General features: G+C 37.4%; 8 protein-coding genes across 17 annotated transcripts; 5 read left to right on the forward strand and 3 right to left on the reverse strand.

The window, feature by feature from the left end:
* Positions 1-21,992: 21,992 nt before the first annotated feature.
* Positions 21,993-29,661, forward strand: LOC306879645 (autophagy-related protein 9A-like). Of its 4 annotated transcripts, none has more exons than XM_079432780.1 (16): positions 21,993-22,152; positions 22,440-22,505; positions 22,942-23,092; positions 23,210-23,253; positions 23,386-23,450; positions 23,589-23,738; positions 23,848-23,989; positions 24,198-24,946; positions 25,061-25,214; positions 25,641-25,820; positions 25,938-26,177; positions 26,435-26,670; positions 27,430-27,547; positions 27,805-27,991; positions 28,092-28,234; positions 28,321-29,661. In XM_079432780.1, the coding sequence occupies exons 3-16, from the start codon at positions 22,990-22,992 to the stop codon at positions 28,327-28,329; spliced, it is 2,520 nt and encodes an 839-aa protein (XP_079288906.1). In that variant the 5' UTR covers positions 21,993-22,152; positions 22,440-22,505; positions 22,942-22,989; the 3' UTR covers positions 28,330-29,661. The 4 variants fall into 4 exon arrangements, with proteins under 4 accessions (XP_079288906.1, XP_079288908.1, XP_079288907.1 ...); XM_079432782.1 differs by having other exon boundaries at positions 22,019-22,152; positions 22,945-23,092; XM_079432781.1 differs by lacking the exon at positions 21,993-22,152 and adding an exon at positions 22,208-22,357.
* A 5,114-nt stretch (positions 29,662-34,775) lies between these two features.
* LOC306879018 (pericentrin-like) lies at positions 34,776-83,299 on the reverse strand. 2 transcript variants are annotated; one of them, XM_079431683.1, is made up of 54 exons: positions 83,071-83,299; positions 80,517-80,690; positions 79,496-79,690; positions 77,739-77,888; positions 77,457-77,552; positions 75,384-77,357; positions 75,025-75,204; positions 74,773-74,868; positions 74,521-74,664; positions 73,363-73,618; positions 71,476-71,555; positions 70,008-70,242; positions 69,564-69,664; positions 69,364-69,475; positions 68,926-69,172; positions 68,343-68,421; positions 66,360-66,576; positions 65,919-66,109; positions 65,244-65,674; positions 62,783-63,386; positions 62,474-62,683; positions 62,174-62,326; positions 60,179-60,325; positions 58,249-58,409; positions 57,935-58,116; positions 57,186-57,400; positions 56,152-56,314; positions 55,854-56,045; positions 54,243-54,475; positions 54,027-54,146; positions 53,139-53,159; positions 52,205-52,441; positions 51,898-52,065; positions 51,631-51,783; positions 50,514-50,675; positions 46,385-47,380; positions 44,687-44,857; positions 43,960-44,460; positions 43,118-43,220; positions 42,839-43,011; positions 42,555-42,749; positions 42,075-42,245; positions 41,783-41,978; positions 41,462-41,684; positions 41,209-41,359; positions 40,194-40,880; positions 38,784-38,954; positions 38,410-38,568; positions 37,986-38,150; positions 37,158-37,384; positions 36,901-36,995; positions 36,653-36,800; positions 36,420-36,550; positions 34,776-35,209 (listed from the first exon to the last, which is right to left on the reverse strand). In XM_079431683.1, exons 1-54 carry the CDS (start codon positions 83,116-83,118, stop codon positions 35,166-35,168), a joined length of 12,834 nt encoding a protein of 4,277 aa, XP_079287809.1. In that variant the 5' UTR covers positions 83,119-83,299; the 3' UTR covers positions 34,776-35,165. The 2 variants fall into 2 exon arrangements, with proteins under 2 accessions (XP_079287809.1, XP_079287808.1); XM_079431682.1 differs by having other exon boundaries at positions 57,186-57,403.
* A 970-nt stretch (positions 83,300-84,269) lies between these two features.
* On the forward strand, positions 84,270-87,286 carry LOC306878883 (uncharacterized protein C21orf58-like; the record flags this gene model as incomplete). Its single annotated transcript, XM_079431466.1, has 7 exons — positions 84,270-84,326; positions 84,458-84,515; positions 84,790-84,863; positions 85,045-85,230; positions 85,415-85,526; positions 86,856-87,001; positions 87,095-87,286. The coding sequence occupies 7 exons, from the start codon at positions 84,270-84,272 to the stop codon at positions 87,284-87,286; spliced, it is 825 nt and encodes a 274-aa protein (XP_079287592.1).
* Positions 87,287-88,656: 1,370 nt separating this feature from the next.
* On the forward strand, positions 88,657-104,652 carry LOC306879282 (sentrin-specific protease 2-like). Of its 2 annotated transcripts, none has more exons than XM_079432095.1 (17): positions 88,657-88,976; positions 90,300-90,355; positions 90,462-90,568; positions 90,668-90,746; positions 90,961-91,045; positions 94,773-94,929; positions 95,008-95,114; positions 95,198-95,286; positions 95,422-95,464; positions 95,564-95,642; positions 95,838-95,984; positions 98,392-98,523; positions 99,077-99,283; positions 99,522-99,601; positions 99,824-99,908; positions 102,152-102,247; positions 103,237-104,652. In XM_079432095.1, the coding sequence occupies exons 1-17, from the start codon at positions 88,825-88,827 to the stop codon at positions 103,300-103,302; spliced, it is 1,767 nt and encodes a 588-aa protein (XP_079288221.1). In that variant the 5' UTR covers positions 88,657-88,824; the 3' UTR covers positions 103,303-104,652. The 2 variants fall into 2 exon arrangements, with proteins under 2 accessions (XP_079288221.1, XP_079288222.1); XM_079432096.1 differs by lacking the exon at positions 88,657-88,976 and adding an exon at positions 90,082-90,211 and having other exon boundaries at positions 103,237-104,649.
* Positions 104,653-106,910: 2,258 nt separating this feature from the next.
* Positions 106,911-111,388, reverse strand: LOC306879079 (pejvakin-like; the record flags this gene model as incomplete). The annotated part of the gene is made up of 6 exons (XM_079431784.1): positions 106,911-107,212; positions 107,315-107,458; positions 109,193-109,310; positions 109,402-109,543; positions 110,721-110,916; positions 111,178-111,388. The coding sequence occupies 6 exons, from the start codon at positions 111,386-111,388 to the stop codon at positions 106,911-106,913; spliced, it is 1,113 nt and encodes a 370-aa protein (XP_079287910.1).
* A 3,498-nt stretch (positions 111,389-114,886) lies between these two features.
* LOC306879057 (uncharacterized protein) lies at positions 114,887-138,309 on the forward strand. The gene is made up of 54 exons (XM_079431744.1): positions 114,887-115,131; positions 119,255-119,467; positions 119,637-119,653; positions 119,780-119,812; positions 119,966-119,998; positions 120,121-120,174; positions 120,379-120,468; positions 120,865-120,942; positions 121,045-121,089; positions 121,200-121,253; positions 121,453-121,506; positions 121,669-121,722; positions 122,685-122,738; positions 122,924-122,977; positions 123,083-123,127; positions 123,241-123,294; positions 123,375-123,419; positions 124,087-124,140; positions 124,290-124,388; positions 124,481-124,525; positions 124,707-124,805; positions 124,962-125,015; positions 125,125-125,232; positions 125,372-125,425; positions 125,672-125,770; positions 125,911-125,964; positions 126,216-126,314; positions 127,569-127,622; positions 127,831-127,884; positions 128,037-128,090; positions 128,609-128,662; positions 128,799-128,843; positions 128,934-129,032; positions 129,229-129,336; positions 129,708-129,761; positions 129,915-129,968; positions 130,142-130,195; positions 130,295-130,348; positions 130,450-130,557; positions 130,801-130,854; positions 130,994-131,047; positions 131,498-131,659; positions 131,818-131,925; positions 132,096-132,203; positions 132,610-132,663; positions 132,755-132,862; positions 133,039-133,092; positions 133,326-133,433; positions 133,515-133,568; positions 133,660-133,767; positions 134,234-134,558; positions 136,630-136,817; positions 136,941-137,183; positions 137,389-138,309. The coding sequence occupies exons 1-54, from the start codon at positions 115,032-115,034 to the stop codon at positions 137,533-137,535; spliced, it is 4,509 nt and encodes a 1,502-aa protein (XP_079287870.1). The 5' UTR covers positions 114,887-115,031; the 3' UTR covers positions 137,536-138,309.
* A 1-nt stretch (position 138,310) lies between these two features.
* LOC306879589 (PTB domain-containing engulfment adapter protein 1-like) lies at positions 138,311-184,744 on the reverse strand. Of its 4 annotated transcripts, XM_079432647.1 has the most exons (12): positions 184,631-184,739; positions 171,810-171,873; positions 159,743-159,826; positions 154,992-155,053; positions 154,436-154,507; positions 151,283-151,381; positions 144,930-145,067; positions 144,721-144,837; positions 143,107-143,193; positions 140,640-140,781; positions 140,205-140,299; positions 138,311-139,019 (listed from the first exon to the last, which is right to left on the reverse strand). In XM_079432647.1, exons 3-12 carry the CDS (start codon positions 159,768-159,770, stop codon positions 138,948-138,950), a joined length of 912 nt encoding a protein of 303 aa, XP_079288773.1. In that variant the 5' UTR covers positions 159,771-159,826; positions 171,810-171,873; positions 184,631-184,739; the 3' UTR covers positions 138,311-138,947. The 4 variants fall into 4 exon arrangements, with proteins under 4 accessions (XP_079288773.1, XP_079288770.1, XP_079288772.1 ...); XM_079432644.1 differs by lacking the exon at positions 171,810-171,873 and having other exon boundaries at positions 184,631-184,729; XM_079432646.1 differs by lacking the exons at positions 151,283-151,381; positions 171,810-171,873 and having other exon boundaries at positions 184,631-184,744.
* A 26,425-nt stretch (positions 184,745-211,169) lies between these two features.
* LOC306879649 (calcitonin gene-related peptide type 1 receptor-like) lies at positions 211,170-223,677 on the forward strand. 2 transcript variants are annotated; one of them, XM_079432788.1, is made up of 13 exons: positions 211,170-211,350; positions 214,862-214,960; positions 215,267-215,414; positions 216,467-216,580; positions 216,680-216,792; positions 217,333-217,424; positions 217,518-217,644; positions 217,748-217,901; positions 218,003-218,063; positions 218,980-219,046; positions 220,109-220,327; positions 221,415-221,456; positions 221,560-223,677. In XM_079432788.1, exons 2-13 carry the CDS (start codon positions 214,910-214,912, stop codon positions 221,776-221,778), a joined length of 1,407 nt encoding a protein of 468 aa, XP_079288914.1. In that variant the 5' UTR covers positions 211,170-211,350; positions 214,862-214,909; the 3' UTR covers positions 221,779-223,677. The 2 variants fall into 2 exon arrangements, with proteins under 2 accessions (XP_079288914.1, XP_079288915.1); XM_079432789.1 differs by having other exon boundaries at positions 211,292-211,350; positions 214,865-214,960; positions 221,560-222,886.
* Positions 223,678-224,186: the final 509 nt, after the last annotated feature.

Raw genomic sequence — 224,186 nt, forward strand, 5'->3', positions numbered from 1 at the left:
CCTGGTGACATATTTATGCACCTGGAAAAGGAGCGAGGCAGAGATCTAAACGGTCAAGCGATTCACCATGCCAGTAGAGGAGTTAATTGTCCATCAATGGAAGATATACAGTCAGGTCCATAAATATTGGGACATCGACACAATTCTAACATTTTTGGCTCTATACACCACCACAATGGATTTCAAATGAAACGAACAAGATGTGCTTTAACTGCAGACTGTCAGCTTTAATTTGAGGGTATTTACATCCAAATCAGGTGAACGGTGTAGGAATTGCAACAGTTTGCATATGTGCCTCCCACTTGTTAAGGGACCAAAAGTAATGGGACAATTGGCTTCTCAGCTGTTCCATGGCCAGGTGTGTGTTATTCCCTCATTATCCCAATTACAATGAGCAGATAAAAGGTCCAGAGTTCATTTCAAGTGTGCTATTTGCATTTGGAATCTGTTGCTGTCAACATGAGATCCAAAGAGCTGTCACTATCAGTGAAGCAAGCATAATGATTTAGGCTGAAAAAACAAAACAAACCCACCAGAGAGATAGCAAAAACATTAGGCGTGGCCAAAACAAATTGCCTTTCCTAATAATGTGCTAGTTAGCCAGTTTTGCGGCTGAAGTTCAGTATGCTCCACAGATATATATACCTAGATGCCTCATTATCGACTGTTTTTATGGGCCGCGATACATAAACCATTCGCCATTTTTGGAATGGTCTGCGAATCTTTGAGCGCATTCACTGTGTGCGTCTACAACAGAAAGTTATACGCTTGTATATATTTGAATATTCATTGATTACTATGGTGAATGCAAGATGGCTTATGCATCAACGTATCTGGAGCGGTCGAATAGGGAATCGGGAATCTACACATATCTATGGTCTGCGGAAGAGAGAGGAGGAGTCAGCAGAGCTCACTAGCATTTAAAGCAACATCGACTAGAACAGCGTGCTTAAAACAGAGCTGATTTCTACAGGGTAAAGAAGGTGTTTTTTACACTACCATTGAGAAATTTTAATCAAAGTATGTTATAGACTTCAACTTGTGTAAAATGGGCATCCGATGACCCCTTTAAGAAGCCAGATGCCACTTCTTTTGGATGAATAATTATGTCTGGTATGATAGATTTAAGATATTTTGCTTGAAGTAATAGTTCCACCAAAAATGTACATTCTGTCATCATTTATTCATCCTCAAGTTGTTCTAAACCACAAGACTATTTCTTTGGAGAAATAAAAGGAGAAATTCCCTGCCGATGAATAAGGGCTGGGGCTTTCAAACTCCAGTAAGGGACAATGAATGTGCATCATTTTGTGTGAGAAACAGACATTTAGTTACCCATAGACATTTGTTTACCCAAAGTAAAATATGTACATATCTTAAATACACACACACATATATATATATATATATATATATATTTCCATATATGAAATATGGCATATGAAGTAAAAACTTGGAAGAAACCAATAAGAAACTGGAATATTTTAATATTTTAGCATAGCCAATATATCTAGTCTACACAAATATGTATGTTTATGTATACATTTTTGGACATATCATGTGAATATACATATATCATGTACATGTAGAGGCGCTCTTCATAAACTGTAAACCGTTCTACTCGCCACGGGAGTTTTCCTCTTTCATTCTTGTGAATGTGTTCGTGCCTCCGGACACGTGCGTGAGTGCCGCGATGCAACAACTGGCTGAACAAATATCTGAAATGGAGCACGGAATCCGGACTCTCTTTGAATCATTCTTGGAGATTTTAACAAAGCAAATCTCTCCTGTGAACTGCCAAAATACAGACAGCACGTTACATGTCCCACCACCAGAGACAGTAATATACTGGATCACTGTTACACAGCGATAAAGTACACATATCACTCTGTCCCACTAGTAGCTTTAGGACTCTCTGATCACTGTTTGGTTCATCTTATTCCGTCCTACAGGCAGAAACTTAAATCTGCAAAACCTGTATTAAGAACTGTTAAAAGATGGACTAATGAAACAGAGCAGGATTTACAAGCCTGTTTCTCTCTCACTGATTGGACTGTTTTTTAAGCTGCTGCCACCGATCTGGACAAGCTCACAGAAACTGTAGCTTCATATACTGTATCAGTTTCTGTGAAGATATGTGCATCCATTTAAACATAGTGCAGACAACATTATATGTTTGTACTTCTGTACTGGAAGCTCCTAACACCAAGACAAATTCCTTGTGTGTGTAAACACTCTTGGCAATAAAGCGCTTTCTGATTCTGATGTATATTCACCCTAAAACCCAACAATACATGTTGATATTATATGTAAATATAAAAAGTATATTTAGGTTGAACTTACTCAAAGAATTGTCTTCTTGCAAACAATTTTTTTTTTTGTATAAAATGTGACAAGGACATTATGAGATTCAAGTGTAGCATTGTCTCATAATAAATGACCCAAAAAAGTGCTGGGTTAACATGCTACACTCGTGAAGTCATCCATTTTGGCTCTAATCACAGCAGGGTGAAATCACAGGGGAAACAAGCGATGCTAAATCAGGAAAGCCAAAGCTGCAGTTTTAATGATGAAGGGAGTTAATTACATCGCGGGCCTAGCTGTTTGCGTTCTGATAATTATAGGTCTATACAGCCAGCAAGAAAGAGAAAACACAAGCTGGTAATCTACCAAAGGGCTACACGCAGGCTTGTGCAATTTGTCCAGTTTCATAGACATAACACAAGAGTGATTTCCCACTATTTTTCCCTTGGAAGATTCAGACAGATGACCCTGGTCTTTGTGAGCATTATAAGGGCACTATAATCACTATAATAGCCTGCTGCGTTACAGTAATCCCAGCGAGCTGCCACCTCTCCATCAAAGGGTTTAGCACAAGCACATAGCTGCCATGGCAACAGAGGGGCAGGTTTGTGGCAGCAGGTGCTGGGTGTGAACTAGGGCAATAGTGGAGTGGACAGGGCAGTGGGTTATATATTAAAGTTGAATTATTGCATTGGGGAATTGGACTGATTTAATACACAGGTGGATAAAGACTAAAACTGAACTGATTTTTGAATGCCTTTGCAGAGGATCAAAAAATACTCTCGTGCAAGTTGCATGGAAAGGTCAAATGCAGCATGGGTGTGTATTTTTAGCATGTCTGTGTGTGTGCACTGTCGGCGTAAGCCAACTCACCTCATTTATAAGGCCATCTCTCTCTCTCACATACACACACATTCTTCTGCATATATTTTGAGGCTTTCCTCTCACCTTACTCAGCTCATCATCTTGAACATACAGAAAGTACCATTTATATATACTACAGTTCAACGTTTTGGGGTCGGTATGACTTTTTAAAGGTCACTTATTATGCAAAATTCACTTTTACATGTTTTTTTAACATAAATGTGTTTTGGCAGTGTGTGTGCACAACCACCCTATAATGATAAAAATCCACCAGCTTCTTTTTTGAATCCCCATAAATCATAAACAGTGTCTCAGAACAAGCCGTTTGCAGAATCTGTAAATGTAACATCACATTTCACAAGCCCTGCCCACAACTGTTGACGGACAATGCTGTATTAGCAGAGACCTCGGGCTGAGTGAGCCGTACACAATCTGCCATGTTTATCTTCACACAAGAGCATTTAAAAGTAGCATTCAAGTAAGAAATGTCTTCTTATTAGAGCTACAGAAATGATTAATTCAAGAACAGAGTGATTTTCTGTTTTTATTTTATTGTTTGGGTCATACTATCAGCATAGACAGCAGTATAGGTACTATATATTATGCTTCTGTAACTTAATACACAGATCTAAAATAAAAATGTGATTTATTTCCCAGCTGTTCACACTCACAGACAAAATGACTGTTTTTGCAGCTTGTGTGTTTTTAACATAAACTATTTGCCAGTTTAAGCACAATAAGACATGAAAGAGTTAAACTTAGTTTAATACTCACGTCTTGTGACAGCCACGTTCTGTGAGCGTGCTTCAAATGTGTGCGAAAAGAAACCCCTATATCAGCAGTGTAAACTGATATGGCTTTAAAACACATGATTTCAGCGAGATGACATGGTAATCAAAACCAGACAGATGTTTTTTGACAGAGTATCTGAGTTACAAGCTGTAAATACACAGCCCTATTCTGGAAAAGGGGACGGAGAGCAGTAGCTCATTTGCATTTAAAGAGCCATGCACAAAAACAGTGTGTTTCTGCTTTCACTCAAAATAAGTATTTTCAAAATAATAAAATAAATGATTGGTGGGGTATTTCGAGCTGAAACTTCACAGACACTTTCTGGGGACACCTGAGATGTATATTACATCTTGTAAAAAGGGGCATAATAGGTGCCCTTTAAAGAAGATTCTTATTCTCACCAAGACTGTATTTCTATAATCAAATGAAGTAAAAACAGTAATAATGTGAATGAAATATTATTCCATTTAATATATTTTAAAAATGGAATGTATAATACATTAAAAATTGAAATTATGAGGCTTTCCCATCTCAAGAATACATTATGTATTCTTGTGATGGGAAAGCTTCACAATTTAAATTTTGAATTTCAACAGCCACAACTCCAGTATTCAGCATTACATTGTGTAATCATTTAAAAATCATTCTATACTGATTTGGTGCTTAAAAAACATTTCTGATCAATGCTGGAAAGAGTTACATAATTTGCTGCATAATATTTTTGTGGAATCTGTGATATGGTACATTTTTTCTGAATCACTTGATGAATAGAAATGTCAAAAGAACAGTGCTTATTTAAAACATAAATATTCTAAATGTGTTTACTGCCACTTTCTTACTGTCCCCAAACTTTCTGGTAGTGTATCTACAGTATTGCCAACTAGCCACATCAGCTCAGACTGTCTCTTCCAGCAGCTGACTGCAACAAACAATTTACAGTTAGCTAAAAACCCTTAGTGTTAATACCTTTTACAGGTTTTCTCGGCTTATGGGGTTCATGGCAAATGCACACAAACCTTTTACCCATTTGCCTAAGGACTGAATACACAAAACTAGATGTAAACAACATGAAAAAGATAAATTCCGAAGTAGCAGACTATATATTAGACATTAAATGGTGCCCCTGTGAGTTTCTTTAATGAATATTACACTGATAACGTCATCAAATTTTTAACTTCCCCATCTATTTTTTCCTGTTTTTGCATTTTTCCAGGTATGAACAGATAGCGATGAGCCTCAGGTGAGGACTACATACGTCATACACTCATACAGTGTGCTGTTCAAATACTACCAAGGAGACTCATACTTCAGATGTTGAATAAATGCATAAATCATGAACCTGTTGGATTTCAACAATTAAAACCGATTTGAAACCAATGCATTTTTCCCTTGGCAATACCCATTAACAATAGGTTAAAATGAGAGTAAAAAGCATCTACAATATTCATGACCTGACCCAGTATCATTTAGCTACATAAGCTAATCTTGTACCCTCACTAGTCCACTAAAATAAACTTTGAGTCCATTCCTATCTCTCTGCATATCTGGTGGCTGCTTTTTCAGTGATTTGATAAAAATATCATCCCAAATAATTTTGTTTTTTTGTTTGTGTCTAAATAATAATACAGTTTCCAAGTAAAAATTTGAAAAATACTTCATGATGTTCTGTGAGAGCCATTGGCTGTTGCTTGGTACATGGACATTATACTTAAAGGGACAGTTCACCCAAAAATTACAGTTATGTCATTATTTACACCTCTTGTCATTTCAAACCTGTATATCTTTTTAATTTTAAAATGCAAATTTAAGTCAAGTCACCTTTATTTATATAATTTTATACAACACAGATTGTTTTAGAGCAGCTTTAAAGGGATAATCAGGAAAATGAGAAGCTTAATCTAAGAGATATAATTTCCTTATATAATAAATAGGTTTAATTAAGTCTTTTATTTACATTGAAAAAATTATCAACACAGATACATACTCCTACTATAGTAGACACAGAAACGTGTGCGTTATATATGCTGTATGTGTTTACATGTGAATAAATGATGACAGAATTTTCATTTTTGGGTGAATTATCCCTTTAATTTCAGTGACATGTGGCCAGACACTTCAAACCTATATTTTCTTTTAAAAAATGGAGAGTATCTCTTATTATCCACGGCTGAAGTAACCCTGCATTTTCAGTAGCCCCCAGTGCTAAAATGTGCCTCAGTAAAAACCCTGCAATGATCAGAGGCTGAGATTTAATGTTGGGATTGAGGCACCCTGGTTTCTCTCCACATGGGGTTTAGTTCATATTCTGACAGTCTCAAAGACGATGACTTGAATAAAAGAAAAAGCTATCATTCCAGACGAGTGAGACTTCATGAGCGACCATTCTAATAATACACAAGGGACCGGAACAGTGACTAGACCATATAATGATGCCATGAATGTACAGTGAGAGAGGAAAAGGAGGAATGGAGACACAGGAAGGGGCACACGTGCATCAGCTGTGGTAGAAAGAGATTTGCACTTTTCCCTGGAGCGGTCTGTCAGATCTGCTCTTCACAGGCAGGCGGAGGCGGCTGATCTGGGTCAGGAGAGACAACTTTGCTCAGTGCTTCTCTCTGCTGGTCTCTCTAACTGAAAACACAAGCGTGTACACATGCAGCTAAACCTCAGTCTTTCTCTATGTCTCTGTCTCCATCCTGATTTTGAAAGCCTTCATGTCACTGTATGTCCTGCTCATGATCCTATAATACGGTTATGTGGGTGAACTGAAACCAAAGGAGGGATAATATTCAGTCAGCCAATCATTATCGCAAAATAAATCCTGACAGGGTGGATCAGGAAACATTACCTTGCTTATTACCTGGCTATACACTGAAAAAATACTTCTTTTTTTTTGTTACAGCCAAATTCATTTATTTAATCCCCCAACCCCAAATTATATTTATGGTTTGGTTCAAATGTAACATTTTTATTTAATATTAATCAAAATAATTATTTTCCCAAAGACAAAAACGGACATTCATACAAAAAAAAAAAAAAAATATATATATATATAAACATACCATACCAGTTAATCAAAAATGTTACTTAAAGTAGGTCAATATAATATATTTTTTTCTTTTAACAACTTAATTTTAACAATTAAAAGTAAAATTATCTATAATATTAAAGTAGAAGGTTGACTTAAGATTAAACTAAAAATATTTAATGTTTAATTTAGTTTATGAATAAACACAGGATTATTTATCAAACACCAAAAAAATTATAAAATGCACAATAATTTCTGCAGTCATTAAAGCTAATCAGTGTTCTGCACATTAAAATAGTAATTTCTTTTAATTTTGTATATAGCAAGTGTCGCTTTTAGCCAAACTGAACACAACCAGAAACAATGTATTTCGATTAGACCATATAAAAATGCACTCAAATTCACTTTGTAGAACAATGCTACTTCAACAATCTACCATTATCCTTAATGTTAGATGCTATTAAAGTCTAAGAGGTCAACGTTCAAAAACCTCACAAGAATCCATAAGAAATGCTATTTCTAACCTGATAATGAGAATCTGACACCTACGTAGTGATCGACACTGATCCCCTTGAAAAAAAGAAAAACTCTCCAGATTAAGAGGCAGTGAACACACACATACACACACAATGTAACTGTGATACACACTACAACAGTCACACCTCATTTAGACTATTCAACAGCAACCAAACAAGTGCAAGGAAAAAAAATCAAAAGAGACAGAATATCTCTAAGAGTTTCCTTCAGTGCTATGAAAACACAGAACACAATCAAACCGAAAAAGGGTAAAGATGACAAAAACCTAAAGCAAGAATGATGAAGAAAAGGGGAATAAGATGGTACCAATCTTTTCCAAAGGCCTACAGCATGTGATAAAAAAGATCATTTAAAGAAGAAAGTCAATGTTAAAGCCAAGTACTTCAAACAACCTGTGAAATTAGTGCATTGCGGAAATGGATGAATCAAAAGAGAGGAGTGAGACAGCAATGTTGAAGAGAGACTGACATAGAGAAACGGAAAAGAGAGAGATTCACACAGGAACGAATCAAGGCACTCGCTTCAAATGAAGCTGCTGAGGAAATATAGGTCACACATCTCCAGTGGCTGATTTTCTCAGAACCATGCAGCGACACAGAACCACGGAGAGCGTGAGAGGACACACAATTCATGTCACCATGAGGAGGAAAGGATGCTAACATGAATTCTGCTCTGACCTGGTATGCATGTAATAAAGGATAATACAGATTTCTCAACTGACACATCAAATGAACTTTAGTTTCTGTTCTATGAAACAGCTGCACACCTGCTGAAGCTCCTGTCACCTGTCAGCAAATTGCATAACATTTATCACATCTTAATCCACCAAAAACAAGAGCCAAGAACATCACAAGAATACATATTATTATTAATCCACCAACAGTGTTATTAAAAAAACTAGATTATTAGGTGTTGGTGGACGTCAAAGATAATCTAAATTCAAAAATGAGCATGCAATAAAAATGCATTATACAGATTTTTTTAAAAACTATTCTGGTATATAGTATCAATATGTCATTGAGTTCCATATTAGATTTCCTATACTAGAGTTCTACAGTTGGCTAATAGCCAATAGCCATAAAAATTTAAATTGTGTATGCCAACATCCATTCCATTCAGAGGTTCAGATGTTATGTTAGATTTCTTCTTTTATTAGTTCTTTTCTTCAATCTTTCAACACTCTTTTCTCTGACTTCCTGTCCTTTTTCTACTTTTCCCCCCAGCCTATATTTATAAATAGGTCTCTGTGTTTGGTGAGAGACATTTTGGGTTGGCACTCCCCGATTGCCATTGCTTCAGATTGTGGACATGCCATAGTGGCAAAATTGCATCTGCAAGCAGTATTATTAGTTAAGACTAAGTTATATTAAGTGCACACAGACACAAAAAGACTATAAAGGAATTATATTAAAGCCAGAATCTGACCTGAAAAAACAAACATCATTTCATAATATACATATATTTCATAATTTCATAATATATATTTTTGTAATAGAATAGAATAATAGAATTTATATATATATATATATATATTTTTTTTTTTTTTTGCTTCATTTATTAAAAACCCATACAAACCATTACATTTTATATAAAATAAACCAACACACACACACATAGACACACAAACACACACTCTTAATCAGACACTCTTTTCAGTATTGAGTGTTGCGCGCATATCCTCTCTAACATTTATCATTTTAGGATTTACACAGCTACTTTCACATAGTGTTTCAATCTCATCATGGTCAAGAATGAATGCCGTCAAGGTTGGGTTTGCAAAATTGACTGATTGTGACCACAGGATGCCAGATTGGAAAAAAATCTGACTGTTCATTTAGCTGTTACATCCGAGATATGATTTATTAATACTTGCAATTTTCTGTATGAGTTCAAACAGGCAGAGTTTGAGTATATGTTTTTTGAACTGAGATTTTAAAAACTGGTGCATAAAAATAGAACCTCCTGTAAAGATGTCCTTCACATCCAATTCTCATCTGAACAGAGCTATTATATGGTCAGCACTAATACATATATATATATATAATCTCTGGCCTACATTAGAAAATTGCCTAGAAAAGTAAGTGGGTCCACAATAAATGTCATTGCTTTCGGAGGTGGATGCTGCTGTTTGGGAACACAAGTCATGTAAGACAATTATACAGAAATACTGACAGACTTTGCTCAGGCATTTCAGAACGACCATAACAACATTTGAGATGCTGTGGAACGAGATCAGTCCACTGCTAGTGAAGTTATCCCGTCTTTTTTGATGTGCTTGGAGGAATTTATTCGCATTAACCCATTTTCGCACAAGTCAAAAACCACCTCAAGCGAACGTAAAAACTTTTTTCGAATTAAGGGATTTTTATTCGAAATATGGTTTCCATCACTCGTTTCTCATGCGATAGTTCAAAATGTGCATTAAAACAGGGTGATGGAAGCCCAGCTTATGACACATCTCATAACTCTTAATAAACATATTGGTTTTTCTATAAAATGTCAGTCCTTTTTTCGAAAATCTATTTAATTCTGAACCACATGCCCAGCACTAGGACCATGGGGTGACCCAGTAACATGCCTCTATTCCAATGCTGCTGTGGGGACTGTAGGTGTGGACTGTTGAGTCACCAAAATGATAACCTGAACTGTCACCACAGAGCAGACAGCAGAGAAATGAGTGCTAAAAGAGAGACAGAAAGAAAGAGGGAGAATACAATAGGAACGAAAGCAGTTTGTGCAAGTGTGAGCTTTCAGGATCTCAGGAAACACCCCTGGGCTCCTGAGACGCTGCTGGGCAATGACACATTCGGATGCTGGGCAGAGATAAGGATATTAGTGGGAGGGTCAAGTCTTGATTTTTATGGGACTTATGTGCTCCACTGTGTCTTACACATATTATTACCCCATTTAAAAGGGTAAGCATTACACAACCCTTTAGGGGGAAAGTTTAACCTCTCACCCCTACATTAACACTGACTAAGGCAAGCAATTCACTAATAACCACTCAAAACACCTAAGAAACTGCCTTGGAACCACCTGCCCCCCACCTACAACTCCCATCTTAGCAGCCAGTTTTCATGGACAAGAACCAGCTACCTAGTCTTACTGATTATAGCTGATGTATCACAAGCATCCCAGTTATCTGAACCACCTGGAAAGACCAGCAATAAGAACCCATATACATAGACAGATTTCACTGTAAATGCCCCATAAATTAAATCAATGGCCCTTCCAGATAGCAGCCTGTGAAAATCCAAAGATCAGGTTCTCTTGTTCTGTTCCTATGGGTCATCACATAGCCTACTTTCGCAATTTCTTGCTCTTCTATCTAATAAATACATTATCCATAATGTCTGCATCATCAATTAATGTCATTTACTCACTAAACCTTGTGTTGGTGCTGTCCACTCTGACACAGATTAAATGATGACTGCTTAAAACCATTTGAGACATATAGCATGTGCTCAAGAGGATAAATGGCTTAATGAGGATGCCATAATTCAGTATTAGATAAAATGCAGGTGTTTTTGTGTGCAAAGAGTGTGTGCACTTAACAAAGAGAGAGGAGCAATGACCAAATCATCCAATCAAGTAGGATTTGGGTATCTAATTATACTATAAAATGAAAGAGATAAGCGAGAGAAGCAGACATAAAAATTAAACAAATGGATGAAAAACCTGCTGTGAGGCCTGTCCTGCAGAATACACATCAGGTAAACAAAACCACCAATGCATTCAGGGTGAAAGGTTTATGAGCCCTTGCATATATGTTCCTATCAGACTCAAGGTGAAAGCTCTGAATATGGAATTTGTAAATCATCTCAATTATGTCAGGACAGCCTTCACAACACAGTCAGGCACTGGTTTTGGAATCAGAGACATATAATCTCATTCATAACAAATAATTTAAATACATGAAACCATTTGTAAAACCTTGCATAGCACCCTTGCAGAAACATCATATCAGAGACCCTGCCTCTGCTTCAATGCGCGAGCCCCTTCCCCCCTAACGCGCGCCACAGCCCAGACGAGCGCGAGACACCGATGCACGCGACATCACCATAAACTACTGTCAACGTGTCAAATAACGCACTGGCTCCTTTTAATGAAGCACTTGCAAAAATGATAAACAGTAAACCGGCTGTATGTAAACGGAATTGCACCGTTATAGGAGGATACAGCATTACATGCAACATCCTGGGGAACAGCCTATGAGAATTATCCACCGGTTTTTACATCATAAGACTATTGGGGAATTATTTCGCACATAAAGCGTACAATCTATTGTTTTTGCATTGCACATAAAGCACAACAGATGAAATGACACGTTCCATCGGTAGAAAATGAGCCCACCTCTGCGAAGAAGGTCTCCATCTTCCCTCAAAAGCTGCAAGAGGATCCAGCTAATCAATCACAAAACTGCAGAGGATTCGAGAAACGTTTGACAAGATGTATGTCTGTTCTGCAACTGCTTTCCATTCACGAATGTTTACGAAGAGCAGGGCGCTGCAATCCTGCGTCAGGTGGCAATTCAAACAACTGATGGCGCGCCGTTGGCAAATAACAGCCGGTGGGAAAAGAAAACGCTCAGGTGTTTGATTTCTGTACGTGTCTTTTTTATTTAATCGAAACGCCGGTGTCCAAACACATGCCTCGCTGACTCCGGTGTCTGCACCAGAGCGAATGAGCCAGCGTCCGTTCGCGCATCTCCGGTTGGGCGGCGCACCGCGCGCAAAGACAGCCCCCCAAGTTCACCCTTTTTACCGTGCATACCGGTAGTAAGATGACAGAAATGTGCATTCGCAGAAATAAACATGTCATGTATTTCAGCTACACTCTGAAGCTACAATAAAGCAAATAGTATCTGATAATCATTGCGTTGGGATGCGTCAAGCGAACGTTATTGATACGAATGCGTTATACGTTAAACACGGTGCAAAAGCAAGATTCCATTATCTGAATGATCTGAAATCTCATGTGCTTAATGTGGTACTGATGCCCCTCAGATGGGTTTCCATGGTAGCACTACTGACATATTTCTGCATGCGCCATGCACATCTGAAGTGAGACTCACGCAGTGGGTGGAGTAGAGCAGATTCACTCATCAATATAGAAGGTGTTGCAGTGTCTGCAGGCTTATTACTTCGAAAAACAAGTTCATATTTGCAACATCTTCAAACTGCATAACGGCAGTTTGGTTACTCTCTGCATGAAAGTTAAATAAAGCAGATTGGTGGCTGTATTAACATTAAATTCTTATCTCTCAAGCTTGAGAAACAAAACTTGTAATCCGGATTCTGTAACCAACACAGAACAGACATTAGTGAGCTAAGAAGAACCGCCAAATTGCACAAATTTTTGCACATGCACATGCATATTACAAAGTTTTGTACATGTGCATGTATATAGATAAGTGCATGTAATCATTAGTTAAATAATAAAAAAAAGCTTTTGAAACATTTTACAATATAAAAAGCATCATACATAACTAACTCTGTCATTAAATGGCAATATGATTTTAAGAGACTTCAACAGACAGTGCTTTTTAAAAAACATGTTTATAATAGACAAAGTAGCTACTGTTTATTCTAGTATCTTGGTATATGTGATTAGTGTGTTTTTTTTAATGAATGTTATAGGTACAAGCACAAAAAAAAACTAAATAAATAAAAATAAAAAAATCAGTTAAGGGACACAAAGAGCAGGTTTTCCTGATGAGTTACGAGCCATTTGACTGACACTTTTCATTCAGCACCTAATAGCACACTAACTGCAGGAACAGCTTCCCTAGAGCTATGTGGCACTGCTTGTCATTCTCAGATGTCAAATACTAAATTTATTGAGCGGTGTTATGATGAGCACTGGGTTACCTCTTTCAGAAAATGAACGTACGACAGTTCTACTACATATATACACAGGAAATCTTTTTTTCTTTTAGTCCAAATGAACATCTTTGAATACTTTAATTCTTTTTTGGTGTCAGTTGAGAAAAGTCTCATATGTTATTCATGACACGCAATTATGCCTCATCAGCAGTACAAAAAAGTATTAAGTATGATTTATAAATTGTAGCATGTGTGTACACTGAAGTTCAAGTTCATGTTCAAGTTCATGTTGAGCTTTATTGTCATTCCGCTACATACAGTGGAACGAAAAGTCGTGCCTCGCAGGACCACGGTGCTACAGACATACAACAATGAAGTAAAAAAAACACTATAAACCTATACACAACTAACCTACTGACAGATGTACACTGAAGATTGATGTCTGTATCATCTGACAAACAGAAGCTGTGAAGACAACAATGTGAAATCCCTGTGGTCACATACATCACTATAAATGAAAGCCATACTCATTTTACACCCTAAAGACCCCCCCCCCCCCCCCCCCCCCACACACACACACATACACATACATAAACACATTTTAGGTTATTTTTCTTTTTTGTCAAAAAAAGAGTATGAGTGGCACCACTCACATGGTCACCACTTATGGTTTTTGGTCATTTGGGAGAAAAGAGGATGGGGTTCACATCATTTTTTGTGACTTTATTTCAGGTGCTCAGATATATGGAATCTTCTTTCTGTCATGAGATAAAAAATAAATAAGGTAATTGCAACTTTTTAAACTCATTTAAAATGATATATCTCACAGTTCATACTTTTTATACATTTTTATACACAGAATTGTGAGACATAACATTAGAATTATGTGATGCTAATTCTCAATTGTAGGTTTATAATTGGCAATTCTGAGAAGAAATTCTTATTTGAAAAAGAAACAATAATAATTGTGAGATGTCAGTTGCAATTGTGCATTTACGTTATTTTTCATTTACATTTTTCTCTGAATTCGGAGTTTACATCTTGCATTTCTCAGATCTCATCATTCTATAATTAGAATTATGAAATATAAACAAAAAGTCAGAACTGTAAAATAAAAAGCCACATTTTTTAATTTTATTATTCTCTAGTGAAAACGGGCTTCCAAACACATGGCATTAGTATTGACACTGATTGAGTTTTCTGACAAAACAATATTTATGAGCATCCATTTATGCCTGCCAAAACTTTCCACTCATGTGATGGCAAGAAACTTGTCTGTGCCCCAGACGGTCAGAGCCCAGATGCAGCTTACTCTACCCAAGTCTGGGCCTCCCCTTCCCTGGCCTCTCTATTTTATCCTCATGCCTGTCACTGGAGGCCCTGGAGGTTTTAGGTGCCTCCTAGTAAGCGGTGTAGCCTGCGCACACCACCCGTATTGCAGTCGCCTCTTTGTCTCCTCCAGCCTTTTATCCCTCGCCTCCCGTTGTGGAACACGGGCTGGGGTCACACCACTGTAACAGAGCCTCACGTTCAGAAGAAGCTTGTCTCTTTTGTTCCATCCTGTTGAATGGGGCTGCTTTATTTTTAAGTGTTGGGGGCAGTTCCACATGGTTCCCCATCCACTGCCATCATTCTCCCACTGTGACAACTCAATTCGACATGAAAAGGCTTCACTTCTTAATCATTCACCTGATGCTTTGCTTTCAACAGGCATGTGTTGCATGATGCTCATAAAATCCACTAAAACAGTAAAACAATAAAGCAACAAACTGGGGAGCAAGATCCAGTTAACAGTGCTCCAGGCTCAACTCAGATGTGCAAGAGACAGAGAAAAGTAGAAAACTGAGAGCCATATCCCAAAAGTGTACTTTGGACTCAAATGTCATTTTAATGTGACATCAATCGGACTCTCAGGGTGATGTCACTGCAAGTGAATAGACAGATGAGAATAATGCGATATGCTAAATGACAAGCCCTGCGGTTGGACCATCACAGATGTCCCACCGAACTGGTTTTGTGCATTAGGACCAGATTACATTTGCAGGGATTACAGGGTTGTGCCTCATTTTGAATTTAATTAACAATTATTTTAAATTCCACATACTTTCGAACTGAATGTGGAAAATTGAACACAGAATTAAAAAAAATAATCAAAAATTAAATGAAATAGTTAACAATTATATTTAATTGAGAATGCCTTTTTTTAATTAAAATAATAACAAATTTAAAGTAAACATATAATACAGAATTATAATTGAAATGTCTAGAATTAAAAGAGCAAACACCATTAAACATAATTTAAGTTTACATCTGATTTACATTAGATTTTATATTTAAATTCTACCTATAGAAATTTGTATTAAGTAAGAACATTTACATCTTTTATTTAATAGAAAACCTATTTTTACTTTTAAAAATGAAACTGAATTTAAATTTCTAAAATGAAAATGGAGTAAACATAAAACATACAGATAACCTGGATGATTTCAATAATCAGGGTTTCAAAATTGCTAATTAGTTTTTACTTTATATAAACATTACATAAGACCATTTACATGTATATTTAATAGAAAAAAAATGTTGCATAAATCCCTGTATTATGATTCAATTTATTAGAATTTAAATGATTTAAATGACAGTACATTCCTCTTTTCTGATTTAAATTCCAATTCAACATCTTGTGTGTCCAATTAAATTCAAATTCCAGCTTGTTAAATGGAAAAGGAGTCAACTGTTCAATTCTGAATTTTGCCTATATAGTGGAAAAACAGATTTGAGGCTTGACATGAGAAAACTGAGAGACAAAGACAATCATCACAGCATCTTGGGCACACTCACAAGTTATGTAACCATAACAACCATGTTGCTATGCCAATAAAATAAGTCCTTTTTTTTGTAGCTGTAATGTTGGCTTCAGGTGGCATGTTTTCAGGTATGAAAGGTTGTTGATGAAGGGAGGATTTAAGCACTTTTCTCTTCTACCGTTCGACTGTCCCATCTGAGTCACTGCAGGGATGGATTATAGAATTAGTTTCAGTTTTGCAGCCCCATCGAGTTCAGATGGGTTAGTACTAACACCGTTCCAAAGAATGGTGGCATTTGAATGACCCAACTCAGCAACTGGTACCAGCATTGAATCAGTTAAACAGCCACAATCTTTTCTGCTCTCTTAAAATCCATTCAGGCTTGAACCTTCTCACTTGAAAATGCCCTCTCCTCTCGGTAGCCTGACGTTTTAGTGCTGAATCAGAAAGTAGTAAAGAAAAACTTGTCGATACTGTTATTTTCATTCGGTGAGAAACAAACACATTAGTGTCAATCAAAGGCACAAGCCAATAGCCATCACCATAAATCCCTCTGATTCAGTGAATAAACAGAGGCCTTAGTGTAATGGGATTTTCCTTTATTTGTCTAATAGGAACAGATTAAAATCGTACTGCACCCCTACAGTATCACTCTCACTCTCAGTTCTGTTCAGTAATTTGCAGTTTTTTTTCAACTGCTTACACACAAAATCTTTACTTGTCACACAATTTCTGAAACCTGATACTCAAACACAAGAACCACACAGCAAATCTGCAGAACCATACACTAATTCTCGGCCTTTGACTCATAAAACACTTTTTGCAAAGCACAACACATAATTCTCTACGTAACAGACAAAAATATAACAGGAAGTAATCGTGATTGCAAATGAGATGTGTTTGTGATATTTTGAATGCAGTGCTTCATTTTGCAAGAGATTTGCATTTTGTGTGTGCAACTAGCATATAATGCACACAATTCTGCATCATTGTTTTTGTTTAATTACCTATAAGATCAGTCGCCTGCTTATTTCCCTGTGACAATGGTCAAAAAAGACACATTATAGGCTTAGACAGAGCACTCTCATGTACATTCACTCCCACATGAGAGTACACGAGAGTAGGCGGCTATCATTTAAGCATCAAAGAGGACGAAAAAGAGCTGTCAAGTCTGACAATTCCCACTTCTCATAGTGAAATAGATATCCAGGAAACTAAAAGCATGCATGATTTGTGTTTTAAAAACGTGATTTGAGAAATATTTTAAAAATAAATTCAATACAGAAATGTCCATACATTGGTTAGGGTCTTTCCAATGCAAGCCTTTTGAATACGCATTTCATCTTCAGCAAGGCAGATCTGATCACTTGCAAAAAAAAAAAAATTTTTTAAAAGGGGTTACGGGTTTGTTCATATCCATAGCCCAAAGTAAAAGCACCACTGACAAGCAAAGTTCTGATATTTTGATGGAAATGTAGACATTTTAGAGAAATAAGCCGGCGCACTTCTTCACCATTGATCTCTGATAAATCAATAGCCATTATTATATCAATAGCCAGTATAATGGTTCTGCAATAGACAGAGAGGGTGTATTTTATGATGTCAGAAATCATTTTTATTGATCGCCATGGTGAGTTTGTCAAATAAATCTTGCAATGCTTTTAGATTGGTTTCTTTTTACCTAAAACGTACCTTGGTTATGCATTGCCATTCCTTTCATTTACTTCATATATAACACTCTACACTAAAACATCAGTACAAAGTATTTCTTGCACATGCATAAAAGATAAAAAATGATATCCTCAATTCTAGCATATGCATTGAAGTGTATGTGTGTGATCTAAAACTAAAACTGGTCCACAGGAAGAACATCCTTGGGAAAATGAATATGTTTATTGTGTTTACAGAGAGCTATGAGGAAGGAATCAAGATGAGAGTCCTTGTATTATCACAGGATTTAAGATGATTGTGAACAGAAAGTGGGTGGATTTATGATTTAATTAATTTATGAAGCACTATGACCAAGACAGAGAGTGTGTGATTCGGGTTAGAAAAAAAATCAGCAACAAACCTCTAATCTGTGTATTTACTGGACTGTTAAAATACATTACCAAGGATCTGCCATTAAAGATGTTGCCGCTTTGCACTGTCAAATTGAAATAAACCACCCTGAAAGACAAAAACACACACTTCATCCCCATGCCAAGTCCAAGATTATCCAATCTTTCAAATTTATTACAAAAAGAGGAATCTGCCTGCCGGCATACGCTCTCTTCTTTTTTCCTTCAATACTGAAATGAATGTTTGCCCTATAAATTCATGTATGCAGCTTGATCCTCTTCAATCCTTAATATGAAAATGTCTGAAGCATAACACAGTAAAGCCCTGTGACATATAAAGCATATCTCTCCCTCACAAACATCCATACACTGTTCTCCTCAGACAACAGGAAATGGTACATGAGGTGTTTTAACCTCTTCACGACCTGCACCAGAGAGAAGGGCCAGACTCTGCATCAGATTAACTAGTACTGTACCTATTTTCATGTCACTAACATTTATTTTTAATTTGCTATTAATATGTTTTTCTTCAGTTATTCAATTCTTCAGTTTCACTAGTCCATAGGTTGAGTTTACTTCTTTTAAAAAGTTGTAATTACTTTTTAACTTCTAATAATTGTTAAGACTAAGAATAGCCCCCCCCCCCCCCCCCCCCCCAAAAAAAAATCAGTTGGTACAGGTACATTTTTAGTAAAATGTGCATAGTATTTAAATAATGTGTTGAATATTGATGTAACAGCATCCTAAGAGAGAAGAACGAAGATAAATATCTCATAACAAATAAGTTTAAAATAGTAACATTTTAGCTGATCCAATAATTTTATCCTGATGAAGGTGAAAACATGAATTCCTCTTTTTTTGAAAGAATCTTTTTGTTATTTTTGACTTTGGTATTGTAAATACATAAAATTTTGGTTGGACATTCTTGAATTTATTGCTTTTGATACCCCAGTTTTGGAAAAGAAATGCCAAGAAATGGCATTGTTTTTCTTATTAACACCTTATTTCTGTTTGTCATGTAGGCTACCATATCTATGATACATTTGCATATTGAAAACCTTTTTGGCCATCAAATATGAGCTGAAAACGTACTGTCTAAAATCTAAAAAATGATGAGAACTGTTGCTGTGCATGTGGACTTAGGAATCAGTTGAGACTAAAATACTTGTTGGGACACTTTCACTTATTTTTGATGTTCTTTCATAGTTTATGCAGATTATGCTTTTGTTTATGCTTTATGTTTAGTTATTCTATTTAGTGCCTGATCAGAAATCTTACAATAGCAATTCACAACTTATTTACCCCTTATTTAGCCATGAAAATAAGTTAGTCACGGGCCCACCGGTGGGCCCACTTGCCATTACATGTTTTAAACAGTAATATCTGAACCTAAAGCAATCTTGACAAACTATATATCGTTTGAAAGCTTAAAGACTCTAGTTTTCATATTTGGTGACTGATTTTTTAAATATTTTACAGAGCAACCGTAATTTATTCATTTGTAAGAAGAGTACTCATCAGACTCAGAGAGCGAGAACTAACCTTTACTTTGAAATAGTGATACATATATAAAATCATGAAAAATCAGCCATTCATGTTCATGTCAAGTGTTCAAAAGATAACATTCTATTTTTTGAGGAAAAAAAAGATCTAAAAGTGTTTCGAATATGAAGAAAAAACAATAGGTTCTCAATTTTTGATGCAGCGTGAACTATATCGTACGTCCAGGGTTCTTGTTGCATGTCTTTTATGTGTTTTTTTAGAGGATGAATTGAAATCAAATACTGCCATACCACCCCTAATACTTCTGAATGTGATGTCTACATCATAAATATTGAGAAAAGAATGGAAAAAACATGTTTCAGATCACTCAAACCATATATGGAAATAGAGACGCCCTTATATGGTTACTAATGGGGTTTGATGGTCATCTGCTGGAAAAGCTTGGTACTACGCCCAAACAAAATTTCACTGAAAGCTCATTTTTTGAGATATCAATCTCAAATTCGGAACAAAACTTCTTCAGATTTTTGGTTTTGATTTTCTAGCATTTTTAGAGTAAAACCTGTTTTGTAAAATATATATTTTACATAAAATATAAATATAAAATTTTTTACATTTTATATTTTCATAAACTTAAACTTCCATAACGTTTTTGTAATATAATTTTTATAACTTTTTTCACCTCTACAATAATCTGCTAAGTGTCTTCTTTAAAAAGAGACCAACCTTAAGTATCTGCTCCAAACCATTCAAAATTTATAACAATTTAAGTTGGAAATGTCATTTTCAGGCCTATACTCAAAAAGTGGAACCGACAGTTAACAGGTTAAATAAACAATGGTAAAATCAATCAAATATTTGTTTCTCTCTTTCTGTTTTGATGCTAATTAACCAGCTAAGCTTACAAGTTACTTATAATATAAAATATTCAGTGTCATTCTATATGGTAATAGAAATATGATAATTCCACATAAAACAAAGATATATTATGGCTGAAAGTAGTTAAATAATGCATTGATATATTTAAATGAGTAAATATCTACATCTAACTATACATTCCAGTTTGTTTTTAACACCGAAAAACTGCACGATGCTTCTAGTGGTTGTGATAGATGCAGAAGGAATGGGTATGAGTGTATAGATGCATATGGTTCCCAGCATCCAGCATGAGTTCAATTTAATTAAGGGTCCCCAGAGGAATGACTTCATCTCTGAGCAAGAGGGGTCTCCACTTACCCCCGTTTCCCTTCCTTCCTCCTGTCAATCCCAGTACGACAGAATTTCATCTGAATCAGTCCTCAATATCACTAATGCATGGGCAAAAGCCAACATGGGACAACCGTGCAGAAATACATCCACAATCATAAATCCTGTTTCTCGTCCAGTGTGTTAAATGTTGGTGCTGCTGCAAACACAACTACAGCACTTTTCTAAAGGTAATGCAATTTTCCTGATCCAATTTTCTTCATGTAATAACAAATTAAGGTTGAATTTGAGGTAAATTAATCTGTCATTTAATAAAACCACATGTAGCTACAATGAGAATCCCTGAGTTGTTTTAAAAGTGAATTGAATAAATTGGAAATGGTACACTCATGGACAAGATGGTTATATTTGATTAAAGTTGTTATAAACTATGTTAGCTGTTCAGGATCAGGCGTAGACACACTCCCTATTCATACAATTTATTATTAATATTTCATTTTATTTATGTTTGTTTGTTTGTTTGCTTGCTTATGTGTGTGTGTGTGTGTCTGAATTAATATGAAATGTATGTTTTTTATCACAAGCCAAAAATGCTCAAATCTATTTTAAAATGATATTTGTTTTAATTTTATCCATAGGTATAAAGTTGGACCAATTTAGAGATGTCAAACTTCTTTATAGATTTAAAGTGAATACCAGTTATTATTGTGTCTCGAGTGTAAGATGAACAAAATATGAACATTTTTGTAATCACTAACTACATACTTTATTCAAGTGTTTTGTCCTCTTGAAATGTAATAACCTAGTCATTTCTGTTGTTTGCATTCAAAACAATTCTGTAAAGGGCTTACATTTGCTGTCCTGCAAGCTTTAACATACAACCAACTATGATTAATCATTGTTTACTATTTAACTCACTGTGTAATTTAAATATTAAGGTACATTTACAACTTTCAATGTATTCTGGGGAATTCATTACCTGAATGCTTTTGGAATGAATGTTTTCTGCCGTGTTTACTAACAGAAGACCCGCCTCCTGATGCCATTGGCTCGTTCACACCAAAAACTTGCTTCTGATTGGACAGCAAATGTGTCACACAGTGGACGCGGCCTCTATACCGTGCGTCAAGAATCGAAACCAAAAATGCTTCAGAAGCGACAACAAAAGAGAACTTGGCGTTTATAACATAGTGCGAATCATAAATCACTGCTCCTTAGATTCGAATGAGGTAAGATTTTATTCAAATCCTTTTTCTGAATAGCGAATCGCCTGTTTGTTGCTGTATAGGTAGGCGTTTCTCAATGTGACGCGCATCTCATATTTTCCTCAGGCTTCTTCTGTTGACATAAATAACTGTGCCTCCTCTCAGCGTTAATAACAAACATTAGTTATCTGAAGTATTGTATGCACGGATAATACAGAAGACTTCAAAAGTAACCAATTCCACTGTGTTCTGTTTTTTGTCTTTTGCAAGAATGGACTGACTAAGCATTATGTTTTTGCTGTTTCATCTAGGAAGAGCAGACTGTAACGTAACGTTAGTCCTTTTCGTTTCATAAATGAAATGGCGGGAGGTACAAGGTAAGAATTATTAATCTTCTAATAAACAGTGTTATGTTTAAATGCAGACACGTTCCCTAAAGGTAGCATTGATTGTCTCTTAGAGATTGGCATTTGACAAAGCCAGCCAAACTGGTCCAACACTTAAAAAAAACTGCTAACGTAATGGCAACAAAATGTAGTGGTTTAAACATATAATGTTGGGTAAGTATGTTATTTTATGACGTATTTTCTTATGAGCATGGGCCTGCTGTTGTTGCTCCAGTGGAGTATCCTGACATGTTTTTGTGGGCTGGGTATTTATTTTAATTAAATACCATTTTGAACTACAATTTGTCATGTTTATACATATTTAAATGTCTTTAAACATAATTTAAACCACATTTATTTTATCTTATTTTGTATCACACCCAGTAGTTTTCTTAAAATGAAATAAGTGTTGGTTTTAATCTAAAAGCAGCAGAAGGGATAGTGTGTGACAGGAGATTCGGGGGCTGACAGCGGGATGGCCCACTTCGACACAGAGTACCAGCGCCTGGAGGCGTCCTACAGCGACTCCCCTCCCGGAGAAGAGAATCTGCTAGTGCATGTTCCAGAGGGATCCAAATGTAAGATTTAAGGCAGATTCCACTATTTTAAGCAAAGAAACAATGCAGCATAGTTTGTGTGCCCATTTTTCCATGTAATTTTATCATAAAATTAATTAATTTAGTTGTTTATTTCAGCTCCATGGCACCACATTGAAAATTTGGACCTTTTTTTCCAGAGAATATCCTTTGTGCACTGAAATGTATTTATTAATTATGGATTAAATTGATTTTGTAAATGTTAAATCAAGTAGATTGAAATCAATTTAGTGATTACAGTCAACAAAAGTATTATTTCTCTTAACATTGAACACGTTTATAATCTACACCAGAAGAATGGATTTACATGTATGCTGCTGGGAGAAATATTTGAGCTCGTGTAAGTATCAATTCATTTACTGTATCCTTCATTAAATATGGTGGTACAAATAGTACTAGTGTCTGTAAACAGTGGATCAGTGATCAAACTCCTTTAACTTAATGAACTGTCATGCACTTTTTCCCATCATTATTCCAGGCAACTGGTGTTTGTGGTGGCATTCACAGTGTTCCTGGCTAACTGTGTGGACTATGACATCCTCTTTGCCAACAAGTTTGTTAATCACACTGATTCCTCAAAGGTTACGCTCCCCGATGCATTTCTCCCAGTGGATGTGTGCAGTGCTCGGTATATTTCATATATTAAATGTCATTAATTATGTGGCATTAATGTTATTGCCTCTTACTATCAATATGATCCATCATAACACAAACTGTCTTTTGTTAACGTGTTTTAGGATCCATGACAATGTTTCGGTTATCTTCATCCTTATCATATCAGGGGTCTTTTGGCTCCACCGTCTCGTCAAGTTTATCTACAACATCTGTTGCTACTGGGAGATCAGATCGTTTTACATCAACGCCCTAAAAATGTCCATGGTGAGCTTTTCTGCTAAATCATTGTAGCACATATATGTTCTGACAGGCATTTGAGTCAGCAGTGGAGGTAAGCATACTCTATTTTTCTTAGTTCTTAATGTGTTTTTGTTGCCAGTAAGCCATTTAAACTTCTAAGCAAGGGTACCATAATGAGTATTCAACTAAGTTCACATTTTTAAATGTTCAATAAGCCCTTTCTCTTTTGCAGACGGACCTTCCTTATTTCACTTGGCAGGAGGTGCAGGCAAGGATTATTGAGATACAGAAGGAGCACCAGATTTGCATCCACAAAAAAGAACTGACAGAGCTTGACATCTACCACCGCATACTGCGTTTTAAAAACTACATGGTCGCGATGGTCAATAAGTCACTCCTACCCGTGCGCTTTCGCTTGCCTGTGCTGGGCAATACTGTTTTTTACACTCGTGGTCTCAAATATAACTTTGAGTTGATTTTCTTCTGGGGTCCTGGATCTCTTTTTGAAAATGAGTGGAGTCTGAAGCCGGAGTACAAACGTGGAGGGAACCGTTTGGAGCTGGCGGATCGTCTGAGCTCAAGGATCTTGTGGATTGGAATTGCCAACCTTCTCTTGTGTCCAGTTATCCTGATCTGGCAGATTCTGTACGCCTTCTTCAGCTACACTGAGGTGATCAAGCGTGAGCCGGGAAGTCTGGGTGCTCGATGTTGGTCCCTGTATGGCCGTTTTTACCTCCGACACTTTAATGAACTAGACCATGAGCTGATGTCACGCCTCAGCAAGGGCTACAAGGCCTCCTCGAAGTACATGAACTGCTTCATGTCACCATTACTGACGGTGGTGGCTAAGAACGTGGCGTTCTTTGCTGGCTCCATACTAGCAGTTTTGATTGCTTTGACCATTTATGATGAAGATGTATTGGCTGTTGAACACGTGCTCAGCAGTATTACATTACTTGGGATCTGCATCACAGTCTGCAGGTGTGACCATTTTAAGAGTGACCAAGATAAAACAGATCACTAGAACAGAGTCTTTGGATATTTGTTGTCCATCCAACTATTTTGTGCTCATTCTTTCATCCTTGTTTGCCCTAGGTCTTTTATCCCAGACAAGCATATGGTGTTCTGCCCAGAACAGCTGCTTAAAGTGATCTTGGCATACATCCATTATATGCCTGATCATTGGCAGGGTAATGCCCACCGTTATGAGACCAGAGACGAGTTCGCGCAGCTCTTTCAGTACAAGGCTGTAAGTAATGCAACAGCTTAAGAAATACTTGTGGACCCAAACACAAATATATTATTATTGTGAATGAAAACTAACATTACATATTCATTAAATGAAATAAAAATGAGAATTGTTGCAAAACCAAAAATACATTTTCATTATTTCAAAGTTAAATAAAATAAAATATCAAGGACCACAAATTAATTTTAGTTTTTGATACACAGCATACTATGCATTACAGAACCAAGACAGGATTTTGGTGACTATAATGACATGTGCCATATTAATAGAGCAAATATTTTTGGGAATTCCCAAGTCCCATCCGCAGTTTCAGTGTTTTTATTAAAAATTAAACATGTATGGATGATCTGTTCACAACACAATCAATAACATGCATTTCTAAAACAGAATTTCATGGTGATTGTCTTTTGATATCTGTCCTTGTAGGTATTTATTCTTGAGGAGCTGTTGAGTCCTGTCATCACTCCCTTCATTCTTATTTTTTGCTTGCGGCGCAAGTCTCTAGAGATCATAGATTTTTTCCGAAACTTTACTGTGGACGTGGTCGGTGTGGGTGATACTTGCTCTTTTGCACAGATGGATGTCCGTCAACATGGTCATCCTGCGGTAAGGGCACAAACCTTTTTTCCCCAAATTACTTTCATTAATGTGCTTTTTTGTAGATGCATCTCATAGTTCTCTCTTTATTTGTTGACTATGATGCCCTTTTTTGGTTCACTATAGTGGATGTCTGCTGGGAAAACAGAGGCCTCCATCTATCAGCAGGCTGAAGACGGGAAGACTGAACTGTCACTCATGCACTTTGCTATCACAAATCCACACTGGCAGCCCCCTCGGGAGAGCACGCATTTCATCAGCCTTCTGAAAGAGAAGGTGCACCGCGAGGCCACCGCAGGACAGCAGGGAATCATAGCAGAGAATCCTGCATTTACCTCAACCCATTCACTACAGACTGATTCAGAGGTATCCAAATGACCTGAGCTGCCAACATCCATCCATCCAGATCATTACATAGAATTAAATATTTCTAATGGCAAATAAGATCAATAATATAAAAAGTAATAATTATTATATTAATGTATTAGACTGGGTCCTAAAAGATATTAATGAAAAGTGAACCAAGAAGAAAACCTGCTTTTAAGATTAGATACAATATGATTATAAAGAGAACTAAGTTCTTTTTAAAAATACGTCTGATTTTGGGTGTTGTTTCATTTCAGCCTCGCAGTCTTATTGCAAATCTCCTGATGGGACCCCCTTCCCTGGCCTCGCTGCATCTGGGTCGAGAGGGCTGCATCAATCCTGTGTCCATTGGAGTGAGTGAGGGGGCATCCGCCCTCCGATCCCTCTCTCCTGTCAGCACGAGTCTACATCTGCGGGGCAGCTACCCATCTGCCAGACTGCCACGACCTGACCATCCAGCTGTGGTGGCTGGGAGAGCAATGGCAGACTCAGGGTAATGACTGAATACAAGTTTAACAGATTATTGTATTGTTATATTTTATATAATTTCATACATTTTAATAATACTTATATAATTTTTCAGCTTTATTTTATTGATTTGCTCTTGTGTATTCTAAGTGTCTAAGTAAAAGGTTTTATTGCATTTTAATTGATTTTGAGCATGACACTGGAATTTACTTTTTGTCGTGCAGAAATTTCTTATATTGCGTAGCTTTGGGCATTCTCACTGTGATTAATCTGTGTTCATAAAACATTAAAAACAAAGTGAAAAAAACACTTGTTGTAAAAATGTTGAATAAATACACAAATTGTGTACAGTTAGTAGTGAATGAGACCTGTTAACATTTACATTTCATAGATTTCTTAAGACGACTGTCAAATGAACTTGTTAGAATCACATCATTTCTTAAAATAGCAATTGTAACAAAACTTACACTGCTGTTCAAAAGTTTGGGCTCAGAAATATTTTCTTTAAAGAAATGATTACTTTTCTTCAGCAAGGTGTGTTAAATTAATCAAAATCGCATGCATTTGTTTAAAAAAATGTGAAATCACAGAAATAAATTACATTAAAAATATTAAAATCTTTAAAAAAACTATAAAAATCATACCAACTCCAAACTTTTGAACTAATATATGTGTCTTTGCATCTTTACAGCTAGACTGATTTTAAAATGTCCCTGCCAAACTATTTCATATCATTCATTAGTTCTTTTTTCTCCTCCTCCACTCTTGGATCGTCCTCATCCAGCACTGATGCCCGTACCATCAGCTCTGGCAGTAGTGCCTGGGAAGGCCAGCTGACCAGTATGGTCCTATCAGAATACGCTTCCACAGAGATGAGCATTCATGCCCTCTACATGCATGAGGTAAAGCAACACATGAACTGTTGATATAAGCAAAGCTTTATTACAGAATTATGGAATCAGTGATTGTGCATCTATGGGACTGATCCAAGAATGTGTGAGACTGCCGTGATCATCATACTTTCCACAAATGCTGGGCATCTTGGCTGCTTTTCCTTCTTTATCTGGTCCAAATCAGCCTTTTAATCAGTAATGTGTTGATAGAGGTCAATCTTTAGTCTGCACCTGAATATTAGTAACTATATCTAATGTGTGTGTAGATGCACAAGCAGCAGTCGCGAGGTGAGGTGTCTCGACACACCTGGCACAGACAGGAGAGTGACGAGAGCAGTGAGAGTGTCAACGAGGACATGGAAGCCGCCCGCACCTTCCCCCGTTCCAGCACTTTCCCAACCACCTCACACCAGGAGGGGGCAGCACAGCAGAGCGGCAGCCAGCGGCGCTATGGTGGAACCTCAGATATTATAAACGATTGTTTGTAGTAATATCTAAGAATGAAAAGTGCCACCGCGTAGTCTTTACATGGCTGACAAACTGTCTCCTGCAGATCCTGTTTGTGGAAGCTTTCGAGCTCACAGAACGCCTCGTATGCCTATGGGCGGCTGGTCTGAGGAGAACCAAATGAGCAGACATCACGACCCAGTGCCCGAGGAGGGGTCTGAGGACGAGCTACCACCAGGCATCCATAAGGTATAATGGGAAAGCGGTAAATATGAAGCAATATTCATATGTGCTGGATTCCTAATACTCATTTCTGTGTTCTCGTCTTTTTTTAGGTGACTTAACAGGTGTATCGTGGATGAAGTACTCGAGAGACTAGCAGCATCCATTTACTTTTGGACACTGATCAAAAATAAAAAAAATCATATTTATTCACTCTTGGACAAAACACAAGTCTGAACTTAATTACTGTATGTCACAGAGTGGCATCGTATCAAATTTCCAGGTGCATTTTAATGGTTTGAGCTTCTGTGGGAATGATACAATGAACAACATTATCAAAATACTCAATTATTTATAGTTCTCACATATTGATCCACTTGATAGAAGTTGCAAAACTGGTTCTGTAAAATATGTAATTGTGAATAGGCAAGTCTATTTGCAAACTGGAAAAAGCCGTTGACAGAAGTCCTTTGAGTAAACGGTTAAATAGGATTGCGTTCAGTTGACCCTGACATTTCCGTTCTTGTCAAAAAGTAAAGGTTGGTGTTGATGTAGGAAATATGTGCTAAGAATTTTTGAGCTGCTTTGAATAATTTTGATAGCAGGAAGAAATATTTATAATATGCAATGTGCCATTATGAACTTTAAGCTTTGCAAAATTAGATTTTATTGTCAATCCCAGATTTCTGTGAGGGAGGGGGACCACTGAAGACTATTCAAGCCTGGCACTGTAAAAAATTATGCATGCTCTTTTTACATTTTTATTATTTGCACAATATCAAACGAGAATGCACTTTATCATTTTTTCAGATCCAAAGAATGACTCCAAGGCAGTGGACAAATCACACTTGTTTTTATTAACATGCAACATGTTTTAAAGGAAGTTGTATATTTCTGTCTATAGGATAAAACCCCGGGATCTTTTCAGTTAGATTTTCAGTTTATTTACCGTGGCTCAGGTGAATAAAACATGATTTGTGAGAATGAGGGGGATGTGTATAGCAGCGTATGATCTCAGGACCGGCTTGTTTTTGGCACTGAAGTTGCCCAGGAAGTGCATGACACTTGGGTGTTTGCAGACTGCTGCACCTTTCATCCTCAAACCCATAACTGCTAAAGGGAATAAACAAACCTTTATGTAGTTTGCGTGCGACTGCAAAGATTTTGGATTTCATTCATAGTACATCACTGCATAAAAAACTGACATCATTTCTCATATCTTGTAATGCTCGCAAACATTGTGCTTAGAGAGTGTTCAAGGTGAAAACTGTGCATGACTCTTGACCTTTATACTGGTTTGTGTTTGTAATAATTGGCCTGTAAATGCTTCTCTGACCTTAACTAATCTATCAACTGCAGCTGTGCATTTTCCATTGTTTTTTGTTTTCAGTTTTCTAGACTGTGTTGTATATTTACATTTTGTACAAGTTAAATTCATCAATAAAATGTATTTAATAGCTTGTGTAAAGTTAAATATATATATATATATATATTTAGATGTTTTTAAGAAATAGGATTTTATATTTATATGAATTTACATTCATGTTTTAATGATTCGTGAAATACAGGGTTGAAATTCAACCCACTATATTTCATTAAACCATATATACTGTACTGCCATGCATATTTTTAGTTAGTAAAACTTATGAAAAATGTACCGCCCGAACAGGGACTTGAACCCTGGACCCTCAGATTAAAAGTCTGATGCTCTACCGACTGAGCTATCCGGGCCCTCTTCAGGCTGAGGGCGCCCCCCCATCTTCACTTGCGTCAATGGCAACAACACGTACTCAGCATGATACTATACTATAATGCCGGTGGACTCGTGAAAATTGAGGTATGAACAGCATTAAACGCTGAAACCTGAGCTGAAGTTAACGTACTGCAGCAAGCACGGTGGTTTTTCTTTCATCTGAACGAATCCAGACCGATAACTAACATGTTTTTATATAACTTCGATCTTTGCAGTCAGATTCACATAAGTTACTTGTTTATTTAAGCGCACAATTTCAGCGCATGCGAAGATGTCCGTTGCATTATATTTCCTGCAAACGTATTTTTTGGCGGCCATATATTAAAAAAAAATAAAAATATAATAATAATATATATATATATATCCCTCTGGTTGTGTTCGGACTCCTGTCACACTTGTGGTGTTCCCGGTTAAAAATGACCGGACTCCAACTGCTTATAAATCTCTCATTATGCTATATTGTCACCAAATGTTCGATTCAATATTTTTGTCAGCTTGTTTTCTTTCATTTAGGACTGGTTTTGTGTTTCTGTTTGCATCTCATTAATCGTAAGCCTCATTTATCCGAAAGTAGGCACCTCATTTTTTGAGTGAAAAAACATGAATCATTTTCACAATATGATATAAAAAAATATGATTTTTTTTACTGTTTATTACACTAGTGTGCTTTAATGTTTAATTAGGAAGTTTGCTTTTAAATGGTTTTTTATTTTGTACAGAAAAGCACAAAGTCACACTTGTCAAAAATGGCCGGCCATTGAAAGTGAATGGGGAAGAATGAAAGTAAGAGAAACAACTAGTGTTCAGGAGCATTTTGTGCTTGCAAACATAAAGGCCTTGGACCTGTGGATGTGTGGATGCATGTGTACTCACGCTATCACACACACACACACACACCCATGCATACAAACTATTGTGAGTATTACACCTATTTCATCCTACCCTGAACTGCATGCAATATGCTTTTATGAATCTGATATTATAACTCTCTCTCTATCTCTCTCACACACACACACACACACGCTCAAACTGCCTTGTCTTTAGCCTGCATTGACTTCAAAACAATCTTTTTTCACCACAATCTAGACAAAACATTGACAATAGGTTTTGTGGCTTTCATGTTCTCACAGAGTAGGCGGAAGTTTACAAATAAATGCTTTAGCACAGAGAGAGAGCATAGAAATGCATCACAGTGCCTTGCTTGTCATTCACACGGGGAAAGGACATCTGAAGTTGAATCTTACAGTGAAGATGCATTGCAAGATATATTGGAAGAGGGAAACATCACTGAACAAGCTGAAAACCTCACAACAACTGAAGAGGAGCAATCTTCTGAATTTGAGGGCCCAGCTGAAGTTGATGTAACGTTCTGGTCGAAGGATGGAAAAAAAGATTGTTTTGAAGTCAATGCAGGCTAAAGACAAGGCAGTTTGAGCGTGTGTGTGTGTGTGTGTGTGTGTGAGAGATAGAGAGAGAGTTATAATATCAGATTCATAAAAGCATATTGCATGCAGTTCAGGGTAGGATGAAATAGGTGTAATACTCACAATAGTTTGTATGCATGGGTGTGTGTGTGTGTGTGATAGCGTGAGTATACATGCATCCACACATCCACAGGTCCAAGGCCTTCGTAGGACGACAGAAAAGGAAACAGGAAGTATCACGTTGCTATGTTGGATTATTTTTCTCTATATTTGACCTTTACTTAAAACACAACTTCAATGTCAGATAAAAGAATTTACAATTTAGGGTGCCAAAATGTTTTCATATTTGTGTGTATACAGGTGTATACAGGTAATAGCGGCATGCACCATGCTGCACAACATCTGCCTTGGTGTTGGCGACATTATACTACCAGACGACAGACAAGAAGAAGAGGAAGATGATGTGGAGGCATGCAATCAAGGGGAGGCAGTATCTGGTGCAGCATTGCTTGAGATTGTGCAACCAAGTGTCTGCCTTACAGGATGTCAACCAAGACCACAACTACATAAATCATCCTAACTTAAGTGAGTTGAACACACTACATACAATTTAATAATTGGCTACAAATACTGATTTTAAAATGAAATGTATAATTACCTATACTTCAGTTTAATGCAGATTATGCAGTATTATAAACTGATAACCTTTTCATGGAATTTGAAAATCCTTAACCCAATATTTTGTTCTTAGGCTTACTTGGAAGTCAGGATGAGAGCTCACACAACACGACACATGCTTCCTGGGTAGGCTCAACAGAACTGCAACCTGGCCGTGGTTCATCATCAGGCAGTGAAGCTATGAGAACGGGGGGGATATGGAAGGCCGCTGACTCAACATCTCATCCATTAGAACAAACCACGGCCAGGTTTCAGCAGTTGGATTTCCGTTGTTCAGGCCCTCACCTGACCCTGGATGTTTGCATTCCTAAGACAAAAAAATGTTAATGGTGGTGGCATAAAAGGTTTTAAGAATCTTAATAGCATTAAAGATCTTAAGTCTGTAAAGTTGTCAATACATGGTGCGACCATTTCAGTTGCATTTGTGAGATCAAGATGAATTAAGGAGCTTGACTTTTAATGATTAAGTGGGTTTGAAAATGTGATATTGATTTAATACAATAGTTCAGTAAACAAGAATTTAATGAACTTAAGTGACTACAACAAAACTAGTTTCAAACAAAGTCACAGCTGATCTGCTGTGCATCTCCATTCAAACAGTGGTGTTTCGTTTATGAATGAATGTGCGTTTTTAAATGAGTCAATGATTCAATTAACCATTCATTAAGACGAATAAATATTTCCCAGATACAATCAGTGACTTGCCGCCACCTGCTGACAGTTTTAGTTTCATTTTTAAAGTATAATTATATATTTACAAAGTATAATTTATTTAAATCATTTAATACTTCTATATTAAAAAAAAATAGATTTGAAAAATTAATCTGAACATGAATTTAATTGCACTCATGCCACCTCTGAGCCTCATTTAATGTCTGAAAATACACCTTTGAGCCACTTTTGTGTTCTGTGCACCTCTGTAGTACAAATTAATTTTGCTTATACTGATTTCATATGATTAGTAACTTATTCTTCGTATTCTATTGTTTAATTAGAAAGTGTAGAAAGCTTAAACATTTTTTGAATTTGACAAAAGATGACATACTTTTAATAAAATTAGACAAATGCCATAAAAAAACTAAAAAAAAAACCCTGTAAATCACTTTGAGTTAAATATCACCTCGTAATGGGAAGGCACATTTTTTATCAAAATTTTTGATTATTGATCAGAAGGTCTCCTGAATCTTTTAACTGTGCCAATTATCAACATGATGTATTCTAGGTTAATTGAAATTTAAAAAGTTTATTTTTATAGAGCCGAGACAACTTCGAATACATAGGACTGTACAAGGCCTACATCTTAGCTTACCTTATACTTTGTTTTAATTGTAAATAAATAAATCTATAATCATAAAATAACAAGAACAACATTACAATTTAGAGTGAAAACTCCTTATACATCCTTAGAATTAAGACAGTTCTTCTGCCTAACATGGGGGTTGCATACGCTGGTCCTGCAGAGTTTAGCTCCAACCCTAATCAAACACCGGAACAAGCTAATCGTGGTTCTAAGGGCTACTGGAAAGCAACAGGCAGGTGAGTTTGTATGAGGGTTGGAGCAAAACTCTGCAGGACTGGTCTAACATTTTATTATCTAAACTTTATTTAGTCCTTTCAGGCAAGAATGAGATTAATTCTGCTCAAAAAGAAGGAAGACTGACTGCCTACTTTTTAATTCTAAGATCTTACCTCCAACCATATAAGGCTGTATTTTTAGCTCCAGTGAAGAGATCAGAATGTTCCTGTCTCAATCTTATACATATACACCTCTGTATTTTCCTTGCTCCCTATTCAAAACTAAATTTAACAGGAATTATTTCTACTGTTGATTTTTCACTCTTGTAGTGTTTGGTCATTTTAGATTCTTTCTTCATATTTTTTTTTTCTGAATTTGATATTTTAACTGTAATAATGCAAAAAGCATACTTGAACATTTTGAACAAAAATCTAATTTGACAAAAAAAAAAAAAAAGTCTTATACTAGATAAATATACACACTTTCTCTCTCTCTTCTCATCATTATGAGCACATTCCATAGGCATAATTGTTTTTACACTGTACATTCTATTCCCCTAAACCAACCCATTTTAAAAATAGTTTTATTAAACCTATACTTTTTATAAAAAAAGGTGCATAATTTATTTGAATATTGTCCATCTTAAAGACAAAAGTCAGTGAACTAAAATATTGAACGTTAATTTCATAAAACTAAAAGCAGAAATTAATTTGTTATAAAATTATCATCTCTGCTCAGTTTCTACAGTGAACAATTTGAAAGGGACCCCGAAATGTCCGTACCGTGACGGTTCGGTACGAGCACATGTACCGTGCCACCCCTAATAAATATGCACAAATATTACTCCCTGTGAACTGACCGATTCAGCATTTTGAAGGGGCATACTGTGCAAAGACCGTCTGTTAAAAAGCAACTACATTTTTTCAATTTTCCTCTAATCTGAAATGTAATCTTGAGACCACATTAAGCAACATTAACCTGTATGAATTTCTTTCTTCAGCTGAACATAAAAGAAGATTTTGAATGTGGGTAACCAAACAGTTGTTGGTCCCAACTGAGGAAAATAAATAAATAAATAAAACTATGGAAGTCAATGAGAAACCGTTAGGTTGCCCCACAGTCTAAATGCCAGACATTTCATTTTCAGGTGAACTTATTTTATAAAAATTTTTATAAATGACACAGACACCAAATAACTAAATTTAGACTAAAAATATTTATTGATTTTCGTAGAAATACTGTTCATAAAAAAAGAATACAAAACATGTCTAACCATGTGCATTTAAACAGTGACATCCATTAAAAATCACGAATTCAAGTGCAAATGTCTTAATAACTGCTTACTGTGGACAAGAAGTCAAAAAAACAAAAATAAACTGTGAACATGTACAGACCATTCAAAAATTGTAAACAAAAAGTGAAAACATCTAGCACTGGTTGAAAAAAACAAAACAAAAACACGTTATTTGTGACGATGTTTCAGCTAAAATGATAAAGCACAACAAAAAAACGAGATGGCGATTAAAAATAATTTATGAACGTAAAACAAATTTGAACAGACTGGCACTAGTGATCAGATTTCTTCATTCATCGGTCAGATTTTCTGGCATATGGAAGCAATGATGGTGAACCTGCAAAAAACAAACAACATTAGAAATACAAGTTCTGCATTTGCCTAACCTGCCAGCCGCCCTATACACACAGTGCACAGGCCCATGGGAGTATTCAAGATGCAGACAAACAGGCATGCACACCTGTGTGAAACAAGACCAACCAGAACGTGACTGATCACACAAGGTGGTGAACTTCTCTCTCAACTCCTCTGTGACTGGGTAACATGGAAGTAAGGCCAGACAGTCACTCACCTAAAGGCCACACGGACCCCGGGGCCAAACAACTCAAATACAGCCAGGTTCTATTTTCTAGAAACCACTTCTGCTGATAGCTCATCGTATCGGGGAGGCTATGCCTCCTGTTCGATCTGGGGACTGTAAGATGGTAAGGTCAGAGGTCACAAATGGCCATTATTGAAGGTTTTGGATTCTTTCCCCTTCAGTCTTAATAGGGATTCAAGTATATATATAAAAAAAAAAAAAAAAAAAAAAAAAAAAAAAAAAAAAAGACAAACCATCTTGTGTAATCAGTTACAGAAACAAGGTCTAAGTAGAGTTTTAGTTTTGACTAATTCTACTACTATCTGAACAAGAACGTTTGGTGATGTGCTTCAGTTGTCCAGTAGAGGTCAGTGCATATTTAATTATTATTATTATTTATTTATTTTTTTTAAATGTGCCAGGTTTAATGCAACTGATACAGAAGTCTGGGGTCAAATTCATTCTATTCAGCAAAGACATTGACTTGATCAAAAGTGACACTAAAAACTTGTTACAAAAGATTCTCAAATAAATGCTGTTCTTTTGAAATTTCTGTTCAAAGAATCCTGAGAAGAAATGGATCACGGTTTCCACAAAAAAAAAAAAACATTAAGCAGCACAATTGTTTTTAATAAGAAATGTTTCTTTAGCACCAAACCAGTGTCACATGATCCTTCAGAAATCATTCTAATGGGCGGAATACTGGAGTAAAGGCAGCTTTTCCAATCACAGGAATAAATCACACATTAGAATACTAAAACTGTCATTTTAAAATGTAATTAAATCCCAAAATATTAGAGTTTTACTGTATTTCTGATTTAGCATTATTTTTTCGTGAGCATGAGATTTTTTTAATCAAACTTTGTAGAACGAAGCTATTATCTTAATTTGAACCACTCAGATTGGAGTGGTTTCTATGTAAAAGATGACAGTAATTTTAAGGCATTTCCCACTGGCCCCATCCTACCTGGACGACCGGCTCCAAGTCGCTGCTGGACAGTCTCCAAATGTTGGATATATTCCGTAAGTGAACGTTCTTGATCTTGGGAAGAGCTGAAGGAGCGTTCAGCTGGTCCCAGCACTGAACTTGTGTACGTTCTTTGTGTAAGAAAGAAAAGAGTGAAAGTTAATGAATCCGACATTTGTAATTTGAATTAAAAACACTACATACACCTGTTTGTGTAGTAAGAAATATTTCACCTATGATTTAGTCTGAAGGGTGATTTGATTGGCGGCACCAGAGATGAGACCACACCCCTTTGTGCAAAGGCAAGATCACGTGTGGGTGGAGAGTTGAACGCAACTCCAGTCTGCTGTGGCCTCAGCACTTCAGTCCTCAAGGCAGGAACTAAGAGAGAAGAGAAAACAGCACATAAATTACTTATGAATTAAATCCCCTGCAGAACTACCAAATCAAGTCTGCACACTGAACAACTTGCCACACTTACCTGTGCTTGGTCCTGTGCCATGCCCGTTCACTGTAGCACTGCCTAGTGAGATTTTCCTTGTAGCTCTTTGCCATTTCCGGGTGAGGAACTTGAGTCTAAAAAAAAGGGATAAGAGAAAGTAACCACTTATAAATTAAGGCAAAAAAGGAATTAGAAACTCAATGTCTCAAATATAAAATATAACCACATTTATAAACTTGAAACAGTAACAAACCCATACTAACTTTGCCAGACATCTACATAGCCATTGTTCTTACCTTGAGATAGCGATGACTACTCTGACAGATGTTCTGAAGCGGATTAGAGGTCTGGAGGCCTGTGATTGACTCAACGTAGGCTGCGCACCCATACGAGCGATTAGCGCAAGAGTAGCCTGTTCGCACTCTTGAAATCCTCCCAGCAGCAACAGCAGATAACGCTTCTGATACACCAGCGACTTCCTGTAACTCTCTGCTCGCAGGTATCTCTCATAGAGCCGCTGCACCTGCAGTGCAAACAAGCTAAAACTTTAAAATATACTTGCAATTGCGGTTTATACATAATCTGAAAGCTGAATAAATAAGTTTTCCATTGATGTATGGTTTGTTAGGATAGGACAATATTTGGCCGAGACAACTATTTGAAAATCTGGAATCTGAAGGTGCAAAAAAAATCTAAATATTGAGAAAATCGCCTTTAAAGTTGTCCAAATGAAGTCCTTAGCAATGCATATTACTAATAAAAAAGTTTTGATATATTTACGGTAAGAAATTTACAAAATATCTTCATGGAACATGATCTTTACTTAAAATCAATGATTTTTGGCATAAAAGAAAAATAGATAATTCTGACCCACACAATGTATTTTTGGCTATTGCTACAAATATACCCCAGCGACTTAAGACTTCTTTTGTGCTCCAGGGTCGCAAATACCAAAAAAAAAAAACTACTCAATCTGAAATTAACCAACATCAAAGAACTGTGAATGTGTTGTTAAATTATTATAGTTATCTTCAATTATACATTTTTGGTCAAAAACCAAACACTACATTAAACAATTAAAAGAAAGGAACTGATTATACATTTAATTCATTAATCCAACTTACTCTGTTATTAGAGAGGTCATTGGTGGGTCTGTTTTCATTGCTAGCTGTGACTTTTGAGAGTTCAGCCTCTGCTTTACGCAGCGCAGCCTGAAGAGTTGCTTTTTCCTTCTGCCAGGCCAGCTTCTCCGATAACATACACTGCTCCGTAACAGCAGGAGATTTCACCTGACGGACAGACAGACATACACAACCAAATCTATATGAAGTATCACACCTAACACCAAAATATATATGGACTGAACATAAAAACGGCTGAAAGTTGCAGACAAATGTAGTTCATCTTTCACGCATCATGCAAACATTTTTCAGTAGGTCATTTCATTTCATTGGTTCCATAATGTCTTGATTGATGTTAAAAAAACGTTTGCCTTTCAAAAAAGGAGGTCTAAATTAAAAAGAAGAAACTAACTGTTAATAATATTACCTGCTCCTGGTGTTTCAGGCTATGCAGGTCTTTCTCCAAACAGGATATAGTGTGTTTGAGGGAGATCTTCTCCTCACTCAGAGCAGCAAGACACTCGGAGAACTCAGTGTTCTCCTTCAGCAAACGTTCCATGAGAGAGTTAGTAGATGAGGTAGAATTCTATTGAGCAGAAGATCAAATATATTACAAATACATCACATTACAGGATCAAAATCAATTTGTGGGATTGTGATTCCTGATAATTGCAATTTTTTTTAAATTTGATAGGTTTTATAAAAAATCTGATTGGTTGCATAATTTGTTTGGGTTGGGTTTATAATTTAGGAGTACAAGTCAGACATGCCGATACAAAATTTAGGGCTGGAGAACGTTACCTGAGAGATGTTTGTGAGTGTATTCTGGCCTAAGGCCAGGCCATTGGAGTGTGTGTCTCTCTGCAGGCGTTCTGATGTGAGCCGTTTCTCTTTGTGCTCCAGGTCAGCCAACGTCTGCTGCAGCTGCCTCAACCGCTGCTGATCCTTCTCACGCAACACTTCCAACTCCACCTGAGACAATTTATCAAATAACTTCAGTGCTCTTAATGACAGCAAACTGTGATGATCATGTATATATCAAAATAAAGGGATAGTTCACCCAAATATGAAAATTCAGTCATTAATTACTCACCCTCATGTCGTTCCAAACCCGTAAGACCTTTGTCCAGCTTCAGAGCACAACATTTGTGACTAAGATCTTTTGATAATATCGTTTCTGGGTCTGGGAACATTTCAGTTACATTGCTGTCTATGCAGGGATTTCAGATTTCATCAAAAATATCTTAATTTGTGTTCCAAAGATGATCGAAGGTCTTATGGGTTTGGAACGACACGAGGTTGTTACTGACAATTTTCATTTTGGGTGAACTATCCCTTTAAAATAACTTGAATGAAACCCGAATGGTTTTTGTCCCTTCACTGAAAGTCAAGCTAACCAAAACAAAAACAAGGTGTTGGAAAAATAATTCATATGAATCAAGCAGTTGAATCGTTACATCGTAAGAACAATGGCATCTACGCTAATATTTGTCTGTTTCTTTCTTATTCCGTTTCTCAGTCCGTGTCCGGGAGATGATGTCTCCCTGATCGTCGGCGAAGGCCGGGACACCCGGATGAGCCCCGGGGACATATCCCCAGTGAAGAACTTGACTTAAATACAATAAGAATAACTACATAATACTATAATTGTTAGAATTGCAACAATATAAAAAAAAATACATTTAAAATTTTAATTAAAACAATAAATAAACAATTATGTCCTGGCCAGAGGATAACTGGTTTCTCCCAAGTTTTTTTTTTCTCCATTCTGTCACAGAGGGAGTTTTGGTTCCTTGCCGCTGTCGCCTCTGGCTTGCTCAGCTGGGGACACTTAATTTCTAGTGATTATCCTCAATTTGATTTCGCAGATACTATTTAAACTAAACTGATCTAGACAATGACATCTCTGAACTCAATAACGAAATGCCTTACCTGAAAATTGAGTGTTTAATCTTATTTTTATACATTACTGACACTCTGTCCTCCAATTTGATACGGTTAAGTGCTTTGACACAATCTGTATTGTTAAAAGCGCTATATAAATAAAGGTGACTTGAATCCCAAGTTACACATCTTGTGAAAAGATATGATTGCTTTAAGATGAACTGATTTAATTTAAGTTTTTGGGTCTTATTGGTTTGGAATAACAAGGGTAAGTTCATTTTAACAGAACTGACATTTTTGGGTGAAAGAATTAATCTTTTTCCTTACCAGTTTCTCATTGGTGCGTTCCTGTCGTCGCTCCTTTTCCACCTGCTCCTGTTTTTCCTGTCTCCTCTGCCTCTCCATCTGCTCCTCCCTCACTCTCTCCCCCTCTTTCACCATTCTCATCTTTTCTTTCATCACATCCAACTCGGTTTGTAACCGAGCAGCCCTCTCTCGCTCCGCCTCTAGAGTGCGTCCGACCTCTGTTTTCTGAGTCTGCAGGCCTTCCAGAGTAGCACGGAGCCTCCTCACTTCCTCCTGCTCCTTGTGTGCCTCCTGCTCTGCCTGCTCCGCTTGCCTGCGCTTCCCTTCCAGCACCTGCCCTTGCAGACGTTCCAACATGGCTGCCAGGTCCTCTCCCTGATGCCTCTCCTGCTCCAGTTGCGCCCGTAGGTCCTGTATAAACTTTCTGTCATGGGCACTGTCTGCTTCTTGTCTACGTGCTTCCTCCTCTAAACGGCGCACGTGCTCCTGGGCTTGGCGAGAGAGTGAATCTGAGAGTTTTTCTGATCGAGAGCGTTCCTCCTCGAGGCGGGAAAGCGCAAGTTCAGTGCGTTCGCGTTCCTGGGCCAGCAGGGCTTCACAACGAGACTGCTCGATCTGGAGCTCAGAGCGCAGGTTACTGGATGCAATACGCTCCTGGTCCAGTGCAGAGGTAAGCTGACTGACATGTGATGCTTGCTCATTTAAAGTCTGGTGCAAAGAAAAAAAAATTAAAATAGATTACTAGATTGTAATTAGGCTTGTCATCAAATCAAATTGTTATCAATTAAACATTGTTATAAATAATGTGACCACCGCATTAGACTTGCTTTGGTCACAGAAAATAACAACTGAGTGAATCATTCAATAACTTATTCTAAACACGCAAAACAAAAAGAGCCACCACATACTGACAAAATGATTTAACCGTAACAAAAGCCACAATAAAAACAGTGAACGAGTATGAATATATCATTTTGATGAACTAATTGGACATTACCCACCAATAGAAGGTTAATACATCACAAATGTGGTTCACCTCTCGTGTTTGGTGGTTTTGTTGAACTGTCTGTTGGTTGATGAGTCGCTGCTGCTGAAGGTCCTCCTGGAGTTCCAGTACTCTAGCCTGCTCTTTCTCAAATGCCAGTAGACAGGCCCGATGGTCAGCCTCAACATTTTCTAGCTTTAGCCTGAAAGACAGACAAACATTTTTCATAGAAAAAAAATAAAATAAAAATGGCATACCTCTAGTGACAATTCATCTTCAAAGTGTGCATGCATGTTTGCTGTACCTGAGCTTGTGAATTTGGCTCTTTAATTCATCTTGATTTTTGTATGTAGTCTGAAGCTCTAGCCTGGTCTCCTCTACCTCCCCCTTCAGCATTGACACAGCCTTTAGCTCCCCCTCTAACTGCCTCTGCTGCTCCAATCCCCTACTTTTTTCAGCTTCCAAAGAAGAGCGCAGATCATGTGACACCGTCTGTTCCTGTTGCAGCCGCAACTCCAGCTCTTCAACTAAACAGTGCACAGAGTTAAAATCTGCCTGTTTTTGTTGGTTTTTCAATACTTGCTTTTCCAATACTTTTTTCTCAAATGAATTGCGAAAAACATACCATCTTTGTGCAGCTGATGTTGTGTTTCCATTCCCTGTTCTTTTGTGGTGTGTAGGGAATCCTGCAGCTGCCGCAGCTGTTCATGGTTCTGCTGGGTGCTTGCATGCAGCTGCGCATGCAGGGTGCGCACCTCAGCCAATAGACTGTGGCGGTCTGCGTTGAACAGCTGCTCTAGGGATCTCCACTGCTGCTCCTCCTGAAAGAGAATAGTGAATGAATAAAATCACTTGAATTCATTTAATATGGCAATAGCAGCATCAAAAACAGCATCATATGCTGGGCTTCTCAGCACCTGCTTCTGAAACAGTTTCTTTAACTGATCCAGCAAAGGGGTGAGGTCCATCTGAGTAGTGGTTGCCATGAAAGATTGAAGCTGAGAGTGAAGCCATTCCCTTTCACTGTCAAACACACTGCGGACAGCCTGCAGTAGCTCGCGCCTCCAGTCCAAGTCCCCACTGTCAGTCTTCATATACATACACACAAACAAAATTAAGATGTAAGTGGACTGTTGGATCACACACAGACACTACTGCACATAAATCACTCTAGACTATGCTAACTCTGGATCTGCAGTTTTATTTCCAAATTACTTTAAATGTGATGCACTAGGCTTTATAAGGTTAGTCAGAAAAAAAGGTCTCTGAATTATCAACATGATTAAAACTTTGCTGAAAACCGGCTGCACACAATCTACTACATGTCTTTGGTTGTCTGACAGTTTCATTCCAACTTTAAGGATCTATCAGGTAAGCAATGCACAGATGAGCCTCACCCTGGGTTCTCTATCAGCCATCCTGCAGAGCAGCTCTCTGAGTGATAAGATGGTCTCCTGTAAGGCCCGTCTCTCCCTCTGCCAGGAGGGAGGCGGGGCAGGCTCAGAATCTGGGCGGGACTGACCAGATGGGGCAGGGCGATGGGACAAAGACAGGATTCTGCAGCTTTCCTGGTAGACACGCTTCAACATAGCCTATGAATGATACACACAGATATAAAAATCACTAAATCGATCAGTTCTTTATGTATGAGTGAGGGTAGCATTATAAAGATGCAGTTTACCTGTAGCTCAGGTGTGAGGGCCTCATGGCTCTCGTGCATACTGCCTGCAGCGCTATCTCTGTTTTCAGCAGGTGACATTCCTCTGCAGCGCAGATAATCCACAAAATGAGCATCTAAACGCTCTGTATTCTCCAACTCAAGCCTCAGCATGGCCTCCAACTCTGAGCTCACATCTACAAACACAGTAAGATTAACTAACAAAGAAAATGATCTTAACCTTAATTAAACACATCCAGTCTCTCTTACAGAAATGCAAGCATGCACAAGTACACAACTCACTGCTGCCATATCCATCGCTGACCCACTCCGGCACAGACACAGGAGAGTTGGAACCAAGTGGAGACCGAGATAACGTCACATCTGAATTGTCAAATTCATGAACCTTAAAACATAACAGCTACACCATTACCACACCATGACGACGTCAACAGAGAGAACCAATAATATGTGGGGCACCAATTCTAATTCTTGCAATTTGTGGCCCAAAAAAAAAAAAAAAAACTTAATGAGAAACCAGCAGAGAAATTCATTAATTTGAAGAAATCTTATACTTATACTTTCATTAACATTCAACCAAAATCATTTTTCATCTGTGTTTTTATATATACACAGCATACTTGTGTTGTGCAGTGCTTTTAGGACAAAAAAACTAAATAAGAGTGTTTGGTTGTAAATTATAACAATTCTTTCTGATTAAATTTTAAAAGATTGCAGAAACAAAGATATATGAATTTAGAAACCGTATCAAATGAAATGATACATTTATATTAAAAACCAAAACACCGAAACTAGAAAAAATGTTAAAGGGAATAAGAATTTTATTGGGGCCTAAATAAAAAAAAAAAATAAATAAACAAACAAGCTATGCTTACATTCATTCTTGAGGTCGAACAAACACAATGCATTTCCTTTTTTTCGAATGAATCAAACGAATATTGTTAAATCAATATTGAATACTACCATCATCCAGTCTTACCTAACAGACAAAAAAAAAAAAAAAAAAAGGTTCCTAAAAATGAAATGTATCTTTTTTTTTTGTTGTGGGGCCAATAAAAATGTCCACATGATGTAGAGGAAGAAAAAAAAAAAAAAAAAAAAAAAAAGGTTAAATGCATGCTTACCTTGTCTGCATCCAGGGAGTCAAGCACAGAAAGGTGTTCGGACATAGTAAGAGAGCAAGGGGATGCAGTGTGTGTGCTGGGTGAGACTTCCTCTGAAGGTGGGATAAAAGTTTGTCTGGCGTGTGGTCTCTCATTGTCCCGCTCCATAGGTGAAGGCTTGCTGTGGAGCTCTAGGCTGGCGTTGTGTAGCGTACTGAGCTCTGAGATGTGAGACACATGCAGACGAGAGGGGTGCTCTTCACTGCACTCCAACCTACGCAGGACTTCTGGTGAAGATAGGGAAGCAGAGACAGATGGGTCACGGGAAAGGCCTTCAAGAAAGCGGTGGCCGTATTTGGGATGGTGGTCCTGCAGGTTGCAGCGCTGTCGGAGCTGCTCTAGCTCCCGCTGCTGATAGGCCAGCTCTTCTTCCTGCACAGCCAGGTCATCCTGCAGACTCCGCAGCTCTGCTTTCAGGTGCTGGTTATGGACCTCGAGATCAGCCAACGCACGATCTTTCGTCTGATGGTGAAAGATCAAATCAGCAAACTTGATTTTTACACTTCTGAAATAAAAAGTGACTGGTGCTTGTGCTCTATGGAATTCATTCTATTAACCTTAAAAATCCATTAAATCCGTTTTAAAGTTGTTGTTTTTTTTACATTTTGGGTCCGTTTGGACTCAAAGAACAAACAGTCATAACTGATAAACCAGATGTGTGTACCAATTAAGAAACTAATTCATATACCTGTCCCTCTTCCTGTAGCTTTTCAGCTCTCTCTGTGCTGGTACTAAGCCCCTCCTTCACAGCAGCTAACTCCGCCCTCAGAGCATCATGCTCCACCCTCAGTTGGATCAGCTGCTGTTCTCTCTCACATAAAGCAGTCTCTGCTTTAGCCAAGGTCTCTTCAGCACACGTCTGCAAAAATAAACACTCAGAAATGTCAGTTCTTTACACCACACACAGAAAACGTTTTACATCAGCATTTACAAAACTATAAAGTAGGGCTGTCAAACGATTAATCGAGATTATAAAAGTTTGTTTACATAATGTGTGTGTATATTTAATATGTATATATAAATACACAAACACCGTATATATTTTGAAAATATTTCCACGTATATATTGATATTATATAAAAATATTTTAAATGTACAAACAATTTTTCTTAAACGTATACGTGCATTTATATGTACATAATAAATATACAGTACACACATTATGTAAACAAAAACTTATTTTGGATTTATTATGTACATATAAATACACAAACACAGTATATATTTTGAAAATATTTCCGTGTATTTATATATACACATCATAAATCCAAAATAAGTTTTTGGTTTACATAATGTGTACACTGTGTATATTATGTACATATAAATACACATGCACGTATGCGTTTAAGAAAAATTGTTTATACATTTAAAATATTTTTATATAATTGGATTGGATTTATTGTGTATAAATACACAAACAGTATATATTTTGAAAATAGTTCCATGTATATATTTATATTACTATAATTGATCAAATATAAAAATATTTGAAATGTAAAAACATTTTTCTTAAATATATACTTGCATGTGTATTTATATGTACATAATATTTGTGTGTGTGTACTGTGTATATTTATTATGCAAACAAAAACTTATTTTGGATGCGATTAATCAATTGATAGCACTAATATTAAGTTAAGGTCATGCTCTGATAAATGAGCAGAAGAACTAGCTCAAATCTGCAGCAAGGCATTTGTAAAAATGCATGAGAACTATTCCTATCTAACCAGTGAATAAATCAATCCAAAAAATGACACAGAACTATTACATGTTAAAGCAATCAAGGTTTTGCCTCCTGCTCAAATCAAAACAAAAGTGGCTCGTTGTTAGAAAGAAAGTTCCAAGAAATTAAATGTTATTTGCTAAATGTCGCTTCATCATACTCTAAACAAAGCAAATATAAACAGTGCACTTTACCTCATGACTAACCAATCCCAAAATTTAGATCAAGCTTTGAAAGTAAACGGTTTAAAAGACTTCAGACAGACTTCCTCTTGCTGTAAGTTTACTTCCCGTGTGAGCCATTTTCTCATGTGCCAGAGGGCTGGACTAAATCATTCTATTCTCGTCCCTCCCCTTTTTTTCTTCTGTAATTTCAGGCACTACCCAAACTGCACAAAACAAAACACGGTTGATCTGCAACTAATTACAGAATCTGCAAAGCATGAAACCTTAAGGCAACTTCCCAAATAACTCAGTTTACATCATAGTTCATGGCAAGAGTAAAGTCACAGAGTTACAGCCCAAGTCCACAACAATTACAGTTTGTTTACAGAGCAGTTTTGTTCAAATTCCACCACAGTAAGAAAGGAAAACTAAATACACAAAAACTGTAGTAAGCAGGGTTTGATTAAAAAAAATAAATAAAAATTCCCAAGTATCTCACCAGTACTTCTTTTTGAGCTTCCCCTTGTTTAGCCACCGTCTCCTCCTGTTGGTCAAGTAGTTCTTTAATGTAGTTAGTCTTTGATGTCACTTCCCGTTTCAAATGCTCTATTTCTTCCTGGAGGCATCCCTCCCGTTTTCTCAGAGCCTCTCTCGCAATGGACAGTTCTCTTTTGCTTATTTCCAAGGCAATACTGGTGGCTTTGCCTACTTGGACGTTTTCCTCAAGCTCATCGAGTTTGAACTGTAAAGCATCAAGTTCATTCTGATATTCCTCTTCTTTGTTTTGCAGTTTGGAGATCTGGTTCTCCAGAAGCTCCTTCTCAACACACTGGTTCTTCACCTCCTCCTGCAGCCTGTAAAGCTCCTGCTGGACCTCGTCTCTTCTCTCCTCCGCTCTTCTCAACTGGAGCTCAGACTCTCTAAGCCTGGACTGATGAGCTCGCTCTGTATCTTCCAACACTTCCACACGAGTTGCCAATCTCTCAGCTTCTGTCCGCTTCTCCTCTAGCTGGAGTTTCAGCTCATTTGCTTCACGTTCCAACACGGTCACCTTCCCCCTTTCCTCTCCGAGACTCTGGCCGAGTGCCTCCACCTGGTTTCCATACTGTTCTTCTTGGGAGAGCAACAGTCTCTCAAGAGAGTCCTTTTCTCCAGCTGCTTGCTGCAGCTCAGTCTGTAACTCCTGCAAGCGAGCGCGAGACGTCTGCAGCGTGTGGCTGCTGAGTTCCTGGCACAGGCTTTCCTCAGGCACCCTCTGCTGGCGAGGATGAGGGGACCAGGGGAAGTCAGATGACTCCGGGCTGTCAGTGTTGGGGTCACTGACCTCATGATGGTTGGGGTCAAGCTGGCTCAACTCCTCTTGAAGCTTGTTAATAACCTCGTGGAGTTGCTCAGTCTCTTCTTCCTTTGCCTGCCGTAAACGTTCCTGGTCACAACGAAGACGTTCAACCAGAGAGCGCAACTCTTCAATCTCGGCTTGCTTTTCCTCTAGAGTCTGAAAATGGTAATAAGGACTAGTTACAAACCAGCAGCATACTTAATTGCTACAAAATAAATGACAGAAGTCTTCAAATTAAACAAGATACTAAATTTTCCTTGTAATAAGTGTACTCCAATCTTCCTGAATATTAGAGATGGGAATTTAAAGGAGTGGTTGATTGCCATTTCACTTTTTTAACGTTAGTTAGTGTGTAATGTTGCCGTTTGTGAACAAATAATAACTGCAAAGTTGCAGCGCTGAAAGTTCAATGCAAACGGAGATATCGTCTTTTAAAATTCTGGCAGTTTAATGCCTACAAAAACGGCTTGTAGGGACTACAACGAGCTATTTCCCGGGACCGATACGTCACAAACCCAGATAAACCCCGCCCCCGGGAATACAAAGCAAAGGGGGTGAGGCCATGCTGCGCTGCTTTAGGAGAAGAGGAAGAGAAAACTAGGGGTGCACGTAAAAATCTATTCATATATGAATCGCGATTGTGTCTTCTAACGATTCTAATGGATTCAGAATTAGGGCCCTATGATGCAGAAAACGCGGACAGAATCGCGGAATCCAGTCATAAAAACTGAATTTACGGTTTAATGCGGAATTTCACAGAATTTGTCAAAGTTTGGATGAATTAATCAAAAGTAGGTCATTACACTTGAATCAAATCGCGATATGGACTAGTATCTGTAAATATTAAGCCGCAAAAGTTGATTTAGATATGAATCCTGTATACACATTATATACACACAGAACTTTAAAAAGGTATTCACGGCAACCCGTCAAAATAAACGTTTGGTTTAACTTAAGACATTGTGCCAGAAATAGGCTATTACTATTATTTAGTAGAATGTACGTAATACTACTACTACCACTGTTATATATATATATATATATATATATAAAACTTTTTTTTTAAAAGAAACAAATCACAAAATATATTTTAATAGTAAATCCCCCTTATTTGCCAAAAAATTTAAATGTTTAATTTTCATTAATTAAAATATAAATTAAATACATTTTTTATGCCTTCATCTGATAACCAGTAAAATTTAATACACAACACAGAATTTCTGAGGGGGGAAAAAAACATTTCATAAGGCTATTGTAAGAATAAATAGAAATTGTTTGTATGCATTCAAATAAACAGACATGCTAAAACACAGAATTTGGTAACAATAAAACATAAAGGTGAGAAAAAAATAAAACATTTCATACAGCGCTAAACATGTAATTTGTGTTACACTTTTAATAAGTTGTTAAATTGTATAAAGTTTCAAGATTTTAATTAGACATTCTTTTTGATTAAATAACATTTCATTTGACCATTAAAAAAAAAAGTCCAGAAAAATTTAAACCGAATCCAGAAAAATTAACTGAAAAAAAAAAAAAAAAAAAAAAAAAAAAAACTAATTTGGGAAAAAAATATTACGGATTTCATAGGGCCCTAGATTCACAAGTATCAAAATCAATGTTCTAAAGCAATGTTCTCTATCCTGTTTCTCGCGTCGTCCTGCTCTGCATCTCTCTCTCTCCCTCTCATTCAGATCGTTAGATCAGCTCCAACAAACTGTTTCAATTATACAATTATTTTCAGATAGCAATTTTTTTAAATCAGGATAAAACCGTATATTAAAAGCTAACAGAAGCATTTACAAATAACAGTGTATCTAAAAGTATGAACCAACAAACAAACAAACCATTAAGAGCCATGCTTGCACAGGTTCTGCACGATCCTCTTCACTACTCTGTGTCTCAATCGGGCTCACATTGATAAGCCATTGTTTACAGTACAACTGTAGCACATGCCACTGAGGTGAGGGGCGGGACGTTTAGACACGCACTAGAGGCGGTTTAGCCAATCACAACACACTGGACCAGCTAACCAATCTGAGCCCATTACGTATTTCTGAGGGAGGGGCTTCATAATTTATCATCATTTATCAGAGAAGGGACAGCATGGTGTAGAATAAAGGTAAATTATGTGAAAAATAATCGGTTCAAAAAACAACAAAACGAAGCATGAACACGTTTGATTGCACCCCATAAACACAATCAAAAAAAATAAAAAAATTAAAAAGGGTCAACCACCCCTCTAAACAAATGGAACTAGTCTGAATCCTCTTAATTCCAGTTCCATTAAAGGAGTCATATGATGCGATTAAGTTTTTCTTTCTCTTTGGAGTGATACAAGCGGTTTGTGCATAGATAAGATCCCTAAAGTTGCAAAGTCTCAAACCCAAAGAGATGTTCTTTATAAAAGTTAAGACTCATCCATGCCCCCCTAAAACGGTTCATTTAAAAAGCTTCCACATGTCTACGTCAATGTGTGGGAAGATTTGCATAACACTGCCTAAATGTATACACAAAGAAAGAGGGCGTAATGCTTATTCTCGCAGTAGTACTGTTGCTGCTGCCGCCGGCGCCATGTCATGGACGCGGTTTGTTTCATTGTGAAAGTGAAACTACTTTGTTTGGGCTTCCAACAGAGGACACGACTAGAAATCCGTGGTTAAGTTGTATTTACAACACTGTTCCAGAACAGTTCAACCCAAATATTAGAGTGTGTGCAGCGCATTTTACAGAATACTATTTCCTGAACCTGGGAGCGTAGCCTACAATGCTGGCTTGCACAAAGGCCGTTTCTATAAAGTGGGGCAATTCCAACTTTGCGAGGACAGTCTGGCGCTTCTGACTCACCTGCAAGTATGTTTTCATATTTAAAGAATTTACCACCGACTATTCAGTTTTGAGCTGTGTAGAGTAGCTCTTGTTGTTTTTCGTTTCTCCGATCACAAATGTAGCCATGGTAATGTTTACACGGCGCAATGCAACATAACGCGTAAAAAGACAGTACAAGTCATTATAATCAGTAATGATGTCCCCACTGGATGCAACAAATGCCTCGTTTATAATGGGGTTTATTGTTTTTATCAGAAAGGCGGAGCATAGAAGAGCAACAATAATGTACAGAAAATAATGTGTTTTTTTAACCGTAAACCACAAACACATTGCATTACACCAAACACACAAATTAATGTTATTTTTAGCAACGCCATATGACCCCTTTAATGGTTTCTTTTGTACTTCAGAGTAAGAAATTTGGGGAAAACAAAAACATACATGGACATACTTGTCTTACCTTATTATCAGTGGTCATGTCAAGCTCCTGCTGCAGCTGGTGGATCTGCTGGTTTAAGTGGTCGATCTCCAGATTCTTCTCCTCCAGAAGGGCAGAAGGCAGCTGAAGGATGGATTCGTCGCTGCTCTCTTCTAGTCGCCTTGTCAAAGTGTCCACAGTCTCCTAAAGGACACAGAATGAGGTCCACCTACCTTTTTAACACCCTCCAGACAGTCATTAACTAAATGCATGACTAGGGGTGTGCGATATGTCGTCTGCGATAATATCGTAATTGTTGTTTTAACGATGTGCAATTTGACATTATCGAGTATTTTGCAAAAACCATACAGAACACCTACCAGTGCACGCTTACATTACACGTGATGAAGTCTAGACTAGGGCGTGTGCGCATTTAGAGGGTGTTCTTTCACTACATGTTAATAAAATGCATTAAGAAATGATCACAAAATTCAAGATATGGGGGCATAAAATGCATACATCTCATTTCATATGGTCAAAAATCAAAAGAGTGCTGTTTTTTCTTCAAAAATAAGCATGATTACAAATGTGATACTGATTTTATACCACAGTTCAGCAAACAATATTTTAAGATATTTACGTTTTAAACACCATATTGCCTGTTTTTGCTCCATTTCGCCAACAAAAAAATTATTCCAAACAGCTACAGCACTGTTTTGCATCTCTGAGCAACAGGACGATGTTGTTTCGTTCCTTTATTAATCTAACTGACTAATTAAAACGTAACAATTTGACTCAAAAGATGCACACTTTTAGAAAAAAAAAATGGCCCATAAAAGGTAAAAATGTATTTAAACTTATATGAAAAGATTAATTTCTATCACTGATGTGAACGGACCATACAGAAGAATATCAAAAACTGCAGCTGTGCACGGTAGACATATCAGCACAATAACACACTCGGCAAAATATAAGATATAATTTTTTTTTTTTTTTTTTTTCCAATATCGCACACCCCTATGCACTACACTACTGGATGAAGGTTCTGTGCTATAAATACAGTTTATCCAAGATTGTAAACATGCTGGCCATCCTATCACAATAAATAGGATTGCCAGACTACAATCATTATACAAGTATACTGAGACCACAGCCTTACCTGCAGATGTGTGATGTGCATATGGAGCTGCTCTTCTGTAGCTCTGCTCTCTCTGTTTTTGAGCTCCAGCTGTAGTGTGAGTTGTCCGACCTCTTCCTCCCTCACTACCAAATCCTTCTCAAGCTCACTTAAACGTTCTGACAGCAACTCCACCTAATAGAAACAAAAACTCTTGAATCAATTTTCATGTAGCATGTCCTAACTAGAAACAAAACAGCCTGTTAAAGGTAATTTCATCTCGCTCTCACTGTCTTTTTATATCCTCACCTGTTGTTCTTTGGTCTGCAGATCCTGTTGTGTGGCTTCCAGCTGCTCCCGGAGGTTGGGGTCAGGGGTCATATCAGGGAAACGGTGTCTGGTCTCATCAAGTTTGGACTGTAGGGCAGAGATCTGAAGCTTATTAGCATACAGCTGCTGCTGCAAAGCTTCTTTATCCTGCAAGTAAAAACACACAGACCACTATTGGTTAGAACTATTTTAATATTCATGGTACAAAATTCCAAATCTCCCCGAACATTAACACCCGACTGAAGCAGTGAAAAATGCATTTTGTATTTCATGTATTTTTGTGCACCTGTGTGAGCTCCTGAAGGTTCTTGCGTGCTTTCTGAAGTTCTTGCTCAAGCTGTGTTCCAGTTCGGCTGGCCTCTGCACAGCTCAGCAATGCCTGCTCCAACTCACGGATACGAGCGGTCAATTTTTCAATCTCTTCATTACGCTCTTCCACATCACGCTGACACTGTTCTTTTGCTGACAACAGTACACCATAGTCTTCCATCTTATCTTTGATCAGAGCCTGAAGACTTTCCACCTGTAAAATTACACAAAGAAAATAATGTGTATCCATAACAAGGGACAGGAACATGTCCCAGTCCTAAAAAAAAAAAACTCCAGCATCTATGTGGGAAAACATGCCAAACAGCAACACAAAATAGTCCAATTTTTTGTGCAGTTTTGCAATGGATGGAGACTTTTAAGGGGGTTACAAGACAAGCAAAAAATGAACAGACAAATATACAGTTTAGGCAATACAGCTATTAAATAAAGCCTTAAAAAGCCACTACAGAAGTAAGTAAAGACATTTTAGAGCAGGGATGGGCAACTTCGGTCCTGGAGGGCCACTGTCCTGCAGAGTTTAGCTCCAACCCTAATCAAACACACCTGAAGAAGCTAATCAATGTATTCAAGATCACTAGAAAGCTACAAACAGGTGTGTTTGATTAGGGTTGGCGCTAAACTCTGCAGGACAGTGGCCCTCCAGGACCGAAGTTGCCCATCCCTGTTTTAGAGGAAAGAGGATAAATGTGTGTATTTCAGTAGGAGGATGGAAGAGGAAAAAAACAACACGAATTACAGACATGACTGATGTATACCTGCTGAAAAAGTTTTGACAAACAAGAAGAGGAATGGACAATATCTATCACATGCTCTACTACTCGAAACTTTGCATAAGCCATGCATATTTGCCACAGGACCAGCAGGTAAATGACTACAGCTGGATAACATACCTGAAGAACCAAGTCCTCAATCTACAACATTCAGTTAGGGAGAAAAAAAACATCTAGATGAACATTCAAATCATATAGAGATGTCAGAGGATCAGAATATCTTTAGTCTCGTTGTCACAGACAGAGTATGTGAGCAATTAAGAAGAGCAGGTTTTTTTTTTTTTGATTTTGCCTTAAGCATGGAGTTTTTGATGTTTCCTTTTGCTTTTTAAAAAGTAATTTTATTCTACAAGGGTGCATTAAATTGATCAAAAGTGACAGTAAAAGCTTAATTTTTATTAAGAAAAAAAAAAAAAAAAAAAACACCTTTCAAATAAAATGCTGTTCTTTTCAACTTTCTAATCAAATAATGAAAAAAAATTATTCACTTTCAATTTCCACTAAATAATCAAGCAGCACAACAGTTTTCAACATGTTAAGAAATGCTTATTGAACAACAAATCAGCATATTAGAATGATTTCTGAAGGATCTTGTGACACTGAACGCTGAAGTAATGATGAAAATTCACTTTTCCATCACAGGAATACATCACATCTTAAAATAATTAAAATAGAACATTATTTTGTACAAATAGAATTTCATATTCCACAATTTACCCATTTTAAAATTTATTTTTAATCAAATTGATGCATCTTTGGTGAGCAAAACAAAGACATGACTGAAAAAACAAAACAAAAACAAAATCTAATCACTGAGTCACAAACAGAAACGGGGAAAAAGTCCAGAGTGGAGCTGGAGTGAAGTGAATGTAGAAAATTGAGCAGAGACGGGAAGTTGCTGCCACTTCATTCTGCTCACATACTCTTCACAGATTACCCAATAGTCACAAAAAAAAGTGTCAGTCTGTTAAAACAAACACATATCTAAAATTCTAGACATTGACTTACCCTCTGACCCTTGCTGTCCCCTCCTGCATGTCCTTTAGATGGATATCGCAGTTGAGCTTCCAGATTCTTTATTTCCTGCTGGAATTCATCTCTCTCATGCTCCCGCTCCACTGCTTGTTCCTGAAAAAGGGCAGGGTCATTTATTTCCCTAAGCTCACATTCACTTTTTCTTGTGCTGAATTTTAGACACTTGAATAAACTGGTGGAAACACTCACATCTATGAACTGGCGGTTATGTTTGAGCTGTTTCTCCAGAGCATCAAGGTGTTGCTGCAGGTCTTCAGTCTGCAGGCGGTGCTGTTCCTCCAGCTGATGAGCACGACTCTCCTGCTCCTCCAAGGCCTGCTCCAGCATCTGCAGCCGAGACGCCAAACCACCACAGTCCTTCTCCGCCTGCCGCTGCACCTCCACACACTCTTGCCCCAGACGCTCAGCCTCCGCTAGCAGAGCTGCACAGAGCCCAGGAAGATCAATGAATAAAATGAGTCCATGTCAACAAAACCCACATATTGCAAATGCAAATTAAGATGCAAACATGCACAGGAGCTCCGGATCATTTGTGCATTCTCAATGCACAAATAAAGCACGGCAAACTGGATCAAGAAGAAATTGGCAAAGAAAGACTCATAAGAGAAATTAAAAGTTTAGAGCAAGTTAAACTGCAAAAAAACCACAAAAAAAAAAAAAAAAAAACAAGCAAGAGCGTTAATAAACCACAAATAAATAAAATATTTAAAAAAAATTGCAAACTTCATCTGGAACAGATGCATTTACTGTCAAACCATACACAATTTTTCAACTCAAACATTTACTTCAGTTGCATATCATCACAAACCTGTCTCTTCCTCTGCATCGAGGAAGCCTACAGAGCAGAAAGAATTTGTATGATGAAACTAAACCCTCCATCACAAGCACACAATCTTAAATCTTACTGTTAGGGGTGTGTGATATTGATAAAAATTACCTCAATATTTTCCAGCATTTTGTCGATAATTATTAGATTATTTTGCGAAGTATGTGTGCTGGTACATTGGCTAGTTTGATTTTGTCATGAACAGCCGACTCCAGAAACGTATATATTCTGTGCAGGGGATAGTTCACAGAAGTGACAAAGTTTCCACTACAAGGCAATATTTACCCCCTTAAAATAATTTCCAGGAGATTTTTAATGACAATTGTTTTTTTTTACTTCATTAGATGCATGCATTTTCAGATTCTTACATAAAATAGAATAAAATAGAATAATAAAACAATCAAATGAAATCAGTATCAACAAAATTCATCTTTGCACCGCAGAAGTGGAACAGAAGATATATCTGAAGTGGCATTTAAATGTATTTACACAGACTGTTTAAATGTAGTTTAAAAAGGTAGCTTGAATTGCATTTACAACTGGATGAATTCTTCAAGAAAAGAAAATGAATTTAAAAGTATCATTTATTTATGAAATAATTTTTAATGAATTAAATTAAAACCCCCAGTAGGTGGCGGCAGATTTGTTCAAATGACTGATTCATTCAGTCATTTAATCATTCATTAAACTCATTTGGTCAAAACCCATAAAGAAGCACTGCTGTGTTGGTCAGAGACACAAAACAGTTCAGTTTGCATATTGTTAATACTATAATTGTGATATTATCAAAGATGATACATATCATACACCCCTACTCTGTGTGCAAAGCAACAGGTGCATCTTTAACCGGCCATGACTATTTGGCATGCACCGAATGACAAAACTAATGTTACATAATTGCATGTTATGTAATTCAATCTGAGAATTAAACTAAAGCTTGTTTAAAACATGGCCCTAAACCCTTCCTCTCTCACCCATCTCAGTGTCTCCGAGGCTGGCCATGAGGGCTTCTCTCTGACGCAGGAGGAGGGCATGATTTTCACTGAGCTGCTGCAGTTGGATACGTGTGCTCTCCAGCTCCTCTGCCAGACGCTGCTGCTGCGTTTCCTTTTGCTGAAGTGCCTCCTCCAAAGCTGCTTTCTCAGCCAAGTAGCCTTCCATCAAACCTAGAGCCACACATGTAAATGCACACAGGACAGCAAATGAGATAAGTACCCGATACAGAGAAAGTAATACAATGTACAACAGCAGACCATATATAGGTATTCAGACCTTCAGACTTGTGCAGCTCCAATTGTAGCTGGCTCTTCAGATTGGCCTCATGATCCAGCTGCTCCAGGAGCTGAGAGTTCTGAAACATCAGAGTCGCTCCAGCCTCACCTCCATCTCTAAACTGCTCATTTAGCATGGCCTGCAGACCACACATCTGCTCCAACTACAGCAGAGAATGACAGGAGGAGAGAAAATACAGACATATGGATTAAAAGGAAAACAGGGTGAAACAGTTGCTACAGTTAAACCTACATTGTTTCTTTTTAAGTTTATTGCTAACCAATAAAATAGATATATAGAAAATAAACCAATTCAAAATATTAAGAAAGTGTAACAGCATAAATACTACTATATAGTAGTATTTGTACTATTCTATAATACTATATAAATTAATACTATAAATGCTGTTCCTTTAAACTACTAAACAAAATCCTGGGGGGGGGATAAAGTATAACAATTTCCACAAACATTCAGCAGAACAACTTTTTTCAATATTCATAACAAGAAAAGCTCTTGTCGTAAGCCCCAGTTTAGCATATTAGAATGATTTCTGAAGGATGAAATAACACTGAAGGCAGGTCAGTTTTGCCATAACAGGAATAAATTATATTTTAAAATAAAAAGGTTATTTTAAATGAATATTTCACATTATTATTATTATTTTTATTATAGATCAAATAATACAGCCTTGTTTTGGTGAAAGACGTCTCATGCTCAAAAACAAAACTTGCTGACACCAACTTTTGAATGGCAGTTTACTCAAGTATGAAGAGTAAATGCTAAGCTGGAAATAAAGCTTATTTAATTAAAGCATGAGGAAAGGATGTCACAAAATTGATACCACAAACCCTTTTGTGACCATACATGTGCATAAAAGTAACATAGCAATACGAGAGAGGAAGACTTCGTGACCTATAAGTAGTACTTGTGGTTATCGATCCTGCCTAATCTATACAATTGACAGTAGTGGGTGGGCCATGGGCGCGCGTGTGTGTGTGTGTGTGCACGCGTGGTTTTGTGTGCGAGCGTGACACCTGCTGTGAGGACTCCGAGAGCAGCTCCAGTAGTTTATCCACAGCAGTGCGCAGACGTGTACAGGCTCCCAGCATGAGCTCCTCGCTTTCGGCCTCCATCTCTCCCTCCGGCCCGGAGAACACACTCTCACACAGCCTCTGAGATAATTCCAAGCCCTCGTCCACAGCCGAAGACCACACATTACAATCAGCATCTCCCTCTACGCTAACGACCTCTCCTAAAAAAACCAAAATCATTGTTACAATCTGTCTGAAAGTCAATTAAAAATATTAAATGAAATTTAGAACATTGAGATAATCAATGAGAAGCAAAAGCTAAAGCCAAAGCTCCCTTTATCTTTTTTAAAATATTTTAGAACTAATATAGTGTGAAATAAATGTTTAGCAACTTTCACATTTGCCATCATTTAACTGGTAATTCACTCAAAAAAATTCATTTCTGTCTTCATTCATGGTAGCCATTGACATCCACAGTACTGAAAAAACATTCTATGGAAGTCGATGGCTACCAGCAAATGTTTGGTTACCAACATCCTTAAAAAATATTCTGCTGAACACAATAGAAGATGAGAAACTCATACAGATTTGGAACAAGTGGAAGGTGAGTAAATGACCATTTTTATTTTTGGGGCGAATTATCCATTTAAATATTTATATACAAAATATTTTTATAAATCAAAAGATTGGACACTGTTTTTAATAGTGGGTGATCAATATAGATTTCATTCAGCAGACTAACAGAAACTTACCTATTTCACGTGAATCATGGCTACTGCTGGCTGTCCTAGAGCGGAGCGTTTTGTCTCCAGCCTGACCACCTGATACACAAACCCCTAACTTGTGACTGATGTGCTCTTCCGTTGCCATAGTGATTCGAAGCATCTCTATTAGCATCCGCTGTAGTTTGTCACGTGCTGTTTGCAAGTCTTGTCTGACAGGGACAAAATCAAAGGTTTTACTGATCAACTCAAAGTATGAAAACAAGGTTGTTCTCTAAAACGGTATGCAGACTGTCAGTTAGTTCCACAAAATCCCTCTTTCTGTATCCTGCAGGTCAGCTGACCTTTGCTGTGTGGCAGTGTTGAGGTCTGATCTTAGCATGGCTAGTAGATTGTCTCCCTCCTGGTTCTCCCGGTCTCTGCGTTGCAGGAGCGTCTCCAGCGTGTCCATCTCTGCCCGCTTACCCTCTAGCTCCACCTGAAGCCCGCTCACCTCCGCTCGCAGCTGAGGAAGAGGTAGAAGAGATGCCACAGACAGGAAACCAGTCATCACACAGCCAAGAAACGCGTAAGCATTTGTTCAAGAGGCATCAATGCAAATAACAAATAAGGAAGAGGTTAACTTCTAGAAGCCTCATAAAATAAGCTTGCTGCCAAAGTAAACAGAAAACATGTCAGTCTGTGGATGGTCCCGCAGTTCTACAGCTTGTTTTGAGTCTTAAGTATTCAAAGCCAAAAAAAGTGGTGGGAAAACAGCAGCAAAAGCGGATCAGACAATGTAGTGTGCATTTAAATAAGGCTCCTGTAAGAATGTGTGGTGTATTTCATCTGCCAAAAGGCATGCAAAGATGTAACCATAACAACCTGCCCTACCGAAGCTTAGCTAGGCCCTTTGTTACCATTCCCACCCACAACTTCGTGTGTACACCAGCATCCTGAACACCCCCTTAAAATAGCAACTCGACTGTCTGGAAAACCAGATTCTTTAAAACCTTTTTGTATATGAAGGTGATCGAGAACCACTGTTGCGGTCCCACCCACTGCTAATAAGAATAAAAGCCTTAATTTTTTTTTTATTATTATTTCTTATTCTAAAATATTATAATTATGAATACTAGAAAATGATGATTGTTCAGAAATATTGAAGTAATTTAGACTGTAAAGCATTAGAGGTTTTTTTTTTTTCTTTCATTTCGTGATACATGAATCTTTACGCAAGGCTTTAATACACTACACAAGTTTAAAAATCAGTTTTAACCGATTTTAGGCATCATAAAATTGCCGACTTTGTAAATGGTTTGAGAAAAATCAGGCATCAAATGACTGAAGACATGAACATTTTAAGTAGTTTCAAAAACAGCAAACTCACGCAAGACATACGCCTCGATGCTAGATGACAAATAAAAACGGTTTTAAAATTGGCTCAAAATATCAAACATATTTGATATCCTCCAACTGGATGGATTCAAAGTCTGAAGCTTTAAATAAATAAATAAATCTGTGCCCATCATACACACTCCTACAAAATCTAATTGCCCAAAATCTGACTTAAAGGGATAGTTCACCCATAAATGAAAACTGTCATTAATTACTTGCCTTCATGTCATTCCAAACCCGTAAGACCCACGTTCATCTTTGGAACACAAATTAAGATATTTTTTATTAAATCCGAGAGCTCTATGACCCTGCATAGACAGCAATGGAACTACCACATTCAAGGCCCATTAAGGTATTAAGGACATTGTTAAAATAGTCCATGTGACCAGTGGTTTAACCTTAATTTTATGAAGCTAAGAGAATACTTTGTGAGCAAAGAAAACAATAATAATATTCAACAATTTATTCTCTTGCAAAGTCAGAAAGCTCTTGTATTTCATTAAAAATGTCTTCATTTGTGTTCCGAAGGTGAAAGAAGGTTTTACAGGTTTAGAACGACATGAAGGTGAGTAATTAATGACTTTTGAATTTTCCTTTTTGGGTGAACTATCCCTTTAAAGCAACTAGTGTCAACTCATCCAGACTGCAAATTGGTACAAAAATCTCTATAGGTGTATTCAAGGCTTTAGATAAAAATTAAATGAACATTGAAAAACTTAAAAAATTTGTATGCGCTATTTTATAGTGCTTGTGTTTTCTTTGTCAGTAGTAAAGAATTAAAATAATACCGAATACGTGAAGCAAAGGTTCAATTAAATATTCAAGTGTGTTACACTGAGCTGACTGTTCTTATTTGCTGTAGCTGTATGGCGAGTTGACCAATTGATTGTGTTGTACCTGTGACACAACAGTGTCCAGCTGCTGTAGTTGCACATTGAGTTGGCTCATCTTGTCACTGTAGGCGATTTCAGTTTGCTCGTGTTGCTGTCTTAAAGTCTTTTCCAGCTCCTCAAGAGCAACAGCTTTTTCCTGGTCACTCTCCTCCTGAAAGATGCACATACAAATCAAGGCCAACTCTGAAGAAACGGGTAGAGAAGTAATGATTATCACTTCTCAGCATTAGATTCTCATCTTCAAAACAGACATAAGCCAAATGGTTAGATCAGAACTTACCCATAAAGAATTAAGAGATCATTGATAAAAAAAAAAAAAAAAATAAAAAAAAAAAAAAAAAAAAAATCACAGAAAAAATTTGTAATGCACAAAAAAGACCCACACAAACCTCAAATCCTCAATCAGCCAGTCATCACTCTCGTGTCCCTACAATTCCTCCCATCTGTAGAATTAATACTGAGAGAGGACCTCTCTAATGCCCCAATGGAAAAGTGGCCAACTGACAAACCAAGCCCCTTTGCTGACAGAGCACAGCTCTACAAGGTCAAACATAAATGTCTGACAGCATCCGATCTTGAGAAAATGTTTACTGTGAATGATGGAGGACATAATGTACAGCACAGGGTGGGGATTAGTATTTATTTGAGCTTAGAGCGGACCGTCCCCCTGCTCCAGATGTTAACTCCCTCCCCCAATAAGCTTAGCTATTGTTCATATGTCTATGACAACCGTGTCTATGAGAGTAGCATATATGCATATGTTCATATACTAAACATTGTCACAACAATAATGACAACATAGACAATTTGTAAAAATATTATCAAAAGCAAGTTTTATAAGTTAAATTAAATGAGGAACGAATACTTGTATGAGTTGGAGAGACAAGCAAGCTATTTGCGACAGGCTAAAAAAGCAGGCTATGAACAAGCTATACTCTTTCTTAAGTCTAATTTGGTATCAGTGCTTAGTTAGATGGTATATTAAAAGGAGTTTTTGCATAGGGCAGTTACAATTCAGTTATCAGAACTAGCCACCTAGCAAACTAAATTTTTCCCAAGGGCAATTTTCCTGGGAAATTACACTGACATAACTCTAAAGTTATGCAAGCCAGCAAACAGCTACATCATTTAAAGGGATGGTTCACCTTCAGTTGGTCCCCATTGACTTGCATGGTATTTTATTTATTTTCCATATACTATGGGAGTCAACGGGGACCAGCAATTGTATGTGAACTATCCCAAGGAGGACGGAAGATAGAAAAATAACTGGTCTATCTATCACTATTTTCCATGTTTGTCGAGTTAGTTTTTAAACAGCATTTTTATTTATTTTTTAAGTTCTTATGGTATGCGTTCAGCCAATCAAATCGCAATCAGCATTGACTCTGGATTTACATATTACTGTCTATAGAGTATTCCGCTTGGCCCAGCCCAGGGTATCTGCAGACTTTTTTGTTTTTATAAAAAGACATGCACATTTAAAATTAACACTGACCATACATAACCATAACAAAATAGGTCTTACATGTCCATCAGATTATTTTACTTAAACCAGGAAACATGTACTTATGTGTTAATGTAAATACATATGAATTAGATATTGATATTGGGTCTTGCTGATACAACGCGTTTAAAAGTAATAAACGGATTGTGTCAATAGTAGTAAAAATATACTGAATGTGTTCATTTTCTTAGATATAAAAAGGTCATCAGAAGATATTGCGATTCATGTTTTTCCCATCCTTTTAGTATACGATTGAAGATATTGAAGATTAGTTATGGCCATAAATTTGACCACACTCAACACTCAGACATTAAGATGTTCTAAAGACCCAGAGGGACCCTGCCAGCCTGCTTAAAAGGGTCACAGAGATGAATTTTTTTTAAAAAGGGGGTGGAAGAAACTTTAGGTGCAAGAAGCCTTGACCAACACACATTCACTTATGGGAAATGGGAGTGTAGAATACAGCTACTTTAAAACTAACAGCTCCCCACTCACCTTTAACTGCGCAATTTTCTCCTGAAGCAGCTCCTCAGACTTGCACTTGAGAAGCTCGGCCTCTTCCAGGAAGTGGAGGCGTTGCCTTGACGCTTCTTCCTCTAATTCCCTACGCAGAGCCTCCAGCTCCCTGGCAGACACTCCTCTTAACTCCTGAGGTAGAGAGGAGAGTTAATGAAAGAAGCTCTTATCTTCTTACAGTTTAAACATAAGACTACTTTATCTATGCTAAATCCATGCTAAAGGCTGAACATATCTAAATGAAAATGACACATTGTTCGTGTCCTCCTGAACACATACTTGTAACTGTAGCTGATGTTGAATAGGCAGCACATCCAGTTGTTGCTCGTGTTGCTTTTCCTTTGCAGCAGCAAGATCAGTGATCTCCACTAGGGCAGCGCCATGCTGCTTTTCAAAAGCAACTACTTGCTGCTGAAGAGCTTCCAAAGCAGATCGATGCTCATCCTCCAGAGCTGCCCTCTGAGAGGAAACAGCTTCAGAGATCTCTGTCTGCATAAGCAAGGTAACACACAAGATGTTGCTCCTGCAATAAATTTTCCAATGAACTAAACTTGCACCAAAAAAACATCCCTCCATTACTGTGCTTACCTGATGGGCTTGATTCAATTCTGCTGCCATGGCACTGAATTTATCCATATGGACCTTAGCAAGCTCACTTCTGAGGTCCTCTCTGATGGTTTGCTCCTCCTTTCTCACCCTCTCAATCTCTTCAGTATAGTGTTCTACAAGGTCACGCAGTTCTCTTTCCTTCTCATCCCGTACTGCCTGGATTTCTTTCAAGTACGTGCTCTCCAGTGTATCCATATTTGCCAACAGCCTCTCCTCAAGCTCCTCCCTCTCCTGCTTGTGTCGTGTCTGAAGCTCCGCCTCTTGAGCTTCAAGCTGTGCCAGGTTGGTCTCCTGAAGGACAGCCTCCAATCTGTCGAGCTCTACCTTGTGTTTATTTGTAAGCGCCATCTCCAAAGTCTCTAAGGCCATTTTGTGATTGGTCCTCAGGGATTCCAGTTCCTCCCGGTGGTGTATTTTGAGTTCCTGACACTCCTTTTCAAGACTCTCTAATTGTGCCGCTTGCTGGTCCTGGAGTGTTTTCTGGACCTGCAGCTCCACAGCATGCTGTTCTTTCTGTTGACCCAGGGCAGCATCTTTTTGAAGGGTCAACTTATCTTCCAGTTGTTTCTGCTGTTCTTGGTGCCTACATATGACATACAGATGATAATGAGCACATTTACTCCATCCACTCTCCATTTTGTTGTACATTGTTCTGACAAAATATATATATTTTTTTAAATCGCACTAGAAAAAGTTGGTACCAACAAGACTGCTTTTAAAATAAAATACAAAGTATAAGCAATATTAAAGGGATTCCTGGGTATTAAGACTTGTATGGCTTAATATAACGTAAATGATGTCTCTTACTTCAGTAAGATATGTAGTAGAAAACCCATTAAAGATTTATGTTATTTAAAAAAAAAAATAAAAAAAAAAAAAAATAAATAAATATATATACACATCACATCGTTTCATACATATTTTGGACTATGGGGGGGGTGGGGTGGGGTTTAATGACGTAAAATGGTTGCACTCGGTGAGCTACTGCCGCTACCTGTTTTTTTTTTTACCACAACACCTCAAAATAGACAACTCTGAAATTAAAATACTGATATGATGACCACAGCTACTGAAAGAGCTTACAGGTGGCGATGGATATAAGTATAGGAAATGAGCGCTGAGAAACTCCTATAGCGGCCGCGCTTCATGATTAGCAGTGGCATGTTTACATCCTAACCGACGGCATCTAGCGTTTTGTTTTAGCAGTTTGTAATCTCTTTCAGTAGCTGTGGTCTACTAAAAGGCTCAAAGGCATCAGGGCTAAAGTGGAGAGAAAAAAGAAGCAGGTCTTTAGGAAGTTTTATTCGTCAACAGACATCTTCCCATTCTTTTCTCCTCTTCTTATCACTAGGAAAGCAGTGAAGTCTTAGTCTCACGTTGCTTCTCTTGTTGCCCTTCTACTAAAAATTACAACCAAAAGCCACACAATGTGTTATCGTATCAATATTTCATTTTCTGAGCTGTGTAGCGGTAAAAAGCGCCAGTAGCTCACCAAGTGCAACCATTTGACGTCATCGATGCAGAATATACTGTGCACATAAAATAATGGCACCCCCATTGTACAAAAACAATGTCGATTTTTTTAAATAACATACATTTTCATGGGTTTTCTACTACATTTAAATGAGACATCATTTACGTAATATTAAACTATACATGTCTTAATACCCGGGGATCCCTTTAAGGAGTATAGATGATAGTAATAGGTCTTGAAGTTTAACTTATAAGCTCCTCTGGATCACATTTGCCAATGGTATTAACATGTATAGCAGGGGTCGGCAAGTAAGTTTGGCATCGGGCCAAAAAGGATTTGTATTTGTTTTTCACAGAATTGCGAGATATAAACTTGTTAAAGTCCAGTTTTGAGGGGTGGGGGGTGGCATGTTCTCACAATTGCGAGTTTATATCACGCAATTCTGAGAAAACAAAAGTCAGCTGTCAGATGAAAATATTCAGAAGGAACAAATAAATTCCTTGAGAAATATAACTTCCCGCTCATGTCCATTTTGACATCATAGCCTTCACATTCTTTCTGATTTGAGACATCATTTTTTATCTAGCTAGCCAAATATGTTTAACATGTGAATTCTTGCTAAATATGCAGTTATATTATGGGTCGTTGGCATGAATTGTACTCGTGATGGAGCGGTGATGGAGCGCATGAAAACCACGATGCTCCGACTTTTAAAAAATCCGCTCCTCGCTCCATCCAAAATCACACCGCTCCACCAGCGCTCCGCTCACATAGACTACTCTGATTGTGAACTGTTGAACAGTAACTGTTGCTGTCATGACAGATCTATTTCAGAACCAGCCGCTATCAAAATAATCTGGCTACGGGCGCAGGCCAGATATTATTGCTGGTGGGCAACTTTTGGCCCACGGGCCACCTGTTGCCGACCACTGATGTATGGAGTTTTAGTGTAATGCAGTTTCTGACCTGCAGAGGGCCTCTTGTAGCTTGCTCTCCATCTGATCCTGGAGTAGAACATTCAGCTCTTTCACTTCTGCTGCCATGGCGCTCTTTGCAGTGGACATCTCTCGGTCGTATTGAGCCTGGAGTTTCTGCTTCAACGCTACCACCTGAGGGCTCTCTTCACACTCCAGACTCTTATGCAGTGCTTGAAGCTTCTCCCTTTCCACATCAAGGAGTTTTTGGACCTCCAGAAGCCTCTGCTCCAACTCCTCTTTCTCTTTCAGGGCAGATCTCCGAAGCTCTTCTCTCTCCGATGCCAAGCGCTGCTCAGCCTGAATTTGGAGTTGCTCCCTCAGCTGGGCCTGCTCCTTAGTGAACTCCTCACTCACATGATTCCTCTCTGCCTTCTGCGCATCAAGACGCACCCTCATCTCTTCAGCAGCATCTTTCTGATGCTTTAACAGGAAAATAATAAGGTGCTCAATAAAAAGAACCTTATTCATAAAGACAACTTTGATACTGATAATGTCACAGTATTGCTAAAGGGTCTCCACAAAAATCAGCACGAGTTTCATCTGTCTACAGCATGACCACTACTTCTATGCCATATGACAGTGCTTGGTACCAGCCTTTGGCAACAATCTTCACCAAAGCCCTTTTGTACCAAGTATAAAGGCCTGCTGTTATGAACACACTTACTGTCTCCTCCATCTGTCTGAGCTGCTCTCGGTGTTGCACCACCACTTTCTCCAGTTCCTCTGAGTGCATTAATGAGAGCTGGGTTTCCAGCTGGGTCACCTTGGTCTGGTGCTCACGAGTCCTCTCCTTCACCTCAGCCTCCACCTGCCTCGCTACATCCTGTGCAGACTGTAGACGTATCTTGTTTATTTCTGATGAGAAAGAAAAAAAAACTACATTTTTTAATATATATTTTTTATATGAAGTTTGAGGGTGTTTTTGAGAATACTAATGCTGCATTTATAAAAACAAAACAAAACAAAAAACAAGCAGTAATATTGTGAAATAATTGCAATTAAATATTTTTAAATCTAAATTTTACAATTAAAATGTTTGCTAGGGTGTTCAAAAAAATTATTAATTGAAAACGCAAAGCTTGGAGCACACTCAACAAAGCTTTACCTTTGATATGGTTGTCTGAGAGTTTGGCACGGAGCTGTTCTAGTTCATGGGCATGTTTGGTGTTGAGCTGGTCAATGTCTTTGTAGTATCGTTCGGTAAGCTCAGTGCGAGCCTGGAGTAGTTCTTCTTTATAAGTCAAAGCCATGCGGGACCGCAGCTGCTCCAGTTCCTGTTGATGTCTCTCCTCTAACTGCAGCCTTAGAGAATCCAGGTCCTCCTGCAAACACACCAACACAGTAATAGTTAGTGGTCGAACTACACTGGTTTTTTTGACAGCCGGTGCCGATATGTTGATATAATTTTATTTTAATATTTAACACATTTCAAAATCGATAAAAAAAATAAATGTGTAAAATAAACACACCTTAGATGACAGTTTTTTCAAAAAGTTTTATAAAAACACAATTAACACTGTAACCAACAGGGCACTCAGTATTCTGGGAAGTTTGTGTGCATTGGGAATCGTATTTTTTCAAATAAAGCCAAGGTAACACTCATTTTACATACAGCACAAAGTGAAAATGACAAATATGACAGTGGGCAAATGCATAAAGCGCAGCATAATTTGAAATCACAAGTTTGTCAAACGCACGTCTCCAGTGAAGCTGAACTCTCCTCCTGTCCGCACACACACGGATCGACTATCACGCAGAGCACACGCGATCATACAGGATACAAATGAACACTTCACAAGATCTCACAGCTGGATTTGACTAAGTTTATAAGGCTTGTGAAATTAAATGTTCATTAGTCATTCAAAGATTTGTTTAAATTATATAAATGCATATTTGCTGAATGCTGACGGCAAACGAGAAAGTATTATAATGTTCGTCTTTCTATTACTAATAATATAAAAGCAATCGTTATAATACTTTTTAATTCCTTTGTTTAACCGTTCTATCAGATTATTAGACAGACTTCTATCCGTATTAGACAGAATACGGAATTGTTAACGACAACAGCTAATAAGAATGAGTCAGGGAGAATGTGGCTTTGTCCAAATACCCACACTTGCGGTCTTGGCCACTTGAGAGCACGCACGCGCGACAGGAAGTAAGTGTGCAAGACTGTCCCTGGTCTTAAAAACGGCAAAGCGGAGAGCCCTTAACACACACTAAATCCACGCTCCGGAGCGCTATTCAAGGCTAAGTGTATCATGCATCATGTTCTGGAAATAAATCGTGAGACTTTTTGCTGAGATCTCACGAGAGGTCACAGAAACCTTTCCAATGCAAGTTAAATATTTATAATAATTAGATATTACAAATAATTTGGTAGAAAAACAGTGTTTCTACGTTTTATTGGTGCAAAGAGGAGTAGTGGTGATATTTATTTTGTACGACATTTGCAACTGCTTGTTAGAATTTAATTACAAACACCACAAATTAAAATTGTCATGTTATAGGTGCGAGTTATACTGTGCAAGTTGACTTTAAAATGCAAAGTATTTCAAATAAAAATAAAGCTATGTAAACACTTACAGTGTGTGTCCCATCAGGTAATGAAAAGTTGGACACACTTGTGGTCTCCATCCTCACTTGAACACTTGGGCCAAATACAGGAAATACGTAATTTAAGTAGTCAAGTGGTCCAAAGACTGCAAGCGTAGGTATTTGGACAAAGCCTGTGAGCACTGTGTGCTCAGGTGCTGCCATTCTCAGTGCCGTCAAAATAAAAGTCCAGCCTTGAACGCATCAGCCAAACAGGAAAACTTATTGGCCGATGCCAATATTTGAAAAATTCCAAATATCAGGCGATATATTGGTCGACCACTAGTTATAGTACTTGCAAAGAACACATACATGCATCAGCTTGTTCCCAACTTATAATACTAATAAATGGTGGTCATTTGAAATTGCTGAAAGATTAGGAAGACCTTTATTTGAAAATGTGAACTGCTGCAACATTAACAAGTAAATTATGGGTAAATTTGATTTTATGAAGTGTATCTCAAAATTCAACACCAACTAAAACACAATTTACCTTGTATTTCTCTAGTTGTCTTGTGATCTCTTCCATAGCATCATTCCTGTCATCGTCACTCTTCCCTTCTGAAAGAAAGCTACAAAACAACATTGTTACAAATGAACAACCTATTTATTCAACTATGCACTCGCTTGGGCTGAAAAGTAAATGTCGGGCCTTTATTTAGATTACATTAAAACTAAAAATGTTTTAATTAAATTTACTTACATTCTCTACATTTCAATGGAAAAAACAATTGTGAAATGGCATGGTAGGTCGAATCAAAAAGCAAAGTTTGGACTGCGGGCCCTGGTTTGGTCATTTCTAGAACAGGATGAATTACTGGAGCTGTATTATTCCTCACCTACACTGCTTAGGATACAAGTACCAATGTTACACCTGATACGGATAACAATCCGAGGTGATGATCAAACTAGGTGTATCAGGTTAAAATGGGATCTATGATTCTCAACTGTATAATGTAAATGCAAGCACAAACACAAAGCAAAATTTTTAATTACAGCATCACTAACGACACTAAAATATACTCTTGGGCCTTAACACAAGTCTATAACCCCAGAAACAGGAAATCCAAGCAAACCTTGCATCTCCAGTCTTGAGCACCGAGTCCTCCAGGGCTCCCTCTACAAGGCGCAGCTGCAGGAGTACGATTTCTTCCCGATGACTCTCTTCGGTGACCCGGAGTCTCTGCTCGAAATAGGTGCGGAGGTTTTCCAGCTCTATCTCATTCTGCTCTTTGATTTCCTGCCGCTGCTGAGCGAATTCTTGTTTTAGTCGCTCAATGTCATCAACCCGCGACGAGCGTGCTAGCAACTGCTCTTTCAGCTCTACATAGAAAGAATTACAGGTCTTTGTAGTTCACATCAACACTAAATAGGAACTTTGCTCAAAACAAACATCAATTCAGAGGAAATAAAACTGGTTTTATTATATATAATAAATAAGACAATACAGCAGTCTAAGCCCATAGATATGTTCAAAAACAGAAAATGGTTTAAAGGGAAATAGCCCAGCTTGCCTCCGAACTCCTGTCTGTTGGTTCTCATGCTCTCCAGCTGGGACCAGAGGTTTGAGATCTCCTGTTCTGAACTGGTCTTCAGTTCTGCCTTTTCTGACTGCAGACGGTCAACCTTTCACAAAGACATTGCCTCAGTACAAACAAAAATAAAACATTTGCATTGCAATTTTGTTGCAACAAATGCCACATGTGCATGGCACCTCTTGCTTCAACTCTTTTTCTTTCTGCTCCAGGGCTCGAGAACGTTCCAGTTGCTCCTGCAGTGCCGCCTTGTGACATGCAACCAACTCTTCAACTGCACCTGAAGAGGAAAGGACGGGAATTTAGGGAATTTCAGACTTGCTGATTGTTTGCTTTGGTCTGAAACAGAGTTGTTACAATATTGCACTTTCTTCTTGATCTCAAAATGCATTTGGGCTGCAATGCTTTCACCACAACTGAACTACTCCAGAGTTTTCAATTGAGCCAAGCCCACGTTGTTCAGGTGTTATCGAACCACTTGTTATGCTGTGCTCGCAAATGCTTAAACCAAAGTAAGGGAGAAAAACCACTGGCTTCTGAAACGAACACTCCAAACAAGCTAGTTGTAAAAACGATCACTTTCAATATGACTTAGTTCACACAATTGTTTAAGTGACACTCACGTGCAGCAGCATCTCTGTCAGTCAAGGCCTGGTTGAGCTCTTTTTCCAGATTCTTAATGTCTTGATCCCTGGAATGCTGCAGGTCTTCTAGCCTACCCAGTGTCTCTGAAAGAGCTACTTCAGCCTCAGTAAGGGCCGCCTGGGTCTCACTTAGTTTATGATGTACATCATTTAATTGACTCTGGAATTCTTTCTTGACCTTCTCAGCCTCCAAGAGCCACTCTGCCTTTAGATCCTATGGAGAAAAGAAAACGTCTTACTGCACAAATTAGGGATGGGCATTTTTGGCAATTTCTTATTTCGATCATCGATAGGTTTCAAAAACGATTACTCGGGGGGGCGTGTGCAGGGGGCAGGACATGGCTGTAATAGAGATAATGAAAATATCTTAAGACTGTTATGAAAATGAATGTTAAAAATAAAAATATGACATGAAAACATGAACACGATTAGATGGTAGATTATGATTATGATGCAGCAATGTTATTAAAAAAAGAAGCATCTAAAAAAAGAATAGCTGCCTGAGGTGAAGCTGACTTTATGCCAATAAACTGAAACCCGTTCTATGACACTTCCTGTGATATTAATCAGATAACTTAGAAACATAACAAACGTAACATTACAACTTGTATCTGCAAAAAAGGATGCATATGCCAGTGAACTTTAAGTTACGCGCTACGGCGAGAGAGAGGGAGAGAGAGAGCTCCAGCCATGATGCACTTTCAACAGCGCGCTGAAACACGGGCAAGGACAGAATTCACTATAGATTTCACATTCTATAAAGTTCTCATTATAATGCTTGTCATTAATGTTTATGGGAGATTTGTGCTATATTTTCATCTACATTATCAAGTGATTCCTAAAATCACCTGCATGTTTTCGAAGCCATACGAAGTAGGAAAACAAATTTTAATTGAAGTATGCCTACTGTTGAACAAATATGACGAAAAAAAAAAAAAAAAAAATCACTGCTGCATTATTATAGGATCAGTAATTTTGAAAAAGAAACATCTAAAAGCAATATGACAGTCTCAAATAACTCAATACCAGGCATTGCATTTGAACATGAAACTAAACACTGGTAATATGCAGAGCATTCAGCTACATGTAAATAAATGTTAATATCCCAACGCATCCTATATTAGATTAATCAGATATGCATGTAGCTAACCCAAACATCATTACCTGACTTCAAAGCCAAGCTTCTCTCTCTTCTCTTGAACCGCATGCTCTTGCAAGCTAAACAATCAGAGCTCATGCAGGGTGCCGCCCAAAGTGTTACTATAACCAATCAGACCCCCCCCCCCGGTCATTGTTTTCATGATCGATCATCGCTGTCACGGCAGAGTACTCCATCGCTGTTGCACATCCCTAGCACAAATCGGTTTCACACCTATTTCTTGGCAAGCCACAATATCTCAGTGGGTCATGTTTGTCCTTTGAAAAAAGAAAAAAAAAAAAAGTTCACCTCTAGGTTACAGGCCTGCAACTGTTCCACTGAGCACTTCTCTTCCAAGACTCTCCTCTCCCATTCCTGATTCAGATTATCTATATGGTGAAAGAACATAACCATCAAAAACGCACATCCCTCTGCAATGCCACAGTTATAAAGTAATACTACAAAGAACTAGAAGCTAAAGTTCAAAAACGAACTTTAATGTTGGCTTGGCCTCTGCAAAAGAGCCAGAGTACTTGTGTGTCCAGCGTTCTTGAGGTGCCGACCATTGCCATTTTCTTTTCTAATAAAAAGCCTACTAAGCTATGACAACAGCTTGGACAGAGTTGGCTAGCTGGATGCAAAATAAGCAATGCCATTTATTGTTTTCCTGTTTGTTATTTCAATGTCCCGTCACCAAAGCGTTGTGGGCAACATCACAGAGGGTACCTGAAACAACAGTTTAACTCAAGGCGATCATTGGAGTCCAATCACAATGGTTTGTGTAGATGATGTAATTACACAATGGACATCTCTCTTTTCAAGTATATTGTGAGTCCTTATAAGAGTACTATTATATGCACCGTATGAAAATAGATAACTAATATAGTGTCCCTTCAGTTGGACGTACATTAAGTTATGTGTGACAACTTCAGAAATATACTGTCAATACCATTAAAATAAGATAAAAAGTAATGGTATGTAGATTACAGTTCTTGCATATTTACCATATTTAAGCATTATTAAAGTTCATGATAATGGAATGAATTTACATGAATTTTTTTTAGTCAGTCACTTGAAACATAACAAACATTTTCAAAGTCTTTGAAGTATTTGCTATCCTGTGGCTCCCTCGTGTGGACAATATTAGCATTATGTTCATTTCTGAACTACATTAAGATGAAATTACCAATATTTTTTGAATGATTACAAATGTTTAATGATTAGTTTACTTATAATATTGTAATTTTAAGCAGTAATTATTTATTATTATGTGACTTGTTAAGTGGTTATTTACCAATTATAAGATATATAAACAATATAATGATAAAAAAAAAAGAAAAAAAAAAAGAAGTATGACAGTTGTTGACCATCAAATTTTCAATAGACACTTGCTATTTTGTATTTTAATGAAGAAGGCTTTCACGACAACCAAAATTGTCATAACTAAAAAATAAACACCAATTTCATTCATAATGTTTTCATTCATTTCAATAACTAAACATCAAGTAAACATCTGGCATTTTAAGCAGCTTGTACGAACCCTGGTAATATTTGTTATAGACCGCTGTAATTGTCTATTCAAACAAACAAGTTTATTATGAAAATAACAGTGTAGATACCAGTTAAATTGTGCGATAAACAAATTGCAAACAATAGTATAAAAGAGCCGGTTTTAGGTAGGTGTTTAGATCCAGAAATGAAAAAAAAATCAAATGTACATTTGATGTACATACAACAGTATTTTTATATGAACCCTTGCTATATTCTATTCTAATAAAAAGCATACTAGCTATGAAAAACAGCTTCAACAGAGTTGGCTAGCTGGATGCAAAATAATCTATGCAAGTTTCGTGAAGTTAAGAATAAAAACGCAACGTGAAGCTGTTTTTCCTGTAATGTGTGACAGCTGTATGAACGAAATCTTTCGATCTGATCGACGGAAAATGGCAAATTTGGTCTCTTTTTAATCGGGAGAATTTTCTGAAAATAATGACGTGCAGCTTTTCAAGATGTATGCATGATTCTTGAACTTACAAGCTAAAACGGAACAGGACTGCAACCTCGGTGTGTTTTTTTTGTTTAGCTTAATGTCCTAATTCTGTTTTATGTAGGCCCATTATAGCTGTATAAACGGTCCAGTCTTCGCCAAGCCAACATAATAACATTTTGATATTAAACACCAAGCCAAACCCTCACCAATCTCTTGCTGGTGCACTCGTTGGTTTCGTTGCTCCTGCTCTCGGCTCTGTTCCCGGATTCGCTCCAGCTCAAACTGTTGGCGTGTCTGCAGCATGGCGCTTTCCTGTGCCCATTTCTCTCGTAACATGGTCTGCAGCTCGCTGAGCGCCACTTCCTTATCTTTCTGCATGTTGGTTTGAGAAAGCTCCAGCTGAGCAGTGTGCAAGTTGGTCAAACTCAGACGCAAGGCTTCAAGCTCCAGGTTGTGCTGGCTCTGATTATAAACAGTAAAACCAACCAACTTGACTGTAGAATTTTGATTAGGGCATAACTGAAGGAAAGCAGTTAGAACATGGGTATGTTTAGAATGGCATATTGCTGTACTGCTATTAGGAAGGCAGCACACATATTTCTTGTCAGACACAGAGGTCATAGCCAGCTGCTGAGCTCCTGTGTTAATGCTGCTCTAGAGATGTAGGCAACTGCCCAAGAATAAGGCATTTCCATTATGTTAATTTACATGGAGGGTAATACCATTAATTGGTGGGGGTTACACTTCAATTGGGAACACATTCAGCTCCATGCTTTGTTTTTTTTTTTGTTTAAATTAAATTAGAATGCATCTAATTTTATAATTTTAAGTTGCAAAACGTGTGAAGAATTTATGTAAATATTTAAAAAACCAATGCAATGCTGCATTCCATTTCTTAGAATATTACAATTACACAGGAGGCTACTCTTCAAATGTTTGGGGTCGGTAAGATTTTTTTTTTTTTTTTATTTTGAAAGTCTCTTATGTTCACCAAGGTAGCATTTGTTTTGTTCAAAAATACATTGAAAAAATGTAAAATATTAAAAATCGCAACACAGTAAGATATCAGTTTTCTATTTTAAAACTTAATTTTCAGCAGCCATTACGTCAGTCTTCAGCGTCACAATCTCAGATAATTTTTTTTCAGATTTTTTAATTAATATAAAGTTCAAAAGAATGGGATATATTTGAAACCGAAATCTTTTGAAACATTTCAAGTTAATGCATCCTTGTTGAGTATAAGTATTAATTTCTTCCTTTCAGAATTTTACTTTTGAACACTATATATTGAGCAGCATGTCAGCATTACATTCCAAAACATACCCCAGGAGAAAAAAATAAAAATCCTTAAATCAAACAAGTACTTGTGTTTGGAGTAGCTCAGCCTGGTGTGCAGTCTCCAGTCCATCTTGCAGCTCCCTGGAGAGCTCATCTTTAAGTCTGCCAATTTCCTCACTATGTTGGGCAGCCAGCTGCATCAGTTCCCTCTCATGTTCTCGTTCATAGACCTACGACAAAAAGCAGTGTATACGAATTAAGAGATTCATATGAGCCATATAGATGTGTGGCAGGTCACATTGCTAGGGTAAATAAAGTTAATTAATAGGTTGTTTAACCTGTTTAATCATGCTGATCTGTCTCTTCTGCTCATCTTCCAGACGAGCAGACTGCTCAGAAAGTTCACGCTCAAAACGTACATTTAAGTATTTAACCTGGAGGTAGAAAAAACAAAGATATCAACTGTTATGTACAGCATGCACAATTTCATACAACTCAACTTTTCAATTATCTTCACTCAATGTGCCTTTTTCACTTGCTATCCTTTTAAATGGGCATTCTCCCATAGTCAGTCACAACCTGGTTCTCACCTCTTTCTGGTGTTTCTCTTCCAGAATTTTCTTCTCCTCCTCATGATGCTTCTGTCTTTCTTCCAGATCCTGTTTGACTATGACGAGTTCTTTCATTAAGGCACTCTCCTTCTCCATGTATTCCTCTTCTGCCTTCTCTTGTGCTTCCTTGAGCTCTGCATCCTTTGATTCAATTTGGTGCTAGAGAGACAGATATGAGTTAGTTGGAGGACCACATTTGTGTGTGTGTGCATGCGCGTGCATATATATAAATTTTTTTTACTACACAAATTTATGCATTTGTTCATTCTCACTATACTTTATACTATAGCTTATACATTAAATATGCTATATTTCAAAAGAGCAATTAAGTTTCAAACCTCAAAGTTCTTGAGTTCTGATTCAAGAACTTTCTCCATTGTCTTTGCTTGGTCCTCTGAAGCTTGGAGACGTCTTTCAAGGGTAGCTTTCTCCTCTTCCATGTTGGTGAGGTTCTCTTTAAGGCACATTAGTTTAGACTCTAGGTCTGTCTTCTCTTTCTCCAAGTCCTGCAACTGTCTAACCTTCTCCTCTACTTCAGCTTTGAGCTGCTGAAGCTCACTATTAGCTTGGTCCACCTGCAGGGTCCTCTGACCAAGCAGCACTGAAGAAACTTGGTGTTTTTCCTTTTGTTGCTCCAGCTGAAGTAGAAATTCATCTCTCTGAGCTTGCAATGAGGAAAGCTCACTATTTATAGAGTCATGAGTTGCTTTCTGTTCATGGACATCCTTCACTAGCTGTTCCTGACATTTGAGTTTCAGCACCATTTGGGCATTTTCCTCCCTTAGTTCCTTTAACATCTCCTCTACAGATAAAAAGATTGAGGTTTTATTGGAATCAGTGTTGTCAGGCATTAATCTTTCATTGTCCTGATGCTGCACCTGTTTCTGGATCTGCAGGTGACTCAGTATGCTCTTGAGGTTGTCTTCTTCATGCATTTTTTGGCTTATAACTTCCTCATACTGAATTCTTTTCTCACGTTCCATCTCCAAATCCCACTTAGCTTCCTCCAGCTCCTCCGAAGCTTTGCTCCAACGCTCCCGTGCCTCCTCAACCTCTTCAGCAGAGTGCCGAACCTCCTCTTGAAGAACCTCAAGCTGCCGTTCCCGCTCTTCTAACTGCTCTGACAGGTCTTGGCACTGCTGGATCAGAAGCTCTTTAGCCAAGTCCATAGTGCCCGAGCTCTCATTCAGCTCTTCAATGACCGAGGTTGAGTTTTGCCACTGGGCATCAGTGAAGGACATTTCATCAGGTTGGGGCACTTCAATGCCATGAACAACAGACAGTTCTGGCTCAGACTTATCGCCATCAGATGTGACATTGTTAGGGACATCTGAAGCGTGAAATATGACCTCACTATCTAGCTCAAACCTAGACGTCCCAGAGGTTTCCATCAGGCTCTGTTCCTCCACACTCCCTTCAATTAATGAGCATTCTTGAGGCCCTTCAGAGGCCAAGTAACGCTCCATAAGAACATCCTGGAAACCCCCTGCAGAGATGTCAAAACTATAGTCATCTCTGACAGCATTCTCAGTGGCTGTCTCTTCATTGTAGTGCTCTTTGGAGACTTTGTTCCAGGGTACATCTGCACCAAAGTCTTTGGAAACATTATGATGAGAATTAGTATGTTGACTTTGAGCCTGGTTTAGCAGCTCCTGGATGCGATGGATCTCGGCAGAGTGCTCCTTCTGCTGGCGGCTAAGGGCTGCCTCGTGAGCTTCGGTTAGCTGGGCTACATTCAATTCCCTTTCTTCCTCCAGAGTCTGAAGCCTTAGATCATAATTGGAAATATCAGCTTCATATTTGGAACGCATATGACGTCCTGTCTCTTCCTCTTCATGAAGATGATTTTGAAGCTCCTTCACAAGGTTATCTAATCTAGCCATTTCTTGGTTCAGTTCATCTTTCTCTGCTTTATATTTCTGGGCTTCCTGAGCTTGCGTTTCATTAACAGCAGCCAGAAGAGCTTCCATCAGGGTCTTCTCATTCTCCAGACTCTGTACCCTCTTCTGAAATGCTTCTACTTGTTCTTGAGCTCGCTGGCGGTTCTTACGTTCTTCCTCTAGCTCAGCTCTAAGGCTTTGCATTAAAGCTTCAGAGTCTGAGACAGGACCATTATCCAGGAACAGGGGGCTCATAATGGAAAAATCTAAACCACCATGCATGTCAAGCCTTAGATCTTTTTGATCAGCACTTCTCTGGGTAAAGGCATGTTGAAGCTGAGAGAGGGATTTTTCCATGACACACAATTTCTGTTGTAGGTCTGTGATCTCAGTTTCTTTTTGGGCCAAGAGGCACTGTTGTTCCTTGGTCATCTATAAAACAAATGGAACAAATACATGTTGATAAAACAAACGTGCATATTTTGCTTCAAATAAAAAGCTTAACTGTTAAAAAAAAAGACATGTCCTAACCTGTTGCGACTCCTCCAATTGTACATGCAGCTGATTCTGAGCAGCCTGGGTCACATCCACACACCCTTGACTTTTGCTACGTAGATATTCGTTAGCCTGCAAGTTGTATTACATTTCATTCATTTAGACTTTAGTTGCAAAATGGGGACTAAGAACTAACACGTTTTGTTCATTTGGCCATTAGGGAAACTTACTCCACTTACATTAAATCTGTTTGAATGAATCCGTGCCGAGGACTATAGGAAATATAAAATTTTATTTTTTAATAACTATGAACTTTACCTGCTGTAGTTGCCGTTGTAGTGCTTGAATCTGACCAGTGAGTTGCTGTGCCTCCAGCTGCACCTGGTCTCTGCTCTGCAGCGCCACCTGCAGGTTCTTACTAAGCTGTGATATGATCTCATTCCGTTTCTCCACTGCAGCCTGTAATTGCTATGTGAAGAATTAAGTAATTCCAATAGTATGCTTTAAGTATCTGTAAATAACATTCACAACTACAATATTTTTAAATTGGACTCTAGCCAACCAGTTACATTATACAGAATAAGCACAAACACTTCTAGGCTTCCTGGAGCAAGAAATGATAATCCTTAAATCTGTGAGTGGAATGAACACACGGAATGAGGATACATTTAACCTCATCCATGAAATTTAATTGTCTCTCCTTTCCCTCTGCACCATCACAAGGTTTTAAAAATGAATTCTCTAAAATTCAAGCAAACCAATTATGATAAACACTACGCTCCAGAAAGCAGAACTCTGCCTCAGGATTCTAGATTCATGCATAACCGTGACCACATATAAATCCATTCAAAAAGACAGGTGTAACCCAGTTTGGAGAGAATCTTTCTCTGTTCTATTTCAGGATAATGGCTCCATTATGAAAAAAAACATTGCTGCACACAGACACACACTTTCAACTGAATCTTTTAATACAACATCATCGAAGAAAAGAGTGGTAGACATGGTCTCCACACAGCTGAGATTACTGTGGTTTAAAACACACACACACACACACACACAAATATTGCTAAAACAGGCTACTGTGCCTGTTATGCTTCTGGGCCCGTATTCATGAAACATTTTAGTGCTAAGAGTTGCTCCTAATAAGAAAATTCTTAGAAATGTGGGCGTTTCCGCTTTAAATTAAAGAAAAGATCCTAGTAAAGAAAAAAGTAATTCAGAATGCCTTAAAAGAGGTCTTAAGGTCCAAAATTGGAAGTATGGACGAGGACTTTTAAGGGGCTTAAGAGATTCTTTAGCAGCGGAGAAAATGGACGAAACATGAAGAGGGAGAAGAAATGTTGCACGCAATGCATGACAGTGAGTTAATAAGACGCGACACATTAGATCGTGCAGGGATCATGTTTGTGGCCAATCTTATTAGAGACATGCTAACAACTCAGACACCGCGCTGAAATGCCATAGCGCCAGGAATGGACGTAATCACTACATTAACATATTTGGCAACTGGAAAAATGCAACTATGCAGCAGTGATGATTTGGGTCTGTTACAGCACTTATTAGGCTATGTCTCTGTTCATTTCCTATAAAATACGGTAAGTATGACAGCATGGTAAATAAAAAATAAAGAATATATATACATATATTATGTGTGTGTGTGAGAGAGAGAAAGCGAGAGAGCGAAAACGGTAAAACAGGAAAAACTACGCCTGTAATTTCAAAGTGAATGCTTATAATTTACCCTACTCTTAAAAGCGCTCTTTTATTTCCTTCTTGACAACCAACCAATCACAGTCTTCAAAAGAATGTGTCATAGCTAGCAAAGGGGTCAGCCCCACCTTCTCACTAAAATAAAAGTTTTTGTCATTTCCTCGCTCAGAGTTGCTCTCAGATTAGTCCTGAATCACTTTTAAGATAAGACTCCTAGTTAGAAATTAAGCTAAATTAGGAGCTCTCTAAAAGGATTCTTAGAATCTTAAGGAATACGGGCCCTGATCTCATAGATGATAAATGTACCAAACATGCATGAAAATATCTGAAAGCTCTGTCTTGTGTGTTAAAGGGTATACGTTTACCTCAAGTTGTTCTTTGCCAGTATGTGCAACTTTAATCATTTCTGCAAGTTCGTCCTCTGCCTGATCATGCAGCTCTGACTCTGCCAGAGACCCAGAAGAGGACCTCTGTTCCTGGGAATCAGTTTCATCATCCTCTCTGCTGCACTGATGGACCTCTGGAACACTGCTGTCTGTGCCATCAGGTCTGAGTGATGCCTAAACGTTCAGACAAACATGCATATTTTTCTACAGTTACCATGACTACATTGCCCTTAGCCGTGTTATGCTAAATGACCTATTTTCAGATGGGGAACACAAATATACATGCTATAGATTTGAAATTTTCTGTATTGGTGTGCACAGGCTATTTGCATGTGACATTGCAGGCTTAATGTCTAAATAACATGTAAAGAAGTTAAAACTCACATAATCAAGTATCCAAGCCCTCAAAGTCAATGAAGTGAAAGCGTAAACTGACCCACTTCTTAAAGAGGCCATATCATAAATACGCTAATAAAAATGTGTGTGCCATATTTCAGTATATAAAATGACCATTTTCTACATCTCTAGAACCATTATAAATAAAACCGTTTTGGAGATCAGGAATCCTGATAAAAATTAAACTTAGTTTATTTGGCATTTAAGAAAAAAAGCATCTATACTGCTTTCTCCTTATTGCATCACCTCATGTTGGAACAACATGAGGGTGACAGAATTTTCATTTTTGGGTGAAGTATCCCTTTAATTCCTTCTCGTTGCATGATATTGACATTACAGTAAAGAATAGCTCTTTTAGCATTAACCTAAACATTGTATAAGCATTCGATACATGAGGCTTTCAGGCACGCATGTAAACTCCACATATTTTTGATTTTCCTGGCAAAAGCGTCACGACTGCTTGAAATATAAATCAATCTACAGGTTTTCATAGACAACCCTGGAAATCGTTACAAGCTATTCCCACATTGACAAAAAAAAAAGAAAAAAAAAGTGATCAAGACAACATATTTAACATATAGCCCCTTTAAAATTAAAAGCACACCTCTGAGGGTTCCTTGTTGAGCTCTCCATGATAATTGTCTGTCTTTGGTTCCTCTAGCTGGCGCTCTTGCGCAGACCGTTCATTTGTTTGGACAGTCTGGCCCTTCCTCTTCGGCGTCTTTTTCTGCGTGCTCAAACTTTCGCTTTTTGCCCGGCACTGTCTAAAGTGAGCAAGCTGCGCCAGAGATTGAGAGACAGGTAGAGGGAAATGTACATCAGGATGAGATAGCAGGTACACAGAATCAGCATTGTGCTGGGCTTTAAACACAAGCCAGATCAACAGTCAACCAGATACATCTCCTGCACGACTGATATTTCATGAATAGACCAAACAAAATAAGGCAAATTCATCTTCATCTCAAGGGTTTGTTTAGTCCATAATGTAAAACAACAGGTTTAAAAACTGATATCCAAAACGATGGGCTCTTCATCTTCTAAAAATAATCATCCTCTTCCTTTTTTGGAGAATCTCTGATCGTCAAGCATGGAAATGTGGTGAGGCTTCAAACACGCACGGCAAGAGATGGTTTCTCACAGCTGCCTTAAGAAGCTTATTCCAGATTAAAAGCCCTGCTGGACCAAATATGACAATGGTGCTTCTATGAACGAACATCAGCATAACCCCTAAGGCTGTTAAATTAGTCACATGACAGCAATCCATCAACCAAACAGAACACCATATGATTCCTGGGCAGGTCTATGAAAACATTAAGACCACCAAGTGAAATGATATGCTCTGCAGAACCCATTGAAAACCAAATGAAGAGGAGGAGCGAATACACATAAACCTTTCACATAAACATACATACTGTGGCCTAACTTGAAGCTGCTCTCTGGACTAACCCTCTAACCCAGATCCGAGTATGAATACACGTGAGAGAAAAACAAAAAAAAAAACATGCACGAGAGCAGGCTATTCCACTGGATTACATTTGACCTGCTTTCATAAACATGTAGGGAATCAGTTTGTGTTTCGCCCACTGGCTGTCAAATCACATAACATGTAGATATGAAGAGAGCCTGGGGGACCGCAAGCCACAAACAGCATCTAGAAAAGCGACTTGCATATAATATTCAAACGACATCATTCAGCATCCAGTGGTCACTAAAATGGTGTGCATATCTGAATTAGATATAAATACAAAGAACATTTGATGTTAGCAAAGCTATGGGCTGATAGTTGACTGCTGACCAGTTAACAAAAACCATGGCAACAAGTTAGCCACTCTAGAACAGGTTAATCTTTAAGCTAAATCAACCTAACAACTAACAAACAACAATCCAGACGCATCCCATAAACTAATGTTAAATGCTTTTTGTGTGGTTGAAGATACAAGATGAAATTCAGGATTTGACAAGAATGGATCTAGAGACTCAGAGCAAGTGCATGATGTAGATAAGGATTTGTTGAAACTCTAAGAGCGGCTTTATAGTTTGGTTCAAATGAGAGATAAATATATTATAGACAAATATTATATTAATAAACTTTAAAATGGAAGATATAATCTTGATTGTGACAAAATAATGTTGCTGAGGCAGAGAGACGAAAGATAACTTTTTTATAAAGTAAACTTTTGTGTGGTCCGCATAAAATAAATACAATATGAAACGACTACTATTTACATTTAATGAGTCCTGAAATCCAGCCTTGCAATGTTGATGTTTCAATCGTATGGTGCCTCCTGCAGGTTTCTTTATAAATAACAGGCAGTTTTCTTCTGTGGACTGAATATCATCATCCAACAATGAGAAAGTATTTAGTTAATGAAATGTAGCCAATTATCGTGTTGTTTACATCATTTGAAGCGCTTGTCCTTTAAAAGGAGGAAGGTAAAGAAACATCTAACAAACAAAAAGATGCCACTTTATTTCTGATTTCCTCTCATTGCGGATAAAGTGCAGTTCCCGTAAAAGCTCGAGCTAAATATATACTGTAGATACCTGTGAGCTGCACTGATCCTGCCTAGAGACAGAGCTGTATCAGATTCCCCTCAGCTAATAGAACTTTATTTGCAACATAAGACAGCCTCATAAGCATAAAACAAGCTTTTGCCGCAAAGCCAACAAACATTTACCGCAAATTTGAACTCAAATCAAACAAATACCCAAAGCTACATATTAACAATTTAAAAAAAAAAGCTCAAAAGTTGCAGCTGAAGAAGATGGTTCTGATTTTGAGAACCAGTGCAAATGAACTAGGTAAGTTACACTCAGAAGACATTTGGGGTTCAAGCCTCATTTTGTCCATTATGACTATAACATGATATTAATAAAATACTCAGCACACTGAATTATGATAAGGTCAGGCACAGATACACTGATAAATTGAATCGGTCTGAGTAGTTCCTCATACAAACAAGTTTTATAATAAGACATTGTGCTCCAAGAACAATGGAAGTGACTGTGAAATAAATAAGTACATCTCAAATAAAAGCAAGAAAAAACACCTAAATAAATGTGGTAGTTGATATAATTACAGACATACAGAATAACAAAACAATATTTAAATTCACTGCTAGCCAATGTAAAGTTACTCTGCTAATATTAGAGCTTACCTTTGCTCGTCCGGCCTCTAATTTTCTCTGCCTTTCATCCTGATCCATTTCCTGGATCGAGGAATTTCATGGGAATGAAGGAAACACTCAAGGGGCGCCAGTCAGACTGGAAATGTGTTTCCTTAAACGAATTTTTCGCAATGTTTTGTGAGTTCAGAGATTTTCCTAAAGAGTAACTGTCAGTGTAATTTCAACATGGCCGCGAAGTGTGTTTGTCCCCGCCCTTATCGGATTGACAGTCTGCGAGAACCTATTAGAACAGAGGATGTGAACTTGCCAGCCAATGAGATTTCTTGTTGCAGAACTACGCCTGCTCTTTTCAAAACGCCCTCCTTTAAATGCATTGGTCCTGAATGACCAATTAGAAAGCGTGTGCAAGCATGACCCTTTGATTAACAACTTCTAGAGCCTATTGCGGAGCAGGATAGAGAGAAATGACATCCTACGTAGGCTCTGTATTTGTTGTGTTAGTCGTGCTCACGATAGTGGTTGTGATTGACAAATGAAAGACGCGGGTAAAAGCCCGGGTGAATAAGATTAACCAGTAACAACTGTTAGTTGTTTTCTTCACTCATAATATAAGGCCAAATTTCATAAATTGTAAATTTTATGCCAATTTAATGTAATACACTTTGATAATAGAATTATTATAAGTAAGAAAAAAAACAGCTTAGAAATATATAAATATAAGATGATACATATAATCATTACCTTTTATTTGGAGTATAAAGGTATAAAAAATATATACAATTATTTATAAATTTTAAATTTAGAAATGTCAGTTCCACATAAACGTAATGAGTGTAATAATTGTTTTATTAATTACATATTTATGTTATATTATTCAAGACTACAAATAAAACATAATGCTGCACATTTATAAATGCTCAAAACACATAATTGCTTATGTAAAATAATAATAATAAAGGTTTCCTTAACCTTTCTTTGATCACATTTTGAGGTTTTCCTAAAACCCAATTTGTTGAACAATATGTTTGTCCATTTATTATAATTATTATTATTCGAATGCTGTGGGTCCACCATAAACAAAAGAGCCTCTGTCTGGATTTCTAATGTAACTTAGCAACTTAAGGTTTGGGTAAAGAACTCTGCAACACAGATCTGTTTTGACAACAGACACGCTTCCACAGCAAACATGGACAATAATTCAATAAACATATCTAAACAGTGTTTTTAAAATGGCAGACCCAGTGGTTGACCAAATGACAAGGCTCAGATTGAAAATGTTTGAAAAGGTAAGTTGGTTTAATGCGATATTTCTCAGTTATGCATAACAGATATGATATATTCTTTCTCTTTTGTTGACAACATACCATCATGAGACCAAACTTGTCAATTAAAAGACGTATGTCTTGCTCCTTTTTAGAGACTGGAGAATGAGAGAAATGACAACATTGAAAGAGAAGGTTCAGCGTTTTCCACAAGTACACAGACAGTAGTAACTTTTATGAACTCCACTTTTTTCTTTTTTTTTAAGAATTTTGAGAGTAGTTTAGGTATAATATTACATGATTGAAATTATTTGTGTTTTGCCTCTCTGGCTGAAATTCTGTCCTGAAAAAAAAAAAAAAGATGCCAGACAGAATGCCTGTTTTCTATAGTAATCCTCTCGATGGTTTATTCCAAGCCTAAATAAAACCTATCATGGAATGCAGAATACAACATATATGACTAATGTCTTATATTTTGATTCCATAGGAAGTAATGATGGGCAGGCAGATGCATTACACAGCGCTCTGAGACGGAAGAGAAACCTCCTACAGAGACTGAGGGTATGTTTCACAGAGATGATATTAAAATCTTCTTTGCACATAGAGAGTATTTGTTTAGCTTTTTAAGATGATTAAACCAAAGGCAATTTTGAAGTGTCATGTAATAGTCAATATTAAATATTTTATCATGTATATCACAACTATTAGTGTGCATTTGAGTATGTTTATGTGCATGCACCAGGAACAGCATATGATGGAGGATCTGGGAAGGCCTCACACATGGGGTGGATCTCATAGGCAACATCATTATCAACCTCTTCTTGGGCCACTCCAACCTGTACCACCCATCCATATCCACCAAAGTGCACCTCCACCCGCTCCTCTCCCTCCTCCTGCCCTTCAGCCCCCTCAAATCATTCAACACACCGTATGAAGAGTTTTCTCACTTGTAGTTATACTGGTTTAATCATACACTGAATATCTGCATTTACTATTCCAGTTCAATTAAATGGCTTTATATCTGTTCCAAAATATACAAGTACATCAACAATTTGTGTGTGTATGTGGGACAATGTTGCTGGCCCTCTAACTTATATTTCTCCTTCCACAAGGTTCCTCAACAGCCAGCCACCATTATCCAGCAGTTACCACAGCAACAGCCTCTCATAGCACAAATCCCACCTCCACAAACCTTTCCCTACAGATCAGGAAGTATTAAAGAAGGTATACATCAAAAGCAGAAAAAAGTTATTGTACACTAAGACACAAAAGCAATAAATAATAGTGACATTTAGGACATTTAAACCTGTACTTTCCAACAAAAGACTACTTACAAGACTATAAGATTATTGCTTAACAAATATATTACTGTTCAAAGGTTTGGATCAGAAAGATTTAATTTTTTAATTATTTTTAAATACAAATGTAATATATTTTTTTGTTTAGAATAAAATATAACAAAATACATAATGATATATATATATATGTAAAATCAGAGCCGTGCAGAGACCTTTGAAGGGGCAGGTGCTCAAAGTATAAAAGGGGCACATGGAGCCAGAGGGCGCTCTAGCACAGAAACTTTTGACGTGCAGGAAATCCCTAATATGGACAAACTCACAGGCCTATCATTTGCTGAGCTGAATAAAAAGCAGAAACGTTTTTACTGATGAAACATGAAGACAATAAACACACGATTGCGAAAATATATGGTTTACGTGTGTTTTTCAAGTTATCTCCAGGTAATAAATAAATAAACAATATGAAGAATGCAGTACTGATTGACATATCATTTAGTATAGAAACTATAACATATATTTCCTGAATTATTCTGTGATCAAATGGGAAAAGTGTGTTCGTAGTAGCCTTTATAAACCAATCACAAAATTGTCATTAGGAAAACACTGAACAAAAATACTGTAGCCCCTTGCTGCAGCTAAATGTGCTTCCACAGGCTACACACAGCAATATAAACAACAGCTGTGCATGATCTCTTCAAGCCGTTCTCGTAAAGTAATAATTCAATAATATAAGTTTACAAGCATACCGCTCCGCTGAGAACTCCACTTACCGGCAGCCACGGATGTTATTGAAGGCATCCTAAAGGCGTCCCAGATGAGATCGTCAGGTGAAAGGTCATCATGTGGATCATTTAATTTACGGCTAAACTATTATGAATTAATTTTACTAATAGTTAGATTGGGCAGGCCTTCACAGAAGGGCGTTTAATTACAAAATAATAAATAAAATTGCCTTGACAAAAGGGCACTTTGGGCATCAAGGGGAAAAGGGTCAGGTGCTCAAGCACCCACCGCACCCCCCTCTGCACGTGCCTGTATATAATTGTACATGACTGTTTTTGACTGCATTTTTAAATAAATACTAGAAACTTTTAAGAAATAAGAATATTCTATTAAAAACAGAAAATCTTGAACAGTAGAGCTGCGTTTGAAGTTCAGTTGCATGCAGTTGCTGATAAAAATAAAGTACTAAATGGAGTTTAAACTAAGATTTATGCTAGGCCAAAAGTTCTCTACTTTATTATTCTGATGACAGACATGGTGGAGTTGATGCTAATGCAGAATGCACAGATGCACCAGATCATCATGCACAATATGATGCTGAAGGCTCTTCCGCCAATGGCCATGTACCCAGGAGGAAGCAACAGTCAAATCACACCTCTAGCCTCACATTCAGGGCAGGTAACCATCTAGAGATGTGTATTCTTCTTAAACAATGTTGATATTCCACAATATGTAGTAATAAATTACAATGATAAGTTTGATGTTGTTTAGGACCTTCAACATTCAACAATGAGAGGAGGGGTTGTCCATCATCACCATCACTACGGCTCCCAGGTACCACCTCTTCCTCCAATTGGCTACTCTTTTTGTCCCTCTTTGATGCCAGCAGGACAAGGCGGGACTCATCAGCCAACAGTGCAGCCTGTGATTGGTCTTGTAAATCTGCCCCCCTTAAACACGTAAGAGTCAGCAATGTAACAATACCAATAAATAATAATAAAATAAATACAAAAATCATTGTTTTATTTTAATTATACATTTAAAAATGAATTAGAAATTCTTTGGGACCAGTAGGTAAGTCTTGTCTCTAGTTTACAGCAGGACCTCAACTGAACTTTATCATTTTTGAAACCTAGTGTTGTTTACAAATGTTGTTTAGACATATATTATATTTTACAGTGAGATCTTACACATACTGTACAGTACTAATATGTTTGCCATAAAAATAAAAAATCACTACATAATTCTCTTAACTCATGATTAGTTATGGGTATTTTGTGCTACATTTCAATGTTTAAAACATTCACTAGTCAGTCATTGTGAATCATACATTCCTAATATTCTCATGTTAACTTGTTTTGCCCTAAAGAATGGGAATTGATGCAGTGAACTCCAGGACTCCACTTGGACTCTGAGGTAAACATACGGTAAATTGATTATCTTGTTCACTAATATTACATATTTGTCTAATATATTAGAAGTGTTCCTAATTTTTTCTTCTTTTATTATTTTTTATTTGACCTTTTTCCAGAAAAAATGCCAAGGGCAGACAGATCCCTCTTCATCTTCAAAGACAGATGATTCATTGAAATGGATGTCTGACATTAATTTGCAAGTTTCAATAGAGTTACATCGTTTTGTTTGTTATTCATAGGAATTGTTGTGATTTTTCATTTTGTTGTATTGACTGAAGGATTAAATATTATAATATTAAATATTAGTGATATTTCAAAATGAGTGCTCAGTTTAATAAAAAAAATTTTTTTAAAAGTCAAGTATGTACTTTTCGTGGCTGTTTTGCCATACAACAGAACCTTTTAAAGTTTACATTTCATGTCTTTGCAGTGTAGTCACTTGTCATGCTATATTTAAATAGGCAGCAGATTGTGTAATGCTGTCTTGCGCAACATAAAGCTGAGCTGAAGCTAAAAATGAGAATATGTCATGTCTAGTAATGCTGTTTAAAATACTTCAAATGCCTGAAACCATTAACAAACATAGAACATTCAATAGGTTGAGTAAAACAAGCACACCCACTCGATATTTCTTCCGCTTTGAGACACGTGATCCTCAGTTGCGCATCTGATTGGTTGCATGATTTGTCCCGCCAAATATTTAGCTGTAAAACTAATCACTTTACTCATATACCAACAATTCAAAATCAGCATACATGGAATATGCATATAAAATATAAGTAATTAAACGGTGTGTCGTTTTTAATAAAACATTATTTCGTTTGTTTCATTTTATTAACTCTCTTGCACTGAACCCAGTGAAAGATCATTATCATTACTTACTATATGGCGGTGTAAAGGAACGTGCAGTGGAGAGTGGGAGGGCTACGACGAGCGGCGCTGCGGTGTCGCAGTTGACAAATCAGTGACGCAGTAAACGTACGGCTATTGAAACACGAGCGGGTCACTTTCTCGGTTTCAAAAATCTTCAGTATAGACCTGGCACAAACACACGAAGCGGAGTCTTATTCATCGTGGTGGTTTGTGATGTATGAATGCATAGTTGACGGATTATCGTCGCTCTTCGTGCCTTTTTCTGGTGAGAAATCCGCAGCCTGGCCTAGTGAACACGGTAACGGTGTGGCACGAGCCGCGGGCACAGACACGAACAGTAGGCCCGCAAAACGAAACTATCAAAGGTGTGCTATTTGTCCTTTTGTATTCCTCGTTTCTGAATAAACCTTATTACTTTTAGTTTCTATTTTAATTAACACGTAGTGTCTTGTTTGGTCTGGTGGCAGTTTGTTTCTTGTTCATTTTAGGCAGTGTAGTGTGTTGCATTTGTCTTCAGGGGCAGAAATCAGTCCAATGTAAACAATTGGTCAATAGACAATATACTTTCAGCAAATAATCTTTGTCTTTAAATTAATAGGATACCGTTGAACATAAAGTTAATTTACGAAATGTTTGTTGTGATTAGAATGATTACAGATCTGGTATAACATCCTTTCCTCTTAGTGCCTGCACAATATTGCAAAGTGTTAAGACCGCTGTTTAAATATGAATGTTTTTTTAAGCAGGGTATATGATTTGTATTTTATTTTATTTTATTTTATTTTTCTGTTTACCTGTGAGTCTGATAGCTTAGTGATTTAAATTTTTTAGCCTTTATTTTAAAGCTTTTTAAGGAATAGTTTATTTAAAATGAAAGCTTGCTGAAAATGTACTCTCCCTCAGACCATCCAAGATCTAACTGAGTTTGTTTCTATATTGGAAGAGATTTAGAGAAATTTAGCATTACTTGCTCAACTATAGATCCTCTGAAGTGAATGGGTGCCGGCAGATTGAGAGTTCAGACAGCTGATAAAAGCATCACAATAATCCACAAGTCATTCACACGACTCCAGTCCATCAGTTAATGTCTTGTGAAGTGAAAAGCTGTGTGTTTGTAATGAACAAATTTGTCATCAAGGAGTTTTAACTTTAAACTGTTGCTTCTGGCAAAATCAAGTGTCAATAATAACATTTCCTCCAGTGAAAAAGTACTGTTGTCTTCTCACATTAAAATACACTGACATATTTGTTTTGGACTGTTTTAACCTGTAGATTGTGCTTGATCTGTGCATGTTTCTCACCTGATTCAGACAAAATGACTTTTTTCGCTGGAGAGAATAATAGTTTGATGTTAAAAACGTCTTGATGGACTTTTTTCTTATAAACGCGCAGCTTTTCACTTCACAAGAAATTAATTGTTGGTTTTGAGTTGTGTGAATTACTTATGGATTATTGTGATGTTTTTATGAGCTGTTTGGACTCTCATTCTGACGGCACCCATTCACTGCAGAGGTTCCTTTGGTAAGCAAGTGATGTAATGTTAATTTTCTCCAAATATGTTCAGATGAACAACCTCATCTACATCTTTGATGGCCTGATGGTGAGTACATTTTCATTTTTGAGTGAACTAGTCCTTTGATGCATCTGATGCACTGATTTGAAGTGTTTCATTTTCTCCTGAGTTGCAGTGTGTACTCAGCTGATTGTGTGACCGAATATCCAGAGGTCAAAAGAGCAAGACACGGTAAATATTTAGATGAGCTCTTCAATGTAAACAACGGTGCCTAACTGACATTTCTCAGTCACCTACCATCATTACTTTTATTCATATGTCTGTCATCTTTCTACAGATGTGATCGTCAGGGTTGTCAAGAAGACACTTGCAGGGATTGCAGGGCTGTTTCGATCAAGACACCACAGAAAGGCAGAACATGAAAAGCAGAAAGCCTTTACAGAGGTATGTTCATATAATCACTACCAAGCACTTGCAAACGCATGCATTGCTTGTACAGCCTTGGTTTCATGCATTGTCTTGTTTTGCTCACTGGTGGCTCAGGTTGGCAGAGTTGCCTTTATGGGTATTGATGACATACACAGCAACAGCCTGAGTTCATGGATTGAGAGTGACAGAATGGGTGAGTGTGATCTCTCTGTCCCCACGTGTCTCTGATCTGGCAAAAAAAAATTTGACAGACATAAATTACTGCTCAAAACTTTGGGGTTAGTAAGATTTTTTTGTTGTTGTTTGGAACTTTATTTTTTGAATGGTAGTGCACTGTACATAAAGGTAATTTTATACCTATTTACAGCCTGTCAGTTTAGTAATGATTTACAATTATCTGTTTTCAGATAAACAGATAGAAATTGGACTTAAAAATAAAGAAAGAACAGCAGCCAATGTCCACCACAACCCCCAGGCTTTATGGAAACCTGAGTAAGTAAGATTTAGTTATATTTTACACTATAGCCTCTTTCACACAGCCATTCCGGAAAATACATGGAAAATGTGTCCCGTGATTTGTCCCGGGATGGTCTGATTTTGGTTCATTCACACTGCCAGTGATTTTCCGGAATCTGTGCATGCGTTCACACACAACCCCTAAAGATCCCGTAAAGACACGTGACATTTCATGTGACGTGTATAATGCGCTGCGTACCGTTTCACTAAACTGGCGAACGATTTCAGCTTCAGCGCGGACAGAGGAGCTCCCTGATCGCTGCTTCATTCCAGTTTACACATTTTTCGTTGTGTGAACGTTGATCTGTCTTCAAAACACCCGGTAAAAGAGTCTAATGATAACGCACGTCATCAGCCTTTAAGGCATTGGTTCTGGCTTTTGTTCACACAGAGCTCGTTCCGGGACTAAACCCGGCAATGTTACTAGCTCCCCAACCCGGGATCGATCCCGGAATTAATCCCAAGACGTGTTTGCGTTCACACAGAAGGCACTCCGGCAGTTTTCCAGGACCAGCATGCAGTGTGAAAGGGGTTTAATTGAACTGTTTCTTAATCTTCTCAAAGACTTCTCATAGCTTTTGTCATTTGTCACATGCTTTTTAATGGTTGCATTTTCTGATGGGATGAATATTAAGTTGTAATGACTTTACATTTATATGTGATTTAAAGGAGAGATTGTAAATTTCTGTTCTTATAAAAAGAGCAACACATGATCCTCAGTTTTCCCGCATCCCATAATGCACACAGAATATGGACATAACATAAGTCACATAAACACTCAGCTATAATGAAGAGTCATGCTTTATGCAAACAATAAGCAGTGTTCATTAAAACAGAATATGCACAACATTTAGTTTAAAACAAGCAAGGTCATGGTTTTCTTCCCTATTCCTTCTCTATCAGTGAAACAAACTGGTCAAAATTACTAACAGCAGCATCTTTGTTTGTTTACTTATGTACTGTTGTGTACATTGCTGTCATTGAGCAAAGAATGAACTGCCTCTAAACTTGTTTTTTTGAATGATAACTAGTGATCGACCGATATTGATTTTTTATAACCGATACCAATTATTTGCATGTCTATAACCCGATAACCGATATGCAGAACCGATATTTATTTACTGTTATAAAGTAAATAAATGACTGCGTGAAGTAAGTCCATACTTCACTTTGGTTTTTCCTCCTTTCAGTCATCTTAACAAAAAATGTTTTGAGAATTAACAGTCTTTCATGCAGGGCTCTAGATTCATTCTTCCCACTGATCTCACTTTTGCGCACGAGCACATAATTTGGTTGCAATTTGTTTTTTGTTTTTGCTACAACATTTGATTAATCAATGCATGCTGATGAACTTTCATCATAGTTTATAGTTATATGGTAACGAAAGTTTTCAACATTCAACTCGTTCTTTTTCATCTGTATTATTTGTGATTTAAATTTTGTGAACAGGAATTCCTTTTTTCGTGTGCTTTTTACTTTCAAATTTGCGATCTTGGTGTCACATTTTACAAGAAAAGATCATTGTCTGTTTTGCTTATATCTATACACCTTTAACTTTTTAAGACTAAAACAAAAGATGGATTCATTGTTATTCTTAATTAAAAAGCGCAACAACAATAAAACAGTACGTTGACAATGACAAACTCTTACATAACATTTATCAACAAAAACGAATAAGACGAGGCATGGCATAGGACACACCACATGCTGTACTATATACCTAGTATATTAGAGAATGTTTAGCAAACTCTGAGGAAGCAAATAAATATTAATATATATATATTTTTTAATTAAGGAAAGCCTCCATAGAATAACCTGAGGTAAACAGCAAAGATAACAAGCTTCTCAAAACGAAAACAAAAAGAAAAGTAAAACTAAACTAGCTGTAGCTGACAGGACTTGCATGTTTTTTTCTACAAGAATGCCACCAAGTTCACCTTCTCTGGTTTAAGAAGCGGTCTTTTACTTTAGTTTGAAAACAAATCCATCCGTTGCGCTCCATCCGCGACGCGCACCTTCAGCTCGTGCTGACGCGGCGAGTATAAACCAGGCTCTACCCACTAAGCGCTCGTGCTGAAAGCACCTCTCTTCACGTGATCAGTGAAATCTGACTCCTGCTATAATGTGCTGCGGCTGGCAGCGCGCGCTGTATGAAGCAGACGCTTTGGAGTAGGGCAGACCTGGCACTCGAACAAATGCGACCACGTCAAATTTTAACTCGCAAACAATTACCATTTTGGTCGCAGTCTAGAGCCCTGTCATGTTAAATTTAATCTTCGTATTACAACAATAAAAAAACATTTTATTAATAAAAAGCTTTAGCAGCAACACTAATATTAGCAGTAAGCAAAATTAACATAGAAAGTCTAATGTTATCAAATGGAGAAAATAAAGGAAAGGAGTCATATCAACTTCATTTTTAACTACAGTTTTAGTAGGTTTATAAGCTGTTTAATAGGATAAAGAGTGAAGAATAATTCACTGGAAAATGTTAATTCACGGAATAATATTCTCTGGAATATTGGAATATAACAAGCATTGTATTTTATTGCATTTCTCAACTGGCATGCTCTAAATTATGCTGCTGACAGCGCGGTTTATCTATGCCTTTACACAGAACTATAGGCTACTCAAACTGCGATCGATCGCGGAGATAATAAATAATTAATTTCCATAGAGTTGTATTAATTTAGATGTTTATAAACAAAATAATGGTTATATAGTAAGTGTTAATACAATTTAGGGTGCTTCAAAAAAGTGAATCTTGTTAAAAGTTACATGCGGTGGCCGTGCTGAGCATTTCTTGAGCATCAACCCGCTGAGTGAACTGCAATATGAAAGCGGATTCACGAGACTAATGATGAGCATATAGACAACAGAGAGAGAATTACATTCAATGCTTTTCTTTCCAACATGCAATCATTCATGGCTGTATTATTTAATTCATGCAAAGTTACGTCTTTATTGGGAGAGGACTTGACAGATTATCTATGTGACTCCGACTTCACGAGACTAATAGACCACAGAGAGAATTAAATTCAGTGCTTTTATTTCCACCATGTGCTAATTCATGGCTGTGTTATTTCAGGCAACGTTATAGCCTATCTTTATAGGGACAGGGCTTGACAGAGTATCTTATTTATCATATTTCTTAGAGCCAAGTTGCATTTAAACTATATATCAGGCATTTATGTAATACATCTAATTTGTGCATTAATGCCTGTAATATTAAATAGTTTACTAACTACAGCAAATCAAGTACCTGCACGCCGTTGCTGTCTCGTCTCCCCTCAGATGCACTGCAATTGCGATCCTGCGCGCAATTCTGAAAACGTGTTTATCGGGGAATCCGATATTACAAAACCGATATTCGATTATGGAAAAATGCTTAAATATCGGGAAAAATATCGGTAAATCGATATATCGGTCGATCTCTAATGATAACTGAAATTTGTTTTAGAAATGCATCTTTATAAGTTAATAATCAAAAAGCCTTTTTCTGACATTAATAAGCAAATCTTACCCATCAAATGAAGTATTAAACAGAATATACTATACAGTATTTCAAGTCTTATTTTGATGCCACAACCAGAGATACTTCTGCTTTGTAACTGTAAACCATGTTCTGGATGGTTGCTGATATACTTAAATGATTTGTCCTTAGACGTTGTATAACGGTCTGTGTATTTATCTCCTTGAGCAGTGGAGCAATGCTGTACAAGGGAAGCCAGGACAAAAGCAGGGAGGTGCGCAGATCCCTGAAGGTAGTTCCGCCTTGCACCACCCATGGGCTAAGCGCAAAACCGGCTGAGATGGAGCATCCGAGCCGCACACACAAACCTTGCCTGACCGTGGAGGAGGTAGGGAAACTGAATTTTAATGTACTGGAAACTTGATGCCTTTGTCTGTGATTTCCTGAGCATCTGTCTTTTGACTAGGCACTGAGAGAGAGCGGTCGAGAGCATTACAGGAAGTTGGTAGAGATGGCTTCAGAGAAATACTCAAAGAGCAAACCATTGCCGTTTGGACGGATGAAGCCTCCAATGTAAGTGCGTGAGCCCTTAGAACACTTTTGAAATCAGTGTAGCATGGCTAGAGAAAGTTAATGCTATGTTCATTAATTTTTAGCACAACTTTCTCCCTTGATGGACACAAGGCAAATGGACACACCTCCATTAGTCACACTACTGACATGAGCAGACCTGCTCCAGTCAGAGGTGAGCTTAATTACACCCACTGCTTTTCTTTTGCTCTGTTGTCCTATAACTATCTGAAATTATTTTCAATTTTTGATTTATAGTTTCCATAATACGTTTTAATCGTCAAATCAAATTTTCCATTTTTGCCTTCAGCCATGTCTGTGTGGCGGGATCCACTGATGCAGGCTAAAGACAGGTATAATTTGAACTTGCTTCAAAAGCATTATTGATTAATAAATGTATATCTGCATTTAATGATTTTAAATGTATTTGTATATTTTTAAATCTGTTACAGAGCAATAGATGTTAATCGAAGCACTCCAGCAAGTGACATCATGGAAGGAGTCTTGGATAATCAAACTGCAAGAAAAAGTGTAAGTGCTTATTGTCTTTTTCATGACATGCAAGAGGTAATGTCTACAGATGAACGAGTATTAAAATATTAATCTGAAGATATGTTTAGTTTCTTAAAATCAAAAATAATGTTTTATTATTTTTTTATTATTATTAGTCTTTGTCATTTTTTTTTCTTCTTCCTTTTTTCCCTCTCTTCCTCACCCTCTGTCCAGCCTGTAGATGTGGATCTGTCAGCTGAGGTTGAAGCCAGGTTGAATCTTAAGGAGAAAGAAACTGCTGGACCCTCACTACCTTCCAGGTCTGCACTGATTACAGATACAGTGAGGTGCGGTGAGGAGGAGTTTCCCAGACTGACCAAGGTTAGTGTCTCAAACAAAATCTAGTCCTTAATAATAACTGTTATTATACCACACTCTGTCTGGTTGTTGCTTGTTTAGCAGTGTTTAAGATATATTTTATAGAAACATGCACAGGAATCTTTCTGTATTAATGTGGAAATTGATCATATTCTGATTATAAATGTCACATAAACACACAATTGCTACAAATTCTATTTCCTAAGGGGAGCATATCCAATAAGAGAAATGTGAGGAGGAAATGCATGTCTTTTTTGCTTGGGTATTCGTGAATGCCATGTAAATAGTGATATGCCAATATCTGTGAAGTGTGTAAACCTCATTTTTTAAATAAAGACTTGATCAGAATAGGGCTGTGCGATTAATCGAAATCGTCATAAAATCACGATTTGAGCGTGCAAGATTTCTAAATCGCTTTATAGCACATTGTCAAATACAGTTCTGGCGCCTCCGTCTCTATATACTGTACAACACAAAATTTGTCAAAATTTGGATTAGATTACTGGAAGCAAAAGCTTGTTGGACTTTGTGCTGATGGTGCAAATGTGAACATGGGTCAAAAAGCTGGTGGTGTTGCAAAACTGAGAGTGGACAATCCAAAACTGATAGACATTCACTGTATGGCTCACAGGCTGGATCTGGCACTTCTTGGGGTTCTTGAATCTAGGTTCTACAAACCAAAGCCAGTGAAAGGAACACGTTGGGTGCCTCTTTTAGACAGGGCACTGAAGGTCTTCCTGAGAGGAAAAGATGATCTTGTGAGCCAAGCTGGGCATTATACAGCTGTTGCCATTCATATGGAGAATTTGGCCCAAACCAGTCACAATGCTGACATTGCTGGATTGAATTGCTTTTGAAGGATTTGCAGTTTGTTGCATTTTGTCATTTCCTGGCTGATGTGCTGAAGGAGATGGCAACATTAAGTCAGACTGTACGGAAGGCAGACCTCATCCTGAGAGCTGTTTGACCAGTCTTGACTACATGAAAACCAACCCTCTCCCAGATGGTATGCTGGAAACTCTCATCACCCAGTGTCTGGAAAAGCAAACTCCTGGTGCTCATATCACAACTTTTCAGGGCATTGACTTGAGAGGGGAAAGAGAGAGCCTGATGGTCAATCTGAGACAACAGATGAGGCATACATGTTCAGCCTGTGAGAAACACCTTCATGCTAAATTGGATAACCTGCTTGGAGTTAACGAGGATAAAAATGCACAAGCTGTGATGTCAGCATTTTACAATATTCAACCATGACAAGTGGCCTGATAACAGAAAACAACTAGAACTATTGTATGGCAATAAGGAGCTGAAGGTCCTCACTGAATGGTTCATAGAGAAGCTTGTTCAATCTGGATGTCAAGTTGAAGAAATCCCTGGGGAATGGAGATGCTTGAAAATGAGTGTCTAATGATCTTCATGGCAAGTCCTACCTGGACCTGGACCAGACGCTGATGCTGAAGCAACCCTACAGAAATGAGATGCAAAACATTCTTCATCTTGTTCAGATTCTTCTTGTTCTGCCAATCAGCTCTGCCAACTGCGAAAGAGCCTTCAGTGCCCAAAAGAGAATAAAATCAGATGTTCGCAGCAGTCTCACATCCTCACGCCTTTCAGACCTGATCCTCATTTCAACAGAAGGCCCAGAGCTTCAGCAGTGTGATCCATCATCAGCTGTGGAGAGGTGGCAAGACAAGTGGCAAGAGAGAGCCATTTGCTAAGAAGTGGTAGATTAAATCCACATGCAACCATATAGGATAATTCAGACAAAGTATGTTTTATTATTATTGCTATTATTATTATTATTTTGTTCAGTTGCAGTTCATGCATTTCATGTAAAAAGTCTGGCGAGTAAAATAAAAAATTGACTTGCCAATGGCGACTCTAGCTTCATTGTGTCTGTAGAGGGTTGAAAAGAGAATCACAATGCTGAAAAAGCATTTTCAGTAACAACGTTTGGATTTGAAATCAAAATAATGGATAAATGTTGTTTGTGGTAAACAGCCGTGGATCAGGAGCTGACTGCAAACGCATGCTGTGCGAATGAGTCCGTGCTGCTTCTTCACCGCATACACATACTGTATACGCACTGCAGACGGAGTGCCTTATGTCTGTTCTAGAGACATGTTACAGCTTTTTGATAGCTCTAATTGATTTTCTTTTGGAAATACATTTCAAATTCACACTGAATACATTTATGACTAAAGCACGTCTGTATGTGTCAAAATCGTGATTAAAATCGAAAAATTTATCAAAGAAATCGCGATAGGTTTTTTTGTCCATTTTGCACAACCCTAGATATGAACAATGATGTGAGTGTAATTGTGCTAATTTTTTCCCACTTACAGTTCACTGTCACATTGGTTCCTTTCCTTCTGCTTTGACTCAGTGTTGTCTTTGTATCATCTAACAGGAGATGCAGCAGGAAGTGAGTGCTGCTCTTGCTCAAACTGATCCAAACCTGGTTCTGTGCAGTGCGTTCAAACTGCGCATTACACAGAGGGATCTGGCAACCCTTCAAGAGGGCAGCTGGCTCAACGATGAGGTAGTATCATTTTAAAAGGCTTCTTAGGAATGCACAAAATATTGGTACCATACTGGATTACTTGTTTACTACTTGTGATTACTGTGTATTCACTTTTCTGCTGTTTTTACTTTTGCCGTCATGTAATGCTCACTTAAAGTTCATATTTTAAAAAAAGTAATAATTTGATAACAATGTCAAATAGTCTTGATCAAATTTCAACATATATGTCATTCTTTCATAGTGTACATTATAAAGTGTAAATATATTTGTAGTGTGGTCTTTTTTTTGTTTTTTTTGTTTATTAAATATATTTATCGTTTTTTTTGTTTTTTTTATATTAAAGATTATTACTATTTTAATTTTTTTATTAATATTTTTTATTTATTTAGGCAAAATAGCAATTTTTAATCAACCATTTATTGATTACTGGCCATAACATGAAATGAACTATTGGTGTTTCCTTTTTTGTCTTTCAAAGTCTTAAATCAGAATGCGTGTCAGTTGTGACCTCTCTCTAAATAATCAGACAATTAGACAAACATTAATCAAATATAAACCCTGTCACTCTCAGGTGATCAACTTCTACATGAATCTCGTGATGTCCCGCAGTGAGCAGGAAGTAGGGGGCAGGAAGGTCTACTCTTTCAGTACCTTCCTCTTTACCAAGTTGCATAGTGGTGGACATGCTGCAGTACGGCGGTGGACTAAGGCTGTAGACCTCTTCCTGTATGACATCATTCTGGTCCCCCTTCACCTGGGCGTTCACTGGTCCCTTGCTGTGAGTAATATACTCCATGTATCATGAATTCAAACGTTAGAAACTCTTAGAACTTTAACAAGACTGCTGTGGCACACTGAAAAAGACAAGCATTTGTTGTTTGGTGCTGGATGAATAGTTATTGGATTGTTTATTGGCTTACATTAGCATATAAAAATGTTTATTTTAGAATTCATGTGTGTATGTGTTATGAGGTTTGGATTTGTGTGTAATGTAATTCTTCCTTTTATCATGGTAGGTTGTTGACTTCAAATCAAAGTCTGTACGATCATATGATTCTATGGGTCAAAGGCATGATGACATCTGCAGCATGATTTTGTAAGTGATAATGTGAAACGTACATTTTATATGGATAATAATGTGATTCTACTGGATACACTGTGCTGCATGTACTGTGTAGCTAAAATGAGGGGTTGTGTAATTTAGCTTTTTGTGCTGAGGTTAAGTGTATGCGTGTTAAAGTTTGCGCTCATAGTTTGTTTTTCAAAGGGGACTGTGCTGGTTTATATTATTAACCTAATGACTGTATCTGTCCAATAGGCTTTATCTGAAAGAGGAGTTCAAGGTGAAGAAGGGCAAAGATTTGGACACGTCAAAGTGGACCTTGAGCAGTCTACGACCTTCTGTAAGCACATGTATAATTATAAAAGAAATCTTACAAGAACAGTTTAGGAATCTCAACAGGACCGAGATATTCAATTCAGTGTTTTCAGTATTACCAAAATTCTGAATTAATTTAATATTTCAGGGTAAAAGCTACAAGACCTCAGTGATCGCCAAATTAAAAAAAAAATAAAAAATACATTGTCAAATATGTCCACAAGGGGACACAATATATACAGTGCCCTCCAAAAGTATTGGAACAGTAAGGCCAGTTCCTTTATTTTTGCTGTAGACTGAAGACATTTGGGTTTGACATCAAAAGATGAATATGAGATGAGAGATTAACGTTTCAGCTTTTATTTACAGTTATTTTCATCTGGATCTGATACACAACTTAGAAGATAGCACCTTTTGTTTGAACCCACCCATTTTTCGTGTTACCAAAAGTATTGGAACAGATAGAATTAACATAGATTAAAGTGAAAAAGACTTGATATTTAGTTGCAAATCCTTTGCTTTCAATAACTGCATCAAGCCTGTGACCCATTGACATCACCAAACGTTTGTGACGCTTTTCCAGGCTTTCACCGCAGCCTCTTTCAGTTTTGGGGGGTTACTCCCTTCAGTCTCTTCTTTAGCAGGTAAAATGCATACTCTACAGGGTTTAAGTGTAGAGATTGACTTGGCCAGTCTAAAACCTTCCACTACTTGCCCGATGAACTCCTTTGTTGTTTTGGCACTATGTTTTGGGACATTATCTTGCTGCATGATGAAGGATCTCCCAATCAGTTTGGTTGCATCTTTCTGTAAATTGTCAAGACAAAATATTTCTGTAGACTTCTGAGTTAATTTTGCTGCTGCCATCATGTTACATCATTAATGAAGATTAATGAGCCTGTCCCAGGAGAAAGCCCAAGCCATTACATTACTTGTGTAATGTTTACTATAATGTACACCTGTGTACACTGTGTTTCAGATGAGCTTGTATGTTTGGGATCATGAGCAGATCCTTTCTCCAAACTTTAACCTTTCCATCACTTTGGTCCATAAAATCAGTCCATAAAACCTTGTCCCAGAATTTTTGAGGCTCGTCTCCTATTCTTCTTGCTAATGAGTGGTTTGCATCTTCTGGTGTAGCCTCTGTACTTTTGTTCATGAAGTCTTCTGCGAACAGTAGATTGTGATACCTTCACTCCTGCCCTCTGGAGGTTGTTGCTGATGTCACACACAGTTGTTTTAGGGTCTTTCTCAATGTTTCTGTCATCAACTGCAGATGTTTTCCTTGATCTACCCGTTTGAGGTGTGTTACTTAGTACACCAGTGGTTTCTTTCTTCCTCAGGAGATTCCAAATGGTTGTACTTGCTATTGCCAGGGTTTGTGCAATGGTTTGATTGATTTTTTTCATCTTCTCTCAGCTTCACAATTGATCGTTTTTCACCCATAGACACCTCTCTGGTTTTCATGTTGGTTACACATCTAACTAACTATAAATGCAGTCTGCACAGATCTGAAACTGAGCGCAGACATTCAGTGCTATTTATTGTTTGAATAATCAATTAATAGGACACACCAGGGCAACAAAACACCTGTCAGTCACATGTTCCAATACTTTTGGTAACATGAAAAATGGGTGGGTTCAAACAAAAGGTGCTATCTTCTAAGTTGTGTATCAGATCCAGATGAAGATACCTGTAAATAAAAGCTGAAATGTTAATCTCTCATCTCATATTCATCTTTTGATTTCAAACTCAAATGTTTACAGTCTACAGCAAAAAGAAAGGAATTGGCCTCACTGTTCCAATACTTTTGGAGGGCACTGTAAATATAAATGAAACTGCACTGTTTGCAAAAAACAAGTGAGTCTGCATTGCTTTAAATGTATTTTATATTTTGAATTAGGTTTTATCTTTTTGTTTTACTTTAATTTTATTTATAGTAATTTTGTTTTAATGTATAGTTTTACTAGTTTTATTTGCTTTAGTTTTAGCTATTTTAGTACTTCAAGCTAAACTAAAAATAAGAGAGCTTGCTTTGGCAACTGGCTTTTTAATATTTCAATTAACGTTTATTTTATTCCAATAAACAGAAAATTTTTTGTGTGTGTAGTTTCATAGTATAGTATAATACCTTGTTTTTGTTTTTGTATTTAATTAGATTTTTAAAAATGAAATTCGACCAATATTCCAAGTTCAAAATTTTAATTTGACTGCTGTAGAAGAGTGGTTCATTCTGTCTTCATACTCTGTTCTAATTATTGTTTGTAGGAGATCCCTCAGCAGAAGAATGGTAGTGATTGTGGTGTGTTCGTATGCAAATATGCTGATTATATCTCCCGAGGACGCAACCTCACATTCAGACAGGTACTTTTTGTATACAGGTACACACACTAACACATGCGTAATAATACTGCCATGCAAAGGCAAAAGACCATAACTCAGATTTTTGTCGAAAATTAGTTATTGATATTTTTGGGACATTCAAGACATCCTTTATCATGTACATAAGTATCTTGAGTCAATTTCGTTGCTTTTCCGAGAAAATAATGGGTCGTCTCAACCGTAACTTCAAAAAGCCCCGGAGAAACCAAGGCAAGGAAACCAACTCTTTCACTTTGTTTGGAACGCTCAAATTGAGTTTTTCAAAATGAAGTTACAGTGCCTGCTTGGAGTTATACGGTATTATGCCTTTTTTTTTACGGTCCATAAAAGTTTTTATTACGATGTAGACAAACGAATTAGATCGCGATCTACCAAACAGCTCCATATAACAAAGCACTGTAAAGACATTCAAGTCAATATAAGCAATTATGCTATGTCTAGCATTCTTTTACGTTACTGAGCATAGCGAATAAATTGGTTGCAAAATGGTATTCACTCACATGTTTAACTTTTAGTCTGCTTGTTACGGTCCAAAAAAAAAGTTTTATAGTCACATTACTATATGCAATAGCCTATATGAGATCACTATATTTGAGAGCCCATGATCACTATATTTTATACAGGTGTTACTGTAATGATTTTGTAAATGGTGATCTGCAACAAAATATTGATAATGTGGAAGTTACTGTCTTTTGCCTTGGTGTGATTTCTCACTTTTTGCAGACAATGCAAAGGCAGAGTACATTAAATTCAAAATGGGGGTAAAAAGTTTGAGCTCATAATTTTTTCATGTAGATAATTTTCATTATTAAAACATCTAATTGCCAAATTTCCAGTGTCCTACCTATAATTAATTTGGCTGGACAAGTAAAAAACTTTAAAGTCAATTTTCTCAGTTTCACAGTCTGGCGAGTTTTTGTAGGGCAGAATACATGTCTCAATAATACATACATCACTCTCTCTCTTTCTAGAATCATATGCCATTTTTCAGGAAGGCTATGATCTGGGAGATCCTCAACCAAAAGCTGCTACACTAGGTGCGTTGGGAATGTCGTACTGACTGACTCAGATTGACCAAAGCACAGGACCACCATTCATCTGTCCATTCTGCTCTTTTCTAGAGACATTTGGCTTTATATTGGCCTGTTTGCAAAATTCCACCCAATTTTTCTAACAGACAGTGGATTGCTGGTTCCAGGCTGGGTTTGTTTGCACTAATTACCAATCCCTACTGTACAAATCCAAACACTAGAAGCTCAAATATGAGCAGAACACTGGACTGGGGTGTGAATAGATTTGAGCAGGTGGAAGCCTCATTAGCATTTGTTGTGAGGCTATAATTGTTCTCATTCCAAGAATGCAGTCTTATCGCCCCCTACTGGTAATACTGTGAGCCTTTCCCAACTCACAGAAGTAGCTGTTGATGTTCCCTTGTTTAGTTACGATTGGGGATTAAAGTTACTAAATGGACCTTATTTTCAGTAAGAGTTTCTTAGCGTGGGGATGTTTTAGTAGTTACGTATCTCTTTTTATATCATATGTGCATTAATAAGGAATGATAAGCATATTTATTTTGTTTGAATGAGATGCAGTGATGTCTGCTTAGTATGTCAAGACTTGTGTTTTAAAACCTACAATGTTACCTATTAGCGTCAGAGCATCCTAATAGCAAGGTTTGATGTGCATGGCGATGATGGTACTTGTACTGAAAGCAACAGTATTCAGTAAATCTCTTCAAAAGTAGTTTCTTTTGTGTCTCTAAATAGTCCTGGCCTCCAAGTGCCTTGTCCCCAAAGCATCTCATATTTTAAAGCCATTCAATATTTTGGCTTCACACCTGTTTCTGAAGCATCTGAACATGCTTGTTTTATAGTTGTCTGTATGTAGGAAAGCAACAGAGCTACACACAATTAAATCCAGAGTTGGATGACTAGGAGGGGAAGGCATTGGTCTTGTTTTTTTAGATTCTAAATGCTATATTCATAATCCCAATGGCTGTATTAGAAATTCATATTGAACTGGAAATGTGGAACAGTGAAGTTTTGCCAAACGGATATTTGGGTGGTTAATTTCTGCAATATTCCTCTCTGATCCAGAAACGCAGGATCAAAAAGTGCTTTAATTCTGACATGAAGTAAAAAAGAGGAAAAAATGTCTATTTATTTGTTCCCATGTGGCTCTTCTGATTGAGTTTGAGCTTGAGTGCGTATCCTGGAGTGGACTTGTTTGTGAGAATGGAGAGTGTTTGGATTTGCAGTGGGTAAGCGCTGGCTGAGTTCTGATGCAAGCTTTAATATAGAAAATGAAAAGGCCCACTGCATATGAGCCGTTTTTGTCATTAATGCAGAATGTTGGTCATTATTTTTGTAAGTAATAAACATGTGAATAAAAAAAACATGTCTTCTGTCTTCCATTGAGAAAGTAAGTCACCCACTAATATAGCTACTAAGGTCAAATTGTTGTCACGAGAAGTTTTGAAACCTTTTTAATCTGTAATTAAAATACAATATACAGCAATTAAAAACGTAAATTTACAAACCGATGGCCAATTTGGTTACACCACGGTTCAAATGTTTGGGGTAAATGTTAAATGTATATTAGTAGCAAATTATCTTAAACGGGAAATATATATAAATTATGATTAATTACAATTATTTATATCAGCTGCCAGTAGTAACTGTAGCAGAATTAAATTGCCATCAACTAATCTGTTTGTCCAGTGAACATCCAGTATAATTTCACATCAACTTGGCCACAGAAAATACATTTCTTAACAGCAAGTGAGACTGGATGAAGGAAACCGTTAGAGGGGATGAAGCTATGAAAAGAAGTCCGTTAACCACCAGAGTAAAACCATCAGTGCCTCTTCGCTAATGTACTAGCTTATAAACCTATTTTTCTTTGTTAAATGTACGATACTTGCACTTCCTTGGTCGTTGAAAGTCTTGGGCACCTTATTTCCAGCGATATAATATACACTATCATTTAGATCATGAAAAGGTGAATTCATAGATACCAAACATGAATCATATCCACTTGTGGAAAATGTGCATCCGATGACCTCTTTAAATTCAAAACTTTATGTAAAAAATTCAAACCATCAAGTAAAATTGAAAACTTTAAAACTTTTTTTTTTTTTTTTTTTTTTTTTTTTTTACTGTAAACGTAGACAAACATATAAAAAAATATTGCAATCAGCACATGATTTGGTCAATCTTTTAATTTTTGTTCTTGACATTCTAGTGTTTGTCATTTAAGCTCTTGATATTCCATGCTACACAGTCAACAGATTAAGATATATTTTTCCCATTAATCTCACTATTTTGAACTTATTGGGGCCAACAGGTGTCAAATAAGCACACAAATGTAACCTTGCACCATCCTGGCTTTCAGTTCACATGCTCTCTGTAAACAGTTCAATGGTGTCCTGTTCACGGGAGACAACTGTCAGCGAAGCACTTCCTGCTCTGCGATCACGTGATCGACAGGCTAATTTATTGATAGGCCTGAATTATTCAGACGGCACAGTGCGTTCAAAAACATAGCAGCTGGTCTACATGTGATGAAATAAATATCTGCTCTAGCTTTTTGTCCTAAATGATCTGTTATCTTGTCCATTTGTATCTGGATAGGCAAGAAACACCATCTTAAAACTGATATAAATGAACATTATTGACTATGTAAACAATGCAATACACAATTAGCACCAAGTATTGTTTCTGAGATCATTTTTTTTAGTTTGCATTATTATTATACTGTATGTGTATTTGACTGATTTTCAATTATGACGATGTGTACCAAGATTTTTTTAATTGATGTTTTTACATGAAGTCTCTTATGTTCACCAAGGCTGCATTTATTTGATCAAAAATACAATAAAAACAGTAATATTGTGAAATATTATTATTTTTTTTTTATATAAATTTAAAAAAGTAATTTATTCCTGTGATAGCAAAGCTATTCCAGCAGCCATTACTCCAGTCTTCGGTGTCACATGATCCTTCAGAAATCATGTTGATTTAGTACCCAGTTATTAATAATGGCTCTTAAAATTATAAATGCTGAAAAGTTTTCGCTGCATTTTTTTTTGGAGAATTTTCTTTTTTTTTTTTTTTTTTAGGATTATAATATAAAAGTTTTGTCACCACAGAAATAAATTACATTTTTAGATATATTAAAATAGAAAATATACATTTTAAATTGTACTGTAATATTTCACACTATTATTTTTCTACTGTATTTTTGAGCAAATAAATGAAGCCTTGGTGAGCATAAGAGACTTTCAAAATCATTAAAATCTTAATCATTCCAAACTTTTGGCCAGTAAAGTAGATACTAGATAATTATTATTTAACAACTATGATACTAGGGGTATAATAATGTACTCCCATACAAGCTGAGAAAACAAGGAAACATTATATATCGAAAGCTAAATGAATTACTTAATCATCAGATTGAGGTCAGATGTTTTAGAATTTGTTGAAATCATTGTTTTATAATGCCAGCTCCACTAACAATGAGCAAAGAACATTCTTGCTTTCATAAAATGTGTTTTTGCCAAAAATTAAAGCCGAGGGTTTTACATCTTGTCATGTTGCACAACATTTGCATGATAATCACCCTGGGGGTTCCTCCAGGCCATTTCTCACCTCATAGTTTTATGCCAGAGGTCAAAACATGGTACAGCATGGAGACGTACATATTTGTTTCCCCCTGAAGAACATTCCAGGCAGCCGTAGACAGTCTCACGCCTCTGGTGGCCCATTCCACACAAGGCACACGGTCCTTTAGGTATGTTATGGTTGAGCAGATTTACACGTGCGTGCTTTTCATCCCGCAGGTAGGCTGTGGACAGGTCAGTCATGCTGGCAGCCTTCTCATAGTAGTCCGTCACAACATCACCCATGTACATATCAGAGTGAGTGAGCTCTTCAAACGTCCTGTCATCTACAGCAAGCACAGAGTGACAAATCAAGTTATATGTGAAATATTTCTTCAAGATTATTTTAAATATTGCAGATACAGATATGACACCAGGAATTTTATCACCTGCTCTGAAAGGATTTCCATAGATGATTCCCGACAGGAACCTCCTTAGTCTTCCAACAGAAAAGTGGCCAATAAATCCCCCTAGCTGCTCACGGATCTGTTCCTTCTCAAACCCTCCTACTGACTCTGGAGCCACGCATATGTCTGACCAAAGTTCAGACAAAGGTCATTAGATAAAACAATACGCATTTTAAAATCTAAAAAGATCTATGAGTGGGCTTCATATATAACACCTTAGATACAGTGGGGGAAAAAATTATTTGATCCCCTGCTGATTTGAACGTTTGCCCACTGACAAAGAAAAGATCAGTCTATAATTTTAATGGTAGATTTATTTGATCAGAATAACAAAAAATCCAGAAAAACACATTTCAAAAAAGTTATAAATTGATATGCAGTTTGAGTCAAATAAGTATTTGATCCTCTATGAATCAGCAAGATTTCTGAATCCCAGGTGTCTTTTATACAGGTAAGGAGCTGAGATTAGGAGCAATCTCTTAAAGGGAGTTCTCTTAATCTCAGTTTGTCACCTGTATAAAAGACATCTGTCCACAGAAGCAATCAATCAATCAGATTCCAAACTCTCCACCATGGCCAAGACCGAAGAGCTGTCCAAGGATGTCAGGGACAAGATTGTCGACCTACACAAGGCTGGAATGGGAGATCTCACCTCGTGGAGTTTCAATGATCATGAGAACGGTGAGGAATCAGCCCAGAACTACACGGGAGGATCTTGTCAATGATCTCAAGGCAGCTGGGACCATAGTCACCAAGAAAACAATTGGTAACTCACTACGCCATGAAGGACTGAAATCCTGCAGAGCCTGCAAAGTGCTCATGTACAGGCCCGTCTGAAGTTTGTCAGTGATTCAGAGGAGAACTGGGTGAAAGTGTTGTGGTCAGATGAGACCAAAATCCAGCTCTTTGGCATCAACTCAACTCGCCGTGTTTGGAGGAGGAGGAATGCTGCCTATGACCCCAAGAACACCATCCCCACCGTCAAACATGGAGGTGGAAACATTATGGTTTTGGGGTGTTTTTCTGCTAATGAGACCGCAAACCTGGTGGCCAACTACAAGAAACGTCTGACCTCTGTGATTGCCAACAAGGGTTTTGCCACCAAGTACTAAGTCATGTTTTGCGAAGGGGGCAAATACTTATTTGACTCAATAAAATGCAAATCAATTTATAACTTTTTTGAAAAATGGTTTTCTGGATATTTTTGTTGTTGTTCTGTCTCTCACTGTTAAAATAAACCTACCATTAACATTATAGACTGATCTTTTTTTTTTTGTCAGTGGGCAAATGTACAAAATCAGAAGGGGATCAAATAAAAAAAATTTCCCCACTGTATAAATATAAAGCCTACTGTTCAAAGTTTGGGGTTGCAGGTGAGGTTTGAAAAAAGTCTCTTTTTGATCAAAAATACAGGAAAAACTGATATTGTGAAATTATTATTATTCATAATTTTAAAATAACTTCTAGTATTTTAATATATTTCAAAATGTAATTTATTTCTGTGATGGTAAAACTGAATTTTCAGCAGTCATTACTGAAGTATTCAATGTCACACGATCCCTCAGAAATCACTAATATGTTGATTTGGAGCTCAATAAACATTATCAGTGGTTGAAACCATTGTGCTGCTGCATATGTTTGTGGATACAGCGATTTTTTATGATTCTTTGAGGAATAGAAAGTTCAAAAGAACAGCATTTGAATATTTGAAATAGTAATTTTTTGAAACAACGTCTTTGCTGTCTCTTTTGATCAATTTAATGCATCCTTGCAGAATACAAATATTATTATTATTTTAAACTTACTGACCCCAAGACAGGGTCCTACATTGTTTGAATTATGAAGTCATTTACTGCTTACCGAGCCGTCCATCAAGACACACATAAAGCTCTAGAACACTAAATGCTATGGTCGTGTGGGCTGGAATAACAATGGCTTTATCTCGACCTTTAGGATTTCGATCATCATCTATGTGGAACTGTGTGAGAAGATAAAGAGTATCAGAGAACAACAGATTTTACCACCAGATATACTGTTTGGGGGTGGGAGGCACACTTGCATTTGTTTACCCTCATAGTAGTTCCTCGCACTCCAGCGTGCACGGTGAGGGAACACTGTCTCGTGGTGCGGATACTCTCCATAACAACACACAGGACAGTCCGCCCACTCTCTTTGGACTGACGGATCAAACAGTGATCCAGGTCAACTTTCCTGAAAGGAGAATTGACAAAATGATTAGTGAGAAAAAGAATGTGAGAATGCAGTGATTCTTTTCATCAAGAACTCAAGAGTGCTGCTGTTCTGAATATTTGCATGGCTGCAGGTATCAATTATGAAGTTATCGGTAACTTAAATTTGAGACACAATTTTGCCTGTTATTTTGTCAAGATTGAGAGCCCCTAAAGAACATGTTGATTGAAGTAATCTGATATGAGAGGAAAAATTGTATTTCAGTTCTTTTGCTAATTTCTCAGGGAAATACAAAAGCTTACCAAGCAAATAGAGTTCCTTGGGAGCTGTGGGAACGCAAATGTTTTGTAAGTGAACTCAAATGTTTTGTGAGAGAATGCAAAGCTAGGGTTACTTGGGGGAACAGAATTTTTTTTGGCAACAATAGAAATAAAAAAAATTACTTGGCAATCAAGGAAACATGAAAGTTTTGCAAGTCAACTCCAAATTTTCAGTAGCCCCTCACAGCAGTACAGAAGATCCATCCAAGGGGTGGAGATGGTAGGTTTAGGAATCAGGGGGGTGGAGACAGGTAAGTTAGGGATATGTAAGATAGGAGGAGTTGGATCTGGATCCAACCTCGCCCCCTGGATCTTTTGTTCTGCAGTGAGGACCAACCAAAGTTTCTTGGGAGTCAAGGGGAATGTTAAATTTTGTGAACAACCCCAAAGTTATTGTTAGCGAATGCAAATTTTCTTAGTGGAATGCAATAATTTAAAGAGAGAATGCAATAGTTTTGTGAAGGGTTGGTAGTGATAGCCTAGTAGGCAAATACGCTGATGTATAACGCTATTGTGTTACGGGTGTCCTGAGTTCAAATCCTGGCTTGAGGACATTTCCTGATTCCTCTCGTCCTGTCTGCTCTCCACTGTCGTATTGTTATAAAGGCAAAACACCAAAAAAATAAGTCTTAAAAAAAAAAGTTTTGTGAAAGAATTTTGGAGCAACGCAAAAGGTTACTAACCAAATATTGGTTGAGTGAATGGTTCTCGCTCTCTCATAAATACAGTCACTTTTCGCCACCAATGTGCAAAAAGTGGAGTGATATAAACAGTGAACATTCCTAGTGCTGCTGGTCCAAATACCAGCTCCCAGACGATTTTGAGGGCTGGAACTAACTTATAAAAAAATATGTACACAGTGTTATTTATTTATTTACCTTGCATTGAGTTCTCTCAGTAATGTTGGAACCTCCACCTCATGCTTGGTCACAACTCCAAATGAGGCCTTTACTGCCACAGAATCGGAACCACTCACGTTTACTCCCACCTCGTGGATCAGATGGTTTCCCAAACGCCCATTTAGGGCAACATCAGACTTGTCCTCATAGTTCAGGAGCTGATATGAGGAGACCCCTGTCAAAAATAGTGAAGGTGACAGTGACACACTCCTGTGATACCACTTACAGTATGCATGTCATGCAAAAAACATCTTCATTCATAATAAATAACAACTACTGTACACATAAAAGTTGTTTTGTGTTTTTTGTAAGTAAAATGACACAAACATGCACATAAAATTCATGTTTGATTGAATGTTTGCATGCGAATCAAGTGTTTGTTCATCTATAGTCATCTAGCTATTTTATATTAAATTGTTAAATATTTCTAACTCACCTGCTGTGATCTCTTTCTCTCCCACGAGTACGTCTTTGAGGGAGAAAGGGGATGTGGCATATTTGGTCTTCTTCCAGAAATGTCGTCTCCTTTTCCTCGTCACCAGGCTGAGGGGTTGATATCGGTCTGCTTCACTTAGACTGGGCACAGGGACTAGGCGTCCAGTGTTCCCCACTTGCTTCACAAAGTTTTTAGTTGCTGCCGCAAACATGACTGTAGTTCACAGAAGCTTGAGCATATCGTTACTGTGTATGTTCATTCAGAGTAGTTGGTACTGACTGTGGCAACATCGCTACGTCTTCGAGGCTAAATGAGAAGCAGAGGTGCTGCTTGGGTTTGTCCAACCAGATCATCAATAATAAAGTGTCTGTAAGCTGATCTGGGTGCTCTCTGCCATATGTGTAGTGTCTTATCGAGTTCAAATAAATAGGCCTGACAGACACCATCATATCTGTTATAAGTAACTCCCTCTAAATTAGAGCATATATTGTAGTACCTTGTTAATGCTTGTCCAGTATTGTTTCATTTTATTTTGTAAACAGAATGTAATTAGTTTGATTGTTCGGTAACGTTTTATTTCGATAGTCCACTACTAACAGTAAGTAACTTTGCAACTCCATGTCAACTAGCAGTCATTAGAGTATTAGTAGACTGTCTGCTTAATATCTTCTAACACTTTATTTTGATGGGTCCACAACATAAAACACTGACTATGAGAAACTTTGCAAGTATGTCAACTTATTCTACTAACCCTAAACCTACCCTAACAGTCTACTCTGAGAGTCTGCAAATCAATGAGAATTAGAATGTCTAAAGTGGACTATCAAAATTTTATTAAATTTTATATTACTTTAGTTTAGATTAGTTTTGAGTTATTTCTTGTTATATATTGACCAGTGCTGCGTTTCTCAAAAGCACCATAAGATAAGTTGTGAGACCATTGGTGGCAATAATTCTATGATATACTTATAGGCTTAATGCTTTTGGGAAATGCAGCCCAGATCAACTTCAGCCAGAGAAATAATAAATAATTCAAAGTACAAAAGAAACAACATATTGTGACGAGTCGGCTGCCTCCCCCCTGTCCATCATCACCACCCCGTCCCATATTCGCCGCCCTTCACCAGGCTCCCGACAGGAGTGGGTGTGTGAGAGAGGAGGGGCGCTGAAACAGCCAGGGCTGGCGGCGTGTGATGAGGCGCACCTGACGTGAATAGAGCCTCATCACCGCCGCCGTTAAATGCCGAACGCGCCTCTCCTCGAGAGACCGGTCTCTTCCCGTGCATGCACGCTGGTGTCCTCGTGGGTCCAGGAAGGGAGCGTCGAGCAGGATTGCCGCACCCGTGAGACGGCTGACGGGCCAGGATGCCGGGCCGTCGAATCCCCCAGAAGCGCCGGGAACCGAAGAGATGGACGAAGCCGCGCAAGAGACGCCGCCGCCACTCGCTCCCGGCCCCGAGAGGGGAGCGCGTGCGGCCACCGGACTCCGCCCCTTCCCTGGACCCTTCCCTCCTGAACACTGCCCTCCTACACAGCCCCGCAGCACGACGAGGACACCAGATCCCTGTTTATTTTGGACACTTTTTTCCCCTTTGGACACTTTATTTTAATATATCGTTTAATAAAAACCTCTCCGAGGCTTGACGCCACGCCCACTGTGTCTGTCGTTGGCTCCTCCCGCCACAATATGCAAGAGATATATCATGTTTTACCAGAATATCATCTGAAGAATAACAACTTCTGCTTTGAGTTTAAACTATTTTGAGGTCTGTTTTATTTAAGATGAATCAGAAAATCTACAATGATTTGTAAAGTTAAAGTCTGGCGTGGAAGTGATTCACATAAATTGTGAAATAAACTGTGGTTTAAAATGACTAAAAGATGTTTCTCACCTTTTAACCAAACCAGGATCCCTTTTGCCTACACACTAACAAAGCATGTGGATACTTTATACTGTGGTGGAAGTGAACCTGTGAGTCTGTGAGTTTATTCTGCAGCGTACAAGGTTCTTTTGGCTAAAATGTATTTACGGAACGACTCATTCAGTCATGACCTCATGTGGCTCCTCTTTATTTCCACTGATGGGTGGAGAGAACTGAGGTCCGTTACTGTTGAAGGCACACTGGTAAAACTTTAATGGAGAAAAAGAGCTTTTGTAAAGAGTTGTTTATAGTTTCTAGAACACCGTCTGTACAGTAATACATTGTGATTGCGGCCAAGAACATCCTGAGGTCACCGTGTTAGTGAGGCAATTATGACGATAAGGTGGGAGAATGTTTGCAATGGGAATAAACTTCTTCATTTAGAACTGTACAAACAAATGTAATGACATGAATAAAAGGGAAACAGTCTAACAACCTATATTTGTCTTGAAGTTATTTGCCTTCTCAGATGTAGAAAGATTTGTGCAATTAGGCTGGCCGAGTATGAATGGCCAATCCTTTACTGGTTTCTAAATGAACCCTCACCCACCAACGTTTCTTTAGAGGTACATAGCCTATAATTCTGTTTTTAAAGAGATAGTTCACACAACTCATTGTTCATCATTTGCTCATATTGTTCCAAAATTTCTTTCTTCTTTGGAGCACAAAAGTTTTGTTCATAAAATGAAATACAATAAGGGGCTAACGTGCATTACAGTTCGAAAGTTTGGGGTCGGTATAAAATCTTTTAATGCTTTTGAAAAAAGTCTCGTATGCCCACAAAGGCTGCATTAGTTGACTAAAAATAGTCGAAACATTGAAATGTTATTACAACTGAAAATAACTCTTTTCTATTTTAAAATGCATTATATTCCTGTGATGGCAAAGCTGAATTTTTTAGCAGTCACTACTTTTCAGTGTCACATGATCCTTCAGAAATCATACTAATATAAAATCTTGAATCTCCTTTGAATTATTTGAATAGAATGTTAAAAAAAAAAACTGCATTTATTTGCAATGGAAATCTGTTGCAACATTATTGCCATTTTTGATCAATTAAATGCATCTTTGCTAAATAAAAGTATTTCTTTCTTTCAAAAAAGCCCAAGCTTTCCAATATTAGTGTATACAAACAGTTATACTAAAACCTTATTGTTATATATCATTTAAATTCCATATAAATTGCACATTAAATTACATTTACTTTGTTCATGACCTTTATCAGCTCATTGCATTACAGTGTGAAAGACTGATAGGAATATCTCATGTTAATGAGTTTTAACTCATGAATATTAATGAGAGTGTTGACTAATTCATGTTTACGAGCTTAGCAAATGATCATGTTTAGCACTTTATGCATTCAGGTGCAATATAAGTGTCAACTACAGATATAATAGAGATATATTTTAATCTGAAAATAACTGTTTTGTGTTTTACTTGGAAACAATTTTCACTCAGAACGAAGAAATGGCAAGTGCATTGAATTAAATGTGAAATTTTGAAGTAGAAAGACTTAGTGAAATAGTATTTTTATGTAAAATCTACTACAATAATCTTTGTTTTATTCACGACTGTACAGTGTGGTTATTCTATAATTAAAGCCAATTGGTGTCTGGTGAGTGATGCTGGTGAGCTTTCAAGTGTTATGACAGTGATACATGATGCATTCTGCTTCATGTTGTTCATAAGTGTGCATAATCTTAGAGCAGGCTAGAGACTAGAGTTATTTTTGCTCCAGCTAGATGAGAGGCTGGAGAACCACAGGGCGGGGGCGCACAGGCTGCCTGGAGTTTCATACAGGAGCGTCTGCGCATAGGCTGGCAGCTGCGCTCTTGAGTAGAGTGGGCATCTTGTGGAGCATATGGTGAAGCTGTGATTTTTTCATAGTCTACCTCCAGTGGCAGGCACGGGCAAGGCCTGCGCCTCCTTGTTATGAAAATGACCGCAGCTCATCACCTGATATGGATACCTGTATGGCTGGGGATCTGTTTGGCACAGGTGTTATTGATCACGTGCCAGGATGTCAAGACCGGTGAGTAACTTGTCTCATACTTCACTAACCTGACACAACAGGTGAAGAGTGATACTCTGTATATCGGCTGTAGTATTTGATGTAAATATGTAAGAAGTGCTTGAAAGAGGTGAAATAAGTTACCTTGTTTACCCCTGAATAATTGTACTCTGGCCTTTCAGACAATGGCCTTTCTGACCTTCTTTTACTTTAATATCTGGGAAAACAAGACCATGTCATGTTGTTTTTTTCATTGCACTTCATTGCAAGGACATTCAACTTGGGAGTCTGACTTCATTAGTATGTTTTATAAGAAAATACTATTTCAGTTTTTCTACTTTAATATTTCACATTTATTTAAATGTGCTACTTGCCGTTTCTTTGTAATTATTTGTGAAATTTACAAGTAAATTCTGAGTGAAATTAGTTTTAACCTAAATCCTACACTAAGTTTTTTATTCAGTGTACTAGTTTAGGATGAACGTAATGCTCAAAATGATAGTTTGAACCCCAAAATTGAAACTCTGTCAGCATTTACTTACCTTATGTTGTTGTAAACCCGTATGAGTCAGAGTCCATGCACTTTAATTTTTGGAAAGCCCTCATTTAGTGTTCCACAGAAGAAAGAAAGTCATACAGGTATGGAACAACATTAGTGTGAGTAAATGACGACAGAATTTTCATTTTTGGTTACACTATAACTATTATCCTGATCTTCTGCTTTGTCAGCTCTATCTTAGTTGGAGACATAATTTCATGGCCTTTTGTGTAATGATGTGATGTTTTCACGGACCAAAGCAGGCCACCAATTGTGGTCAAAGTTCTTCCCAAAAGAGATGCTAGGCACACCCAAACATGTGGCAAATGAGTTCGCCTGAAATCCAACTGGGATGTTTTCACATTCACTTAGGTTAGTCACACTACAGATCAGGTGAAGTTATCGATCAGCATTGTTGGGTAGCTCAGCAGGAATTGATTCAGAGTCATGTCCATTTGACATGGAATTCAAAACCTTTGCATAGTGAACTGATGCAATCACACTCTAATCATAGTTTAAAGGGATAGTATACCCAAAAATGAAAATTCTGTCATCATTTACTCACCCTCAAGTTGTTTTAAACTTCTTTGAGTTTATATCTTCTGTTGTAAATAATAGAAGATATTTTGAAGAATGTTGCTAACCAAACATATGGAAAAACAAAACAAAAAAACACTACAAGTCAATGGCTACCGTCAACTTTTGTTTACCAACATTCTTCAAAATATCTACTTTTTTGTTCATGAAAGAAACTAATACATCCTTTATGGGGGCACGTCATGACCCTTATGAGAGCCAGCTTGTAATATTTTATGAGAGGGAGGGTGTTATGTCAATCACAGTGTGTGAAATACTGGCAAAAATGGTTTGCTCCAGTATAACCAATACAAAGTCCATTCTATACATGAAAGTATAGTAAAGAAATGTACATTCCAAAGAGAATATTTTTGTTAAAAACTTCAGACAGAGGGTGTGCCTTTTCACTTTGACAGAAATAAAAGTTAGCCACAGACTAAAGTTAAGCACAACCTATAATAGAGGCAGCTGTGGTTTCCCCAAAATAACGTATGTGCTTTTTCACTAAATTGGTACTTTCTTTTCAGAATCGTGCTTAAAAAGGCCAATTTCATACAGATGAGTAGTAGCAGGTGTCCTGCTGCTATAGTTTTACTGCTTCAGTGCCACTGACAATACTGAAAATAATATACATTTAATATTATTTTAGGCTTTCATTTAAGATGATGACTTTAGACATTGCTATGAAATAGTGAAGTTTAGACAGGCATTAAGCAGACTGAGTGGACCGGGAATTCCATCATGCTCATGAGACCAAGCATAATATTTAACCATTATATTTTAATGCCCATTTACAAATTACATTTGGGGTTAAATAACTTCAAAATGAAAAGTTTCAGCATGCAGTTGCTGTATTAGTGACTGAATTCTCATGTCCTTATATCATTACTTTTTTTTATTTTTAAGTTATACGTTTATATTTAAAATATTTATAAATTATATTCAGTTCATTTGACTTACTAAGTCTATAATTTTCAAAAGAAAAAGTGAAGAGAAATTTCACTCAGTCTTCTTAATTGCTTGGAATGTTTTTATGACATAATTTGGGCCTACTGAAACAATTACAGCTGTCACCAATGCCTTTGATGAAAGAAGGGGCAACAAATGTCTCCTAAAATAATTCTTACCTTGCATAAAGCTGTCTGCACTTCCACTGTGTCCCTGCTCTAGAGCACTGTATTAAAGGCTTTCAGATAGTCATACACATTATTACTTAATTACAGCAGTAGAAGCAATACTTGCCAGCCCTCAGGATAGTCTCTGATGTGACAGACGTTGAGCATCAGAACTGCTATTTACTCTGTCTGCCACCTCTGTCATGCTACAGCATCTAATCCAGACTTATCACAGCCTGGAGCTGTCGCTCAGAGCCACAGACAACATGAGAAGTTCATCACAAAACGATGATCGGTATTCTGACTGATGATATCATGTAATTTATTATGTATTACTCTATAATTATGTTATAGTATTAAGTGGAAGTTCTTGAAGCATTTAACATTTCCATATAAGCTTTCTACTGCGATACTGTCAGTACCCTCCTGTTTTCACATGATATGGAAAATGGGCAAAAAAGATGCTATTTCATTTCTTTTTACAAAATAGACCATGTTTTATGAAACAGAAACAGTAGGAGAGGATAAGATACAAAAATGTAGTGATTTGAGCACAGAGAAAACCTTTGTTGGGTAGACAGAAAGATGTACTTACAGGCCAGAGATACCCAAACCAGGGTCCGCGTGCCAAAGCTGGCCCCTGATGACCTTTGCCTGCCTTGCCATATTACAATAGTGAGGGGGAAAAACATGCCATTGAAGCATATATACATTTTTTTATAACATTATTTATTTGTGTGTGTAGAGAAGTGTAGAGAATATAAATAAATTTGATTTTGGCTATAATGCAACATTTACCCATGTCAAGTTAAATGTTTAGCCCTTGGAGTCCAAAATTGGGGCACCTCTGGTATAGACAGACTCCCACTCATTCAAGATGGTAGGTTTTATTTTATTTTTTTTTCAAATTAAGCCTTGATGTGGTACACAAGAGGTGCATCCTCAATGGACTGAGTGAAAAATGTCTGAGGGCCTCCCGCTGCAGACCTCAATTACAGGGTGTGGCATAAAATGTGATCACCATCTACGAGGGCAAGCAGAACTGGATGAATGGTGGCCTTGCTCTAGTTCTCATTTTTATACTTTGACTTATAATTATAGTTATTTACATGTCCTGATCAAGAGCAGATTATGGAACAGGCCAGTGGGACCAGTGCTCTATTACGGGCCTTCAGCTGAAGGTTTGCAGTGTACAGATGCTTGTTACTTTATATGCAAAGTTGATATAGACTGTTAACTGTTGCCGTAATATGAAATAAATAAAGAAATTAAAAATGATATCCATTCCTAGATCTCCCTCAACACTAAAAGTGTCTTCTGAACAACTTTGGTCTGCTTCTGATGTTTTATATTATTATCTCTTTTGCAATATTTTACATAAATATGGTGTCCATTCTTGTAACACTGCATCTTTATTTGACCATATACTAGCAACTGAGAAGGGACTTCCTTTGAAAATATTAGATTAGATTAATAGATTACAGTGGTGGTATACGTTGCAATTGTAGAGACAAAATATGTGTTGAGGGAATTATGGTTACCTCGGTAAGTTTGTGTAAGGACTGTTAGCTGTAAGCACACATTAAGATATATGATGCAATATCTTGGCAGTAAGTATGAAGACTAGAGTAGCATTTTAGAATGAAAATATAAACTTGAGCACCAGCTCGTGTACTGGGGACAAAAATATTTTTTTTATGGGACAACATTTTTTTTTTTTTAGAACTCAGCTAAAATAAAAACAATCTCACCTCATAAAAAAGCAAACTGTAAACCAAAAAATCTAAACCGATGTCCCCCATAAACAGCAAATAACCTATAAAGCATGGGGCTAATGTGAATGTAATATTTGTGTATGATAGGCTAGAAATGACTGATACTGTATATGTTTGTTTTCATTTTCATCTTTGAACAGAGGAGACGAAAAACTGTAAAGATGGTGATCAGAATTATTCAGAAAATGAGATTTGGAAGCCAGAGCCGTGCAGGCTGTGTGTATGTGATAAAGGCCAGGTGATCTGCGAGGAGATCCGCTGTGAGGATGTGAAGGGATGCGAAGAGCTCATGATCCCGGAGGGAGAGTGCTGCCCTGTCTGCCAAACCTTCGCCGGCGCGCGTGGAAGGATCGGTGAGACTGACACACACGCTACAGCCGCTAGAGGGCAGACGACAATTACATTCAGAAAGAGAATTCATTTAGATGAGTAGGAGGAGTCATAGCTTATCTATTATATTATATGTATTTATTATAATTTAGCCGGAAGTCTTTTCAATTCTATTCTGTGTTTCTTTTTCAGAAACAATTGCGTTTAAGGTATGAGAATGCTTTTAAATATTTGGCATACAGGCTAATTTTTTAAATATGATTTTCAACACAAATGAATATGAATGAAGTTTTGATTAGTCCTGCATGCTTTTTTGTTTTTTGTTTATTTTTCAGGGCCAAAAAGGTGAACCTGGTGACATTCCTTACGTGAGTCTATAAGATTATGATTCTGTTCATTCATCGTATTTGCAATATTTTGAGCCACACGTGAGAATATGTCATTAGTATTAATCATGTTATATAGCTCCAGATTTATACTGTTTTATTAGTTTTAATCTTTATATTTCATTCATTTTTTAGATTGTGGGAATACCTGGACGCCCAGGACCAATGGTGAAAAAATAATGCGCACACACACATATACCTCTAATCTTTTATTTTTTCCCCAGAATCCCTGTTCTTTGAAATGTCAATCAAAGTGAAGTCCATTATATTGTGTGTCTCACATCAAACAGGGTCCCCCAGGAGCAGATGGCAGACCAGGATATTCAGGAAGCAAAGGAAGACGAGTATGTGGCATCAACCAGTAACTGATATTCTTTGATGTGGTTATTTGACCCCAGAAACACATTAAAGTTATGTACAAATAGTAGCTTTCTCTCTCTTTTTAATGCATGGAATGTACTGTAAATTATGGCTCATCAATATTACTCTGAGTGAATGCAGAGTCGCAATGTATAGTTAAATTGTGACATACAATATTTTTTGTGAAGGGTGTCCCAGGACCACCTGGTTTTGATGGAGAACCAGGTGTCCCAGGCATGCCAGGTGAGCCCGGTCCTGTTGGCAATTCAATGCCTGGGGTGAGTAATATTATCTATCCAGGTTTTGTTCTCCTAATTAGAGATTTGAACTGTAAAATGTGTGCCTCTGATCTGAATGAGGAATGTTATGACTAATCAGGATAAAGCGGTAAAAAGTTTATGGTATAAAAAAACATAATCCCTAATTTTGTTCAACAAACAACAAAAATGTAAATGCAGAATTGCTAGTGTAGCATTTTGAGTGACGATACCAAACACAAGCAAACTCACAAAATCCAGCTTTAATCCTGCAGTGTTTTTCAAAAACTTGCCTGAATGTGTTTTTTCCCCACCCCAATTTAACATGTATCTATTTATAAATTTATAGTCGCAGCAAAGTATGTCATGACTGTACTTTTTTAAATTTAATATTAAATTCAAATTATATTTTTACAGAGTCAGTTTTCTTCTCAAATGGCCTCTGGATTCCAGGATGGGAAGCTTGGAATGTCGGCGATGGTCTCTGGAGCACCGGTAGTGATCTTTCCATATTCAGAAATGACTTTTCAGTGAATATTTAGCTTGATTGTCATATAGACCCATTAAACAGAGATAAAATGTATTTGTTCTGATCAGGGTGAAACTGGACCAAGAGGTCATCCAGGCCAATCAGGTCCACCAGTAAGTTCTCTCAAGATTGGTATTGTGTATATGCATTGAATGGATTTAAACTTTTTTCCTACACCTTTCATGTTTATCCAAATTTCAATTTTTTCCTCTTTGTCACTCAGGGGCCAACAGGAGCACAAGGTGCGCCAGGAGATGCGGGTGATCCTGGACCTATGGTAAGACCAAAACATGTAGAGACATTTCTAATGTGTAAAGTGCATGATAAATAGTCTGAAAAATACAGGTAAATATTTTAATTGAGCCTGTAGGTTTCAAATATTGATGAGAGAAATGGTCCATGCCATGCAGTTTTAAAAAAAAACAAAGAAAGGTGTCACTTACTGTACAATGCAATAATTATTTTTTCCTTGGTAGGGATCTTTTGGTCCAAGGGGACCAGATGGTTCTCCTGGAAAACCTGGTCCAGATGTAAGTTGACCAACAATTTGCACAGTGATTTCATTATTTAAACATCATAGTGATGTAGTATGTTCAATATGGAGTCAAATGCTGTCAAGTCACATTTTACAACACTAACATAAGTAAGTTGAGTTGCTTTTGATAACACAAGGCTGATCCTCTCTATAACAGGGTGAGCCTGGACCCCCTGGAAATACAGGAGAAAAAGGATTCTCTGGCTCTCCAGTAAGACAGTCCTGCTATTTTCTGTCCTGTTTTAGGTCTGGATGATATTATCAAAAATTTCACTGTAATGCATCTCACTGTTTCAGTGATTCGAGTTCAAAGAAGTTTTTAAAAATGCACCTTTTTGTTCCTGGATTGAGAGAACACAGTCTCTATGAGTTCAATTTTAGACTTCTAAGTATGTGCACCTGTTCAAACCATAATAGGAAGGCTCATGATAAATATTGCACTTGTGCTTTGAATAGCCCAAAAATAAGCCTTTTTCCACCAGAATGTTGTAGGTCCGGCATGAAATAGAATGGACTAAATGAGCTATGTTAACTAACCAAACGCTGACATGTCGATTTAAGTTATGAACAATGTAATATTTGGCAATATAAATTTCCATAATCTTCTGTCACTATAAAATTCCACAAATGTTGGGAATGCTTTTGAATGATGATTCCTGATCTAAATGGACTAAAATACTAAAATATGCTCTTTATGATGACAAAATTATGTATAGGCTGTCAAGCAATGTTGAGGAGTTCCAGACCACAATGTCAAACCGATTTGAATACAAATCAAAGGTTTTAATAAGACTACGACTCATTTATAATAATTACAAGATGACTCAAGCTTTACTCAAGAAAGAACAAGTGAGCAGAGAGAAAAAAAGTCCAACTTAGGAAATGGCAAATTAAAAACAGATGTAAACATTAATTGATTAATTTGAGGGAGCTAAAGGCCCTTAACACAAACTACAAGACTCCATGGTGCCAATTAGTGGCCCGCAGACTGAACTGAACAGACTGAACAGTGCAGCTCTTTCCTTACACAAATAAAAACATCAGATGAATGCTGTTGATATAAGGAGATGTGTGTGGTGACAGGGATCAAAAGCTATAATTAGCTCACAACTTCCCGAATTCCTGCACATTAGATGCTTAGTGCATCCTTACCAATGATGATTTGTTTCATAGGGCTCCAGAGGGTTTCCAGGATCACCAGGTCAACCTGGGATGAAAGGTCAAATGGTGGGTTAGGTTAGGACTTCCTTCTCAATACAATGATTAGTTTGCCATTCACTCTTTGTACCGATCACTAATTACTCCTTAATATTTGTTAGTATCTATCATTATAAAATGTACAAACCAAGTACATAATCAGGTATTAAGTTTGCTTTGAGGACAGTTTCTGATGAATCCCATCCACATTTTAGGGTCATCCAGGTCTGCAGGGTGGGAAAGGAGAACCAGGTGCAGTGGGGTCAAAGGTCAGAGGCCACATATTTGAAGCCAACAAATTCTTGTAAATGGTTTTCTTGTGTCCCTGTGGTTTGATTATCGTAGCAAATGACACTTTCTTTTCATGATCAAAGGGTGAATCAGGAACTCCTGGTGGCATGGGACTTGTGGGTCCACAGGTATGGAGCACTTTGTGATTGCAAATCTTATTGCAATGTTTCATTTACACTGATCTTTATTGGATTTACAAAACTGCACTTTTTGGATGCTTACAGTATATTGTACTTTAAAGGGCCCGACTGGCATGCCTGGAGAGAGAGGACGCATCGGTCCAACAGGGCCTTTGGTAAGTGATTACTTTTTACAAATTTTGCTTTGGTGGTATTATATATTTCATCAGTAAATCAAAATGTTTTCTGTTTGCAGGGAAAGCGTGGTCTTTCGGGAAACGTGGGAAAACCAGGTCCATTGGTATGTGAATAAGAGTAACCCCTCCATCACTTCTCATTTATCTACCCACATCACATCATCTACACATTCACTTCTGACGAAATACCTTGAAAGACATACACAAACGTTCAAAGGTTTGGGTATAATTCAATTTTATTAATAATTTTTAAAAAGGTCTCTAATGCTCACCAATGCTGCATTTATTTGATAAAAAAATGCAGTAAAAACAGTAATATTGTGAAACAATATTACAATTATATATATATATATATATATATTAAAATTTATTTTATTCCTGTAATATCAAAGCTGAATTTTCAGCATCCATTATTCGACTCTTCAATGTCAAATCATCCTTTAGAAATCACTCTAAAATACTGATTTCTTATTATAATAAATGTTGAAAACATTAGTGGTGCTTAGTATTTTTGTTGAAACCATAATGCATGTTTTTCAAGAAAAAAACTGAAATATTTTGTAACATTATAAAAGACTTTAATATAACTTTTGATCAATTTAATGCATCCTGGCTGAATAAAGTGTTCATTTTAAAACAAACAAAAAAAATCTTACTGATCCCAAACATTTGAACGGCAGTGCATATCTGACAGTATATTCAAAGATGTGGACTATGTTTTATTAATAAAGACTGATATGTTATCTAACCTGACACTTATATAATTTACAGGGCCCGATGGGAATTCTTGGAACCCCAGGATTTCCTGGTGGCCCAGGCATGAAGGTATGTCTGATTCATGGTTACTGTAAGAACCATACAAATTGTTGCATCTTCAAACTTTTTGAGACATTATTATAGTTTTTATTTATAAAGGAGCTATGGCAAGTACAAAAAGTGAGGAATCAAACACACTCTTTTTAAACATTGGGCAGGGTGAAGCAGGACCCACAGGCCCACGAGGTACCAGCGGACTCCAAGGCTCAAGAGGAGAACCGGGCCGGCAAGGTTCACCAGGACCGCAGGGCAACCAGGTGCAGTCTCCCTTGTCCTGTTATTTAGAAAAGGGCTAGATTTTAATGATTTATGTATTGAATGGTCTCCATGATATCGATGCCATTTTTAGGGACCATCAGGAACAGATGGCAATCCTGGAGTTAAAGGACCATCAGTAAGTTCCTAAAACACTCATCAAAGAATGCAATTTAACATACTGTTTATTGCACATTAATTACTCATTAAATTGTGAGTTAAAATTCAGAATAACATTTCAAAGGTAACATTGCTATTGTTGCTTATTCTTTGGGTTATGGTTTTGAAGAAAATCCTACTTCTTAATCTGTTCATTGTAGGGCATCCCAGGAGTTGAAGGCCCTGTTGGGTTGATTGGACAGCCTGGCCCACCTGGACCTCAAGGATCAACTGGACTTCCAGGGGCCAAGGGCCAAGTGGTAATGACAAAACGTGCAAAGTGCAAAATGTAATATTATAACCATAGCGGAAGTCACTTTTTCTTCTTTATGTACAGTACTGTATATTTGAGGTGGAGCAATTTATATATAGATTATATATATTTTGCTCATTCATATATTTCATGCATGTCATAGGGTGACCTCGGCTCCTCTGGGTTTAAAGGAGAACCTGGCATTAAAGGAGAACCTGTAAGTATTGACAACATTCAGGTGCCTTAAAATCATTTTCTCATAATTGACAGAAATAATGCCATCAGAACATTCATACAATGATAAAATGGTATATCATTTGTTGTAGGGCCCACCTGGTCTTCAAGGAGAAATGGGGCCGATGGGAGAAGAAGGAAAGCGAGGCCCAAGAGGAGACACAGGGGCCATTGGAGCCCTGGGCCCAGCTGGAGAAAGAGTGAGTGCCATTACATTATATTGTGAATGACTAACATGCAAGTCTTCATATTTAATATGATTATTGCAGGGTGTTTTTTCTGTGACGTCTTTACATGTTTGTTCAATACAATAATATTTGATGTTTTATATTTTTCAAGGGAGCTCCAGGTAACCGCGGGTTCCCAGGAGCTGATGGTTTGCCAGGTCAAAAGGTTAGAAACATACTAAATAATGGTCAATAAGGTTTTAAAGGCACCTAACATTGCCAGCAATGCCACCACATATCTGACATGAACTGACATGAACATTTTTATTAACTTTAACAAAACGCTGTAAAAATTAATTGCTCATTGGATGTTTATGTTAGTTTATGTATTAACTAATGTTAACAAATGAGAAGAAAATTATTAATTTGTTTTCTCAACGTCATTCTCTCATTCTCTCTGTAATGTCTCCAGGGAGCACAGGGTGAACGTGGTGTCCCAGGCTCATCGGGGCCTAAAGGTGCAGCTGGAGACCCTGGCCGACCTGGGGAAACAGGAATTACGGGGGCAAGGGTTAGTAAAATTAATATTGTGTATATTTGTATTCTGTATATTATCTATATATTATCTGGTACTTTTATTTTGCTCAGATGGTATTGAGTCCACATTATTTAAGGTGTTCACATACTGTATTATGTTTCATGTCTCTTTAGGGCTTGACTGGCATTCTTGGAATGCAAGGTGCAGAGGGGAAGATAGGCCCACAGGTAATACATGCACTTTTCAATAAATGTAATCTTGTTATTCCTTCTTAAAACAGGTCTTTAAACTCCTCAGTTTGTAGTCCTATTTGAACCAGTGGTTCCTCTGGGAATTTCTTCGGGAAAATTAGATAAACTCGCATTCTTCTGGAATTAGCTTTCTGGATTGGCCTACTGTTACAGCATCACTATGCATTTAAAACAACACTTTGGTGAGTTCTGCTGTCTCACTCTCTGATAAGAAGTGTTTTTCTTAGGGAGCACCGGGAGATGATGGGAATCCAGGTACAGCTGGGTCTACGGGAACCAGAGGCGCAGCAGGACCCATGGGTTTGCCTGGACCTAAAGGCTTCAGTGTAAGTCCCTATTATATGTATTTTTATAAAACAGCCATAGGATAATATTCTAAATATTATTAAAATTGTCATACTGTACATCTCATAAAACTTTCAGAGCAAAGAGTATATCAGGGTGATTCTTCTATTAGGGGGACTTTCTGTCTAATTGTAAAGGATATATTATGGCAACTTGCATTTTTTATTATTACTTTAATTGTTTTCCTAATTTATTTTAACAGTGCTGAAAAAAACTATTTTGAGCTTGCCTGCTGTTCTGACATTTTAACTTCCCCTATAAATGTTAAAATCATGAAAAGTCTTTTTTAAGAACTCGTTCACTATAATAAATTATATATATATATATATATATATATATATACTGTATATACACTGCCGCTCAAAAGTTTGAGATCAGTAAAATGTTTTATGGTTTTTAAGGGAGTCTCTTCTGCTCATCAAGGCTGTATTTATTAGATCAAAAATACAGAAAAAACTGTAATATTGTGAAATCCTATTACAATTTCTAATATCGGTTTCCTATTTTAATATACTAATACTATATTATACTAATATAATTTATTTCTGTGACAAGCGCTGAATTATTCAGCATCATTAAGTATTTTAAAATAGAAAACTGTTTTAAATTGCAATAATATTTCACAAAATAATTTTTTTTTTCTGTATTTTTGATCAAATAGATACATCCTTGATGAGCAGAAGAAACTTCTTTAAAAAAACATTACAAATCTTACTAATCTAAACATTTTGAGAGGCAGTGTATATATGTGTGTGCGCAGTTTGTAGCTTTTTTTCAGAAGCAATCAATTTTCAGATTTTTTTTTTTGCATTAAAAGTAATTGGTTGCTAGAAAACTAAATGGGTTTGTATTGTAAGTCCAAAGTTATTCAGCTTGAGTGAAAATGATCATTTCTATCACGTATAATTGCCATCACACACAGTGTCAAATCTCACGCTCTTAGACATTACATCGAAAGCTCTTTGAAGGATGATGAAGGCCACTGACCAGATCTTTAAGGATGTCATAACTGTTTTAATACAGATGAAACATTATTTGAAGATGTTTCAGTAGATAAAAGTGCCTGTAATGGATTAATTACCCATTAATGTTATAGTTAACATGTTAAACTACAAAGAATCCATAATATAAAGAGAGAGTCTATAATGATGACTTTTATAATGACATTTTTATGGGCAGTCAGTCACCTTTATCTTGTCTTTACCTATTATGAAATTATTTTTCTGAATATTCAGGGTGATCCAGGGAAAGCAGGAGAGACAGGATCATCAGGAGCTTCAGGGCAAAGAGTGAGTGCAATTATGGTGCAACATTGTCTTGGCAACCTTAAAACATACTGTAAGATTTCACAACAAGCAATAAATGTCATTCTCTTTTTACGAAAATGCTTCTATTGTAGTATTTCAGATGGCCTGTCAGTGTTTGTATTGTATAGTGTATTGATTTAAAAGTCAAGTCAATCATTATGATTTGATATGATGGTTATGATTCCTGCAGGGACCTAATGGAAAAGATGGAGAAGAAGGTCCAGCGGGAACACCAGGACCTCCTGTGAGTCTTCCAATTAATCATGTGTGCCAAATGTATGGCTATTAACATATTTTGTATATTTTGGTTGGTTGATTTCTTAGCTATCTCAGGTAACACCTCTGAGTGATACAGTATTAAAAAAATACGGTTGGGTTTATTTTATTTCTTTTTAGGGAGTAGCAGGAAAGAGAGGAGAACAAGGACCTCCTGGACTAACTGGCTTCCAAGTATGTTCTTTTTTTCAGTTATGGTTCCAGTCAGAGATGATTTTAAACATGGCCCTCACTGTCCCCATGTTTAAATGCTCTTAAAGGGGTCATATTGTGATAAATTTTCCTTGATATTGAGGTAAAAATGTGTTTGATGTACAAAGATGGCCTCAAAATTTCATCCCAAGTTCAAAAATTGTGAAATCCTTTGTGAAATGTTTGCACACATTACCAATGACACTTGTTTATTTGGTGTTCACAAATTTTGTCTGGGCAGGTAAGGTCATAGAACATATTAAATGTGGGAAACTCCATCAAACATTGTACTGCACCTGGTTGTGTGTAGCACCTGCAGCTCTGCACAAAATCATTTTTGGTATGGACTTGACTAGCAATACATGTGGACTTCAGGGACAAAAATAAAATGATTAAAAAATATATAAAATTCTTAAATATTTTGCATATCTGTACAACTTACTGTACAACGGCATATCTTCCTGGACAAGCTACATCTTTTATTTTGCTAAAAATTTTAGGGTTTGCCTGGACCCCCAGGTCCACCAGGAGAGTCAGGAAAACCAGGTGATGAGGTGAGTTCATCATTGTGTTCTTTTACCTGATCGCTGTTTTCTAGTCTTTACTGCGTGTCATTTCTGCTGGTGAAGAAGAATACAAAGAAGAGAACGGGAATTATTAAAGAACCTTATGACTATTTTTTCCCCTCAGGGTATCCACGGTGAGGCTGGTGGTGCAGGGCAGACTGGTCCAAGGGTGAGCCTATTGTACTTACACTTCAGTGTATCAGTGCACAGCTTTTAGAAGTCCACATAAGCAATCTCCCAGTATTTTTTTCCGCCATAGGGTGAACGTGGAACCCCAGGAGAGAGAGGCGAACTTGGACCTAATGGGTTACCAGGACAAAAAGGAAGCCCAGGAACCCATGGACCTGATGGTCCCAAGGTTAGAAACAGATTTTTACTCAACATCAACAGCTGCATGACTCTATGCATGCATTTAGCTCCTAAAAGATGACTGAATAACACCACTTACATAACTGTACCAAATAAAAGGAATACATTAACTGAAAGCTTTTACCATGGTAAAAACACTGTATTGTACATCATGATTTTCTTGACACACATTAATGGCTGTGCAGGGTAAACCAGGTCCAGCTGGAATGGTTGGAGAACCAGGACCACCAGGCCTACAGGGCATGCCAGGAGAGAGAGGAATAACTGGACCAGCCGGGCCTAAAGGAGGAAGTGTGAGTGTGGCTCTGAGAGATAAGAGAAAGCGGGTCTGCTTAATCAAAGGCTTTGGCACATGTTAAACATTTGCACATGCATAACAAATACAGTATAGATTTTAGTTTCATTCTTTGCAAACAGTGCAACAATATTGCATATATTAAATGCCTTGGTGGCTAAAGCTCTGTGAGGCATGACGCTTGACATATACTGGATGTCTCGCTAATATCCTCGGGCAGGAAGTTAATATTCTCTAATATTATCTGTGAAAAAGTTTCTGTGTGGCACTGTGAAGTAGAGAAGGAAACCACATCTGGAACACATCAAGCAGATTTCTCTGTTTTTCTTCTTATCGATTTGTTTTAATACTCTTTACCTGTTTTCTCAGGGCGCAGTGGGTGACAGAGGGGCAGAAGGGGCGGCTGGCAATGATGGGGCTCGAGTGAGTGAGACAGAGCCATAATAAACTGGATGAAATTGAACCTAACAGTCAATAATTCTGAATTAAAAAATATCCAAATTCAAATTTGTTTTCCATTTCGTAATACAGCAGGGGTTATAAAGACACTAAATAAAATGTCATTGATGTCTGTAGGGATTACCTGGTCCTGTTGGACCTGTTGGACCAGCTGGCCCACCTGGGGAGAAGGTTTGATTTTTTTTTTTTTTTTTTAAATCGATTTAGCTAAGTGGTAAATTGATCCCTCCTGTTCTGCCTCATAGTGTTTGATGTTTCTTTTGTTTCTTAAAAGAACTGATTAAAAAGCAATTTTTACAGCTGTTGCTACTTAGATGTACTCAGAACTGATTGTTCAATTACAGGGAGAACAAGGCCCAAAAGGCCCTGGTGGATCTCCAGGCTCTAGAGCAATGGCTGTGAGTGGAGCACTTTACCAGGAGAAATCCTGACCTTTTATGTTTGTTGAAGTTCTTTTCTCATGTGGTTCACAATTCTATTGATGTATTGTGTTTTAGGGCTCACCTGGTGAGCCCGGTCCTACTGGTCCAGTTGGGTTCGCCGGACCTCCCGTAAGTTCATCCATCCACTCATCCACCCATAACACACACATTTATATATATATTTAAATAATATGGTATGAGTTGTAAATATTGTCATGGTTATGTGCTAGGGTCCTGATGGTCAGCCCGGAGTTAAAGGTGAAACTGGAGAGGAAGGTGCAAAGGGAGAGTCTGGGTCTCCAGGGCCTCGGGGAATGGCAGGAAAACCTGGACCACAGGTGAGCAAAATAATTGATATATGATCAAAGACATAATATTTGATCAAAAGTAACAGTAAAGATACTATATAAACAAAATAGTGTTTAAAAAACATCTGTATTCATCAAAGAATCGTAAGAATATATATATATATATATCATGGCTTATATATATAACCCAACTTTTGAATCGTACTGTGTACATGTATAGACTATATTTGTCCCGTAGAAAAAAAAAAAGTATAAACGTAGTGTTTTTTTTAGGGAGTGGTAGGAATTACAGGCCTCAAAGGTGGTAGAGGAACTCAAGGAGCAGCTGTAAGTTACAAATATCAAAGTATCAAAATCATTCTTTATCAACTTGGACACACCCAGAAATGCTACTTACTGAATCCTCTTTCTTCTTTTCTTCCTCACTTTTGCGGAATCCTCTTTGGCTTTCTTCTTTTTCTAAAAGGGTCCCAGTGGTTTCCCAGGATCCCCAGGAGGTGTCGGCCCACTAGGCTCTGCTGTGAGTGATTCCATTATACGGATTTATATGGATGGGAAGTCGTGGCCTAATGGTTAGAGAGTCGGACTCGTCATCCAAAGGTTGTGAGTTCGAGTCTCGGTCTGGCAGGGATTGTAGGTGGTGGGAGTGAATGTACAGTGCTCTCTCCACCCTCAATACCACGACTGAGGTGCCCTTGAGCAAGGCACTGAACCCACAACTGCTCCCTGGGCAGCAAAAATGGCTGCCCACTGCTCTGGGTGTGTGTTCACGGTGTGTGTGTGTTCACCTTGGATGGGTTAATTGCAGAGCACAAATTCCGAGCACAAATACCATACTTGGCTGTATGTCACTTCACTTAACCCACAAAGCAGTGCTTAACAGCTAGTCCTTTAAATCGTATTTGCAATGTGGTTGATTCTTTTCGACCAATAAAATATATATGGACTCTTACACTGATATTATTTTCAGGGTCCAGTTGGTGAGCCTGGTGCTATTGGAGCCCCAGGTAAAGAGGGCCCACCTGGGCTTCTTGGAGAACCTGGAGGTCCTGGCCGCCAGGGTGAGCGTGGAAACCCTGGAGCTGTTGGTAGCCCTGGAGACAAAGGTGAACCAGGAGAGGACGGACTTCCAGTATGTGATACCTTATTTCTCAAATTAAAATTTTTGCTGGATGGTTTTTGAATTATCATTCATATAGTAAACAAACAAAAAAGTTATATCCTACAGAATTAAAATTAAATAATTTTAATACTGTATCTAAAACTCATATTTTTTTTTTTACTTAACAGGGCCCAGATGGGCCACCAGGACCTGCTGGAACTCCAGGACAGAGGGGACTTGTGGGTCTTCCTGGAATGAGAGGAGAGCGTGGTATGGCAGGCCTTCCTGGACCTGCGGTAGATCCCCACTTCTACCTTCTTGTCATACAAGCAAATATTTAGAAATTGGTCTTTTTAGAATTAAATTTCTCGGCCTCTTGTTGGTTGGTTAATTAGTCAAAGATGATGATGATATCTCAGATGCCAAAAGCTAACTTTGACTTATCCCATCTGTTTGTTTTTTTAAGGGTCAACCAGGAAAAGCTGGCACCCCAGGTCCTCAAGGAACAAAAGGTGGTGCTGGGCCAGTTGGTTTGCCAGGAGCAGCTGGATCCAGAGGAGATGCTGGCCCAGAGGTATGACATGTTAGGCCCTGTCCCAAATCGCACCCTAAACCCTAGCAGTCTTTCTCTGAGTCCGCACATTTGTGGCGTAATGTTGCTTTGACTGTCGGGCAGACGTCTGCTGCGGAGCTCGCCCTAGTGCAGATTCGGCAGAAGTGCGGTTCAAGGGCGCATAGTGGCCACAAAAGGGGCGCTCACGAGCACCCTTCTGAACGCTAAAATGACGACTGGGACACCCTACGGTCTCGTGGACTTAACGGACACGCGTATGCGTCGGCCATTGTAAGTCCGTAAGACCGCAAGTGCACATGAAGTGTTCCATTTGGGACAGGGCCTTAGTGTGAAAAACACAGTCAAGATGATTGGTTACATATACAGTATACCAAACAATATCTTGATGAATTCCTTCTTAAATTAGGGTTTGGCTGGAGCTGATGGAATTCAAGGAGCTGATGGCATCATTGGACCCAGAGTATGAACCCATTCATCATTTGACACGGCCTTATTAAAAATTGTTTAATCAAATAGGACCAAGTTCAAATGATGTGTTAACTTTCTTTCAGGGTGACAGAGGAGACCCAGGACCAGAGGGTCTTGCAGGTGGTCAGGGAGCACCAGGAACGCCAGGACCTGTCGGAACACCTGGAGGTCCAGGACAGAGAGGAGATCAGGTTTATTTCCCATATCCATTACGGATACTTCACAGCAGATTGGTGTTTAATAAATGTATTTTTAAAAGCATGTATAATGTAATGTAACAAAGGCGCTTCTTTAATCTTGTAGATTTTGAAATAGCTATACTGTATTTTTATTTTATTCAGTTTTTATTGGTTGATTTTGCTGACAGGGTGCAAGAGGTCCACCTGGTCCTGATGGTCAAGCAGGAACCAGAGGGAAAAAAGTAAGTCTGCATATTTACATATTGATACAGCTGACTTTACATTATAATTTTCACATATAAAATACAATTGAATGATAGCAAAAGAGACATGCACTTAAATTAAATGATCTCTGAATTCGCATGATAGAAATATTTGGAAAAAGAAAATGTGTTATCCAATGACAAATCAATTTGTGGAAATAACACAAGGGGAACCTACAACTTGTGTTTATCAATTTTCTAATCAACCTTAGGGACCACAAGGACCAATGGGAGACAAAGGTGACAAAGGAGATGTGGGTGAGAGAGGTCAGAAGGGCCATCGTGGCTTCACTGGACTCCATGGGCTTCCTGGAAGTTCGGTATGTATAATGGACAATAGGTCACCTGACACAATACAGTAACTACCTTCTGATAATCACCTGTCAATCATTTCCCTCCAGGGTGCAACAGGGGATGATGGTGCTATAGGAATCATTGGACCAAGTGGGCAAAGAGTGAGCAACAGATTCAAATTTGAATTCTCAAAGTACCAGCAATTAACATGCATGTTGAAAAAGAATTTAATACTGAACATGTCATTATTAGGGACCCCCTGGCCCTGTTGGTCCAGCAGGAAAAGAAGGAGATATGGGTCCACTTGGAGCAGTTGGGGCTCCTGGATCTCGAGGTAACCCTGGAGATTTTGGACCTGAGGTGAGGAATGAGATTATGTCTGCAATGCATTTTATGTATGTTATGAGATGGGATCTCCTTGCTCAAACAGCTTAAACCAGTCTTAGTAAGTTTGCTGGTCTTTGCTGGACTAGAGAGGTTTTGGGCATTTTTCCAATGTGACCAGCTGAACAGTTGTTGGTCCATGCTGACAAATCAGCTAAACTGGCTGAAAACCAACTAAAATCACACATGACTTAAGATGTTTTTCAGCTGGGCTGTGCATATTCAATCACTGTCTCAGATGCAACAAAAAATCTACAATTTATAATGTGTTTTCATTTCTCTTTTGACAATTGCCAGTTTTCCTTCCTTAATGACTCATAATCAGATACACTTTGTACTTCATGACTCATAATCATGATTAATTACCAGATGCTGCTAATGTGATTAGATGTTTCAACACTAATATTCTGCATAATCAGTATTCACCCATCTGTCTGTATAGGGACCACCTGGAGAAACCGGCCCACCTGGACCCCCAGGTCCTCCTGGCCCCCCTACAGCCGCTGTGGATGACCTTTTTGGAACAAACTTCGACCTTGATATCGAATCCGAGCCAGAGGAACCTCCACCTCCCCTGCCAGAGTTCAACGAGGATGAGGCGAAGCCCAATAACGGATCTGATGCGGTTCGGGTCGACAGTGAAGTTCACTTGTCTCTGAAGAGCTTGGGAAGTCAGCTGGATAGCATGCGCAGTCCTGATGGCACTCGCCAATATCCTGCCCGCACATGTCAGGACCTGAAGCAGTGCTATCCTCTGAAGAAGAGCGGTGAGTGAGACAAACCGACACGTAGTTTAGAAGCGGCTCTGAATGCTTCAGTTTTACTGACCCTGATCAGATACAGCATGAACTGGTATATCTTGGTTTTCATTTATGATACATCTCTGTAGGAATTATTCACAAAATATAATCATTTATTCACCGTCTTCACATTCCAAACCCAAATTAAATAATTTTGTAGAAAAAAGGAGAAATTTAAGTCATCCACTCTTATTCCATTTTCAGATTTTTGACGTCAAACCTGACATGATGCATCTTGGTATGCTGGATTTCAATGAGCTATGGAAATGAATGATTTAAATTTTGGTGTGTTCCAAGCTCTTGTACGGCTTCAGAATGCTAGTAATATAAAACACTATGCAAAAATAAGTTCTTTGTCAAGTTTTGCAGTAACCCAAACTTTCCTAAACTAAGATAATGCAACCTGATTATTCAAGAAAACTGCATAAGATATCAAGTCTTCTGTTTAGAGAATGTTGTGAATGCAAGTGCATTTTATCTCATTGCACTGGCAGATTTAGCTAGTTTCAAGTGTAAGCCTAAATTTAAATGGAAAAAAAAATCAAATTCAAAATACATTCCCTGAAAAACTTTTAATACGATATGCAATTTTCCATCTCATGTCAATTTATTTTGTTCTATGGATGTTTAGATATTTGACTGGAATAGTTGTATAAACTTTTATGGTGGCTTTTGTTCCCAAAACACTTGTGTTGTAAGAAAAAGAGCCAATAACATAAGAAAAAAAGATCAACTGGGTTTGGAATAACAAGATGGTAATAAAAAATGTCTACCTATTAAGAATAATTTAGTTATTGTTTAAACCTAGGGCTCACAAAGAAAAAAATAATTATGATTATTTACTCATCTACTCATTAAGAATATATAATTTTAAAATAAAGTTTTACAAATATTGTGTCAAACATTTAATTAATACCTTTAACATTTTTGCTGTGACAAACCTACATACAAATACATTTTGTAAAGTCTTTTCATTTTTTTCTAAAATTTTCTGCAGCCTACTTTGTGCCCCTCTGGGGGTCCCCTAGAACACCATTATAAACCTTTTTTAACCTTTAAGTTTTGTTTGTGTGGGGAAGTCGTGGCCTAATGGTTAGAGAGTCGGACTCGTAATTGAAAGGTTGCGGGTTCGAGTCCCCGGCCGGCAGGGATTGTAGGTGGGGGGAGTGAATGTCCAGCGCTCTCTCCACCCTCAATACCACGACTGAGGTGCCCTTGAGCAAGGCACCGAACCCCCAATTGCTCCCCGGGCAGCCGCAGGCTGCCCACTGCTCCGGGTGTGTGTTCACGGTGTGTGTGTGTGTGTGTGTGTGTGTGTGTGTGTGCATTTGTTCACTACTCACTGCTGTGTGTGTGCACTTGGATGGGTTAAACGCAGAGCACCAATTTCGAGTATGGGTCACCATACTTGACAATACGTCACGACTTTTTTTTTTGTGTGTGTGTGTGTGTGTGTGTGTGTGTGTACAATATCATGAAAAACAAACAAACGTTGGAACTGAATGTTACAAGCCTTTAACCACAATCTAGTTGTAGATGGATTGAAACACCATTTTTTACTTCTCATTTATGTAATTAACACAGTTATGCAAGACCAGCAGGCATTCTGTGAGAAAGTAATGTCCTACCCATTCAACAAAATGTAGAGATAATTAGAGTCAGCACATTAAACAGTGTTCCTTAGCAGAAATCAACAAGAATTGCTAGAGCTAACCAATATAAAAAGGTTATGTTGTAGCTGACAGGCATTACCTGCATGATTCCCAACCGTTATGTCAGGCATAAAACAAATGCAGCATCCCACAGTAAGCATATATTTGGAAACTGATGGGCGGTCTACTAAACCTGGATAATGATTCAGATCACCTGGATTAGCCCACACCAAAGAATTAGTTACCAGTATTCAAAATCCATGAATCCAAATCATACAAAAGTCAGAATCCAGTGTGAGATACATGGTATAATCAAAAATAATTATTCTTTTATGCCAGTGTATATGTGAGGATCAAGAATAACTTCCTTTCCCGATGCATCACAGGTGAATACTGGATAGACCCAAATGAGGGCAGCCCTAGAGATGCCATCCAAGTGTACTGTAACATGGAAATGGGGGAGACATGTATACCTGCCAACCCTGCCAGTATCCCACGAAAGAACTGGTGGACTTCACGCTCCAGCATACCAAAACCTGTCTGGTTTGGGGCAGTCATAAACCGGGGAACTAAGGTTAATGTGATTACAATGATGATCATTTCAGCTTAAATAAAAAAGGTTGCCCTGTATTCCTGTACAAATACAGTATGCGGTTAAATTTACTGTATGCCCTGACCTTTTATTACTCCTCTTCAGTTCATCTATGGAAACAAAGAGACACCAGCTAATGCTGTATCCGTCCAGTTGAGATTTCTCCGTCTGCTGTCAAAGGAAGCAGCACAGACCGTCACCTATCACTGCAAAAACAGCGTGGCCTATAAAGATGAGAAGAACAGCAATCTGAAGAAGGCTTTAGTCCTAAAGGCTTCTGATGGACAGGACATCAAGGCATATAGCAACAACCGTCTGAAGTACACAGTCTTAGAGGACGGCTGCTCTGTATGTTCAGATTTTTGACTTTATATTGTTTGATAACATTTATTATTGACATGAAATGGGAATCAGTGTTGGGAAAGCTACATTAGTTAGTCCCCAATGCTGATGACAATATCAGGAATAACATTCTGTTGCTGTTTTCGTTGATGCAAAAATGCTGCCAATGAAAAACAACCTCACTATTGTTCCTCTTTATTCTTCCTTCCAGAAACCCAACGGTGAATGGGGCAAGACTGTCTTTGAGTACCGCACACAAACACTTTCACGGCTGCCCATTGTGGACTTGGCTCCAGTGGACATAGGTGGCAAAGATCAGGAGTTTGGCATTGATATCGGCCATGTGTGCTTCTCATGAAACCAGGATAAAAGCATCATCATTTGGACTTGAGCACTCTGCCAGTACAGTATTTATTGTCGAACACCGTCTGTAAGGGCCTTGAGGAATTTCTGACCTTTATTTCATGATTATTCATGATGGTTTCCACTAGCTTGTGGTGTACGAGTGCATGAGAGACTACAAGGACCTTTTAATTTATACTTTATACGCTAGGTGTAATTAAAAATGTGTGAAAACATTCACTGAAATTAATTCAAAAAGTCAAGTTTTAGAAATTTGACAGTGCCTTGCCTGTCTAATCTGTATATTGTTTTGAAGATGTTGTTCACTCTTAAATCACAATCACTTCAAGTGGATTTTGAAGGTCAAGTGGAGATGAGAGAGATGAGTCTGTTTGTGTTGTATTAAAGTGGGATAATTATTCAGGACGGCATGTCTGCATTCAATTCCCCAGCAGTTCTCTTCCCAAGCCCCAAAACTACTGTTTTTTGTTGATAGCAAACTGTTGGACAGATGATTCATTTAAACTTAATTATTAATGAGAACTCACACAGAAACCAAGGCTCATTAGCCCATAATACAGGACAAAGAAACTCTTTATCCAGCTTTTTACAGCACATGCCCATTTGTACTTTTAAAGGGGGGGTCAATTCTTTGTAATGAATGCCAAATTAAACATTTGAATTCCTTTTCAACAGACTTCTATTGATTTTTAAAATGAATAAATGTCTGAAAACAAGAGCTTTTGTGTTTGTAAGAGTGTGTGGCTGATAAAAAAGCACAAAGCTAATATAATGTGCTATCAGTTTTCCTTTATTCACCATTAAAGTGATACGCATTTAACAAATATTAAAACAGCCATCAATGAAAGTAAAAAGGATCTGACCATCTGGAAATATAAACCTCAGCAATTATCTTGCTGAACATATGAAAGACCCACCAGTTTTTGATTATATTTCAAGGCTAATAAATCTATAACCCTGAAAAAATACTTTAGATACAACATTAAAGTTTATGATTGCACCATTACAACATGAGCAACTATCTCTGTAACCACCTTAGCTTTTTCATAATTTGGTATAAAGGTTTCTAAACACAAATTTGGCCATGAATGAATGCATCTTTGAATAAACAGTCTAAATTTGGTCAAAACTCTAGACAATTCTAGAAAGGGCTTGTGCACATTTTGTGTTTCTTTCACTTCTTCAACAATTTCTGTTATAAGATTAAGAAGTTAAAATACACAAATCATAAAATGTACGTACAATCTACTGATTTTATCATATAAAAATAGAAATGACCTCTACGGACCTTCTTAAGGCTCCTGCTTAATTTCTTTCAAACGCAATTCAAAATCAAATATTGAATGTGAGTTTTTTGAGGGTTTTATGGTCAAGAATCACAGCATATACAAAAATGTCTTTCCAAAATCAGCATCGGCTGTCCACCTGATCCAGGGAAAACACCGTCCCCTCTAGAGTCAGTCCCATTTGGAACCCCTCCTGTGCAAAACAAATGCAAAAAATAAACTAAACTGTGAGCTCAATATAAACACACAACAAGGTCAATGACGAAGCTAAATTAAGGTTTAGATAACACTATATAATAACTTATATAATATCATAACTTATATAACAATGTCAAAACTTATATAAAATAATTATCATAATGCATAACAGATTAGCAGTTTCTATACATTTAAGATTATCTTTCAAATTTTAAAAACCACATGTAAGCAGCACTGCAGTGTAACTCCAGCAGCATTTTTATTTAGTTTCCACTCAATAGCCTAAGAAAGCTGTTCTTCTACATCTGTGGTTGTGAAATGTTGACTTTCGTGACTGCAGCAGCAATGCAGCCAATAGGAATGCGTCTCTATGAGTGCTAATTCTAACTGGATAGTGCATTCTTTTCTGCATGCACACTGCAAAAATAAGCTTAGGGCTGAAACTACTTGCAGCTGCACAGTACTGCTTATTTGTGTGTGTAAGACAAGTTTATGTTTCAGTTAGTCTGAAAAAACACTGAGATGGCATGCATACAATAACCAGCACCACACACAATCTGCAGAACTAAACACCTGTCAATGACATAGTTATTCAAAGCACTTTGCCTCTGATGATTATACTTTGAAAGAACAATGAAAGGTTCAGAAAATGTAAAAAAAAAAAAAGGTTGGTTTAATATATTAAGAGACATACAATAAAAACCAAAAAATAGACAACACAAGTCATGCTTGTAAATCAAAATGTATATCTTGTAAAACCATATCAAAACACCAGAGCACTGTGAGGTGAATCACGAATGAACATGTACAAACCATCTCTGCCGCTGAGAGGTTGGGGGAGGCATTCAGGGTGAAAGGAGAGATGAAGATTATTTAATTATTCAGGATTACAGGGTTTATAGACACAGAAATGCTTACGGACACTTACGGAGTCTAATAATCTCATAACAGGTACGATGTCCTCAGAAACGGAAATGTCCATAATAATCATCTGGATTATTGAAATCGGAATTAAAAACGGTCTATAATATAGTGGGGTGAATGCTGCCAGCCAAATACTGCACACTTTGATCTAATAATATTGTTTGCCAATCATGTTGGCTGCTTCTGCTGTTTGTATGTTTATGACAGCATTATTTACTAACAGCATTTCTGAGACTAAATGACTAAATATTCTCACCTGCATCTCATCCAGTTTGGACTGGATGTCTGGGGTAAAGACAGCAGGTCCACAAATGAATGGATCAAATGGTTCTGCTCCAAACAGGTCTATATCTACAGCAGAACCAGACGAACAAGTAAATCATCTGTCATTTAGCAGACACTTGTATTAAATGTGCAATAGTTCATGATCACCCCTTGCAATTGAAAATTGATATATATACAAATTAATATATAATTAATGTATACATACAAAAAATCTATCAGTGAAATTCTCAACCACATACTAACAAATGTCTCCATTCAACATCTATATTGTGGCTTTTTTTGTTTTCAACTCTATTGGACCCTTTTATGGAGGAGCATATTACATTAGCAATTATGGATTTTGCCTTCAGGTGCTTGAAAATGTAACACATTCATCTATGTGAGAGCAGAAATAAAGAGCCCCCACCTCTGTCGTTTTTTGAAGGCAGGTACGGAGATGAGATGCCGTTACAGTTCAGTCGTCTTGTTATTGGAGACTCAGGAGTGAATGGAACCATATCAAATATGTCAGTAGAGGTCAGAAGAGCTCTAGCTTGTATGCTTCCAGCCTGATAATGTGGATATAAGAGAAATGTGTTAAATGCTTCAAAGCCAGTCCAAATGTAAGATCAGACTCCATCCGTGTGATAAGCATTTAACTGTAAATTCAATGTATAGGCTACATTTGATCACAATGCTTTTCTTTTTTTTAGTAAGAACAAGGTTGAAACAGTGGTTCTCAAAAAGTGTGGAGACTTCCCTAGCTATTAAATCTTGTTAACATTCACAATTAAAATTTACCACGTTCACTCTTTAAAAAAAAGGTACCAAAAGGGTATTTTTGCAGCAATGCCATAAAAAAACCTTTCAGTGAACAGTTCCTAAAAGAACCATTTTGAAGAAAAATCTAAAGAACCCTTTTCTGCATTTGAAAAGTCCCATGGATGTTCAAGGTTCTTTTGTTCAAGGAACCACCGATGCCAATAAAGAACCTTTATTTTTAAGAGTGTTGACGTGAGAAACAAATGAGGTTTGTGTTAGTTTCTTCTTCTCTTAAAGGGATAGTTCACCTATCCTTATTTACTCACCCTCAAGTTGTTCCAAACCTGAGTTCCTTTCTTCCGTTGAGCACAACAGAAGATATTTTAAGAATTTTGTTAAGCAAAGAGTTGATGGTAGCCAGTAACTTTCACAGTATGGAGAAAAAATGCTATGGAAGTCTATGGCTACTGTCAACTGTTTCAGAATAGTTTTGTGGTTGACAGAAGAAAGAAACTCATGTAGGTTTTGGAATAAGTAGAGGTTGAGTAAATGATGACAGAACTTTCATTTTTGGGTGAATGTATGGTGTACAATGAATTGCAGTTATGTAATTCAAACATTATCTCATGCATGCCAGAATTAAATGGATGAGGAAACAATTTTGACTTGGAACGAACTTGGAACAAAGTTTTGAATAATGCACATCATATGGGCTACTTTTACTGTAATTCTATGTCCTTTTAAGAGGATCTTAAACCATCTTGTGTTTCACAAATGAAAACACTGTTTGGAGAAAATGTCAAGAGTTTTTTAAAATTATTATTTCCTTTTATATTGCACCTGCAAAGCAGTATTACTTATTCATCTACTTTATACTTTATTTTTTAATTCTTTGCAACACAGAAGTTTACAGAAAATAACAGAATAATGCAGGTCTACATATAAAAAGTAACAGTCACGCTTCATTTTAAGGTCCGATTCTCGGACATATACAAACCATATAAAATTTTGCCTCAATAAACTACTAATTTTCCACTTATTAACACTTAGTAAGGTAGTTGTTAAGTTCAGGTATTGGGTATTAGGGTAGAATATGGTCATGCAGAATATGTGCTTTATAAGCATTAACAAACAGCCAATATGGTAATAATAGGTATGCTAATAAGCAACTAGTTAATAGTGAGAATAGGTCCCTATACACTAAAGTGCATACTAAATTTTTTTGTCATTCAAAACTATTTTTTGATTAGAAACATAAGACCAAACTTCTAATATTATAAGAAATTTCTGTAGCTTAATGCTTTAAATTAATAAATATAAATTTTTACATATTTTGTATTGTTTAATATTGAATATGGGGCGCGGCTGCCAAAGTTTTTGACAATCAAAAGGAGGTGCCACCAAAACATTTGAGAACCACTGCGTAGACAATAGTTCACCCATGGTTTGTTCTGAACAAAGCTATCCTATAGTTTCAGAAGACTACATAATAAATAAATAACCACTTTTATGGTGCTTTTTGTTCTCATTTTCTGTCATAGTATGGAAAAGTGCAGTCTGGGACATTCTGCAAAATAACTTTTTTTGGGGGGTGAACTATCCCTTGTTTGACGTATGAAAAATTGTTATTGAATCACATGCAAAGTGCACTGTGTAATTTTTTGTGTACGAGACATTTACACGAGGTCGTGGCACGATGTAACCACTTGTGGCCTGTGAGTGGGTGGGCTTAGCAGGAGGCGGGGTGAGCAAGCTTGCTGATTGGCTGGAATCGGGTGAGCTGACAGGCGTTAGAGTGACAGAGGAGATCTCTAGGCTGGACAGTGATGTGACATCACCACCACACCAGTACAAGGCAGACGGCTTCTGCAAAATGTACGGCTCATTAGAGACATTAACATGCAGGTGCTGAAAAAGGGCACTGGGGGTTGGGGAGAGAGACAGAGACAGAGAGAGAGAGAGAGAAAGATAGATTGGAATGGAGAAAAAGGGAAAAACAAATGGCGGGGTAGATAGAAGAGAAAAACAAACACATTTTGATGAACTGAAAGAAAACAGAATCACTGAGATTGGCAGGAAAGAGCAGCATTCGACTGGAATGATAAGCAAGTCTCATTTCCTATTGAACGTACTGGCGAGCAGCAAGGATCCATCAGCTGATCCTCCAGCTCCTTAAGCTTCTTCTTCAGTTTTGAGTTCTCCATCTCCAAATCCTGAATCTTCAAATCACATAAGCACATTGCGCAAAAAGATTCACATTTTTATTTGTCAATCACATGAAAACATTCTACATACTTTGGGATACGGGACGCCCCCGCAGCCTGCTCACGGGATTTTAAGCCAGTGAAATTCTGGTTACATTTGCCTATCTATACTCGTATTTACACTTCAAAGGAAGCTGGGTTTTAAGTGGCATACAGTATAAATTATGAAAAGGAGACATTGTAATGCGGCATACAGTAAATGTATTTACACTGGAATCAGAATTGGGGGAGAGCTAAATCTATTGAAAGCAGAAAACGTTCCAGTTGTGTTTCATTTAGGTTGATCAACTTTGTCTGAGATATATATCAAAAAAGTCATAATTGCTGGTATGGGCCTTTTGCACATTTACTAATGCCATGCGGATTTACAGATTGACATTAGCAAAGTTTGTAGTACACAAGACTCAAACTTGTTAGATGAAAGCTATTTATTGACAACAACTCAGATAATAAGTTCTTCCCCCTTTCTAAACCCTTGTGTGCACCAGTCTACAAAAAGTTTGCTCCCCAAATCTCCCAAGCACTGTCACATCCATATTTTCCACAGTTTTTCTTATTTCCCCCCCATTCTATACAAATCATTTAAAAACAACCGGAAGCTTTCCTCCATGTTGTTTGTTGACACGTTTCCAAGAATCAACTCTCAAACTGATGGGTGTTTCTTCAACTTCAGACACTTTTATGTCTCAGGGGATGATTTGAATAAAAACTAACAGCTTTTAGAAGATGATATTAAAACAGTCTTGGAAACTTTTTTAGGGAAACTTTGCTTCGTCATTTACTTTTGCTACTTTTTAAATAACTTTTTTGTATATACAGTATTATATCATTTTACCCTTGTCCCAGACCCACATTCTAACTTAAACTATTAAAATCCCTAATACAAAAAATAATTATTAAATATGAAATATTTTATTAAAAGTTAAAAACACAGTAACAATTTCAGTATTTATTTTGTGGAAATTGTACACAATTGTAATCACACACAAATATAGCCTATAATGAAGTGTACTTGGTTACGAGACAGCATGCTTGAGATGAAATAATATTTGAAGAAAACACAAAAATCAAGGTAAATATCAAGAATATATTTTACTATAAATTAGAGCAATTATGCAAAGTGTTTGAAAATATATAAGTGTGTGTATTCATGATACATACTGGATAGTACTTGCTGTGAAAATAACCTTAGCAATATAAAAAAAAACTTTTTCCACCACCATCATTTGCATCACAGAATGCTGTTAAACATAAAATAAAAATGAGATGGAGGGAATTTTCATTGGATTCAGAGATAAATAACAATTCTCTTGATTAATCTTTACTGTGGGTTAAAGAAAGCTATTTTCTAAAATTCCACAGGGCCAAAAGTGCCCATAGTTGAAGAACCCCCCTGGTATAGGTGTGATTGAGTGAGAATGTATTCTGGGCTCATATCTACATCTGGAACAAGTGAGCAATATTCCAAGAACATAATCTTACTCGTTTCTGAAGGTTTCCAATCTGTTTTCTCGTCTCTACATCTTTTCCACCAGACTCTAGGAACTTTTTGTAGGCGAGATCAAAGGCTTGTCCAATAGCAAGAGTGATCTCCTCCGCCTGGGTGAGATTTGCATACACTGCAATCATTAAGCAAATCAGGTTTCTTGTGCATGTAACTTTTGTTAGATATTACAAGCGTATTTACTTACACATTTTTCACTGTCAAACACGTAACACAGGTGTTTCTTCATCTCGGGTTCTGTGCAGATAAAGGTGAAGATTCTTTTATCGGTTTTGTCGTCTGCACAGAAGGACATTCTGTGAAGTTGGCAGTTATGCTGCATCTCCTGGAACAGGATGAAGAGTTGAACTCAGATGAAAAGCTCACTGGTATGACTGACCTATTTTGAGGCAAAAACCAACAAATCGAAAACAGCCTAGAGGAAAATTGTATTGCTCAGTGGTTTATATTTTTAAGTGTCTCGGGAGAATGAACCGTGTTCTCATTTATGTTTCAACAATTAGGTTTATTAACTTTTTTCAGATGTTTCTCCAAAATTAACAGGATATAACTGATACAATTTTTGACATGAGCTTATGCATTTTACATGCACAAGAGGTGCTTATTTATATTGTTTTAAAATATTGTAGGGATGGGGGAGCGAGAAATATGAACTCATGAAACTTTCTTTTGTGATTTCACTGAAATGAAAAGCAATAGACACTGGAGGTGTCTGTGTGTAGTTCTGTGCACAAGAACATTGCGTTGTTGCCTTCAGCCACTGATAACAGCCTCAACAAGCTTTCATCAAAACACTCAAAATAACACTTTCCAGCTCTGGACTGCCACCCATTATATGCACACGGACAAAATGAAAACCCTGTTTGACAACTGTAGATGCTGAATTGAGCACTTTCAAGATCTGATGGGGAATGACGTTTATTACCATATTCACAGTGGACTAGTAATTTATTGTAACTTGGATGTGTGATCCCTCATCTATAAATTAGATTTCATGACAATTAATTTTGTTATAATTCTCAGTGGCCCACTCCCAAAATCCATGTATGGTTTAATTTGCGAGATATACTTTATTTTAAATTTCCTGAAATCACCTTATTTTCATATACAGCCCCAAAATCAACATCCATAAAAGATATTTACTTGGACAAATGCAGTGTTCAAGTTAAATTGAAAATGAGGTTGATGAATCGTACAGTAAATTCATTATTGAATTGTAAATGATGATTGATACAGTTTATTGATGAAAAAGAGTTTGTTTCACAGCTGATGTGATTCTGCATGTCCTCTCACTCATTCACACTGACAAGCATTACAGCATAAGTCTAAGGAGGGATACTGCAATTGTAAATTCACTTAGTGTTTGAAATTTCCCCGTCTTTCCCCTTTGAGCATTAAATGCCCGGAAGCAATCCTGATGCCCAGAAGCGATCGCCTTTGGTTATTACCGATTTCCCGTGAATGTGCAAATACTGTGATTCTATCTACAACACCAACTCACGTTACACATGACAGCAGAAATGATTTCTCACGTGAGAAGATTCTGATATTAAACAACCTGCCACCTTTGCTTTAGAAATGGAAAAGTAGGCATTTTGTATACTTAAGTTAGAGACGTATCTTAGATACTTAACCAAAAGTCAGTTTGTTTCCCACAATATTTCTAATAGTTATTATTTAAAGGCTAATTTATAATTAATATTACAAAAAGTTAAATGTTTTTGGGAGAAACATCTGAGAGATCTCATTTATGATTTTTCTACTACTGTACAAACATTGGCTCTCTTTTCAGATCCTGACAGAGCTATTTTGTTTTGAACAAACACATCTAATTGCATTTATCAAGTGCTAATTGTCAGAATCAGAATCAGAATCAGAATGAGCTTTATTGGCCAAGTATGTTTACACATACAAGGAATTTGTTGTAGTGACAGAAGCTCCACAGTGCAACCGAAAGACAGTAACAGGACAGGACACAGGTAATGAAACAAAATAACAGGAAATAGCCAATAACCAATGTGCAAAGCAGCAAAAAAATAAAAAATACACAATATATAATATATAATATAGGCGACTATGTATGTACAGGTGAAGTATGTGCAAATTAGAAATGAGAAAATAAAATAAGTGAGTGTGGTGAATGGATAATGTATTAGTTGTGTGTTCTACGTTTATTTATTGAGTGTTCATGAGATGTATTGACTGAGGGAAGAAACTGTTCCTGTGTCTGGTCGTTCTGGTGCTCAGAGCTCTGTAGCGTCGACCAGATGGTAACAGTTCAAAGAGGTTGTGTGCTGGATGTGAGGGGTCCAGAGTGATTTTACCAGCCCTTTTGCTCACTCTGGATAAGTACAGTTCTTGGAGAGTGGGGAGGGTTGTACCAATGATTCGCTCAGCAGTCCGGACTACCCTCCGTAGTCTTCTGAGGTCAGATTTGGTAGCTGAGCTGAACCAGACAGTTATTGAGGTGCAGAGGATGGATTCAATGATGGCAGAGTAGAACTGTTTCAGTAAGTCCTGTGGCAGGTTGAACTTCCTCAGCTGGCGAAGAAAGTACAGCCTCTGCTGGGCCTTCCTGACAATGGAGTCAATGTGAATATCCCACTTTAGGTCCTGAGAGATGGTGGTGCCCAGGAATCTGAATGACTCCACTGCAGTCACGGTGCTGTTCATGATGGTAAGTGGGGGGAGAGCAGGGGGGTTTCTCCTGAAGTCCACGATCATCTCCACAGTTTTGAGCGTGTTAAGCTCCAGGTTGTTGAGACTGCACCAGACAGCCAGCTCCTTAACCTCCTGTCTGTAAGCAGACTCGTCACCGTCCTGGATGAGGCCGATCAGTGTGGTGTCGTCTGCAAACTTCAGGAGCTTGACAGAGGGGTCTTTAGATGTGCAGTCGTTGGTGTAGAGGGAGAAGAGCAGTGGGGAGAGTACGCAGCCCTGAGGAGCTCCAGTGCTGATGGTTCGAGTGCTGGATGAGAATTTGCCAAGCTTTACTAACTGCTGTCTGTCTGTCAGGAAGCTGTTGATCCACTGGCAGACGGAGGTGGGGACGGAGAGCTGGGTTAGTTTATTTTGAAGGGTTTCCGGGATAATGGTGTTAAAAGCAGAGCTGAAGTCCACAAACAGGATCCTCACATAAGTCCCTGGTCTGTCCAGATGCTGCAGGATGAAGTGCAGTCCCATGTTGACTGCATCATCCACAGACCTGTTTGCTCTGTAGGCAAACTGCAGGGGGTCCAGTAAGGGTCCAGTGATGTCCTTCAGATGAGCCAGAACCAGTCTTTCGAATGATTTCATGGCTACAGACGTTAGTGCCACAGGTCTGTAGTCATTAAGTCCAGTAATTTTGTGTTTCTTTGGGACGGGGATGATGGTGGAGCGTTTGAAGCATGAGGGGACTTCACACAGCTCCAGTGATCTATTGAAGATCTGTGTGAAGATGGGGGCCAGCTGCTCAGCACAGATTTTTAGGCAGGCTGGTGACACACCATCTGGACCAGGTGCTTTCCTTCTTTTGTTTTTCCTGAAGACCTGGCACACATCGTCTTCGCTGATTTGAATTGTAGGTGTGGGGGAGAGAGGGGTTGCTGGAGGTGTGAATGGTTGTGTGGAGGGGTGTTCTGGGCGGGTGTGGGGTGGTCGTTCAAAACGACAAAAGAACTCGTTTAAGTCGTCTGCCAGGTGTTGATTCTCCAGAGTGCTGGGGGGTGGTGTTTTGTAGCTGGTGATGTCCTTTAATCCAAGCCACACTGAAGCCGGATCGCTGGAAGAGAATTTGTTCCTGAGCTTGTCAGAATAATTCCTCTTTGCCACTCTGATCTCCTTTTCCAGTGTGTATTTGGCCTGTTTGTACAAGACTTTATCCCCCTTTCTGTGAGCATCTTCTTTGGCCTGACGGAGCTGTCTGAGTTTGGCAGTGAACCATGGTTTGTCATTGTTGTAGAATAGATGAGTCCTGGTAGGAATGCACATGTCCTCACAGAAACTGATATATGATGTTACAGTCTCTGTGAGCTCGTCCAGGTCATTTGCTGCAGCTTCAAAAACAGACCAATCAGTCAGGTCGAAACAGGCTTGTAGATCCCGCTCTGTTTCGTTAGTCCATCTTTTAACAGATCTTAATACAGGCTTCGCAGACTTAAGTTTCTGCCTGTAGGATGGAATAAGATGAACCAAACAGTGATCAGAGAGTCCTAAAGCTGCTCGTGGAACCGAGTGATATGCGTCCTTTATTGTTGTGTAACAGTGATCCAATATATTACTGTCTCTGGTGGGACATGTAACATGCTGTCTGTATTTTGGCAGTTCACGGGAGAGATTTGCTTTATTAAAGTCCCCGAGAATGATTAAAACAGAGTCCGGGTGTTGTTGTTCACTCTCTGTGATCAGATCAGCGAGTTTCTGTAGAGCTGTGCTCACGTGCGCTTGCGGTGGAATGTAAACACTCACGAGAATGAACGAGCAGAACTCCCGCGGCGAATAGAACGGCTTGCAGTTAATGAAGAGCGTTTCTAGATCTGAGCAGCACATCTTCTTTAAAACAGTTACATCTGTACACCACCTCTCATTGATGTAAAAGCATGTCCCGCCGCCGCGCGATTTCCCCGTTGATTCTGTGTCCCGATCTGCTCTTATCAGCTGGTAATTAGGCAGATGGATCGCGCTGTCCGGTATGTCGCCATTCAACCAGGTTTCCGTGAAACATAGAGCAGCAGAGTTAGAAAAGTCCTTGTTTGTCCGGGAGAGCAGAAGGAGTTCGTCCGTTTTGTTGGGTAGAGAGCGGAGATTTGCCAGATGGATGCTAGGCAACGCCGTTCTAAATCCGCGCTGACGAAGTTTCACGAGCGCGCCGGCTCTCTTTCCCCGTCTGCGCCACCTGAAGCGTTTGACCAGAGCTACAGCTCCGCCAACTACAATGTCCAGCAAAACGTCCGAAAAATCAAAAACCGGTAGAAGATTTTGTGGTGTGTTCTGCCGAATGTTCAGTAGATCATCCCTGGTAAAGCTGATCTTATTTGAAAAACAAAAAACAGGAAAAACAAACAAAAACAATACAAACACCGAGGAGCAACGCACAATAGCTGCCATCAGCGGCGCCATTTTGTTTGGAACCATTCATTTTAATTGGTTACTTTAGTTGCTGAATTAGTTAAATTATTTTAGTATTGGAATTAAATAATTCTGTCAGTTGTGCAAACGGCACTTAATTGGCATGACATTAAACAGTAAATGTTTGAAAGATAAGATAGCACATTTAAATTTCTGATAAATTGCATTTCATTGTTCTGTCAGAGCAGGTGTGACGATGGTAGTAGGGTAGTTCATGGGGCTGAATAAATTATTGTGACTTTTCAAGTCTAAATTAGGGTTGCCATGCATGAAATCACATCAGCTATGTGGTTTTATCTTTATTCATAAAGCACGTCCTGTATCTGAACATAAAACGATTTTTATATTTAAAGGAGTCATATGATGCGATTTCAAGTTTTTCTTACTCTTTGCAGTGTTACAAGCTGTTCATGCATAGATAAGATCCCTAAAGTTGCAAAGACTAAAGTCTCAAACCCAAAGAGATAAAATGGCCCATTTAAACACGCCCCCACATGTCTACATCACGGTGTGGGAAGACTTGCATAACACCGCCCAAATGTATACGCAAAGAAGGAGGGCGTGTTTTTTTTTCTCGCTGTAGTATTGTTGCTTTATTAACTGTATTAACGGCACCATGTCCTGGAAACGCTGTGATTCGTTGTGAAAGTGAAAGCACTTTGTTTGGGCTTCCAAAAGAGGACACAACTATAAATCAGTGGTTAAGTATTTACAACACTTTCTGTTCCAGAACAGTTCAACCCAAATATTACAGTGTGTGCAGCGCATTTTACGGAGGACTATTTCCTGAACCTGGGAGTGTAGCCGACAATGCCAGCTGTGCACAAAGGCTGTTTCTATTAAGTAGGGCAAGTCTGGAGCTTCTGACTCACAGCCTGTAAGTATGTTTTCATATTTAAAGAATTTGCCACTGACTATTCAAACGCAAGTTTTGAGCTGTGTAGAGTAGCGCTTGTTGTTCGTCGTTTCTCTGATCACAAATGCAGACATGGTAATGTTTACGTGGTGCGATGCAACGCAATGCATAAAAAGACAGTATAAGTCATTATAATCAGTAATTATGTCCCCACTGGACGCAACAGATGCCTAGTTTATAATGGGTTTTATTGGTTTTGTCATGTTGCGCCGGGACACGGCATCACAATACGGTAAGGGTGTAACATCTCTGTTACATGCTTGAGGTATTCAGCCAATCACAACGCTCTGGTTAGCTGGCCAATCAGAGCACACTTTGCTTCTCAGAACGATGAGCTTTGTAAAAGTCGACACGTTTCAGAAGGCCGGAGCAAAAAATGAGCAACAATAATGTACAGCATGTGGAAAATAATATGTTTTTTGAACTTTAAATCGCATAAACACATTGCATTACACCAAATACACAAAATAATGCTCTTTTTAGCAACGTCATATGACCCCTTTAAGAAAACCTACCTTGGTTTTAGGGTCCAATATCTTCACACCATATATAGAGATCTGAAGCTCCACTTTAGGAGTTTTCTGCCCCTCTGACTTCTTGATGTGCCTTTGAAACTAAGGAAGCAGAAGTGATTCAGCACATGCTGGCCAAATACATACTATCAAGGGAAAAGCAGAGAGAGCCGGAGGTGTTCACCATTTTTTAAAGGCTGCTGGAGAGCAGTAGAGCATCAGGTGAAATGAGGTGCACAAACACGTCTCTAGAGCAATTCACTGGTCTGCAGAAAGTCCAAGCTGGACATAAATGGGGCGAAAGAAATATCACCCAGGAAAAGGACATTTTTATTGGGCCCTTAATCTGTCCCCTAAAAATCCCATCATGAAAGAGTCACAGCTTTATTTCAGTCTCATAAACAGTTTTAGTTATAAGCAGAGTCCTGTGTATTGACTGTTTGGTTCAGTTATTAAATAACAACACAGATGTTTCAAAATTATATTTGTTTTCTAAAGGAAATGTGAGTTTGCCAATGATAGGCGCAATGACACAACTTTTGATATTTTTGATCCTGGATATGGCCTAGGTTCCTGATTCAATGTAAGTCTATGAATTTTTTTTCATTGTTCAAGAGGTCAAAATCATAAGCAGATCAACTAAAAAATAATAGTATGCCAACTCTAAACAGATTAGTGTAGTATTTAGAATATTAATATCAGAAACAGTATTAAAGGGATAGTTCACTCAAAAATGAAAATACTGTCGTTAATTACTCACCCTCATGCTGTTCCAAACCCCTAAGACCTTTGTTCCTCTTCGGAACACAAATCTGAGAGCTTTCTGACCCTGCATATACAGCAAGGGTCTTACCACGTTCAAGGTCCAGAAACGTACCAAGAACATCAACAAAATAGTCCATGTGACATCAGTTGTTCAACCGTAACTTTATGAAGCTACAAGAATACTTTTTGTGTGCAAAAAACTAAAATAACATGGTATGATTCTTGCTGTCTATGGAAGGTTAGAAAGCTCTCGGATTTCATCAAAAATATCTTAATTTGTGCTAATTTGTAAAGACGAACGAAGGGGTTTGGAATGACATGAGGGTGAGTAATTAATAACAGAATTTTCATTTTTGGGTGAACTATCCCTTAAATCAGGGGTTCCCAAACACGTTCCTGGAGCCTCCTCAACACTGCACATTTTGCATGTCTCCTTTGTCTCACACACCCATTTCAGGTCTTGGAGTTGCTACTAATGAGCTGATGGGTTGAATCAGGTGTGATTGATAAAGGAGACATGCAAAATGTGCAGTGTTGAGGAGGCTCCAGGAATGTGTTTGGGAACCCCTGCCTTAAATGATGATTGAAAGCAAATGGTCATGTAATATATAACGATAAAATACAAAATATTTATTTACAATAATTAGATATGAATAAATTAACAATCACTATTCAATTATTAATCATTTCATTATTTTTTTGCAATTTAATAATGATATAAATTATTGTTTTATTGGATACCTGGACAATTTTCAATCTGGTTTCCGAGCACATCACAGCACTGAGACAGCACACATTAAGATAATAAATGATATTCGTTTTAATTCTGATTCTGGCAAAATATCAGTGCTGGTACTATTAGATCTTAGTGCTGCGTTTGACACCGTCGATCATAACATACTTCTAGAGAGACTGGAAAACTGGGTCGGGCTTTCTGGGATGGCACTCAAATGGTTCAGGTCATACTTAGAAGGGAGAGGTTATTATGTGAGTATAGGAGAGCATAAGTCTAAGTGGATGTCCATGACATGCGGAGTCCCACAAGGCTCAATTCTTGCACCGCTCTTGTTTAGCCTGTATATGCTCCCACTAAGTCAAATAATGAGAAAGAATCAAATTGCCTATCACAGCTATCCTGATGATACCCAGATTTACCTAGCCTTATCTCCAAATGACTACAGCCCCATTGACTCCCTCTGCCAATGCAATGATGAAATTAACAGTTGGATGTGCCAGAACTTTCTTCAGTTAAACAAGGAGAAAACTGAAGTCATTGCATTTGGAAACAAAGATGACGTTCTCAAGATGAATGCATACCTTGACTCTTGAGGTCAAACAACTAAAAATCAAGTCAGAAATCTTGGGGTGATTCTGGAGACAGACCTTAGTTTCAGTAGTCATGTCAAAGCAGTAACTAAATCAGCATACTATCATCTCAAAAACATTGCAAGAATTAGATGTTTTGTTTCCAGTCAAGACTTGGAGAAACTTGTTCATGCCTTTATCACAAGCAGAGTGGATTATTGTAATGGTCTCCTCACCGGCCTTCCCAAGAAGACAATTAGACAGCTGCAACTCATCCAGAATGCTGCTGCCAGGATTCTGACTAGAACCAGAAAATCTGAGCATATCACACCAGTCCTCAGGTCCTTACACTGGCTTCCAGTTACATTTAGGATTGATTTTTAAAGTACTTTTACTCATTTATAAATCACTCAATGGCTTAGATCCAAAATACATTGCAGATATGCTCACTGAATATAAACCTAACAAACCACTCAGATCATTAGGATCGAGTCAGTTAGTAATACCAAGGGTTCACACAAAACAAGGGGAGTCCGCTTTTAGCTTTTATCCCGTCCGCAGTTGGAACCAGCTTCCAGAAGAGATGAGATGTGCTAAATCATTAGCCACATTTAAATCCATACTCAAAACTCATCTGTTTAGCTGTGCATTTGTTGAATGAGCACTGTGCTACGTCTGAACTAATTGCACTGTATTTAATGTATAATAATTTTCTACTCTTTCTACTCTTTGTTTTAAATACATTTTTATATTATTTTTTAATTCCTTGTTTTTATTGTTGTGATTATAATTTTTTTAATGACTATTTCATTTCCTTTTATGTAAAGCACTTTGAGTTACCACTGTGTATGAAATGTGCTATATAAATAAACTTGCCTTGCCTTAGCTTTTGCCTTGTGTTATCTGGCACTCAAATAAAATTAAAATGCAGCTTGAGCCTGTTATATGTACTTTGGAAGTAAACTTGGCCTTTTAAAATGTCTGTATATTTACATTTAATTATCACAGCCGTTTCTGCCCCGTAAACAAGCTAGAAGAACCGTGAACACGTTTTATAGCCCATAAATGTGTCTGTGAACACACTACCTTCATCTTCCTGACGGCCACACGGACCATGTCTGTCCCTTTGGGCTGCTCCACCTCTGTGATTCCCAAGAACTACATGAACACACGGTAGACACAAACCACAAACTTTAAATAAAATATTAGTTTAGAAATATTTCAATATAATGTATTTTGTATGTAACGACTGGGCTGATAAGCATAGGTGTGTATATCATTTTGTACTGGTGGCCGGGGATAAAAACTGATGAAGGTCAGAGAAGGGAGATTCAGTGAGCTCGCATAACACTCCCTCCACACATACACACTCACTCTCAAGTGCATTTAGTACAATTCTAAACATCACTACATCCATCATAGCAACAGCTTCAGTGAAGCAGGCTATCTCTCACACACTTACGCACACACATCTCACACCAGTCAAAGAAATGGTGTGCACAGTGGTACGCAGTTTGCATTTGCTGTTTAGGACGGCCCACAGGGTGTCTGAGTGAGTGTATATGTCCCCCCACTGCGTAGTAAATATAGTAGAAGCAGAGAGAACCACAGGAACAAATAAGAAATATGTCTCAAACTCTACCTTTGCATTATACACAACATGACTTCTCACCAAGGCTTCAGGTGTATGCATGCTGGGTTTATCTGGATCAAAAAAGAGAGAAAAGGAAAAATAATTTAGGTGTAATGGCAGATGACGGACATTTTCCAGCAATCAATCAATCAATCTAAACTTGGAATTTTTCTAAATTAAAATTACAGTTACTGACTTAAAATTTGCCTGAACATGTCACAATTTAATGCAGGCTTTGTATTTATATTTAATATTTAATATGCTGCTCTATGTGATTAAAAAGTCAGTGTCTGTGTATCTTTTCTGTGCTGCATTGCTGTGCAAAGATGGCCTTAGTCATTGAATGTTTCATTTGTTCGATTTTTTTGTGGATGTCCCAAACTTTTTAATACACCACGGAGGCAGCATAAACATACTGTAATTACACAGGAATCACAATCACTGGAAACGTTAAAGTTGATTATTGATTCTCCTGCACAGCCGACATTGCATTTTTACCTCAGAGACCCCTTAAAATCTCTCAACATCAACATAGGTCTGATAGGTCCTCACCCATTTTAAGTGCTTTAAACACTAAACAATAAGCACACCAAAGACTCAAACACACAAAAAAAACTTTTCTATGTTTTTCTTTCTAAGCATTTTTGAATAAGGTGTATAATGTGAGGATAATAACACTGTCATGCAGTACTTGAGATCACAGCAATACACGGCATGAATAAATTAAACTGATTACTCTTGATTTAATTTATGCTGCTGTTGTTGCATTTGTTGTCACTTTCAATTACTTTTCACGTGGTGATTAATCAGACCTCATCTTTTAATTAAATGTGTTCTTGTGGTTGTCACTGTTCTTGTGGTTGGTGTGTTCAATTTTGAGGTCCATGCACATCTCGTTTAATTAGACCAGGGGTTTTTAAACTGTTCAGGGAGTTCAGGGACCCTCTGCGGCTGCAAGGGCGCACTAGGGGGTCCACAGAAAATGTTAGAAAAATTGTGTAGTAAATGATTACATTTCCAAAATTATTACAGATAATAAATGAAAGTTAAAAAGTACAATTTAACTCTTTCTAAACACTTATTCAGAAATCATTAGGTAACATGGATGTAACGATACACGTTTTTGTATGCCCATTTAGTAATGTCAATGACAGTATAATGCCGATGAGTGTCGTCTGAGGGCCCGAAGACCACGGGCATCCAACAAAGGTCTTCGGCCTTGTCCCTTACGCACAGAGATTTCTCCAGATTCTCTGAATCTTTTGATGATGTTATGCACTGTAGATGATTAGATTAGCAAAGCCTTTGCAATTTGATGTTGAGGAACGTTGTTTTTAAAGTATTCCACAATCTTTTTACACACTCTTTCACAGATTGGAGAGCCTCTTCCCATTTAGTGGATAAAAGTGTAAAATTTCTCCACTTAAACATTTGTTATGTTCTCTATGTTCTATTGTGAATAAAATATTGGCTCATGTGATTTGAAAGTCTTTTAGTTTTCATTTTATTCAAATTTAAAAACGTCCCAACATTTCCGGAATTCGGGTTGTAGATTGGACCAGACAATGAAATAAGGCGAGTTGGCATAGTTTTGTCATGTTTTGCTGTCACAAGTCCTCGCAAGTTCTAAGCCGCTTATTTATTACAGATTCCTCGAGGGGCCTTCTTGGCACTTCAGGAAGTTCTGTGAATGCCTATACTACTTTCAGGGTGGGACCCTGATCAGACAGCAGCATTTTTTTCCTAGTGGGCTGACTGATGTGTCGTGCTTTATATGCTGTGTAGGTGTTGATGAAGAGCTTCTCATTGTTAGTTTTTTCTCCCTTGTGCTGGAGGTGAAATTTTGGGTTGATGAATTGGGAAAAGGAGACCTCTATGGTCAGTGCACGCTGCTGTGATGTAGACCTGACTCAGCAGGGCACGGCTTTAAAAAAGTGAAGAGAAACTGAAAAAACAGTGGGAGAGAAAGAGAGGGAGACAGAATGAAAGATTAAGGGACGGAGAAGGAGACCAAGAGAGGCAGCGAGTAAAGAGAGATGGCCCTTAGAGTATAAGAACTGTGCTGCTGACAAAAACCTAATAATATAATGAAGCTGACAAGCCGTCCAATCCTGTGCCAAAGAGGAGACAGCTCTCTCACTGTTTATTTGACACCTTTATAACACAGGCTCTTCAGCATTCACCGCCACGCAGGTGTACACACACATACACACACTCACGCTTTAATCAGCTGAACTCTCCTACTGCACACCAATTAATGCTCGACACAGAGAGGACGAGCGCTCAGATATTCCCCGCTGCAGTAACGTCATGAGGACACTGGGAAAAACTCAACTGCTTATAGTTTGGGTGGCACAAATGTCTTCAAACAAAACTAGATTTGAACAGTTTCTCAAGAAAAAGTCAGTGCTTTCCTGTGCAAAACGTATTAGCACAGTTGACACTTTTCCTATTATGAGGGTTGGAAATAGTAAGGAATTAAACAATTTTTAAAATCATTCAGTTCCAGCATTTAAAAATGAAAAAGAAAAGGAAAAAGTTATTAGATCCCCAAAATTATGTGCCAACAGGGGACCACATATAGCAAAATATATAATTGGGGACCCCATAGAGTCAGAACACTGACTATTGAACTTTAACCAGGTGCAAAAACCACTATACAGCAAAAAACTACAGTACAACTTTTGTACTGCAAAACTATTAGGAGAACACTCCAGGCTCAGAAAATATGAGTCTCTATTTTAGAGAAAACTGCTGAGGCATGCGACCTCCAAAATTAATAACAGCAATCTACTAGGCAATTGCAATATTTTTAAATACTAAAGCAAGTTAGTGAAACCACAACAGTGCAATTAACGGATTCATGTAGCTCATTGGTCTTTGAATTCAAAAATAATAGAGGTGATGCAAAGGAGACAGGTCCATTTTTAGCTTTACTTTTATTTTACCCTTTGCTTTTCCCTGTACCTCGCTGAGTTATGAAAAGGTTACTGCACTGCAGGACATCTCTGTCCAGAGCTCAGGTCTAAAGGTCATTTTATTATGCTCCCACCGATTAGCTGTCAGTTTAAACACAAATAATCATAAAGGGTAAGCATTCAAAACAACTGGTGAAATGCAAGAGCACGGATGAAGTCACTTAACGTGCATTCAATTAGATGTTAAAATACAACCTGTTGGCAAAGTTATTACTCTGCCAGGCTTATTTATATTGTGAACATTATTTTAAATTCAACCTTTAACTAAAGAATAGCAAAAATCAGCTTTTTCGCCTAAATATATGTCATCCTTATAGTAGCCTGTTCCACGAAGCTAGTTTCTGGTCAGCCAAATCTGATTTGAGAATTTTAGAGGGTTTTTGGTTAGTCGGGGATAGTTAAAGCAGTTTAAAACAGCTAAGAGCTTTCTGCAAGGACTTCTGGAAATCCCAAATTAGTTTAGGTTATTATAATTGATTTACATCAATTTACATACAAAGCTTACAGACAAAAAAATTATAATATATTTTTATATTTTTACATTTTATATTACAAGGCATGGATTACCTAATTCAATTCTCATTCAGAAACTCCTGATTCAGTTACATTCTGATTTGATTTAAAAATCAATACATTTTATTAATATTTGTAGTAATCAGAATATATCATTTAATAATGCACTCTAGCACATTCTGGGTTCGTTTTTACAATGGTTTTTAGAATTGCAATATTCAAACTTAACATTTTGTTCTAGATTATGAGTCAAAATGTAGTGTTTCGACTGAACTGCAGTGCACTTTTTCATGTAAACATGGATAAATTCTTTAACAGTTCCTCATTTCATCATTCAAATTCATACAGTATTTCTATTTATGCTTAAAATCTTTATTAGTCCTTCTAAACTGTTTACACACAGTAAATTGTCCCTCGGTGACTATAAAGGTCAATGAATGTGAGGTCTCACATAATGTCTAGTTCGTTAAGCAGTATTATCATTTTCTGTAAAAGAGAATCGTGTGCAAGAGTGTCTGTTTGGACTTAACGATCATTTCAGGCAATGAGTGAATCCCAATCGAGAGCTATGAAATATTCAGTGCAACCTACTACAGCAGTGTCTGTGGCTGGAGATAAACTTGGCAAATGTGGGCTGTGACCACGCCAGCAAGTCCAGAGGCTCCTCTGTCACCGCCATTAATAAAACATTAGCCTAGAAGGCACACTTTCTGTGGGAAGTAGCCTCACCTGTGTCACCTATGAATTCAGGTCCGTCCGTGGTGTTCAAATTAAGTAAAATGTGTGTGTAGCAGAGGTTTGGAGTTGGGAACGAAGAGAAGCAATGAGTGCCAGGAACGAAGCTTTGAAATCCCGATGTGTGGGCGTGAAACTTAAGTGTGCGTCCCATTTTAGCAAGCTTTAAGGCAGGCCTGGAAGTCATTACTTCCCAAAGAAAATGTGTTGAAACTAAATTCTCTGAGGTTCTTCTAGGTGAAGTAGTTGTATTTACAGGGAAATAAAACCTCTAGGAACTGTGTCCCTTATGGTGCAGCTAAAAAAAACGTAGTTAGCTATCAAATGCAAAAACATTTAGCCAACATGTTCTTCAATGACTTTGGTTTCAGGTAAATTTAATGTAACTGAATTCTGTCACTCAGAACAAGTTTATATATAAACAGTCTGTAACACAAGCAGACTGCACAAATGAACATTCGTCTTCATCAGTCAGTCAGGCTTGTTGGCATATTGGCAGCTGACATTGCAGGAACATCAACTCTATTCCCTTACCCTTCCTCCTGTTAAATGCCCTGTTCATTCTGCAGAGCTTGAGAAATGCTTGTAAGGTGAGGACGGACTCCAACGAGAAGCCACCTGAAGAAAAAGCACAGAGAAACAGTTTACTTCTAGCTTATCTGTGGCTTGTGGTTTATGTCTCCAGCATTTGCATCCGTAATGAAACTCAACGGAGGGCACAGTTTTAGTGTGACTGCAGCTTTACACTGAGCAAGTACACACAAAAATAGCCAAACAACTGACCCTTCGCAAAGACCCGACCCCTCTTAGTAACTGTCGCTATGTCCAACAAACCATGGCGCTCTCACGGCACACATCATGTTCTCACACAGCGAAAAATACATTGCAGAACAAAGAGGAAATTGACATTAGGCATGAAACAAAGTCTCAGCTTTCAAATTTTGTTATTTTGTAAGAAATTCAAACAATAAATATGATCCTCATGATCATCTCTTCCACTTTACTAAATAGCACAAAACAAACATGAATGAACATCAGAAGGTATCTTGTTTCAGCAAACGGAAAGATGTCAATACATAATACTTTTCAAATTCAAGTCCACTGATGTTTGTTGGTCGGACAAAATGGCAAACTCTGCATTATGATTGGTCAGATCGCATGTCAATCAAACTCCCTGCGAAAAGCCAATTACCAATATAAAAGTTACACAAATGGAGAACCTATTGCCCCTCGGTAACTATGGCAGAACTATGCCCTGTGGAGGTTGTAGATTCAAGCCAGGGTAGGTCGAATCAGCAAGTACTGATTTACTGAGATTACAAACCTGCAATTTCCTTTGCACCCTTAAGCAAGACACTTAACCCCAGGGAGAGTTTGCTACAGCTAGAATCTCCTGCCAATTAGTGCAGTATATGTCACTTACGCTTTGAGTGCTGGATGACAATCCTGCGCAAAGCTGACTAAAAATATTTTATACCTGCTTAAAAGTACATCCTGGTATAGTTTGCTCAGAGTGTTGAAACAGGATTTCAGAATATAGCTACCCTTAGTCAAACAGGTGACGTCAATTCCTACTTTTGCTGTGAAGTGTTCGGTTGATGTTGAATCGATGAGTGAGATGACACAGAAGTACACAAGATCAAAGCCTCAAAGAAACGGTGGAGGCTGAGGTTGTCAAAAACGCTGAACCAAACACATTCAATATCAAAAAGGAAAATTCCTTAGGGCCGATCCTTTTGCATTAGAACAAATACACCTCAGAGACCCCACACAACTGACGTACCGTCTAATCTCACCATGCAAAACATATTGTCTTTTTTCTTTTAACCCTGTAAAGCCTGACATATAAAATAAAATTGAGAAAAATAAATTTTTCGGAAATGGGACAGCTTATTAAACCTTTAGACAATATATATACTGTATTGTCTATTGACAATACACACACACACACACACACACACACACACATACATATAAATATATATTATATATGTGTGTATATGTATATGTAAAATGCTTTGCATATTTGTTTTTGTTTTCAGTTTCATATTTAATAAATCAGGCTTTTAATGGCTAATAAATAAATATACCTATAAGTACACCTCAATTTTATTCAGATGTAAAAATCGATTTGTTGCAGAAGCTGATATTTATATGGCCAAAAAGTAAAATGAAACTTTGACAGCTTGTAATGTGAAACAATGAGAACTTTATAACAGTGTAGCAGACTACTGACATAAATAATATAAATATAATTATAATTTATTAATATAAATAATTTAACTTTGTCTCTGAATAATGTCTCAGTAAGATGATATTTAAGTGCTTAGTTTTATAATCAAAGCTCATTACATATAATGCAATGTGATAAATTACAACTGAGAGATGTACAAATAAACATTCCTCAAAAACCTGATTTATCATTTAATTCTCATATTTTACATTTGAGTTGCTAAAATTCAGTAAGTTCACAGCAAAAAAAAGATGTACCATGACCCGAAGGGGACATTTTTTTTCAATTACTCTAAAAAAAAGTTGCTAAAATGTATAAAATATCAATCCGATGACAGAAGGCATGTATTAGATTGTGTACAACAGGTTTTTCCACAATGTTTTGATCATGTTGATCATTTAGAGGCCTTAGATATTTGCCTATCAAATATGATACAGAAGGCTTTGTAGGAATAAGGTTGAATACGGCAAAGACAGCAATGCAATCATCAGATTCAGTGCCATCTCTACTAAAGGCTTTCAGCATTTCAGTTGATTTGATTTGATGCAAAGCTTCCAGAACATTCTGATGGTTCTGTGCCACGTTTGGCTCGATCGCTCAATGACAGGAGCAGGAGTCAAGTGGCTTCTATGAAGCCCTGAACAACAGGGAAACACATCACTTCCTTTTATCAGAGTCAAAGCTTTGCTCTCTGTCTGAACTGCAGCGCAAAAGACCCTTAGCTCAAAATACTTCATCTTGCGCCAACACTTCAGCCCGTCAATCAAGAATCGTCCTCTGAGACGGGAATGGAAGAATGAGAAAATATCGGAAATAGACTGTGCAGAAGAGAGAGGGCCAATTTGACAGCTTGTGTTCAGGAAAGTTGCTAAGTCTGGTAGTTGCTGAGTTTTCCTGCTTGAAGTGCTGCTTAATCTTTCAGTTCTGACAGTCTTCCATTTAGGGTGTATGCGAAAAATTATGTGATCTTAGAAAAAATTTTAAGGAAGAGCAACATGTTAAAAATATGCATGAAGTGATACACATTAAAGAGGCCACTCATGCATTTAAGGAAGGATTAGTTTAATTAGACACAAGGATTTATTACTCTTAACTGAGCATGACAGCCTGTGTCTTAAAATGGCACATATAATCTCACAACTTTGACATGAGGCAGCATGGACGTGATGCATGGAGACCTTTCCAAGTTTAGAGGTTTAAAGGCAACACATTACTAACATAACTCTAAAACTAGGTGATGCACATTTTACATGGTCTTAACACAGAATGGCACATATTGGCACACAGAATGGCACATAGGTATTTATGTCACGAATGTAATGCAAATGTTCAAATGAATGCGGAAAGGTGAACAGAAATGAGATATAAATTCTCTCCGCTTGCAGCGTGTCTGTCAGGAAAGTAAGAAAACATAAATAAACAGTTAGACCAATTCATACATCATGAATATCATTTCAGTGATTTAGTGCGACTACGTTCACATCAGAAACTAACCATACCAGAGTTTGCATGAACATTACCTCAGACAACCCTTTTTAAGCAAACTCAGGTAGGCTACAGTTTGCGGGTGCGTTCACATTATCCAGACAAACTTGGTTGTACACCACAAGTGTGAAAGTTTCCTTAGTTATTTTATGTCTAGAGAAAATTCTTCAGAACTCGTTTTATATTTTAGATACATTTTATATAAACTTGTAAGATCTATCTCTCTAAATCAGGGCTGTCTTGTTCCTGGAGGGTTTAGCTCCAGCTCTAATTTAACACACCTGAACCAGCTAATCAAGGTCTTCAGGCAGAGACCCTTTAAAGCAAGCCTCCAAGGTTAGCAAAAAAATGAAAAATGAAAAAAGGCATAACACCGCAGTAAATTAAATAAATCTCATAAATCTCTAATTTTTGATCATATGAAATCTGGGCACACTTGATAAAATCAATCATTGTTGAGATCCAAAACTCTAGCAGATATGCTGATATGAGAGAGAAAATAGTCTCTTTTTTTTTTACAATAGAAAATTCTGAGAAACAGGAAATATTATTGTAAATTAAAAAAAAATAAGAATTTGTGTACTAGCTACATCAACTGCATAAAAACATTTAATGTGACAGCTAGAAAAAATCATTTTCTTTAAAATAAATGGTAATTTATATACTGTTACTAGAAAATAGAGATATTGTAATTAAAATTATGAGGTCAAAATATAATATGCATTGGTGAATCATTCACAATAAAATAAATAAGATGCATTTTATCAAATAAATTGGGTCAATTTTGCTTTCATGCCAAATTTAAATGTTAGGATGAATGTTTGAAAAGCTGTGAGCTACACACAAACAATGGAACTTATTCACCATTAAAGATTATTCAGTCCATTCACCACAGTAATTTTAGCAGGTGTAGCCTACCAGACTAACAAAAGAGATATATAAAATGATTCAGGAGAAACCCATTTCTTCAACTAAGGAGAATTAGCATTCTTTACAAGGCCTTACCATTGAACCCTATTAAAATGTACTTTTACATCAGACATTGAGTGTCTCAGCCAAGTGTTATGCTAGCTTTTTGACAAATTGGAAATATGTGTTATCAGTGAAGGATAAGGCTTTAAGATGATTTTATATATTTAAATAAAAACCACGATCTGACAAATGTAAAATAATGGGTCTAATTATATTCCTTATGCAGAGACAGCTCAGTGGCCTGAAACTGAAAAACACTCTTGACAATGTCATTTAAAGTTGAGGTGTAAAACGAGAAATGGGTAACGGGGAGCACAGGAAGCAATCTCATTCCAATCATCTTCCATTTCAGGATACACATCAAATCACTTTTAGCTGCAGATTTAAATGGGGCTGGAAATAATTGTAGCGATTCCAAAGGACCAAAGTGAAATGGTGTGCACACATACATGCACATGCCACTAACTGACAGGGATCAGATCATGACCGGGAGAGCCTGATGCCTTGAATCTTCATGAAGTTTTAATGGGGTGCACTTGTTCAATCTTTTCATACATTATATGCTGCTTATTTGTAATGTCTGCAGGGATGATATGCTTGCAAATGGATGACGGCTTGTATTTGACAGAAGCTAAATCACTATTAACTTGAAACACCCCTGGCAAACCCATTGTGATGACAATGACATACAGTTCTGTCTTAAAGATGCTCTATTTTTTGCTGGTTCTTCTTTGTCCCAATGATATATGGGCATTTTCCACTCTTTTACAGTCTGATGGATCCTTTCCATCACGCTGTCTGGGCCTTCATTGTTACGAGTCTTTAGCATGTACATTGTGTTTGATATTTTTTTCTACTCTATTCTTCTAAAAGCACGGTATAAAGTAAATGCTTCTTCTCATTATTTTTTATTAATAATAAAACATTGACTTTGCCTGTTGGCTACTTTCCAGAGTAAGTTAAGCAAAGCCAAAGATGCATTTTGACAAGGTTTTGAGTAAAAAAAAAAAAGACCAGATATGAGTATATGAATAACCTTATAAAACTAAAATGTAAAAATCTATTATTTATCATGGTAGGTTTTCTCCTTCAAGACAGAGGACACGCTATTTTTTCTGCATTGCCTCATAAACGCATGATCTGCAGTTCTATTAAGCAAAAAAGGACATTGCTATCAATCAGTTACGCATATATTCTTACAGTGACAGATCCACTACATGCTTCTAGAGAACCAGTACTAAAATAAAAAAAAGTGAGGGGTTGTCCAGAGTATCTCGAGGAAGGTCAGGTCATCACTCAAGAAAAATTTTCACATAGCAGATAGACATGAAAAAAATCAATGCAGGCTCTCCAATCCATCTTGAATCCATATTTTAGATGCTGCTGCAGTCTGTACAAGGCTTTTTAAAGTGAAAGTGACATGACATACGGCCAAGTATGGTGACCCATACTCGGAATTCGTGCTCTGCATTTAACCCATCCAAAGTGCACACACACAGCAGTGAACACACACACACCGTGAACACACACCCGGAGCAGTGGGCAGCCATTTATGCTGCAGCACCCGGGGAGCAGTCGGGGGTTCGGTGCCTTGCTCAAGGGAACCTCTGTCGTGGTATTGAGGGTGGAGAGAGCGCTGTACATTCACTCCCCCCACCTACAATCCCTGCCGGCCCGAGACTCGAACCCGCAACCTTTGGATTACGAGTCCGACTCTCTAACCATTAGGCTATGACTTCCCAAGAAGCTTAACCAAGATTTTTCTGGATTTTTCAGCTTCTCCACAAAGACAATCCCAGTTAATGAGTTTCCCCATTTACATTTTCTTGGTAAACAGCAGCATTGCTGGTCAATCCGCATTTAAATTCACATAAAACATCCTAAACTCGAATGGAAAATGTCTGGCACTGCAGCTAGGTTACTGCATAAATTCATTTACATAGTTTTATCCAAACCAGACATCCTAAATTACCTATTTAATAGAAAAAGACAAACACAATCCATGAGTTGTATGCCTGATAAAGAAAAAAGAAGTCTATAACCATCTGTGTGTATGCATAGTGCTCCAACATTCAGCTTCTGCTACCAACTATTAATAAATCAGGAAAAGGAGTTTTACATTACAGATATGGAGACCAAAAGGGACGTGCTGCTCCATGAAGCATATAATCTCATTATCAGGACTGTTAAGAAAGCCAATTAGAGTGTAAATCAGCAGACGGGATAATTCAGAGTTGAATATGCAGCAAGATGTCCTGCTGTATTGGCAGAAACACAGAGAAGGTAATCTCAAACGGTCTTAACGAAATGCAAACTCTTTGTACAGACAAAAACTTTTCAGGGTGCAGTTCATCCTTGTAGTTTGCATTGCACTTCTATACATATTTGCAATATACAAAAGGTTGAAATTTGCCTTTGGACCTGGCATGCAGAATATCAAGAATTTTTCATTTGAAGGAAAAGAAATGATTGGGAAGGTAGCAAACATGGCTTATATTCAGAAAGTGACACTTTACTGTAGTCCTAATGAATTGATCAGTGGGACAGTGGATCTACTGTGTATCAATGAGCCATACTGGCACGTTTCTAGGGTCCAAGTGTATAATCGAACACACACCAAGAGGCACGTCAGTGTTGTTCAGGTCTCATGGGCAGTGCCTACACTTGACAAGACAAAGCACTCTGGAATAAAGAAGTAGGTTCATAAATCTTAGCTGGTGACTTAGAGCATGTGTTAAATCCGTTTTGATAATTTTCCTCTAATCTTCATGGCTGTTTCTGCGTGATAAGGACTTTCCCTGGTGAAATGCTGCAACTTCTCCAGTCACTTAAAATATGCCCATATTTTACTGTCAGGCATTGATTTCTGAGGGCCCGTTTCCTCTTCTCTATATGCAGCGGTAACACAGCTCAAGGACAGACTAAAGCAATTTCAGTCATTTGGCTTGTTTTTCATCAAATAAATTTGAATGAGCAAGAGGCAGCAGGAGAAAGCAAAAGCAAACTGATGAATCTGATGTTCAAGTGGTCCCGTCAAAGTTGATTGAGCTAAACACCCCAGCTGAATGAATAACTGCTGGTTTTTATTAAGCAAAGGAACATCAAATAACGAGATGAGGTTCTCTAAGGGAAACACATTTCCTGCAAGTAAACAATGGGTGTATCGGACTTTCCATTGACTATAGACATTCTACAATTGTTCTTTGCAATACATTATCAATAAAATAAAGGATGCTTAAATAAAAACAACCCGGGCAGGAATACAGATGCAAAGATACAGGACTGATATAAGTATGCAAAATACAAGTTTACCATTAGGAGTCTACAGGGCAGTAAAAGTTTTACATTGGGATTCTGAATTTGCAGGGCAGATAGTTAGTGATTTTATTTTTTTAGATATCAGACATTTGAACAGCATTGCATTGTGTGGTAATTTATTCCCAACCGAATCAACATCTTTGAGTTTACATGGAGGATTTTGGCCCAGGGCTGCTGTCAAATCACTTGACACTGAAATTAATGCAAAAGTGCAAAGTTTTGTGAGTAACCGCCTGTAAATATGGGCATGAATTCCCTAGATTAACATTATTGGAACTCTATTATACAGGAGTACCAAACCTGTGAACACTGATATCCATTGTAATGTTTTTTGGGGTAAAGGAGTTGCATTATCATCCAGCATTTTCTATTGTAAACCACAATACAATTCTTATATAGAATATGATTAACACTTACAAGAAGATTTACAACCATATTTAGCTGTTGTGTGTATTTGTCATTGCCTGTATGAAAAACCTCCCTCATCCTCCATTTCATCACGAAGGAGCCATGCAAATATATATATTTTTTAGAGTTCCACCGAGAAACAATTATATTCTGAATAGTGATTATACCAGTGTAATATTGTCTCTTTACCAAGGGAGGGAATCAATAATAGAGCATGTCCAAGCTGCTTTCAACAGCAGTTTTCTGAAAATCCATTTAAATGCACATATAAGATCATTTTCAGGATTGTTGATATTCTGAACTATTTCTCTTGCCACAAGATACAGTTATTCTATGATAAATAATCTAGATTGAGGTGCATATTAAAAACTTTTCCTAAAAAACATGGTAGAGCTCACAGAACTGCATTTCTAGAGCAGAACACTAAACCGAGCATATAATCCCTCAAGATATATTGTCCCTGTACAAAAGCCAGTGTTGCCAAAAGTGTTTAGCATAAGAACTAAAATGCTGTAAAAATCTACTATTAAAAATCACATATTGTTTGTGACTAAATTAAAGAATAATTGAATTATATCATTTTCATGCACCATATATAAGGTATATTAACCACTGGCTCAACAGACACAAAAGGATAGTTTACCTAAAAATCTTTTAGTCACTCATGTCAACCAGTGTCGTTCCAAACTTATAAGATTTGCATCTCAGAATACAGGTTTGTTGTACAGGTTTGTAACAATATGCGGTTAAGTAAATAATGACAGAATTTCAATTATTTGGTGAACGTTCCCTTTAACAAATCAAAATAATCATTGTCCAAATTTGTATTAAGAGCTTTCAAGGTAGACTAAAGGCAGCGAGAATTATGAATCGATTCATTTAAACTGCCTGTTTGGACCGATTCACAGAAATGAATCAAAATCGAACATCATTTTTGCTACTGATGCATTTAAAAAAGACACTTTTAAAAATCTCTTTCTTAACAAACTTGCTGTCACGGTACACACAGCAGCGGAGGAACGAGGAACACGGAGACGAGGATAAGCTCAAAATAACAGTCTTTAATATAACAAGGCCGGGCAAGACAAGGCAGGGCAAGACACACAGGAACACCGGGAGTAACGAGTAGACCAGATGAAATCTAACAGAACAGACAGGACTTAAATACAAGAGATAATCACAGATAATAACTAAAATTATAACAGCTGGATGGAATTAACTAATAATCACACTCAATAAGGACAGGAAACAAACCAAATAAGGACACAAGAGGGAAACACATGACACGACACAGGACTGACACTTGCGAGATAAGACAGGACTATGTTGTGCTTTTAAAGTAAAAGTGCATTAAAATCATTGTGATATTCAAAATGTATCTGACTGTGAATATACTGTATCATGAATATCTAGTCCTAGAGTGCACTTAACTAAATAGGTTTTCTCATTCTGTAACAAGATGAAGAGAAAGGGTCTTTCTTTTCATTGGTTTGTATTTTTAGTCAGTCATATTCAAAGCACCATTTGATGAGGTGAAGGACAGAAACGAAAACATGGTTAATGAGCATGTTTTTCCAAAGAACGGTTAAAACATGCCATGCTAGAATGTGACTGAGGACTAGAAACAAGCAAAAGCAGCAACAAATGTCTCTGTGCATGCTGCCACGATCCCCTTAGCAACAATACCAACATAACATCAAAAAAAGCAAATGGTGATAATTCATAATTTAGCATCCTGAATAATTAAAGGCTCCTAAAATAAACCCAGACAGCAGATAAAAGGTGGTCTGTAAAGGTCATGCTAATACCTGGCACATCATCTCAGCTATGTAAATAACCAGCACAAAGGGTAAAGTACAGCACAGGTCTGCATGCAGCTTCAGTTTTTTGTTGATATTGAGCAAATTCACAAAACGGGAATAAGTTTAAATTCAGATAAGGCTGATTGCCTGTCACATCACTCTAGTTTACAATTTAATTGTAATGTTAAGTTATTTAACAACTTAAGCTACCCTTTAGCTTTAACTAGAAAACCACCAAGGATGTGACATCTTTTGAGATTTAAAAACTTTTTTTGAAATTGCCCACAAATTATTTTTGCCAAAAAGAAGAGAGAGTGATAATATAGTCAAATATTAATGCAGATATGCAATACATTCAAAAGGTACTTTTCTTATTTTACGCTGCTTTTATCAAATGCGACCCTGGGGGCGTATTACAGAAAGTTTCTTATCTTAGGTCTTAACTTAAGATATGATATGTTAAATTAGGATTTTTCGCAAATTACAGAAGCAAATCTTAACTTGATTTGGGATTCTTATCCTATCTTACAAAATAGTATCTTATCTCTAGTAAGGAAATCTTAAATGGCATAATCAAGCTCGACAATCCACTCTCAGGTCTGTTACCAAGCAACCAACACTGCGCAAGCTGCTGATGAGGGAAACAAAAGCTACTTCACTTTCAAAATCGCCTTTTGCAAAAAAAACGTAAGGCATTATTCACTTTCACTACAACCAGTAATGCTCCGTGACACTGTTGTTGGTCTCTATAATGCTGGCTGCAGTTCCTGTGCTAACTCTAATATGTTGTGCGGCAGTCTGTAATTGCTTATAAGTGTTTTGTCATCAAAATATAACATCTTCAGGGTCCTCCAAGAGTCTTTCTACCATTAAACATCCTCGTTTTTCATTTTCAACTATTAATAAATATAATATCATTGTCAGAAGCACAGTTGTAAGCGTTTTTTTCCGTTAGCTTTCAAATAATTTTGAAGTTACGACAGCTGTGGGGTTGTCCTAAAGTTAAGAGAGTTTTTAGGTTTTTTTTGTCAAGTTAGGAGGTTTCTGTAATACCCCTTTCCTATCTGTAGTTAAGATAAGATAACGCACTTAAGAAATGCTGTTCTGTAATAGCTTTGGTCTTAACTGAAATTACCATGGTTACCAAACAGATAAGATAAGATTTTAAAGTTAGGATCTTTCTGTAATACGCCCCCAGGGTCACAAATTTAAACTGGCTATCTATGGCTTACTATGGCACAGCCTCATCAAGTAATAATCATGCAATAAAGAAAATGCTAAGCAAAGGTTAGTAACAGTCACAGTATAAGTTCCAATTCCAAACATGATCTATTCTAAATAACTATTAATTCTTTTCTCCTTTCAACTTTGCGCCACTTTTTCAAAAGTTGAAGAACAAGTGCTTTCACAGTGGAAACTGACCAACAGAAATTAGTCTTACATTCAGCAGATAAACCTGCCCATTAAACTTAAACTTTTTAATCCACTATAAAGCACAATAAAGACACAACATTACTCTATGTAAAATACTTTATATACTGTATGTATTGTAGCGTGAACCTACTGATAAATACTGAATTTTATTTAAAATAAAATTCCAAGTAGGTGGTTCTCAAATTAATTGGTGAATCCTTTTTTATAGTAAATGAATCATCTGAATGAACTGATTCAGTAAAACAAATTCACAATACTTCATATGGATACAAAAGTCTGCAAGTGTGTTTGCAAACATGCAACGTGTAGCCATGACCTGTTTTGTAAGGGTTGAAAATGAGCAGTGCCAACTGTTGTTATGATTTTCTGGAGGGGCTGGGTTTTGGGGGGAGTGGAAACTAATAGGTTTAAAATTATATCCATCCATCTTAGTTTGTGCAGCGCACCTATTCACGTCAACCCAACGGCCACTTCATAAACGATCTTAATGCATCATGTACCTTTTTAATCATGTTTTCATGAACGATGCTGGTTTGATTTTGCACTTAATGAGGGTTACTGCATAATTCATATAATTCAAAGCGGACATCATTACTTAAATAGTGTGCAAGATATTCTGTCCAACCAATGCATTTTTGTCCACATAAAAGGTGCATCGCTGGGTAAGAAACAAAGGCAGGCTGTGAAGTCAATGCCAAATAGAGACCAGAGCATTTGCCAGCCACATAAAGGGCTGTCTAATGCACAAGCACACACACATAAACAATTTCTGCACAGATAAAGCAGGGGAGAGGACATAATGACAATGAACCAAGCCAGCTCAAGCGCTTCACAGCTCACATCAAAAGCAACAGCGTTTTTTCAGATGCTCCCATAAAGCCTCTGCTTTAGTGCTGCCTAATGCAGATATACCCAGGGCAAGCATTTGTTTGTGGGGTAAGTATGTCACCAGTAAATTAGAATGTCTTCCAGAATCCAAACCAGATCCTCTTTGGCCCCAATTCAGGGAAGACCTGGAGGGAAGACAAGAAAGCTGTGCAGTCAACAAAAACCAAACACAACAACCAAGCTTCTGTGTGAAAAACCGCCTGTACCTAACAAACAGTGTACCACATAGACTTTAGATTATCAATACGGACAATAAAACCCTGTGATTAACCTAACTGGGGAGTCTTGATAGGCAATGGTGAATGGACCATCTAAACAGAGGGCGGTGATATATTTATGACTCTTTTTCTCTAGAGCAGGTCTGTTACAGGAGAGATAAGACCCCTCTTCCCTGCACAGGTAATACAAAACACCTGTAAAGTCACCCTGTGGGCCGTTCAATGCATTGGGGTTGAATAAAAATTGAGGGTTACGATATATCTAAGTCATTATTGACTAAACGCACCAGTGGTTACATAAACAAAGGCAGCAAGCACTGGAATGTACAGACTAGAATGTGCTTTTGTATGTGCAAATATACTTAGATTATTAGTTAGTCTGCAGAGTTCACAGCGCTTCATTGGTGCTTGGTGGTGGTGTGGTGTAGTGGTTAAACGTGTGAATTGGTAACTCTAGGTTCAAACAGGTGATCAGAGAATGCAAAAGAAGATGTTGGATAAACAAACAGTTTTGTTTACTATTGACTTACATTATATGGACAAAGTGACATTTCTCATCTTATATGTTCTGCAGAAGAAATAAAATCAAGTTTGGAATTACATGAATATTAGTAATGATGACAGAATTATCTGTCATCAGAATGTCAGGTCTGTTTAATATATAATTTTAACTATACATTTAACAGCACTAAGGAAGAAATGTAAGAAAACTGCGCCAGTTGTATTTTTAAATTTCAAGTGTCAAATTTAAGCATCATAATAACAAATACCATAGTTGTATAGAAAACCATGCATCTGTTCTTTTACATGTATACAGGCTAATCTTTGATTATGGGTGGAAAACTTGTTTGATCCAGATAGAATAACGTGACTGAGAGCTGAAAAGTGCACATTATGCAGATCATTTTACCTGCCATCTAAAGGAAACCATTATATTTTCATAATAGTCTATCGTATGATGTATGCACTGCACAGCTGGTTCTTTATCTCCACATATTCCCCATAATATCACATTGACTGTGCACTCTGTCTTCTTTTCCCTGCTTTTTCATTTCACATTTACTGTTCACCTCACAGCATTCTGTCTCTCTCTCTCTGCTTCTTTCTCTCAAAGCATAATAAGATAACACTCTGGCTGAATATTGATTACTCATATAATGGAAACACAAACTACTCCAGAGAAATATGAATGGAACAGGGGAAATCCCAAAAGAGGTGCAACTTGCTGCACTGGTTCGGGATTTACATCTCAATCTCATACACTGACAGACAAACTCCTGAATTAGAAAATTAGAAATGTATGAAAACAGCTACACATTTCATTACAAATCCTAAACAATGCATTATTAATGAATTCAACACAGAAGTTGAACACATTGCAGCTCATAACTCTTATTTGAATTGCCTTGAACTTGAACGGAATGTCAACAGTCAAAACATAGTGATAGGCTCACCTGGACTGAACCCTGGCTTGTATATCACTGGACCATGCTGCCTGCAAACCTACAGCCTTCAATCAGACAGAAGAGTAAACGTCTGAGTTAACCTTAAAGGGACCTTGCCAACAGCCCACAGTCTATTAACTGACTAATACTGATACATATTACACAAAAAAGCACTTCCAAAATCATTAGATCTAATCTGATTGACTGGCATTATGCAACTTGTCAAGGTATCAAGGTGTGCAGGGTTTTAAAGGTCTAGTTCACCCAAAAATTTAACTTTTCCTTAGTGAAGTGACTCGAACCCGCAACCTTTGGATTACAAGTCCGACTCTCTAACCTTTAGGCCACGACTTCCCCGTCTTAATTACTCATGTCATTCTAAAACCATATGATTATGTTTTTTCTGCAGGACACAAAAGCAGATAGTTTAAAGAAAGTTTATATGGTTGGTTTTTTAGTACTGACAAAGCACATTTTTGTATGTTCCACAAAAGAAATAAAGTCATTTGGAATGACATGAAGTGAATAAGTCTCATCGTCCCTTTATAGTAGTCTCATCGATTTCAGATGTACCAGCCCCTAAACTAAATTAAGTTTTTTGACGCTTTACATGCTGGTCAGATGGGCTCTTTCTGACAGAGTGGATGATTCTTGGACAGAAGAAGCATTTAAGGATTGAATGTGGAGAGCGGCTATCATCAAATCTCATATTCTTTTAAAGAGGTTTGGCTTAATCAAAAAAGGTCAATTTGGCCAAACACTTCAAAAGCATTGTTGAAAACAGACTAGCAATAGTAAACTGTTCACACAAACATTTAGTTTTAGCCAGACAACACACACACACACAAACACATTCAGCAAAGCCCTCAATCAATAATGCGTTGCTCCATATCACAAGTGATAACCTTGAGATGTCAAATTCTATTTGCTTTACAACAAACAGTATGTAATAATTCCTCCATCAATATTTGAAAATTTGTGACATCTGGGGGCAATAACACAGATTAAATTAAGTAGCTGGCATAGTTTCCCCTTATGGAACAAATACAGTCATTTCAAATGTTAAATGGAGAGCAGCTGCACAGCAGTTCCTCTACATAAAGCATTTGGAATTGAACCAAACAAGCAAACACGAGTAATACCCTACTGTACTCAAAGGAAAAATTGACCCAGTAAAGACATGTGATAATTGCCTCAACAACAGCAATGCAAAATATCTGCCATGAGACCTGAAATGCTGTGAGAGGGATTTTAGTTTTGCTAATCTAAGCCTCATTCCACTTCTCTTTATCCCCAGAGTTATGCTTCCTGTTTTCTCCTAGAGAGGAAACCGTGCAATGAGTGCATTCTGAAGGAGGCTATGGGCGTCTCCAAGAGCAAAATAGACTTTCCTGGCAAAGTGTACAATGTTATTTGGACCGCACCCAGAGGAACACTCCCAGGAAGTCTCAGGGTGAACACCTTAAAGGACTCCCTGAATCTCTTCCTGCATACATTCTTAAGCAACAATACCATATGTATTTCATCTCACACAGCTTCTCCTCCAAAGTACCTCTAATTTTTCAAAAACTCATCATGTTAGCTCTTTGTCAGACTGTGGATATTTGAACAACTTTATACTGCATCTACACCGACCTGGATTTAGTTTGACTGTAAATTCTCAAACTTCCTCCTGTAGGGAAGGTCATTTTTGATGGACTATTTTTAGAACTCTGCGGCTTTGTTCAGACAATGGAATGCTTTGATGCAGATCCATTTAGTTTTTGGTAGTGCAAACGGAAAATCAACAACAACAACAAATCATTGCACAATATTGCCTAGGCTAGATGTGTCCAAATTAGGACCGTCAACAATTATTGTGATAACCAAGTAACTGGTCAATTATTTTGACCATTAATCAAATAATCAGGTAATGCTTACTATAAAAATGAATAAATATAAAAAATAAGAGCTGCACAATTAGTCATTAAAAGATCGCAATCTCGATTCAAACACCAACACAATCTTATTTCTAAATGACAATGATTCATCTGTCTACTAAACCTTTGACAAAGTCATAGGCTACCAGAACATTCAAATCTGTGTTTGCGCTGCCGCTGAGAAAAAGAGAGCAGTTATAGCGTTTAGGCAGGAAATAGCTTCACAAACTGTCTGTTCAACCAATCATTAATTTTATCACAGAATTACGGGGGGGGTAAAATTTATAGTTTGGATATAGACACTGATGTCTATGGTAGCGATCAAAATGGAGCAGTTCATCTTTTGAAAGTAGTGTGTGCTTCAAATACAGTTAGTTGATTACCACTCGTTGGCAACAAGTGACTTTTAAAAATGTATTTGTCATTGAATCATACATTCAAAAGATTCATTCAAAGACGCTGATTCTTTTTTATCAATCGTTTTTTTTTCATCAATTAATCGTGACAGCCCTAGTCCAAATATACTTATTTTTGCCCACTTTTTCCTTATATAGTGAACTATGTGATGTTCACTGTTGCGAATGAGTTACTGTGTAAACATAAATATGTGTAAAACACTGCCTGCTCATGTTCTTTCATGCACCTCATGAGTTCAGCAATGCAGTAAGCTGTCATGATATACAAGGCCAGGGGCAAATTCCCAGTCTTCCTCCTCTTTCCAAACTGACAGTTGTATGAAAAATAAATCTATTGCTGTTGTTACTAGCAACCCATGTACATACACCAGTTATTGACTGAACAAACAGATGCAAAATGACAGAGCAGACAGTGAATACATAAATATCAGATTTGAAAAACAAAAAGATTTGTGTATAGTGTGTGTGTAGCTGTGTAGTGTCAAAAATACACTTTTGTTTTCATTGTCCCTAATGCTTTTAGAGCTAATCTAACACATCACCATCAGAAAGACCATTTTAGTCCCAATGCTTAGAGCTGCTATATTGATATCTTCTCAATCTATCCTAATGCTATATTAACAAAGCTTTGAATGAGGAGAAACATTTCTGCCAATTTATTGAGGGGACAATTAGTTCATTAACACAAACAGACAAAATAAATGTTTTCTTCAAGATTAAGGTCATAGCATTCTTAAAAATAACACAGCTGCATAATATACAATGCTTATTCAGGTAACATTTAGGCATCAGAAGGCCAATGCAACAATTTCATGAGGGTTCATGAGTGTCAGAATGCTTTATTAGCACTGAAGAGAATAGCAGTATATAAATCATGTATATTTTGTTGTGACCATGAGCACCAGGCTTTAATAACTAACTTTCACATAGTCTGTGACAGAATTATAGAGCTATAATGACAGCCTTGTGATAGAACTGGGGACATTTCTGGAAAACAATCACAATATTATAAATCTACTGCTGAAAAAAACAACAACAACAACAGTAAATTCATGGTGGGGCATAACACAACCTCCTGAAGAATAAATGCATAAAATCATCCAGCCCACATCAGCTGTTCACTCCAGTGTGATCGGTCATGGGTTCGGTCACAGGAAACAGCAAACTGAAGATGGAAAATGACTGATGCAGGTCCTTCAGACCACTTAAGGCACAATGGGATGCAATGAAATCTGTCTCTTTTCCCTCATTCAGATGTGTGAATCACATCAAAATGACTTTTTCATACAAGTAATTAAACTAATCCTCACAGCATCTCTGTGTCTTCAGCTAAACGATCATAACAAGGCAATTAATCAGCATGTACATAAAAACCACAGTAGTGCTCTCCAAAATCAATTCCAAAATGATGAGTGAATACAATGATTTATGTTATGAGACTCTGCCTGCTTCTAAAAAGAAATTAATATATAAATGAATGCATGAGGAAAACAATAAATGGATTAGTTCACCCGCACATTACTGCTTTTCATATCATTCCAAACCCTTATGACTTTCTCTTTCTTACTTGGAACACAAAAATGAATGAACTGACCAGTCTTTTCCATAGGGAAAGTAAATGTGAACTGGGGCTGTCAATCTTCAAAATAATAAAAAAGCACTGTAATATTTGTTAAAGGGATACTCCACCCCAAAATGAAAATTTTGTCATTAATCACTTACCCCCATGTCATTCCAAACCGTAAAAGCTTTGTTCGACTTCAGAACATAATTTAAGATATTTTGGATGAAAACCGGGAGGTTTGTGACTGTCCCATTGACTGCCAAGTAATTAATACTGTCATTTAGTCCAGTAAAGTATGAAACACATCGCAAAATACTCCATCTGCCATCAGTGGTTCAATCGTAACGTTAGTTCAAGTTCAAGTTCAAGTCAGCTTTATTGTCAATTCTTCCACATGTACAGTACATACATACAGAGAATCGAAATTGCATTACTCTCAGACCCTTGGTGCATACAGTTAACATTAAACACGTTCAGATACAGATAAATACAGTTTAAACATATGTACACAACTATACAATTATACAAATGAGGATATTGTAGAAAAAAATAAGAATTAGATCGATAAAGTGGCATAAGGCGCATGGCAGATAGAGTGCAAAACCAGTTAAATAAACAACACTGTGTAGATATATTTGTAGTGCAAAAGAGCTTATCAGTCTGAGGACATTGTAGAAAATAAAAACAAGAGAGATAGATAAAGTGCATAAGGCACATGGCAGAATAGATGGAGTGCAAACCAGTTGAATGTACAAAAACAAAAACAAAACTGTGCAGATGTTTTGTTTTGTTATGAGTGTAGTGCAAGAAGAGCTTATCAGTCTGTTAAAGTGACAAGTCGAAGAGACTGTTCGGATAGTTTTTGTCAGACTACCCGAAGAGGTAATTTGCAGTCAATGTTGGATGGGTAGTGATCAGCCAATGCTGCACAAGTGACAGGTGCCGGTTACAGTTGTTGGTCGGTGGGGGGGGGGGGGGGGGGGGGGGGGGGGGGGGGGGGGGTCACAGAGTCAGAGTTCCTAGTGTGTTGCTGTGTTAAATGGGGGTGAAAGAGGGGAGGGGGGGCAAGGACGGGAGGGAGTTCAGCTTCCTGACAGCCTGATGTATGAAGCTGTCCTTCAGTCTGCTGGTCCTCGCCTGGAGACTCCGCAGTCTCCTCCCTGATGGCAGCAGACTGAAGAAGCTGTGTGTCGGGTGGGATCGCCTGCAATGCGGAGGGCTTTGCGGGTGAGACGGGTGCTGTAGATGTCCTGGAGGGAGGGGAGAGAGACACCAACGATCTTCTCAGCTGCTCTCACTATGCGCTGAAGTGACTTGCGGCAGGATGCGTTGCAAGCGCCATACCACACAGTGATGCAGCTAGTCAGGATGCTCTCGATGGTGCCTCTGTAGAAGGTGCACATGATGGGGGCCGGGGCTCTGGCTCTTCTGAGTTTGCGGAGGAAGTAGAGACGCTGCTGTGCTTTCTTGGCCAGTGCTACAGTGTTGTTAGTCCAGGAGAGGTCCTCAGTGATGTGCACACCCAGGAACTTGGTGCTGCTCACTCTCTCCACAGTCGCACCGTTGATGGTCAGAGGGGCATGCTGAGTGTGTACTCTCCTGAAGTCAACAACAATCTCCTTCGTCTTCTTCACGTTCAGAGAGAGATTGTTGTCACTGCACCACCCGGCCAGGCGGCTCACCTCGCTCCTGTAGTTTGTCTCATCTCTGTTGCTGATGAGACCCACCACAGTCGTGTCATCCGCAAACTTAATGAAAATGTTGGAGTTGAAATCTGTTATGAAGCATCGAGAATACTTTTTGTACGGAAATAATATAAAAATAACGACTTTATTCAACAATTACGCACAGTAACGTCTCCTCTGCGTCAGCGTAGCCATTTTGGTGATTATGCACTCTTCTGTATCAGCCTACGTCGATTTACGCTTTTACAGGCCAAACCCCAAACGAGTTAGCATTTTAGCACTTCCAGTTCCATCATTTTGAAGCCAATTTTATTTTATTTTAATTTAAATGCCTGAATTAAGGTCTGTCGTTGACACAAGCTCAAGAAATTTCCACATTTTATTTTACGACTATACATCATACTACAACTATGCATTACAAAATACATCAGTAAAACCAACTTGTGATTGTTTTAAAAACTTTTACATGTCTTGAAAAAGCCAGCTTCAGATAAATGAACAGATAAATTCATCTACTCACTAGTCCACTTTTATAGCTTCCCTGTGTTGATAATCAGCTCTTGCAAACTATTCTAAGTCACCTTATCGGGAAAATGTTTTGTTTTTTTTAATAAAGAAAGAAAGAGTTTTCGGAAACTTGATGCAGTTGAAATCATGCAACCTGTAAACACATTGCTTTCAATGAGAATCACTTGCCGTCAATACCGTATACAGTAATGAATGAAGGGGTGTCAGATGATTTTATCACAATTTTCATTATCGGAGTGAGGAAACCTTTGTGAGGCAACAGCTGATGACTATATGATTTGACACCATATGTGGTAAGCATAAGCGTGTTTATCTAAAATGTTTATTTTTAGTATTCATTTTGGCTGTATTTGGTGTTTGCAACAAAATGTTTCAAAAAACCTCTTTAGACTTTTATAGTTCAAGGATGATTTTATGAGTATAGTCAAGAAGTCAAAACAAATCAGAACAATTTGAGATAGGCCTAGATCTCTCTTTTAAAGCTTAAATGTGTATTTTTCTCTGTTAAAATACTTTCTCCCATTCCAGCTTAACTATATAGGGTATTCGTAGGTTGACCAGCAACAATGGCTAGTTTGGGGCGGGACTTTTTGCTGGTCCGGCCAATGAGAGACGAGGAAGTGTTCTGGAAACCTGTTTTAAAACATTATTTTTGCATTTCCATTTATATATTTTTCTACAGGTTTGCCCACCACCCCACTTCACACATATAATTCTAAGTCACATTCATAATGACAATCACACATGCTTGGTTTCTTTTATTATTATAATGACTGTGGGAGTAAACGAGTCACATCGCACTACCCTGATGAATCAATACTAACATTCCTGACAACAAAATGGCATTAAACAGGCAAATGAAAATGAAGAATTGGTCATAACTTGTTTACTCATTTATTTTTAGATCGATACAGCACCAGACTGAGGGCAGATTTGTAAACGATCATAGGATTTGCATGCTAAATTATCAGGCATGGGCCTGTTCCTCATACAAAATCTTGAAAACTGTCGCTTCACTCAAAAATCACATTGTCAGTTAAAACAGAAGTCTATTGGTTTTTACGCTTCAGTGAAATCAAATGGACAACCCATTAGACTCATGCAGCACCTGCTCCAGTCAATTACAATTTAAAGCTCAAAAACTCAAATCTAATTAGGAAGAGACAGCACGAAGACACACAGTCAGATGTTGATTCACATACAGGAAATGAAGCATCAGGCGCCGTTGAGTGATTATTGAATGGGAGGCCTATCGACCCTCTCAGCATTCAGTCTTTGTGTTGTACATGTTCGTTTCTATTGTGCGTATGTCGAATGCTGTTTAAGAATGCAAAAGTGTAGTTGGCAATTACAGCTAAGAGACAGATAGATTTTTCTGAGTTACTGATCAATGTCTGGAGAACAAGAGCAGAGTTTAAAATGTGTACGGTAATTTGTATGCTTCTGCAGATCGTAATGTCAGAAACATCTGTTTAGATAGAATTTGTGTGGCATCTTTTGAAATATTTTCATACTTTCAATTTGCATGCAAGTTGCAAAACGTGTGGTGATAAAAGATATACTTTCCAGGGAAATAACACTCAACTTTTACTAAATTAGTATTCCTTGGTAGGAGGTTTCTATCAGGCAACTAAGGACACGTTGCTAATTTGGTCAGGGTAAAACTTGCGGGCAAACACAATAAATAATACTTCCTTGTGCACTAATGTGAAAGTAAAACAAACCAAAACTAGGATCAATTCAGAGGATCGGATCTCTGTAGACATAGCATCTTATTTGCTATTCAAATTACATCTTATTTGACGTGTGCTTTATCAAAACAGAATGAGTGTGTGCCTGCATGGTTAAAAGCTGTCTAATTTTTACTGTCACAGTAAAGTTTTGCTGTAGAGCTCCCATATAAATCACCATCACTGATTAAAGCTGAACTGTATCTGAGTCAGTAGCTTTGCCAAACACAATGGGCAAAAATAATAAGGGTTTGGTGAACAGTCCCTGCATGCCTCGTCTGTCATGTAATATTTTAATTTTTATTTGATAACTTTATATGGTTAATTGGGGTGTTTACATGAAGGCTTTCAGTCTGATTGAGCCATAAATCTGACAATAAACATATTATTTGGTTGCATGTAAACTTGCTTGTAATGGTGCTGACTTCAGTGAATGGTTTAGTTCAGTTCATTTAGTGAAAGATTTGTCAAAACAATTCAAACACATAACTCATGAGTACGTAAGCCTAGTTGACTGATTCATTAAAAGAACTTACGAGTCATCTGTTTGTGAATTTGTGAAGAGAACACAAGGGGAAAAAAATGTCTTGGCATTTTTCACATTTATCACATTTATCAGACTGAGTCAGACTCACAACAACAATATAAAATTAAAACATTTTGTTGTGGTGCTAAAGATTCAAAAAGGTGCAGGAAACAAAAATAGCACCATGGTGTGTTTTGTAGGGAAAATCAACATAAAACAGTTTACTTATAGAAACATCTTTCTCAAATTATTCCTGTACCTTATTTGTTGACTGCATACTACTAAAAGAGTAGAGGTTGAAGAGGTTCCTAATTATACTAGAATATGCAAAATATGTGTGATTTTGGCCTGTAACATCAGAAAGCAATCAGCAGCAAGTGTTCATATCAATTCTCCCAAGACAAATGCAATCAAGTTACTACTTGGAAAGCATTCTGTGAAGGCCATCACACCTGTCTTCCAATCTATAACCCCTCTAGAGTCCAAACCCCATGACAAAACCCAATCCCACATGACCCAGACAAGAACAGAACCCAAGACCGGCACTGGAACCAGACCACTCAAGATAAGACTGTTTTATTCTGTCAAATCATCAAATCAAGCAAGTCCGATCCATTATTGACAGCAATGATCATGAGTAGAGTCCTGCCAAACATGGAAAAGTTATCAAAATATTTGGTGTGGATCATGTTGTCATTACATTACAGCATCGTTTTTTGCAGAAACAGACATTGCAGCATGTGATTCTGGCAGGGCTCATGCTTTTTACTAACTTGGAATAAAATAATCTCATGTTCAAGAAATGTGAGACACTGGTGTAATCTGAAGATCATGCGATTTGTGATGTTTTAATTACAGTTTGAATGATTGAAGGACACCTGTTGATCGGTGTTATTTAAAAAAGATTTTCCCTTGTCCTGCTAATCATTCCATTAAAATACATTCAAAGCCTCATGTAAATGTCTTGCCTAAGTAAATGACACATGGCTCTTCAAGAATTATGACAAAAATATATTCATCCTCACGAACAATCTTAGCAAATTAAAGGAACAATTAAATTTATTCAGCCTTACGGTGTTTAAAACCCACACGATTTTCTTTTCCAAACTGCAAATGACACACAACTGTGACCTGTAGCTATCCAGCTCAGTACCATAAAAGTAGTTGCATTCCATCTGTTCCGAAGCCATTATAATATCTTATAGATTTATGTGGGGAAAAGGGAGAAGTTATTCACTAAAAGTATTCCCTAGAATTGCATATAGGTTTAACCTTTTTATGTTGTCAATACTCTGAACTTCCCCCAGATGGAGTTTTGATGGCACATGAAATAAGTTTATATAATGCATAAAATAAACATACAGTATCATGTGCTTGAAATGCAACTTCAGTAGTTAGTGGCATGTCTCTCTGGATCAACATGAACGCCGTCATAAATTGTGAATATTAATGTCAAATGGTTAATGTCATTAATATGTCTCTTGACTGATCTTAAGGTTTAAAAATATGGAGGTGTAAATGAGATTTGAGAGACGTAGCAGGGATAGATTTCTGGTAATTAGGACTATCCATCTGTTCTGCATACAAATTTACTGTATGGCATGGCTTCAGAAGGCTTATAATTTTGCACATGAACTATATTTCACGAGTTCACACTTACATATATTTAGCACGAGTTACGTAATGCGTATTTGGCGAGTATGGTACGTAGTTGGCGTGCTGTCCTGGGGAAGGGCTCTGAGCTCGGGAATGGCACGAACCCAGAGTATCCCCCCATAGTGTGGTGAGAACTTAGTGATATTGGTGGAGAAAGGGTGGTGGAGGGATGCTGATAGACCATCAAATGAGTGGAGGTATGTCAGCTGTATTTATATCCGTGAGATGATTGACTTGATTGCGTGCCACTTGTGATTAATTAGGCTAAGTATCTGACGTGCTCCTCCCGAACTTTGTTAATAAAACATCATGAAATGCTTTTATTGTGCTTTATGGAGATTGGGAGCCACTGGAATGCTTTTGTTGTATGGAAAGAAGCAACTTGCCTTGCATTTTTCAAAACATCTCTTTATATAGCCGTTATATATAGGGTTTGGTTTGTAAATCGGTAGACTTTAATTTTGCATTAAGTATTCTTTTAATGTTAGCATAGCTGATTTAAAAATGAAATTTCATTTTAATTAAATCATACGAGGAGCATAAAGGTGCATTTCTATTCAGCAAGTTCACATTTGACTGATATCATTCTGAGGCAAAAGGATTTACAGTCTGTGGAAAGAGTCTGGCAGCCTCAGTTATTAAAGCACAACAACAGCAGCTTGCCTGAGAATGTCAGAATGTCATTATGCTGTTCTCTCGTTTTCCTCTGTCAAGGGCAGCAAACGGCGAGGGACACGGAGTCAGCAATATCATTATGAACATTATTCTGTCTGTGTCACTGCCGGGGTCGGTGGCTGAGCTCTGGGTCAATGCATTTGGCTAATGCACAGCAGAACAGTGCTGAAACCACGGAACAGTTAAGCCGAGTGAACTGAACAGAACTAGCCTAACTTTAACACGGCGATCAAATATACACGCGCATACACCTGATATTCTACTTATACTGTAAATGAAAATATTTTAGCACAAAAACAAAATTGGAAAAGCTGATGGTTTCCCTTTATCTATCTCACAAGTAAAATAGCAGTATAGTTACAGAATAAATGTAACGCGTAAACCACAGAACGCAACAGATTCACACTCAAGCAAACTACTTTTTATCTTTGAAACATTCCTATAATAAAAGGTCACGACATTAACCATATATTTACGGCAATAAGAATAGCTACATTTAAAGAAACGGAAGTTCTCTTACAAGGAATGTTGATTTTGTAGTTATTCCCAGCAAACCTGAGCCCGTCCAGTCGCATCTGCAGCGAGTGGCTGGGAAAGCGCGCGCGTGTGTGCCTTTCCTCCGCGCGCACTCCAGCCGCTTAAAAAGTTTAATGACGTCAACCGGGCATTTAAAACGCCGCTTTTTTCAAAGGAGTGCACGACGTGCTCTCTGCCTTAAAGGGACCGCACACACTAAAAACCCATCAGTGAGACTGTGTAAAATCAACTGTTGAATAGAGCTCATTCAATTTTGTCATCGTTTGCACACCTCATGTTTCTTCTCTGGAAACACAAAAGGAGAGCCCAGCAACCATTAAGTCAAATTGGGCTTCTAAGACACGTCTTAAAAAACGCAGCAGGCATGATGTAAACAGTGAGAAGCAGCAAGAAGCAAACGTAAGAAGCAAAGGTCAAAGATGTCAATTTAAACAGGAGCATGCTGATACACCACCAATAAGAAGTAGGTTATTATACACCTTATTAAGAGCAGGCGCCACCATTAGTTGTTATAATATTTTAATTGGTTATAGAAATAATAAACACATTGGTTTGTAGCACAGTTTTTCCCCATGTACTGCACATTGTTAATGAATTGTAAGTCTTGCCCTTTCACAGGAAATAGCATATATATATATATATGTGTGTGTGTGTGTGTGTATCATGTACACACCTTCAAGTTATTCCCGAACTTGTATGACTTTTTTTCTTCTGTGGAACTCAAAATTAGATATTTAAAAAATATATATTTTCAGCTGATTGTATAGGAGTGTGGTGGATTTGTAAGCATTTTATTTTGTTATATCACTGGAACGGAGAGCAGAGATAGAAAATTGCTGCTCTATAACATGATCTACACTGATACACAACTACAGCGAATCCTCTGCAAACTTCAAATTGCCTCGTTATATCACACACTAACAAAATGAGAGCTCCTTTCCTGCTCAACAATTCCTCTTTACCAGATACATCCCTGCCACTATTCCTCATTTTCAACAGAATAAAGCTGTAGGGTCAAAATGGACCTTGACAAAAAAGATGTGGAACATAAATTTTGCTTGCATATAGTGAACAAAAACCCAGGTGTAATGCACGATTCAGCTGCAGATGCACAGTCTAATAAATTATATGCCACTAGCCAACATCAAAAAGGAGACAACAAAAATAAAATGAAGGGGGAAAAAAAATGAAGAAGTCATGTTGGTAACACTTTAGAATAGGGAACGCTTATTCACTATTAACTACTACTTTTCCCTCAATAAATTCCTAATTTGCTGCTTATTAATAGTTAGTAAGGGAGTTGTTAAGTTTAGGTATTGGGTACGATTAAGGATGTAGAATAAGGCATTAATATGTGCTTAATTTGTACTAATAAATGGCTAATATTCTAGTAATATGCATGCTAATAAGCAACTAGTTAAGACACCCTAAAGTGTTACCGTAATGTTTTCTTTCAACAAAAATTGGCAACAGAAATATGCTGTTAAAGTTCCTAAACACATTATACCTAAACAGTTTGTAATTAATCAGAAAAATCTAATAAATAAATAAATTCATCCATATTTTCCATACAAGAAAATCGGACTATCAGGATACAATAGAAAAGAGCAGCTTTGTTATCCTGCCTAACATCTCCTGTTGCATTTCATGTAAAAAACAAATTTTTGAATGAATGTTACACAAATAAAACATTAAACGTTAACATGACCTTACCTAAAATGTAAAAAACAGCATCAGCTTTCCTCAAACTATTGTTAGCCCAGACTCTCTGACCGCCCAGAAACTGTCACTTATTAGAGACCTACCGTTGTTAACATTTTTAAATAGTTCATCTAATCAATCAACAGATGGTAGATTATGCAATCTAGCAGCAACACTTACTGACTGGTAAATCAGTGCAATCAGTGCGTGATTTTCCTTCACCTGCATCTGTGTGATGTCTTGATCTCTGTGCATCTACACCTGTTAATTTCTAGAATAAACAATCTCCGTCTCTGCTTGTGTGTCTAATCAATAATGTGTGCCATTCAGGCAGAATGTTCCAAAACCTGGATTCCATTTGTCAGTTGTCAACCACAACATAATTGGAATCAATTTAACTTTCCGCTCCAAGAGAAAAGCATATGTTTATCAAGGCACTGCACTCTCAAATGTTCAATGGGTTATGTCCCGAAATACTAATGTGTTTACATTTTTAAGCAAATACGTAAAGGAAATGTATGTGATATAAAGGGGCCATTTAAGGAATGGAATAGTTATTGACAGCCTAATCCTGAGGGACTATGATATTTATGTGATGGAAAATGTGCAGTTGATACATTTTTCTTGATTTGTCCATCTATCCATCCTGATTCACTCATCCGATACAACCGGCAAACCTACTTGCTGAAATGGTGTCATCCTGATTGTGTGTGTTACGCAATGCATATTTATGCAGCTTTCCTGTAGCTCAAATAGTAGAGCATGGCGCTAGCAACGCCAAGGTCATGGATTCGATTCCCAGGGAAAGCAAGAGCTGATAAAAATGTAAAAATCTGTAACTTGAATGCAATGTAAGTCACTTTGGATAAAAGTGTCTGCTAAATGCGTAAAAAAAAATATATATATATTATCTGAAGCCATGAAAATGAATTGTGTGTATTCAATAGCCCACAGAGCCGTAATCATTTCTTCTATTCCTTTTCTGTTTGGTTCTATTTTTATTTTTAGCACACAGCAGGTAGGCTTCGTGTATGTGTTTGTATTTTTTTAAATGACTGTTAATGAAGCCCAATAACTAATCTACCCGTGTTCAAGGAAATCATTATTAATTAATTAGTTTAATGCATTAAAATGTGATAAGACTCAAAATCTCTTTCTCAAATAAATAAATAAAAACATACATACATACAATTTAAGTGATTGGTTGAGTTGCACATACCAAAACAAAAAGTAATTTGAAAAATTATATGCTTAAGATATAATTAATATTTTTGTCAAAATATTTAAAAAGCATATCTAATACTTTTAAATGTCAAAATATTTGAGAATGGAGAAATTATTTTGTTCAGTTTCAAGAGCAATTATTACCCATTTCTTATCAATTTTCTTCATATACAGACTGTATGAGAGGAAATGTTGAAATTAAGTGTTATTTTGTGTCTTTTTACACAAAATTAATATAGGAAGAGATCTGTTAGTGTTTATGTTTGAATTTATGGGGGGTCTGTTATGTTGAGTGTGTGCTTATGTAGAGGATGGGTCTAGAGACAGTGAGCTGCATGTTGCCTAATATTACGATAACTGTGTGTGCATCTTTATGTTAATTATATAGCATACATGTGTACTGTAAATGCATTATTGCCAGCTAATCATTAGCTGCTATTTTAAATAAATATTTATTTTATAAAAAAAAAAATTGATGAGTACATAAAAATGAGTACATAGTTTAAGTTTATAAATGAGCTGCAGAAAGCATTTTGAATGTGCTCAATAGGTTGGGCCAAGAATGACAATGATCTTCTCCCTTCTCTTCTCCCATTATCAAGTAGAGTACAATTTCTAGCACCTCACACTATTTTTTTGCTCTTTGTTAATAAAAGTGTGTGTGACTTAATTAAACCTCAGCTGAGAGTTTTAATGATAAATGAAGCTGTAACTGAAATGATATGAGAGAAAGAGTCAGAAAATCAATGTGCAAAATGCTACACTCCAATGCTACACTCGAACAAACCACTGCTAGGTGGTTGTCCTGGATCTTCAATAAACAAGCTACAGTCCAAAATGCAGCAGCTAGAGTCCTTACCAGGTCAAGAAAATATTATCATATTACCCCAATTTTACAATCTCTGCACTGGCTACCTATTAAGTTCCCTATCAGTTACAAAATATTATTACTTACCTGGCCCTTAATGGTTTAGCTCCTGCGTACCTAGTCTTCTACCATGCTACAATCCATCATGCTCCCTAAGGTCGCAAAACTCTGGATTTTTGGTAGTACCTACACTCTAGAAAAATGCTGGGTTAAATACAACCCAGCGCTGGGTAAAATTTGGACGAACCCAGCGATTGGGTTGTTTAGACCCATGTGGTTGGGTTTCTGTCTAGAAGCTTGGGTTAAACATTTAACCCAACTGTTGGTTGAAAACAGCCCTGCATGTGTTCTGTCCAATATTTACCCAGCACTGGGTTGTATTTAACCCAGCATTTTTTAGAGTGTAGGATAGCAAAGTCCACTAAAGGAGGTAGAGCTTTTTGGAATAGCCTTCCTGATAACATTTGGGGTTCAGACACACTCTGTTTAAATTTAGAATAAAGACACATCTCTTAAGCCAAGCATTCACATAATGCATCTCATAATCTTGTATACATATTAAACATGCATTTTATAATTTATTGCCTGTAATAAAGTCTTATACACGGTGTAAAAAAAGAAATAAGCAGAAAAACTGATAATCTCCCAGCATAAAATTACCATACATTTTTCCTTCAACCTTAAAATACAACACAATGCAATGCATAATTCAAAATATGGGTAAAACACCTGTAAAAATACAAAAAATTCATTTATTCCTTAAATGGTACATTGAGCTGCATGTGCCCCCACCCCCCTTTGCTAAACCACACCTCCAGAGGCATTGTGAAGTGCATCAACTATTTGTGTCACATGGCTTGAGTAACCAATCAATCAAGAGGAAGCGTGTGTAAGGTGTGTAATCTACCATATATCTGCATACTTTCAGTGTTTTAATTTCATGCAGCCCACCTATGCATAATGCACTATGTGATAATCACATCCTCATGATTGTAATGGCCTCACATAGTGTCCAAAAAGAGCATCCAATCAAGCAGCACTTGTGCATATGAGCCGTCATCCTTGCACATAAATTCACATGGGCAGACATATATAACACAGATGTAAATAATCAGCCTTACACGGGATGAGCTGGTGTTAGCCGATGGGCAGACAGCGGTAAATCAGACAGAATGTCTTATAATGAGTCTCTCTCCTGTCTGATCCCGCTAAAGATCCGCCTAGAGCAACCTCATTTAACAGCTTCTCTTCATTTGCATCAGACACCTCATAAACAAGAAGTCCATTAAAACAGTCTGCTAATAGGATTCTGTCTCATTCTTCTGCCTCAGCTTGTCATTTAACAACACATCTGACTGATAATCATTACAACAAAGAGAGACAACCGATCTCGTTACGAATGCATGACTCATAATGGACATTTTTTTCATTTAATGCATCTTATCTGAGACAGCATTATAAATGTTTTTTCCTCAAAACCACTTTATAGATTGTGATATTTTGTTTAGAGCTTTGCTGACTGATATACAATTTAATTTTCTTCATGTGTTTTTCCTCTTATTATTATTTACCATACTTATAATTTTAAAAAGTATATCTAATATCTAATCTGTGTTAATGTTTGCTAATATAAATACAACTGTTTGTTTCATGTTAGGTCAGGTTCATTAACTAATGTTAACAGATACAACTTTTGGTTTTATATATATATTAGTAAATACATTACATAGTGAAAATATATTAGTAAATGTTGAAAAGAACATTAACTTAGATTAATAACTGTATAATAACTGTATTTTTATTGTTAACTAATGTAAACCTTACTGTAAAGTGTTACCAGATAATCAGTACTGTATCGGTTATACATAAAAAATATATATAAATTGAAATCGAATTTTGTATGCATTGAATTTTTTAATGAAATAATTACATGATATTATAATTTATTTATAAAATTAATCATATTATTAATATACTCAATGAAGATAATTAAAATACAGTAGGAAAAGGTGGCTTTAGAAGTCAATATATAGTTTATTTGGATTTGTTGTTTTTGTTTTGTTTTATCACTGGCCTACACTCCACAGCTATTCATTTTGCACTCGTGTAAAATGAATACAGTATATTTAATCATTTAAATTAGAATAATATTACAACTGTGTGAGCCAACACTCATTCTTTTGCCATATTCATCAGTTTGACAAAATGCAGAATGTTATTACATTTTTTGTACAAAGTAATTTTTAATATGTATCACTGAATGCAACAGCACTTCGAGCTGTTTTGTGAAGTTGAAGTTATCTCTTTGCGGCAGCTGGAATGATAACCGTGCTGCAGCTGACTTTACCATTGCAGCTTGGTCGAATTCAGACAGCACACATTACACCTCGACTCCAATCTATTTCTTGAGTTGTTATGGCTCTAACTCTCAGCTCGGTACAAAAAGCCTCAGTCTGTCAGGTTTAAATCGATTTGTTCTCCACAGAGGAATCGGCCAGCAGGGTGTCAGAAAATTGCATCACATTGCATTGCTAATGATGCCATTTAAACTCTGTGGAAGATCATTAGCTGCAGTCCCGTTTTCTTCGCTCGTCTTCCTGTTTCCTTCGTGTATCTGTCTCTGGCAGTGGGAGTGGAGCTTCAGGGAAATGATACGAGACAGGGGGTGATAAAACACCAAAGCCTCTGGTCTTTATAGGGCCACACAGGAAGGCAGATCACAATCACGTCTCTCGTCAGATAGCGGTTAGTGCAATCGGAGCAGTATTAGTGGAACATAGAGATGCAAGAAAATATTTTTTGCCCTGAGCCTTTTCATCATAGTCTTCTATAAATAGCTGAGTGAAACCTATTCTCAGTGGGGTTACCCTTTCAAAAGAAAGAAAGAAACATGGAAAATATGAAGATAAAGTCACAGCGCTAGCTGTTTTGCATTTGAATTAGTTTGTATTTGGGGTTTGATCCTTTGACGTGTGTTTGTGTGGGGGTATATCTGTGCCTATTTATTCCATTATCACAAACAAAATGCTTAAAAGCGTCATCCCTTGGACATCGCATCCTAGTCGTGGGATAACAATTTGAGCTTTTTCGAGAGCTTAGATGAATGCCTCCTTCAAATATTGGCATTTAATTTTCACTTATCTTAATGTAGGCTTCGACAGCAGGAAGTGAAATAATTACACCTATTTCTCTCCTGCTCTACTAGAGCATTTCATTATCATTAGCCGGTGCTGTTTGTTTAAATGAGTTTTGAAAAACACCCAACTCATTATGAATGTCTGAAAATGTTTTAAGAATTTAATCTCTTCGTAGTGCCCAATACTAGTGTTCTAGATGGATTTTTGTCGTTTATCTTAGCTTTTAATAAGATTTACCTGCTTTACCAACACATTTTTGTCTGCCACACCCACATCATGTCACAATATACAATTATAGAAGGTAAATTATGGTTTAATCTGCTTTTATAGGGGCAGTATCAAGTAAAAGTGTGTTTTACTGTACGGAATTACTGGTGTGTGTGTGTGTGTGTGTGTGTGTGTGTGTGGCCGCGTGTGTGCATAGGAAGTGAAAGCGTGTATGTCATCAGAAAAGTTATCCACTAAGCATTATAGGATTCACAGATTAAAATTATATTAAAGGTTTTCTACAGGTCATCAGAATACTCTTTCATTCATTTTAAATAAAATTTACATCCTGTTTACTGTGTGAAATGTGTCTTCTCTCTCTCTCTCTCTCTCTCTCTCTCACACACACACTCACACTCTCTCACACACACAAACACACACAACACACACACACACACACACACACAGACACACACACACTGTCAGACTTGTGTCCTTGCATGTGTCCTGTGTTTTTCCTCCTTCTTGATTGTAATCAATCTAAAAAATAAAATTAAAAATAAAACTTCTACTGTAACTTCTACTGTTTCTCTTACCAAAATCATAATTTTGGTAAGAGAAAAATATGACTCATGATATTGCAATAACATATACAGTATTAGGATTTTTCTTTAAAGATATTGTCATGGTGTAATTAATAATGTTCTAATTTTGACATTTAGGCAATTTAAAGAGTATAATTACATTAAATCTATAGTATTTAAGTCATTATAAGATAGAACAACAACACATGGTCATAATGTGATACTTTAAACTGAACTAAAATAAAGTTATGTTATTGCAAACAGAATACAATGAGGTGGTTGTTTTGCAACAAGGTGACAGTTTTGTTCATAACAGTAGATGGCTGATGGGAAAAGTGACAGGTACAAGAGAATTAGTGAAAAAAGTAAACACACACAAAGTGAGATGTAGATATAATGGAAAATGAAAATGCTAATAGCAGGTGCAGTTCAATAGAGAACCTTCAGTTATTTTAAATGGCCCCAGCCTAAGGTTTTAAATCTTTTTTTTTTAAATGTGATGGCCATACAAAATTAAAAAAAGGGAAAAGGGTTCAGAATTTGTTGTGGGTGTATGGGATGGCTTGGATGAGTGTGAGATTTCCTTGCCTGAAATTTTGTCCCAGTCCTGCCCTGTTCTACATAGTGGTTGTTTAGTCATGAGTATCTATAGACGGCGACGGCTCTCGATGACGTTGCCATCCTCTCGATGTTCTGGCACGGGTGAACTACCATCGCCCCGTGGACCTCCCAGACACCACAGGACTAAAATGGAGGGAAGGGATCCTCCGGTGTCTGGAGTGTGTCCGGCCCCGAGCCAGAACTAGCCCACCTTCGTCCGCGGCTATCCCAAGCCAGCCGCCGTTCGCGGCTCTCTCCTGCCCGCCGTCCGTGGCTCTCCCAAGTCCGCCGCCGTTCTCAGCCTCCCCAAGCCCGCCATCCGCGGGGAACTCTACGCCGCCGTCCGCAGCTCTCCCAAGCCCGCTGTCTGCGGTCCCCTCAAGCCCACCATCCGCGGGGAAAGCAACACCGCCGGCCGCCGCCTACTCAAGTCCAGAGCACGCTCCCGTGCCAGCCCCTCGAAAGCGCTATGCCGTGCAGGCATCCCCAGACCGCCCTCCAGTGCCGGTGTTCTGACGATTTGTGCTACCCGCTCAGATTGTGCTACCTCCCATTAAAAAGATAGGTAGCACAAATCGATAGCGAAAAATGCTACCTATCAGATTGTGCTACCAGCATCTTATTCATGTGGTTTGAGGCTTTTTTTAATGTCCATACCTACCCCTACCCTAAACCTACCCGTCCACACCTAACGTTACCCTTAAAACAATGCAAATATATTATTGGTAGCACAATCTGATAGGTAGCATGTTTTGTCGGTACACCGGCTCCTCGGCAGCGCCCTCCAGAGCCCGCTCCATGGCAGCGCCCCCAAGTGTCCGTGCTTCCAGAGCGCCCCCAAGTGTCTGTGCTTCCAGAGCGCCCCCAAGTGCCCGCGCCTCCAGGGCGCTCTCAAGTGCCCGCGCCTCCAGAGCGCCCTCAAGTGCCCGCGCCTCCAGAGCGCCCTCAAGTGCCCGCGCCTCCAGAGCGCCCTCAAGTGCCCGCGCCTCCAGAGCGCCCTCAAGTGCCCGCGCCTCCAGAGCACCCTCAAGTGCCCGCGCCTCCAGAGCGCCCTCAAGTGCCCGCGCCTCCAGAGCACCCTCAAGTGCAAGTGCCTCCAGAGAGCCCTCAAGTGCCTGATCGAGCCCATACTTTCCCCAAGGAAGTGTTCTTAAGTCTTGTGTTTCCCCGTGTCTTATGTCCGGTATTGTTCGTCTAACCCCCGTGATCCATGTTTCCCTGTGATTTTGCTCCATTAAAAAAAGGTGTTGATTGTTCTCCTCGACTCCACGCTTCTTGCTCCCAGAGCACGTGAGACACACACACACACACACACACACACACAGACTTAAAAACACATACCATATTTAAAAGTGGTATTTCACGCTTCTTTAGTTAAGTCAGCATTCAAATCCACAGCAATACAGTCAGCAGTATTGTGTAATAATGGCACACGCATATTTTTCTGTTTATATCAGGACCTTTATTTTAAAGTTTAGTTGTATTGTATTGTCATAGTTGTGTTTATGATTACTCCCTGATTGTTTCCAGGTTCCTTGTTTAGTTATTTCATCTAAACAGCCCTCATGTGTCTCTTGTCAAATGCTGAATGTGACTTGTAGTTTAACTCAGCACAGCTCAATTGGGAGTTTTAGTTTTCTCAGTTTTGAGATTGTCATTTATTTTATTACTTTTGTCTGTTTTGTTCTCATAATGCTGCACTTGGGTTTCTTATGTCACACATTGCGAGCTCTAGTCATTACAAATTGCAGGCAATGAGATGTAGGATCTGCAGGCTCCAGAGATTGAAGAAAATAGACAGAAAAATGCAAAAGAGAGCAAAATAGTTTTTAAAGAGCAAAAACAGGCAATGGGGATGATTTTAACACTTCTTGCTTTAACATCTGCAGATTTTGTCATTTATCTTATATTTTGATATAATTTTACCACATTATCTGCTTTTTTGTTGCAATTTTAAGTTTAAAGTAAATTTAGTATTCTGCTTTTTTTCCCCCTCAGAATTGTGAGAAAAATACATTTCTAAAGTTACCATTTTTAGTTTTTTATTCCATGGCTGAAACAGACTTCCATAGAACCGTGCAAAACTGGCAGTATGTAATACAATATTTGTCATGCCAACATTGCCATGTAACAACTGTATAAAATGTAATGGCTTTAATGGCTGTTGGAGTGGTTATGAAAGGTCACCTGCAGATAGAAACTATTCTGATGTTTGTTGGTCCTGGTCTGAAAGCTTGCCAGACACTTAGAGATAAAACAGCTAAAACACTCATAATCTCACACCGAAACATTTGCAAGAAAGTCAATGCAATGCAAAGAAATCAATGCAAAGACGCCACTCAGACATACTTTAGCCATTATTATGGCAGAAATTGTTATAATGGCTTGCACTGAATCATCTCAACCAGGCTCTTCAGTTTCTCTCTTTTCTTGCCACTATCCCAAGAAATGTCTGTTTTGCCATCTTCTTACCCTGTGGTGATAACAGATGGGAGTTCAGTGAAGCAGAAAGCTGAGTGATGTGAATTTATCCTCCTGCCCTATTCCTCTCTCAGACCCACAAGCAAACAATAAACCGTACGATTGCATTGCACTGTCGCAGCCACCAGCCATTTAAAAACCAAAAACCTACTTCATTCAACATCCAGATTGAACAGTAGGAGTCCTGAGTCACTGGCCCACAATTCCACCTGTGTCACATTTCAGGTGGGATTGATTTCTTGTAGTTACATGAATAGCCTGCCCTGCTACTTATGAAAACCTCTAAAAACAGTCCAAAATTACCCTTCACCACACAACAAATGAGAGTAAAAAGTATCTTTGGTGAGTAAAAAAAATTAGGTTACACAACAGTTGGACGATACCAAAAGTAACCGCAACATTCATGGATTAAACCTGAATGTAAGACTTTTTGATACTCACATGTGATATGAGCATTTATGTGTCTTTATATGGCAGCCCATTTTGAACAGAGATAAAGTTTAAAATAGTAAAGTCACATTGTAATACAAAAAGTAACATTTATGATAATAAAGTTGCAATATGAGCAGTGACAATTACGAGAAATAGTCAAATTTATGATAAATAAAAATATAAAGATGAATCATAAGATAATTACAACATCTTTATAGGATACTAAAAATACTTTTTACACCTAAACTCCATGATGTGACTATGTGAAATATTGCTAAACATAAAATCACCCAGATGAAAATATGAAGGGAAAAAAAGCATAAATCTCAATGTTTTTGTGACAGGTGCAGTTTGACTGAGAGGCAGAGACTGTCTCATCTCATCAGATGTATGATGCTCTGAGTGACAACACCTGTGCTGTTTGTCTGAAATATGCAAATATAAAAACAAAGCTACATAATTCCATTTTCATAGGAACAAAAATATTTTTAATAACATTAAGAAATTACAGAGCCAAGCACACTAACAGCAAAAATACTGGTTGAACATATCCTTCTGGTGATGAAATTGTCTGGGCATGATTAAAATGGTCATCTATGAGGTTTCATCTAAAGATGCATGTGTATGAAAAATGACAGCATCACATGGTGGCTGAATTGTTTTTTTGTTTTGTTTTTTCAGACCAAGAGTCATGGTCATGTTTGGTCATGTTTCTCAAGATACACAACTTGAGCAAGTTATTAACATACAATACATAATACATAACATATATTAACATGTTTTGCCCACTAGATAATCTCCAAATGTCTCAAGCTCCTTCAGGGCATAGTGGTGATGACAAACATAAATTTTCATAAAAATACGCCAATGGCTGTATGGCTTGAATGCACTGAATGTCACCAGTCTTGTAATACTTGTGATGAAATGTACTGGAGGTTTTGTCTCAAGTGTTATGGAAATAGCCTCATGTCTGCTTTAGCTAGATCACTGTCTAATCTGTTGACTCCCTATGCAAGAGTGAATTGGTAAATCAATTCCATAACATTTTTACAGCATAGTCTAACACTTATCTGAGCCATGACTTGCTGAGGATTGGATGAAGCATCTATCAGAAGAAAGATTTTGCTTCTTGTCTTTATGGTTCATAACATAAACATAAGTGCAAATTTAAGCTATTGGTGGCACTACAATATATATTTACACTTTCCATCAATTGTGCAAGTTTTCATAACTTTTCCACAAATGGTTCAATTGACTGCCATGACTTCAGCAGAAGAAGAACACTAATGATTTATCTATGACTTATCTATTGTTTTGGGCTTGAAACAGCAACAGCCAGCATGGGAGTTGGGCACTAATGATTTACCTAAACAGCTATTTTGGGTAACACTTTATTTTAAGGTGCCTTAATACAGAGTAATTACCTAATTAAGTACTTAGTAGTAGCCGTTGTACAGGAATTAAAATGTACTTACCATGTAACTAAGTTATGGAACAGCCTCTACTTACAGTTTATAATTATGTAGATGTAATAGGCATCTGTTTTGGACTTATTGCACACCTTTGCTGATATCAACTTTGTAATTTCCTGCTGTCAGCTGTAGCTACATGTGCTACTGTGGTGGACATCCTTGCATTAATGTAGAACCGGTCTGAGGAATCATCCAGAAAAATTTACTGATGCAGCAGGAGTCATTTCCTGCATGCTGTGTCCAGTAGCTTTACGTAACTCATGTGGCAGGTCATTGCTTAGCAATAACACCTGCAGAGAGCAGGATGTGAACATGAGAGGGTAAAATTGCTTCTGTGTATGCATGTGGTGTTTTTCATTGATTGTGGTGTTTGTAGGCGAAGGAGGGAGTGCAAGCAGGAACAGTTGATAAATCCCATTTGGTTTTCTACAAATGTTCCTCTGATTCTGGCTATGATGTGATGTTTCAGGCAGGAATAGATTTTTGCCAATTGCTATTTAGGTTGCTGTTTCAAAGTCCTGAAACGACAGCAAGGCCTCTTAATTTAAAAATTTCCTACTCAAGTGCTTTTGCATCCACTTCACTAATAACCCTCTCCACCTCCCTGAGAAAGGATCCTTGCCCTGTACTGGTTACGGGAAGGTGAAGTGTGCATTTCCAGTGCCATTGGCATCACCGAACATAATTGCAGGAATAATGACTGTTTTTCAAACATGTTTCCCAAACACCACCTGCCTGCCTTAGGTTAGGGAATCAGGCTACAAATGACTTAATTGTAGATGGATCAATAACAAACATAAAGAAAATGAGAAAAAAAAGTTTGAAACACATGCAAAGATTTTTTTTTTTTGTAGAAACGTACTTTTTGTGTTCATGTTAGTCTCTGAAAAGTCTCTGAAAATGTAGTGTAACAATCAACTAAAAACTAACAACATATTATTCCTGTGTCTTTAATATATACATATTTTTTTCAAATTAATTATTGTTATTATTATTTATAAATATCATGAATTCTGAATGATTCATTTACATTACAATAATCATTACATTTTGGGGACTCACACCACATGACACTTCACAACCTGACATATTGCCTATATAGTATCTGATATTTTAACAGTTTGATCTTGACACACAGGGTCTGCATGGGTCCTTTTTTATTTTTTATTTTTGCATGTTATGGAATCACATCACAGCACCACATAACTTGAACTTTGATTTGGCAGAAAAAAACAAGCACTTTTTTTTTTTTTTTTACTGTTTTTGTCACTTTTACAGTTTATTGATTATTACTTACGGTACTTCTGAATATTTTTTTAATATTTCCGTTCTTTTAATGTGCTTCTTTTTCAGTATGATATAAAGACAGTTTTGACTTTATACGTCGCAAAAATATCTAAATAAATATTAGAAATTAAAAGCATGTTCATCACAGAAAAGGTGTATGAATTGCAATAATTTTCTGTCTATTTTAACACTGAAAGAAACGACACACTTCTCCTATAAGTGCATTTTGTAATTAGAGTCCTTTTATATTTTACTTTAGGGTAAAACACAGCAGAGAGTGATGTAGAGAGTAAAGTTCATTGCTATTAACCAAACTCCATAAAGTCAAATGTAAGCGCAGTGATCCGGCTCTGAATAACCTATTGTCTAAGAGCAGGTTCTCTATTGTCTGCTGCACAAGCATAATTGGTATAACCGCTAAACTTTGTAAAATGCAACAGTTTGTAATGGAAGTCTCAGTGTACCATCAAAGATTCTTTGTTTGAACAAGTTCACATCAGCTCTGTGAGAGCTTGTAGCGTTAAACTTTTGACATTCATTACCTTTCCCTTGAAACCACAATTTTGCATTATGAATAACTTCTTAACTTCTTAATTGCAGCCTTTACACCGTTGTGCTGCTGCCATTGTGATAGAAACTCAAAGACAGGGACGATGTGTAGCCAATTGCCATTGCTAAGCTTTATTATAAGTGAGTTCATCAAGATTCCTCTTGAGCTGTGAGTGCAAAGAATCATGCAGAGAGTCTTTACACTTGGACTTGTACTCAAACAAAGTGAGAAATGAATGGCATTTCTGACCTTTAGGTCGTGTGCAGTCTATATGGCATTGGTTCTCGGACTGGCAACAGGCTCAAGCCAGTCCCACAGGACCTAACCCAACAAATAGCACCCAGATTCAAAATATTCTGGCTAAAAACACTGTACGTTTGAAGAATATTCAGTAATAAGGAAAGAAGGATAGGGGAAAAAACTCAAAATTCCCAATGTACATCATTTGCAGCCTACATAAAGTAAAACACATGCACTTTAAAAAGTGTTTATTTATGGTACAAAGCACTGCAGCAATATCAAAGAAATTGGGTACCTGAGGATATCTCTCTCACATTGATTTTGAGCTCCTTGATGGAAATCAATAACAGCCTAGTATGTGTGCATCATTAAAGGATTGTGGAAAAGCTCTTGACCCATGAGTCCTAACCCAGCTGACTGTCACCGCACAACTTTACATAATGCTTTCAATAAACTGCTGCAAGGTAAACAAAAATGTGAGGAAAGACTAGTTTTACAGCTGTTGTCTTGTCTTCATTCTTTAACCACACAAAGGTGTTTTCTGACGTCTGATGTGAAACCTACAACAATACAATTCATTGTTTTTCAAAAAAAGGCCCTTATGAGAAAGACACAATAGTTTGTATAACAGAGACTATCTACTGCAGGTTGTAGTGGACATGGTCTGCTGTGTTTTTTAGTAGCAATCATCCATGACCACCAGGCATCAAGAATCTAATTGTAGATACAGTTTTAGCATTACAATTCAATTGCTTCAGCTGCTGTTACAAACAAGCCATAATCAAACCATAAACCTCAATACAGCTGCTCCGATCAACTATGTCCGGCCACATGGTTTCTCACTCTCTCTGCACAAAAGATGACCTTTTCAACTCATGAGACATCTGCATCCCTGTGCCTCAGTTATGGGATGATCTCCCAAATCCTGCCAGAACAACTGACTCACTGGTTACGTTAACACAGACTTACACCAAATGTACCTTCATAGAATATGCACTAAACCTCAGTCATAACTGCTCTTACTCTTATAAAACTTGACATTTATCGTATTCTACTATTTTATTTATGTTTAAGTTCAAATCTACAGTTGAGCAGTAACTACTTGAGAGAGAGCTGAAAAATATTTAGGGCAGAACATGCACTGAAAAACCATCTAGATTTTAATGAGTATCTTTGTCATGTACATCACTTTTAAAAAAGAAGGAAATATCTACTTAAAGAAAAAAAAAAAAAAAGGAGAAGTAAAAAAGGTAACAAAACGTTTTAGAGATGGGTATAGCTTGATCTTAAATAAATAAATAGTTTTACAAAAATAATAATTATTAATTTATAGTGTCATTGCCAGTGTTTCTATAGCTGCAGAACATGGCACTACATTGATGAGGTCAAAAGCTTGTTTCCATGGAAGCACATATTCCTGTACTGATAAAATGTAATTTAATACTGATTATTTGTAGTTGTATTGTATCTATTTTACAGATAGCAGAGAGTGTCAATGTGGTAGATGTTTTCAATTTATATTAGGTTATTTTTTATTTCATTTATTTTTTATTTTTTATTTTTTCATTTATAAATATATTTTAGGATTTTTTTTTAATATTGAATTTATAATAGTGAGTTTTTTGTTTTCTTGTTGTCTTAATGCAACAGTAATAGAAAACAAAATCTAGTCCAAATCTATTAATTTATTTGAAAATACTTTAAAAATGTGAATTATACTTAATATGACCTGAATACTCCACATTTATTATTAGCACTTTTTAATTTTTGAATTATTTCATGATGAAGAACAAAAAAACTAGTTTGAACATTTTTTTATTATTGTTTTGTAAATATATTTAATATTCAGGAATAAATAATATAAGCAGAGCCGATCCTCCCTATATGCAGAATATGCAAGCTGCGTAGGACCCCCAAAACACCAGGAGGCCGCCTTGTTCTCAAAGATGTTTTAATTTTAGTTTCGTTTTTGAAAACATGAGTGGTCATTTCTTTTAATGTGGTGCGCTGTCATCCTCTCTACGTAAAAATCAGCCAAATCATGTAACGTGAATGTCGTACAGTCTCTTGCTTGAGACTAAAAAAACTAGTTGAAAGCTTACGGAAGAGCCGCAGAAGAGATACTGTTTCTCGAGCGCTTTCCACAAGCGCGATTCAAGACCGAGTGAAACACGGACAAATGCGTTACATCCATTCTTTCATCACAACCACCTAACGCCCCCCCCCCCCCCCCCCCCCCCCCCCCCCACAAAGTTTTGCGTAGGGCCCCCAGAAGTCTAGGATCTGCACTGAATATAAGGAACCTGGGTTAGTGTTTGACATCCAGCTGAGCTTTTCCATCCACATCTCAACAACAGCCTGGTCATGCAGGATTGCACTCTGCAACATAAGGAAAATCAGAGCCTTCCTGTCAGAATATGTGGCACAGCTACTCGTCCAAGCGCTTGTAATTTCAAGACTGGACTACTGCAATGCTCTACTGGCGGGCCTTCCGGCCAGCACAACTAAGCCTTTGCGGATGATCCAGAACGTGGCAGCACGTCTAGTCTTCGATCAGCCAAAAACAACCCACGTGACACCCCTCCTGATATCACTTCACTGGTTTCCAGTTGTGGAAAGAATCAAATTTAATGTTTTGACACTGGCTTTTAGGACTACCACTGAAAAAAATTCTCTCTACTACAACTCGCTACTACAAATGTGCTAGCTCAGGACACTGAATGAACCACGTTCACCTTCTCTGTTCCTCTCAGCTGGAATGAGCTGCCAACCTCAAACTGACCTGCTAAGACCTCACAGACACACCTCTTCCACAAAAACTCTTAAACCATTGCGCATGCACACACACACACACATAAAATTTTTCTCTGCTTTTCATCTCTTCTCTAGCTGGTTTCCTAATCAAGTTGTCTATGGCCACATTTACTGTACATTACACGGATCAGATTACCCAATTCCAATTTTTTCCTCCCATGTGATACAGATCAGATACGACCCACGAATGTGTAGCAGGAAAGAAGCACATGGGTTCTGATATTTCCTGATCAGTTTCAGGCTTCTTTCATATGTGGAAAAAAATCTGATATGACTCAGACATGCAGATCGGATATTGCCCTGTCAATGCGAGTCGCACTGTATATTATTGAAAAAGCAATGGTGGCAATTGATGTCGGCTCTGGTGGATGCTTTTCCTGGGTTGTTTTGCAAAGTGTATAGCGTAAATGCAGATATCGGATATCTGATTAGCTCCTTGATTAATCATTTTGTTTCTATTTTGTAAGTCGCTTTGGATAAAAGTGTATGCTAAATGCATAAATGTACATTGGAAATGTACAATGTAAAAACATAAAAACAGAAATTATATCATAGACACCCACGGTCAATTAGATTAAAACATCAGATAATTTTACATTTTTATGACAAGGCAAAGGTAGTTCATGTTGTACAGTGTCATGTACAGTAGTGTGACTCCCCCAACACTTTATGATATTTATAAATTAATAATTTCTGATATTGGCATTATGGACAGTAGGCATTATTTGTCAGTGACCTAGATTTTGAATCACAAACCTGCTCCAGCCAAGCAACTGCCATTGAGATGCATGAAAATGCTGTTTTCATGTTATTATAGACCTCTGTGTTTTCAGAGCACAGAAATGAAAAAAAAAGTGTATCTTTTTTAAGTGTCTAATCTGATGTGCTATTTTCAAGGTAGACCCTCCAGTAAGACTGTTAGTAAAATGTTTAGAATCTCAAAATAAATAATCCCATCTTCCCCTGATTCAACACAACACCCTAGTGAAGGCCACACTCAAAAAAAGTTCTGTACACAACTGAGGTGATCCAAATCCATAAAAAATTTGTGCAGCGATGTCCTGATTTTCTTCTGTCATGTTTATTCTCTTTTTGTATTTTTCGAAACTCAGTTTCAAAAACAGATCTTCAAACACATTTCAAACACAGAATTTGAGTTCTATAACTAGATGAGTGCGCAGTCACACTGCATTTGGGGGTTTGGAGGCCTTCCCGTTTGACAGTGCAAAAAAGGCCTGTATTTTTGAACGGTCTACATGTAGATCTCTTCATGTTTGTCTGTTAAACAGATCTGTTCTATTCATGCGTTCAGATGCCCAAATCCCATTCTACCTCATTAACACCACAATATGAATATTCATGGTTTCATTAACTACAGGCAATGCTTGCTGTCAGCACTATAGAACAATACAGTCACTGGCCTATAAAATCCTGACAACCCAGTTGAAGTTGAAGAGTATGCTTATTTTATACACCCTGATGTTGATTCTGTTTATGGCAGGCAACATAAAACAAGGAAACAAACAAAACTAACCAACACGAGCAGTCAGTTAATTGTGCGTAGTGATTATCTTAATTACTAAATCATTTCCACTAATGCTCATTACACACCGCCATGATTTTTAAACATGTTACTGATGCACCCTGATAACAGATGCTGTTTAGACAAATAGGATAGAGAGCACAGTAATTAAATATGAGACATGACTATGCATCTTCATGAATAATTAATTGTGGTAATAAAGCAGACATGAGGAGTGCAACAGACAACAACCAATCACCTGATTATGGATGCCCTGTGTTTTCTCATTATAATAATCAACAGAGCTCCATGTGGAGAGTGCTGACCTTGTTGCTGTGGATGGTTATGACCTACAAAGTGGCCTTCCTTCTGGAACATGATATAAGAGTGCACTTTACTGCATTCCATTATTCATGGAACCAGGAGAAGTGGATAAAAATGCCCAGCATCCCCGGTCATCTGACAGTTTAAGGTCTCCGGAGGTTTTTATTGTCATGGTCCCTCGTGGTGTTTGTTGCATTGATTTCCATGCAGAGATGCTTTCAACAGACATCAACACCTGACACGTGAAGCTAAGGCACCGCAATGATCCTGGGCTTTTCAAAAGAAAATAATAGTCCATGTTTAGTCCCCCATAGTAGTACGTATTATTAGTGACTTTTTTTAATTTACATTATTACAGCAGTAGGTGTAACAAGTGACTGTCTTTATGAGTGAGTCATTGAAGCATTAGTTTAACTGATTTGTACAAAAATACTGTTTCATTTGGAAACATAATGAGCGAGTCATTGAATTATTCACTCAACCAATTAGTTTGATTCATTCAGAAAGGTAGCAGTCTTAACAGTTGATTCTGTTTGACTTTGTTTGGAACTGTTTTTGGGGGTGGAGCACAAAAACGCCAGTCACAATGTAAGACTTGAAGAACCTCAGATACTTTGACACTTTCTTCTGAGAATCCAAACACTGTATTAACACACAGGCATCTGTTTCCACATCTCACACACATGCGGGAAAAATTCCTTTCTCATCTATTTGTTGCTCCTTTTCATCCATTTCCTTCTCTTCATTTAACTCACTCAGAATGGTTAACAGCGTAATATAATGTTCTACGTGAATGTAAGTGATATTGACAGTCATGTTTGGCATCATTAGAATTGTCTCACTGCGACTGGTACAATGGTCTCAATCTAACAAGAAGTAGACTAAAAGCTAATACAGATCCTAAGTTTAGAATTATGTTGCTTATTGTAGAGGGTGTGCCATTTCCCAGTGTCTTTCATGCAAGTTACCATCTGTCCCCAAAAGGTGTAAACTCTCAAGGTCTGTGACTTGATCAATGCAAATTCGAATTGTTATTTCCTGTCTCCATTTGGGAATTGAATTGAGAACTTAAGGAAAAGATGCAAGAAGATCTGGATACTTCTGTTACCAGATGAGCCCGTAGTGTGGAGTGTGTCTATACACTCCCTACTATTTTCTGAAAATCAGTTATGCATCTTTTACTTTTAGATTTATCTTTGAAAATTTGATGTCTTGTATTGATTTTGATATCTCTGAATTGGCTATGTAATTGGCACAATACATATTTATTTACCTGACTGATAATGAATTGTTACATTTTACATTTGAGAATAGGGAAGTCCACACCACAGCTATAAAGTTAATGGCACAAAGGAATGATATAGTTGGAATCATTTTTAGAAGTTTTTTTTTCTAGCTGATGAACAATAAAAACGTTAACAACCAATCACAATCCCCCTGACCTTAAAGAGCTTGATCATTTAAAGTGGTAGATGATGACTGCAGTGCACACTTATAATAATTAGAATATTATACACACCTTAGTTTAGGTTAGAGACCATATTGAATTTATGGCAGATGAATGCGAGGCTATTAGGGATAGACTTAGTCTTTACCTTTGTCTTTACATTCTGTCCAAAATTAAATGTAGCATACCCTACCTAAAGTCTATGACCCCGTGGTGTGGACGCTAATAAAGTTCTCTTTATAGTTGTTGTTCTTGGTGTGAACTGTCTAAAATGCAAGTTACTCAATATTAAGTTCTTGTTTATTGAATATTGTATAAAAGTCACTCCCAATTTGTGCTGGTCTGAATATTAGCACAGTGTTTGTTTGTGCGATATTGCGTAACTATTACAGCTGTAATTTTATTTGGCTACTTGCCGATTTAGGACGTAGCATCAAATTCTCAAGACACCATTACTAGTGTTTGCGGATCAGGTTTCATTCCGTGTGTGATGCAATCCATGGCACATTCAATAAATCAGTTCTCTGTAATATAGGCCTCATCTATACCACAATCCTTTTATACCATCTAAATCACAGCTCTTTCTCATCACATTCTGGAAATCATTAAAACGACTCTCTGCTGTTTGATAGATCGGCTGTGTTGATTCTGTGTTTGTGGAGGCTTGATATGCTTTATTGATTCCGTTGGTGAGAGACTGACAACAGCTGCTGTGTGTCTCATGGTTAAGACAGCGATGGAGCATCAACAAGCGACGGGGACACTGGCATATGGTGAGAGGTGGCCTATGTTACTTCAGGCACAAACATGCACACACAGTTGCGCAAAACACACACAAAGCCTGAGGAAGCAACAAACTTATGCTTGAATCAAACAGATCCTTATGTTCTGACACGATTTCCTCATTTTTAAGTTACCATTTTGAAGAAAAACTGTGAAATTAAAAGTTTTAGTGAGTAATATTTCTAATTTGTGTTATTACCTTTAGATTTTTGCTAATTTTGTTAATAAAGGTCTTCTGAAGCGAATCGATGCATTTGTGTAAGGAAAATATCCATATTTGAAACTTCATAAATCGTAATCTCTAGCTTTCATTAACTGTTGTACGCACATTCACAAGAGTGTGGCGTTCCAGCGGATGACATAGGATGTTGGCGTAGCGTAGGGTAGGGTAAGTAAATCATAATTTTCATTTTTGGGTGAAATATCGCATTAAGTAAATCATATACACATAGGATGGCTTGGAGTAAATCATGTGGTAATTTTCATCTTTGGGTGAACCATCCCTTTAAGTATATCATATAAACCTAGGATAGCTTGAGGGTGAGAAAATCATGTGATCATTTTTATTTTTGGGCGAAATATCCCTTTAATTTCAGTTAAATCTTTGCATTGATTATTAAACAGTGACAGAACTCTGTTCTGATCAACTGGGACTCAAGGAATAAACATGTTACAATGCAAGGATTTTGGACTTAGGTTTTTTGATTGTCATCTCTTAGTGGAACAGAAATATTTTGAGGCGTGATGTTTCCTGCCTGTGATTCTATTCCATTGACACAGGAAAGAGTTTTGTCTCTTTTAAAGAAAGATGATTCACTTTATGATTGACACAGCTAGCTTCAGTCTCACTCCTTGAACACAAGAAACAAAGCCCCCCAAAATCAATAGAAAGGATATATTTCTCCTTCCTCTTTTAGCTAAGGTTTTTCATTTTAGAAATGAAATTCAAAAGCCCCATTTTTCCCGGAAACAAAAATCTCTACAGAATTTTCACTACTGCTTCAAAGAGAGTCACATTGTACAATTCAAATTCTACAAATTTCTATAATGTGTTACAATCTTTGGAAGAATAGGGTGACGCACTCAAGAGGTTTTCAAACAGACCTGGTACAAAGCCTTTGGAAACAAAAGCTGGAAGCAGATTGACTTGAAAAGTGTTATTATGAGACTAAAATGAATTAGAGAAATGGATACAGAATGGAGAGGCAAAAAGCATATCACTATAAAAGAACTAATTAATATGGGGGCTCTCTGTAATTGAGACATTAAAGTTTGGCTTGTAAAATATTACTACAACATTATTACTCAACAACATTTATTAGAACACATTACAATGTGTTTTTAATTAAACATGAAGTGGAGACACAACATGGTGCCAAAATTGTAAATTGCATTAAGTAAACAATAATGTCCTTTTAATCAAATATTAAAATGTATTAATATAACTGTGACTGCCCAACAACATGCATAATTCTTAACATGCATAGGCTGAACAGGACATGACAATTTTGTAAATGCATAAACAACAGAAGTATGATTTATCTGGCTAACACAAACATTGCGTTAGGTTGCTTAATACGAAAAATGCACAGCCAGATGTTGGCATCTGGCCAAAGATGTAACCATTCAGGATTCAGGGGACTAAATGTAATAATTTAGGAATCGGCATTGAAAACTACATGTCAGTCGAGCTAATCTGAATATTAAGTGAACATATGGTGGTTTCAGTCCTACATCTGCCTGATTTAGCTTGTGTCTACCAAATGACAGATGAATTTGTACCAAATTACCAACAACAAAAGTAAACTTGCTCTTCTCCCATTAAAAAGCGGAAAAACGTATTTTATTTTTGCTGTCCTAAATATGCAAGATTCTATCCAGTCTGAAAAAACTAAAAGTGTACTTTTTTGTGAGGTGATGTGTATATGCAGGAATGTGTGTGCCAATATGTGTCTTTGTTTGATAATATTGTGTCTCTGCATGAATAGATATGATAATTGTTTATCATGGATTGTGTCTGATTAAAGATCAGCAGAATCAGGCTGCAACATGGAACACCTGTTATCCTCTCTGACAGATCTGCAACCCATGTTCCTTATATTATCAAGGCTGAGGATATAGTGAAGGAGAAGTGTTGTTATAGTTTTTACCCAAGTGAATAACTACACTGTTTCGGTTACACTTTATTTAGATAGTCCACTTTAGACATTCTAACTATAAGTACATTTGCAACTGCATGTTTACTAACTCTCAGTAGGGTAGGTTTAAGGTTAGTAGAATAAGTTGACATGCTTGCAAAGTTTCTCATAGGCAGTGTTGTATGTTGTGGACCCATCAAAATAAAGTGCTAGCAGATATTAAGCAGACAGTCTACTAATACTCTAATGACTGCTAGTTGACTTTTAATGGTAAAACGTGAAGCAAAATTATAAATGAGGTAGCAGCATAACATAATATTAAATCTTTATTTAGGCCAATGAATTAATAAAACATCTTTAAAATTTAAAACATATTCGACCACTTGCCCCAGCTATAATCTGCTAAATGCAACTATAAGGCATGAAGATAGGAAGATTTTAGTTATTATATATTGCTTTATATTACATGTCACAAAGCTAGCCCCAGTAGTTTGTAAACAACAACCATACTGTGAGTCTCTGGCTGACTGTTTAGCTCACTTATTTTTACACATAAATAACATTTGTAACAATTTGCTTTAAATGCACAAAATGGAATTTGGATTCATTATTTCCATCTATTCTCCATTCATCATCTTTAGAAGATCCTATGTGATATCTTATCTGAGATCTGCATATATTGACTCTATGCTATAACATGTACAAGCAGCTGCCTCAGAGAAGAAATGGCTTATACTCATTCTCATTAAAGTTTGACATGTGCTTGCATTTATCAGCAGAAGGATGATTTGCATATCCTGTTCTTTTGGGAAAACAAAGCGGCTGTGGGAGTACCCACCTGTCAGTCAGGATGAATGACATTATCTCAATAAGCATTTTATGATGCACGGATTGAATAATTTCACATCTTCCCAAAAAGGAAATGGTAAGATCAAGGGTAGACTCAGCTTCTCCCAACCCCCTCAGTCCTTCCAACTCAAATAAAGCACTGTCACTGAAGAGAGAGTATTGTATTCTTTACTGTACAAGACAAATGTGTTAGAAAACAGAGAAATCATTCCTGTCAAATTCACTTTTCTGGGAGAATCACTGTTCATAACACTATAACTTTGAAAACATGTCTGTTTCCATCAGTATATTTAGAAATACCTCCCATTTTATCTTAATTTAGTGTTCCAGCCAAAGAAGCCACAGGTTATTTATGTCTGGTTTATTAGTAATTCATGCCAGGGTCCTCGTTGTGTGTGCTAATTTCTATAATTGAGGTATCCATAAATGTTGGAAACCTATAAATGTTAATAGAAAGAACGAGGAATTTAAACGTATAGTCACACACCTCCTTTCATACCCAGGTTTTTAATATTTTATGAATATTTAGCTGAAATAAATGAGAAGTACTTTACATTTTCACACTTGTCATTTCCATGCAGTTTCCACAGATGAATTATAATCCTTCAATGTTCTAAAAGCCTTCATTAAAATTCTGACATCCATTTTCTCATCAAGACAGACATAAAGTGCAGATCACAGGGCCAGCAAAAGCAAAGGTAGTACAAGGACAGATGCACAAGTGGATCAGATTGAAACGAGCAGTATCCAAACATTGCCGTTTAACAGCAAATTATTATTGTGGTAATTTTTATACTTGTCAATATTTCATTTCATGTTTCATTATAGGCTATATCTTGTGAAATTAAATGTCCAACTACAACTCTGTGACAAGTCACCTCTGATGCTGCCCCAGTTTGTCCCATTCAGCTTTTTCTACTACAGTCTATTGAATGTTTAAGAGTTGTACTGAACTAAATTACATTAAAACCCATTTTATTAGAGAGTGAGAGGGAGGGGGGGGGGGGGGTGCTTTGCCAGAGCAATTAAATTAATTTCTACACTAGATTACATATAAGTAATATTTCGTTTTCAAAGTTCTCATTTAGAGCAGCCCTGCAGTATAAATAAAATAAGAAAAAAAAAAATGATAATGAGAAAATTGCATCAGTTTTGGTCTTACAGTAAACAAGAATTCCTAATGATTAGGTTGTGTATTGGTAAATGCCTGTTCTCCTTAATTAATGCCTCAGGGGACTGTTTAACATCATTTTAAATTAAATTTGATCACATTTTAATAAGGTATTTCGAGATGTTAAATCATTTAACTAAAACTGTATTTTAATGGAATAGATCAGTTTAGTCAACTAGAGACACTTTTTTACACCCTGTGCAAATGAGTTGGAAAGTTTGACCACCAATGGAAGCACTAGGCATTTATTAGGCTAACCCTGTGCTGTCAGTTAATTTTGCATTTGCTTTCTTTCAGTAGTCCTACTAAAACACGAGGAGGCGCTATTGTAATAATTTATTTCCACAAATCACACGACTAGGTCCATGGCTTCAAGTGGTCGTGCTACATATATTATAACTACTGTGTATGTAGCCTATTGTTTTTATCATTAAAAATGACTTTTATGTGTTTTCTTTGATTTTATAATATAGCCTCTTCTAAAAGATTTAGTCTCATATGACCTAAATCATAACTAAATCAGACACATGATTGGATAACTTAGCCTATATAATTGCGTGATCTGTTTATTTATGTACGTATTCGTCCATCCTTTCATTATTTTATTTTACATTAGACTTTCCTTTAGATTGAATATGGGCACGGTCTAATCAAAGTCGCATTTAAATGGTGTCAGCGAGGCTGGAGACGGGACAGGACGCTTGCAGTGTAACGGGACACTCAGATGAGCTGTGTGAGGTCACAGGAAACCCGTTACACACTCCTTCGCTGCTTCAGCTCATTCAAGATAAACTCAACTCATCTCTCAGTACACACTACACACTACACACTACGTACTGCCGCAGCGGAGAACACAGGACCGAGCTAACGAGGTAAGAGCGAGAATTTATTCATCTATGTCAACATGTGGATGTATTCTTCCGACGCTTATTTCTAGATCTTGGTTTCTAAGTAAACTCACTGCGCACTTAAGTAAACTTTACTACATCCTGCTGTGCCATATTGCTCAGAACTGAAATAGAAAACTTATTTCAATTTATTTTTTTAAGTAGGCAAATTCAATTCTGTTCATACTTGCTGTTAGAGTGATGAGTACCTCTAAATTTGATGTTTTATTCATTTTTCTTAGAGCCAACTTAGAACACTTTTTTGTAGTGAAGACTGACAGATATTGATCTCAGTTTGACTGAAATGTGTAGCCTATATTCATTCTGAATGCTTTTGCATTTAAACATTAGCCTATATAAAAATAAAATGGTGTTTACATTAAAATGTACTAACAGTAGCCTAGTTATAAACTGATATTATTCCAGTTTTTGTTTTTAATCTTTTCATTTTACATTATTGACACACTATTTTCCTTTTTTGATATTGTGCAGTTGCTTTGGCGCTATATAAATAAAGATGACTTGACTTGACTTATTGCTTAAAATGTAATATATCTGCCTATATTTGGCCATTTTAAGGTTATAATCATTATACAGTAACTTGCCGAGTTAAGTAATTGTTCTGTCACTCCAGAATCTTGACAACAGCCTTGTCGCTGCAAATAGTTTTAAAGAAGACATGTTTTTAAGTCATGGAAGTCATTTGGAGGGTTCTGACCAATCATATTATTTTGACTTGTATTAAAACTTGACATACAATTGTTACTTAAATGTTGACTGCTTACAGATTTCAGTTGAGCAGTCTAACAGTTATCTCTGTGAGTTTGAACACCATTTCCGCTGAATACAACTTTATGCTGTCACTTCAAGATAAATCCTTATGAGTGAAGAGTGGAAAAATATGGTGTTATATCCATGGGTGTTTCCTAAACGGACATGTGTTAAACTAACCGTCAGTGGGCTTCCTGATTTAAGATCTGGAGAGTGGCTTTTTGCGACCAGGCCCAGTAGAGAGAGAGTGACAGGATCGAGAGAAAGGGAGGGAGGGTTTGGGTATGAGAGAGAGGGGTCTCTGGGAAAGTCACATCTATAAACCACTCCTTTAGCTTCACAGGAAGGGCAAAAAGTTATCATGTTTTAGCCCTCTGTTTTTCCACCAAATGCTGGGGTCATCCAATCATCCAAAATGTCTAGGAAAACATTTAATTTTCACATTCCTATTAGAATGACATCTTAGTGATTTATGCTCACCGCCAACACCTGAATGGCCAGATTTATAGCTGTTTTTCTGCTCTTTAAGTAGTTTTGTGGTATGTTTTTCTATTTCTTTCATCACATCACTGTCTTTTTAATGCAGATTTATTGTAAATGCAGTCATCAAGAAAATGTTCAGCCGATAAAGAAATGTCATTCATCAAAGCGCACTTAGTACATTCATACTGATAATTCATAGTTTCACAGTTGTCTTTCTTTTTTTTAACATATCTTGAGTTACCCTTACTATAACTTCTGCATTTCTTTCTGAACTTTAGTTTTTAGTATTCAATGTACAAATACAATATTGGTACTCTGATATCTTGGTATATCTTGGGCACCTGATAAATTATATGGATATCAAGATAGTAGGTGCAAATTTATCTGTCCTGTGAAATTGCTTGAATTTTGCATAATTATTCAGTACAAATATTACATGTAGTATCTCAATAAATGGCTGTCTGTTTATCTTGAATGAAGTACTGAGAGTGGATCTGTCAGGATTTGGAGCTTACAGGACTGAGTTCTTGTATTCACTGAAATGATGAGGACCCAGAGACACATAAATTCTATATTGACAGTGATTTACATTGCTTAGGCGAATATGTTTTGCCAACTGGAACTGAATTGGCTGAGCTAGAAATAATTTTACACACACTGGAGGAATGGTGACGGTAATATAAAGGTTACAGCCGATGCAATTGACTAATGTTTTCAAACAGGTTTCCAGAACACTGTCTGACTGGACAGAGATCTGGCCCCAAACTCTTGTCATTGTTTGCACAAATGTTGCTATGTTGAGCTGGCTGGGATGTTCAAATCAAGCAATGTACAATGCAGTGTTTACACTCTTTAGTAATGTATTCTGTCTCAAAGTTATCTCTACGTATTAGGAGAGAATAACACTGAAAATTACACTTAGATGTGTTATACATTTTAATCAGTTGATAATAAAAATTGATAAATGGCTAACAAATGGTCTAAAAATGGCTGAGAAAAGGTAGAATAAAGCTCATCATTTGTTTGCAGGTGCCAATTGCTTTGATATTTAGTTTTTTAATCCATGTATAATCAATGTATAATTCATGCCATTGTGGTTTAATTCAGTGAGTGTCCAAATTAATTAATTAATTTTTTATGAAATCAGAGGGTGGCTTCAAACAAACAGAACATTCATGTGCCTGATGCACTCATTCCTTCTCATGTAATTCAGTTTCATGTTTTTAAATCAGATCAAAGTGTACTCTATATATAATACATTTATCATTACTTATGAAGCAAAATACTGTTATTATTACAGTAGTACAAGATAAGAAAAGTCTTATACAGAAATTTCTTCAAAAGTCGTGATTATTGCCATTTTGCATCGAGAAATATTTCCTATCCAAATGGAAGTTATAAAAAAACCACACGTTCGCTAATTCACTTTGTCTGGACTTCTGGGAAGCATGTTCGTTTTTGGGACTAAAGACAAATCCAAATGGATAATTTTCCACATATGAGTCTAGTCATGTGGTTTCGGGTCCCCATCCAAGCAGGAAATGTTTGGAGGCCGAACAAAAGAATCACATGATGTTTCAGCCCCTTGGCCATGGCCATACCGACAGGTATTAATTTAAAAAGGAAATAACAACAGAATCAAGGCAGATGTTAAAGATGTTTTGGATTGCTCTGATAGTTCCACATGGAACACCATAAAAAGAATAAACCGGGGTTGTGTAAACTGTAACTGTAGTCCAGGATGTCATAAAACATTAGCATGTAAAAATAGTGAATAGTTTTTTTGCAAGCAACTTTATTGTGGCTAAAACAGATCTTCCTATGCTTTGAAACTGATTTATGATGTTATCTCAAGCGAGCCAAAACAGCCACGGTGAACCGTGTAATGCATGTTTAATGATGCCTTCATGCTTTTTGTGGCGATTATCGGCGCCCTGATGGACTGAACTTTCATGTAAAGCAGGCTTTGATTCTATCTTCACAACAGCACTGTTACCGCACTCCTGGGAGCGACAATAGGTCGACAGTTCACCTGGCCCCAATGGCTTGTTTTCTTGGAACTGAGAATTTACTGTCAGCTTGACAAAAATAACCATCAGAAATCCTTTAGGGAAATCCCTAATTTCACATTTTCATTGTAGCTCACCTACACTCTTTGTTTAACAGTTAACCTAAATCTATTAGCAAAGTGTCTGGTCATCGCTCAATACTTGTGATGTAAAACAGATTACTCTGTTTTCAGCAGAAGCATTCAGATCATTTGGATACACGAGAGCCAAACACTGGAACCATGTTTGGATGCTGGATTATCTCATTTCTCTTTCTGTCGGCAACCTCTGAGGTATTTGTTTATCATAAACAATTTTATACAAAAGTTATACACAGATTTATATCATTTTATTGGGTTAACTTGCTAGCTAGCTATTTATTGTAAAATAATTTATCAGTAACTCAAGTGTAAAACAAACTGATCCATGGAAAGTGTTTTAGTACTCAGTAAACAAACAAAAGTTTGAGTGTGCATCTGCAACTGTTATGCAATTCAAAAGTCCTGGACAGACAAAGATTTGTTTTCTAAGGCCATTTTTGACGTTCATCATCTAATGTCATTGTTGATCTCTCTTTTGTTTTTCATATCTTTGCATAGTTTTTTGTGGTGGTCCTCTCAGAGAACAACACTGGAGGTACGGCACAAAAGAAAGGCCATGAAATGGACTTCACTCGTCACAATATTTTGACCGCCCAGTTTGAATGTTACCAGAAGATTATGGAAGACACTAATCACAACAGAACAGGTGAGAGGTTCATATTTCACAAAGATTCTTGACTCTGAGTAATAGCTATAAACTACAACTCAGTCAGTCTTTAACTTGGATGCTCTTAGCATGGACCGAAAACGGATGATGTTTTGTCACATCATCCTGGAACTTACAGGAAGGCTCTTATATGGACAGTTGATTAATTGGAAACATTCTGTTGGGTGTGTCCTACAACATTAATTTGTTCATCTACAGAAGCTCAACATCAGCTGTCTGGCCTCTGAATTAAGATTCATTACTGTCTACGAGACACAAGTTACAATTGAAGGACAGTGATTAAAGCTTGACAAGGGGAGGCGGATGCTCTGTAACAGCTGTTAAAAGTTGTTTGGAAAAGACCCCCAAAATTGAGGATCCATTTGCAACTCACTAGAAAGATACAACATTTATAGAGTGCAACAATGTCCTGTCCACCCACATTTTCTGGACATGGTTTCTATCCATTTTTCCCATAGGGATCAAAAAAAAAAAAGTCTTCATGAAAGAACCACAAACCAATGCAGCTAGCTATAAGGTGAATTACAGCATTACAAACTTTGAATGAAGCAAGAACGGATTTGAAAAAAGACTTTGAACCTTTAATGAATTTAATGAATTTGTTTTACAGTCTCATGGGTAATGTAGTTTACACCAGGAAATATTGCTGTTAAACATGATTCTTTGAAATATAGGTTGAAATAATGCAAACTGATGGCTTCAATAAAAGCATATTCCATTGACAACCTCAGAGATCACAGTAAAGTATATCTGTCTCTAAGGGTCAAGTTATTGTTAAAAATAACTTTACCTATGGAGAAAATGAATGGAACATTTACTTCCGGAATCCAACTGTTGCACTCTATATGCAGATTTATTGTTATTATTGATAAAGATCTTTACTGTCTTTACAGCAGTCTTGTCTGAGAAGCCGACTGCCAAATGTAGACACCAAATCCTAAGACCTGTTTTACATGCATGGTTTAAGAAAGACCAAGACTACAAGATCCAAGTCCTTATGTTATTAATAACTGCAAATAACTCTATTGCAGATGTCTCTATGTGTAAACGGACCTGGGATGGATGGATGTGCTGGGACGATTTGGAAGCAGGAGTCACTTCAGCTCAGCACTGTCCAGACTACTATACTGATTTTGACACCTCAGGTGAGTCGCACGTTAGATTTTCTTTTTTCTTGCCCAATGAATGAAGGTTACTTATTACTTTATATAAAAGTCTGACTAATTCAAATTGTATTTTATCAGAAATGGCAACGAAGATTTGTACTGATTCAGGCCATTGGTTCATTCACCCAGAGAGTAACAGGACATGGACAAATTACACGGGCTGTAATCATAAGTCTAATGAACACAAAAAGGTGAGCTCTAATTTGGGACTTCAGTGGTCCATTCTATCTTCAAAATTCACACACTTTGCGTAGCAGAGGCCAGCGGGTAAGTGCTGTGCAGTAAAACCTCACTCCCCGATTTCAAGAGGCGCTCTAGCGACTGACGCTAGAGGCTGTGGCCTTTAGCCTCCTCGTTAGAGCACCTGCCTCCCACGCCGGAGACCGTGGTTCGAATTCTGCTTGGTTCGGGGTGAGTTGGACTGCAACATTGGTGCCGTGACCCGGATGGGAGTGAGGTTTAGGGGGATGAGTGTAGCAGAGGCCAGCAGGTAAGTGCTGTGCAGGTTAAACCTCACTCCCCGATCTCAAGTGGTGCTCTAGCGACTGACGCTAGAGGCCGTGGCCTTTAGCCTCCTCGTTAGAGCACCAGCCTCCCACACTGGAGACTGCAGTTCGAATCCCGCTCAGGGCAGGGCGGTAGAACCCTAACATTTGCTTCACATAACTTTTGCTTTTGTTCATGTGGTTAGTTTTGTATATCCATCCTCTTTTTTCTTCCCTTCTTTTCAGGCAGCACTTAATCACTACTACTTGGCTTTGATTGGTCATGGATTGTCGCTGATATCTTTGTTTACTTCTCTGGGGATATTTTTCTATTTTAAGTAAGTAATGTGGAAAAACCTTACCACCATATCATATAAACATACATCCCTTTCCACCCAGTCTAATATTGTTTGCTGTTTTCTTCCACTCAGGAGCTTAAGTTGTCAAAGGATAACTCTGCACAAGAATCTGTTCTTCTCTTTTGTGCTGAACTCAGTTATAACCATCATCTTTTTCACTTGTGTTGCAAACAACCAAGAAGTAACACAAGCCAACCCAGTAAGTGTACAAAAAGAATAGTGGGCTCTCATGTCACACACAATATGACCAGAAATGTGTATTAAGAAATTGATTTCACATTGATGTTTTTTTTTTCTCCCAGGTGAGCTGTAAAGTCTCCGTGTTCATCCACCATTATCTCATGGGCTGTAATTACTTCTGGATGTTGTGTGAGGGAATCTACCTGCACACACTCATTGTGGTGGCAGTGTTTGCTGAGAAACAGCACCTCATGTGGTATTACCTCCTAGGATGGGGTACGTTTTTTAAAATTGCCTTGCTAAAATGCACCAAAATAAAGCGTCTTTCTGTTTTCTTCTCGCATTTACTGATTTTATTCTTTTGAAATGTTTTCCAGGCTTCCCGTTAATACCTGCATTTATCCATGCAATATCCCGGAGTTATTACTACAATGACAAGTGAGTTAAATCAAATAGGAATTTAAGAATTCTGGTCCTGCTTAATGATTCTGGTTCCATAATGATTCCAGTAACATTTCTTTCTCCTCCTCATAAGTGGTCATAGTTATATACCGAGCAACAGTACTGTTTTTATATTACTGTTATAAAATGCTTATTTTTACATTTTGAACCATATTATTTTGGGAGCATATTTTAATGTTATAAATTAATGTTGAATGTTAGATGTACAGTGTATATATACACTACCAAAACATTTTGCTCAAAATTTATTATTATTAATGTTGAAAACAGTTGTACTGTTTAATATTTTGTGTAAACTGTGATACACTACCATTAAAATGTCTTCGGTAATTAAATGGATATTTAAATTAATATAAAAAAAGAGAAACCTGTTTTGGTCATCAGAGAAGCATTTAAATTGATCAAAAGGGACAGTAAATACATTTATAATTTAAAAAAAAAAACGATTTTCAACATTGCTAATTACTGTTTTTACTGTATTTTTGATTAAATAAATGCAGCCCTGGTGAGCATTAGAGATTGAATTCATTTACCCTTAATGTTTATTTCTTTCTTTTTTGCCAATTCTTTCTCTCATGTCAAATTTAATTCTGACTGCACAAAAAAAATCTAATTTCTTATGCTGTAGATTGTAATAAACACTGTTGGAGCATTGTATTAGCATGGAACCAATTTTAAAAACTGAATTAGTTCTCAATTTCTAATTCAAAGTCAAAATGTTCAGTTCAGTGTTATGTTCAGTTCATTCCAGCTTCTGTCAGGACACAGGAAAACACAAAGAACATCTTGTGAAATCATAGCAATGTCGTCAATGAACATTTAACAAAGTGTTCTAACGTTCATTGGTTCTGCTTTCCGTAAATCTGAACTTTTCTTATGCTTTTGTCCACAGCTGTTGGATAAGCTCGAACACTTCTCTGCTCTACATTATTCATGGTCCCATCTGTGCAGCCCTGTTAGTAAGTCTGTTTTTCTTTCTCTAGTCTTATTGTCCTTCACTATTTCATTTTCTCACACTTTATCTCTCTTGGCTATCTTCCACCCACCCTTGGAAATGTATATATATATATATCTGAATGATCTTGATTTTAAAAAAAATCAGCTTAAGCTCTGGCAGTTTTAATCAAAGTGCCATGTTCTCTTTGTTGTTTGTGTTGAGGTCAGTTCTGATTAGGAATGAATTTCAATGCAGCCCATAAAAAACATGTAATGAACACATGCTCAGTATCAAATGAATCTTGGACTGACTTCTGCAGTGCTGCAATTACCAGTTTAAAGCAGATTTTTTTGTCATTATAAAAAGTTATTGCTGTTTACAAGAATATTTATACTTTCAGAATTGGTTGATGACAAATATCCAACAAATACTCACAAGAAAACGTAACCGTTTTATGAGGCGTTTTATTTGATTTGAATTATATGAAATTGTGAATCATACAAAAATGTAGGATTTTTAGAAAAAAAGTAAGCATTAGGGTCCACCCCTACTGGGATGTTTAGCAAACTGTACGAAAACGTATGGATAAAATCATACTAATTCATATTAATTAGCCAAAAGTCGCTAAAAAATATAATATAGTCAGAAATGGCCATGAGATTGTGTTGGAATATCACAATCACAATATAATAACCAATTCTTAAACTATTTGGTCCACCACCAGTCTTGAATATATGGTTATATCCGTGGCTGTTTATATGACAATTTACAGGTATTTTGATAGCCTTGTATATCTGAATATGTCTTTCCAGGTAGCATAACATAATCCAAATTTCAGAATTTACCTTTTAGTCCATATTTAAATGTACAGTGGGGCCCAAAAGCCTTTTTTTATTAAAACCTGAAAATAAAAAGTAATTTTAACATTTCGAAAAATTTAAAAATAAAGTTAATATGTGACATAACAGTGTGTTTTTAGTAGTTTTGGTTTAGAAGTAATGCAGTGCATTTCTTTCTTTCTTTCTTTCTTTCTTTCTTTCTCCGTCTGTATAGTTGATTTCTTTTCTCTGCTTGGTTTCCACAGGTTAACCTCTTCTTCCTTTTAAACATTGTGAGAGTGCTGATCACTAAGCTGAAGGTGACCCACCAGGCAGAATCCAGTTTGTACATGAGGGCCGTCAGGGCCACCTTAATCCTGGTACCTCTGCTGGGCATTCAGTACTTACTGCTGCCCTACAAACCCGACGGACGGCTCGCCTCCGAGATATATATGCACACAATGAACATACTTTTGCATTACCAGGTAAGTGTTTTTGTCAACAGGAAAAGTATCAATTTATTTTAAAAATTTCAAATGCAAAGAAATAAATCACCTTGGACTATTAATATAGATATTTCAAACTTTAATTCATTAATGTTTAAATATGTAGTTTAATGTAACAATAAAATAAGTCATTAAAACCTAATGTTTATATGCATCTTGCATTAAGTTTCTTAGATCATAGACCTACATTATCAACATTAAATAAACCAGTGGAATTTTTTAATCACTTGGCGAGTGAAAAAAGAAATACAATTTGTATATACTTTATAAAAAATGGATATTTAATACATTTAAATTATAACAAAAAAAATTATATTTTAATTAAGTCTATTAAATCTAATTTAAATCTTTAAATCTTATTTTATTTCAATTGTATTTAAATGAGTGTTGTCAAATCGAATAATCATGATTAATCGCATCCAAAATATACAAATACACACACATATAGGTATATATTTATGAAATATTTACATGTATATATGTATTCATAATTAGATATAATTTATATTATATATACATATATATTACATATATTCTTTTAAATATATGCATGTACAGTATGTGTGTGTATTTATATATTTTGGATGCGATTAATCATGATTATTCGATTTGACAACACTCATTTAAATACAATTGAAAGACACACACATACAGTATATATTTATTTATATTTATTTACATGGATACATTTATATTCATATAATTTATTATTTATATAAATATATATAATATATTTAATATAGAAAGATAAAATATTTTTCTTAAATATATACACGCATGTGTGTATATTTATAGATACATAATAAATATACACAGTACACACACATATATTATGTAAACACTTTTTTTGGGGATGCGATTAATCACGATTAATCGATTTGACAGAACTCATTTAAATATATTATCTAAACGTTTTGTTAATGTGAAAAGTGATTTATTTATTTATTCTTTTTCGTTTTATATTTCAATGGCACTCACACTCCTCCATACACATTGGCTTACACTAGAAAAAAAACTGTAATTTTGAAGCTTATAAAATAATTTTGTTTTTTGTTTTTTTACACAGGGCCTTTTGGTTGCCACTATATTTTGCTTTTTCAATAGCGAGGTAAGCAACTTCAATGCATTCATAATGTTATTTTTTCCTTACGTGTAGCAAACAAAGATATTTGTCATTATACTTACTATCTGTCTGTATTTTGTTTGTTTAGGTGCAAGGTGTATTACGAAGGCACTGGAACCAGTACCGCATCCAGTTTGGCAGCACATTTGCGAACACTGAGGCCCTGCGTTCTGCATCCTATACGGCCTCCTCCATGACAGAGGTCCATCGATGTTACAGCATCGACAGCCACATGGAGACTCTAAACGGAAAGTGTTTTCACAATCTGGAGACCACCATTCTCCGATCAGACAACCTGTACATGTGAGAGACTCTAACTCTTTGACCTTTGGGAGAACAGCCTCATGGAGAGGACCACAGACTGAGATGTGTGTGAGAAGAGGCCTACTGGACATACATCTGGTTACTTTGGACTACAGACACCCAGAAGCCTTTCCTGTTCCATAGAGGCCTTAGTTATCTCATGTTTATGGATGGGAACTGGAGAAAATACTGTTTTTTTTATATGGTCACGTGAAACTTTTCCATGATTATCCAGTGGAACACTTTGGAGAACATCACACATTGTCAGTCTTTCAGATTTCTTTATTGAAATGGAGGTGTTCAATGGGTGAAACTATGAACTTAGGATCACACCCTAATGAAGAGTTTTTCTTTATGGCACTGTGCTGTTTTAGTGAAGGTTAAGCCACACTGATGCATTAGATGATGGATTCCACATCTATGGATCTATGGAATATTCTGGCTCAAAGAACCTTTAGTAGAAGAAAGGAATAAACAATTAGAGAGCCGTGATTCCAGAAGATACTGACAACCTTGTCCTGCTCTTTTTGTTCATCCTGAACTTCATCTTGTTATCAGTTATGCGATTAATTTTATGTGAAATTTTTATCCACCTACAGGGCAATATTGACAATATATTCTATGTATGCAAAAAATTTTCTTTTCTTTTAGGAGTACTGAATTTTTATATATACGTGTATATATATACATACTTTGATTTAAAAAAAAAAAAAATTATAATTTAATAGAGTTACTGTCAACATATATTCCCCTGCTAAAAGACTAGCAGATCATGGATAAATTAGATGAACCAGTCTGGACTAGCATGTAAATTCTTGCTGGCCTTTTCAGCAGGGTTATCTTATTTACTTTTGATTAATTGAAATGTCTATTTTAAACTAATTTATCTGTAGTTCATATGAATCTCAGTATAAGTGAGTCTTGTTCAAGGAAGGGCAAGTTACATTAGAACATGTGGGTTTACAGTTTTTGGAGATCTACAGATCTACAAACAGAGATGAGGTCTGTATCTGTGTCTCTATGTCTGGAACATACAGATGCGTTTGGCGCTTTTTTCACTGTTGTGTTTCTTAAAACATTTCATGTAAATAAACATTCATATTTTGAGATGTAAATGCACTTCTACGTTTGTGTGTTATGCATGTTTTCATTTGTATTTGCACTTTATTGGACTCAATCTTCCCATGAAGAACGTTTAACCTCCGTCATGAACATTTAACATTCATGGAAGCTTTCCATTGCGCAAAATGATATTCTTTAGATTATTAAAATATTCTTCACAGTTAGAAAAACATTCTCCTTTTTAAGGTATAGCTCACACAGATATCAAAATTCTGTCATTGTTTACTCACCCTCAAGTCGTTTTCAAATCTGCATGAGTTTCTTTCTTCTGTTGAACACAAAAGAAGATATTTCGAAGAATGTGGGCATAACCAAACAGTTGGCCATAGCTATAGACGTTTTTTGTTTTATACAGAAGAAAGAAACTCAAACAAGTTTGGAACAACTTTAGGGTATGTAAAATTATGACAAAATTTACATTTTTGGGTGAACTATCCCTTTAAGAACAGTTCATGGAAAGGTTCTTTAGGGAACTCAAAATGTTCTTTGAAATCACTGTGAAAACACTATTTTTAAGATTGATTGTTGGAATCTAATGTTTTATATTTAAAAACTGGCATTACCGATTAGTCTGATGGAAGTATAGGCACTTCAAGAGCAAATACAAGTTTAAACATCTTGAAATTATTTGGAAAAAAGTGAAGACCAGCATGAATGTTCACTTGTTGCTGTTGTCGGTTACTATAATTGGAGAGATTTAATCTAAAATTATTTCCTGTTTATCTGTCAACTCTGTTCCTGTTTATTCTCCAACTTCCAATATAAACAATCCTATTCATTTACATAAGAGTCTATTTTTTGTGATAAAGCTGCATGTTAGTCGTAAGGAACATAATATGCATTCAATGTCACAAGCGTGATCGAGATATTATTTAAGTAACAAAGATGGCGGCTGTGTTCCTGCAGTGAGCACATTTCCCACTGGAATACTGATGTTAAATGTGTTCTGTTAAAGGCAGCAGATTACTAAAGATACTGTTGGAGGTCACTTCACAAAGGGATATGTGAGTGCTCCAACAGGATGTGTAACTTCCTCACTAATACACACATACGAGCATGTACACACACTGTGGAAAAAAAAAAGTTGCAGAAGTAAACAGAGTGCAGCTGACATGTGTCTCTGCCTCTGGGAAAAGCACAGGAAGAAGCCTCGGATTTGGTGCTGCCACACACTATGGGGTCTCACTTTCTCTCTAAATATGTGTGTCAAACACAAGTTATGTAAAATCTGCAGTTATCAACGTTCGTGGAGACTGATGTTCTGTGATTGTTTGCATTGGTTCCATATGT

The sequence above is a fragment of the Barbus barbus genome (assembly GCF_936440315.1).
Source record: "Barbus barbus genome assembly, chromosome: 13".
In the NCBI taxonomy this organism is placed as follows: domain Eukaryota; kingdom Metazoa; phylum Chordata; class Actinopteri; order Cypriniformes; family Cyprinidae; genus Barbus; species Barbus barbus.

Bases quoted from the DNA above. Each gene is read 5' to 3' on its own strand.
- LOC306879589 (XM_079432644.1), bottom strand. From the start codon at position 184,685: ATGCGACTGGACGGGCTCAGGTTTGCTGGGAATAACTACAAAATCAAC. The intron at 144,838-144,929 runs GTAAGTAAATAC...AATCTCACCCAG, and splicing joins TGTTTGACAGTGAAAAATGT to GCGGAGGAGATCACTCTTGC. The intron at 143,194-144,720 runs GTAAGATTATGT...TGTGATTTGAAG, and splicing joins TTGGAAACCTTCAGAAACGA to ATTCAGGATTTGGAGATGGA.
- LOC306879282 (XM_079432095.1), top strand. From the start codon at position 88,825: ATGTATGAATGCATAGTTGACGGATTATCGTCGCTCTTCGTGCCTTTT. The intron at 91,046-94,772 runs GTAAGTAAGATT...CTCCTTGAGCAG, and splicing joins CAGGCTTTATGGAAACCTGA to TGGAGCAATGCTGTACAAGG. The intron at 98,524-99,076 runs GTAGTATCATTT...TGTCACTCTCAG, and splicing joins GCAGCTGGCTCAACGATGAG to GTGATCAACTTCTACATGAA.
- LOC306879645 (XM_079432780.1), top strand. From the start codon at position 22,990: ATGGCCCACTTCGACACAGAGTACCAGCGCCTGGAGGCGTCCTACAGC. The intron at 25,215-25,640 runs GTAAGTAATGCA...CTGTCCTTGTAG, and splicing joins AGCTCTTTCAGTACAAGGCT to GTATTTATTCTTGAGGAGCT. The intron at 26,671-27,429 runs GTAATGACTGAA...GTCCTCATCCAG, and splicing joins AGAGCAATGGCAGACTCAGG to CACTGATGCCCGTACCATCA.
- LOC306879018 (XM_079431682.1), bottom strand. From the start codon at position 83,118: ATGGATCAGGATGAAAGGCAGAGAAAATTAGAGGCCGGACGAGCAAAG. The intron at 74,869-75,024 runs GTGAGAACCAGG...TTCTACCTCCAG, and splicing joins AAGAGAAACACCAGAAAGAG to GTTAAATACTTAAATGTACG. The intron at 68,422-68,925 runs GTTTGCTTGGAT...GTTGTTTTGTAG, and splicing joins CTCAAGACTGGAGATGCAAG to CTTTCTTTCAGAAGGGAAGA.
- LOC306879057 (XM_079431744.1), top strand. From the start codon at position 115,032: ATGAAAATGACCGCAGCTCATCACCTGATATGGATACCTGTATGGCTG. The intron at 124,389-124,480 runs GTGCAGTCTCCC...TGCCATTTTTAG, and splicing joins CAGGACCGCAGGGCAACCAG to GGACCATCAGGAACAGATGG. The intron at 125,771-125,910 runs GTTAGTAAAATT...ATGTCTCTTTAG, and splicing joins CAGGAATTACGGGGGCAAGG to GGCTTGACTGGCATTCTTGG.
- LOC306879649 (XM_079432788.1), top strand. From the start codon at position 214,910: ATGTTTGGATGCTGGATTATCTCATTTCTCTTTCTGTCGGCAACCTCT. The intron at 215,415-216,466 runs GTGAGAGGTTCA...ACTCTATTGCAG, and splicing joins CACTAATCACAACAGAACAG to ATGTCTCTATGTGTAAACGG. The intron at 221,457-221,559 runs GTAAGCAACTTC...TTGTTTGTTTAG, and splicing joins TTTGCTTTTTCAATAGCGAG to GTGCAAGGTGTATTACGAAG.